Here is a 275,482-nt window from a genome sequence, read left to right as displayed (position 1 = left end):
GGGGCTGGCTGGGCTGCAGGGCCAGGGGCGTGAGGGTGGGCTCCCAGCCGGCCGCCTGCCCAGGCCCCTCCTGTGCACTCTGGGCAGCAGCCCCCTGATGGGCAGGTGGGGAGGCAGGTCTTGCCCCAGGTTGTGGAGGACCCGAGTGACCGTGCGCGTGGTCAGTGAGCTGGCTGGAAGGGCTGGCCCCGAAGGGAGCTGTCAATCCTTCCCACCTCGGAGCTCCCCCGAGGGCCAGTCCCTGGCGGTGAGGTCGCCATGGACACAAGGGCCCTGCTGACTCGGCCGGCCCAGCCTCGGTCCCCACCGGCATGAGCACAGCCGATCCTCACACCAGCTCCGCATTCTGCAGAGGAAGAAACCGAGGCTCAGAGTGGCACCCCACCTGGCCTCAGGGGCGGAGCTCTCCTCCCCTCAAAGCCGGCTCTTCCTCTGTCCAGCCCACGTCTCCACCGCAGTCCCCCCGTGGGGCCCTTCCCACCCAGGGCTGCTCTGCAGGCCGGCAGGCCAGGTGGGGGTGTGCGGTCAGGGGCCGTCAAGGTGGCAGCTGGGGGTCACTGGCCGCGGCACTCACTCCCAGAGCAGGACTGTGGCTGCCACGACCCTGTGGCTCACACCAGCGGGGGCCCTCCCGGCGTTTCCAGAACTTCTTGGGGTCCTGCGCCCAGCCTGCTGCTGTCCCCGGCCGGCGGAGCTACAAGCAGGCAGCTTCGCCTCCGTGCCTGAGCTGCCCAAGGAGGCCGGCCCGGCTTGGGGCTGACGCTGGACGGCGGGTGGACGGTGGTCGGTAGAGGAGGAAGGACGAGGGAGAATTGCGTGGAGTCTCCTGACGGCGTGGACGACCCCAGGGCAGACACGTCTGAAGGGCTGGGCCCCTGGGACTCCCAGGCCACGTGAGCCACGAGACTCTGCCCTCGTCCCCAGCCCCTCGCCCAGAGCCTGCAGGAGGACCTGGCCCGCCTCTCCTGGCCTGGCGTCCCCACGCTCCCGGGCTGTGTGGCCAGTACTTTAGAGCAGTCACTGGGCTGCCTCGGTGGACCCCACGGGAGCCCCGGGGACAGGCGTGGGCAGAGGCCGAGCTGACCCTGGACAGCCAGGCTCCGTGGCAGGCACCTGCCAGCTCCTTCCTCCCCAGAAGCCCCGTCCCCCTGGGTGTGGACATCGCAGGTGCAGGGTGGCGCTGGTGGCCGTGGCGTCCCAGCTGCTGCAGGCTGCAGGAGACAGGGCCAGCTCCGGGCTGAACCCTCGTGTCCTGGAGCGCTGCGGAGGCAGGGTGGCCCTCCACGGCGGTGCTGGCCTCCGACCCCTGGGAGGCGGGAGGGCTCGAGACTGGCAGGGTCACACCGCCTGCTCTGCACAGCTGGAGGGCCTTGTCACAGGGCAGCCTGGTCCCCTGGGGAGGGTCCTGCTGTGCCGTCCAGGGCTGGGACTCAGGGGCCCATGACAGCTCAGCTTTGTGCTTCACCAGGCACCGGGGACAGCGGGGAGGGGGCCTGACCTTGCCCAGCACTGCCCCTTTCCTGGCCACCCTGGGGCCACTCCACGTCCAGTCACATTTACTGACAGCTCTGGTGCCCTCCCCCAGCCACTTCTGGTGACATGGCACAGGGTGACGATGGCATTCACAGTTGGGTGCCACAGTCCGGGCATTAAGCACGGTGACAGTGTCATGCCACCAGCCCCACGGCCCCTCCACAGCTGCTCATCTCTCCAGAAAACCATCCCCCTGGACCCTGTTGGCCGCCCTGGCCCGGCTCCCAGCGCTCTCCGCCCCACAGCAGGCCCCCGAGGACGGGGACGAGGACGAGGCCACTCTGCTCACAAGGGTCTCGAGGTTCCTCCCCGTGGCTGGAGGCAGAGTCCCTCCTTCCTGGGGTGGACACGTGCCTTCGGGCTCCTGTGACCGACACTGTCACCTGCGGGTGCCCCTTTGGCTCCTGCTTTCAGTCCTTTTGGGGACTGCCTGGCGCAGGGACTGTGGGCCCCACGGTGATGGCATTTGGCCTTCGCAGGAACCGCTGCTGTCCCCCACGGTGGCCCTGCCGTGGCACACCCTGCTCCTGACAGATTCTCCACCCAAAGTCCCCGAGACCCCCCTGGCCGGTCCCCCAGCTTCTCCCCCCTTCCTCCCCTTCTCTCCTGGCTGGGCGAATGCGAGAGGCCACCTGGGGCCTCGGGTCACCCCCACCAGCTCAGAGGGCTCCTCCCACGGAGGGCAGTGCCCAGCCCGCAGCCCCCCTCCCAGCCGGGCAGTGGCTGGCTTCCCGCCCCCCCCAGCCCTCTCCCTTGGCGAGGGTCCAACCCCTGGGGCCTTGGGCAGGTGATGAGCAGAGGCCTCGGCCCTCGCCCACGGTGGCCCCGGAGGCCGGCACCGCCCGGCTGTCTCCTGTGAGTCAGGCGCCCCACATCCACCCTCGGAGGGACCGGCTGTTGACATACAGCGTGGACAGTGGAGGTGTCCGGGACACAGCTGCACCCGTGCGCGTGCCAAGCCTCTGGGTCCTCACCTGCGAATGGGCAGTAACCGTGACACGTGCCCGTCTCTGGATGAACACGGCCACGGGCCGCCTCTGCTCGACCCTTGACTGCACGTCCCCCGTCGGGGACGGCACTGGGGACCTCAGCGTGCACCCTCAGCAGGTAGCGCCCGAGGCAGCTCTTCCCGACCCGCAGGCCCTGTGCTGCCCACTGGGGTGCGGAGCCTCCTTGGCCCCCCAGAGAGTGGCCCGTCGGGCTGACCTGGGCTCTGTGGCCCTGGCTGGGCGGGGGAACCAAGAGCACCGTCCTCTGGGGGTGCAGGTGCCAGGAGAGGTGACGCAGCCCGGGCCTCTGGCCGTCCCCTGGGCGGCCCTGCGAGCCACCCATCAGCACTGCTGGGGGCAGGCGTTGGGGCCATGACGGAGCCCAGCAGGGGCTCCTCACAGCAAGTCACGGTGCCCCTCTGAGAGTCACTGTCACGCAAGACGGTGGCCGGGTGGGGGTGGCAGCGGCAGGTTTCAAGGACAAAGAAGGACAGAGTCCCTGCCTGAGGGGACACACAGCTTCCAGTGGGAGGGGCCTCGTGGGATTCGAGAACAAAGTGAGTTCCTTTCCTCCTCCATCCCCCCCCCCACACACACACACGCACACACACACACTCTGTCCTGCCTCTCCGCCATACAGACACAGACACATGCACCATACACATACAGACGCGCACACAGGACACACGCAGACACAGACACACGGACACGCGCACACACATGCACACAGGACCCCACCCACACACACACAGACACATGCACACGCAGCCTCCAGGGACGCACAGAGCCCGAGTGACGTGCGCGGCACGAGAGCCCCGAGCTCCAGCGTGGACGGCACAGGCCTCCTCTCCGCCCACACACAGCTCAGCCCGCTGCTCGGAACACAGTGTGACATCTCGCGTCACTGCTGACACGGACTGGACGGGCGGGGGGGGGGGGCGCATGTGCCCAGAAAGGCCGCGAGGTCTCCCCCCGCAGGACGTCGGGCAAGTGACAGCAGAATAAAATACTTTAATGTTTGCTCTGGGGACCCTGCGCCATCCACCCTGGTGGCACTGGGCTGTCCTCGGTCCCTTCAGCGGCCCCTGGACACCGTCACTGCAAGTGTCTTAGAGCAGCCCCCTGTAGCCGTGCAGGCCCCGGGCTCTCTGGCCTTGTCCAAGATCACAGGGAGGTTGGGGACGTGTCCCCAGCCCCCACCTGGCAGGCGAGGCTGGTGGACACTCAGCTCGGAGCCCAGATGTGCGAGGGCTCGGCTCCCCCGCGGCCTCCCGGGCTCTTCTGCCGCCGTCGCCGGGGCTGGCCGCCCTTGCTCAGGGGCCTGGAGTGGCCGCTCTGCAGCCGCCGCACCATCTCGTGGTCCTTGGGGTCCAGCACGCGGGGCAGGAACAGGGAGGACTTCTGCGTGCGGCGGGTCTTGAAGCCCCGGCGGGGCCGGCCCTTGCCGTTCACGGACACGTACCACAGTCTCTCGGCACTGGGCGGCCGCCGTGTCCCCGGGCCCCCGGGCACCGAGCGGTACAGCCGGGAGGAGTAGGTGCTGTAGCCCAGCTCCTGGATCCGCTCCACGAACTCGCACTCCGCGCTGTAATGCTCCTGCGGCGGGCGAGAGGCCACGTCAGGGCCACGGGAGGCCACGGAGGCAGGCTGCGGCTGGGGCTCCAAGCCTCTTTCTCCACAAGGTCTTCTGAGCACCTCTGGGGGCTTGGACGCCCCGCCTCTCCTCTCTGGGCCCTCCAGCCGCCACGCCCCACTGACGCACCAACTGTGGGGTGTCCCAGCTTAGGGACAGTCTGCGGGGCAGAGATGGGACCTTCCCACCCAGGGGCCCTTGGCGGCCTTGAGGTCAGCAGGGACTGGACAGCTGGACAAAGAAGAGGGGGCACCCAGAGCTCTTTTGAAGAAATAGCATAAAAGAACAAGAAGAGCTGGAGTGGCAGCAGGCCCTGTGGTGTCACCACTGGGGGTGACGGGGGACCTGGCTCCACAACAAAACAGAGAACCCAACACGGGGGTGTGGCTGGTTTTCAGGAGCCTGGGTCTCCACTAGGGGCGGGTTTGTCCCCCGGCCCTGGCCCTCTGAGAGGCACAGTCTTGGGCATGGGGTGCCCGCCCCACGGGTGCAATCCGCCTGGAGCCTGGTCAGAGGGGCGTGCTCGGTAAGAACCTGGACGCTGCTGGTCCAGGGAGGAGCACAGGGGCCCGGGACTCCGGCGCCAGCAGGCAGAGAGGAAGACACTGTCCTCAGAAGCCCCTGGGACCTGTGCCAGGCCCGAGAGGGACTGAGTCCCTGCCTCCACAGCACAGTGAGCCCTGCTGAAGGAGGTGTCACCAGGGTCGCGTGCCCTTCAGCAGCACCGCGCTGCCCAAGGGCACAGAGGCCTGGCCACCGTCCCCAGCCTGCAAAGCCAAAAGGCACTTGAAGCGATGTCACCAGGGCTCCCGAGGCCCAGCCACAGGGACTGCTGCTTGTGGGGCCTCCCTCTGTGGGGTGGACGCCGCGGGGGGCGGGCAGGCCTCAGGAGACCCACTGAGGCTTCAGGCTCAACCATGGGGGACAAGGAGCACCTGCCTGGGGACCACCACGCTGGGGACAGGGCAGGGCAGGCTGCAGGACCTCCTTCTCCTAGGGAATGGCCAGAGAGCAGGGACAGGGCCCCAGTGGCCATCTCCCTCTGGGGTGTGGTGACCCCACACGAGTGGGAGGGGGCAGCTCTGGAGAGAAGGAGACCCAGAGGACCCTGAGCCTGTTTTCAGGGTCACAGGCTGTCGGGCCCAGGTCCAGGAGTGGGTAGCATCTGACCTGGCAGTGACCGGGGCCAGAGATGTCAGGATCGAGGGTCAGGGGAACCAGGCAGGGGCCACCACTCCCCATCACCCAAACCCTCCCTGCCCTCCTGCCCCCTAGAGATGTCCAGGACTTCCCACGTCACCTCGTGGAGTGCCCTGCCCAGGGCCACCCCCCCCCCATTTGTAGTGAGGAAGCCAGGGTGGCATCCGGCCCCAGGGGGATATGGCATCGTCTGGCCTCTGCCCGACCCTGCACAGGTGCTCTCTGGGGACCCAGGGACTGGGGTCAGGGCAGTCCTGTCCCCCCATGCTGTGCCAGCACCTGGTTCCCACACAGAGACCTGTGGGCCTCAGGGCCAGAGGCGCAGGCCCTCCCACGCACAGAGCACTGCTGGCACCTGTGGACACTGGGTAGCCAAAATGACCAGGGGCACCAGAGCCACAGACTTCAGACAGCCCAGCTCGGACTCGCTGGCAGCAGTGGCCAGGCCTGCTCTGGCCGCTGTCCCACCCAGGCCCTTCCCCAGAGCCACTTGCACACACGAAGTGGACTCCGAGACACCTGGCGGACAAGGCGTGGCTTGGAAGTGCCCGGAGGGAGGCGGGGTGTTCGAGGAGGGCGTGTGGGCAGGGTCAGCATGGGCAGGGGCACAGCCCGTGTGGAGAGCTGAGCCGGGAGCGGGAGCTGTAGGCCAGGGAGGGAGAGAAGGCACGGCACCGCCCCTCCCACTGCCCCGGGCTGATCTGTGGGTGATGTGGGTCCTGGAAGGCAGGACATGCTTCTTAGGGTGGTCCCTCAGCATGCACCTAGCAGAGCATGTCACCCGGTGAGTGTCAAGGACACTGATGAACGGTGCTGGATGGGGGAGGGAGGGTGAATGGAGGGAGAGAGAGGGTGGGTGGATATAGGCATGTGGGTATGGATGGATGGGTGGGTGGCCGACTGGGTGACTGCGTGGGTGGCTAGAGGGGAGAGCAGTGGATGGATGGCGGGTGGACATGTTCGTGGCGGAGTAGGCAGAGGGTGGATATGTATGCCCGACAGGGTGGATGGGTGGGCAGGTGCACGCATGCAGGTATGGGTGGATGGACAGGTGAGTAGATGGATGGGTGGATGACAGCTGGGGGGACAGACGGGTGAGTGGCTGGCTGGGCTGTAGGACAGGCAGGCTACAGGCCAGACACCTGGTCCCACGGCTGCTGCCGCAGCCCAGGTAGGAAGGAACAGGCCGGTGCGCAGACGCTGTCCTCTGGGAGGAGCTAGAGGGAGGTGGGCGTATGCACTGGGGCTGAGGGGGGTCTTCCCAGCTGACTCCAGGCTGGATGAGTGGCTATGGGGCCAGGGTTGAGGTCGGGGTCAGGGGCCTGCTGAGCTCCAGGGGGCTGTGCTGCCCTCTGCCTGGGGTCTCTGAGCTGCTCGGGTATCCCAAGGAGGGTGGCGATCTCTAACTCAGAAGCTGGGTCAGGCACTGGGGTTGTCAGGGTGCAATCCAATGGTCACCTGCCCACGAAGTGGACGAGGTGGCCGGTGGAGGGGAGAAGGAAGGCCAGCAAATCCAGGGCACCCAGGCAGCAAGGGGCAGGGGTGGGGGTGGAGTCTGCAGGAGGAAGGGAGGACAGGCTGGCCCCCAGCTGCCTCCCCTCTGCAGGGCCGTGAGACCATTTCTGCCGGGTGCTCTGGAAAGTTCCGCACCATCCAGCTGGATTGCCAAGCCATCCCTGGCCTCGTGGTCCCCAGTGGGACTGGACCTCAACCCCTCCTCTCCCAAGACCAGGGCTGTGAGCTCTGGGGACAGAAGACACAGGTGGCCTCTCACCCATGGGATCACCGGATCCGATCGGGTCCCTCACTGGAGGAGAGTGCTTTGTCCTCCTCGGTCAGGGGGCCTCCTTTGTGGCCAGGAAGTGCCACTAATAAAGGCCACCAGACCTCCTCCATGGGGTGTCCTTCACTCTGAGAGGGAGGAGCAACCATGAATGGTTGATTTCAAGGATCAAAGTGAAGTTCCTCTCTCTGGAGCCAGGGGCTTGGAGTTCCAGAGAGCCCCAGTCCTGCTCGCTCAAGGGACAGCTCAGCCAGGCCCGACCCCCGCAGAGGACCCTGCAGAGGGCACCTTCTCATCACTGAGCAGGGAGCGGGTCGAGAGCTTCTGCTTCCAGACGCAGTTTCTGGCCAGGGGCCCTGGGCCGGAGAAGGCAGGCACGGGCACCCAGGTTTGCTCCTCCTTTAGCAAAACAACTGACCACCCACAACGGGAGCAGCCTACAAGGGATCACCAGGCTCAGAGCAGGGGAGCGGTGGGGTGCTTCCGCACAGGCAGAGTGGGTCAGAGGGAGGTGCCTACCTGTGGGGAGTGCTGCTGTGACCTCTGGCCTGTGTGAGGTCTTAGTGCTCAAGGACAACCGGCCGTGGCACTCGGTCATTAGCTGAAGGGGCAAACTTCCTGGCATTTCACACCAGGTGTTCCCTGGACGCTGCCCACAGAACCAGGGGATGCGGTAGGTAGAGGGGATTGTGCATCTGTGCTGGGGCGTGGCCTGGGACAGGGCTCCCTCCTGCTGTCCTCTCATTTCCCTCCTAAGCACCGACAGCCCTCGCTTTCCCACTCCCTGCCCCTTGGCTGGCTGAGCCTGCCCTGCTCCTCCCCGGAGAGCTCTGTCCTGCCCAACAGAAGAGCTTTCCACGGGGACCCCCTGCGTATGCTTGCAAGTTTGCTTGGGTCCATTAATTTCAGTGGAAATTCGGGGTCCACCCCTCCTCTGCTCTCAGCTACCTTCAGAGAAGGTCGTAACAATTGACAACAAGGTGCGAATATTTCCCACCCGCAGAACCACAGAATCCCAGCAGGACCCTCCCTGCAGGCCCATCGGCTGGGGCTGCCTCCCCAAGAGAGTTCTGGGTCCTGCACATCCCTGAGCACAGCTTTCTAACACCCCCGTCCCCTCTGTCCCCTGAAGTGGCATTCCAGCCAGACGGTGACGCTATCAGTGCCCACCCATGCAAGAGATTGGACTCACCGAAGCATAGAGCCGTCCCCTCTTGTTCATGGCCAGGTACCGCCCAGAGAAAAGCCCTTTGATGGCCACGACGCCCACCTCCACCGCGGTAATCTCCAGGATGCCTGGGAAAGTTGGGAAGGCCCATCATGGCTCCGCCTCCACCGAACCAGAGGAAGCTCTGTGCACCGCCAGCTCAGGACGGTGAGGTCACCCCACACCCCACAGGGGGTGGGGGCTGGAGGTCCAGGAGGGGAGAGTGCTGCACTGGAGAGGAGAGTGTCAGCCTCCCAGAAGGGTAATTCAAACCCTGGAGTGGGACAGGAAGGTTCGCACGGGTGGATACTGTAACCCCACCGCGGGGCCACCCAAGCTGAGTTGGCAGTGGACCTGGGTGGGAGATGTCCCAGGCAGAGGGTCCTTGGATACAGGAAGTGAGGGGGAGAGCCAAATCTGGAGCTCACAGAGGGACGCTGGCCAGGGTTCACCCACCAGCCACTGCATGTCAGAAGTCAAGTCACCTTGGTGCCTGTCTCTCCAGACACTAAGAGAGCTTCCTGGGGTTAGGGTTGCAACAATAGTTCCCAAGTGGGGCCATGTCCCCAGCAGAGTTCCAGGGTGGCTGGGGCTACCTTCCACACCCTTTCCAGGGGCACCTCTCCAGGGCTAGTGCCTGCTGTCTGCGTGGCCAGGACATCCCCAAAGCAGGACTAAGTTGAGGGTTTGCTCCCGGCACGTGTCACTGCAGGTCTCTCAAGTGTGCGGCACACTCATCAGGCTCCCCAGCGCCAGCCCAGGGACCAGCAAAGCTCAGTCTGGATGCCCGGGGAGACTGCTGTGAACGGGTACCCTCCTCTCCCTGTGGGCGCCCGCTGGATTCACCAGGAAGACTGGATGCTCTAAGATGTTGACTTAGACTGGATTTGGAGGGAACCTGCGCGGGGGTGTCTCTGCAAGAAGAGTCCTGCGCAGAGACCCCTGGCCACTGCGGTCCTCACTGTGCGCTCAGATGGCGTCCTCCACAGACGCCCTCGCAGGGCTGCGGCTTTCCCCGGAGGAAGCTGCGGTTTTCCGCTACCACCTTGAACCGCGGCGCGGCTTCCTGCGCCCGGGGCAGAAGTGGAGCGCCCCGCGCCTAAACTGAGGATCTCAGCGGTCCTGGCACCCTCCCACGCTCCCCGCTGCGGTCCTTCCGGTCCGAGCTCTGCTCGCGCGCTCCCCTCCCAGCAGGCTGCTTAGTCTCCCAGCTTTTGCTCTGCGCAAGAGGGCTCGGCACCGGCCGCAGGTCCGGGGGCTAGAGGAGCCAAGCCACGGAGCTTGGGGGACCCCGCAGTGCGTGCAGTCCGACTTCTGGTCCTGGGTTCGGGGAGGGTGTATTTGTATCTCTACTTCCCCAGACCCTGGAGGACGCCCCCTGGCCCTCGGGGCCTGCACCCTCCGCTCCCACCCCAAAGAGGGGACACCCACACTTCCTGCCATCCCGGGAGCAAGGGCTGAGGCTGAGGGGTGCAGATCCGAGCCCAGGGAAGACTGACGCAGCGGCCCAGGGACCTAGCTCTGCCGGGCTCCTGCTCGGAAGCAGCGACTGGACGCAGCCACCTGGGAGGCCGAGAGCCTGGAGGGCAGAGGGGAACTCGTGTGCCCTGGGGTCGACAGGAGGTGGAGAAGTCGTCAAAATAATAAAGAGAATGATAAATGCCTTGTCCGGCTCCTTTTCTCCGCCAATTCAAAGGGCTTAAACTTGTCAGAATTGCCAAACGCACAGAGCGCAGAGCCCGAGCGGTCAACCACGTGCCCCCGCTGAGGCGGGGGCCAGGCGGGGGCAGAGGCTGCCAGCTCCCCGCATCGCTGGCTCTTCGCCCCCACCCCCAGCTCTACCCGGATCTCAGAGCGCGCTTCTTTCCCCGGACGTGGCGGCGGATGTCCCGCGGCCGCTCTCTGGCAGGGGGCAGCGGGCACCGTCGGCGCGCCGTCCCTTCTCCCGGGGTGCAGCTCCCCCCCCCCCGGACCCCGCCGCGCCGGGCACTCACTGTAGGCGCTGTTCTCCAGGCTGCCGTTGACGCGGCCGCTCGGGTGCAGCTGAAGGTGGTACTTGGTGGCGCAGTAGAGTTTGCGGCGCCGGGGCGCCCCGCCGAGGTGCTCGTAGACTCCGCCGCGGCCGCCCGCATCGCGCCGCAGCCGCGCCCCGGGGCCCGCCGCGGGCCAGCCGGGCTCCAGCAGGCTGAGCAGCAGGAGCCAGATCAAGCCCATCGCGGCATCGCGCCCGCCCGGCGGCGGCTGCAGGCCAGCGCGGTGCCCATGGAAGGCGCGGCAGCCCGGCCGCAGCGAGGCGCTAGGAGACGGCTCCCGCGCCTGGCGGTGCCGACTCCGGCTCCGCGGGAAAGAGGGGTGGGGAGAGCGAAAGCGAGGGGGGTGATGGAGAGGGAGAGGGAGAGGGAGGAGGGAGAACCTTTAATTTTCACCCAGGAGCGGGGAAATTTCCGTTGCTGCGCAAAGCTCTGGAAGAAAAGACGGTTCCGCAACAAAAGGCCGACGTGGTCCCCAGGCGGAGACGCGGGAGGGGCGGGAGCCCGGCGGGTGGGGAGCCCTGCGGGGCGCGGGGCTCGGCCCGGGGGCCGCCTGCGCACACTCGCCCCGCGCGCCGTCGAGCCGCGGCTCCGCTCGGCCTCGCGCCCCGCGCCGCTCACGCCCTCCCGGCGCTGCAGGTCCCTTGCCGCCCCTCCCCCGCCCCCGCCCCCAGACCAATTATGCCTCGGAAAATTATAGACCCAGGCCTTGAGGCGGCCGCCCCAGGCCCTGTCACCCCCTCCCGCCCCCCATCAATCCCCCTGCACAATGGCACCGTGGCGATGACTGATGTCCGTGAAAACGACTTGCGGGGAAGTCGCTCTGGCAAACGCCCATTAAAGACGGCGCATAATGACGGGGCCTGCGAGGGCGAGGGCGGCGGAGGGAAGGTCTGCGCGTGGGGGACCAGGGGTTGGGTCTGCGTCCCCCGCTTCCTGCAGGAGCAGCAGCGCTGTCCTCAGCCGCCAGAGGCCAGTTCCAGGACCCTACCCCCCCCCCCAAGGTGGCTGATCGTGTAGCTCCCCAACTCGGCAGACCTCCGGGCACAGAGGAGGTTTGGGCACTCTGGCAGGCCGTCGCTGGGAGGGTCCAGAGAGGGGGCTGGGAGGGACAGAGAGCCAGAGAAGGGGACACAGAGACAGAGCCCTAGAGAGTCAGGTGGAGACAGGATCAAGAGGTGGCGATCCTGAGAGCCGGCGCAGGGCACCCCAGGGAGAGCCTGGAGAAACTGGGCTGGCCCATGAGGGGGTGAGAGGAGAGGTGGCCCAGGGCCAGGCAGCATCCCCACCCTGCCCAGAGCAGCAGTGCCAACACCAGAGCATGGCACTCCAGACCCTAGAGGGGTCAGCCTGCATCTCAGCTTGCTGCTAGAGGGATCCCAGAAAGAGGGGCTTCCGGTAATGCCTGGAAAGCCACATCTCCACGCCCTTATCTTGCTTCCCTGGTCTCTGTCCCCAGCGTCCCCAGCCACTGTGATACAGGCAAGCAAGCTCAAATGGGAGATTGGGGTGGGGTGCCCTCTGGGGTCCAGTGGTCAATCTAGGCCACAGCCTTGGCTCCAGGTTGACCAGGGCTTAGGTGAGCGAGGTGGTCTTATCCCTTCTGTTTGGGTCAGGATTGGGGTCCTGACCCCAGGACACTCCCACAAGCTACACACACCCACTGGCCCATTGGCAACCACCGTGACCCAACAGGCAGAGCAGTGTGTGCTCCAGGGGCCCACTCCAGCCTGCTGAGTGCCTGAGTGCCCAGGGGAGAGCACCCCAGGCTGTCCCTCATACCTCAGTCCTGTCCGGGGCCTGTGCAGCTCACCCAGGGCTGGCTCCAGAGCCCTTGGCCAGTCCAAAGACCCTGCCATAGTTGCTGGAGCTTCAGCTCTTAGTGATAGAAATGGCTTTACAGTGGGCAGGACAGCCCTGGGGACTGGCCAAAAGGAGGGCTTGCCCGGTGGGTTCCCCTGTGCTGACCTGCACTGGCACTCTGGTCACTTGAACTTCCTGAGGGAGCCCAGGAGGTTTACATCAGTCTGCTCTGGAGTCAGTCGCTCCCTCTGCATGGCGGGCGGGGGGCAGGGGGCATGGGTTCAGGAGAGGGCAGTGGAGGAAGGAAGGGAGACTGAGTCAAGTTCAAAGAGGAAGTGAGAGAGACCATGGGGGCCGCCGGCTTCGGGGGGAACGGGGCTTCCCATACAGCCCCGGTTTCCCCCTTTGTGGGTGCTCCTGGAAGACTGGAAAGGCCCAGAGAACCCGGGCCGAGGCAGCCTAGCCTCTGTCCTGCTCCACACCTGGGTCCCCACAGTTCCCAGGGAGGCCCTGGTACTGGTCTCCAGCCCTGCCCACTGCTAGGGGTGGGCAGAGGTCACTGCCCCGGAGCGGGGCCCAGGGTGGCTCCCCCAGGAGGTGTGCTCTGCTCCTCAGTGAGGCCTCGCCTGCTGGGCAGCCTGGAGCTCCCAGGACGGACCACGATGAGGGTGAGAGGGTGGCCTTGGCCAGGCAGCACTGCCCGTCTGAGATTCTCGGGCACGTGATGTTCCAGATTCAGAACCAAACCCTCAGTCGACAGGCCCCTGCCGAGTTTCCCTGCCACGGGATCAGCGTCGGCTCAGGGCGGCCCTAAGGTGAGGACCACGCCTTGTCCCTGGGTCCCTGGAGGGGAGACGGCTCAGAGAGGCCCCGACAGCAGGTGCTGGCCCCCGGAGTCTCCCGTGACCCCGGCTTTCCGCGCGGTCCTCTCCCCAGTGACCTGAGCAGCAGAGACCCTGGGCCAAGTCCTGCTTTCTCATGGCCACACATCTGGCCCGTCCGTGCACCCTCCGCACCTGAAGTTAGGAGTGGCGGAAAACCCGGGCTCCTTAGGCCCTGTCCCAGGCCTGCGGTGGCCCACCCTCGAAGAGCGTCCCCTCGCCTGCACCCGGCCCACTTCTCCCAGAGCCCACGGGCCCTCGACACCCAGTGAGGCCTTCTTTCTCTCAATTGCCCAACTTCCCAGGCCGAAGGAGCCCCCCGAATCCCCCCTTCGGGCCTGGGTTGGCCGCGAGCATCACTGGGCTGCCAGGCCCTGGTGCGGGCCCTGGCCGAGGAGTCCCTGGCCGCCTCCACAGCTTCCTGCAGGGCAGGGGTCTCTTGGGCAAGTCTCGCTGGCCTGGGCCAGGCTGGGCCGAGACACCCACGCAGCCACCTCTGCCCACCCCTTCCGCGTGGAACCAGGTGGGGGGCACATTAATAGTGACCCTGTTAATTGCTTCCAAATGGTCAACTGTAGCCATTTGACTAATTGGTCTCTTCCAGACCCTGACCTGGCCAGCCCCAGGCCTGGCCCACGCCCTCTTACCACCAGTCCAGGGCCTCTGCTCTGGGTCTGCCCCCAGACCCTCTCAGCCCTCTCTGGTACCTGAGCCCAGGCCACCCACTTCCAGCCCCTTCCCCTGGACAGAGATGAAGGAGGAGAGAGCACAGGGGACAGTGTCCTGTGATGTGGTCCCAGCCACCAGGGACTGTCAGATGTGGTACTGGCCCTAGGCCCCAAACTTGTTCTAATTACGCCCCCGAAGAGGAGTAGAAGAGAGAGCCAGTCCTCTACGTGCTGGCTGGGGCCAGTGAGTCTCCTGAACCCTTGGAGCTGGCCTGCTCAGCCCTGCCTTACAGATGAGAAATGGAGGTCAGAGAGGTGAATTGACTAACCCAAGGTCACACAGGCAGAGAGGAGGCCAGCTGACTGGAATTCCCACGCTCCTCCCTCAGCTTAGGGCCCCTGGCTTCCCTCTTCCAGCAGGCTGTGGGGCCCAGGGCCTAAGCATCATGTCGCCTCAGTACCCACCTTGGCTTCTGGCAAGGGGACAAGCCGCAGCAGGACAGGGGTGGTGCCCAGAGGCCAAATCTCCATGCTCATGGGGCTAGTCCCTGCCCAGTTGATCCAGCAGAGGCCACGGAGGGGTCCTGCCCGGGCCACACAGTCAGGGCACAGAGGGCCTTCTCACCAGCCTGGACGGGACAGCCCACTCTCCCGTCCCCTGTGAGCAGGCCCACGGGCCGAGGAGGCTCTCCCACTCTGTGGAGAGTAGACACAGGCCCCGGGCAGCGCCAGGCCACTCCGCTCCTAAGAGGCAGAGCCGGGCCCAGGGCCTGCAGAGCCCAGCCGCTGGGGTGGGAGGGGCTCCCTGCTGAGAGCCCTGGGCCAGCACCTGCTGGGGGGGGACACCAAATGTCCCTGAACCCTGGACCTGTCTGTGCCCAAGGACGGGGAGGGCTGCGGGGCAGAGAGGAGGGCCCTGCCGGGCTGCGGTCCCCGGAGCTGCACTCAGGTCCAGATCAGCAGCCGGGCCAGGGGACCTGGAGTGCGGTGGCGGCCCCAGGACCGGCCAGCAAAGGAGGCACCCAGGGAGAGCCCTGACTCGCCTGGGGATGGCCAGCAGGCGGGCTGTGTCTCTTGGCATGTTCACTGTCTAGTACTGATCCACTTTTTAAACCGTACGTCTCAAATTTTTACTATGCAGCCACCTCTGGGATCTTCCAGCCGCCCCCCCCCCCTGCCTTCAGCCATCTCAAGACAGCTGGAGACACCCAGAACCCCCACACAACGCCCCTCACACTCTGTTCTCCTTTTCCTCTTGTTTTTGTTTTTTTTTTTCCTGCTGAGGATGGAACCCAGAGCCTCCGCGTGCCAGGCAGATGCTCACCACCGAGCCCGGCCCCAGCCCTGCAAACGCTGTGTAGACCCTTGTCATACTGTGTCGTTTAGGGGCTAATGACCAGAAAGAGTCCGTATGTGTTCAATGCAGACACAATTTTTTCCACTAAGATTTTTTTTGTGGGGGGTGGGTACCGGGGATTGAGCCCAGGGTGCTTAACACTGAGCCACGTCTCCGGCCCCTTTTATGTTTTATGCTGAGACAGGGTCTCGCTAGGTTGCTTAGAGCCTTGCTCAGCTGCTGAGGCTGGCCTTGAACTTGCCATCCTCCTGCCCCAGCCCCCGTGGCTGGGATCACAGGTGGGCCGTCCTGACAACTCCCCTGATGTTTTCAGTCTGCGGTTGTTTGAATCCTCAGGTGAGGAGCCCGTGAACGTGGAGGCAGAAGGTACTCAGCGTCACTGTCGCCCAACCCATTCAGGAGCCTCTGGTCACCCCACAGAGAAAGCCCGTCTGCTGGGCGTGGTGTCCTCCCAGAGATCCTGGAGGCCGAGGCAGGAAGAGAGCAAGTTCAAGGCCAGCTGGGCGACCTAGAGAGCAAGTTCAAGGCCAGCTGGGCGGCGACCTGATTCAAATAAAAAAAAGAGCTGGGGATGTAGTTTGGTGGCAGAGCACCCCTGGTTCAATCCTGGTGCCACAAAACAAAGAAGCCCCACCTGCACTGTCATCTGTCCCTCCTCCTTCACCTCCACCTGCTCCAACTCCGGCAGCGCTAGGCGCGCTGTCTGGGCAGCTTCCTATCCTGCCATTCCGTGTAAACGGAACCTCACGGGGTTCCGGGGTCAGGGCAGAGTGGGGGTGGACGCCAGCCCGTGATCCCGTCCCCGTCTCCTCCTGTGCGGGCAGCTCCCCGGGTCCTGCCACCTTGTCATCCGGAAGCTCCTGCCCCCCTGCAGGACCCGGCATGCAGTGGGAGGAAGCCCCCTTCCCTAGGCCAGCAAGTGGCCCCTCTGGCTCCCCCTGCATGCTGTCCTCACCTGGAGACCCTCTCCTGTCACTCTGGAGGGCAGGCAGGCCATGTCCACCCCTATCCCGCACTATCCTGCATGGGCTGCGGCTAGGACATTTGAGATGGTGGACAGGAAGCAGGATGGAGACTCCGAGGGACTCTGAAGTCCAGCTCCTGGGGCTGGCCGTGAAGAGCTGCTGCGTGTCTCCCGTGCAAAGGGGCCAAGTGCTGGCCTGGCTCTGCCAGGCTTGTGGGCCTGACCTTCTGTGGTCACCTAGGCCACAGGACCCAGCCCCTCTCAGCGTCTCTCGAGGAGGCTGAGAAGGACCCCCAGACCCGTCCAGATGCTCTGGGGGAGGCTCGGGTTTCTGTCGCCCAGACACCAGGCAGTTTTGGCAGATCAGGCCTCGTGCCCTTCCTGGCCACCCTCACCACGTCGGTCAGGTCCCTCAGATGTGGTCACCCTGTGCCTCCTGATGGCTCGACCACAGGGAAGCTCTGCAGCCCCCAGGGCCTGCAGGACCCAAGTGCAGCCCTCTCCAGCCAGAGCGAGGGGGGTCAGGAGGGAGCGGGTCGGGAGTGGACACACCTCGGTTACTTTGAAGTGTCCTCCTGTCCCTGCTTCAGGAGAGGCTGAGAGAGACTCTTCCCACTGGGGCAAGACCCACGGGCACCCACCTGACGGGCTGCCTGGGCAGCAGCTGGGGACAGGCTCCGGCACCGTGGACCTGTGTGGGTCAGCCCCTGGCCCCGGGCAGCACCCCTTGACTTCGGGGTAAGTCCACGCCTCCTGATTGACTTGGGCCGTGAGCTCCGAAGGAGGCCAGGACCGGCCTCCCTTCCTGGCTTCTCTGCCCTCTGGAGAGGTGGACGAGTGAGCAAACGTGGACGCATCAAAGAAATTGCCAGCGTCCCACGACTCCATCAGGTCGGCCATTGGAGGGAAAATGGAGGGAGAGGTCTCGTGTGGATCCCGTCCAGGCTGGCGGTGGGGGAGGGGCCGAGAGTGTCGCCTGTCCCTTCCCAGGCCCTGGCACAGCAGGCCACCCACCTGGGGACCTTCCAGAGGACGGAGGAAGGTTTCTGGAACCTTTGACTAGAGGATGGCGCCATGAGAACTGGACGGCCCCAGGGTGACTGAGGGAGGAGAAACCCTGAGCGCGTCCCTGCGGGGACCCTGCCCCATCGCGGGAACCTCAGGCAGCATCCGTGACAGGGCCCACTGCGGGCCGTCTTGCTCCAGGGACTCTGTGCCTGGTGCCCGACACACAGGTCCGCAGAGTCTCGCGCCCGGGGCTGGACGTGCTCAGTGGCAGAGCACGGGCGAGCACGGGGTCAGCACCACATACAGATGGACGAAGTAAAGGTCCCCCAGCAACTAAAACACATATTAAAACAAAGACACGTGCCCCAGGAAGTCCTCGCAGCCCCACACCAGAGACCGGTGGCCACCGGTGGGGCAGCCCCGGGGACCGCGAAGAGCTGAGGGGCCTGTGGAAGACACACGCAGCCGTGCGGAGAGCAGGGTGCAAGCCCGTGTGACCTGCGGGTTCCGATCCCCCTCTGCCACCTACGGCCCGTGTGGAGGGGGCACGTCAACCCTCCTGGCCTTGCTCCTCTGTCAAACAGGGACAGGCCGAGGTGTCACCCTGAGGTGGAAATGGGTTAGCCCCAGGAAAGTGCTGGGACAGTGTCCAGAGAGCAGGGCCACCGTGGTGGTCGTTCCTGCCCAGGGTGATGCACGGAGGATCTGGAGGCAGAGACCAGGAGGTGGGAGCTCTGCGGGCGAGCACGTGAGCAGGGCAGAGAACGTCTCACCTCTACCCTTGGGTGCTCCTCTCACTGCCAGCTCGGCGCACCCTGCGTGTGGGCGTCACGTGGAGGATGGAGGAGGGCCAGGGCAAGGCGTTAAGGAGAGCGCCAGGCCGGGGCAGAGGTGCCCACAGGGCACCAGGACTGGGCTCCGTGGAGCCGGGAAGGAGCAGAACAGCCAGGGGCAGGAGCTCTGCCGGGCTCTGTGTGTGCCCTCTCTGGCGCCAGCTCTACCTGGGGCCCGGCGTGTTGAGTCCAGGGGGAGCCCAGTGGGGCACGTGGGGCGTGGACTGTGGAACTGCTTCAGTCGGGAGGCCCGGGCTCCTCCAGAACACAGACCTGCAGCAGAAGGCCCCGAGTGACCACGAGATCATAGTGGCCTGGCGTCTGAGGACACGTGAGAGCCGCCCCCCACTGAGCCTTGTGAGTGACAAGCTGGGGCCTGGGCCGGAGAGGGCTCCTGAGACCCCACCTCCAGTCCCCTCTCCTGCAGCATGACAAAACAGGCCCTGGAAGGTCAGTTTGGATCCACGGGGGACGAGGATGGGCTTAGGCAAAGCCCCACTTGACCTCATGAGGGAGCGTCCAGTGGCGCGGCTACCTGTTGTCCCAGGCCAGCCCAGTGCAGCTAATTGGCCCGACATTGTTCCCTCGAGAATGTTTAATCCTTTCAGCCACAGATCCCTGACAATGGGCTGATTCACGGGCAGTCCTTAGGCTGTGGCCGCCCTGGGCCAGGCTCAGCCTCCGCCGTTGGCAGTTCTGTGTGTCTCCTGACGTGCACCCAGATGTGAAGGCTGTCCCTGAGCCTCGGCGACGTTTTCATTGCGGCCAGCCCTTCCGACAGCTCACAAAGGAGAGCCTCCCTCCAACCCCCTGCACACCATCCGGAAGGTTCTCATCCTGCTCTTTGGCTTTCTTGCTCCAGCTGAAAAGCCGACACCATGATCCAAATCAAACACCGACCTCTGACCCCCACGCGTACTTCTTTACGGGGGTTCCCTTGGGGTGCAGGTCTGAAGCTCACGGGGCCGTAGGCTCTCCCGGGGCACCTGCCAATCTGCCTCCCTTTGATCTCGCCTGGGAGGGAAGGAGCTGCCCCATCCTGCTGTCTGCAAATTGGCAGCCCTTAACCCTTTCCCTGCCTGGCCTGCAGGGCCACACCAAGGCCCGTCCAGGACGGGGGCTGCAGGCCGTCGGCCCAGAGGGACCTGGCCTAGGAGAGAGCTCTGCCCAGAGCCCGGGGCCTTCCCACCTGTCCCCCTGTGCCTGAGGGCTCACGGAGGGTCTGGGAAGCAGGCGGCCCATGGACAGAGCGCCCAGTAACAGGGGAGAGATGCCCCCGGCCAGCTGGGCCTGGACCCAGCCCCATTGCCTGGTGGCTTCTGTGTTCCTCTGCCACCGAGGGGCCTCCTTTACCCAATAGCGAGGCTCTCGCCGTTGGCTGCAGTCTGTTTGGTGGACTCTCAGTGGGTCTTCCTCTCCCTAGACAAGGCCAAACCTGGAAGCTGGCTCCACAGCAGACACCCGGGTCCCGCTGCTCCATGACGTGCCCTGTCTGGCGCCTGAGGTCGAAGGCCTGGCCGAGCTGCCCACTGGACACTGCCCTCCTGTCCCTGGGCTGCACAACCTGTTTGGCTTTGTGGCAGCTTTGTTGAGACACGACCACCCGCCCCGAGTCCCCCGCTAAGCTCTCCACCTCAGCAGGGATTGGAGAGTCGTGACTGCGTGGCCCTCGCCACCGTCCACTTCAGGACTTTTTAATCACCCCCAAGCACCCCTAAATCCCTCAGCAGTCTCCCCTTCTCTCCCCGATCTTCCCAGCTACTTGAATCCACCTGTCGTCGCCTTTCTGCCCGTGTGGACTGACTTCTGGACGTTTAACCCAGTGGACGTCTGGCGGGCTTTTGAGGTCTTCTGTGGCTGGCCCCTCTTTTTGAATCAGAGAGAGGGCATCCCCCAGCCCCGACCTTAGCACCCCATCACCCCCACACACTGCAGACTGCACGGTGGCCGTGACTGGTGTGGTGACAACAGGTGTTGTGGCCGCTGCTGTAGAGCTGGGCTCTGGAGACCAGTCAGGGGCCCGTAGGGAGGCTCTTTCTCCTAGCCTTTGGCTACCTGGGGTCCAGAGTGAGGCTGGTGAGCCCGGCTGGAGCCCCTGCCTGCGTGCAGGGTCGGGCTGGTCTCTGGTCTCAGCAGAGCTCAGCGGCTTCAGCCCCCAGGCCCTGCTGGGGCCCGGCAGGGCCGAGTCTTGTCCCAGTCTGTCTTCTGGGGAGAGCCGGGCTCTGTGCCCCCCACTCGGGACCTGGGGGCTTCCCCAGGGGGAGGGCAGCCCTTCCTCTGTGGCCCCAGATGTGGGGGCAGCAGGGACGCACCTTTGCCCGTTTCCCAGCTGGAACAAGGACACAGTAGTTCCCTGAGAGACTCACGGTGGGTGCCGCACTCTGAGGCGGAGAGGCCAGCGCTCGCCCCCTCCCCCGCCCCTGCTCCCCTCCCTCCCACTGTGGCCTCCTGGGAGGCTCCTGGCCCTGGGGACTCCCGAGGCTCAAGCCCCTGCCCAGCTGTGGGCGCGCTCTCTCAGCACGGCCCTGGCAGGTGCTCTCAGGCGTGGGGAGTGGGGACCAGGGGACAGCAAGGGAGAGCAAGTCCATTCAGGCCCCCCAGGGGCAGGCGGGCAGATGTCCTCACCTGGCAGGCTGCATGCAGGGTCCCCACCCGACCAGCAGGGTGGTCCCTCACTGGACACCACACACACCATGGGCTGCTTCCTCTCCACACCCTCCCACCTTCACGTCAGGTCCATTGTCCTGCTCCCCCTGAGCTCCTGCAGCCGTGGGCAGGGCCTGGGCATGGCCGTGGGCAGGGCCGTGGGCAGACTCTGCCTCCATCCACGGCTGGGCCCCCAGGGCTCGGGGAGTCTGCAGGCTGCTGAGAGCACACAGCGGGCCAGGGGAGAGCCAGGCTTGGCATCCAGGGCCCCCGCCCAGGGCTGTCCCCTCTCAGTGACTACCAAGGGGAGAGCCAGTGTGGCTGGGCCATGCGCTCCACCAACCACAGGAGCCCAAAGTTTGACAAAAGGTGGAAATCTGTTTGCACTGACGTGAGCGCCTGCTACGCGAGTCATGCTCTTGGAGTTTTATAAATATCGACTCATCTAATCCTCACGACAACCCCAGCAGTTAAGGACGCTTCTAGCCCATTTCAGGGGTGAGAAGACAGAAGCACAGAGAGGCCTCGCCACCTGCCTGCAGCCGCTCAGCACGGAGGGCGGAGCTAGGACCCACAGGAGGGGACATGCGTCTGGTTTGGTGCTTGAACACCAGGCCCCACGGCCCCCCGGGTCAACTTGTTATACAGCGTCAGGAAATTCTGAAGACGATCCGACTCCTGGCGACCTCGTAAAACACGGAGTGAGGAACGGCGGGGTTCAGCTCTGTGTGTATTTCATCACAAACAGGAGGCAAGACGTAGGCCTATTTCCTGTGGAAACACGATGCCGTGGACTACCTGTGGCCAGGGCAGGCGCACACCAGGACCCAAGAGTGATTGGCAGGGGTCGCGGGGTGGGGGGCGACCTTCCCCTCTGTTTCCTCTCATGTCCACTGCCCATTGTCTTTACAACAAAAATAACTCATTTCCCCATGAGTGGGTTCCTTTAAAGTGTCACTTCAGAATTCCTTCTGGATTCTCCAGGCTCAGTCAGGTGCCTGCAGGAGAGTGAGAAGGCCCATTATCCCGGACAGAGGACAGGAGCCCTGTGTGCGGGGCTTTGATGCTCTGCACGCATCACCTGAGAGAAAAATGGCGTTTCTTGGGGCAAGCCGGAACGTCCGGTGGGTAACCCGACCCTGTGCAAAGAAACCCGTGACCCCCGAGACGGGGGAGGCAGCCGCTCAGGGCCCTGCGCTCGCCGTGGGCCTGGGTCATTCTATACGGGCACTTCCCAGGCCTCGGGGGAGCGCGGGGCACCCAGCTCCCGGTGGGGGGCAGCTGGCCTCCGCCAAGAGGGCCCCCCAAGCCCCCAGGACGGTGCGCCTCGGGCGGGAGAAATGTTCCCTGGGCACAGCTTAGTCCGGAGCAGATTTGGGGGACAAAGGATGTGAGGAGCACAGGCCCCACAGAGGGACACCATGCTGATGTCCCACCGTCCACTCTGCCGGTGCTGCTGTGCCAACGTGATGGCCTTGGGGGCCCTTTGGTCATGGCTGCAGGTGCAGGGTAAGGGACGGCATGGGAGGGCCACCTCGCTCCTGGGACTGAGGGCCGCGTGGCCCTCCATGTGATCAGCACAGGTCGGCCCCGCCCACTCCTCTGGCCTGCTCTGGGCCTCGGCTTCCTCAGCTGTTAAGTTGAGAAGTTGCTTATGGGCTTTGGTGACGAGAAACCCTGAGGATGACCTTGGCACGGATCAGGGGTGGAAAGGAAGTGGTGGCAGAACCCCAGGTCCCCGTCAGACAAACCTCCCGTTTGCCTGCTTTTGGAAGGATCCTGTGGTCTTTAAGAATCAGTCCTCTTCCGCCCTCCTGTGCCCCACCCTCCAGGAAGGGCCCAGGGGGAGAGAAACAGGAACCAGGTCTGGTGGTGGCAGCTCCGTGTCTGCTGGGTCCTCATCAAGCCACACTGTCCCCACCCAGCAGAGTGGCCTCCACTGCACCTCGCTTCTGGGGACACGGTAGGTCCTCTCCACAGAGCCTACAACGACCTCACCTGACCAATTAAAAAAAAATCTGGAAAAATGAATGGATGCATTGTTTTTATTATTATTATTATTATTATTATTATTATTATTATTATCATTATTATTATTTACTTAAAAGGAAACTCTAAACACTTATCAGGAGTAGAACTCAACATCACCTGCCCTAAATCAAATGTAACCATAACTGTGAGTTCCAAGGCCAGGCACGGTGGCGCACACCTGTAATCCCAGCAGCTCGGGAGGCTGAGACAGGAGGATGGCAAGTTCAAGGCCAGCCTCAGCAATGACCAGGTGCTAAGCAACTCAGTGAGACCCTGTCTCTAAGAAAATCCAAAATAGGGCTGGGATGTGGCTCAGTGGCCAAGTGCCCCTGAGTTCAGTCCCCGCTACCACACACACAAAAAAGTGAGTTCCAGGTGTGGGTGCTGCTCAGTGGTTAGCGCTTGCCCAGCGTGTGTGAGGCCCCGGTCCGTCCCCAGCACACCCAGAAGAAGAACCAGGGGTGCGACCTAATGTGTTATTAAATGCTGGCGGAAGGCCAGGTTCCACGTGGTGGCTGCTCTCGTTTGTATGAGCAGGAGCATGGGGTCTGGACAAGAAAACTTGAAAGAGATGTCACAGGGGACCCCCACGCTACAAGATTCCACACGGTGGGCTGGGCTCTCCCGACGACCCTGGCTGTGAAACAATCACCTCGATGTCCAGGTCCACGGGTGGAGGCGGGTCGGGAGGGTGCAGCCACCTGGGCCAGGAAGCAGGGTTTGAACCCAGGCCACTCCCAGCTCCTGACCTCCCCAGGCCTCCCCCAGGCCCCAGCCTCTTCGGGCTTCCTGTGCCAGCAGTCACCCTGCCCCCCGCCTGCTGTGCCCAACAGGGGTGTGGGTGCCGGAGCACTCCCCCCAGGAGGGTGTTCTGCTTCCGACCTTCCTCACCCCCCGTTTGCCTGCTTTTGGAAGGATCCTGTGGTCTTTAAGAATCAGTCCTCTTCAAAGCTGGGCAGGAGAGAAGGCTCCAGAGGGGCTGGTGTGTGCACTGCGAGGGGCTGGAGAGCGTCACTTAAGTGCCTAAACGAGGACTAACTGGGACCCAGCGGCTGTGTCGTGAGCCTGCTCTGGAGGAGACGGCAGGGAGCAGTGGCCAGAACCGGGTCCCCTCCCCTGGCCAGGGCAGGCAGCTCATGGCCAAGAGCCTCGGGCCGCGTCGGGCTTTCCTGCTTTGGCTGGAGAAACCGCCAGGCCCCCAGCGCCAGGGCTCGGCGTGGGGTGCAGCCTGCTGCAGTGGGGGGTGCGGGAGGCCAATGCTGTGTCCGAGCTTCCTGGGGCCGTGACAGCAAAGCACATCACCTGGGTGGCTTTGGACAGCCGACATCAGCCTCACAGCTCTGGGTGCAGAGGCTGCAGACCCGCTGTGGACGGGCCAGCTCCTCTTCCAAGGCGGTGCCAGCTCCTAACCGAATCCCTCCAAGCTCTGCCTCCATCTCGCCTGGCCTCCTGCCCCGTGCGCCCAGGGCTCTGTGTTCTCTTCTCATCAGGACACCTGTCCCTCAGCTGGGGCCTCTACTCCAGGCTGACCTCACTTATTGGTCACCTTGGCGAAGGCTGACCCTGACCCTGTCCCTGTGAGGGTCAGCCCGCATGCTCTCCTGTGGAGCCCTCGGCCACCCCCTACGTGAGCACCCCAGCTGTGAGTCCTGCCCACACAACAGTCCCAGCATCCTGTCCCATTGCACAGTGAAGAGACCGAGGCTCTGTCTCTGGCCTGGGCCCCTTGGCTGTGTGAGGGGCTGAGATTCCCCTTCCCCACGTGGGACAACGAGGCCTTCAGTGAGCCGCCCTCTCGATGTCTGTCACTGCGGGGAGCCACACCCTGGGCGCTGCCCACAAGGCCGCATGGCCTCCCCACCTGGGAGAGCCCTCCAGGTGGTCGGATGCTGGTGCTGGGCACTGAGCGGGCTCCGTGGTGAGCTCATGAAGGTGAGGGTCCCGTTTCCCGTGGCTGCAGAGGGGCGCTCTCACCTCGGGGCTTCCTGAGCTCACGGCGGAGGCCAGGGCCAGCGGCCGGCGTCTGCTCTGCATCCTGAGGTGCGGGGCGTCCCCTGCCTGGCAGGACCGAGCAGGGGCCTGCTGTGATGGCAAGCTGCTCCAGGGTCACCCATCAGTCATTAACCCAGCCACCTCCCAGGGGTCCTGCCCGTCAAACGTCATAGACTTTGGGGTTAGGTTTCCAACCCAGAAAATGTGGGGGAACTTCCACTGAGCAGCCTGGGCTGAGCCAAGAGGCCCGTCTGGTCCCCGCACAGACAGAGCCTGTCACACACCCTCGGGCACCTGCTTCCCTCCAGGCCTCAGTTTACCCGACTGGGTGAGCAGGAGGCATCTAGGTTCTTACGGTCCCTTACGGTCCCTTATGGTCCTGAGAGGTTCCACCACCCAGGGTTTGGCTGGTTCGACGGAGGAGTTGGATCTCCCAGTTTGCTTCACATTTAGGTTTAAAACGGAGCTGGATTTGGTCGTGAACTCTTACTTTTTGTTTGGAACAACTTGGGCATGTGGCTGTATTTTTTGAGGGTATATTTTATGAACTCTAAAGACAGAGTAGGGACATCTGAAGACTGAGCTTCCAGATTGGGACGTGTGTCGGTGTGGAACGCACACAGGGTCCTGAAGAAAGAACAACAGTGACGTCAAAGAGCTTCTGACGTGACTGCTGCGTTGCTAAGGGCTTGAAGCCGTCGTGTTTGGGATGCACAGAGTCACGTCACACATATCATCAAGCTGCCCTTGTCTGTCCGTACCTGCGTTCGGCTGCTGGAGACAGGGAGCCTGGAATGGTCCTCGGTGGCTCACATCCCAGGCGTGGCGGAGCTGGTGACCTTCACATCTCCCAAGGTTGCTGCAGCCTGGTGCCCACAGAGGCATTAGGCTGCCCTCCGTGAGGCCAGCCATCGGTAAGGCCACTGGGGCAGGGGCTTGGTGGCTCTGAGCACTGGCTAGGGATCGGGACGCATCTCTGTGGGATTCTGGAGGTGGCTGGTGTGGCCAGGGGGGAGCACTGCTGTCCCCGTGCTACCAGCTTCCACGTGATCAGTGAGGTGCGGATGGCTTAGCACCCAAGCCTGGGCGGTGGAAGTGGGCATTGGGACCCTACATGGACCGAGGCCGTCCTGGGCAGGGCAGGACCCAGGGACCCCTGCAACTCAGCCATCTCACCCTGCAGAACAGCACTGAACCCCTGTCCCCCACAGAGCCTCCCAAAGGGAGGAGTGTCCCCTGCACCTGGCACTGGGGATTGAGCCACGGAGCTCTGCCACTGAGCGACTTCCCGGGGCTTTTCATATACACATATGGACACACGTCATGTGTGTCAGCTGTCAGTGGACCTTCGTTTTACTTATTGTGCACAGTGCTGAGGGCCGAACCCAGGGCCTGGACACATGCTAGGCCAGCGCCTACCGCCGCGCCCAGCCCAGGCCCCCTCCCCTTTTTATGTCTGGTTTGTAACAGGGTCTCTCAGCTGCCCCAGCTGGCTCTAAACCTGGAATCCCCCTGCCTCAGCCTCCTGCGTCGATGGGATTACAGGCGTATTCAGCTTTGGGGCCACTTCTAAAAGCCCTCACCAAGACCGCCATCCGGGGAACAGTGCAGGGAGCCCCAGGACCCACACCTCCTCACAAGTGCCATGTGGCTGCTGGAGAGCCCCGACGTCCACGGTGTTGGGCAGTGTCCGTGCCCTCTGGCTTGGCCTCCAGGACGTCCTGAGGAGCCCCACCCTGCCTTCCATGGGGGGGTCTCAGTGTCCAAGTCCTGGGGCTCCTCCCTCAGCCTGGCGGTGGGGCATCTTGGTCCCTGGAACGGCTGCCCAGGCTTGGTATCCCTTGTCCGGTGCAGGCGCAGGTTTGAGCCCTGGCTCTTGTGGTTCAGGAAGACGTGAAGACGGCCGAGCCTCAGGGGTCTCGCTGGTAAGGGAGCCTGGGCAGTTCTCCTCCCAGGGACGTGGTGAAGGACGGACGGTGAGCGGCTCAGCGCGCTGCCAAGGCAGCAGGTGGGCTGGGGTGGGGCTCCGTGAGCGAGCCCTTGCCCAGCATGCTGGGACCCGGGTCTGTCCCCTGCACTGTGTGTGCATGCACACACACACACACACACACACACGCACACAGAGCAGGCTGTGCATGGCTGAGCGTGTCGGCTGAGGGCCCAGAGCCCGAGGTCTCCCTGCTCTCTTCCCGTGACCCGCTGCCTGCCCTAAACCACGACCGTCCGTAGAACATGGTGTCCGTGCAGAGAGGGTGTGAGCCTGGGGAAGGGGCCTTTGGCCTTGGAGGCAGTTCTCCCAGGATTCCTTGGAACCCAGGTCCCTACCCCCCCCCCCCAAAGTGGCCTGGTGCTGAGACCCCCAAGTGATGGCATCCTGTGCTGGTGGCCCTCAGGGTGATGCACAGGGGCCAGGCGCCAGCTCTCCCTTCACAGAGAAGGAGACCGAGAGATGCGAGGTGACTCGCCCAAGGCCACTGGGACACCTAGAAAGGGAGCCCGGGTCTGACACCAGCCGTGACTCCCAGGAGCCTCAGGCACACTGAGACTCCTGCCTGCCAAGCCCCTGGGCACACACTAGGTCACTGTCATGGAAAGCGCGTGTGGCTGGAGACAGCCCGTGGGCCCCGTCGGCACCAGCCCTCTCCCGGGTTCTCACCCTAATGTCACCTCGCCCACTCAGCAGAGGAGGCATCGAGGCCGAGCAGGGCCCCGTGCTCCTGGTCAGGGCCCACGTCTCCCTGCCCCATGGCCAGCCCCGCGCAGCCGCAGACGGGGAGGCCCCAGTGCCGGGCAGCTGGCATGAGAGAGTCCGCCTGCAGGGGGCGGTGCCTTTCTGATCACTGCGTGGCCTCCGTGGCTCGTCCCCACTGCTCCGCTCCACCCCGAGGAAACCAGCAGAGCCCCTCGTGTCGGTGGAGGCCCCACGGCCACGGGTGTCCACCCGCACAGTGGGCCCTGCACACCGCGGCAGGTGTGATGGTGAAGGGGACAGGTGGCCTTCTGTGGCCTCCCTTGGATGTGACATTTTGAGGCCCAGGCTGGCCCCACTCCAGGCTCTCGTCCCCAGCCGGGCCCCAAAAAAGCTGGGGTCTCGCTAGCTGGCGGCCCGCCAGGCGGCTGAGCCTGGAGACTGTGGCCAGAGCGGCCCTGGCGCGTCCCATCCCGCGGGGCGCCGGGAACTGAGGCAGGCGGGAGGCGGCCCTCACCTAGACGGGGAGGCGGCAGCCCCGCACAATGTCGTCCTCAGAGTCGGGGTCAGAGGCCAGTTCTCCTGCCGAAACGGAATAGCCCTCTGGGAGCAGGCTGCTCTCGGCGCGAGCGAGGAGGCCGCGGCCATCAGGAGGCCCATTACCTGGCCCTGCCCAGCCGCCCCTTTGTTGCGACTCCCACTTAAAAATATCAAAGCCGCGGGGCCACAATGCCCCTCTGAAAGCTGAGTCACCAGGTTCTGTGACACCACCAAATGCCCCTGCAGTCGCGCTCAGAGCCAGGGCCCGGGAGCCAGATGAAAAGGAAATCCCCGGCCTCGGCGGGAAGGGAGGCCGCCAGGCGGGCCACATAAAGGGGCCTTGTTCCCAAATCAAAAGGCTGAACAAAAGCAGGGGAAGAGAGGGCTGGGCGGGGGCAGCGGCAGCTGGCGCACCTTGAGCGGCACCCTGTGCCAGGCTGCCAGGGCCGCCCCACCCACCCGCCTCCTCAGCCCTGGGCTGCCCGAGCCCCTGCACTGGAGGAGGGGCTGGCCGTCCAGGGCTGGCACGGGGGTGGCCACGCCACAGACCTTCGCTGGTGCCCGGTGAATGGGGTGCCCATGGCCGCCGGCCGCCAGACGCAGCAGCCGCAGCACAACCCCCACCTCAGGGTTCTCCAGCCGCAGAGCGGGATGGCCATGGCCTGGGCCCGCCCGCGGCCGTCCAGGTAAGTGGCTGGGCCGCGTGACGTTAGCTGGTGCAGGACGAGGGAGGAGAGCAGCCTCCAGGCACCTCCCACCAGCAGTCAGACCGCTCCAGTCCTGCCTCCCGTCCCTGCCAGGTCCCCACAAGGACGCTGCAGAGGTCAGCGGGGAGCCAGGCTCCCGGCATCTGGGCCACAGGCTGCCTGACCCCGGCACTTGTGCTGGGAGCAGGAAGTTGGCAGGTGAAGGAGCCGGGCCCCCAGGAAATCCTCCAGTGACCTCCTGTGGTCACCCTCAGGGCCTCCCATGGCCAGGGCAGTGCCTGTCCAGGGATGGACTCCTGACCAGGGGCTTCAACTTGGCCCCACAGAAAGACTCCCAGGGAAAGGTGCCCGTCAGCACCGTCCAGTGGTGGCTCATTTAATAGCCCTGAAGAGCCAAGGCAGGCCAATAAAGCTGGCCTGGGGACGCTGGCCTGAGACTCCCAGGGACAGGGACAGGCCCCACCTGGCTTCAGACCACAGCTCCGCAGGAGCCACCTGAGGGCATGGGGGCAGGAACCAAGGCTCCAGGCCCCTGCTCCCAGATCCACAGAAGGGGACAGTGTGAGGCCTAGGAGGGCAGGTGGCAGCTACAGAGAGCCTCTGGGCCTTCGTCCTAGGACCCGGGCCCCCATCCCCGAGGGCCCTGGCAGCTGGGCCATGACCACGGGTCTCCGTTCCTGAGCTCCTGGAGGCACAGCTGGGCTGGAGCCCCATCCACCTGCTCCTGCCAGGACGGCACGGCCTGCCCCTCCAGATGGCCGCAGGCAGGGGCAGCCTGGAGCCCAGTGCCGTCTGAACTGCTGACTGCGCAGGGTGTGGGGCTCGGGCCTCCCTCCAGCCCCACCCTGGAGCCAGGCCCCGCCCGCCCTCCCGCAGGTCTGTTTTGTTCTGTGCACGGCCTTTTGAAGGCCACCCTGGCCGACTTTGATGCAGCCCTGTGATAATTCCCTCATCAATAGGCAGGCCCTGCCCGGGAGGCCTTTGAAGAGGCAGGAAAAGCCGGGGCTCCAGGCCCAAGCTGGGGGACAAAGGAGGGGCAGGGCAGGGGCAGTCTCCTGGGAAGCACGCGGTCAGCCAGCTGTGGTCAGCACTCGGGGGAGCGGGGCTCTGCTGGAGAGGCGCTGAGGTGGACCCTCCCAGGGTCTGGGGCTTCCCAGCATGCACCGCACGGGCACTTACATGAGGTCACTGACCCTCGAGAACCCCAGTTTCCTTGCCTGAGAGACGGCGTGGTGCTGGAAAGTGACATGGTGTCAGTGAGGACCAGAGGGTCCGTGGGGGGGACAGGTCAGCACCGGGCCTGGTCTGTGGGAGGCCGGGGTAAGCTGGGTGATGGCGAGGGTGGTGGTGGCCACAGGGACATGGTGTACGCCCCTGAGTCAGTGAAGAGAGTGAAGAAGGCTGGCGGCGGTGGTGACAGATGACCACGAAGGTGACATCAATGCTGATGGCTCCGTGGGGGTGGCGGTGGAGATGGGGGTGGCATGGGGTGGCCGGGGAGGAGGGCGCTGCTGTGGACCTCCCCAGCTCCCCCTCGATGGGCGTCCACAGCCAGGAAGCACCGGAGGCCAGCGGCCCTGCCCTGGCCCTGCCTCCCTTCCCAGTGCCCCCGCCCTGCGTCTCCTGACCCCACCGCCATGGGGAGCACCTGTTCTGACCCTCAGGTGGCTCCGGGGTTCAGGGACACCCACACTAGGTGGCCTGGGCTTAGGTCTGCCACCGGCCTCTGCTGTGCCCCCTCAGGGCCCTTCTAGTCTGTGGTCCTCGTCTAGGCCGGGGGGCAAGGCCTGGCCAGTGAGAGGCGAGCAGACGTTGCTGAACGAGGTGTTTTAAGGACACTTTGTTAAAACTCATTTATGTGTTCTGCTCAGTTTACACGACAGCAGAGAGCTCTTCGATTCATTGTACACAGATGGAGCACAATTTTTGCCTTCTCTGACTGTGCCCAAAGTAGGGTCACACCATCACCATCATACCCAGGGTAATGATGTCCATCTTGTTCCACCGTCTTTCCTGCCCACATGCCCCTCCCCTCAAGAACAATGCATGGCAGGGGCAGAGGACTTGCCCAGCTCTCGTGAGGCCTAGGTTCCAGCTTTAAAAAATATATACAATAGTTCTCCACCTCCCCCCCGCTGCCCGAGATGCCTGCAGGATGGCCGGGGCTGGGGCAGCCTTCTTGGTTCCTGCAGCCACAGGCTGGGGTGCAGTGGACGGAGAGAGACGGCCTGGAGATGGCAGACCATCATGCCTGCGCTGGCCTGCCCCCTGTAGCAGCAGGACCCTCCCTTGTGGAGCACTTGTGCTGGCCCAGGAGGACGGCAAGTGGACCACAGAGCAGCTTAGTACCATCAGGTGGTGACAAAGCCAGGTGAAGCCACCGAGGCTGGTCAGCTGGGGCCCCTGGAGAGGAGTCACAGGCCTTGGACAGGCGCTGTGTGCTTGAGGGGCGGCCAAGGCTTGGGGAGCTGGGCTTCTGTGAGCACTAGGGTCTGCGGTGGCCCAGACGGTGGCTCTCAGGATGCAAGTGCAGGCCGCGGTCCTGGAACCTGTGAGGAGGTCAGGACCTGGGTCCCCTGGGTGCCCTGAGTGCCATCTCAAGTCTCCTCACGAGAGAGAGGCCATGTGAAGACAGGCAGAGAAGGCAGTACTGCGGCCAGAAGGGACGAGCAGAGCCCTCCTGGAGCCACCCTGCTGGCCCTTGACCTTGGACGGATGCTCCAGACCACCCAGGTCGGGGTCATCTGGTTCAGCTGCCCGAGGAAGCCAACCCGGGACAAGTGGTGGGCGATGAGGTCAGAGTCGAGGGTGGGCCCCATCCCTCGGGGCCTCACCAGGCCCTAGGACTCTGGACCTCAGGCTGGGCATGGGAGAAGCCACTGGAGGACGGAGGGCAGCGGTGGCTTTGACAGTGTTTTAAAGGATGGGCTGCTGCCGTGTCTGGAAGGCGGTGGGAACCGGGGAGGAGAGGCCTGCGCCCCCAGGTCTCAAGGAGCCCGTCCAGGCCCCACACCACACCGGGCAGCTTCAGTGGGGCCAGGGGCCTGGGAAGACAGAAGGGTGTGACCATGTCCCTCTGATCAGACAAAAGGACAGCTGTGGGCTTAGTGGGAAGCAAGACCCTGCGGCCCCGGGCGGAGACGGAGCTGTGTGTAAATATTTAGAAACTGGGTGGGAGGTGTTCCTACCGAGAGTCTTTGAAGGACCAAGTGGAACCGCCCAGGTGTTAGGAGCTCCAGTGAGGGAGGCCGTGGGAGGGAGGCCGGGAGTGGCTGCCGCGGCCCCCTTCAGGTGCCCAGAGAGTCTGGCCTCAGCCGATCCTGAGCTTCAGTCCTGGGAAAGCAACCGAGTGCCGTCGCCCTGGGAGCCCCACAGGGACCAAGGCCAGAGGTTAAGATGCAGAGCCACAGGGGAGGTGCCCCTCCAGCAGTTGGTGTCCAGGGCCTCTTCAGCCTGGTGAGGAGGCAAACCTCCCACATCTACAGCTGGTTTGGAGAAGAGCGTTTTTCTGAAGACCCTGCTGGCTTCTCTCCCTGCACACACACACACCACAGACTGTTCTTTACCCATCAATTCCTGACCCAGGTGAACGGACGCCCAAGGTGGGTGCAGTGCCCAGGGGACCTTGGCCACCCAAGAGGAGGTGTGCAATCAAAACCATCGAGGCAGGGAAAGCAGCGAAGGCACGCATCTGGGCAGAGCAGGGGGCTCAGGAAAGAGCGGCAAAGGAGGAACCTGGAATCTAGTTCACACAGCTTGGGGGACTGTCTCCTGAACTCCGGAGCCTGCTGCTGCTGCACTCTCTACTGCTGGGGAGCTTTTAAGGGCACCAAGGGGTCCCGGCATCATGCAGCTGCTCTCCACAGTGCCCCGCGTCTTGCACTTCCAAGGCTTGGCTAGCCTCCCCTGTGCCCCTCGGCTCTCAGAGGCAGGAGAGCCACCACATGCCGAGCACCTACCATGCCAGCCTCTGGGCCGGGGCTTTGCATGTTTATGTGGCTTAATTCTTGCCACATCTCTGTGGGATCTTCCACCTGCAGGTGAGGAAGCTGAGGCTCAGAGAAATGAGAATCTGTGCTGAACCCCATATTTCCTTTGGCCACATTGCCTCTCCCGATATTGGAATTCGCCCCCTCATTCTCCAGGTGGCTGTAGACTGCTGCTCGGTATGTGGTCCTGTTCCCAGCACGAGGGTCATCGTCATGAACAGACAGACACCAGCCCCTGCCTCCGAGGGAGACCTCCGGGTGCCAGAAACATCCTGATTAACAAATGCAAGCATGTTCACTCTGGAAGTCGTCAAACTTCATAAAGAAAACAAAAGCACAGACAACGTGGTGGCAGGGAGTGTGGCAAGCCGTGTCATGGTCCCCAGCGACAGCCAGGTATGAACGTGACCTTATATGGTAAAGGGGAGATTAACTGGGATTATTCAGCTGCCCCTAAATATGACCTTATATGCTGAGATGGGGAGATTAACTGGGATTATTCAGCTGCCCCTAAACATAGCCACAAGTGTCCTCGTTAGAGAGCGGCAGGGACCAGGGGCAGGGGACTTGGGAGGATGGGCGTGGAGGAAGGTGAGGCCTCCGGAAACTGGAAGAGTAGGGAAGGAGACTGTCCCCGGAGCCTGCGGAAGGACCAGCCCTGCCCAGGCCTCGGCTCCTGTCCCGTGGGATTTGGACTCTTGGGTCCAGAACAGGAGGACAGTAGATGGCGTGGTCTTGAGTCTTCAGGTTTGTAGTAAACTTGTTACAACAGCAACAAGAAACTGATAGACCAGACACTTCTGTGCCCACAGCACGGAATGTCCTCTTCGTCAGCTTGAGCCCCCAGAACAGAACACGACAGGCCTCTGCCACCAGGGAGAGGCCACCTGAGCACCCAGCAGACACCAGGCCTGCTGTGTCCGTACGAGAGGAGGTGCGGAGCTGGCACCCTGGTGTGCGGAAGCCACTACAGAAGACACTTGCCGGTCCCTGGAAAAGCTGACCATAGGCTGAACATGTGGTCCAGCCCTTCCACCCAGGTGTACACCCCACGGGACGAAGCTGGGGCTTAAGCCGATGTTTGTGCGTCTGTTTCCATGGCAGCGATAGTGGCCACAGCGGCTGGGCGAAGAGGGCGGCAACAGGCCCGTCAGCAGGTGGACGGATAAGCAAGATGCACACTCAACGGGACAGGGTCAGTCTTAGTGAGGACTGAGACTCGGATACGGACCCCGAAGATGTCACGTCCAGCAAGGTTCCCGGGCAGGGCTGAGGGGAGGGGGACGTGGAGCTACCCTGTCGCATTTGGGAGGGTGGTGAGGTTCTGGACGCGGGTGGCTGGGGTGTCGGGCCACAGTGAGAATGCGGCTCCCGCCACTGAGCTGCCCCCTCGGAGCTGACGGGGCTGTGGCCGTGTGTGAATGTGTGTGTCCACCATGTTGAAGCGTTTCTTCATTTCCGAACAGTTGGCAAATTTCTGCATAGATTTTTATCATTATTTTAAATTGAATCCATCATGATGAGAGAACAAACTCTATGACACTGAGAATCACGACCCAGAGCGAGTTCTGAGCTGTCCTAGCGGGTGTCCGATGTGTCCCCGGACACTGACTCTTCTGCTCTTTTTGGACGGTGTGTCCAGGTGGGTCAGTAGCATCTCCTAAACCTTCCGGCTCACTGAGATTCGCCTACTGTTGGAAAATAATCTGGTGGACCTTCAACTTCTGACTGGGTCTGTGCGTCCTCCCTGGGCCTCCTCGGTCTGGCTGTGTGGGTTTTGAAGCTCGTTGTGAGGCGGACACCAATTGAGGGTCTTCCCAGCTCCCTGCTGGGCTCGTCTCTTTGTCTTTAAGAAATGCCCCGTATCTCCGCTACTGTCCCTCGTGCTGAGACCCAGCCGTCTGACAGGGCCTGGTCTCTCCCTCCCGCCCACCTGTGTCCCCTCTCTGTTTCACGTCTTACCTGCCTCCTAGTTAAAGGGCATCTTTCATAAAGAGCACAGGATTGAGCCTCGCCCTGGTCCGGCGACCCTCTCCTTAACTGCAGGACTTAGATTGGGCTCGGCATCCTCAGTGGCTGAGCCCGGGCTGCCGTCTGGCTAGATGCCTCCATTTATCACCTGTTCCTTGACCCTTCCCCCTTTCCTCTCCTTTGCAGCGACTGATTGCCACTTGTTTGTTTACGTTGGTATCCGTCTGATTTCTGTGCTCATTTGCCCTAGCCGCTGCAGTGGGCACCCTTGGCCCTCACCATGCACCTCGGATTAACCTGGTGCCACTTGATGCACCTCGAGGGTGTCTTGCACCTTGTGCCCCCACCGACCCCTCACTTTGTCCTCGGTGCCATTGTTATTTTTTTTTCGTATGAGATCAACCCTGTAGCAACTGTTATCATCTTTACTTAATTGCTGTATCATCTCTGGATTTTTAAAATTTTTGTGTTTTTTGGCATTGGGGATTGAACCCAGGGATGCTGAACCACAGAGCCACACCCCAGCCCTTTTTATTTTTCATTTTGAGAAAGGGCCTTGCTAAGTTACTGCGGTTGGCCTCCAACTTGTGAGTCTCCTGCCTCAGCCTCCAGAGCTGCTGGGCCGACAGGCGTGCACCACTGCACCCGGCTCTCTCTGTTGCTGTTTGGATAATTTCTACCGAGCTGACTTCACGTTCATGATCTTCTCTTTTGCGGTGTCAAATCTGGGTGAACGTCCAGTGCGTTTTTCATTTTGGATATTGTGTAGTTCAGATCTAGAATTTCCATTTACTTATTTTTTAGTCTTTATTTATCTGCCACAATTCCTTACCTCCGCACTCATTGTGTTCATTTTTTCTTTCAAATCTTTAAGCAGATTTCTAACAGCTGCTTATCTGTCTGCTGATGTCATCGTGGGTCTGTCTCTATTCATCGTGTTTTCTCTCTGATTGTGGGTCCCGTTCCCTGCCCCTCTGCACGTCAGGTGATCCTCCTGGTACGTTCCCAACATGGTCAACTCTGTGCTGTTTTAGTGTGCACTTCATTGCGTCCCACCTACAGGCCGGCAGTTCCTTGCTGTCCAGCTCCTGCCACACCCCTCTGCTGCTCTGGGAATGTGCTCTAGGCAGCCGTTTCCCCAGGGCCGGGGTGAGCACCAGGCTGTTGCTTTACATTCAAGGAAAACAGCTCTGCACTTTCTGTTTCCAACTCCTTAAAAGACAGTTTGAAGATTTGGTGACGCTCCCTAGTTGTTGACAGCAGAAAGGTCATTTTCACGCTCATCAGCATGACACAGTTAAACCCGAATTCCTCATCGGAGCACAACTAAGAAATTAGGACCCGTGCGGCCCTCTTCATCGAAACGCAGGCATTACTAGGATTTCGAGTGTCATCGCTGATGTCTTTTTATCTTTTTGTTCCCCGGGACTGATCCCAGGGATGCACTACCACCGAGGCACACCCCAGCCCTTTTTATTTTTACTGTGACACAGAGTCTCACTAAGTTGCTGAGGCTGGCCTCGAACCTGCAGTCCTCCTGCCTCGGCCTCCAAGTCCCTGGGATGACAGGCGTGTGTCACTGTGTTCGGCCCTTGAAGGATGTGTGTTGGGTTCATTTGCCGCGCGTCCTCAGCCTCTCCTTGCTGTATGTGTTTTGAAGAGCGCGGCTCGGCGCCCCGCGGACTGCCCCTCAGCTGGGCTTTACCTGGGGCTTTCTCAGCTACGGTTGAGGCCATGCACCTTGCAAGAAGGCCCTGGGGTCCCCGTCCCCTCCTGGGTCTCACGTCAGGTGCCTGTGGAGCTACACTGTGGTGTTGACTTGGTGACATCACCCTACATTTGCTGAAGTGCTATTTGATGGGGGTTTTGCTACAAAGTTACTATTTTTAACAATTCAATGATGATTAATTAATAATCAATGATCTAATAACTGGCTCCGGCCCAGACCCTGCCTCTCCTTGGGCTGCAGCCATTCATTTCCGCCTCCATCAGAGGATCTTTGCCCAACTGCTCATTTCCTCTCTTCCTGGTTCTTCACCTGGTGACTGGACTTCTTCCTGGGGAACCGCGGTCCCCTCCATTTGGTCACTCACCCACTCAGTTTTGACGTATCGGATGCATTTCTGCCCTAGTGGACAGGGTCACTCGCTATGTGGTGACCACGCGGCAGGTACTGGGTGCTGGGGAACCTGCTGCTGGCCAAGAGGGCGCCGAGACAGAGGACCCCTTCCCCCTGTGGAACTGAGTGCCGCCACGAGGGTGGCTCCGGGTTGGGTTGGCCCCCGGGTCCAGGTGGCTCTCCGTCCTGGCCCAGATGCAGGACCCAGGCCTGACAGTGGCCCTGGCTGGACCCGGGGCTTCTTGAAATCTTGCCAGGATGAAGAGTGACCTGTGTGTGCTGGCCGGGTGGCTGGTGGCCCTGGGGACAACGTTCCCAGAGACAGCAGGAGCCGGGCCCTTTCTTCAGTGCCAACAAAGCCGGGCGTGGGTCACTTCTGCAGCGACGGCACTTTCTTTGAGGGGCTGTCAGGGCACTGGGTGGCACGCTGTCACACACTCAGCCTTTCTTGGGTCGCGATGGCCCAGGCCTCTCCTCCCCCGAGCTGTCTCCCGGCCCATCCATCAAACTCATGAGAGGTGGCCAGTGGCCGTCCTGCAGCGGTTCTCAAAGGCCAGGGCTTCAGCCCGTGTCCATGACGGCATCAAAGCCCGTCCCAGGGGCCTTCTGCTGGGCGGAGCGCAGAGGGCTTTGCTGAGCCCTGAAGGGGCCGCGGGACCATCGGGCTCCCTGGGGCTCCCGCTGCCCGGGCCTGGTGCTCCCTGCACCATATTCTGGCAACTTCAGAAGTGGCCTTCAGACGTCCCCAGACTGGGCTGCGCCTGTGGGCACCACCTGGATCAGCACCCGAGAAGGCCCCTCCCTCCCTCGGCTCCCGCACCTCAGGGAGAGCCGCGGGCAGCAGCAGCCCCCTTGGCCAGCGCTGGGGCGGGTGTGGCGGCCAGGGCAGGGGGGGTCCACTCACCCAGCAGCTACCCTCTGCTCTCGTGGTCCTGGAGACCACCCACGGGGCCAGCAGGGCTGTCCTTTCCTTTCTTATGGACACACACTAACTGCACGTATTAAGGAGGTGCCTTCTGGTATTTCCCACTCCCCGCTCACCTGCCCAGTCCTGGTAACGCTGTTCTGCACACAGGTTGCCGTTTCAGCTTCTGCCTCTGAGAGCCCTCACGGTGCTTGTCCCCCTGAACCTGCGTCTTCCACTCAGCATAACGCCCTCCATCTCCACCCACTTTGCTGCAAATGGCAGGATTTCTTCCTTCTTCAGAGCTGACTAATACTCCAGTGTGGAGAGACTCCACAGGTCCTTTGTCCCGTCCTCTGTGGACGGCCCTAGGGCCACCCCACCTCCTAGCGGTTGTGAATAGAGCCGCAGTGATCTGGGCGCATGGGTGTCTCTCGGGAACACAGACTTCATTTTCTTTGGATGGAGGCCCAGGAGTGGGATAGCAGGATCCTAAGGGAGTGCCACACACTGTTGCCCACACCGGCTGGACCGTTGCATCCCCCCCAGCGCGGGTGGCCCCTGTCCTCCTCACCCCACCATCATGGGTCATTTGTGTTAATAGCCATCAGCGTGGTTGTGGCCTGAGTTCCGTCTCCCCCTTCACAGGTTGGGGAGCTGGGAGCGCGCTGCCCTGTGAGTGGGCGGGAAGCTGGGCCTGCGCCCAGCCATGGGCCCCTCCCAAAGTGCCCAGTGAGCCCTCATGAGATGGCGCCCCGTCTCCACACACAGGCAGGTCCAGGAGACCAGTGTCCAGCCCTGCACCCCTGAAGGTGCCCAGCCCCGACGGTGGGCACTCACCTCCCTGTTCTTCGTACGGCTTGACCCCGTGTGTGACCCGACAGGCCACGGGGGCTCTTCCCACCCGCTGCACGGGAAGCCCGCTGGGGGGCCCGTGGCTTGTCCCATCCACAGGAGAAGTGGGCTCCCTGCCCCAGCCCCTCGGCCTTTTCCCTTCAGTCAGAATGTGGCTCCTGTGTTCAAGGGTGAGCCGTGGCTCGACCCCAGCTCTTTCCTCCCACCGTGCGGTACTCTTGGGGACGCCTCGGTCCTGTGAGCTATGCAAGAGCAACCCCCTCCGTTTGCAGCAGGGCTCTGACCTCAGCGTAAGGCTGCGCGGTCTCCACCACAAAGGGTGCTGGGCCCGTGTTGTGCAGGGCCTTGACGGTCAGTGCAAGTCTCCCGGGAAGCCCTAGGGAGCCACCGAGGGCTCTGGAGGGGTGCCTGGCAGGACTGGAGCAGTGTCTTAGCCCCTGTGCCTTCGGGCTGAGGGCAGGCTTCCCTGCGTGCCTGCTGGTGCCAGCACCATGTCCAACCACACGGGCACTCTCCCTATCCCTGAGCCGAGGGCATACCTCCTGCAGGTCACCTGGCCCCTGCACAGCCTGCCGCCCGGGGAGCTCCCTCACCACCCCCCCACTCAGCCTCACTGTCTTTGGAGCGCTGGCCCCAGCCTGGACCACCTGTCCTCTGTGTCCTTTCCCTCCCGCCAGGCCTGGGCTCCACCTGGCAGGGCCTCTCCATCCTTCCCACAAGCAGGGCCACAGCACGGGGCGCACGGGGGTTCAGTGAGTGTCAGGCAGAGCACTCCCCAAGGAGGACGGGCCTATCTGGGCAGCGCCCGCCTGGGGCTGGGGCCGGGGCAGCCTGGACCCCACAGCCCCTTCCTTCCACCTGTTCTGCTGCCCCTGGGCGAGCCTGGGGCTTCGGGAGTCCGGGGACAGGGCTTGTGTGCAGCCGCCCAGGTGGAGGCAGGTGCCACGCCCAGGCCGGGAGCCAGGCAGGGCGTTTCCTGGGAGCTACGAGGCGCCAGGCATGGAGAGGAGCGGGGCCGCCCGCCCCGGTGCCCAGCCACAGGAGCCATTTCACAAAGGACGGGGCTCTGCGAGGTCCCCAGCCACCGAGCCCGCGAGGCAGAGAGGGTGCCCGAGACCTGCTCCTGGCCTGCCCAGGCTCCCTGGGGGACAAGGGCTGTGATGTGCCCTGTCCTCAAACAGATGCAGCGAGGTCATCGTCCCCTCCACCAGGGAGCTCGGTGTGCATCAGAGCAGGGCAGAGCCTGGGTCCCGAGTCCCCAACCTCCAGAGCCAGGTACCCACACAGGAAGGACTTGGGGAGGCACCGCCTCCTTTGTCACCGACACCATGAGCTGGAATTTCTCCAGGGGAGAGTCACATCTTGGCTGTGAGAGGGCAGGGCAGGGACACGTGGCCAGCGGCTCCGGGCCACCAGCCTCTGCCGTTGAAGTCACCGTTACCTGCCGCGGGGGCTGTTTGGTTTCTGTGGGGCATAACAGGGTGGTTGAGGGGGTGATTGTGTCTTTCCAGAGGACAAAAGTCCCCTCGCTAGTTGCCACATCAAATGATGGGGAACCCCACTGAGCCCCGGAACCCTGTGCACACAGCAGCCTGCAGGCGCGGGCGCCCCGCTGCCTCGCTGCCAGCGACTGTGCCAGCCCCCGCCACACGCCCCATCGTCCCACCACACAAAGTCCTTGGCCACGCGGGGACGTCCTCTTCAGGGCACTGACCTCGGCTGAGCCCATCCTCCCGTGGGGACGCAGGACCACCCTGGTCTCAGCCCGGGATCAAGCGCTTCTCCCCGTGCGTTTCGCACTGTGCTCGCAGGCCGGGGACAGAGCCCTGGGGGCCTTGAGGACATGGAGCCCGAGTCAGCACCACCTGCGTGATCGGGGGGAGCGGCTGCTGCTCGTGAAGGGCACACGGCTCCGAGGGGCCCAGCTGCTGGGAGACCCCCGAGCCCCCATTTGGGCAACCCTGAGCTGAGTGGCCCCCTCCCGGGGACCCAGGAGGGACCATGCCTGCCCCGGTCCTCACTCGCCACTGAGCTGATGGGGGAGAAGACGGAGCAACAGAAATGGGCCAGACGTGGGCCATCAGGGGACCGGCCAGGAAGCCAAGCTGCCCAGCCTCAGTGAGAGGGACGGGCGGTGGCCGGCCAAGGGGCGAGGTGGACCAGGTGCCAGGGAGCGGGTCTTGAGTGACGGGCGCTCCCCACGGGGCCAGGGTCGTCCAGTAGGACCCGCTCCTGCCCCCCAGCCAGACTTCCCAGGGGTGGGGGCCTTGTCGTACCTGAGGGGGGGCGCCTGCAGGCCTGAGGGAGGAGGAGCGCCAGCAGAAAGGTCCCCGAGCCCAGGGACCTGGCATGGTCGAGGGCCACAAAGACAGCCCTTGGCAGGGACAGGCTCCCGCCCCTGCAGCATGCTGAGTGCCCAGGCCAGGCCTCCTGTGCGGGAGGTCCGATGCCGTGGGGTCCGTCCATCCTGTACTGGCTACCCTGGCCCGGGGGACTGGGCACCAGGGCTCCTGGGCGAGACGGAATGTCACCTGAGAGGGTCAGCAGGTCAGCCAGCTGAGGAGGGGGCTGCAGGGGCCCTTTCAAAACATTATGAGGCCTCTGTCCCCAGCTGGAGGACCCAGAGGACCACAGTGGGAAGTGCTTGAGGACCCATGGGAAGCAGGTCAGCTGGTGGGGCCCTGCTGGGCACCGCCCCCCACTCTCAGCTGCTCTGAACACCGGGGACGGCTCCCGCGCTGACCACTGCCCCGCCCTGCAGTTTCTCCAGCTGAACCAGGAGAAGCCAACAGCAGCCCCTCCAAGGGGACCTGCCCAATTTGTCCCCTTGTGTTTGTAGAGGGTCGAGATGGGCCCCAGCGCCTCCCGGCTGACACAGCAACCCTCCCACTGAGCCGGGTAGCTGAGGCTGACGAGAGGGAGGGTCGGGCCAGGCCCAGCAGGACGACCCCTTTCTGCCATGGGGTGGCGCAGCCCCAGCCCCAAGCACAGCCCGGCCTCCGTCGCCTGCTCTGGGCCTCGAGCTCAGCCACCTGCGTGGGGGCTCCTCATGGGGCAGGACGGACACGGGGCCTCCTGCCTCGGCCTCCTCTCTGCAGCGAAAGGTCGTGGGTGGTCCAGTCGCAGCTCGCGGGGGCCTGGTGCCTCCTGGGCTGGAGCAGGGGGCCGTGAGCGGCCCAGGACGTCCTCAGGTGTTCGCCTGAGGGCACCTGGGCGTTTCCAGCTGCTGGCTGTGGTCCTCCCCTCGACACCCCTAGGAGGCAGAACCAGCAGCTCATTCTTCTCTCTGTCTCTTTGTAGGCTGGAGGTGACATCCGCGCTGCCAGGCAGGGACTCTGCCACCGAGACCCACCCTGGTCTTCTGTTTTAAAAAATCTCCTTAAAATATAGCGAGTGTTGGAGCCAGGGCAGGACAGGGTGCAGGAGGTCCACGGAGCAGGAAGCAGGGAACACATGGTGCCCACAGCTCGGGAGACGGGAGACGCGTGTCCGACCTCGCTGCGGCAGCCACAGCCACGATGGGGAAGACGGGGAGCCTCAGAGGCCAAGCTCCACAGAGAGCAGCGAGCAAAGAGGCGATCTGCCCAAAAGAACCCAGGCAAGACGGCATCGATGCGCCTGTGATCCCGGCCACTCGGGAGGCTGAGGCAGGAGGATCGCAAGTTGAGGCCAGCCTCGGCAACATAGCCAGGGCCTGTCTCGAAATGAAAAACAAAGGGGGCTGGGGGGGGTAGCTCAGTGGTAGAGCCCCTGGTTCAGTCCCACAAGGAAGAGGAAGAGGAAGAGGAAGGAAGGAGAGAAGGGGCTAAACACAGTGGTGTGTTGCCCTCAGCCCAGGCAGATCCGAGTCCACCCTGCGTGGGAACCGCCTTGGCCACTCCCGGTAAAAGGCAGAACTGACCAGGCAGAGCTACCCCAGGAGGTCCCAGGGAAGCCCCTCACCGCGCAGGGCCTGGCTTCTCACAGCTGCGCTCCAGCTGGCCGGAGGCCCGTTTTCTGATTCTGAGCCAAGCTCACCTGCAGCTGCCCACCTGCTCAGCAGTGGTGTTGATTATCAAGCTCGGGCACCTGGTGTGCTGTTCCGGATGGACAGAGCTTCTAGAACCTTCCAGACCCAGTTTAGCCTCAGGTCAGATGTACCTGAAGGCATCGAGGTGCACAGAAGCCAGAACAGATGAACTCTCCGTGCAGTTCCAGAAGGGCAGCCCGGGGACGCAGGCCCCTCTCGGGGCCCATCTCACCTGCCCTGCTCCTGGCCACTGTGGGATTGGAAGGCAGAGGTTGGAAGCAGGGCTCTGGGGCTGTGTGAGGCTGGGGACAATTACTCAGCCTCTCTGTGCTGATTTTGAGAAGCAGCCCCCAGATTGCAGGGATAAGGAGAGAGTGTGGTGGGCACACCCTGAGAACTTAAGGGTGGGGGTCCTTTTCCTTGACAGCCCGTGTCCCCGGGCTGGGGGGGTGAGCAGGGCGGGAAGAATCTGAGAGATCAAGAGGAGAGCCCGTGTGTCCCGGTGTCGGCTGGGGCTGCCTAGGGAAGCCCACAGGGTGCGGGGCACCTAGGCAACAGCCGGTCGTCACCGCCCTGGAGGCTGCAGGGGTCCAGGTGCCGGGGCTGGCTCTTCCGGGGCTGGCCTTGGCATCTCCCTGTGCCTCAGTTGTCCCCCAAGGGCCAGACTCACCTGGCCAGAGGCAGCCAAGGGCTCCGTCCTCGGGAGGGATCAGGGTGCTTCTCAGGGTCCACCCTGGACACGCCCAGCTGCGTGTGGCCTGGGCTTTCTGTCCCCATCCCTAGGCCGGGCCGACACTCGCCTGGTCTCACTGGGTTTGTGAGAGACCAGGAACGTCACCGGGGGAGGTCCTCATGTCAGTTGGCACCCGAGGAACGCAGGGAAGCCGAGTCTCATCCCAGGCCTCCCTCCCATCGCCACTGCCCAGAGCTGGCCGGCTGTGGGTGTCCCCCGCCACGCCTGCCTGGCCCCTGCGCACTGGCCTTGAGGTTGAACCTCCCGGGGCCTCAGCCAGAGGCAGCCAGGCAGGGCGGGGTCCTCCCGGGGCACCCACCCTGCACCGCTGCCCGTGGACCTGGCCTGGGAGAGGCCCCTGGCGGCGTGGGACAGGTCCTCCTGCTCCCCGGGGACACACAGGACGGGGGATGCAGGTGTCTTCGCAGTGCCAGGGAGAGGGGGTCCCAGCTCCCGTGTGGGTTTGGCTGTGTTTGCTGTTAGGACCTTCCCCTCCACCGCGGGCGTCCCTCACCAGGAGGGCCTGGCCACGGAGCGGCCTGGCCACAGGGGCCCTGGCCTGCAGCGGGCCGCGGCTGCCCTCCACCAGGCAGTGGAAAAACTCTTATTTTAGGAGGGAAGCCGCCCGCCACTTAGCGAGGAATCCGGCTAATTGCGAGGCCCCTCGTTTCTTTATTTAGCTGATTTATTAAACTGGCTCAAGCTGGAATTAATGGCCGGTGGCCTCGCGGCTCCACGGGCCTTATTCTGGGGGCAGCGGCAGCAATTTGGGCTGATTAAAGGCCCCCGCGGCCCCTCCCGACACACAGGAATGTGCAGCCGCAGCTGCAGGCCCGGCCGCGTGGCGGGGCCACTGTCGCCTCAGAACCCACAGCCGGGGCCCACCCACGTCACGGAGGTCCCGCGCCTGGGGCAGCGGCCTTGGCCCACAGTGCCCAGCACAGTGCCCGCAAGGGCCCGCCCCGTGCCCTCCTGACACACCCGCAGGTGGCGGGAGGCCCGGCCTGCGGTTTGGATGACCTGCTGTGTCCACCTGCCTGTGCCCCCACTGGAGGGAACCGGCAGCCGAGGCCCTGGCCAGCTGTTCACCCCGAGTCTCCAGGTTCCAGAACGTAGCTGGACGTGCCCAGGTGCCCAGTGACGGGCCAGCCCGGGGACAGCCACCTGGTGGTCAGAGGCACTGCCTCCCCCCTGCTGGCCCCAGACCCAGCCTGGAGGCTGCAGCGGGCACCACGTTCCACCCAAACCACAAAACAAGGTGGGGAGAGCGTGGGGCAGCCCTCTGCTCCCAGGTGTCCCCAGCAGAGAGCTGCCACCTGTCCTCACAGCTTTGTCCCAAGAGCTGGGCTCCACCAGAGGCCACGTGTGAACAGTGGTGTCCCCGCAGAGCAGAGTGTGGCGTGGCAAGAGCTGGCCGCCTGTGACCTTCCGCAGAGCAGGGCTGACCCTGCAGGTGCTGGGGCTTGAACGCAGGCTCTGGGTCTCCATGATGCCCCCATCGGGAGGGACTGAGAGGCCGTCGGAGGCCCAGGTTGTGGTCAGCGTGGGGGAGGGTTCGCTGGTCACCTCTGTGCCTGGGTCTCTAAGACCTGCACCGTGGTGATCTCAGATGACCCGGGGCCTCAGTGTGGTCACAGGGTCCTCATGAGGTGGACAGCGGGGATCAGGGTCAGCGGGAAGCTGAGGTGAGAGCCGTGTGGGCACAGGAGTCCTGAGGGACCAGCCTCCGCCGGGCACACCTGGGCACACCTGGGCACCGGCACCGTGGGGCCATTTCAAGTTTCCAGTCTCCACTTTTGTGTAGGGTTAGGCCAGCGAATCTGTGGCCATCTGTCACAGCAGCCACGAGCCCTGACCACCCGGAGCTGTGGCCTCACAGGCCCCTCTCTGAGCTCGGGTCCCCTTGCGGTGGCCCACTGAGATGCTGCAGGGACCAAAGCCCCTTCTGGAGGAGGTGCCCGGCCTGGAGGCCCAGAGCTCTGCCCAGGAAGGGCCACCGTGGTCCATAGACAGTGGAGGTCACTCACCAGGGCATCGGCTACATGGCCCCAGGCACATCCTGCCCACAGGGGAGCCAACATGGGTCCTCCAGGGACACGTCCCCATCGGGAGCCCAGCGCCTCGGGGCCTCGCTGGGCACAGCAGGCCATGGCAGCCCCACGGTGGTTGACCGGGACAGCATGGTCACCCTGCAGGCCCTGGCTCTGCCCGGCCTGTGCCTGGGGTGAGGGACACAAAGCTGGCACATATCCAGCAGGTGTCCTCCACGGAGCCGGGCTGCAGCTGGGAAGGCAGAGGTCCACCCGGTCAGGACATGGGGCACCTGGGTCAGAGCAGGGCACCTGGGGACTGGGGAAACAGTGGCCAGGAAGGCCGGGCGTCCTGGGTGGCGGGGGATCACAGGCGGGGGTCCAGGAGGGACATCTGCTGAGCCAGAGTGGCCGTGGGACCGGGGCAGAGGACGAGGCCCCACACAGGCAGCCGGGGCTCCCAGCCCGAGAAGGCCAGCGGCCGGGGCCCAGGGCCTGGGGTCTCCTCTGCTCTTGGGAGGACATTCTGGCTGCCCGTTGAGGCCAGCTGGGCTGGGGGCAGAGGGGCCACTGGTACCCAGGAGGGCGCGGGGCCAGGTGTCCCACCTAGCAGCTGTTTCCCGGGCCTGCCTTCTGGGAGCTGGCTCTGGGGGCCTCCAGCCCGCTGGCCGGTGGGGCTGCCAGGGAGGGGCCTGCAGAGGGCGGGGTCCAACAAGGGCTCCAAAAGGTGCCAAATCCCCGGCTCCGGCTCCCCAGGGCCGCCCACCCTGCCCCCACCATAAACCCACGTCACCTCCTCCGCCTGCTCCTGGCCGGCAACCGGGTGTGAATTGGGCCCAGCCAGGGACAAAATGGCTTTGATGGGCCAAATGGCAGGGTTTGGGGTGGGGGAGGGACACTGGAATCCCCTGTCCCCATCACCCAGGCCTGGCGTCCTGTGGAGACCCAGGCCCAAGAAAGGGCGGGAAGCTTTCTGTCACAGTGTCCCCCTCCCCAGGCCTGTGTGCTGAGCCCCTGTCCGCACTGCCACCACCACGGACGACAGGCCTCTCCCCAGGACAAGGAGGTTGCCGGGTGACCCCTCCTGGGCACTGATTAGGGCCTGCGGCCCTGGAGGCCCTTGAGCAAGAAGAGACAGAGGCTCTCCAAGGACCTGAAATGCTCTTTAAAACCCACCCACGCTGCGTCTCGGGCTTCGTGGGCCTCCCTGGGGGCCACCCTGCTGGGCCTGGCCGGGCCGCGTCTGCTCTCCGTGGCTCAGGCCCTGGGCAGATGCCACTCCTGCTCACGTCCCAGAGTTGAGGGGTCTTGAAAGTGTCAGACACTCCTGAGGCTGTGGGGCCTGGGCAGGGGGTGTCCAGGGTAGTGGGAGAGGGCTGGGTCTACTGTTTGGGGGACGGCTACCCTGGTGCCCCAATGTGGCCTCTGGGTGCCCCAGCTGGGTGAGGGGCATGCAGGTGCCACTGAAGGGCCCCACAGCCTATCCACACCACCGCGCTGCCGAGGGGATGAGAACTCAGGCAGCTCTGCCTCCGGGTGGCGCTGGCTCCTGGGCCATGCGGGTAGGTGGGGAAGGCCACTGGCCGTCTGTCCATCAGCCCGCTTCCCAGATCCAGGTCAGAGTCCCAGGTTCGCCAGGGAGAAGAGTTCAGGGGTCACTCCCCACACAGAGACCAGAGCTGCCCTGGACAGGTTGATGGCCTGGGCACCTAGAAAGGGTCTGGCTTGTGCTGCCTGGGCCCAGGCAGTGTGACCAGGACAAGCCCACCCACTGCTCAGCCTCCAAGCCCTCAAGCCTTTCTGAGGCTTTTCCTTGAGCTCGGCCCTGCTCACCGGCACTCACCCCTCAGCCAGAAGTTCCTCATAGGGTGCCCTGGTGGTCAGCACTGGCCTGTGCTGCTGCCCACCCCCTCTCAGGGGGCTCTGGGGCCCAGCAACCCCCTGCTTCTGGGGATAGGAGAGGGAGAGGAGGGCCACAGGAGCCCCTGATCGGGAACCCTGCTGTCCTGTTCTGACCCTGACCCTGGCACTGGCTCTCGCCCATCCTCAGCCTGCTTTGCCGGGGGTTGACCGCAGGCCTCGTGGGGTGCCGTGGGCTCACTGCCCTGCCCGGCTTGCAGGTTCGTCCTGAGGGAGAGCGTGGGCCCCTGACCGCTCTGTGCCTCTGCCCGCTGCGCTGGGCCCGGGCTGCAGACCCTCCCCGTCTGCTCCTGGTTCGGGCCGCATCACTCCCACCTCCACAAGCCCCGCCCTGTCGCCCACCGGGTCTCCGAGAGGACACCTGTCACGGACTTGGGCCCAGAGGGTCACCCAGGGCAACCTCCTCTGGAGATCCCTGCCCTCACTGCCCGCACCTCCTCGGGGCAGCCCAGGCCGCCTCTGAGGCACCTGCACCAGGGCCGGGCTCAGAGCTGACCACACAGCGGGGGACGCAGGGTGGCGGCTTCCTGAGGGCATCAGGAGCCCATCAGAGGACACAGGGGAGGTGACCAGGGTCAGTGTGGCCACGGCCGCTGGAGCGGGAGGCAGAGAGGGGCATCGTCTGTGCCCCTGCCAGATGCAGAGACCAAGGGGCGGAACAGGACCTGCTCTGTCCTCTAGGGCAGCCAAAGAGCCTGGGCAGGGGCTGACCGAGCAGCCCTTGAAGGTCACCTGTGCTGGTGACACCCTCCCCGTGGCCCCTCTTCATGGTGAGCTCAGTGCCGTCTGATCTGGAGCCGCCTCAGGGGACGGCCACTGCACCCTGCGCTCTGCAGCCGCCAGGACTGACCGGGCCGCGCAGGCAGCGAGAGGACTGCGCTCAGCACCCCTAGCACGCACTCGCTCCTGTCCTCCGCGGCTGTCCCTGGGAAGCGGGGGACAGATCTGGGCCCCAGGAAGGAGGAAGTGGCTGGATCTGGGGGAAGAGTGACCGCCCAGGACCATGCCGGGCAGTGGGGGAGTGCGGCGAGCAGAGGCCGGGCTGCGGGGGCCTCGGGGGACCACCGGGCCTGGGGGCTCCTCTGGGGCTTTGTCACAGAGGAGCTTGCGCCTCTGGGCTGGGAAGCAAGACCCGTGTGGGTCGTGGAAATCTGGGAGAGGAATTTGGGCAGAGAATGGGTGTGGTTAAGACGTGAGGGGAGAACTGGGAGGACCCCTAACTTCTGGGTGTGAGTCACGAAAGATCACCAGAGAGCCCCCCGCACCTCCCCGGAGGCTCCAGCGCAGGCGGACTGGCCGGGAGGGGTCTCTGGCCTTCTCTGCCTGGACCAGCCTTCTGGGCTCCACCCCGATCCTCCTGCCCAGGAACCCGTCGGGGCTGCCCCTGAGCGCCCACCTCTGCTGCCTGGCGGGGTGGATGCAGGAGCCCGGAGCGGAGGCCAGCCTGGCCTTCCCAGCAGCCCCCTGCGGAGGCCCACGGCCCTGCAGAATCCAGGGCCTCCCTCCCCGGCACCCCTCCAGTGTCCATTCTTCCACCAAATGGTTTTGATTTTACAGGAAGCCAAGCAAGGGGCTCATCTGAGTTTAATTTCTGAAGCCAGGCCTTTGATGTAATACTTATTCATCTAAGTAATTAATGCCTCTGAGCCCCGAGTCGGAGCACTCCTCGGCGTAGCTGGTCTCCTTCCTTACACCGAGGGCAGACCTCACAGCGCTCCGCGTTTCCAAACCGCTCATTTGTACCAACTGGGACATTCCGAGGGCTGCGAGCACTTGGCGAGGGCGACTTCGGGGAGTCCTCCTCCTCTGCCATGGAAACCCCGGGGCCACGCACTCCCTTCCCCGGGCCCGGAACACCAGCTCGAGCCCTGCCCTCTGAGCCGTCGGACAGCCTGGGTTCCCAGACACTCGCTTTAAGCCCAGACTTCACTTATTCGACCAACAAACATTCGTTCAGCTCTGTCCGCCAAGTGCCAGGCGGATCCCGGTGGTGACTCTCCGCAGAGAGAGAACAGGTGTGAAGCCTTAGGCCTGAGCAGCATCTGAGCTCAGGGACATTGGGGGACCCTGGGGGTGGCGAGGGGCTGGAAGGAGGAGGCCCCCAGCACAGGGTGCATCGGCCCCGGGCATGGCCCTGAGCTGGTGCCGCCTGCCTGCGCTCTCAGCCTCGTGTGCACACCGCCGCCACCTGGCACCAGAGCCGCTGCCGAGGGCCGGCCGTCAGCTCTTATTTCTAAATGGAGAAGCTGGACTGGAGTCAGGGCCATCCCTGGCAGGGGGGCCCCGGGGTGGCTCTTGGCTGGCCCCTGGCTGGGAGGCTCCACGGATGGCATCTGGCCTCGGGATTTCAACTAGAGGCTGATGTTCAGAAAAGAGGGGCGAGGGGGCAGAGCCCAGGATGGCCACCCACGGCCGCGGAAGGAGGCGCTGCCGGGGTCACTTCAGGAAGGAAGCCTGTCCCAGTGAGAGTTCCCAGGCCTGTGCAGACAGCGAGCCCACCAGGCACCCTGACCGGCCAGTGGGCAGAGCAGCAGCAGGACCGGCACCCAGCAAGCCAGGGCACTATAGCCCTCTCTGGTCCTTCTGGATGCTGGACAGAGCTGTCACTGGTCAGGCTGGTGGGCACCACTGCCCAGGAGGTGCATGGCCCCCCAGTGGCCCACAGGTGGGGGCTCCTGGGCCCCTGGGGGGACAGCAAGCCCCTCCCTGGTCGGCTCACTCCTGCAGGAGTCCTGGCCTGCGACGGGCACACAGAAGTCAACGCCTCCCGGAGCTGTCCTCGCCTGGAAATGGGACAGTCCCCACCACCGCCGCTGGTTGCTCTTGGACAGCGTCCCTTTCGTCTCAGGACAGTAGCCTGAGCCACCACACTGGGTTTCGGAGTCCAAGAAGATCCTGCCAGGGCCGTTTCGTGTCTGCCCTGGACACCGCATCCAGGGCTCCCAGCAGCCCCCTCGGCCCTCCAGGGGCCGGCGGCCTCCAGCTCTGGGCGTAGAGGCTGGTGCCCTGCAGCGCTGCAGGCAGATGAAGCACCTCCTGCCTAGACCCACCCCAGGGGCGGGGTCATTTACTGGCCTCAACCTTAAACTCAAAACAGAAGGGGGGGCGGATGCTGGCTCTGCCCCTTCTTGGCTGGTGGTGTGGGGTGAGTGACTTAACCTCTCTGTGCCCTAGTTTCTTCATTATAAGATAGTTAATGATAGAGCTCGATTCTCAGAGACTGCTTAGAGCCAGGCTGGCTGAGCCCGTGCACCTGGTCAGTCCCAGCACAGACTGGTCACCAGGTGGCTTTGCCCTGCAGGCCAGGTCCTGGGGCCAAGTCTGGCTAGCCCGAGGCAAACAACACCCAGACCTTCCCTTATAGGGCTCACAGCGGAGCGGGAAGGACAGGCTAAGAGACGACACCGTGCAGCCAGGTGAGGGCAGCCGCGGGCACACAGGCTCTGGGGCCTCAGGAGGCCACGGCAGCCTGGTGCCCAGAGGTGCCCGGCCTCTGAGCAGGGCCCTAAGGACGAGGGGCGTTGGCTGGAGAAAGTGGGAACTAAGCCGGAGCCATGGCTCCTCGCTCTCAAGCCCCACAGCAGACCCCGACACGTGTGCCCTCGCACGCACACACCACACGCACATGCACACACACGCACATCACATACACACACATCACACACATGCACACACATGCGCATGCACACACACATACACCACACGCACACACACACACCACACACACCACACACACACACAGACACCCACACGCACATGCACACACACACCACACACACCACATGCACAGACACCCACACACCACACGCACATGCACACACACCACACACACCACATGCACACACACGCACATCACATACACACACCACATGCACACACACACACACATGCACACACATACGCACACACACATGCACACACCCCCCCACGGGTTGGCCTGGCGCACACAGGCAGACACACCCTGGGCCCTGGGGCTGCAGAGCAGCGCCACCTGGTGGGGCCATGGCGGGGCTGCAGGGAGCCGCTCTCCTGGAGGCTCCTGAGAGGCCCCCGGGGTTTGGTGTCACGTGGCCTGGCCACAGCGCAGCGGGGCAACGGGAAGCCCGGGACAGGCGCTGGGGCACCCTTTACTGGGAGAGCCGGGGTGCTATGGGCCAGTCCCAGCCAGCGCCCTGCTGGCTGCCGGCTGGCCTGGGGTCACTGGGCAGAAACGGGGCCACTCTGTGATGCCCGCCACGCCCAGGCCCACCGGGGCCTAGAGCCGCCCTCTGCAGCCCTGGGGGGGTGCCCCCTCCTGCATCAGGCCTGAAGCCAGGGCCCCTGGGGGTCTCCACCTGGCCAGGCTACAGAGCAGCTGGGGTGGGACCCAGGCAGCTCCCTGAGGCCACACAGGCCCCTGCCCTTGTCACCGCCAGAGTGGAAGGCAGCCCCCAGGCCCAGACCTGCTCCCTAACAAGACCGCAGGGGTCTGGGCGGCCCCCGGGTCCCCACAGCATCCCTCCCCTGCCCTGGCTACCCTGTCCCCACAAGACCCCCAGCTCTAAGGCAGGGACTGTCCCCAGCCTGTGGCCAGCCAGGGGCGTCCAGGAAGCTTGGTGCTCTTCTGCCTGCCGTCTGCACTCGGGCCTGGTACGGAGAGGCCAGGGGCCTGGGCCGAATCCTGGCTGGGCAGCCTGCAGAGGTCCCCACACCCTCTCTGTGCGTCATCTGTCAGGTGGAAGCGATGAACTTGCTTCCCGGGGGGATTTGGGTGGAAAGGAGCAGAACTCGGGTGCCATGTGCGCTAGGCCGACGTGGAGACTGGGCTCTACCCCATCCTAACCACGCTGGACTTTGGGCTTCATCTCCAAGAACAGAGGAGAGGGCATTTCAGAGAGGGCAAAGGGAGGAGGCTGGAGCTTCTGCAGCCTCTCTGGGCACCTGGGGTGTGAGGGCGCCGTGACCAGGGACCCCGGTTTCACAGATGCAGGCGGTAGGCACGACTCCTCGCATTTCCATAATTTACTCTACACCAATTAACGTCGGTGGTGATGGGAGCGCATCTGAATTCCCTCCCTGGGAGCCAGCGCGCTCTGGAGCTCCGAGGGTCTTCTCCTGGGCTGGCACGATGTTGATTTCCCCCGAGTCCCCTGGAAAGACGTTGTGGAGAGACGTGAGCTCGGCAGCCACCCGACATCTCGTGCAGGGGGAGCAGGGGGGTCGGGACGGTGCTAATTGCCAATTGAGCTCTAACGGGAGCTTGTGGGACAGTGGCCCCACGAGGCCAGACGGAGGGACGGAGCCCGCCTCGGGCTGAGGCGCACCTGCGGGGCCACCACGGAACGTCCTTCCTGGACCTCAGAAGGGAACCCAGAGAGCGCTGGCCGGGCCGGGCGGGTCTGGGCAGCTCTGCTGCGATGGGGCTTGACGGGGCCGAGCCCCCTGCAGGCCGGGCAGCTGCTGGACGACGCTCCACGTGTTCACGGTGGCCTTTGTGGCTCTCGGCTGGAGGAGCCCCCGTCTGGGGACGTGTGGGAGATCTGGGGGCTCAGAGCCCACCTACAAGCCCAAACGAGGGCCTGGGGCCTGCCAAGGGCTCCTGCCAGCCCCCCCCCCGCCCTCCAGCAGCAGGCCCTGGCCGTGCCCAGCTTCAGATGCCCACGTCCTGCTTCTAGGGAGTCTCCGGCCTGTCCTGAGGGTGCCGGCTCCTTCAGGGCCTGGGCTGCTCCCAGCAGGAACTTGCCTGTGGCCCCCCGGGGGGCAGGCCAGCTGCTCGGGCAGCCCCGAGGGACGGCTTCAGAACCGCAGGGCGCCCTGAGGTCCTGGGACGCGGCAGGTACCTTGTGTTCTGTCCTGTGGCCACACTGATGACCGACACAGTGACCGTTGGCACCCACTGCACCAGCCTTGTAAGCACCGTCCAGAGGATCCTCTGGGATCCTCTGGGGTCGTCTGGGGTCGTCTGGGATCCTCTGGGATCGCCTGGGGTCATCTGGGATCTTGCCACAGTGCAGCACCAGGCGGCCCGCGATGGCCCCTGTTCCCAGACAAACCAAGGTGGGAGGGCCAGCGTTCCTCCTGAGGCCACCGGGGCCACCCACTGGGCGAGAACTGAGGTGTCTACTTTGGGTCCAAGTCCTGATATCAGGGACCCCCACAGTGGCCCGTCTCTTCTCCTGGTCCTGCATCGAGGCCTGGGTCTCAGGGGGGCAGGGGTCTCTGGGGGAGGGGCAGAGCGCCCCCTGCCAAGCAGCCCCGGCCCCAGCCAGAGAGGACAGGGCTCTGGCCCAGGGTCAGCTGATGTACTAACGGCTGGGAGGCCGTCCGGTCTGAGCCATAAACCACCCACGGGGACGCACGCACTTCTCCTGGCGCCAATGGCTCCGGCGGTGCCACCTTGACCGTGGGACCAACCCGGCTGCTCTGGCGGCCTGGTCACAGGCCTTTCCAGGAAGCCAGAGGAGGGTCAGTGACTGAAGCCGTCCTTCCTCCTGGCCCGCCCCGCCTCACTGCCCTTGTTTACCTTGGGCACGGTGTTCTCGGGCCGTGACAGCCGCGGCCATAAACGGTGGCCTTTGTGCGCCGAGCGGCTGCCTCCTGGGGTCAGGTGGCTGACTGGTCGGTGGTGAGGAGACTATTTTTAGCCTGTCCCCGTGACGCTGGCTCGCGGCCCTCCTGCTTGACCTTCCGTCTGAACCGAGAGGAAACAGAGTCGCGTGTCATGAAACCCGGGGTAACTCTGGGGCAGCACGTGGGCCACCGAGGTCAAGCGGCCACCAGGAAACCTGCCACGGCCAGCGAGTCTCCCTGACCGCGGGGACACGCGTGGCGTTGACTGACAGGGCCTGGACGGAGGCCAGGGTCAAGAGGTCTAGGCAGCTGCTCACCAGACCCCACCTCACGGGGCAAGTGGCCAGCCCCGTTGACCCCCAGGTGTGGACCCCACCAGGACCCCCGGTGAGTCCAGGGGCAACTGTGCTCCAGAGGAGTCCCCCCTTGGACTTGGGGCTGTGGACCGACTGTCCCCGCCGTCCCTGCTCAGGGTCCTCACTGTGGGAAGCACCTATTCACAGGCTGCTTAGAGGAGCACCAGAGCAGGCCCCGCCCTGCCCTGCCCTGCCCTGCCGGGCTAGTGACCACCTGCCGGGGCTAGTGACCACCTGCCGGGCTAGTGACCACCCTGGCTACTGACCACCCTGCTGGGGCTAGTGACCACCTGCCGGGCTAGTGACCACCTGCCGGGCTAGTGACCACACTGCCAGGGCTAGTGACCACACTGCCGGGGCTAGTGACCACCTGCCGGGCTAGTGACCACACTGCCAGGGCTAGTGACCACACTGCCGGGGCTAGTGACCACCCTGCCAGGGCTAGTGACCCCCGGCGTTGCTGGTGGCATTAGTTCCTGTCACCATGTGCCTGTTGGGGTCCAGCCCACGCAGTTGACCAACCCGAGCTGTGGGTGGGTAGGAATCCTGTCATGGTGGTCATTGTCATGGTGGTCATCACCTGGGGACAGGAGGAGGCAGCTATGGAGCCCAGCAAGAGAGGCCCTGGGGCTGGGCAGGGCTGGGCAGGGCACCCCACCCCAGGGGCAGCAGGGGCCAGCCCCTCTTCCCTCCCCAGCTCCGGCTCCCTGCTGGTTCCCCCTGGGGTCGCCTCAGCTGGACCCAAAGCTGGGAAGCAGGGCCACCTGCCAGTCTCAGGGAGGGGCCCGGCTGGCTGGCCTGGGGGCAGGCAGGGAGCCGCCCACACAGTGAGCCTGCAGACCCTCCGGCCAGGGGCTGCCCACCTGGGCCCCCCACCAGCCAGGCCCCAGCTCCACAGCCAAGAAGGGCCACGTGGGCCTTGGAGCCCAGACCGGCGGTGGGAACAGCTCCTGCGTCCAGCCCTTGCCTTGGTCAGGCGCGTGCCTGCTGGGTCACTGACCCTGGGGGAAGCCAGGTGGCAGCGGAGGGGACAAGCCTCCTGGGCCTTCCTGAGCAGGCCGGGCACCTCAGGTCAGTAACTCCAGGAGCAGGGGCAGGTCGCGGCAGCACGGGGACGGCTAGGATGGCCAGCAGGACGGGCAGCCTTGGGGACAGTCTCAGGAAGGACTGCCTGGGTCACACGGCTCCACCGTCTCCGGGGACCCGACCTCTCAGGAGCCACGAGCACCAGCCACCTCTCAGGCAGAAGGCCCTCCTGGAGGCCGGACAGCAGCCAGGGTCCGCTCGCCCCGCAGGCCCGGGGTCCTCGGTCTTCATACCGGCAGCAGAGGGTGCTTCAGGCCACCAAAGCTGGGCACATCCCCTGAGGTGCCCATGCCACATTCAGAGCTGCCCAGGTCAGTCCCACGCACACCTGGCTCAGGGCTCCCCGGGGGCTGCGGTCCTTACCCTCTTCCATCCTGGGTCCCTTGACACAAACCTCTACTCCAAACAGGAAAGTGGCTTGTGCCAGGCCCCGAGCTTGGCTTCGACTCAGGGTGGCAGGCCCAGCCAGGCTGCGTCCAGGTGGTGGGCGCCTGCCCTCCTGTCCCCACCCCCACGGCCACTTCCCCTCTCAGCCCTGACTCGCCCCGTCACCGCCTCCTGACACCACCCCTGTGCCCTATGGCAGCCAGAGGGGCCCTGCAGACACAGACACTGTCCCTGCTGCCAACCCTGCAGGGGCCCTTCCCAGGAGGGGCTCGTCCACTGCTCTGCCCACCAGGCCTGGCCTGCAGGTGCTTTCCAGCCTCCACCTTAGGCCTCCCCACACCCTGCCTCCGGGGCCCAGGTACGTGCTGTGACCTCCCCTGGCCCTGGCTCCAGATCCTCGCCTGGCCAGGCCACCCAAGACTCAGCTGTGCTGAGCGGGGCGACCGGGGGCGGGAGTGGCCTCTGCCCAGGCCGTGCCCTCTGCCTCTGCGTGGCCCCCTCTTGTTTGCCTGGTTGATTTCATCCCTCTGCTGCTGCCCGGCCCCTCTCCCCACTGAGAGCCCTGCTGCTGTGTGCATCTTCCGACGGCCGGGCGGGCCTTCCCGCTGCCCAGGGCCCGTTTTGTCTGCGTGGGCAGTCTCCGGACAGCTTCATCGTGGCTGGCCGACGGCAACTCCGCACACACGGTGTCAGAGTGCCCAGTCTGATCAGTTTGCGCTGACCACGTCCATGAGCCAGCACCTCGCTCAAGACCAGAGACGTCCATCGCCACAGGAAGTCTCCCGTCCCCGTCCCTGTCCTTCCCTCCGTCCCCCCAGGCATCTGGTCTCCAAGGCTACAGACGAGGCCTCGAGGGAACCTCCCCAGGGCTCCTCTGTTGGACACTTTCTCCAGCAAGGTGACCTAGGGACATGGGGTGCAGTCCAGAGGGAAGTGGTACGTCACTGGTGTGACTTGGGAAGGGATGGGGTGGTTCTCACCAAACGGTCCACCCTCACACAGCTGGGGCCCCCAGATGCCACCCGCCCTGAGACTAAGCCAGAGGACCCGCAGAGCCCAGCCTGCACCAGCCTTTGGAAACCCAGACCCTGTGCAAACAAGCCCCTTTTCTGAATAAAGCCCCCAACCTCCAGTGTTTTGTTACAGCCATGGGAGATGAGCTCATGCGTGCGACCAGTGTTCCAGACCTTTCTGAGTGGACTCGGGCGGCACGTGCTTTTCGCCTGGGCCCCTGCGTCCGCTCAGCACTGTGACTCATCTGTGCTGTTGCTGGTGTCCGGATTGCCCTGGTCAGAGATTCCGTGTGGGCGCACACAGCCCTCTATCCTCCCAAATGGCCCTGCGGTTGCTCCTGGGTCCTAGCTGTCACAGCAATGCTGTGGCCGACAGTGTCTCTGACGCTGGCCTCAGCGCTCTGGGGCAAAGACCAGGAGCAGGTGGCTGCTTAACTTCCCGAGAGACCTCGCTGGCCGTCCAAGTAGCCCTCCCGTTCACACCAGTGCGCAGGTGCCCACCCCACCTGCGGTGGCAGGTTCCCGGGCCCAGTCTGCGGCCTGGTGTGAGCGCCTTTCCCCCGCCCGCCGGGCACCTCTGGGCTCATTGCCATCTTCGGGTCTTTGTTGAAGTCTCTTCCAAAATCCTGGGCCTGCTGTTCAAATTGCGCTGTTCTCCTGTTCTGAGAATTCGGGGTTCTTTCTGGATTCTGGGCACAGCCCTTCGTGTGGCACGGGACTGGCACATATTTCCCCAGCCTGAGGTGTCCCCCGTGAGCCCACAGCACAAAGGCCCTCGGGGGGCAGGTGTGCCAGGGAGACCGCAGGCTCCCATTCACTCACAGCTCACCGCCTCCTAGATGCTGACCTGGCGCGAGGCGGGCCTGCCCCTTTCCCACAGCCGTCACTTGTGGGGCTTGTCACCCCCGCCCAGGGCTGGCGCGTCCACCCGGCCTCCTTGCCCCTGGAGGACTCCTTTGTCCCTGAGGCCGGGGGTCCTGGCGTGGGGGCTTTCAGCTTCTGTGAACATCTTCAAGTGTCTCTCTCCTCCGCCTCCTTCCTCACTCGGGGACCAGCTGCGCCTGTCACTGTGGACGGGGTGCAGTGCTCGGGGGTGACCCTGACGCCTGGGCGTGCCGCCTGCCGCAGCCCCTGCAGCTGGCCCCTCCGCCCACTCCTCCTCTCTTCTGCCAAGTCTGATCTGCCGAGGCCCCGAGGGTGGCACCCATCACGGACACCACGGTCCTCGTCTCTAGGAGCTGACGTGGCCCTTGTGGGCCGGGGCCTCTGCCATGGCCACCTGTGGTCTGGCCCCTGGAGCGAGGCCCCTCCCTGGAGGACTGACTTGCTTCTGTGGATAAGAGAAGGCGAAATCGATGGCCGCGGGACAGAACGATGTGGCTCTGTCTTGCCATCCCCTCCCAGGGCTGGTCAATGAGCTGAGCCAGTGCAACACGCACGCGGGGCCTTAAGTGTAAAAGCGAGAGTAGGAGCGCCTCACGGGGACTTTTCCATGTGGCTAAATAAAGACACGTCACTCTCAAGGTCGACTCCGCCTGGTCCCTTCATTCATCTTTACCCTGTGGGCAGTGGGACTTCTACAGGGCTCACACGACCGGCCAGGAGAGAGAGGGCTCGCAATGCCCCTCACCCCGCCTGCCCACCTGCCCGCCTGTGCCTGGGTCCCCCCCACACCCGCCACCCCTCGGCCTAGTGGCAGTGACCACAACGATGCTGGAGTGACCGCCAAGGCTCCCAGGAGCCTGTGGAGGATGCACTCCGGGAGCCAGCCAGCCAGGGTCATTGCCCACAGGTGCAGGTCCCCGTCACTCCAGGTGCCCGGTAGCTGCTGCTGAGTCACAGGAGCAAACTGCAAGGCCATTCACCAGGAAGCCACGGCCTGGGCTGGCCTCCCCGTTCCAACAGTCTGGCTCCCGGGTCACCTGCCGGTCACAGCCCCAGGTGACCCAGACTCAGGGGCCGCCACAAGTGACCAGGTTACCTCCGGTGCCAGAAAACAGGCCTGGGGTGGCAGATGGGACACTTTTACAATATTCTTTAAATATAGCTGCAGAGAAGAGCCCAGTCAAAAGTAGGGGTCACCACCCTCTCCACGGAGCACCGGCCACTCGAGCTCTGGGCTTATTTACTTCTAGTCTTTTAAAACTGTATTTACTTTCCAGTCAGGGGAGGTGGCACACGCCTGCCACCCCAGAGACTCAGGAGGCTGAGGCGGGAGGACACAAGTTCGAGGTCAGCCTCAGCAACTTAGTGAGGCCCTGTCTCTAAATAAAACATGAGAAGGGCTGGGGACGTGGCTTGGTGGTTAAGCTGGGTCAATCCCTGGTATAAAAAAAAAAAAAAAAAGGATTTGCTTCCCTAGAATCATGGAATGCATATAGACATATAGGAATCTGTCCATGAAGAGCGGCACCGCTTCACAGAGTCAGGCTCCCAGCGCCCCCCTGAGCCCCGACTCTAGTTCAGCCGAGCTTGGGGCCACCTCTTGTGCAGTTTAGTTTTTTTCTTTTTTTCCAAGCAGCAGGACGTCCCCTGCCGCCCTGGGACTTGCTCTCTCGGGAGCCACAGGCCCTGTGTGCCCCAGGCCCCTGGAGGGCAGCGGGCTGTGCCACCAACCCCTGAGGAGTCGGCCTTTGCCTGAGGTCCTGGAGTCTGGGAGCCTGTCCTGCAGGCACCGTCCCCAAGGGCACAAAGCAGAGTGTGCGCTGTCGCGGGCGACTTTGGGGTGAATGGACAAGTCATGGGAGTGCGCAGGGCAGCTTCCCAGGAGGGCGGGAATGACCCAGCCAAGGCGGCCGGCGTGGACACAGCCTCCCCAGCTGGACGGGGCCCTGGGACAGCAGGCCCCAGCCGTGCCCCCAGGACACCTGGTGCTGGGGGTGAGGTCCAGGGCCACTCAGAGGCGCATCGAGCTCATCTTAGGTAAGAAGCAGTGGACGCCCCTTCCCTAGGAGGTGCCATTGCAGCCACAGGGTCCGGCGGGGGGAGGGGTGTTTGGCTTTCGGCTTCCTGGAACACAGGATTGTTATCTGCGGCCACCCAGGATGGGCGACTGGCCCACGGCCACCAAGACACCTCTCAGGGCTGCTCCGGGCCTCGGGCTGGACACGGCCACTAAGACCTCCGTCTCCTCCAAGCAAACAGGCCTGGGGTCCAGCGCCCCCACGAGGCCCACACTTCCCTGGGTGTGGAGGTGTGTGGTCAGCGGCTCTGGCCAGCTCAGCTGGACACCTCCAGGGCTACCACACCCTGGCACCTCTTGGGGGTGCGCAGAGCCCGGCCCAGGTGACCCCACTGGCACCAGGTGAGAGGCCAGCAGAGACAGGATGAGCAAGGGTCAACGTCCAGCAGACCCCCAGGTTGGAGGGAGCTTGGGAACAGGCCGGCTCCACCCCAGTCCTGAGGGGCCACGCAGCCTCTGGCCTCGACGCCCTCTCTGTCAGATGGGGAGGGGGACTCCACTTCACCAGAGCAGGAAGAAGGCGGGGCCAGCCGAGGGTCACTGCTCCCCTCCTCTCAGGCCGTGGCATGGCGGCCACCCCTGGGTCACGCTGGTGTCTCGCTGTGCTCACCTCTGGGTCACCTCGCTCTTATCTCCTCACCTTGAAGAAAGAGAGAAGAACCGCCCAGCAGAGGTGTCGGTGGGGCCTCCTGCAGGGTGGCTGGGAGGTGTCTGCCCAGAGGGAGGCCAGCACAGCCAGACGGGGAGGACAGGAGGACAGAAACCAGTCACCGCTGAGCTGCAGGCCGGGGGCTGTCTTTCCTGCAACCAAGAAAACACAAACAAGTAACAAAGCCCACTGCCCCCAAGCCCAGGGACAGCGGCCAGCCCCACAGCCCGGCCCTTCTGGGCCCTTCCACGTGGGCCCCACTGCCTCGTGCCCGGAGCAGGCCGGCCAGGAAGGCCGGGTCTCCCCCTTATCTCCCTCAGCAAGCCCTCTGCCCCGGGCCTGTGCTGGACCACATGTAGGGCCCAGATGCCACCGTCAGCTTATCTGGCCGCCAAGGGTGGCCTTATCTCCAGCAGCTTCAGGGCAGCCTCTGGTTTATGCTTTTATGAGGTCAGTCACTTCCCCTGGGGAAGGCCGGGCCATCTCCACGGTGCCTGGTGGGGGCAGTGGATTCCTCCTTCCAAAGCCCTGGCCCCATGCCAGTCCTGGCGCAGCAGCCGTGGGCCGGGGACCCTGCGTGGGTGGGCGCAGGAGTGGAGGTCACTGGGGGCAGCAGCGAGCCAGGGCCCTGGTGCTTTTGCAGGGGAGGTCACAAAAGAGGTCTTCTGGAGAGGGGTCCCCAGAAGCCCAGTCGTTCCCACGCCTTGTCTTGCTGCCCACGGGGTCTCCTGTCCCATGCCGGGGCACCTGACCCACTGGCCTGGGCCCAGGGCTCTCTGACGGACAGCAGGAGGCGGGGGTGGCTGCACTTCAGGCCTCGACTGGCCTCAGCCTCGGTTTTCTTCCCTGTGACGTGAGCACAAGGCGCTGGATGGCCCCGCCGTGCCGGACAGCCGGGGACCACAGGAAGTGCCTCCGCCAGGGCCCTGTAGCTGGCCGCTGTGGTCTGAGGGCTCTGGAGCCTGACCCTGACCCTCCCCAGGTGTTCTCACGAGGCAGTGGGCCGGGTCCAGGGACAGGTGTCCTCACCTCGCCGTCCAACGCCAGGGCCGTGCCTGCTCCTCAGGCCCTGGGCGCTCTGTGTCCTTGCCTCACGCGCCCTGAGAAAGGCTGCGGGGGGGCGGGAACCTGGACGGCCTGGACCTGCCTCCTCCCTCGCAACCCCCAGAGCGCTGTGCGGCCACAGCCAAGTCAACTCCCCTCTCTGAGCCGCAGTTCTCTCCTCAGCGGCGGGAGAGGCCAGGGAACGCCTGCGGCTAACAATCCAGTCCGTCCACTCAACGAGCTGCTGAGCGTCTCTGTGCCAGGCCAGGCGCGAGGGCCGGGCTCTCCGCAAGACCCAGCCTGGCAGGAAGAGCAGGGAGGTGTGCGGAGGGGGGCAGGAAGAGGGCTTCCGCGGGGAGCGGAGGGCCAGTCTGGGGTCGAGGGCCCAGGAGAGGTCTCCCCAGGCAGGTGACGTCCGAGCAAGACGAGGAGATGTGGAGTGAGACGGAGCGCCTGGCCCAGCACGGGCAGAGGGGCTGCCTGCCACGTCCGGACCCCGGGGCAGCTCCGAGGGAGGGGTCTGAATGGCCGTGAATCGCGGGTCAGGTCCGCGAGCTCATCCCATCAAGGGCCAGAGAGTGAGCTTGTCCAGCTGTGCTGGCCACATGCATGTGCCCAGCTCAGCTGTGGCACGGGGGCAGCCATGGGCAAGGGTGGGTGGAGTGTGCCCCTGTGTTGGCACGTTGGGTGATCAAGGCCTGGCCTTCAGCCTGGACATTGTGGCACACAGAAGGACCTAGAGGTCCAGCCAGTGTCCTGGTCCCTTGATGACCCCATACCTGCCCCGCAGGGGGCTGGCAGGGCTACCCTGTGCGGGGCATCTTAGGGCGCACAGGGCAGGTGTGCCCACCCCAGTCCTGTGCCCACCCAGTTTGACAAGGAAGAGCCGCCAAGGCCCGAGGAAAGGGACGTTGAGAAGGTGTTTTAAGGGACAATGTAGAAGGACCAGAGCCGCCGCCCTGCAGCCACCGTCTGCAGAATTATTTTCACGCTGTGCTGCGTGTGGCCCTTGTGGGGGCTGCACAGTGTCCCCCAGGAGACATGCCCACGTTTCACCAGCACCCACAGAACATGACCCGATCTGGAGTAAGGACCTTCCACATGGGAGCAGGGCAAGAGTCCCCACGGAGGGCTCTGGGCCAGCCTGGGCCGGAAGCCACTGACCGGTCCTCACGGGGAACACCACCAGGGAGCCGTCCTCAGGGGGAGCACCACCCGGGAGTGGGGAGCCAGGGGAACATCACCAGGGAGTGGGGAGCCAGGCCCGAGAGGCGGGCGGAGGCCTGGAGCCCCGGCAGCTGCGCAGCCTCCCCAGGCCTCCGGGAGGTGCGAGGCCTGCTGCAGCCTGGCTTGGGACTGTGGCTCCAAAGAATGGACGTCTGTCTGAGCCACAAGTGCACGGTCCTGGGCAGGGCAGCCCGGACACCACAGGGCTCTGGGGCTTCACACTCTGCACCCGGCTCCCGGAGGCGGGAGGGGAGCTGCGGCCTGCAGAGAGCCAGCAGTGCCAGGGCTCCAGACGGCCAGTGCTGCCCCTCCCTGGACTGGACGGGCTCTGAGTGCCTGGTGCAGGGTGAGGCAGAAACCACCTGGACTTTGGAATCCCGCAGCCCTGGGCCGGCCCTGGGTGACTTGGGCAGGTCCCGGTGCAGCCACCCCCTTGTCCAGAGGCGGGGCAGCCCGAGGAAGCCCTCCCTGTCTGCCCCAGGACACGGGGGTCAGCAGGTCCTCTCCTGCGCACAGGGCCCAATCCTTGACCTTCAGTGACTCAATTATTGTCACAAAACCCCCATGAGGGAGTCACTCCTCCTACTTAAACTGAGGCATGGGGTGAAGACGTCACCTCGGTCACACTCTCCTAGGCCAGTGGCAGAGCCCAATGCAGTGCCCCTGTCCAGCAGAAATTTGGGCCGGGTGGGTCCTCCGTGGTCATGAAGGGGGTATGGTCTGGGAGCAGGGGCAGGCTGCAGAGAGACCCAGAGCCTCCTCAGAGCGTCCCCGAAGGCAGGCTCTGGAGTGGCTGGGTGGCCCCTTGACGCGGGCTCAGAGGCAGCAGGCGCCCACCACCAGGCCCCCGTCAGAGCGGCTGGTCAGGTTCCCGGTCCCCCTGTGGCTCACAGACGTGCACGTCGAAGGGCCCTGTGCTCTCCTCAGCAAGCACGGCTGGGCACCCCAGCTGACCTCAGTGCTGGCCACAGTGAATGCTGGGCCCCCACTGGTCTCCCCCTGTCCCCGACCAGGGCCACGCCCAAGCCTGGGACTGGACGAGGTGTCCTGTGAGGTTTGGGGAGAGTGAGGACCCACCCAGATGCCCCAGCCCCAGGTGAGGCTGCAGCCACCCACTGTCCCCGCTGTGGAGCTGTCTGGCCGCCCTCCGCGAGGCGTGGCCGGGCGCAGCAGCCGAGCCCATCCAAGGAAGGGCTCTCCTAGGCTTGGGGTCCACAGAGGCTTGGCCTGACCTCGTCCCCTGCTGCTCCCCACCACACAGGTCCCGGCCGCCCCTCCCTGGCTGGGGCCTCCTCTTCAGAGCCAAGTACCCGGCGGCAGGGACCCTCCCTCCTGGCTTTACCGCCTGGCCACTGCCACCGACTCAGCGGGCTCGCGGCTGGAGACTCGGCCTCCCCTCTAGGGTGCGGGGTAAGAATGGCACCTGCCCTCAGGAGAAGGCCACTGCCAAGCCGCGTGCACGGGGGCCCGGCCCTGGACACGCAGCATGGGGCCACCAGCAGGGCCCCACCTCAAAGGGCTGTGTCCCAAAGTGCTGTGACGGTGACACAGATGCACGTCCCCCTACAGCCCCCGTCCCATCAGGGAGAGTCCTCTCCCCACCTAGATCTCTACCCTGCCTGGGCTGTGAGCAGGCCCCAGTGGTGGGGAGGACACCCCGCCGTGCCCAGCCGAGCCCTGGGCTCTGAGGGTCTTCTGGGCAGGCCTCTCCTGGACGCTCCGGGGTGGGCACCACCCTGGCCATCACACAGGCCGCCTCAGCCCCTCCTGCTCTGCAGGGGGCAGTGGGCCCGGCGGGGGGGGAGGGCGTCTGCAGGCCTGTGTCTTCTGGGCATCTGCGGTGGGCACGGGGTCCCTGAGAAGGCCAGGCTGGTGCTCGGAGCCACGTGCCTGGGTGGAGCTGATGGAGGCAGATGGCCAGCGTCTGACGGCCGGTCGGCTCGGCTCCGGCAGGAATCAGGCAAAGATGCGCACCCTCCATGGGCTGTCCCCCACCCCAGAGCCCTGGCAGTCCCCGGAGGGGGCCTAGTCCCCACAGCAGCCTCCCTGACCTCTCACTATGGCAAGGGCAGCAGAGTCAGTGCCCCTGATGGACGGGGAAGCAGCCCCAGAGTGACCCCCCCCTCTGCACCCCCACCGCCTGGGCCGGCTTCCCCCTCCCACCTCCAGCTGTAGGTGTCCTCCAGTGACCAGCGCAGCCCTCCCCAGGGACAGTCAGGCTGCAGAGCCCCTGTCCAGTCAGGGGGTGCCTGCCCAGCCAGGGGGTGCCCGCCCGGCCAGCAGGAGCCAGCGCCGCTCCACGCCGGGGCTGGAGGAGCAGAAGCAGTCCCCGTGGGTGCCTGAGGCGGGGGGTGGCCGGGGGGTGGCCGCAGAGCCCTGGGCTTGAGCCCGGGCAGGGAGAGTGGCCGAGCCCCGCTTCCTCTCAGAAGTCACTTGAGGGGCACGTTGGTGTGTGGGTCCAGGGGAAAGGCCACTGGGACAACCAGGGGGCGCCGGGCCAGGGAGGGCCTCGGAGGCGTGACCTTTAGATTTAGGAGATCGAGTGAGGGCGGGGGCGGGGGTTGGGACTCAGGGGAGGGGACGTCTGGGGGAGGCCCCTCTCTCCTGCTCCAGCAAAGGACCGGCTGACGGGCTCTTCATCTGGGTGGACCCCGAGGGGAGCCAGCTGTCACAGGACACTGGCTCCACGTTGGCCATGCCCAGTTGAGTTCAGAGAGATGCCCAGTGGGACTGGCCAGGGGGTAGTGAGACGGCCGAGCTGGGGAAGCAGCCTTGGCCTCTGTCCTCTGTTGGTCCCCTACTCTGACCTTCCCCTGCCACTCTGGGTCACATGCCTCCCTGGGAGGTGGAAGAGTGGCCCCCGTCCCCACCCCAGGGGCTAGCTGGCCTGGCTGTGACCCAAATGGACAGTGGCTACCTCCTGGTCACCACCAGGGCCGCTGACACACAGCTGGTGCACCATAAATGCCTCCTGAAGGAGGGCCTCTCATGGAGGCCCGTGGAGGCAGCACACGTCCAAGCAGTCCTCCGCCAGCCCCCCTGGGCCAGGCAGGTTATGCGGCCTCGTCAGCCCAGTGTCCACCCCCTCGGCCCCTGGCCTGGCCCAGAGTCAAACACAGTTGGCTTTCTAGGTCACCACCCCAGGACCCCAAAGTCCAACCTGGCTGCTGTCCCCAAACGCCTCCTGTGTGTCTTGGCTGTTCGGCAGGGGAAGAGGTGTCAGGAGCTCCCCTGAGCCTAGGCCACCGGGGACGAGGAGGACCGGTTACAGGGACTGAGGGAGCCACGTGCCGGGGGACTTGAGGGCACCACGGTCTCAGCTGGGCCCGGGCAGACTCCAGGCAGGCCAGTGCCGGGCTGGGGAGGCAGCCGGGCTGGGGAGGCAGCCTCGCTGAAGGCCATCGGGGCCTCCCGGAGGGGACATGGAGGCCGGAGGAAACCCAGGGGAGACGGCTAGGGCTCCCGCTGCCCCCGCGACCCGGGAAGGAGCGAGAGACGGGCTCCAGCTGACGCCTGCTGCCCCCTTGGGCGGGGAACTCGCCAGCCACAGGAGGCCGGCGCCCTCTGGCTTCTGGGTTCAGGAATTTTGAACAAGGGCTCAGGGGGGAGGTGGCTGCCACCTCCCGGCAGCGATGACAACCCAAGGATCTGCCGGTGGCCCTCTTCCTGGGGGGCTCGAGGAGCTGTAGGAAGTGGGCGGCCACCAAGCATCTGTCTGCCAGCTGGGCCCCCTGCCACGTGGGGCCCCACGTCACACCTCTCCCAGTTCCAGGGCCACCAGGCCACCAAGGGACCCTCTTGGGGACTCTGGGTGCCCCAGGGTCTCTGGGACCCGCCCCACCCTCTTGCTTCCTGCCAGGAGGTGACAGTCCAAGCACCTGTCCCTGCTACACAGTGTGGAGACCCAGGGCCGTCAGCTTTGCCCCGGTGGGACCTGCCGAGGCCGAGCACAAACCCCACCTCTGGGCCCCTCTTGGGGACCTCCTGCCTGAGCCCCTGCCAGGCCTCCTGCCCCGCATCCCCAGGCCCACCTGCTGCCCAGCCTGGTCCCCCACCAGCCTCAAGGCAAGGCTCCCAGCCTGAGGCCCAGCCGGGGACACTCCTCGCTGCAGAGCCACCCCCAGGTCAGGAGTGGGGAGGGGACCACCGCCCTCCCAGCCCCAAGCCCAGCTTGCCCCTGGGGGTCAGCCCTGCTCTGGGCTCTGAGGGGCAGGAGAGGCCCGAGGACCTCCAGGCCCAGACGTGCTCTGAGTGTGTGGAGGAGGAGGGAGCCCGTCCCTGGGCAGGCACTGCCCCCTGGAGGTCAGCCCAGGAACCGCGGTGTGATCACAGACCCCGTAGCTGTGTCCAGGCAGGGACAGACCAGAGCCCAGGCCCAGGTCCACACAGGGGCCCCGCTGGAAGCTATTTCCTGGGGCGAGAGTGCTGCCCCAGGGGACTGTGGGTCATCTGCTGCCCAAGTGCCCCCAGACCCGCAGACTGCCAGGGCTGCACGGCCCCACAGTCGTCCGGGGAGACCCTCTCCCCAGGGCAGCGTGACCCCTCCTCAGGGCAGAGTGCTCACTCGCTGGCCCTGTGTGGCCAGGACTGGGCCCAGCTTAGGGGCAGGGGTCCCCGCACCCCACCTCCCGCAGCCCTGCCCCCCGCCCCAGGGAAACAGGAACCTCAGGGCTGTTCCCGGGACCACGTTGGTGCCGTCTCCCGGTGAGGGGAGCCACGGGCTGGCACGGGGACAGGAGGCGAGGGCTGGGGACACGTTTGGGGGTGTCCCCTGCCAGGCCCCCTCAGAACTGGGCCCTGGAGCCAGGAAGAGCAAGCTGGCAGGAAAGGAGCCTTTGGCACGGCCCGGCCAGGTGGGCACAGGAGGGTGACGAGACCCTCGCCCCCAAGAGAGTGGCCACCCTACGGCGCCCTCGGTGCCACCACAGCCCGGCCTGGCCCAGCTGGCTCCACGAAGCGGGAGTTCAGCGTCCAGCCCCAGCCCGCTGGGCTGCAGGCCTGAGAGGTCCTCACAGGAGCAAGCCGTCCACACCCCTGTGGCCGCAGCTCAGGACTCCCTGCAGGCCCAGGGGTCCACCCAGCAGGTCATCTCCCTACGACCCGTCCAGGCCCCAGCACCAGTGGCTGTGAGGGGCCTGGGCAGCACAGGGCGGGCAGGCCCAGGCCCAGCGGAGCCCTCTGAGGGGCTGTGGGTCCAGGGAGGCCCCCTTCACAGATGACGACACCGAGGCCCAGGGAGGCCCCCTTCACAGATGACGACACGGCCGAGGGAGGCCAGCGGCTGGTGAAGGGGGGACTGAGGGCCAAGCCAGCCCCGGAGGCCGGCCTTCTCGCTGGGTGGGGTGGTTTGGAATTTCCTTGGAGGCGTCCCTGCCAGGCGGTGCCAGGCTGGGAAGTCTCTCCGGAGCTCCACCCGCCCACACCTGGTACTTTCATTCCACCGGAGGCTGATGCCAGGAGATGAGGGTCAGGCCCGGGGCCTCTTCCTCATGGGCCGGGTCAATGGATCCCTTATCTGGTGACACCTTATCGCACGTCCTTGGCTGGTTCAGGAGCTGGCTCCCCGAGGTACCGGGAGGCCCAGTGGGCAATCAAGGTGCCAAGCGCAGACCACGGGAGGGGCGGCCTCGGCCTCCAGACCCCGCCTGGGCCCGCCCAGCCTGCTTCCCAGGAGCCTCTCAGGCCCAGCGCTGGCCAGCGGGCCATGGCAGCACAGTAGGAGGCGAGAGGCAAGAGCAGAATGGGAGGGTGGGGCGTCCCCCAGGCCCAGGAGAGACGGTCAGCCCTGGGTCATGGAGACTGGTGGGAGCTTCCTGGTAGCCAAGGCAAAGGGGAAAGAAGTTGGAGGAAGGTGGGGTGAGGGGCAGCTGGTCCTGAGAGAGCCCAGGACACAACCCCAAAGAGGCTTTGGCCACCCCCCTGCTGTCCCCACTCTTCCTCCTCAGGAAAAGTGAGACTGAGCAGACACCCTGTACCCTGGGGCACACACTGAGCACTGTGTGCCGGCCATGCTGGGAGCTGGGGAGGCGGTCGTGAGGAAGGCCTGGTTCCACCGCGGAGGCCGTGTCCAGAGAGCTCCATGCCAGGCCAGCCAAAGCCAAAGCCAATCAGCCATTGGTGCGGCTGCTCCTGGAGCCTGGGCCTGGGGGCCGCACAGCCTGAACGGGGGCCACCAGAGCAGGACGGCCACCAGGCCCTCAGCAGAGGGGGGCAGCCGGCCTGAGACCAGGGCTGGAGGCCCAGACCCAGAGGAGAGGCCCGGGCGGGGGATGGGGCTTCCCACCCAGGACGCTGCCTAGGGCCTGGCCGCGGGCTGCAGGCCCCAGCCCCTCTGCCTCAGCGCGTCATCTGTTAGAAGCCCACTCACCCGGGGCTGCGCTAAGGACTCCAAGGTCATCCCAGGCACACGGCCAGCGCCAGCCGAGGCGCCTTCCAGGCACAGCAGTGCCCAGCCTCCGCTCTCCTTCCCTCTGGCCTCTCTGGGCCCGGCCCACCCATGCATCCTCAGCCCTCCTCCATCTCCCCACACAGATGTCCCTGACGCTCCTCGGGCACACACTCTGTCCTGCCTCAGGACCTTTGCGCACGCTGCTCCTTCTGCCTGGGAGGCTGTTCCTGCCTGCTCACACCGTCCTCTGCTGTCCTCCCGCCTGGCTCCACCACCCCCTCTCCCCAGCTGTCTTGGCTCTTGGGAAGGGTCTGGTCACGTGGGCCTCCTCTCCTCGGCCTGGCTTCTCTCCAGATTGACCCCTCCACTGTGAGAGGTCACTCTGTACCTCGCGCCTAGTAGGACTCAAGACACTCCCGAGGACCGAGGAACGAAGCTCTCGTTCTGTTTCCTCATTGGGTCAAATTGGCACCCGCCTGGGAGGTCCTGCTCCCGGTCACCCCACGTGGCCACCAACTGGGCGATGCCCAGCACAAGCCCTGTCCCCTGATTCCCAGTCAGCTCGGTGCTCTCTGGGAAGCCGACCGGCCTCTGGGGGGCAGCATGGTGTCACGGGAGGAGGCCGGCTGTGGCCTCCAGTGGCCTCAGGCTTGACTCTGCGCCGCTGCTTCTCCAGCCAAGTGACACGGGTGGCCAGGCCCCTCAACCTGCCCCAGAAGGTCAGGCCGCGAAGGGTCTTGCTGGCGGGCAGGCTGGCGGGCGAGGGCAGGAACAGGAAGGGCAGGCGCCGTGCTGGCCGCCATCACTTGGGACAGACTGGGGAGGATCCTCGCCCCGGCCTCCCTCCACCTCCGACGCGGCGGCTGAGATCTCGGACGGTGGTGGGCTCCTGCGGGCAGCCCCTGGGCTCTGGGGAGCTCGCCGTGCCCCTCGCGCTCCTGCCTTGGGTCTGGCCGAGCAGGGGGCTGTGGAGACCATCCCCAGGGACCGCCCCCCCGTGGCTCAAGACCACCCCGGAGTGGCCCCAGTGGCTTCCTCCTGCCGCTGGGTGGTTCTGCTGTGGAGCTGCAGGCCGCCCTGGACCGCTCTGAGGCCCCGTGGGGACAGGGTGGTGCTCTGGGGGCCCGGGGAGCATGGTCTCCCCACCCTTCCCAGCGCCTAGAGGCCAGTGGTCTTGGCTCAGGCTGTTCGTCTGGACTCTGCCCCTCTGACCAGGGCCCGGGGAAAGTAGGGCCACTGCGGAGTCCAGCCTCATTCCCACCTCCCGGCCTCCACGCCATCTCATCTACAGGTTCCCTTTGTCCTAGGCCACATGGTCCTGGCCCTGGGCCTTAAGGGGTGGCCACCTCGGGCAGCCATTGTTTGACCACCTCAGGCCGGGACAGGCCCAGCCCCTGGGCCACTTGAGGGTGGCCTGTGCCTTGGTCCCAGGAGAACAGGGGCCCAGAGAGGCCAGGGCACTCGGTCAGAGGAGCCCCGAACCTCCAGGGAGAGCGAGACCCATCCCGGCTCAGGTCCGGGGCTCCAGCCTGGGTGGCCACACCACACCACCCCTCGGGAGGAGGTCCACCAGGCTGCAGCTCCCCCGGCCCTGGACCGCGGGGTGGGAACCGCGTGGACGGGGCACTCGAGGCTGCGGGTTGGATTGGCCACGCCACCCACCCGCCTCGGTCTCTCCCTCCAGGAAAGTGCGAAGCGCTGGGTGGTGGGCTCAGGTGGGGCCGTGAGGATCCAGACCCAGCCACAGGGGACGCGGGTCCTTCCTCTAAACAGGCCGTGGCCCTGCCGGGGAGCCATGGTGACAACGGAGCCAGGGACCCGGCAGGAGCCTCCCTGAGGAGTGCACCTCGGCAGACCCTGGGAAGCCTCGGGTTGTTCACCTTCAAATGTGACCTGAGCATCTGGCTGCAGAGCTGAGCCAAGGGGCTGCAAGCCTGGACAGTCAGCCACTTCAGTGGACAGACACAGGCCCGCGCTCCCTCCAGAGGGGGCAGCTGCCCTGAGCACCAGCTCCCAGGGACCTCCATCCTCCCCGGCTCCCCACTGGGCCTCTGCGTGCCTGAGGCGGGGCAGGGCAGGGCAAAGTCCCGTGTGGACCCTCCCGGAGGCCACCGCCCACTCCTACACCTAAGGAGTGGACGCCAGGGTTAGTTCCAGCCCACGGCATTTGGCCACGGGACTGACCTGCTCACCGTGAGCCTCCCGGCTGTGAAGTCCTGGGCCAGGACCCGCCTCCGTCTTCCCTGACTGCCTGTCCTCCTCCCTAGCCCGCCTCCTGCTGGCCCAGGCCTCGCGGATCCCTCGCCCAGGGAAGGACAAGGGCCACCACTACACCCGTGCCTGCGAGGGTGACCAGACTCCAGGGCCACGCCAGGCCTCCTGCTCCCTCCTGTCACACGAGCACACAGCAACAGACCCGGCCACACCTACACACGTGTGCACAACACAGATGTGCCCGCACACGCTCTGGCCCAGGCACACGGACGTGTGGGAGACACTCCCACTAGTTCCCACGGGTGGATGAGCACGCGCACCCGGGCCCTGGGCAGGCTCCCTGCTATCTCCAAGCTCCCCCCCTGGGTTGCCCCTGCTGGGCGAGTCCTCCCTCCCTCCCTCCTGATCCTCCTTCTGAGGATGAGTCCTCCCTCCTGGGGTGAGTCCTTTCTCCTGGGGCGAATCCTCCTCTGGACGAGTCCTCCCTGAGGCCTGTCTCCTGCCCCCTGCCCTCACGGAGCCCTTCGGTGGCCTGAGCAGCTGCCCATGCCAGGCCCCAGGGGGCAGGTCCTCCCTCCTTTCTCTGCACCCTGCTCCCCGCAGCCTGGCCGCGGGGTGGGGTGCAGGATCTGGGAGGTGGGGCTCCCCCCGCTCCCCAGGAACCGTGCACACAGTCCTGATGCCCCTGCGGCAGGGCCAGCCGGTCCTCAAGAGGCCACAGTTTCCAACTGAGATGCCGAGGAAGTCGCCCTGGGGGCGTTGAAGTCCAGGGTCACCAATAGGGTGTTGGGGACAGGGCTCCCAGGAGGGGTCCCTCACTGCTCCAGGAACGGTGGCCAGCCCAGACGTGTCACCCATAGAGCACAGCCTGGGGCAGGGGGGACAGGGAGAGGACGTGGGCTGGGCCCCGGGGCTTCCTGAAGGTGCCTTTCCCCTGAGGGGCGGCAGGACAGCACCGTCCTGTGACGTGCAGGGCACGGTGGGGACCAGGCCTGGCACAGCCCAGGGAGCCCCTTCCAGGAACCGTGTCCTGGGGTTTCTTCTGGGAATTTGGGCACCAGGAAGGCCCTGGGGACGGAGCTGCTGGGAATGGCCAGGGAGGCCGCGTGAGGAGCCGTGGAGGGTAGAGTTGGTGGCCTGTCCCCCCTTTCCAGGCCACAGTCCAGGGTCGGGGGCCACTGGGAGGGCCGGGAGGACGCCGTGGAGCCCGAGAACAGGCCCCCATGGGCCACGGGTGCAAGGCTGGGGGTGGACGGACGTGAGGCCCCGAGTCGTGCTTCCTGCAGGGAGGGACGCGGCCGGAGCAGGGCCCGGCTGACTCGTGCCTGCGGAGCCCCAACCCAGGACCCCAGAGTGTGGCTTGTTCAGAAGTAGTCACTGCCGGTGGAACTGGCTCAGGTGTGGTCACGGCGGCCGGTGGCCCTGCTCCAGTGTCACCAGTGGCCCTCTGAAAAGGGAACCAGAGACGGCGGGCAGGGAGCAAGCCCTGGAGTGGACGGCCATGAGCCCGGGAACCGCCGAGGGGCAGGGACAGAGCCTCCTCCTGCCTGGGAATCGGGAGGACAGACCCACTGTCGGGGTCTGTGGGGGGCACTTCACCATGACGGTCCCGGAAGACCCATGCAGCCCAGGTGGGGACCCTGTTGACTCTGGGGACCCCGGGCCCGTGAGGGCAGGGAGCAGGGGGGGGCCTGCAGCGGGAGCAGCCTCCTTCCGCCCCGCTGCCCAGTCCTCACTCCCTAGCCAATGGGTCCCGGCCTGCGAGGTGTCCAGCCCGAGGGTCATCAAGGTGACCGTGGTCCCGAGGGTGGTGGGGCTGGGCCCCAGAGTTCCCTGCCCACTAGGGGTGGCCCTGCTGCCGGCTGCTGGCCCCGCCTGCCGTCCCCCCAGGGGGAGGGGGAGCTGGCCGGGCCCCTTTACTCCATGTGCTCGTGTGTTCCATGAAAGTGGCCAATAAAACCCGATTTCCCTTCTGCCCAGGAGCCCCGGCCCAGGTGCCAGCCAGGAGCGCCATCCACACTGTTGGCACAGCAGAGCCGCCCCTGCCCCCGAGGCGGAGCTCGGGCTTCCTGGAGTGTCAGCCAGGATGGGCTGAGGGCGGCCTACTGCCCGGCTGGAGGCCCCTGGAAGCCGCCCCTCAGCCGGGAGCGGGTCCTGCCGTGTCCCCGTCACTGCTTGGGGCCCGGCTTGGTTTTCCCAGAACACAAGGTGGAGGACCCTGGCTCGCCCGGTTTGCAGAGCCGGGATCTGAGGAGCAGCCTGGGGTCACCAGCAGCGTCCAGGTCCACACCCAGACAGAGCCGCTCCAGAGTCCGGGCTCACCCTGCTGTAGGGGACAGAGGGGGCGGCAGGGGGACTCGCCGAGGGAGCCCCTGCTCGGGGAGGCTCAGGGCCTGCCGCCGAGCTCGGCTTGGCCAGCCCCTGGGGGGCTCTGGGAGGACCACGTGTGAGGGCGGGCGGCAGAGGTTTGAGCTGGGGTCAGCCGCAGTCCAGCTGGGGACCCAGATGTCGGGGGGGGGGGTCTGGATTTTCCAGGGACCACAGGCTCTGGCAGAGTGCCACGCCACCCGGTGCACAAGGCAGGGCCGGGGTCCTAGGAGGGGAGGCCTGAGCTCAGAGGACAGGTCTGCAGCGGCTGCCCCCCCCCAGGTGGGAGGAATTCTGGGCCTCCGTTCCCCTGGCCTCCCCTGTCTCCAGCTGGCCCGGCCAGGGCCTCTCAGACAGACCCCTGCTCTGGGCTTGACTGGCCTGTGCATTGCTACCCCGGTGCCGTCTCTGGAGGCCTCCTCCTGCCCTGACCCAGGGCCCCGTGGCCTCTCCACCCCCTCCCTGCCCTGGAGCAGAGCCTGGCCGCCCCCCTGCTGGCTCGGGGACCCGCCTCCAGTGGCCGGACCGAGATCCAGGACTCATCTTCTCCCTTCTCTGTCACCCCATCGTAAAACCCAACGGCTTCTGTCCCCAGGCTGCTGCTGCCCGGGGACCACAGTCCAGTGGGAGGGGGGGTGAAACTGCCCCCGGGCTGCTCTGGGCCCAGCCGCCCCAGGCGCTCCCTAGTCCAGGCCCGGGGATGGGGGGGATGGGTCCTGCAGTGGATGGGGACCTGCTCCTGACCTTGGCCTCCCAGCCTCCGTCATAGCCTGGTGGTCCCCGAGCTCTGCCCTGGCCACCCGGGCCACCCTCCACTCCTCCCACACCCAGACTCAGACCCCATCCCTGGGCCCTGCAGACAGGGCTGCCCCTTTTCTCTTTTTCTGGCCCGGGGTCCCCAGGGGGGCTTAGCCTCGGAGCCCCGCCCAGCCGCCTCCCATGTATTTTGAGACAGGGGCTCCCTGAGTAGCTTAGGCTGGTCTTGAACTTGCGATCCTCCTCCTCAGCCTCCCGCGTTGCTGCGATTACTCCATGTCCCCTCCCATTCTCTATAGGCAGGATCTGTCCCTGTCACCCCTGGGTCCCCAGCACCCTTACAGGGCCTGGCACACATTATCTGGGCAAAGAATCCCTGATGCATGGACCCATGGTTGGACGAGTTGGTGGGTGGGCAGACGGGTGGTAGGTGGGTGGGTGGGTTAATGGACAGATGGATGGCCGAGTGGGTGGATAGATGGACAGATGGGTGGGTGGACAGAGGGATGTGGGGTGGGGATGGTCATTTAGCACATACTCTCATTCCTGGTCACCCCTCGTTGCTGGACTACAGCGCTGTGGCTGTTCCCTCAGGGGCACCCCTAGCTGGGTCACCCAAAGGACCTAGCTGATGCGGGTGGCCAGGGTTGGGTGATGAGGATCCATCAAACATCACGCGGTTTGCACCGTGGGGTTTGTCACTATTTGTTCCCTGACTGAAAGCTTTGAACAGCCACGGAGTCCTTCCCCACCCGCCGCAGGGTGGGGCCCCCCCGGGCTCAGCAGGCGCCCCCCGGCGGCACCCCGTGCCCCGGCACCCTGGGCGCCCACTCTGAGCGTGCGGGTCTGGGAACACGGCCTGGCCTCGCCGGACCCTGTCTCTGGGACAGTTTTCTAAACTCAGCTCTGACAAAAAGTAAATTTATGACAGATTTATCTGGAGGAGGAGGCGGCAGTGGAGGGTGACACACTGCGAGCCATGAGCGGAGAGCCCGAGACACAGAGCAGGTACTGCCAAGAGTGGGACACGTGGTCAGACCCCCGTGACAGATGGGTCGGCAGGGCGGCCGACGCGCCTGGAGGAGATGAAAAGCGTCCATTTCCTTCCTCCAGATAAACACGCCAGCAGCCAGATCCCTCCGGGATGACAAATGGCTTCCTCTCCACGGTGGGGGTGCACCTCGGAGCAGCCGGAGCCCGCACCCGGCAAAGGCCCCACAAGGCCCCGCAGGGAGACGCTGCTGCCGCAGAATCCCACAACCCTGGCCCGTCCCCAGGCACCGGGATGCCGCCCTCTTCATGCCAGCCCCGCACGACAGGGGAATTACAGTGAATTGGGGACCGTGTGGTGACACGCTGCCTGTCCCCGGGAGCGAGCGAAGGACCTCCCGGGACAATCAGATCCCTGGAAGTGGGGGCAGGAGCCGGAGGTGACTCGGTGCTCCCTGGGGACAGGAAGTGTGCTGGCCCCACCTTTAGGAATCGAGGGTCCACCCCTGTCCCTGGGCTTCTTGCTCCCCAGGAATGTGGACGGGCAGTGGCTGAAGTCCAGGTCCCCTGCCTTCAGGAAGGTGGCCACCCCCACGAGACGAGCATGGCAGCTCCGGAAGGACATTGAAGGGCAAGAGGAGCCCAGGGCAGTCCACTGACAGCGCTTTTAAACGAGTCCAGGTGAAGCTATTTATACAGAGTCCAAATCAGGGGCATATGCACGGCCCCCGGGCTCAGGGTGGAGGCGGCAGAGCCCCCCTCGCGGCTCACAGCTCCGTTTGCTCATCTGCCTCGACATCTGAGATGCATTTGTGGGTTCCTGCCCCGGATGCTCACCGGGGTGGGCAGGAGGCAGGAGAGAAGCAGAGTCCCTTCCTGGGGCCAGGTCCTGCCCCGGCTCTGCAGAGAGGAGATGAGGGCTTGTAGGAAGCCAGGGCTGATGGAGGCTGCAGCATGGAGGCCCACAGAGGCTGTAGGGTGGAGGCCCACAGAGGCTGCAGGGTGGAGGCCCACACAGGCTGCAGGGTGGAGGCCATGGCTGCTGAGCCCAGGAGGCAGGCCACACGGGAACAGCAAATGGATTCTAATGACCATCGGTGGTCACCAGAGCTGGGCCCGGGAGGGTCAGGGAGCAGCCACCAGCAGGTAGAGTCTCCTCCTGGTGAAGAAGTGTTTTAGAAGTTGATGGAGGTGGCAGCTACCTGGCGTGAGGGACACCCTGGATAGCTCAAGTCCCAGCCGCCCACCTGCAGCCCCTGGAGAGGGAGGCTCCCGGCCGCCAAGGGCCTGCGTCAGCCCCGCCACCCGAGTCCCAGGGCCACGTCGGACCGAGACGCGGGCCAGCAGGCTCTTCAGACAGACAAGTGGGGGGCCAGGGTGGGTCAGGGCCTTGTGACGCCCTGCGGGAGCCTCAGTCGGCCAGCACAGGGCCGAGCAGCACTGCCCCCGGGGCTGGGGACCCGGGCTGCAGAGCGCTCGACCTCCTAACGCACCAGGGACTTGCCCCTCAGCCCCAGGGAGGACCGGCGGGAAATTCAGGGGTAAAACAGAAAAGGCTCTTTGGAAACCTGTCTGCTTGCTTTCTTTTAATACAGAAAGGATGAAGCAGTGAGATGAAGGGATTTAGGGGGTGGCTGGTGACGGGGACACGGAGAAGACTCAGTCATGAGAGGAGCCGCCTGAGCCAGCCTCTGAGCCAGCCTCTGAGCGGGGGACTGGCCCTGGCCACCTCGTCCGGGGATTTCCGGGTCTGTGTGGGACAACTGTGACCACAACAGGCCGCACCAAGCCCAGGCTCTGGCCCCAGCTGCCCCCAGGACAGAGTGGCCGCGGCTAGCCCGCGCGTCCCCCCTGCCGCAGGCCCTGGCCGCAGCTGGAAATGGGCCAGCTCTGACCCAGGGAGGCCCTGAGTCCCGGGGCCCGACTCTTGTCTCACCAGAGGACTCAGGCCTCGAGAGCCACCAGGAGCCTGGCTGACCTCGAGGAGCAGGGTCCCTCCCGCCACTGCCTGCCTCGGACGCGACGTGAGCAGGAGGTCCTCTCAGGCACTCGGGGGTTACTGACCGCGTGGTCATCTCAGCACTGTGAGCTACTGGTCAGAGCGCAATCGGGGCTCCCACGAGCAGATGTGGGCCTGAGTGGCTTCGGTGTATGGACCATCAAATAATGACAAGAGAAAACGGAGCCCCCCCAGGGCGGGAGCAGGACACGTCACCCCGCCGGGAAGCGGCAGCCCAAAGACAGGACCCAGGTGGGCTTGTCCAGAGCCCTCACCTCTGACCCCAGGGCACCCCCTGTTGTGGAGGAGAGAAGGGATACAGAAAGGACAAGGGGACAGCCCAGGGTGACCCAGGGCTGGGGCTCGTCCACCTGCTGGAGCCCCTGTGACTGTGGGCCAGCCTGGGTCCTCCCTGGGGAGAGGGCGCCCCTGCAGGGCGGTGGCAAGCCCTGGTGGCCTGAGGTTGTCGGAGTGTCCACGTGCTGCTGCCCGACCTCTCAGTGTGGAGGTGGTTGGGTGGCGGAGACGCTGTCTTGTTGACAGGGGCCTCGTCTGACTCTCCCCGGGGTCCTAGCATCCAGCAGGAGGTAGGCTCAGTGGGTCACCGCCTCCAGGGCCCCAAGGGGGTGGCCAGATCATGGCAGCACAGGACGCCACCCCTGGTACCACCCTGCCCCAAGTCCCGGAGACCCTCCGAGCCTCCGAGCCTGCCTCCTCTGCCCTGGACCCCCGACCTGCACAGGGTGGTCTCCTCCTGGTGCCCGTCCCACCTGCCCCCTGCAGAGACACTTGGCCCCGCTGTCCAGGGCTCAGCTCCTCCCTGGGGAAAGGACCCCACCAGGGCTACAACAGCATGAAAAGTGGCCCCAAAGCCGTGTCCCCCCGACCCCCAACCCGCGCATGTGACTTTATCGGCAGGTGTGATGGACTGAAGGGTCTCGCGAGATGGCCCTGACTACCTGGCTGGGGCCACCTCTGTAGACAAGGTCCTCGTCCGGCCTGCGGGGGATCTGAGACACTCCAGAGGGGGCCAGGCAGAGACGGAGGCAGAACCTGGTGACACAACCTCCAGCCATCGTCACCTGGAGCCCGGAGCAGAGAAGCCGAAGGACCCTCCCCAGAGCCCCTGGGAGCCTGGCCCTGCGACAGGAGGGCTCTTAATGACCTCTGGTGTCAGCCCTGTGGCCTTGGAGAGTGAGGGATGGGCGTGGGGTGCTGAGCCGCCCACCGGGTGGGCACGGCCCCTGCAGCTCCAGGCAATGAATCGGGGGCCTTGCGCTCACACTTTGGGTCCCTGCCCCTCCTCCCTGCAGGGGCCAGCAGCTCTGGGCCGTGGTCACGTGGACCCGCCTAGACATGCTGCGCTCCAGAAGCTGCAGGCGGGGGCACGGCCCTTCCGGTGGCCCAGAGCCCCTGATTACCACAGCAGCCGGAACTCAAGGAGGCCGGGGCTCGAGGCCTAAGCAGGGACCAGGAGCTGTCCCCCAGAGAAGAGCCCCCTGTGTGGCTCTCTCCTGCTCTGTGAGGAGCGGCAGTGTCCAAGGACCAGGAGCCCGGGCACCTCTCAGCTGAGTTCTTGCTGGGCCTCATGTGGCCAAGAGCAGTGTTCCTCACGGGAGGGGGGGATCGACTGGGCAGGGCCCAGCCCCCCACCTCATTTGTTTCCCTGCAGCTGGAGAATCCGTGGCAGCTTGATGCGTCAAGCCAGTCGGGGGTCTTTGTAGTGTGGCTTCCCAACTTCAGGGAAGGCCTGGGCCTGGCCCAAGGGTCTCTCCTGATTTGTCCAGGCCCACCATGGGTTTTTCTGATGGTAAGCTGTAAGACAATGGGGGGCTCTTAATGACCTCTGGAAAAGCTGCCTCATCTTTGTCCTCTGGCATAACAAGCCGAACATCATCAGGGGAGTGTCCTCACATCACTTCTATTAGTTACAGTAGGTCACAGGCTCTGCCCATGCCCCAGGGTAGGGAGTCACACAAAGGTGGGACTTACCAGCCGAGGAGGCGAGATCACCCAGGGTGTGTCCGTCACTGGAGACTGCTGGCTTATTTTTGCAAACAACAACAACACATGCCTGTGAACAGGGCTCAGCCCTCCCTGGGCCTCGGAGTCCTAGAGGATCTTGCAAAGCACTTCTGATACAGGGCCAGCAGGGGGCGTCCCTCCAGGCTGGCTGAGGCAGGGTGGGCCGGGCCCCAGGAAAGCCAGTCACCAAATGAGCCTCTCAGGATGGTTCCCCTCCTCCTGGGCCCAGGGTGGCCACCACCCCGATCTGCCACCGTAGATCCTGCCCACAGGAAGCCCGGGTGTGCCTGCGTGCTTGAGTGAGTCATTGTGAGTCCCAGTGTTTGGGGACCACAACACTCTGATTACAGGGTTTCTAGGTGTGGCCGGCCCCTACTGTGACTGCCCCTCACCCAGACGCCCAGGGTGCCCCTGCTGCTCTGCTGGGTGGGCAGGATGCAGGAATAGTGGGATGATGAGTGAGTCACCAGGGCCCCTGAGCCCTGGGTGAGGATCCCCCCCCCCCGCCCTGGGCCCTGGGATGAGGGGGAAGCAGGAGTCCCGGAGGCACTGGGCTTGCCCTCTCTGATGGTCAGTTTAACTGGTGACCTCAGCCCCAGGGACGAGCAGGCGTCTGCTCCTGATGCCCCGTCTGCCTTCGGTGTGACCGTCCCTGAGCTGCGCTCGTCGGCTGGGGGAGGAGCAGAGACAGTCACCTGGTCCCACTCAGCCCTGGACCCTCCGCATCTCCACCTGCCGGGTTCCCTGTTGGCGAGGCGCAGGGGCCTGCGTCCGTGTGGACCCCGCACGGCGGGCGGGATGGGGGGCAGTGGGGGGCAAGCCGAGCGGGGGCTGCCCGGGAGGCGCAGGGGAGAAGGAAGGGCCCCCACTGGACCCTTCTCTGTCCCCCTCTGCCAGGCAGGTTGAGGTCCACATGATTAGGACAAGTTCTGGGGGCTCCCCCGATTCCACGGATTCTATCCCCCCAAAATATAGGCTAGAAATACTATGGGGCGGCTGAAACAGAGCAAAGGCAAAATCTGGGGAGCACGGTTCCCCTCTGAGCCTTCTGGGGCAACAGCCCCCCCAGGTCAGCACCCTGGGTCTGGGCACACGACCAGGTCACCCCAGGGCTGGCCAGACCCTCTGGTGGCTTTCCTGGCAGCTGACCACGGCCCCCGGTCTCTCTGAGCAAGGCCGGTGGAGGGTTCTGGCCGGTCGGGCTGGTCCAGGGACATTTGCTGTCCACCCCGCGGCCCCTCGCTGAGATCTGAGGGGATGTGAGGCAGGGCTGAGAGGCTGAGGGTAGACATCTGAAGCCGGCCTCGATTCTGGGGCTTCGCTGGTCCCTGTGATCCCGGGAAGGAACGTGAGGCAATAAATGGTAGAACGCGGGCCATGCGACTTGACCCCGGAGTCCGGCCAGTCCTACAGGCTCTGGGACCCGCTGTCCCCCTGTGCCCTCCCCCATCCCAGGCCCTGCAGCGCCAGGCAGGGGTCACTCCCCCGGCCCACCCCTCCTGGCCCGTCACCCACCCTGCAGCCGGGAATGTCGGGAGTTTGCTTGGGTCCCTCAAGAGCAAAGAGGGGACCTGACATCAAAGAGGTTTATCCGGGGGCAGCAGGAGGAGGCAGAGGGCCTTCAGTGGGTCAGACGCACATGCAGGGCGGGGGGCCAGGCAGGAGGACTCTCACGTTGCAGCTCAGTCACACCAAAGGATCAGGCAAGCTCACTCTAGAAGAGGAAAATGCAGTTGCATCTCAGTTAGAATAACCAAGGAAAATATGAGGAACCCATCCCTATAATCTGCAGAATGAGAAAACACGGAGAAATAGCAACAGGGAGAAGTGAGAGTATGACGCTCAGCTCCTGGAAAACGAACCTGAAGATTCAGATGAAACCAAGTCTAAGAAAACATGGATCATAAAACTTAACCCCAGAAGAGACAGCAAAGAATCCTACCCAGTCACCTCTTTAAAAATAAAATGACGTTCTGAAGTAGATCCCCCACCCCACACCCAGAGAGCACCGTGTCGGGATTCCACGTGGGGATTCTGTCACAATCTGGGGAGAAAGGAGATCCGATGCCATTTAAGCTGTTTCAGGGCATGGAAAAAGTAGGGGGTCTCCAGAGTCCTTACAGAAAGCTAGTGAGGTACTGAAACAAAATCGATAAAGACAGAAAGCACACACACACACACACACACACACAAGCCCTCCAGGCCCATCTCTTGAGCATGTCAATTCAAAAGTCTAAGGTATGATACAGCTCGACGCACACATTTGAGAAATGCAGAAAAAGCACTGGATCTAATCTAACACGTTTCACAATTAAATAGCCATCAGCAGACCAGGAAGAGAAGACACTGCTTCAGCCTGTGAGAAGCCCTCGGCTCAACGGTGCTGGTGGGGAAAGTCCGAACACCTTCCCCCACTCCAGGGCGCCGCGAGGTGCACCCTCAACATCTGCCTTTTTGACCACTGAAGACAAAATGCAAAGAAGGATCGTCATCCAGAAAGCGGGAACAAACAACCCCCTGGGACAGCAGCCCAAAGAACAGAGTGCTCGGGAATAAGATCGAACAAAAGGCTTCAAGACAATGTCTCTAAACATTGTGCAGGTGGGGGTCCTGCGCTGGGGTGGGCGTCCAGCGGGATGGAGGTGACCTTGGAGCAGCACTCGGAGGACACAGCGAAGACTCTGTGCTCTGGAGTCCTGCGCGCAGGTTTGCAGGGCCAGTCGGGCTGCCCGGGACCCTGTCAGATGCACCCCGGGTCACCTCTGCTCCAGCCCAGCCAGCAGCCAAGCCAGCCCCCGAGCCCCGATATTCCTGTGACCTCGAATCAGGTGACCGGGACATTGTGACCCAGCAGCAAGGTGGCATCACGGTGGCCGTGCACCAAATGGCCTCTGTGTGTCATCGGTTCTCCCGCAGCCTGTCATGGGCCTCGGTCCTGCTGTTAATGATCCTATAAACTCTTCCGGGGGCAGGGATCAGCCATTCGTTCACGGTGCATCGGGTACTTCTCTATTCATCCTAGAGCGGTTTGCAGGAGAAGACAGAATCACGGACGTGGAAACATTCCTCAAGTTGATGGACAGACCTAAAGAATCTTTTTAGAAATACTTTTCTGCTTTTTATTTTCCTCTGATTTTTTTTCTTTTTTCAAAGCGATCTCAAAGCGCCACACGTCAGGCACGAAAGTCCCCTCAACTCGAGCCTGGGCCTGGGCGCAAAGGATGAGACCCTGCAAGTCCTGCTAGAAGGCAGGGTGACGCTCGGGACCTCAGGCCCCAGCTCCAAGTGCAGCAGGGCTGGGTGGGGCTCAGCGGCACAGCGCTCACCTCGCCCGTGAGGCCCTGGTTTCCATCCTCAGGCCCACATAAAAAATAGACAGATAAAAGTAAAGATATTGTGTTCATCTACAACAACAACAAAAAATAGCATTGGTCAGAGGTACCACATGATCCAGCAGTTCCCATGACCCAGAGGAATAAAGACACATATCCACACAAAACTGTGCGCAGGAACGCCCTACCACCCCCAAAGCAGAAGCAACCTAGGTGTCCAGCAAATGCTTAAGTGGAATATTATTCAGCCACGAAAAGGGATGAGCACCAACACCTACTATGACACGCACCATGATGCTGAGTGGAAAAGGCCAGTCTTAACAGATCCCAGGTCACATGATCCCATTTTGTCTGAATAGGCAAAATCCACAGCGCCCGAAGGTAGATTAGTGCTGCCTGTGGCTGGGGTGGGGAAGAGTGGGAAACAGCTGCTAGCGGGGCCTCCATCTCTTTGGGATGAAGAAAATAGTCTGAAACGAAGTTGGGCTGGTTTATCCGACTCTGTATGTGTCCTTCGGATGGTCTGCGGATCATCTCTCCATCAAGCCTCAGAGAGAGAGGGGAGAAGAGCACAGGACTTAAAAGGACAATGGTTCATTTGTCCCTCCGGGGTCCGCGGACACTCTCTGCCACTCTCACTCAGGGACCCTCTGGAACGCTGCCCTCTGCTGGCCGGGCAGAAGACGGCGCTGTGCGCTCTCCAGCTGTCAATCAGGTGCTGGGGGCGTGGTCTTCCCTTCCTGGCGGCTGCTCCTGGCTCAGCCCTGACGGCCCCCTGGCCCACGTTTATCCGAGTCGTTGCTGCGTCAGGAACACACTTCACCCGAGCAGCAGGGCGTCCAGGCCGGGTGGACGGCCGCAGCGTCCCTCCATCCCTCTCCCATTTGGACACCCCAGGATTCTGCTGTCACACACAAGCTACATGAACAGCGGCTCTGTGCACAGGCTGCGGGAGTCAGGGCCCTGGGCCACGCACCTACGATGGCCATGCGACCTGCTCTTGGGAGGACAGGGCCCCTGGACCCCGGCCGGCCTCTCCCCGCGGCTGGCTGGGCCCCCTCCTTCCTGGTCAGTGGCTCTTGCTGTCCTCCCTGGTGCCTGAGCCGAGTGGGCACTGCTGTGGCAGCGTCAAGGAACCCGGGCCTCCCGAGCGGCTGGGGGCGGGGGCCAGGAGTGGCCTTGCTGGAACGAGCCCTGGCCACCATCCCGTCCCTTTTTTTTGACTTTCAAGAGTGGATGTGACTCCCAGTGACTGACGGTTTCACAATTTCCGCTGCTCTGTCCCCTGGCACGGTCCCGTCCCTGGATCTCTTCAAACAGCAACGACAGGGAAGCAGCAGCCGTGCCAGGCCCTGTCACGGCGCCATCATCGCTGACGTCCTGCTCCTCCTCGGGAGCATCGAGCGCCTGCTGTATGCGCGCCCATCTTGAGAGGCTGCTCTAGTCGGGGCGGTTTCCGCCTCTTTCTCTGACCCGAGCCCGGCGGCCCCAGCACACACACTTCCTGTGCGGAGGGTCAGGGGCAGGAGGCCGTGTCCCTGGGTGGGCCCTAGATCAGAGAGCTTCAGATCCCCGGCCCTGGGGCCTCCAGACTCCGGGGTCCACAGACGGTCATCGGGATTCCCAGCAGTCAGTGGTCTGGGCTGCTCCCCGCCCCAGTGGGGACCCAGGAAGTTGGGGACGGGCCAGCATCCCCCCCGGTTCTCCAGGCCACAGGGCTGCACGTGAACCACCCAGCAATAGCTGGGCACCCCCTACCCCGTGGTGGCCAGACCCGACGTCCCCCAGGAGGTCCGCTGCCAAGCCTGGAGCCTGGTGTCCCTGTGGGGAGACACATCTGTGCAGTGCCACCCCTGGGCCCTGCCCAGGGTCTCGGGCCCTTCTGGCCACTCTTGGGGCCAGGCCAGGCCGTGGGGTCCTAGGGGGGACCCCAGCCACCCCCTTGCCTGATCCCCTCCCTGTGGCTGTGAGTGGGCCACGTGGTCCTGGGAGAGACCTCAGGACGGTCAGGCCCCAGCAGACGCCAGGGCTCGTTAGCGGGGCCACCCGGGGGGTTTCCGGCCAAGAGGGGGAGGGGACGTCCCTTTCAAGTCTCTTCTCGGTGTCCCCAGGGCTGTGACCCGGGAGCGGCTGTTTCTGGTGTTTGAAGCTGGTCTGTGGTCAGCAATCCTCCTCAGAGATAGTGAAGTGGAGGGGCCCGAGGGACACGCACCCCGCAGAGCTGTCCCTCTGAGGTGTCTCCGGGCCCTGGGCCCGGGCTGCACCCTTCCGCCTGGATGGCACTCGCGGGTGACCCAGGGGGGCCGCACCCCGGAAGGCGCACCTGTCTCCGTGCCCGGCCGTGCCCGTGGCGGGAGCCCTCCCTGCCATGTCCGCTGCGCTGTCCCTGGTCTTCCCAAAGGGCAGCTCCGTGCCCGCGGCAGACCTTCACTAGAGACCAGGAACGCGGGCGGTGCGCTCTGCCCCAGGAGGTCCGCCGCGAGGCCCGTGTCCAGCAGCCCCGTGGGAGGCCGGCGGGGGCCCTGGCCCAGGCTGCTCTGGGCTGCGGGGGCTGTCCCTGCTTCTCCACGCGAGAGGCCCATCGCCCCCAGGGTGCAGACCAGGGTCCTAGGGGAGATAAGCTGTCCCTGGGGGCCCACAGGGAGGAGGCAGGGACAGGCAGGGCCCACAGTGACCTTGACGTCCAGCTCTGCTTCCCGATGCCCATGGCCAACCCTCACCCGCCCTCCCGCTGGACAAGGGTCAGGACCAGGGGCTCCCCTGGGTCGGGCAGGGTGGGGCGGGGGCCAGGGCTGGACAACAGGAGCCGTCTGTGGGCCACCAGAGGCGTGGGGCGTGCTCTGAGCCCGGAGGACTCTCCCTGTCCAGCAGCTGCCTGAGGGACAGCTGGGTAGCCAGAGGGGCAGCGCCAGGCAAAGCCACTAGCACTCAAGCAGCGCCCCACAGACCGTGGGGAACAGGATGGAGGCTTGACAGCCTCCATGAGGTGCCTTGGGTACGTCCAGCCCCAGGGAGGGACGGCCGAGGCTGGCCCCTGAGGCTCGGTGAGTTCAGTCTCCACCCAGAGCCCGCGGCCTCTGGGAGAGGCTGGTCTTGCAGGAGGGAAGCCACATGCAGGAGGTTCCTGTGGAAGGGACTTTGCATGTGACATCCCCACTGAGCCCGAGGCCCATGCCACCCTGAGCAACAGTGCAGAGCTGGACACGAGGTGGGGGTCACGTCCTGCTGCACGGGGGGGCAGTTCCAAGACAGGTGGCACTCTGCCAGGCCCTGCCACCTCCCTTGGGGATGCGGACCTGCGGCCGCCTGGCCAAGCAGCGTTCCCATGCCCCCCAGCTGCAGGGGACAGGCAGGCCCCGGGGGAGGCTATTAAAGGGGCTGACCCACCAGCCCAGAAGACACTGTGAGAACAGAGGAAGAGCCGCGGGCCGGAGGAGGCCCTGTCCTCGACCCGTCCCGTCCCACCGACCACGGCCCCTGAAGGGCTTGGTCTCGGGACCTGGAGCCTCTGGCCGGCTCTCCACCTCCTGGGTTCTTCCCCACGGAGGGACTCTGAAGGTGGGGCCCTGGTGAGGGGCTTCCAGATTCCTCTGCCCAGGAGGGCAACGGGGGCGTGGAGACGAGGCCCTCCTCGCTCTGCTCGGGGCCCAGGCCGTCACCCTGGCCTGCTGGGATGGAGTCTCACCTGGGCCTGCAAAGCCCACTCCTGGCCATGATCAGGTCCGAGGCTTCAGCCCCGTGTCACCTGGCGTCATCTGGCGTCACCTGTTGAACAGGTGGGTCCTCAGCAGGCCAACCCTGACGATGAAGCCATTGCTCCTCGTGTGGAAGGAGGGTCAGCACTTGGATTCACCCTGGAAAGTGACCACTCCCAGCAGGAGGGTCCCCACACCCCGCCCGGTGCCTGGTGCTTGACATCTGGGGGTGGGAGGGCTGGTGGGCAGGTGGAGACCCCAGACCTCAGGACAGCGGGGCAGGTGGAGGTTGTGTGTGGAGCTCGAGAGAAATGGTAGCAGAAAGCCTGGGGTATGGATGATGTGGGGGGGGGGTGGGCAGATGGGTGGGTGGTGGATAGGTGGATGGATGGGTGGATGGTGGATGGGTGGGTGGTGGGTGGGTGATGGATGGGTGGATAGGTGGGTGGTGGGTGGGTGGATGGGTGGATGGGTGATAGATGGATGGTAGATGGTGATGGGTGGATGGTGGATGGATGGTGGATGGATGGTAGATGGTGATGGGTGGATGGTGGATGGATGGTGGATGGATTGGTGGATGGTGGGTGGATGGTGTGTGGATGGTGGATGATGGTGGATGGATGGTGGATGATGGTGGATGGATTGATGGATGGTGGGTGGATGGTGGATGGATGGTGGATGGATGGTGGTGGATGGATGGATTGATGGATGGTGGATGGATGGTGGATGGATGGTAGTGGATGGATGGATTGATGGATGGTGGATGGATGGTGGATGGATGGTGGTGGATGGTGGGTGGATGGTGGATGGATGATGGGTGGATGGTGTGTGGATGGTGGATGGATGGTGGGTGGATGGTGGATGGATGATGGGTGGATGGTGTGTGGATGGTGGATGGATGGTGGATGGATGGATTGGTGGATGGTGGATGGATGGATTGGTGGATGGTGGGTGGATGGTGTGTGGATGGTGGATGATGGTGGATGGATTGATGGATGGTGGGTGGATGGTGGATGGATGGTGGATGGATTGGTGGATGGTGGATGGATGGATGGATGGATGGTGGATGGTGGTGGATGGGTGGTGGGTAGATGGTGGATGGATGGTGGATGGATGGTGGGTGGATGGTGGGTGGGTGGTGGGTGGGTGATGGATGGGTGGATAGGTGGGTGGTGGGTGGGTGGATGGGTGATAGATGGATTGATGGATGGTGGTTAGATGGTGGATGGATGGTGTGTGGATGGTGGATGGATGGTGGATGGTGATGTGTGGATGGTGGTGGGTGGATGGTGGATGGATGGTGGATGGATGGATTGGTAAATGGATGGTGTGTGGATGGTGGACGATGGTGGATGGATTGGTGGATGGATTGATGGATGGTGGATGGATGGTGGGTGGATGGTGGGTGGATGGTGGATGGAGGTGGATGGTGGATGGATGGATTGATGGATGGTGGATGGATGGTGGGTGGATGGTGGGTGGATGGTGGATAGATGTATTGATGGGTGGTGGATGGTGGTGGATGGGTGGTGGGTAGATGGTGGATGGATGGTGGATGGATGGTGGGTGGATGGTGGGTGGATGGTGGGTGGATGGTGGATAGATGTATTGATGGGTGGTGGATGGTGGATGGTGGTGGATGGGTGGTGGGTAGATGGTGAATGGATGGTGGCAGATGATGGTGGTGGAAAGATGGATTCGTGTGTGGGTACATGGATAAGTGAATGCTGGGTGGGTGGGCGAGGGGTGCTATGGCTCAGGGATGATTTTAGAGGAGAACCCAATAGTATAGAACGACATTTCATGATAATGGTGGACTAATTGCCTCCAGGTAACGAGATTGGTGTTGGTTGTCCCCTTTGTGCTCTTCTGTGAGCGAGGAGGGGAAGCTCTGCTCACCCCTGCGGAGCACTCGGGGAGGAACACTCCACACAGCCGCTGGGCCAGGGGAGGCGAGGGCGTGCGGACATCCCTTTTTGAGGACCGCCTCCCAGTGCAGGCTTTGTCTGTGCCAGGGCTGGAGGACATGGACAAGAGGCCCCTGGGCACGTGAGCAGAGAAGGGGAGACTGACAGCCACGGGGAAGGGGCTGGGCAGAGGGGCATGTGTCTGTGGGGACACTTGTGGCCTTTTGGTAGGGGGAGTGTGGAGCACAGCTGTCCTCTCAGCTCGGGTGGCTGTCATAGATGCCACAGGCTGGTGGCTTAGGCAAGAGACATTTGCTCCTCATGGTTCTGGAGCCTGGGTGTCCAGGACCAAGGCACCAGCAGACCCAGGGTCCTCGAGAGCCCACGCCCTGGAGCCACGGCCACCTCCCACAGCGGGCTTGCCTGGCGCGGGCAGAGGGAGAGGGCCACCTCTCCTTGTCCGTCTGGCAGGGCACCAGTGACCTTGTGGGTGCTCGCTCATGACCTGCCCCTTCCCGACGCGGTCACCCTGGGGTAGGGAGAAGGAGCGCCTGTCCCCCAGCGCGGCTCTCCCGTCCTCTGTGGAGTCGCGTCTACACCCGGGTTCAGCTGGGCTGCTCCTGTGGCGGCCTCTGCCCACTGCTCCAGGGTGCGCCTTCCGCAGCCTGACCGCCCGGCCGCGGGCTCGACCCAGCGCTTCTGTCGGGCAGGCCGGGTGTCCAAGGGAGGAGAGCCTCCATCTGACCTGCACAAAGTGTCTCAGAGCTGGTGGCCCCAAGACGAGCCCAGTGGCCCTGACCAGGGGTCGCCCGGTGCCCGGGTTCTGTCCTCTCCAGATTGTCTAATTCTATAGAAAAGAGATGAGGATCCAAGAAGGCGGGGGTCCCTCCAAACATGTGGAATCTTCTGGAATATCCCAGAAACTCAGTGCTCCAACTTATTGCTCACAGAAACCTGGCTGGGCTGAGCCCTGCTTTGAGGGACGAGGGTCCAGTTTGCCCAGGTGTTCCTTGGCTCTGAGAGGAAGGACCCCCAGCCCCCGGTCCTGCCTGAGCTGTGTGGCTGCCCAGGCCACACACCGGGCCCTCCTCGCACCCGACCCCCTCAGGAGGTCTCCGGGACCCCGTGGGTCTGGTTCTGCTGGCCTGGACAGGGCCCAGGTCTCTCTGCAGCCAGGGGGCTGCAGTCCTGTTGGCTGTGAGTCAGGCTGTGTCCCTCACGATGGCTGTGCCTGGTGACGTCCAGGGATCTGTGCCTCACGGAGGATGGGAAACTTCAAGTTGACAAACAGACACTCAGAAAAAAGACCCACTACCCTCCTGACCATCAGGAAAGTCCCCTGGGACCTGCCCAGAGCAGGTGGAAGGGGCTCCCGGCCCTGGCCTGGGCTCCAGGTCCTTCCCTGGGCTCCCAGTCCTCCACGCTCAGGACTCCACGGGGCACAAGCCCACCTGAGCCTGCGTCCTCGAGGGGACGCTGGTCACCTGGGTGTGTTCAGAGAGCAAGGCGGTCATGAGTGCCTGGCAGGGTGGCCCTGCCGCTCAGGGGGGTTAGGCTGAGGGACAGGCAGGTGACTCAGAGCCAAGGGCTGCTCTGCTCTCGAGTTAAGGGGACGCGTGAGAAGGGACAGCTCTAGACAACCGCAGCAGGACGGGGCTGAGCTCCGTCCTGCGAGTGCTGGGCCACGGCCACCCCGCAGAGGGCCAGGCCTAAGGGAGGGCCACGTTAAAGGTGTGAAGGGGGGTCCAGCAGGAGGAGGGTGCTGTCCGGGGCCCCGGGCTGGCCGTGTGGGTAGCACCACCATCATGGCCTAGACCTGAGGCCAGGAAGGACGGGGCTGGGCTGTAGGAGAGACCACCCAGAGGAGGTGTCCCCTTGGGTAGGAGCAGCCCCCGCAGGGGAGGGGCAGGACGAAGTCCCCACCTCTCCCAGCACCTCCCTCACCTGAGTGGCCACCACAGGCAGGAGGGCTGCCGGGGTCGAGACGCTGAGGGACACGGGGACGAGGAGCACTGCTCCGGTGGCCCGCCAAGTCCGCTGGTGGGAAGTGTCTGGGGTGGCTCGGTCCTGCCTGTGGGGTCCCGGCTGCTGAGGCCCCACAGGTGGGGAGGCACCTGTGGGAGTGGCCATCAGGGCTCACCGGCCCGGCTGGACCCCCTTAGGGACAGTGGCGCCTATGCTAAGGCCCGGCCCCCCACCCTGCAATCCAGGTGACCCCTCGATGACCAGCCTGTTAGAGGGCCTCGCAGGTAGCACGCGGCTTCGGGCTGGGAGCGAGGGCCAGCGTCCTCTGCAGAGGTGACCTTGAGCCGGGGAAAGGGCCACAAGTGGAACTCAGGCGCGGGGCGGGGGTGGCCCTCGCAGAGCCTGGCACACAGTGAAGACGTGGCCCCGCTCAGAAGGCGGGAGGGCACCCTCGGGCGCGAGGCTGGGCTCCTCCTGCCGGCTCTCCCGGGTTGTGCTGCTGTAGGTGCCGTCTGTGGTCGTTGTACGTGGAGAAGCCACGGCGGTGACGGGGCCAGGCAGCCTGGGGTCCTGGGCCCCTCCCCGTCTTGCCAGGTGCTGGTCCGCCGGCCCCGCGGGGGACGTCCCGGTCAGGGATGCAGCGAGTGGCCCCGGCCGCCCGTGTTTGCTGTCTTTCTGGGTCGGAAGCGCGTTCTGGCTCCGGGACTGCCCAGGTGCCTCCTGCTCAGCCGCTGACCACACAGGCTCCCTGCTCGCCCAGCAGGGGACGGCCCCGGGGCTCGGCCCCTGGGCGTGTGCCCCGGGAACAGGCTTCAGATGGACGTCTGGGGGCGCACATGCCGTGGCCCGTGCCCTCTGCAGGTGCGAATGCTGCAGCCCCCTCTTTCACACGCTCGAGGTCAGTGGAGACACAGTCGGCACTTTAAGAGCGTGACCAAGCCGGGGCTGTCCGAGGACAGGGTGCCGCGGGGCCCTGCTGCCCACGCCCGAGCAGCGGCTCCCCTCTGGGGACGCTCACCTGCCCCGGCCAAGCCCGTCGGGGTCACACTCCTCCATCTGATGGGCGGCTCGGCTAAGGAGCCCGGCTACTCCCCCCGGGGTCAAATCAGGGCCAGGTTTGACTTAACACCATCCTTCTCTTCTTAACTTCGAGGCTCTGGGCCTGGTTGGGTCTGTTTTAATTTCAATCAGCTTTTATCCAATCCCCAAGCCCCCAGGAAAGCCCGCCCACCCCAGACTCTGCCCCAGCCAGAGCAGGGTGCCGTCCCAGGCCGCTGTCTGCAGCCCAGGGGTCCAGGGGCAGGGGAGGGGAGGGTCGCGGAAGCCAGGCACAGCAGGCTGGGGTCAGGCCAGGCAAGGCCGGCCCGCTGCCCACCAGGACCGACGAGGAGCCACCGGCCCTCCGCAGGGCCCCTCCCAGCACGTTTTATCAGGGAGAAGTCAAGTCCGTTGGCAGCACCGCGGGCTTGCGCGCCCTGTGTGTGCAGACGCCGGCGTCCCAGGCGGCCAGCCCGAGCGCACTTACAGCATTTATTTATCTTTTTGGCCAAAATGCACGAGGTCCCTGGGAAGAGATTGACAGCAGTGGGCGGTGCATTCCTAGACAACTGCATCAGCCAAGCCCAGGCGAGGGCTGCAGGCACAGCTGGCACCAGGTGACAGACAGGCCTGGTCTGGAGGGGGCAGCTCCAGGCACCTCCACCTCCTGGAGAGCTCTGCGTGGTGCAGAGGGTCCCGGGTGCGAGAGACGCTCTGCGGCCAGCATCAAGGACGGTCTCCCTCGTGTTTGCCACAGCCCCGGACAGAACTGGTACTAGCTGGCAGGGACAGTCATGCCGCTGCCTCCTGGAGCCTCCACGGCCACCACTCCTCTGCACACTCCTTCCCCCAGAGGAGGCAGCCCTGGTGCCCTGCGGCTCACAGGCAGACAGGGTGAAGGACCGGAAGCGGAGACCAGGCTGTGAAGCAGGAGTGGCCACCTCCTGGCATCTCCGGGCCCAGCTTGCAGGCAAGGCCCGGCCCAGGTCCCCAGTGGGGACGAGCCACACCCAGGTCTATGTGGCATCGAAGCCAGAACTGTCCCCCGAAACCACACAGAGGTCACGTGAGGAAGGTGACCAAGCACTCCCCCCCAAAAAAAAGCCGGCTGGCCCCCCGCCCTGCCCCCGCCTCCCGCCTGGGCAGCAGCCCCCGGGCTCCGCCACAGCCCGGGCAGCCGAAGGTCCCGGCCCTCCACGTCCCTCCTGGCTGTGGGCGGCAAAAACCTGCCTGAGACCCAGACAAGGGGACGGCCGGTCTCTTTACTGGGGACGTCCCAGCTCCTCTGACTCAGGCCTGGCTGGAGCCAGGTAGGGATCTTCTTCCACCCAGGCTGGCCCGGTCACCGTCCCCAGGGAGGCAGCTCCAGGTGTCTCTCACCCTGGCCGGTCCCACTGGCCAGCCTGGGCCACAGTGCCTTCAGCCCCTCGGCTGAGGCTCGGGAGCCTGGGACTGGGCCGGGTCACAGCTCTCCCTGCGCCAAGAGAGAAGCCGGCCCACTCGGGCTCCGGGCAGGAGTGGGACCAGGGACAGCAGGTCCAGGGAGCAAAGGTGCCCAGGCCGGGCTCTGCATCACCAGGGCAGCAGACCTGGCCAGGGGTTCGGGGCCACCCCAGGCCGGGCCTCCGCCTGTCCCCACTGGGAGGCGCAGAAGTCGAGGGGCTCCCCGCGGCCAGCAGGCTCCTCGCCAGGAGCGGCCTGGACAGAGAGCGCTCTGCCTCCCCAGAGCCCGCGTGACCTCAAGCCCAGCGCGTCACCCCTCAGAGCAGTGACCCGCTTGCGTCACGGGGTCTGCCAGGAACCTTCTGGGGGAGCCTGCGCAAGGCCAGGGGCGTCGTCACGGCAGACCCCTCCCTACCGAGCCCGACAGGCTCCCGTCCGGGTCCCCGGTCCCCGTCCCACCTCCCCCTCCCCAGGGCCGGGGCCTCGGCTCCAAGATCTGAGAGCGGTTTCGGGGCTGGGGCTGCGGTGGGTGGGAGAGCCCTGGCCTGGCTCCGTCCCGGCATGAAAACCACGTCCGTCTAAGTGACCTCAGAGACCGTGGGCTTCCCAGACAGGGGGTTCGGCATCTCAAGTGCAACCCCCGCGGGACTCAGAGTGGCCGCGAGTCCTGCTCCATCGCCACCAGACACAGAGCCCAGTCCCTCCGCGGGCATGCCCCAGCCCTCCCAGCCCACCCCTGCCTGCCCTCGGCCTCCGTGGGTCTGCCCGTCCCGCAGGATCCATGGGGGGAGGCCTCTGGGGCGGGCTCTGCTGCGGGATGAAGTATGCCCAAGCCCGGCTCCTCTTCATGGCTGAGTAATGCTCCCCTGGGGGTCAGACCATGTCTTGCCTAGTGTCCCTGAGTAGGTGGACGCTGGGTTTTCACAACGTTTGACTGTTGTGAACGAAGCCGAGTGGACCCACACGCTGGCTTTTGTTTGAACGGTTTTCAGCTAGTTTTGGTATAAACCTAGGAGCAGCTCTGCTGAGTCACCTGGTGATACTGCCTCACGTGGAGGCCACCCCATTTTACATTCCCAGGGGGGACGTTTGGGTACTTCTGGCTGGCTTTTCAAATATTGAAAACACTCAATAATGAGTCAGCGTCAGTGGGAACTGCAAGGTGGCAGGCAGGACAAGCCACACAGCTTCCCACTCGGCTCCAGCCCTGGTTCCACGTGGCTGTGTGCTCTCAAGCCGGTTACTAGACCTCTCTGAACCTCACTTTCCTCATCTGCTCAACAGGACTGCCGTGAGCCCTCAGGAAGCAGTTGAGGCCCCTGGATCAGCCTGGGCCCACAGTCGGAGCTCTGTGAGCCTCAATTCACCTTGTTCTCCACCCGCGACTCAGAACCGCAGACCTCCACCACCCACGGCGGAAACCCAGGCTCAGACGTGGCGCTCAGAGCAAGTGTTTAGCGCCCATAAAATCCGAGGAATTCAATAATGCCAAATAAGGCTCCTGTGCGTTTCCCAGGAACCCAGCCCAGAGAGCCGGCCTCGAACGTATCTTAGAAGGAAAAAACCACCAGCCTTCAATTTTCCCCGGGCCTCGGGGCAAGACACCACGATCCTATCTCTGCGCCCAAACAAAAGCGTCTGTCGGGCGACCCGCCAGCCCGGCCGGCCTCCTGGCTGGAGATTCAAAATAAGCTCCAACGGCAGGAAGATGATAAGCAGCCGAGTTCAGAGAGAAAGAAGCCCACGCCGCAGTCAGTGGGAGGGTTTCTGGAAAAGGAACCAACCCTGGATCAGATGTCCGCCCCGGGCGGGGACGCCTCGGGGCTATCGAGTGACTGTGATTTTTAAAACTTTCCAAAGAGATGTTTCTGGGAACCATGTGTCCTGCTCCCCAGAACCAGGCCAGCCCGGCCTCTGCGCCCGGCCTCTGCTCCCGGCCTCTGCTCCCGCCCTGGGTGGAGGCAGGGCTCGCCCCTGGCTCCGAGGCCCCCCCGGGGCCGGGCGCTGAGTCAGGTGAGGCTGGGTCCTGGAGTCCCTTCAGTGGTGGGGACTTGGGCTCCTGTCACTGGACGGGACCAGGCTTGAGCTCCTCTCCAGCCTCGGCAGCCGTCGGGCTTCAGCGGCAGTGGGGTGGTGAGGGGCGCAAGGGCCTGCCGGTGCGGCTGGAGGCCGTCTGCCGTCCCCCCCTCCAGGCCCTGTCCCCATGCAGAGAGGAGGCCGAGCAGGGTGACCGGTGCTCGGGGGAGGTCTCGGCGCTGCCCTACATGGCTGCCCTCCTGGCCTGGTTCTGGGCCTGACCACACGCTCAGACTTCTCCCAGGATCGGGGACCACCCAGTGTCCTGCCTGACCAAGGAGACCAGCACCCAGGGCGGCCAAGGACCTACCCAGGGCCCAGCCAGAGGGTCAGGGCAAGGCAGCTCCCCTCCCCGCCTGACACCCCGGCCAGCCTGGCTCTGTGCACCAGAGCAAGGGCCAGGGCTGGCCTCAGCAGGGCGTAGCTGGCGGCCATGGCCTGGGGGCTCGGGTGGTGCCTCGGCTCCTTCCCCTCCGGGCACCCTGGCTTCCGTCCATCCTTCCTGGGCCAGTCTCCCTCCAGCCCCAGGGCCTTTGCACCTGCCTGGACCCCTCACTTCTTCACCCACGTCAGTCATCTCCGTCCTTGCACAACTGTGTCCCCCAGGTCAGCAGGGCGAACAGAGGCCCCGAGAGCCTGTGGGCGTCCTGACCCGTACCCGCAAACGAGGTCTTGTTAGAGAAAGGGTGTCCGCCAATGAAACTAAGTCACAGGACCACCCTGGACTAGGGCGGAGTGTCCCCAGGGGGACAGGAACCGCAAAGTCACAGCGAATCGCAGGAGCAGACCCAGAGGCAGGCGCCGGGAAACGGAGGACGGCCCAGGGGCGGCCTCTCCTCAGAGGCGGGGGACCCTCCTGCTGCCCCGTGTCCCCACGAGAGCCCAGCCTCCTGGAACGTGTCACGGCAGCCGCGGGCCACGGACGCCCTCCAGGCCAGGGTCCCCGAGGCGCAGGACAGCAGGGCTCGAACCAGGAGCGGCCCCGCACAGTGGCCGCTGGTCCCTGAGCCTGACCAACCAGTCCCTCCGGCCACCAGCGACAGGCTGCTTGACACACCAACGTCACCGCCCGCCTGTTTCATGCCCCAGGGTCCCCGGCCCCCTCAGGGAGACCACCTGGATGAGGGACCCTCTGTCCCCGGCCCACAGCACAGCCGGGGCCACTGAGGCCCGCAAAGAGAAGGACGAGGAGCTGGGCTCCTCGAGGGCAGACCCGAGCCTCGGCCTCCAGGCTCCCGGGAGGAGCCCCCGCCCTGTGCAGCCTGGGGTCTGCCGCTCCTGGGGCGGTGAGCGTCCTCCAGGGCCGAGCCCCTGCTCGGGTCAGACCTGAGAGCAACTAAGGTCCCCTCGGACCCCAGGCTCTAGGAGGCCGTCTGACTGGGCTGGGGGCTTGGGCCTGGGGGAAGGACTAGCAGTGAGACCTGGGCACTCAGAGGAGAGTAAGGACCCAAGGGACTGGCCCAAGGGATTGAGGCAGGCAAGGGGACAAGGCTGGCTGCTGAGGGACAACTGAAGGTGGCCCGTGTCAGAGGTGAAGAGGAGGCAGCAGAGACCCCCGGGCTGTCCTTCGCCTGGACACTGGATTTGAAGGAAGCCAACGGTCCACACAGCACTGTCATGACTGCCGTGAGCAGAGTGGAAGTCAGTCTGTTTTCCAAGTACAAATTCCAGGGCTTCTCAGAGCTGGGCTCCCCATTCCGGAGACCCAGGTTTCTCCCGCTTTGCTCGTGGGTGTGTGAAGACTCCATGCCAGAGCCCAATTCGAGGTCTGAAATGGCTGCTGTTGCTCCGGCCGTCATAGCCAGAAGGGAAAGAATGAGCATGGTCCTCTCTCTGGGACACCTCCTAACAGTCACGTTCTCATAGGCCACCATAAGGAGCTGAAGGTGAAAGAGAATATTCTGGAAATCAAAGGTGACAGTTTCCAGTTTCTCATTCAACTAATTAGTCAATCCCCAGTAACAACTTAGCACCGACCACGTGCAGCACTGGCCCCTCTCTCCTGTCATGTTATGTCTCTCTCACGGCAGCCCCAGGGCAGGTCCTGAGCAAGTTTCACAGATGAGGAGACCGAGGCTTAGCCACAGACATGGCCAGGCTGGGGCCCGGGCCCAGGGCTGGGGGATGTGCCGGCCCCACCCCCACCCACCGTGTCGTGCTCCTGAACTTCCGCCCCGTCTGGGTCGCCCGTGAGTCACGGCCCTTTCCTGTGATTCACAGACTCCGCTGTGGGAGGACTCCCAGGACAGGCTGTGGCAGAGCCCGTCAGCCCGAGGACGGGCCCCGCTGGGAGGAGGGCACCTTAGCGGTCAGCCTGCCTGCCAGGTGACCTCCACAAGGGGCACTTCCACGGGGCCCTCTGGACAGCTTCCAGCTCTGCTCTGGAGTGGGGACAGCTCTCCGCTGACTGTCCCCAGGTCCAGGTTCAAGCCCGGGGCCCAGCACAGCAGTCCCCAGCAGAAGCCCATGGTCCCCTCCCTGACCAGTTGATGGGCCACCTGCCCCAGCGCCCAGCCTGGGCCTGATGGCCACGCCCCTCTGCAGGCTGGGGACACACCAGGGACACCACCTGAGTCCAGGCCCGTCCCAGGCCCTGCTCTGGCCCTCCCCCACTCCTCTGCTTCTGAAGCCTGTGGTCAGAAGCCAGGTGAACGGACACCTAGCCTGGGTCTGCAGAGCCCTCGGGGACCCCAGCGCAGGGACACTGCCTCCCCGACACGGGCAGCACCCAGGAGCAAGAGCCACAGACCCTGGGACCTGCGTATGGCTCCCGGCCAGGGCAGGTCGGCCACCGCAGCGCATCCCCCCCCACCCCCCCCCCGCCTGGAGGGGGAGGACCGGAATTAATTGTTTCTCACAGAGTCAAAGGCAGGCGGCCCCGCGTGATAAGTGGGCTCTGTGACCAAATAAGGCGATATTGCATTGGGCTGTTTATAGCAGCCACGGCGGCCGAGGGCAGCTCGGGGTGTGCGTTCCCAGCACCCAGCGATGTCAAAGCCCCGTCCTCTCCCTGCAGAAACAGCCATCTGTCAGTTTTAACACACACCAACAAACCGTCGGGGTGACCCATGCCGGCCCCCAGTCCCGGGACGCAGAGCCGGCCTGCGGAGTCTCTGCTCACCATCTCAAGGTGGGGGGCCCCGGGCAGTTATTCTGGGGCTTGAGCAAAAGCAGACCCTTCTGCAAAGGCACAGCCTGCAGCTCTGCTGGCAGGGTGCGTCCTCCCCCAAGAACGCGAGGCTGCCGCTGGCCAAGACCCCGCCACCTTCCTGACCGTCGGTACCTATAAAATGCGAGCCGCGGCGGCAGGGCTGGGTGGCTGGGTGCTAGCTGGGTGCTGGCTGGGTGCTGGCTGGGTGCTGTCATCGGCATTCACAATCAGACCAGAGTCAATGTTGAAATGCTAAACAGAACCTCAGCTTCTGGCTGGGCACCCCACGGGGTTCTCCCATCTAAGAAGGTCCCGGCCCCGGGGGACTTGCACTGGCCAGGCCAGGAACGCCCGGGGCCTGCACAGAGCGCGCCAGAGCCGGAGGACGCGGATGAGCCAGGCGGGAAGACAGCCAGCATCAGCCTCGCCCGCCAGGCCAGTCCTTCACCTGTGTCCCCAGGAGCCCCTGCCCTCCAGGCCCTGTGTGACATTACGGGGAGGCCCCTCCTCCCTGGAGGACAGCACTGTACCCCACGGCCAGGCCTGCCGTCCCCAGGTCTGGCCCAGGGTGGCACAATGTCAGTCTGATCCCACATGAGTGAGCTGTCCCCGGGGCAGCGAGTCCCTGGTTGCTGGGCCCACCTGGCCGTGCCTCTGTGGCCCCACGACCTTGGCCAAGTCCCTCGGCGTCATCGCTGACCCCACAAGCGTTGACCCAGTGCCGGCTGCGCACCCTGCACCCAGGACTTTGGTCTTGGGAGCCCAGCCAGGGACATGAAAAGCAGCCGGCCCTGGCCACGCGCTACTGTGTACGGGGACCGGGACACCACGTGTCACCTGTGTTCACTCCCCTGAGGCTCGTGACAGCCCCGCAGGCACTGCCGGCCGCCTCAGCTCCCCACGGGAGGTTGTGAGCAAGCCCGGGCAGTGGGAGTGGGCCTGGCCCAGCCTGGGGTGCAGGCAGGGCCCCGAGGGCAGCGGGTGCCTGGGGCCACTGCGGCCATCCTGAGTGGGCTGTGATCTGGGGCCCCTCTGCTTCAGCCGCCCCGGTTTTCCAACAGAGCCACAGGATGGAGGGGAGAGGGTCCCTGGGTGCCTGACCCAAGGGTCACGGGCTCAGGTCGTCATAGGTCACCTGTGACTACAGGCGAGGCTACGGGTGAGGCTGGGGGTAGCCCAGCCTCAGGGTCTGCTGGGGTCCCCGGGAAGTGTCTACGGGGTAATGATTAACCCACGAGAGCCACGGCCACCTCCGCCACCTCCACCACCTCTCACTTTGCACCCTGTGGCCTCCCGAGAGCCCAGCGCAGGGTGCGATCCCGGCTCCCGACCGGCCAGCAGGGAGCAGGGGCCCCCCAGGCCAGCGGGGACTGAGCTCCATGGAGACGCGGAGTCCAGCGGAGGAGGTGGCCCTGCAGCCCCTGCTGACAAGTAAGGACACCGCGGGAGCAGGGGCCGATGGGGACAGGGAATTCCACCACAGCCAGCCAGCCCAGCCTGGTCTGCCCCTGAGCCCTGCGGCGGGCATAGGGAGGGCGCGAGGGCAGCAGTGCCAGGGGGCCATGTCCACGCAGACAGCTCCCCAATGGCCAAGGGCCTTCCCCAGGACCTGGCACAAACCCGGGGTCCCTCGTCCTCCTCGGCACAGGTGACATTCAGACGCGTGATGCTTCAGGACTTTGGTCTTGGGAGTCCAGATGGGGGAGGGCCACCGAGCAGCGTCAGGGCACTGTGGGCGTCCTGTGTGCAGGAGGACGGTGGCAGTCCTCATGACCCAGTGTCCCCAGGGACACAATCACTCCCCACCTGTGGGGGCTCCACCTGCCGAGTCTCCAGGCTGGGACTGTCTCGCGGGTCCTGTGGGTGGGTCCTGGCACCCAGAGCCCCTGGGCTGGGCCCCGCTGGGCCGCCCTGAGTAGCTGCTGCCCATCTGAGTGCTCGCTGGGGACAAGGCCTCAAGGGGTCCTTTTCAGGGAAGGCAGGGGAGGGACGGTACGCCCAGAGCCCTGCACGGAGGCCGGCTCTCCTGCCAGTGCTGTGACCCCCCTGGGCACAGGAGAAAGCTGAGGCCCTCGACTTCGAGTCCCTGGCCGAGGGGCCCAGCGCTAGCCAGGGTGGGGCCGCGAGGGACCCCAGAGCCCCATATGCGAGGAGACGTTGTCAGGGAGACTGAGAATTCAGAGATGCAGCCCCCTCGGCCCGTCCACCCTCCGAAGCCCGTCCCCTCCCTGGCTCAGATTCTGCGTCCAGCATCCTTCTGGGGGGCTCTGGGGCAGCTGGGACACCCTTCCTCTGGGGGACCAGCTGGAGGGCAGGGGCAGGGCAGGGGGGTCTGAGGACAAGCTCCTCCCCGGTCTGATGGGGAGCTGGGCATGAAGTCCAAGACTGTCCATCTGACTGGCCCGTCCCCTGGCCCTGTGTCTACCGAGTGGACAAACGGTGGACGATGGCAGCTCCGGCCCAGGGAGCCCAGGGAGCCCAGGGAGGAACAAGCCCCGACTCAGAACCGCAGCTGGACGTCCTCTCCTGGAGGACACCTGTGGTCCCCAGGGAGGTCTGTGCCTTGGCCCCAGCTGGACTCCACAGGACGCTCCCTCTGCCTCGGGGCCCCTCGGGGACCTGCAGAGGAGTGGGAAGGGCTCCTCTTTGCCCCTGGTTTGTTCTCAGCGCGTCCGAGTCCAGATGGGGGGCGGGCCACCAAGCAGCGTCAGGGCGCTGTGACCGCAAGGGCACCGAGGACCTTGGGCCCCAGGAGGACGGTGCCTGAGCACCCACAGGCCCCTCGGTGGGGGCCACACAGGGAATGGAAGGTCGCGAGTCACCGGTGTGTGCGACAGTGTCACTGGAGGGAGGGACACTCTCATGCCATTCCCAGGGGACACTGTCATGCAATTCCCAGGGGACACTGTCATGCCTTTGCCAGGGGACACCGCCATGCCATTCCCGGGGGACACCGTCATGCCATTCCCAGGAATATTCTGGAAATCGCCGCATCTTTAGAGCGAGGCCACCTGCCACTCTGTCTGAGGGCGGGGCTGGCCCAGCAGGGGCGGCTGGACGTCCCTCGGAGCCGCTGATTTGAAGGTCTGAGCCCCTCACACCTCGGCCGGCTCAGGGCGGGGCCCAGATGCCCCCATCCACCCAGCGCTCTGGGCAGCGGCCCTCCCGGGACTCCTGTGCCGACCGCGTGCCCACCGATGCCGGCCCTGGCCCTGGGCGCCTGCCCGCCGCTCGGGGCTGTGACCCGAGGTCCCTGCGCACTGGAAGCGGCCCTGTGCGGTGTTCGCTGCTTTGTCACTGAGCCCCGGGTCCTCGGAGCCCTCGACGGCAGCGCGGGCCTCTCCCGGGGGCTGTAGGCCTGTGTCAGTCGCACTCGAGGGAAGCGAGTCGAGTCCTTCTGGGCCACCCGGGGGCTGCTGGCTGGAGGGAAGCGGGCTGTGCCCGGGGGCTGGGCAAGGGACAGCAAGGGCCACAGGCAGGGTCCCCGATGCAGGGCAGGAGCACCCTGCTGCCCAGGTCTGCCGCGCCTTCTCCAGCTGTCGCCAGGGCCCAGGGTGACTTCCCCCGGGGCAGGGGAGGCAGAGCACCTGCTCTGAGACTGGGCGCCACTTGGCGCTGCAGCTGCTGAGCGCTCGGCCTCCTCCTCCAGGGAGCTGGCGAGGCTCTGTTTGGGACAGTCTCCTGTGGCAGCCCGTCCCTGGGGATGGGCTGACGCGGGGCTGGGACAGGGTCTCTCAGTCGACGGCCTTGGCTCCTCCTTGGACGGAGGACCTCAGCGGCCGACTCAGGCAAGGACCAGGAGGACACTTGGTGAAATGTCACCTGGGCTCGCGGGTCGGGGCAAAGAGGCAGCGGGTGGCAGGAGAATCATGTCACTCGGCCTTACAGAGGGTCCCCGAGGTCAGAGGGGCAACAGGCCAGGCGCGGGACACTCGGGTCTCAGAGCCAGGCTCTGCCACAGGCAGAGCAGCGAGATGGGGAGGTGGGCAGCCCCGGGGCCAGGCGGGGCCGAGGCAGCCAACGCCGGGTGTCCTCCCAGGACATCGGGGCCCTGCTGACGCTGCAGGGAGAGAGGGCAGAGGGCCTGGCAGCCGCCAGCAGGGTGACTGAGGCCTTCGAGGTGCCACCAGCCTGTGGGCCAGCCCAGGAGCCAGCGTCCTGCTGGGGAATGGTGGGAGGGGGGGACTGGAGAGCTGGGGGCAGGCGCCCGGGCTTAGCGGTGACTCCACACGGGTCCCGGGGCTGTTTATGTAAGTGCGGCTCCTGAACTCGGGCAGGTCATGCCCCTTCCTGGGGCCATCTGCTGTCCTCTGTCAGGAGGAGGGAGGAGGGCGAAAGTCACCTGGCAGGAGGAGGGCCCTGCAAACTGCCCAGCAGGGCGGGAAATGCCCTCTACAGAAGCCAGTACCAGGCACGGATGGGCACGCCTGTAACCCTGGCGACTCGGGAGGCTGAGGCAGGAGGGTTGCAAGTTTGAGGCCAGCCTCAACAACTTAGCAAGAGCCTTAGCAATTTAACGAGGCTCTGCCTCAAAATGAAACATCGAAAGGGCGGGGCCGTGGCTCACTGGCAGAGGCTCCCTGGGTTCAATCCCCAATTCCAAAAAAAAAAAAAAAAAAAAAAGCCCAGAGGCCAAATGCCACTGCTCCAGGGCTGGTAGGGGCTCCATGAACCCACCAGAGACCCAGGGTCCCATCTCAGCCTGCTCAGCACAGTCATGTCCCTCATGGCCCGGGAGGCTGCCTGAGCTCAAGCCATTAAGTCTGCATTCCAGCCAACAGGAAAGTAAAAGGCAAAGGAGGGCCCTCTTCCTTCCTGGAACCTGCCCTTTGTTTGCAGAGCTGGGGCTGACCCCTTGGCCCGAGCATGCTGGGCGAATGCCCCACCGGGAGCTGCGGCCCTAACCCACCTGCTCTTGTCTCCTGCCACCCGGAGCTCAGTGGCCTGGTCACTCCAGCTGCAAGGGAGACCAGGTCAAGCAGTCCTTGTCCTGGGTATTACCAGGGGGTCTCTCGGTAAGAACAGGGTGAAGAACAAGGATTGGGAGCGTCTGTCCCTGCCACAGGCTCAGGACAGAGCCCTCGCCCTGTGCTGGTGGCTCGGCCCCTCTGCCCTGGGGGCTGCCCGGGGTCTCTGGCCTCTGCAGTGAGACTCCCTGCTGCACGCGGTTCGCCTCAGGGGTCTCCAGGTCTGGCGCTGCACGCAGGAGGGGGTCTTGCGGGCCGTGCTCTGTGGGTCCCGGGTGCCCAGGGTGGAGCTGGCCTGTGGCCGGGTGCTGAGTGGTGGCTGGGTGACACTTGGGGCTTCAGCAGGTGGATTTGTACCAGGGGCCGCCTGCTCTTTTTCCTCTCAGAATAACAAACACCACCACCTTTCCCTTGGCCTCTTCCTCCTGTCCTCCTCCTCCCTCTTCCTCTCCTCCTCCTTCTTCTTCCCAAGCCACCGGCCTCCTCTCTGGCCGCCTCCCCGTCTCGCTTCCTGGGACCTGGCTTTGGGGTGCAGGAGGAGCCCTGGAGCCCGCGCCCCCCCGAGCCTGGGAGGCTGTGGCTGCTGTGCGCGTGGCCTTGATGGCCAGTGGAGGCCGGCCTCCCGTGGCTCCCCCCTCCCGGCTCCTCAGAAGGGACTGCAGCGGGGTCCGGGTGCCGGTGCAGAGAGCGCACACCCGGACGGCGAGTCCCGACGGAGAGGAGGCCGAGGCCAGTCCGGAGACCGAGGGGCTGGAGCTCCTGGTCAGGGTGTGCTTGGACATGCGGGTGACCGCAGCCACCAAGGGCGGTGTGAGCTGGTGTGTCCGGTCTGAAGCTCTCTCTGTGGGTCAGGGCCACCCCTCCCCGCCCTGGCCCGTGTTCGGTCACAAGCGCTGCAGTGGCTGTGGGAGCCGCCGCCTGGCACGGAGCCGCCTCACTCCCGGGTGGGAGCCCAGGCACACACCTACTGTGCGTTCTGTTTCCTCTGGATGCTGTCAGGTGCCCTAAGTCACGTCCTATGTGTGGTCCTGCCCGGCCGCCAAGTCATTCACCATCCACTGGTGCCCTGTTGTGCTTCGTATTTTGATAACACATTTCTGTGAAAACGCCTTGTATCAACGTTCACCCCGGATCCCTGTCCCACAGCACTCCCCCCGAGGGTGAAACCACGTTATCTGTAAGAGCCAGCTGCCCTCAGGGCCTTTGCACGGCTGCTCTGGGATGATCTTCCCAGATACCTGCAGGATTACCCACCCGTTCAGACCTCCACTGGGACTGCCTGTGCCTGGGGACACCCTCCTGACCTGTCCACAGCATGCTACCATTGTCTGTCCTCTGCTTCATTTTACAATTTACAACCAGATGGGGTGGTGCACACCTGGAGTCCTAACCATCAGGAGGCTGAGGCAGGGGGATTGCAGGTTTGAGGCCAGCCTCCGCAACTTAGTGAGAACCTGCCTCAAAATAAGAAACAGAAGAGGCTCGGGAGGCTGAGGCAGGAGGACACCTGGGTTCCGTCGCCCTCGGAGCAGCACACGGACAACGTCCAGAGCAGCAGAGACGTTTAATGAGGACGTATTTGTGGGGCTGGGGATGCAACCCAGGGGGCAAGGGCACCCCAGCCCCCAGCAGGCGCTGTTCCAAGGACACTTCGTCCTCACCTGGGGACTGTGCAGGGTCATCCGAGGGCTCAGCAGGTTTTTATTCCACTTTTCCCAGCGCTGTCCACTGGCCCCCAAAGACGGCTACAGACAAGCTGCCCCGGGTGGCGGGAGGGCGCGTCGGGGCCACCGGCTCACACGCTGCCAGCTCCGTCCTGGTCTGAAGGGTCATAATCCCTTCCTGAGGGGGAGGGACTTTGGCTGCTCCAAGGAAACAGTTTTCTAACATTTACTCCCAGATCGTGGCAGGGGACCAGTTGGCCCCTGGCTTTGGTTTATGAGGTCACGTCCAGCGGGGGACAGGACGCTGACCACACCCTCTGTGCGGAGCCTCCTGGGCGCCCTGCTCGCTCGCTGCACAGACGGGACCATGTCCACATGTCCCTCTACCCTCTGACTGAGGCACGCGTTGGTGTCCCTTCCCCCGGGCCTGGTCTCTACAGCACGCAGACCCTGTCCTGGGCCCGTCCCCTGCACGGCTGATATGCGACTGTGTCACGCTAAGATGAGTCTCTAGGGCGGCCTTGGTCCCTGGGATGGGGCTTTATAAGAAGAGGCCATCGGGACACACACAGGGCCATGTGTGGTCGTGGGGGGGGGGACACAGTCAGAGACCTCGTGAGGAGCCAGCCTGGGGCACCTTGGTCCCCGCTCCCAGCCCCCTGGGAGGTGGGGCACGAGCACTGCAGCGGTGGGCACAGGCCTGCCCTGGGGCCAGCAGACGGACACTCTGGTGGCCGCCCTCTGCTCAGGGCCTTCCAGGCTCTTGTCAGCTAAGAAGGACGGAGCCCGAGGCACCCAAGTCCCTGAGCAGCACCAGGGCCACGTCAGCCAGCCCCAGCCCAGGCCACGGAGACAGAGCCGTGCCACGTGGAGCGGGTGTCCTTGCCACCCACAAAAGTGGCCACCAGTGGACTGGCCCTCCCAGAGCCCTCCCAGGGCCTCCTGTAGGCTGGCCTGAGCACCAGGTGTGCTGTCCACCAAGTAGAGGCCACTGAGCTGCAGGCAGCTGAGCCGAGAGACCCTGGGAGCAGGTGGCAGCCGGGGGCCCTTTCCAGGTGGGACGCGTCACGGCCTACCCTGCTCGGGCTGCTGACAAAGGCCAGACTTGGAGGCCCGGCCAGCGGCCCGAGCAGGTCGTCGTCTGGAGGACTCTCGAGTGTCTGATGGAGACAGCGACTCCAGTCCCTGCCAGGGTGGCCTGGGGACATGGACTAGCCTCTCTGTGTTTCCAGACAGGACGGTCCCCAGGGGTGGCGAGCACCGCAGGTCTGTGCAACAGGAGCTGGCACTGCCCGCCGTGGGCGGGACGAGGCTGGCTCTGGGCCTGCGGTGGCCTCGGGTTTCCCTCTCCTTCTCTGTCCCCCGTGGCCGGGGCGCCGTCTGGCCTAGGGAAGGAGGGCCGCATGAGGGGCTGCTCTCAGAGCCGTCCTTAGCCGCCCACTGACGGGTGAGGGGAGGCGTCCCCAAGGGGCTCTCGATGGGCCGACAGCCCTGCAGGGGAGGCGAGCAGGCGGGGCCAGCGGAGCCTGTGGGTCCCCGAGGGCGGCTTGACCCCTATTTTCTTTCCCTGGGAATCGAGTGGCCCAAACTCACACAGGACGAGGGACAAACTGCTACCTTGGACCAAAGAACCCGAGTGGCTTTGAGTCTGACCCCGTCCTTGGAAGGGTCGGGGCGCAGGCCCCCGGAGGGAATGGAGGCTCTTCTTGGCAAAGCTCCTCGGAAAGGCCCCGGGTCTGAGCAGCAGATGGGGAGGCTGACCGCGGCCCCTTCCTGCCTCTTGGTTTTAAACTGGACTCGATGGGAGGCCATCCGGCCTGGCCAGGCGTCTTCCCGCTGCCTCCTGAGGGGGTGGAGTCTGAGAGCGCTCCTTGACCCTGGGGACACACTGTGGCCACCAGGCGCGGTCCCTAGGGGAGGGGCCTCCGTGGCGCCTCCCGGGCTCCAGCGTCTCATCTCAGAGACCCAGCTAGACCGGTGGGCACCTGTTTGGCTGCCAGCGCCTTGGCGCCCACACTCCTCGTTACCCGAGGAGCACGGCTGTGTTTTCTTTGGTGGCATGTGGACATCGGCAAATATTTGCCCCATTAATTAGAATCCGTTTAACTCCAAGCACTTGGGCAGGACGGGCTGCGTGAAGGGCCCTGGGGCTGCTAGATGGCAGCTGCACCTGGAACGTTCCGGAGGTCACCCCCAGGCCTTTCACCTGCTCGTCCCTGCAAACCAGCCAACCAGCGTTTGAGGAGATGCCCAGGTGCCCAGGGCTCAGGCTGTCGTGTCCCCGCGGCGAGGACTGATACGGTCTCCCCGGTGCTGCCCGAACCTCCTCGCTATTCCTGGTAATGATGCGTCACAACCAGGACGTGGGGTCCACGGGGCTCATTCCAATTCCACAGAGGTCAACGCAAAGTCGTATGGAGCAGCAGAAAGAGTTCTAGAGTTTTCTAGGAAATGGGGGCACCAACTGGGCCTGGGTTGAGCCAGGTTCTGCCACTCAGCAGCCCCGTGGGCTTGGGCAGGCCACCTGCTCCTCGTGGCCCGTTCCCAAGGTGGTAAAGGAAAGTGGCGGTTCTGCGTCCTGCGGTCGAGGTCAGGTAGTTGGAAATCAAAGTGACTGTTGAATTCCGGTGGCCTTGAGGTGCCCGAGGTCTCTGAGGCCCGGGCCATCTCCCGTCTTAAAGGGAATGTGTGGGGGCCACCGTCACAGTGTCCCTCTGAGAAAGAAGCAGGAGAGACGGCTCTTCAAGCTTTGCCCAGCACAGCGCCTTGACAGGGCTGGCCCCCAAAACTCTCTGTGCCAAAGGGACTGAGTTTATGTGACCAGACCTCAGGGCGTCAGGGACAGTCTGCCCTCGCTCCCTGGGGTCTTTGGAGGATGTCAAGGAAGGTCTCAGCTGGTGGCCGGAGGTCCCTCACCCTCTGCCCGGGCCGGCAGGGTCGAGCTCCAGCTCAGGGCCCCCAGGGCACCCAGACAGAGCGGGGCGACCCTGGTCACCTGGTGCCTGTCTGAACTCTCGCCTTCAGCTCTGGCCTGCAATCCCTCCTTTCCCATTTCCACCGATGACAAGGACAGACACCCAGGACACCACTCCCAGGAGGCCTCAGGTCACCAGGCTGCAGACACAGAAAGGAGCCGTGGAGCCGGGGGCTGGGAGGGCTGGGGACTGGTGTCTCAAGGGGACTGAGGCCCGGGGGGGGGGGTGAGGGAGCTCTGAAGGTGGGGTGCACCCCTGCAGGGTGGGCGGGCCTCCTGGGGGCTGTGCACTAAGCATGTTCACAATGGCGACCTCTGTGTCATGTGTCCTTTGCGATTTACAAATGAACCTTGAAACAGTGAGCTGGGTCCAAGAAAACTAGGAAGGAGTCATGGGGGGGTCACAGGTCACACCCATGCCTGGGAAGCGCCCGGTTGCTACCTCCCGGCGTGTGCCAGGGCACCCTGCAGTCCAGGGCTGTCGTTGCCGTCACTTCGGCCACTTCAGGCCAGTGGCTGTACCTCTGTGCGCCTCCGTTTCCTTCTCTGTGAAGTGGGGACAGAAGAGCACAGGCTGTGGGGGGTCCGGGCACAGATACAGTGTGTCGACTCCCACCAGCTGGAGCAGAGCCCAGGAGCCTCGGTGCTCCCCCAAAGGTGTCCAGGACACCCACTTCCCGACCTCCCAGACGCGGGCCTCGCAGGCCCGTGGGCCCCACAGAGGCCCTCAGCACCGGGTGGAGGGCCATGGCTGAGCACGCCCTGGTACCAGCGGTGAGCAGCTGCCAGGAGGCTGGGCGAGGGCATCCCCCAGCCCACTGCCGCCCCAGCCCCCTTCCCCTCGCCTGCCCTACCTGGCCACTGAGCTCTCCGCCCGGCTTCTGCAGGGCCCTCAGACCCTGCGGAGCCCCAGCCCTGCAGGAGCATGGGCAGAACCTCTCTTTTCAAAAGACCCTGGGAAACACTCCAATGTCCACCAAGGAACAAGGCACGTGTTGGAATATTATTTAGTCACAAAAAGAGAGAAGTCCAGCTCTGCATGGACAAACGTCAAAACACTGTGAAAGAAGCCGGACAGGAAAGCCCCGGAAGTAGGCGTCCACTGACACCAAAGGTGCAGAATAGATCAATCCACAGAAATGGAGAGCGGGGCCGGAGGTGGCCAGGGCAGGACAGCGCAGAGTGACGGCTTATTAAGTACAGCGTTTTCTTCCAGGTGACACAAACGTTTTGGAACGAGACGGAGTGGATGGTGGCACATTGCTGGGAAGGTGTGAATGCTGGTGATTTGTACACTCTAAGATGGCAAATTCAATGTTATGTGATTCATATCAATTAAAAATTTTAAATAAAAACCTCAGCCCTGCTCGGTGCCGCCACTCAGCCCTCCTCACCTGCCTGCCGTGCGCTCTGCCTTCAGCTCCCAGGCCCCCCAGCCCACCTCTGCTCTCAGCCTCTGCCTGAGCCCAGCGCTCCCATCCCCCAGGACAGGGGCTGCTGCCAGCTCCAATCTGCTCCCTGTGGAGGGGCTCATTCCCATTCCAGGTCCGACCCAGCCAGGGAGAGGCCAATGGCAGCGCCCTCGAGTCCTCAGGCAGGGCCAGGTTCTGGGCTGAAGTCAGAAGCCTCCAGCTCCACAGACACTGAGGTGTGGGGAAGGGGACTGCCCTTCTCGGTGCATCTGCTGGGCTCTGGGCTCATGTCCTCCAGACCCGGTCAGCTCTGGAAGGCTGGCCCTCCACCCTGCTCACCTCTGCACCCCAGGTCCCCCACAACCTGAGTGAAGAGCCCGACCCCAGCGGGTGCTCGGAGAGCCCAGCAGAACTGAGGAGCGCACGGCCAGCGAGTCCTGCCCGCCCGAGGTCTGCTAAGGCCCCGCTGCCCAGAGCCGAGGCTGTCCGGGCCAGGGCCAGGGCCTCACCCTGCAGTCCTATTTTAACCCTGGACCGAGCCCAGGGATGAGCGCCGGCCCACTAAAAGCCGCCTTCTCTCCTCCCCTTCGCCACCTCACCCAAAGGGAACCATTTTCCATAACCACAAGCACTGAGCAGTGTGATTACTGTCCTCGCAATGACGGCGGAGTTACAATGACAGGCGTCTCACCTCCCACGCCGGCCACTTGCGGCTCTGCTGTTGACATAAATATCTCCCTGGCATGCGCGGGGGCCAGGGGTCTGCAGCACGAGGCTCCTCGATATGCGGTGGGGGCTCCGAGTGTCTCCTCTCAGGCCACTTCCCCTTTGGGCCGCCTGGGCAGCCCGGCCTTCCCCAGCCTGGCATCCTTCCCACGTGACCACATTCACCAAAATGGCAGCCGAGACCCATCTTTTTCGAAGGAGCTGGTTCAGGTACTCACTAAACCGCCATTTCCAACGCTGGGTCTGCCCCTGGCGTTTCTGCATCTGCTGGACACGCTGAAGGGTTTTATCCGAAAGCAACTTCACCGGAGCCAAGAAAATGAAGAGAAGAAAATTAGGCTTCAATCTGAATGAACCAACCTCTATTAATGGCCGTTCAACACTTTCCTGCTCATAATACTGTATTCAGCAATGTGCATCTCCGAGCTGGCCGCCACACCAGAGGCCATCCCTGCCCCAAGAGGTAAACGATGATGTTAAAATAGCCCCCATATGTATTTACATTTTTCCCCTGAGCCTTTTGGTTTATAGTTCATCATTCCAAGGGTAAGAATTCTAAAATTTTCTCTGTGTATTTACACAACTGGGCTATTGCTATGTATCACATTAGCTATCAGACCCTTCCAAGAAAAATGAGTTTTTATCTCGAGTCCCACATGACATGGTCAGATGGAGAAGTTCTCAGAAGTGAAGGCGGCCCCCAGGAGGGACCCCCAGGGCATCTGATCCCGTCCAGCCCCCTTCGCCCCCATGGGCAGATGCCGGTTCCCAGCACGCACCTCGGGCCTCCTGGGCGAGCCCACTGCAGGGGGAAGGACTCCTGTCAGATGTCTCGGCTTCTGATTCTGACTTGCTTCATACCAGATGGACAGCAGGTCACTGTCTTCCTGTCCCTGAACCTCCTCCCCTGGACAGTACTTGGGTGGGGGCAGGAGGAAGAACCGGCAGGGGACCTCATTCAAAGTTCTGCTCAATCCCACCAGGCCTTGTGAGGGCCAAGGGGGGCTCGTCCTTCAGGCGTGTGTCCCCTCCCTTAGGATGTGACCTGTCCCCCAGGGCTGCTGGGTATGCCTCCACCAGGGTCCAGGCAAGCAGCAGCGTGGGGTGTTAACTTGGCTGCTGATCAAGGGTCCTGGCACCGGCTGGTCCTCAGCACCAGCTCAGCTGCCCGTGGGGGTGCAGAAACCATAGGACGATCTTTCAAAACGTCAGGCTGGCTGCCCCCGTCCGCCTGGCCCCTCCTGTGGTCAGGGAGCAGCTTAACGTTTTGTTTAAGGTTGTTCTGCTTCAGAATTTATGGTATTTATTTGGAGATGTCACAAGTGTGAGGTTTGTAGACACACAAGAGCCGGGCCTTTGCTGTGGTTCTGCACACTCCCCGGTGCCCACAGCCCTGTTTCCTGCACCGTGGTCTCCTTGGGTCTCCTTGGCCGCCTGCCCTGAGCCGGGTTGCAGCTGATGTGGCCCAGGGTGGGGACGGGAAGAAGGGCCACAGGCTGAGGGTCAGAAGCCGGGGCAAGCTCTCTGAGTCTCAGTTAACTGGAATCTTCAAATTAACAGACTTTTCTCCTCCCCTTGGGCAATTCTGAGTTATGCAGAGGCTAAGTTCGGTGTGGTCAGTAGGCCAGGCCGGGGAGCATGCGCCAAAGATCCCTGGATTGAAGTTTGGGGACCCCCACCGACCTTTGACCTCCAGCTCTCCCCCCATCTCTAGGCTTCAGCCTCCTCATCTGACACATTGGTGGAGTGGCCATAAGAGTCTGCCGCCTAGGGGCGGGGGCCAGGTACTCTGCTGGTTCGGGATCCGGAGTCGACCCCAGTGCAGCCCCTGCCCCTCCGCCCTGGGCCCTCAGGGAAGCTGGGCTGCCCTGTTAGTACCCCTCCGCTGGGGGCCCTGGCCGGGGGCACGCCCCGCACCAGGGCTAGGGCCCCACTGCCTGCCCGGACTGATAAGAGGTCCAAGCAGCCAGGGGCGACCTGCCCCGCGCAGCGGGAGGCCGGGGGCGGGCGGGACCCGCGGGCTGAGCGCAGCCGCTGCAGTCCCCAGCGTCTGCGCTGCTCGTTTAGGCGACCCGGTGGCCGCCGGGGAGTCGTGCTACGCGCGGGGCGGGGCGAGGGCGGCGCCCGCAGGTAACCCCCTGGGGGCGGGGAGGCCGCACGGGACCCCCGGACCAAAAAGCCGAGGGGGAGGAGCAGTGCGGCTGTGCGCGCGGGCGGCCAAGTTTGGCTCCGGCGCGCGCGGCTTCGCGTCCTGCCTCTGGGGAGGAAAGGGGGACTGTCCCCACCTCGCTGGGCTCGGACCCCGGCCCTCAGAGCCGACGCAGCGTTTCAGGGGTGACTTCGTCGTCCCCTGTCCCGGAGCCCGTGAGTCCGCAGCACACCTGGAGCCCGGCAGCGAGCCGCGCCATGCTGGAGGGTGACATCGGATTAGAGGGGCTGCCCCCCAAGAAAGCCCCTGCAGCAGGTGAGTACCCAGGGGCGGTGGGGGGCAAAGGACCCCAAACGGTTGCAGCGACGTTCGGACGCTCAGGGCCAGCGGCTCTCTTAGGGCTAATGGGCGTAGGAGGGGCAGGACAGAGACCCCCATCTCTCGTGGAAGGGTGTCGTCCCTCCCCCCCCCCCAGGTGCTCCCCAGTGAGGGAGAGAAAGAAGGGGCTTTGTCGGTCACAGGTCACTGGGGCACGGACAAACCGAAGACGGAGTGGCTGGGGGTGGGGGGGCTGGGCTGGGCTGGGGGCGGCGCGGAAGGCCCCCGAGCGCCGGCGGGAGCGGTGCCCTGGGCGGAGGGCTGTTCCGGATCCCGGGGGAGCGTCCCCAGCCAGCCGCGTCCACCGCTGCGGCGGATGCGAGTTTTCGGATGTTTTTACAGGCGCTATTAATACACATAATGTTTCCGTGCTATTCTGGAGATTTATTTGCGATATAAAGTAACTAGTATGACTCCAAGTCATAATGGAAACTGCAGAGGGCCTTGCGGAGCCGCGGAGACGGATGGGGCTCGACGGGAGGCGGGAGGGGGAGTCCCTGACTTCCTCAGCCATTCCCTGCCCATAAATCACGACCCTGGATATTTTTATACCAATAATTTTTAAATAAATGACCCAGGCAATGTTTCCTGGATGATTTCCCCCTCCCAGTCCAGAGGTTATTAAATAAATGGGGAGCATGGGGTGGGGGGTGGGGCTCAGCGCACTCGCTTGCTTTTGTGTAGTTACACCGCGGAGCCTGCCCGAGGGGTCAGGATCCTGTGCCCTGCAATCAGAGGGCCACTGTGACGGAGCTGCTAACTATAGCAATCCTGCCTTGTGCTCCTCTCCCTCCCCCCTTCTTCTCCCTCCCCCGGCGTCTTGGACTTGGTGGAGAAACTTATTCTGACGTGTACTTCTTAAAAAGTCTGATTTGGTTTCTTTGTAGAAGGGACACTGGACATTTATCAAATTAAAGGCTCAGGAGAAAGAGAGATGCCATCAGTCAGAGGGCGGAGACAAGGGCTGGGGCTGCCTGGGGCTGGCTTCTGGTGTCCTGCCCCTCCTGCACCCATTCTCAGGTCCTTACTTCCCGAGCAGCTTTCTTGCGCTCACGAGTAGAACCTTTGGTCCACTCTGTAACAGGCTGGAAACACGGCCCCCAACTCACCACTTAAGAACATCTGGCCAGCAGTGGGCACTGGGTCAAGTGCCGCGTGGTAGGTGCCTAACCTTCCCCAGCTCACAGCCACAGTGACAGCCACATAGTGGACCGGAGCTGGGACCAAGACTGGACCCCAGAAGGCTAGTCTAACTTCCTCGAGGTTCTTGGCTCTCCCCACCCCAGGCAGAAGCCCAGGCAGGCTTCCGAGACGGACGGCTGGGGCGCTTCCCGGGCGCAGGCGTGAGTTGCGGGGCCCACACTCTGGGTTTTGCAGTCTTCAGGTCTGGGCACAGGTGGTGCCTCGGAGTGGGATCCAGAGCGTTCCTCGGTGGAGGGTCTGACGATTCCTCAGATTTGAGCTGTCATCGGGGACAGGTGACCACCACAGCCTCCACTCCTGGGGAGGGCCATCTGGCCCACCCACCTGCATCTTGGCTGTGAGGTGGGCGGGCTCCTGCCCCCCAATATGCTGGGGGTATCACCAGGGTCAGGAGGAAGGTCCTGGGACTGGTGCCCCAGCCTCGGTTTCTGGGCTTGCCACTGGTGCGTCACCACGGAAGCAGGTGCCAAGTGCCAGGGAGCCCAGAGAGACTGCCACCCAGCAGCTGTCACTGGTGTCTGCAGGTGACAGGAAATAGGAAAGCCATAGAATTGTGGGACAGGCAGGCCTGAGAGAGGAGGTGGCAGAAGAAATCCGCCCAGCAGGTCAGTGTGCGGCCCTGGTCCGGCTGCCTTCCTGTGCCTCACTCGCCCGAGAAGTGGGTCGGCTGCCATCCGCTTACGGGAGAGGAGACTGAGGCTCATGGCTCTTACTGAGGGGCACACAGCCGATGAGTGTCCAGGGCAGACGCAAGCCGTTGGCCTCTTCCCTCCTGAGGCACACGCCCCATTCAGCAGTGACCATGCCCAGGCTTCACCTGATTCTGTGTCCTTAGAGCTGGGCACACAGCTAGGGCAAGTCTTGGCACCTCATGAACGCCCAGAGCATGCAGATAGATGACTGTCCAGTGGGTGGGTGGGCTGGCAGCGTGTCCCCTGCCGGGAAAGGAGGGCAGGCAGGGGTGTGGCTTTCTGGGGGGTGACGGAAACGCTCATCACCTGGTGGCTGGGAAGACTCACCTGAGGCGGAGGGGAAGAGCGGTCAGTCAGAGGGAACCAGGACCTAGGGGTGTGGGGAGGGCAGGAGGGCAGGAGGGCAGGAGGCCAGAGTGATGCGGGCTGCAGGCACCTGAGCAGCAGAGGGACCCAGCTGGGTTCAGGGCCTCCTGGCTGCTGGGTGGAGGGCAGCCTTGGCCCCCGTGCTCTTCAGGAGTGACCTGCCGGGGCGAGGGCCATGCACGTCAGGCACAGGGCACTGCTGGGAGTGAAGCCCTTGGGACAGGGCATCTGGGCGAGAGGAGCCGGGGGCTCTGGGATGGGGTGAGCCACTGGAGAGTGAAGGGACTGGGGGGCAGCCTGGAGGTCGGGAGGGGCCGCTGCTGCTGTTATTGTGGTGAAATCTATGACTCAGCATCTTTGTCATTTTAAGTGCAAGTTCTGTGGCATGAATGACACTGACAGCTTGCAGCCACCACCCACGATTTCCAAACCTCTTCATTCATGGCCCCAAATGGGAACCGCTCGCTGTGGGTAACTGTCCATCCCCGTCCTCCTCCCGCCTGCTGAGCCTCGTCCGCCTTCCTTCTCGGTCCCTCCCCAGCCCCAGGTCCCTCGGGGACAGGGGACAGGGGACATGTGCCCTTTTGTGCCTGGAGCACCTCACTTGACAGGTCCCAGGTGCCGTCCCGTCCTCGTGTGAGCCCCTTCATCCATTTGGCGGCTGAGCAACGGTCCAGTGTGTGTAAATGCCACGGTCCTTTAACCGTTTGTCCTTTAATGGACACTTGGGACATTTCTACCTGTGGGCATTTTGAATAGTGCGGCAGTGGAATGTGCACGTAAATGTGGGTTGGGACCCTTTCCAGTTCTTTCAGATGTAAACCTAGAAGTGAAATCTCCATCTCAGTCATTCTAACGCTGACCTTTAGAGGAACCGCCGGCCGTTTCCCACACAGCTGCCCACAGCAAGAGCGCGTGCCGATCTCCCCGCGTTTGCCTGATGACCAATCACGTTGACCATTTTTCCATAGGTTTATTTATGTGTCTTCGTGGGAGAAACATCTCCAAAGAGCTCTCTGGGCGTTGCCCGTGTTTTAACTGAGTGCTTGTCTTTTGGTTACTGAGTCACAGGAATTCTTTAGTAACCTGAATATTGAGGCCTGATCAGTTGTATTATTTGCACATATTTTCTCCCACTGTGCATATTGTCTGCTCACCTTCTTGATAATGTCCCTTGATGCATGTATTTTTAAAAAAGTTTTTGACATCCAATCTACCTACTTTCTCTTTTTTTTTTTTTTCGTGCTTTTGATGTCAACCCTGAGAATCTGTTGCCAAATCCAAGGTCACAAAAGACTTGGCCCTGTTTTTTCCTAGGAGTCTTGTGGGTTTAATTCTTATATTTAGGCCATTGATCTGTTTTGGGTTGGCTTTTATTTGTGGAGTGCAGTGGGGACCCAGCTTTGTCTTTTGCCTCCGAGTATCCAGTTGTCCTGTTGTGCAGTGTGAAAGAGCTGTTCTTCAGGGGTTTGCTCTTGAGCATGTTGATAACAACAACAATCACAAAAGGTGACACTTGGAGCACACCGGAACCCCAGCTGTCACTCAGAGCATGTGGCTGGTTACCCTGGAGTGAGTTTGGGGCACTCTGTGAACATTCTCAGGGAGACAGAGACGCGATGCTAACCCACAGGCCAGAGGCAGGTTCCTCCGATGCAGAGGGGAGAGCCACCTGTCTGGACAGGTGCTGGCCCTCCACCCTCTGCGACTAGATGTGGTGGGTGAGGCATCGTGCTCCAGGCCACCATGTCACCTAAAGCTGTGGGCAAGAGCCCATTGTGGGCAGAGCCTGAATCTCTGGATGTGGCCACCCAGTGAGCTCCTCTGCTGTGTAGGTCATCGGGACTCTGTCCTCTGCCTTTGCAGCTGGATACGTGACTTAATCCAGCAGAGGAGTGTCCCCCCACGTTGGGGTACAGTGTAGCCACCTGCCGGGGCAGGCAGAGTAGCCTCAGTCCTTGACCTCAGGGGGCTCACAGTCCATTTGGGTTTTCATGGTCACTTACGTGGCCACCCCCTCTAATTCTGGGAACTAAGCTGACCCCAGGATGCTGGCCACCCCCTCCTGGCTGCTGTGGGGAGCGGGACCAGCTCTGGCCTCCCAGAGAGCAGCAGCAAGTCGACTCCCGGTTGACGGCCTCTGCCACCTGTGCCTCCCCTGATGCACTTGGCCTGCGCCTGGGGACGGCCATGTCTCACTGGTTTCCTAGCCCACATAGGGCCTGGCCACGCAAGGCCCAGTGAAAGTCAGGTGGGAGGAGTGACCGACGGACAGACGGGGTTGGCCGACCTCTTGCTGAAGGGCTCTGTTCAGGGTGCAGGCGAGGTTCGAGCCCTGCGCTTCTGTCATGTTGCTCAGCACTTGTGAAGTCGGTGATATTGGGCAGACATGGGAGGGAGGCCCAGAGAGGCCGAGGAGTGTGCGGAGCTCACACAGCCCAAGCCTCTGCCGGGGCCCAGGGAAGCCCAGCGCTAGGATCTGAGGCTGGCCCTGGGACTGGAACTGCATTCCCAGCTCCCAGCTCCTGGCCTGGGCCCAGCTCTGCTGTGGCCTCACGGTTCTGGGTGGAGGCCATCCGCTGCCCGCCAGGCCCTGGGGGCGCCCGTGAGGCTCTTGTCTCTCCCTGCACCCGTCTCTGCCTCCGCGTGGCCCCCGGCCTCAGTGCTGGGCTCTCGTGCTGCGTAATGAAGCACTAAAAGCCCTCGCAGCGCCACTGGACGAGGGTCTCGTGGCCATTAGGTGGACGAATTACCAGGCTCATGTACTTGGCGCTTGGAGGGGACCTGCGTGGCGGGGGCTGTCCCCTGGTGATCCCAGCTCCCTTTGTTGCTGCAGCCGCGGTGACACTTGCCCCCTCCGAGCCGTTCATGGGGACTCGCCTGGGCTGGGTTCCCAACCCCACAGCCCACCCCTCACCAGGCCCGCTGAGGGACCCTGCCACGGGGCCTCCCGGAAGCCGCCCCTGTCCAGCGTCCCTTCGTCTTAGGCTGCGGGGGCAGACCCTGCCCTGACGCCCCAGAGTCCATGCCCCTGCCTGACCTGGAAGGTCCTGCCCACCCCGGCCGCCACGACCCTCTGAGGCCCACAGGGCACTGGGCAGAGCCCGAGCTGCACTGGGTGGGGAGGCGGCTGGCGAGGGGGGCCGCCGGTGTGACGGGCACCATTTACCACAGTGGGCTTCCCGCCGTCGGTCGGAGGAGGGGCACCGGGCCGTGGGGGGACGGCGGGGCCTGGGATGCGCTGGACCAGCCACTGCTTTGTCGAGGTCCTTCTGTCCTGACCTTGCCTCTGCCCCCCCCCGATCCCTGCTGCTCCGTCCTCCAGGGAAGCCACACGCGGGGTCTTGTCCCCTGGTGTACGTCCCCACACTTAGCTCAGCGCCCAGCACGCTGGTGACCCCTCCCTGCACTCTGGTCTGCCCACGGCTCCCCAGGGCCCGCCTGCTCCTTTCACCCTGCCCCCGCCCCCCAGTGGGCAGAGGGCCTCCTGGCCAACACAGGGGGGGACTCGGCCCCTGGCCCTGGCTCCTCTGCCCCGGGCTGTGGCTGGCGGGGACCTGCACCTGCCTCCCGGGGTCCCCACTCTCCCTGCCCCTGCCCACTCCTGCCGGCTGTTTGGCCCCCCGACTGGCCTTGTTCAGCCCTGGTCCCCCCTTCCCAGCCCCCAGGTCCCGGACACACAGGCCCTTGGCTGGACTCTGCCCTCTCGGTGGCCCGTCCCCAGCGTGGGCCCACCCTGGGGACCTGGTGTCCTGGCCCCATCTCCCTCCCGGCACGTACTCAGCCGCCCCATGTGTCTTGGTGTGTCTTGGTGCACCCTGGTGGCTGCTCCTCTGCCCGTGTGACAACTCCTCACGGCAGGAGTGCGCTCGGCCTTCCCGCTGGATTCTAAGTCCCAGTTGTCCTCAACTCCTCACAGCCAGGCCTGGGCAGTGCAGGGGCCCTCAGCGTCCCCCACTGGGTCCAGGGAACCCGCCTAGGGCTCTGGGTCTCAGAAGAACCGAGCGGGCCGTTTGGTTCCTTTTTGTGCTGAGAAGGACACGAATTCACAGGGAAGACATTTCATTTTGGGTATTGTTCCATTAGTGAAGGGGGGGGCACGGATGTGTTCATCTCTCCCTGGGAAGGATGGACGAGAGGGTGGACGCAGGGAGAGTGGGTGGACGGATGGGTGGATGAATTCATGCATCTATCAATAGATATAAGGATGGGTGGATGGATGGATGATGGATGGATGGGTCATTGGATGGGTGGATGGACGGATGGATAGATAGGTGGCTAGATGGATGGGTGCATGGACGGGTGGTGGGTGGGTGGAGAGAGATTTTGTGTAGTATGTGGAACCTCTAAACACATTGGTGTGACTTTTCACCATTTAGTCTGGCCCTTCCTCGTTGGTATCAACCAGCCCTTTAGAAGAGAGAAGCGCGATGGGTTCACACAACGAGAAAACTCACCAAGCCTGGTTTGGTTTATAGTGTTGCATCAAAAATACCCCGACTCCTTCCATGGCCTTGTGTGCTGCACTTTAGGACCAGCCGCTGCTCCGTGTCCCACCATGGCCTCTCCCCGGTGCTGACCTGAGTGGTGGGGTCCTCCCGCTTTCCCCGGCTGCCGGAGTCCGGCTGCAGCAGAATAATCAGGGGGGGACGAACAACTTGTGTGCGTTGATACAGCAGGAGTGGGAGCCCTTTATTGCAGGACAGGAGCAGTATTTATACATTCCGCACAGCTTACCTAATTAGCATAAACTAGATACGTCAGTCAACCAATCAGGAATCTCCACACTTCATGGCTCGCTGGTGTTACTTCTCAAACCACTCCGTCTGGCATTTTGCCAGGCACCATCCAGACTTGCTTACGAACTCTAACATTCCCCTGGCAAAGTGCCAGGTGTTATTTTGACTTGTTTACAGACTCTAACACCCGGCCCCTCCCACCAGGAGCGGAGGCAGGAGGAGGAGGCCCGGCCTCCCCGCCCCCACCGCGGCCTCCACTGGGTTGATCATAACCCCCCACGTGGTTTCTGGCCTCTGTCTGGATAGACTTTTCCCGTCACCACAGTTTTAGTGTCAAGATCTTTGCAAAGATGATGCAGGAAGCCCCCACGTGCCCACCCCTGGTCCCCACTGCTTTCACCTGGAGACACACTGGGGCGTAGCCTCATCCCTCTGTGTCCCAGAGTTCCACCCAGAATGCCAGGGTGGGCCGGGCAGTGACCTTCGGCCTGGGGGCCCCTGGCTGTGACGGTTGCCCCACACTGGCCTCTGTTGACCTGGACGGTTTCCAGGAGCACAGGTCAGACGCTGTGTGGACTGCCCCGCGGTCGGGACTCTTCTCATGGTGTGGCTGCTGTGGCCTGAGAGTGGGAGAGGGAGGCGGGGAGGAGCGCCGTGGCCATCAGCGTGGCCTCCGTGTGCGGCCGGCTGGGGACTCCTCGGCTCCGCCCGAGGTCAGCCTGGTGTCCGCTGTACGCGGTGTTTTCAGGGGCCTGTGGCGGATTGTTCACCTGTTCCTCGTGGTGCTGGGTGGAACCCAGGCCTCAGGGCCCCCAGGCAAGCCTCCACCACGGCCGCACCCCACCCGCGGAAGGTTCTAGATCAGCCGCGTCAACTTATGAAACTCAAGCAGACACCTCGAGCTGACGCTGTCACCTGGCTCCTCCCCGGGAGGCGCAGACCTCACGCCATGGGCGGCTCCGTGTGGTTACAGATTACAGCATCTGACTAAGAGGGGACGCCATCTCCAGCCTCCGTGGCTCAGCCCCACAGGGCCAGGGGACGGGGGCAGAGTGTCCAGCTGACAGATAAGCTGAACTCGATGTCCACCTCATCACATGTGCCCAGGGGCTCCCTGGCTTCCGTTTCAAAGCAGTAAATATTTAAATAATTGTCCCATTGATTTCAATAATAATCACGGGAACAGGAACGTTTCTGTCCCTAGAGAAATTAATTGGATGTCCTGGATCCTCTCCAGAGACCCCTGAGTGGGACAGCCTGGTCCTACCTCCTCTGTATTGTAGTAGCAGGAGGCAGCTGGGGGTCAGAGAGGCTGAGTGGAGTTCCTAAGATCGCACAGCAGTTTGGTGGCATGGGTGGCACTCGTGGCCAGGTATGCTGACTCAGTGTCCAGAGTGCGCGTGGGCGTGCGCGCTTTCGCTCTCTGTCTCTCTCCCTCTCCCTCCCCCTGCTGCCAACTAGATTAAAGCGCAAGAGTGGTGATCCTCAAAACCCCTCAGAAAGGCAGCCCGGGAGACGCCTGTATCATGGGAACGTCACCAGAGTGTCCCCACCAGCCCTGTAGCTGGGTGCCAGGGGACAAGCTCAGCCAGGAGACCAGGGCGGGGCAGGCAGGGCTCAGCTTGGGCTGTAGAAGCCAGACTGCTGGTCCCGCAGGCCCAGGGCCAGGAAGTGGAAACCAACCCCTGACTCCAGACAGGCTCCCCAGCCCTCCCCACGCACCCCAGGGCCTCTGCATGTGCACTCTCCTGATAGAACCACGCAGCCCGTGTGGACAGCCACTGTCCTAGAAAGACCCCGGGGCTGCTTCCAGTTTGGAGTCGTCATGAATGAAGCCAAGGAACAGAAAGCTTCTGTGGACGCGTGTTCTGTTCCCATTTCTCTCGCACACACCTGCAGTCAGAAACCGGATCGGGGAGACGTCGCGTGGAACCCTTTAGAAAGTGCCCGTTTGCCCCAGGGCTTGGCTGTCCCACCAGCGGGTCTGAGGCTGGAACTGGTCTCAGTTTATTGGCCTTATCTATGCCGCCTCTCCTCTCCAGCTAGTCTGCACCCCAGGTGGGCAGGGACCCTGGCTGTTGGATCATTGCTGAACCTTCGACACACAGCGCAGGGACAGGTACACAGTAGGTGCTCAGTAAACACTCGCCGAGTGAGTGCCGTGTCTGCTCTGCGGTTTCTTCTCTGCTCCAACCACCTGGGACCCCGTGTGCCTTGCTGGGGAGCGAGCAGCTGGCGTTCCTGGCCACCTCTGACTGTGGAGCGTGAGGGCAGGAGCGGGGGCCACCCCTCGTCCACTCAGGAGGCCCCAGAGTGACCTCTACAGAGGCCACTGGCACCATTTCATTCTGACAAGGTCGCGAGCCAGGTGTGGCCAGGTGCTGGCTTTGGCAGGACAGTCTCAGGAGGGGACTCACCCAGAGCCCCCAGAGGGACTTTCCATGAGAAAATGTTCGTGACGGTGACCAAGCGAGACACGTGCTGCAGGGGGTGAAGAAGAGACGACCCTCCCCGTCACCAACTGGCTGGATGTTTATGGAGGAAGGTGTGGAAGGTGCGCTGCCCCCAGGGACAGGCCGCAGGGGCTGCGGTCAGATGGTTAAAGAGGGACTCGGGAAGGCTGAGGGCGTGTGAGGAGGCCCTGAGCACTGGGCAGTGCGGGCAGCTCCCTCCGAGCTGAGCGGGAGTCCCCCGGCCTGGCCAGACCCCAGAAGGTCCCGAGCGTGGAGCGCGGGGTCACGCAGGGCCCCCACCGGGCTGCTCACTGTCCAGCACAAGCCTGCCAGGCACGCGCCGGGCCACCTGGGTGGGGTCGAGGCAGAGACAGGCCACGCATCCACCCAAAGTGCCCAAGGGCCCCCAGCTACAGCCCTGAGCGTCCCCGGGGGCTGCAAGGTGGACAGGAGGCCCTGAGTCCACTCCATGGAGAGACCCCGTGGACAGGGGAGGCAGGACCCAGAAGGGAGGGTTGCGTGACGCCCCCGCACGGCCTGCGAGGGCAGGAGCCACGCGGGGAGAGAGCCTGCGGTGTGGGTGCTGGGCACCGGTGTGGACAGCAGAACTGGCGGGTGCGCGCACTTTGGCAAATGTGTGCCAGGCTCTGGGGGTGGGGGCTGATAACAGGAAGGACGGGCAGTGCTGGTGCCCAGGACAGCTCTGTCGGGAGGCCCGTCCCTCGGCTCCTCCCGCCTAGACTTGGGTAGCGGCTGCTGTGGGCACCGGCACCTGGCTCCCTGGGTAGCTTGGCTGTGGCCCATCCTGGCCCCTTGGGGACGAATGTAGGGTGCTCCTGGGGGCTGCTCTGGGGGGCCTGGGGAAGAGCAGTGGCCAGAGACCACCTGCCCCTGTGCAGGGAGTGGCCGAGAGCCGCTTCCCTGCGCCCAATGAGTGGACACATTGTTCCGGAGAACGCGCCCCACAACGCGCCCCAGGTGGAGCCGCCGTACCGGGGCGTTTGGGATGAGGAAGCAGCCGGAGCACAGGTCCTGGAGGAGGACCAGGTGGCACTCTCGCCATCCAGAGCCCGTCCCGGGGCCCTTGTTACCTCCTGCTCGGTGACAATGACTTGGGCCTGGTGGTTCAGAACAACCACGTCTTGGTCCTTGTTGGGCTTCTTGCCGTGGGTCAGCGCGCAGTAGGGTGCGGCTGCGTGGTCCTGGCACCTGGCCCAGGGGCGTGGTCGCAGTGCCGGCCAGGGCTGCAGGCTCGCTTGAGGCTTGGCTGCAGCAGGAGGGTCCACTTCCGAGGTGGCACCTCCGGTCTGCGGGCGGGGCCTCGTGCCCCTCTCTGGAGCCTTCCCACAGGGCCACTGTGGGCCAGTCCGCTTGTGACGCTTCATTGGCTTAGAGTTTTGACCAGCTGCTGCGTGGAACCAACTGTCCCCAGACCCCACCCAGCCAGAACGTGGCCGGTGTCTGTGGAACCCTGAGACTCCTGGGTGCCAGCCACCATGTCCTCCCTGGGACATTCCTGTCCCTCTCCTCTGGCCTTTGAAGGCTCCTGAGAAAATCCATCCTCTCCCCAAACTGACAGGTGGCCGGGGGAGCAGCGAGTCATGAGCGAACTTCAAACCTGGTCAGCTCTCGGGCAGCCAGTCCTGACGGCGTCCGGCCAGCCTCACTAGGGCCACCACTCAGCAGCGTGTCGCCCGAGGACACGGCGCACTGTGCGGACGGCAGGGTGGGAGCAGGGTGGCCTTCCGCCCCACACTCCCGAGCTTCCTGACTTGATTCTGAAAGAGACGTCGATGAACTCGGCACCTTTGGTCACTAAAAGCTCTTTAAGGAAACAGGACATCTTTGTAACAGGATTAAAAACACCGACTTCAGACCAAGAGCCTATGGCCCACGGGGGCTGGTGACACACTGAAAGTGGCCTCATGAAATAAGGGATTCGCCAAGGACGCGGGATCGTCCGTCCCGTACTCCTCAAGGTGCAGAATGTTCCGGAACGTGCTACTAAGCAAGAAAAAAGGACTGTGACGAACATGACCATCTCAAAGACAAAACTAAAACGGTCACTAAGACGGTCACCCGCTGAAGGTGTCCAGAAGTCACAGCCAACCAGAGACCCGACTTGGAGGAGCAGAAGGAAGCCTTGGGCTGACCCCGGAATGCAGCGTGGACCAGCGCTCGGTCCACTGAGGGACAAGGACGTGGCTTTTCACACTGGACTGAAGAGCAGGTGGGGAAGCAGCGTTAAGGACACCTCGCGTGAGCCGCATAGCGGGGACCCCCACCCGCAGGAGGGGAAAGCACCCTCCCTGCTGACACCCGCCCCAGACGGGCCTCCAGAAGAAGCCAAGGTTCAAGTTGAAAGTGAAAACCGTGAACACCTAGAAGAAGAGGAGACGGCGTTTATGCCCCTCTGAGGCGCGTCTCCTGAGCCCGGTGCCCACCCCGAGACTCTACAGGGAAAATGGACGTTCGCAGGTTAGAAGGAAAACGCCAAGAGCCGGACGTCAAGACAGAATAACAAGCTGAGGGCAATCATTTGCTGAGTATCCAGAAGGCGTTTATTTCTGTCGCTCTAAAATGGACATGTCACAGATCGATTAAAGCAGCCAGGACCAGAGGACAAGTGGCCAAGATGGAAAGAGGCCACTCGCCCGCGAAGGGCCAAGGTGTGGGAGAGAGAGCTCAACCAGCAGTCGGAGAGACACCTGGGCGGCTTTTCCCTTCTTTTGCCTGCGATTGACAAAGTCTGGCGCCTGGGCTGTGGAAGCAAGCTCCTCGCCACCACACTTGGCTGGCACCCCACCCGCCTCAGGACAGCCTGGCAGTGCGTGGCCCTCAGGTCCCACAGGTCTGTGCGAATCCACCCAAGCAGCAACTCCTGAATGTATCCTACCTCCCAAGTCCTCCCTGCAGGGAATGTCCTCTGTGCAGGGGGCCAGCGCAGTGGACCTTCTCACCCTGTCTCCAAGGCTTACATGGGACTGGGGCTAAATAAAATGTTGGTGGGTGGAGGGAAGAATGGATGACGGATGGGTGGGTGATTGATGGATGGAGGGATGGAGGGATGGATGGTACAGATGATGGGTGGATGGGTGGATGGTGGATGGGTGGGTGGATGGCAGGTGGATGGTGGATGGATGGATGGTGGGTGGTGGGTGGATGGCGGGTGGATGGTGGATGGATGGTGAATGGTGAATGGCGGGTGGATGATGGATTGATGGTGGATGGCAGGTCGGTGGTGGATGGATGTTGAATGATGGATGGATGTTGGATGGCAGGTGGATGATGGATGGATGGATGGTGGATGATGGATGGATGATGGATGGATGTTGGATGGATGGTGGATGGATGGTGGATAGATGATGGCTGGATGGTGGATAGATGATGGATGGATGGTGGATGGTGGATGGATGGTGGATGATGGATGGATGATGGATTTGGATGGTGGATGGTGGGTGGATGGCGGTGGATGCTGGATGGATGATGGATGGCAGGTGGGTGGATGGCGGGTCGGTGGTAGATGGCGGGTGGGCAGGTGGATGGGGGTGGAGTGAACCAACAGATGTTTGGCGCTGGCTACAGTTGCTTCCGCGTCTTAAGAAGTTGAGGGGCAGGTGGGCAAAGCCTGTTCTACATACAACAGTGGGAAGCGGGGACCGCCCAGATCCTCATGGGTGGGGGCTGCGGGATGCTGTGGACACCTGAAGGCGAGGCTGTTGTGTCCCTGCCCTGGGCTCTGCCCGGCCTCCCAGTCCCCACGCTGCGTTCCTGGAAGAAGCCAGCCGCGGAGAGAGCCCCAGCGGCCGCTCTGCCGAGGGACTCCTGCCCTGTGCTGAGCCCTGCCCCTCCCCCTCCCCCCTCGTCACACCTTCCCCTCCTCAGTCCCCGTGGGCCCAGGTCCCCGTGGGTGCTCACTGTGCAGGGGTCCCACCTGGGCTGGCCAGGCGTCTAGGAGCACCTGGCTTCGTAGCCGCGGGGTTCGTGGTGGTGAGTAGCAGATGGGGTTCAGAACATGAGGCGGTCACTCAGGGAGGCACGGCCGCCTGCTGTTCTGCTCACAGTGACCACGCTGCATGGCCGTGGCTCTGCCAGGGCTGATTTTCATGCTTTCCAGGGATCCTCTGGCTGTTTGTCACCAAACCGCAAGGGAGCGGCCACTGCTCCCCGTAGTACAGATGAGGGAGCCTCCAAGGTCGCGTGGCTGGGAGGAGGTGGCCGGATTCATGTGCAGGCTCTGGGGCCCGGCACCCCAGAGCCTACAGGACGCGTCTCCCGGGCCTGTGGCCATCGGCTTCCCATGCTCTGCCCTGAGAAAAGATCACAGAGCAATAGAAATGTCCTTTCCGTGACTGCCCAGGGTCCTCCAGACCAGCAGACGGTCCTTCACGCCACAGAGAGGCCTGACGTGCCGCCCAGGAGGCTGTGAGCAGCCCTGACTTGCAGAACCGGAGTCGATGACTCGAGAATCCTCGTGATGGGGACTTCATGGTTGTCGCTGCTGCTTATTGGACATCTCTCCAGTGTTTAGAGCTCTAATAGGGTTTACTATTCCATCCCCTCCTCACAGCATCCCTGAAAGGTAGATATCACTTCCCACATTCCACAGGGGAAAGAAACTGTGGTTCAGAGAGGTTGAGTAGCTTGGCAGAGGTCACACAGCTTGTACTAACATATGAGAACCCTGGGCTCTTCCTTGCCAGCTTCATAATCAGCGAAGAGGTGACATGTTTCTTAAAATGTCAGTGAAAAAAGTGCCCACTGGCACCCTGTCCTGAATTATCCCAGGGCACCTCTGTGAGAAATTCCTACGCCTTGACATCTCTGTGGAGCCGGCCAAACATGGCCTCATTGTTGATCCTCAGATGCATATTTTCAGTGTGAGGTGGGTCGTGTTTATTTTCTGATGAACAGCAAAATGAGGTTTCTATAAATAGACCAGGCCTCTGCCCTCTCGTTTCACTTCCTGTGCGCGATTCACAAGAGAGCCAGCCAATCGGAGGGTTTGCCAGCCCCGGAGGACTCAAATGGAAAGTTCCCGTGAGTGGCCCAGCGGGGACCGTCCAGGGCACCGTGCTTCTCTGTGGTGGCCACGAAGCAGTGGCTTTAGATGCTCTGTCAGAAGCAAGTGTCCATCCTGTTCTGAGGCGGACTTTGACCTTTTGGGTGGTGACCCTGGGCAGGGGCCACCCACAAAGGACTGTCCCCTTTAACTGAAAGCAACGCTTCGGACCTCAGCCGGTGATACGCCCATCTCCAGGGACAGTCCCAGGACCGCTGGCTCTGTGGTGGGCACGAAGCCCCGGCAACCCAGAGACCTGCCAGCTCTCGGCTGGTGGCACGACGTGTGGGGCACCGATCGCCCTCATCTGCGGGCAGAGAGCCCAGTTGGCACCACCTGCACCGGACACTGCAGCTGCCTCCTACCTGGAGACACCCGGCCCCTGCTCACATCTCGACTGTCCCCTGGGCCATTGGGGAGGCAGATGCCCCACCTGTGCCCAGGAGCAGACAGTGCACCACGGGTCTGGTGCAGAACCAGGGGGTCAGCATTGGACCCACTCTGTGGCCACCTGTGTCCTCCCTCCCACCACCACCTGTACCCTGTGACCTCTTCCCGCCTGCCCACTCCTCCTACCCACCTCCCACCCACCTCCTGCGTGACCTTGAGGTTTACAGAGGTGCTGCCCTTGGGCTTCTGGTGCCCACAGCGGCCACCTCCCTGGCTTGTGCTGACTGCCACACACCAGGCGACAAGAACCAGAGTCTTCCCACACCCCACTCCTGGGCTGCTGAAGGGTCCTTCACCCACTGCCAACAAACTGTCTCCCTCTCAGGTAGCCCAGGCTTGGGAGGGCCGTCCCGGCTGCGCCTTGCCCTTAGGCAAAGTTTCTAGGTGTTTCCAAACCTTAGCACTTTAAAGACATAAATATTTAAAGAAGTCCACCATTTGCCTCATCGATGAAGCCTCAAAAGTGTATTCTTAGATCATTTCCTAAAGTTCAGCAGAGAGCCTGGTGCTGACTCACTCTTGCAGCGACTATGCACCTTAAAAGCCCAAGACCACTGTGACAACACGGTGCTGGTAGAATTGCTACTTGTTGAAGATACGCTCACTCAGTTCATCCATCTCTCTTTCTATACTTATTTTTCTATCCATTCCTCCATCCATTCACATATCCATCCACTCATCCATCCATCCACCCATCCATCCACTCATCCATCCATCCACCCATCCATCCACTCATCCATCCATCCACCCATCCATCCACTCATCCATCCATCCACTCATCCATCCATCCACCCATCCATCCACCCATCCATCCATCCATCCACCCATCCATCCATCCACCCATCCATCCACTCATCCATCCATCCACCCATCCATCCACTCATCCATCCATCCACCCATCCATCCACTCATCCATCCATCCATCCATCCATCCACTCATCCATCCATCCATCCATCCATCCACCCATCCATCCACTCATCCATCCATCCACCCATCCATCCACCCATCCATCCATCCATCCACTAATCCATCCATCCACCCATCCATCCATCCACCCATCCATCCACTCATCCATCCATCCACCCATCCATCCACCCATCCATCCATCCACCCATCCATCCACTCATCCACTCATCCATCCATCCACCCATCCATCCACTCATCCATCCATCCATCCACTCATCCATCCATCCACTCATCCATCCATCCACCCATCCATCCACCCATCCATCCATCCATCCACCCATCCATCCATCCACCCACCCATCCACTCATCCATCCATCCACCCATCCATCCACCCATCCATCCATCCACCCATCCATCCACTCATCCATCCATCCACCCATCCATCCACTCATCCATCCATCCACCCATCCATCCACTCATCCACTCATCCATCCATCCATCCATCCATCCATCCACTCATCCATCCATCCACCCATCCATCCACCCATCCACCCATCCATCCACTAATCCATTCATCCACCCATCCATCCACCCAGCCATCCATCCACTAATCCATCCATCCACCCATCCATCCACTCATCCATCCATCCACCCATCCATCCACTCATCCATCCATCCACCCATCCATCCACTCATCCATCCATCCACCCATCCATCCATCCACCCATCCATCCACCCATCCATCCATCCACCCATCCATCCATCCACCCATCCATCCACTCATCCATCCACCCATCCATCCACTCATCCATCCACCCATCCATCCACTCATCCATCCACCCATCCATCCATCCATCCATCCACTCATCCATCCATCCATCCATCCATCCACTCATCCACCCACCCATCCATCCATCCACCCATCCATCCATCCATCCAGGGTTCACATGGCCCTGCAGAGAGGTTGGGGGCCCCCTCCCAGCCCCCTCTACCCTTTCCCTTTTCAGGGGGTGGCAGGTGGGGTGTGAACTGTCCCCTGAGCCGTCCTCTCTGCAGACCCGAGATTGTAATGGCGTGCCCCATCCCACAGCCCAGCTGCCCTCATTTGGTCCCGGCCACAGGTTCCAGGTGGGGGTGTGGGGACAGAAGTGCCCGTGGACGGCGCAGAGTTGGATGAGGTGGGCCCAGGTGGCTGCTGTCCCGCGGTCTCCCGGGAGCAGGGCCCCTGGCCTGACCCCGGCAGCCCCGTCTGTCTGGCTGCAGGATTTTCCGCCCAGGATGTCAGGCCTGTGGGAGGGTTGAGGGCATCCAGGCCCAGGAGGGGACCCCGGCAGGCGAGGCCACCCTCCGCCTGGCCTCGCTGTACATTGAGGACGAAGGCGAAGGGCCGCTGGGCACTGCCTTGCCTCCCTGCCTGGTGGGCACCACTGCCTTTCCTGCAGGAGACCCTTCTCTGGAGGGCCAGGCGCCGGCGGGGCTCGCGGTGGTCTCCCTGCGCCCTCCCACGTTCCTGCACGTGGGGGGCTCAACGGGTCCTTATGTGATGAGCGGGTGAGCTCCACACGGCCAAGGGGTGCCTCGATCCAGGGCACGCAGAGGGCGGGTGACAGCGCTGCCGCAGCCGGTGCCGGGAAGGCAGGTGCCAGGCAGGCCCGCCAGGGACCTGTCCTCGCCTGGGCTCTGGGAAGGCTTCCTGGAGGAGGTGGCCCGTCCATCCATCCATCCACACACACTGAGGGCTGGGCAGGGCTCTGCGGGAGAGTAGCAGCGGTCTAGGCGGGGTGCCTGTGGTCAGACACCTCAGGGTGCAGAGGACAGGAGACCCACACTCATTCACAGCCCCTACACAGACAGACAGACAGACCACACTCACGCACTCCATCACGCGGTGTGAACTGGGGACAGCGTCCTGAAGGAGACCAAAGCAGGCAGCTGCCACCCTGAGGAAGCAGCAGGGGCCAACCCACTGCCCAGTGCACACCTGCCCTCTGGGTGTGCAGGGGCGGGTTCACACTGGCTCCCACCGGCTCCCTGAGCCCCGCGTGCCTGCTCCCTGACTCTCCTTCGGTGACACCACAGTGCCAGCCTGAAGTGGGCCCCCTGGGAGAAGTCCCAGCGGCCAGTGGCTAGCAGTGTGCTTCCGGCTGCTCTGTGTCTCTGAGAGCCGCCGTCCTCCCTCGTCCCCGCCGGCCAGGCTGTTCCCAGCCGGGGTGACTCCAGGGCAGGCCCCGGGACTTTCTGGTCATCTCATAACAGAAGTTTTCCCAGCCACTGTTAATCGCAAAAACATGGTCTCCTGTGGACGGTCAAACCGCAGGGTCCCCAGGAGAGCGCTCTGCTGCCAGCCGCCCCCCAGCGGCCCCAGCTGCAGGCAGAGCCCTGCCCCTCCCCAGGCGTCCCTGGGCCCTCCAGAGCTGGCCCCTCCAGGCCAGGGGGGCGGGAGGACGGAACAGCCTCCGAGGTGTTTGTGGGGTGGTCAGGCCCGGGGGACCTGCACCCTGGACCCCAAGAACCAGCTGGTAGTGCGACTCCGGGGCTGTCCCTGCCGGCCAGCTCCTCAAGGGGCCGCCTGGTCAGCAGGAAGCCCTCTGGGCCCCTTCCCCCGCTGCTGCCCTTGCTGTGGGGGGAGGGGTTCCACGCCCCTCTGTGCCCAGGATGCTCCGGCCAGCACAGACTGACCCCCAACTCTGGTCCCCGAGCCAAGTCACCCCACCAGGGACCCTGGAGCCTCCCCCAGCCTTGGGTGAGGAAGAGGAGTGGGGGAAGGCAGGCGCCCTCTCTGGACCCCCCTCTGGGAGGTGCCCTCTCCTTCTCGCTCGCAGGGCCCAGACGTGTGGCCCCTGTCCCTGGTGAGTCCTTTGCTGCAGCCTGGGGAGACCTCAGAGGCCACCTCAGAGGCCACCTTGACAGGGTTATCACACAGACCCCTGGGCCACCTTGCTGGGCGTCCCCATTCACTCTTGGGAAGGGTCAGGGCAAGCGCCTTGGACAGAGCCACCTCTGGGCAGAGACCAGTCCATAAACCCACACAGTCGCAGAGCTGGGTCCCCGTCCACAGAATGGGACACACAAGGGGCCGGGCAACGGCTTCTAGCAGAACAGGCCCCTGGGCACCAGCGCAGCCCACCAGGTGCCAGGGTGTGCGCGGCGGGCAGAGGGCCGGGCACCCCTTCACCCGCAGGGCACCACGGGGGCACTGGGGGTCATTCTCCAGAGAAGAAAGACGGCTTCCCACTGTGCCCCCGAGGCTCACTGTCCAGGGACAAAATGCTGACCTGCAGCACGATCAGGAGTAAAGGGACCTCCAACGTGACCGCGCCGTCCTCCCCGGGGGGGGGGGTCCTCACTGCATTGTGACTTTGTCATCAGGACCCCTGACCCGATGCGCACTTGTTAGACCCGTGGTGCCCCTGGAACAGCACGGTCCCGGGGCCATCTTGACCTATATCTGAGCCCCTCCCTCCTCCGTAAGCTATATATAAAATTCAGTTTTTAGAACGAGGAGGGTTATTTTTAGCTCTATCAGAAGAGTCAACAGAGACAGAACGGGAGATAAAGTATATTCTTAACTAAATCAGGGACTTGCTCTGCGCCCTCCCCACAACCGGGTCCCTCTGAAGCAGCCTCATTGTCGTTGACCCCCGATTCCTCCGCCTCCGCTCCCTCGGCCTCCGCTCCCTCGGCCTCCTCTCCCTCGGGTCTTCCCGTGTTCATTGTCTGGGAGATCCAGCAGACATGGGCTGGGGCTGGGGCTGGGGCTCAGCCGTCTGCAGAGCGCTCGCCTGGCACACGTGAGGCCCTGGGTTCGGCCCTCCACATACAAGTAAATAAATAGACCAAAGGAATCGTGAAAACTCTTTAAAAACAGAAAAGGAAAGAAGTCCCCGCAGTGAGACGTGTCAGGCTGCGGCCTGGGCTGGGAGGCCCAGGGGACTCCAGAAATGCAGAGGGAGCCCCCGAGTCCTGGCCCAGCCTCGCGCTCCCCGCTGTGTCCTGGGCCCTGCAGGAGCCCCTGGGGTGCCCACCGCTATCGACACTGACGGTCCAGAGTGTGTGACCAGAACCCAGAAGCCCGCTCGGAGGATTCAAGCCGATCTGCGGTCACAGGAGAGCTGAATGGCACACAAGAGAGGTGACAAGCCACGCCCAGCTCCCGCTGTTTGTCCTGGTCAAGCCCAAGCTGGGAACAGGGAAAGCCAGCCCCTCCCGCCCGCCCTCTGCCCAGAGGACAGGACCACGGAGCTGGGGGCCTGCAGGGTGGCCTCCAGCTCCTCTGCCCCTCAGCCTCTGTCGTCCAGGGGCAGGGACTGGTCTGGCTGCCCTGCTGCCGTCTCCCCTGTGCCCGTCCCAGGCCCAGCACACGAGGCTCCGGACACCTGGATGAGGGGTGTGCCCGCGGAGGCCCGGACGCAGGGCCCTGCGACCCTCGGCTCGGCTGCTCCCCGAGGCCCGCCGTGCTCGCACTCGCCAGGTGTGGCCGTCAGAGCTCGGCCTGGTCCCCGAGCACAAGGAACGCAGTCACCCACTGGGGATGGGAGTCACACGTGGCCTTAGGGCCAGCCGCTGGCCGGGTTGGGAGGTGATCTGTGCTGTGGGGCCCAGGGTCACCAGGGTCCTGGCGGAGGAGGGGGGCAGAGTCAGAGCCGCGGGCGAAGCGGAGGTGGAGGGTGCGCTGGGCTTTGAGGCCCCGGGCCGGTGACAGGGGACCATCAGAAGCCGAGAAGGAAGGGAGGCTGGTGCTCCGTGCAGCCCCGGGAAGCAGCCGGCCCCGCGGCCCCTGGACGTCAGCCAGGGGGTCTCAGACCCGGGACGTCAGACTCAGGGACCCTGCGCAGCCGCAGCCTCTGGCACCTGGTCCCTGTGGGGTGCAGGAAGGGGGCGGGGGCAGGTCCCTCTATGGTGAGCGGGCGGGGGCCACTCTTCAGCGGGACTCCACTCCCCGGAGCAGCCCCTGCCTGCCGAGCCCACCTGCCAGGGAGCCCAGCTGAGCCGCGTCCAGCAGAGCTGTCCACAGAGTGTCCCACCAGAGTCCTCGGGTGCCGTGGACGTGCCAAGTGGACAGGGCGGTGCGGAGGGCAGCCTCCCCAGCAGGCACCTCCGGGGTGGCGTGGACCCAGTCCTGAGCTGGCCCAGAAGCCGCTGGCGGGGGGGGGGCCGGGGAGGTTGGCTTTTGTTCTGGTGGGGGGGCCAGAGCCTCTTCTCAGACCACGGGACTCCCCATCTGGGAAGATCTCCGTTTATTTTAAGAAATGTCAAATATTTAAACCGTCACTGGATGGCTTAAAATAATCTCGGCTCTGATAATGAATTCACGGAGAACTTTTCTTCCCAGAATCTGCTAGGAGCGTGTCTCTGTCCTGTGCCATCAGTGGACTGAGACGCAGGGAAAGATCTAAGGCAGAAAAAAAGCTAAGGCTGCAGAGTGGATGATGGTGGGCGACCCCTGATCGTCAGATCCCTCGATCTGACCTGTAGTCGAGATCTGCGTTTTATAAGTGGGGGAGGGGCTCACCAGACAGAGACTCCCCAAGAGAATGTGGGTGGTTCAGTGCAGCTCCCCTGTGTGTTTAGGAATTCTGGGGTCATGAGGGATAGAAAGCTCCATACCAGCTTCAGGTACAGCTAGATCCAGGAGCTCAATGTCTGTAACACTCCTTTCTCCATTTCTTCTCTAGGCTGTTCTTTGAATTGGGTCTACTCTTAAGAACGGGCAGTGGTTGCCATTTCTGAACCCTTATATTGCTGGCAGAGGCAGGCCTGGGTGGGAGGTGCTGTTGTGGGCCTCGCTGCAGGGAATAGAAGTTCTCAGGGATGCAGACGAAAGGCACAGCCCCCGGCCTCTGCTGCGTGCACTCCCGGTGGACAGAGAGGCCCTAGGCCTCCAGCAGACGAGTCCAGGGTCGACTCTGATTATCTTACTCATCCTACAGCCATCCCTACGGGAGTCACCAAGGTCAGCTATGACGAGCCACTCCTAGACCACAGGGCGGCCAGGGGCAGCAGGGATCCCTCCAGGAACACCAGACACCCACAGTGGCCGTCAGGCAGCTTCTGGGCAGAGGCCCACTGAACCAGCCCCACCCCCAGGACTGGGCCTCCTCAAGGGGCATCTCAGACAGCGACCTAGAGAACCCGGGGAGTCTCGTCCTGATGAGGGCCTGGCGGAACCCCGGGCATCTGCCCTCACCCTGCCACCACCCGCAGGCCAGGGCTCGGGGCCCCTTCCCAGTTTACAGACGAGGAGACTGAGGCTCAGAGCCTCCATCCTTACTGGGGACCCCAAGTTCTAAGCCACCATTGTTCCAGTGTCCCGTCTGGGCTGTGTCTGCCACAGCGGTCACTCCACAGAGAAAGCCCGGCTCAGCTGGCTACCAGGACGGGGGCGGGGGGCGCCTCGCCTGAGCCTCCCTCGAGAGGGGAACCTGGCTCTCGATGGGCACCTCGATTCACACACGATTAGACTGGTCAGCTCCTCCTGCTGACCATGGGCTGGTGAGTGAGGACCCACAGGGCTTGCTCAGGGGGGATGGGGGGAGACAGATGGCGGCAAGGACTTGGTGTGAAACCCCGGGCACCAAGGACCCCTGAGCATCTGAGTTGGAGGGAGCAAGGTGGACAAGTAAAGAGGGGACACTGTGCATGGCCGGCCAGGGGACGATCAGGCCAGGGGGACAGTCAGGCCAGGGGGACAGTCAGGCCAGGGGGACAGTCAGGCCAGGAGACAGTCAGGCCAGGGGGACAGTCAGGCCAGGAGACAGTCAGGCCAGGGGGACAGTCAGGCCAGGGGACGGTCAGGCCAGGGGGACAGTCAGGCCAGGAGACAGTCAGGCCAGGGGGACAGTCAGGCCAGGAGACAGTCAGGCCAGGGGGACAGTCAGGCCAGGGGGACAGTCAGGCCAGGGGGACGGTCAGGCCAGGGGGACGGTCAGGCCAGGGAGACGGTCAGGCCAGGGGGACGGTCAGGCCAGAGGGCATCACAGCCCCACTGGGCCCGGCTCAGCTCCATGCAGGCTCTTGAGCAAGTCCCTTCCCCTCCCTGAGCCTCCGTCCTCTCCTCCACACAAGGCAGGTGACAGAGAGTCAGTCCCTGAGGTGGTTGAGGAATGAACAGCCACACACAAACCCCAGAGCTGTTCCTGGGACCTGGGCTGGCGGGGTCTGCTGCTAGGGTCAGGTGACTGTGGGGGTGAGTGTGGGGGTGGCCATGATGATGGTGGTGGAGATGGTGGAGATGGTGGGGATGGAGGGGATGGAGGAGGTGGTGGAGATGGTGATGATGGTGGAGATGGTGGAGATGGTGGGGATGGAGGAGGTGGTGGGGATGGAGGAGATGAAGGAGATGGTGGAGATGGTGGGGATGGTGGGGATGGAGGAGATGGTGGTGATGGAGGAGATGGTGGTGATGGTGGAGATGGTGGGGATGGAGGGGATGGAGGAGATGGTGGAGATGGTGGAGATGGTGGGGATGGAGGAGGTGGTGGGGATGGAGGAGATGAAGGAGATGGTGGAGATGGTGGGGATGAAGGAGATGGTGGAGATGGTGGGGATGGTGGAGATGGTGGAGATGGTGGGGATGGTGGGGATGGAGGAGATGGTGGTGATGGAGGAGATGGTGGTGATGGTGGAGATGGTGGGGATGGAGGGGATGGAGGAGATGGTGGAGATGGTGGAGATGGTGGGGATGGAGGAGGTGGTGGGGATGGAGGAGATGGAGGAGATGGTGGGGATGGTGGAGATGGTGATGATGGTGATGATGGTGGAGATGGTGGGGATGGAGGGGATGGAGGAGATGGTGGAGATGGTGGACATGGTGGGGATGGAGGAGATGGTGGGGATGGAGGGGATGGAGGGGATGGAGGAGATGGTGGGGATGGAGGAGATGGTGGGGATGGTGGTGATGGAGGAGATGAAGGAGATGGTGGTGATGGTGGATATGGTGGTGATGGAGGAGATGAAGGAGATGGTGGGGATGGTGATGATGGTGGTGATGGTGGAGATGGTGGGGATGGTGGAGATGGTGGAGATGGTGGAGATGGTGGGGATGGTGGAGATGGTGGAGATGGTGATGATGGTGATGATGGTGGAGATGGTGGGGATGGAGGGGATGGAGGAGATGGTGGAGATGGTGGACATGGTGGGGATGGAGGAGATGGTGGGGATGGTGGAGATGGTGGGGATGGAGGAGATGGTGGGGATGGAGGAGATGGAGGAGATGGTGGAGATGGTGGGGATGGAGGAGATGGTGGAGATGGTGGACATGGTGGGGATGGAGGAGATGGTGGGGATGGAGGGGATGGAGGGGATGGAGGAGATGGTGGAGATGGTGGAGATGGTGGAGATGGTGGGGATGGTGGTGACGATAGGGACTAAAGTGATAGCAGTGATGATAAGGACCTGAGGACAGTGATAGCAACCATGATGGTGTGGCAGTGGTGGTGACAATCACTCCTGCTGCTGCCTGGTCACCTTCTCAGATAGCGAAGCATGTTGTGGTCAGAAGATTGAGCTTAGGGGCAGACATGGGTCAGAGTTCTGCTCCTGGTTCATCGAGTCGCTGGTTTTCTGAGCTGCAGACCCTCCTCCTCCCCAGCTCTCAGCCCTCGCCCACAGAGATGGCTTGTGCCCCAGGGTCCTTCCCTCGCACACCCCACCCAGCTGCACTGGCCAGCTCACTGGTCCTCAGGCACTCGGCCTGCTCTGCCTCAGGGCCTTTGCACTTGCCATTCCCTCTGCCTGGAGTACTCTTCCCCACGTAGCCTAGTGGCTCAGTCCCCTACAGGTCACTGCTCAGATATCACCTTGTCAAGGTGTCCCCTGATTCTATGAGGGGGATAGTGGCCCCCAAGTCACACCCCGTCCGAAACGGTGTACTTCTGCTTGGTTTTTCTCCGTGGAACTTGTCACTTGGACAAGTGCTTTGTCACCCATCTCCCTATTAACTGGGTGGGGACTCTGTTTTTCCCGGCACACAGAGGCCCCCAGTCTGGGGCAGAATTGACAGCATTCCATTTCTGAACCCCGAAAAGATGGTGGGGCAGGCCTGAGCAGGAGGTGCAGACAGGGCCCTCGTGGGAGACGGAAGCGGATCCCCGGGTAGAAAGGGCTGGCTCCCACCTCTGAGCCCGTGAGGAGCACCCGTCCGTGTGACGTCAGTGGGCAGCTGTTACTTTGGGTCCTCTGGACCTTGAACCTCTGCGTTTTTCATTTGCATTTACAATGGTTGAGCCGTGTCCCTGCGGGGTCCTGTGACGCTCTTATTAAGGGAGAGGTGGCTTCACGGCAGCTTAAGGTGCCTCCATTTCCCTCAGGAGAAACCCTTGGGCAGTGCCCGGGCACAGGAGGGCGTGACACAGGCAGCTTGAGGACAGGCGGGCGCTGGGACCGGGGCGCCTCCCGGGTGGGCAGGGCCGGGCCTGCTTCCTGGGTGGCCGTGGGTCCGTGTCCCCACACCACCTGCCACCTTTCTCTCCTCTCATTTCCGAGGTGTGAGGCCCAGGCTGGGGCAGGGGCGTGTGCGTGCGACACACTTGCACCCAGGCTCCGGGTCCCCAATGGCCCAGGGCCCTTCCCGTCTTTGCCTTACGTAGGTGGCCGTGAGTCTGCAGTGGGATCTGGACTTAGTCACCTTGCGTGTCCTCACTGTGCACGGTGACAACCGCGATGATGCTGGCTGTGGGAGCTCCATTCTGTGTCCCTGCGTGGGACTCATGACACTGGTCCCCTCCAGGCAGGTGGGGTTGGGGACAGAGCCCCTGAGGAAGCAGGAAACCTGGGTGGGGGTGTGCAGGAAGCCCCAGGGGGACTGCGGACGGCAATAGCAAAAGTCCTCCTTGGTCCTCTCACCTTTAGACTGTCACCTCCACCCAGAGACGAGGAAGCTGGAGCCCAGAGATGCTGAGTGACTTGTCCAAGGTCACACAGCTCCCAGGAAGTGGGTCCAAGTCCCAAGCCCCGGTCTCCAGCCCCCAAGTCCACACTCTGTCTGCCCAGGGACCGTGGACTTCATCCCCGCCCCAGTGCCCAAGTCCTGGCAGGCTGCGCGGGAACTGAAATGCCTCACTGATGGATTGTACTGCGAAGACGTCCCTGACCGCAGCCCCAGAGCCCACCCCAGGCCCCATGGTGCCCACGGTAGAGCTCCCCTCACCGGCCGGGGGGCTCCGTGTCCAGCAGACGCCGGTGCTCAGCTGCCGTGCTGGCCAGTCCCGGCAGGGCTGCCTTCGTGGTCGGGTCTAGCCGGGCGCTGTGTTACCCAAAGGCAGGGCCACGCGGGCATCCCTGCCCCCCCCCCCGGGAGCTGCACCTCGTCCTCGGCACCTGGCTAGGAATGGTGCCTGGTCCCGGGGGTGGTGGGCACGTGGAGCCCCAGGACCGTGCACAGGCCCAGGCAGGCCCAGGCACACGTCCCCTCCTTCTGACCTGGAGGGTCATCCCACCCATGAGGACGGGGGCCAGGCTCTGGCATGGCTGAGCCCCTGCAGCTGCCTGTGCTCGGACCCCAGGGGCCCCGTCGGGGAGGCCGGCCACTCAGCCCTCATCAGTCCCCTGGGCGCCCCGGGGCTGGCGCTCCTGGTGGGGCAGACAGAGCTGCCCCAGGAGACGTTCCCCAGCGGCCTTGGCCTCGCTCCCAGCAAACCTCCTGACCCCAGTAGCCTCCGGTGGCCCTGCCCAACAGAGCCAAAGCCTGAGGTCACAGACTGTGGCCCAGACCTCTGCGGGGGCCCGAGTGCTCCTGCTGGGACCGGGTGTGGCTTTGTGCACCTCCGGAACACGTGTCCACACACTGGTGACTTTTGACCACAGACTCGTGGCCTCTCCAGCCTCTGGCCTGTGGGTGGCCCTGGCCTGTGGCTCCCGGCTGGGCTCCATCTCCTCTGCAGTCAGGTCCCCCGGCCTCCACCTGGCGAGGAGTCCTGTGGTCTACACGGCCAGCCGGGGCCCAGGGTCCCCAACTAGAGATCCTGAACTTCACTGTGTCTGCAATGCCCTTGTCCACCCAGTGTCCCCTGGCTGTGGCTCCCAGGGACTGAGATTCAGGTGTGGACGTCGTGAGGGACCATAATCCAGTCACTTGCAGCCACACCCCAACTAGAAGGACTCGGAGGAAGGAGGCCCGGGGAGGAAGGCCCCTTTGGAGGTGACCATTGAGAGCCAGATGGGGACATTGAGGGTGGTGGATGGAGGCAGTCTGAAGAGAGCCCGAGGGGGAAGAGGGCCCATCAGTGCCTGACCACCATGGCCATCACTGCCATGGTCACTGCAGAGCACCCAAGCCATGGCCTGGCCACCTGTTCCCTGGCACCGCCCTGGGACACTTTGCTCTGGAGATGCCGCTTCTGTAGAGCACGAGGACTCCAGGCCCCGGCTGCTCTCACCCCTGCCGTCCATCTTCATTCATTCCCGGCACTGACCACTGAGCCTGACGGGGCTCTGCCAGGCTGCAGCTGCTCCCAGGACAGAGGTGCCCAGCGCGGGAGGTGACGGGAAGGAGCCCGCAGCCAGAGCACCTTCTGACCCGTCTGTGAAGGACGTAAACGTGGCGGAGACGGAGGGGCAGGGCCAGCCCGAGAGGGACTGCCCCAGAATGGACATTGGTGTGGGGACAGGGGCCAGCCTGGGCAGAGCTGGGGGAGGCGACCGGCCAGGGCAGCAGGCGCAGTTCCAGGGCTGGACAAGTCTGGGGACCAGCCAGGAGGCCCTGTGTGGGGAGAGCAGCATGGGGGCGGCCGCAGGGAGGGGTGGGCGTGGGCCTCCTGCAGAGGCCGGGGCTGCCTCCAGGAGGCCGAGAGCAGCCCTCAGAGCAGCCCAAGGGTGTGGTCTGAGTCTGCGTTGGAAAGTCCTGGGGGCGGCCAGAGGGGACCAGGTTGGGGGGCAAGAGGACAGAGGAACAAGCGGGAGGTCGGGCCGGGAGGCGGGGTGGGGAGAGCCGGTGGGGTGGGGGCTCCTGCGGTGGGCAGTCCGCACAGCCCAAGGCTTCTGTGCGCAGTAGGCGCTGGGTCTCCTCGGTGGGGCCCTTTACAGAGGTGCCCGCCCCACAGCGCCACCCAGTGGGGGGTAGGAGCAGCCGGATCGGCAGGCTGGGCGTGTGGAGGGGTGCCTCCTGGTCCTCGGGGTGGGCAGGTGAAGCAGGCGGGGAGGGGGGAGGGGAGAGGTGGGGGAGGGGAGAGGAGGGGGCAGGAGGGGGAGGGGGGGCAGAGGGGGGGCAGGAAAAGCCGCTCGGATGCTGCAGAGGACCCTTCCAGAGCTCCCTGCCCCTGTGTGGGTAGAAGCCGGTTCCTTCCGTGGCTTCCCCTTGTAGCTCCAACCTCGGGCCCAGTGGCGTCCTCAGGCCCTGCTGAGTGCTGGGCAGGGGACTCAGGTGACCCCTGTCCAGCTGCCAGGCCCTGTGCTTCTCTGGGCTCTTCATGTGGGCCATCGGCTCCTCTTCCCGCCGTCCTTGCCAGGGGCCGCCTCAGATCTCTCCTGGGAAGGAGCCTCGGGACCGACTCAGGGCCCAGAGCCGCGGAGGTGCCCGGCCCTCCCAGAGCAGGAGTCGGCATCAGTGAAACACGCCCGCCTTCGGTCCTCACTCCTGCCCGTGAGGGCCGGGGGGTGTGGACACGGGCCTCCCCGGGCCCCTCGGGACTCCTGCGGGGTGTCCGACACGGTGCACAGCAGGTGCTTACGGTCTCTGAGACCTCCCCGCAGGCAGAGAGCGCCGGCCTTCTCTCTGCAGCCTCAGGGTCAGCCCAGGGCCCAGCACACAGTCGGTGGGCAGCAGCGCTGGGATGAGTGGGTGCGTGGGTGGGCACCCTGCCTTCAGAGGACTCAGGGCTGTGGAGCAGGGCGGGCAGCTCCAGCTCACTGTCTGTCTGATAAATGAAGTGTCACTGCGGGGCAGCCACACGCCCTCGTGTGCGTGGGCCTGGCTGCCCGTGCTGTAGACCTGGGTCCTTGTTTTCGAGACACTACCTGGGCTTGCCTCTGGGGCACGTGCCTTGTACAGTCGCACAGGTCCCACACTGAGATCCCCGCATCACTGTGGTGACCACCTGCTCCCCCCTTGAAGCTCCTGCCAACGCCTTCAGAAGGAGCAGACAAGTCCCCCATAGCTGGGGACCCAGGATTCTTCAGAAATAAGGGGCCAGCGGCAGCCTCAGCACCAGGAGCCTCCAGGTCAGCTAGGACACCACCAGGCCAGCAGGAGGGCCAACTTCTCTTCGGCCCCGATCAATGCAAAGTGTCCAAACCACCATAAATTATTCATCTGGGAAGAGAAGGGAGCGATGGAGCATTGACTTCTGTCCACCCGGCATTCATTTGCCGTTGAGGCTGCAGCTGGGCTGGTGACCGCAGGGTCCAGCTGGCTTCAGGGGCTGCTTCTGCGGACGGATGTGGACAAAGGACCCACATGGAAAGAGAAAACGCTCCTCTTCAGCAGGTGGATAAAACATTCCTCCCAAACCCGACAGAAAGCTCTAGTTGCCCACTGGTGATGTGGGAGATAGCGGGGCTCGTCCCGAATGCGGGGTCAGCCGCAGACCCGGGTTCAGCCGGGGCAGGGGAGCCCGCGCGCTGGGCTCGGCTGTGGCCCGCAGGGACTCTGTCTGCTCAGTAAATATTTGCTGAATTGACAAACACCTTGTTCTTGCCGCAACCTAGACCCGGAGGAGCAGGACAGCAGGATCTGGCGGCCACACCTTCCTCTGTGACCAGCGGCCTGGTGCCAGGGACCGGGGGCCTCGGGGCTGCCACACGCTGCCCTGCTGGGCCCCGAGCAGGCTGGGCGCGCGGAGCGCGGGGAGGCAGAGACGGGAAGGAAGAAGGGGCTGCCTTCCAGCCGCGGGGCTGGACCCTGCCCAGCTGCCTGGCAACTGGATGGACATCGTCTTGGGTTCAGGTCTGCGAGCTGCTCGTGTCACCCATGAAGACACCAGCAGCTCATGGCCAGCCCCGAGCTGGGACCACCCACAGCCAGTGAGGAGGAGAGCCGGGGAGCTCCACTGCAGCCCTGCGCGACTTTCCTGGGGCTCAGGAAACAAGTGGCCACAAACTGGGTGGCTTCAGGGGGCGGACTTGTGTCCCCTCGAGGTGGAGGAGCAGGCCGGTGCAGGGCCACACTGCATCAGAAGCTCCGGGGCTGCGCCCGGCCTCCTCCAGCTTCTGGGGCTCAGAAGTCCGCGGCTTGAGGCCCAGCTCTGCAGCCTCCAATTCCGTCTCCCTCGGCCTTTTCCTCTCCTCGGTGTCTCCTCTGTGCGTCTCGCGAGGACATCTGCCATTTGATCGAGGGCCCCCTTGGGTAACCCAGGCTGGTCTCATGTCAGAATCCTGAATTACAGTCTCCGTGCCCTGATTCCAAATGAGCTCCCAGTCAGGGGTCCAGGTGGCCAGGGCCACCACTCAGCCCTGTGGTAAACAAAGCTGGTCAGTGACACTTGCCCTCAGGGTCATGAAGACACAAAGGCTGGGGACCCTCCTTCTGCTGTACTGGCTCCGACAGTCCCCTGCGCGAGGCTTGTATTCAGTGAACAAATGAATATAGATGACTTGTAGGACCTCCTACCCCTGCCCATGGCCCCTCGGTCCCAGGCGCCTTCCCAAGGAGGCCCCCGGGTTACTGAGATGGAGACGGCGCTCAGAAGTCACCTGCAGAGTTCCAGCTCAGGCACCCGGGTGGCTCCTGCCCACGGCACAGGGGGCAGCCTGAGAGGAGCCCGCGGAGGCTCAGGGGCCGCCCCAGGGAGGGAGCCTGCGGGGACAGAGCTGGGAGCTTGGGGAGAGGAGAGTTTGCGTTTGGGATGACTGAGGCCTGTGCTCCGTGGGGAAGACCCGGGGACCAAGGGAGAGAGCTCACGACCGACCGGGACCCCCACACTCAGCAGGAGGCCAGGAGCAAGAGGGGGCGGCAGAGGGGCAGGTGCAGAGGGGCTCCCAGGTCTGGCTTCTGGAAAAGCTGTGTGAGGACTTGGGGCGACACACCCGGCTGCCGCCGGCTGTTGGGGGGTTTTTAGAAGAGACATTATTTTGTCCTTTTCCCACTGAACAGTAGTATCCTGATTTCACTACCATTCTCTAAAGATATTGACTTATGTACTAATGTATCAAACTTTAATCTGTAAAGAAGGCATCCAAGGCAGGTAGAATGAATTCCAATCACATAAACGATCTAAAAAGAGTGTGAGCTTCTTTTTAAACAGGCGACAACCTTTGCAGACACAGATCCTCAAACCACTCAACGTCGCAGAGAGAGAGATGGGGAGAGAAAGGGCAAAATGTGACTTTTTTCCTTAAATTGTCTTATAGAGTGAACTCTACCATTCGACGTTTAAGAGGATTATGATAAATCAGGAATATTTTTAGTTTGGTCAACTTAATGTTCTTGTTATTAACAAGTAAAACCTAGACGCTGTGCTCTTTCTGAAATGTGCAGTACTCTTCCACAAGAGGGAACATGAAGTCGGCATCTTGTTGTCTAATTTTTTTAAGGAGCTAAAGTGTAACGGGAAGAGACATTTTGAATACTAAGGCAGGGCGGGAGATCACTGGGGGGAGAGCCGCGTAGCATGTTCACAAAACTTGAAGGGGGTCAGAGGAATAAGGTGCGGTCAAGGGGAAGTTTCATGGAAAACCTGAAATTTGAGCTCGTCTCAAACAATGGTCCGGCTTTATTTATGATTTTTGTTTGTTGTTGTGAGACAGACGTGGCCACAGGCTGTACTCTGACAGGACACACGGGGTCGACCCATTACAATTTGATCCCATTCTGTGTTTAACACGAGGTGGACTTGCACCGGCCATGTGTTCACGTATAGCATAGGACAGTTGTGTCCACTCCCCGTACCTCTCAGGACAGCTGTCAGCAAGCATGGAGCCCACGGGCACTTGCCAAGTGTCCAGGAGACACTGGCTCCATGTGGACTGTCCTCACGGGCGCCTGCACCGGTCATCCTGGTGAGTGTGGTTGCTCCCACTTGCAGGTGGGGGACGAGGCAGTTCAGGAAATGGTCACTTGTTCCTTCCATGTCCGTGGAGAGAGCGGGAACTGTCCCTCCTCTGTTCAAGAGGGCACCAGGCAAGGCGGGGAGTGAGGCCTGCCTCTGGGGGCTGGGTTTGGGGTTGGGTCACAGGACATTGACGCGCCTGTTCCAGGAAGCCCGGTCAGTAGAAGAGGCTAGAGCTGCTTGGAAAGGCGGACAAGCGGTCAGCTGCTCCTGTCCCACATGGCCTCAGGAAGCACAGCCTGGGAGCAGCTGGGCTGAGAAGCCCCATAACCCACGGGGCCCCCAGGAGTCCGCCGCATGGATCCAAGGCTCCTCGGGGCTGGGGTGTGACTCCGTGGTCCAGCCCTTGCCTAGGGTGTGTGAGGCCCTGGATCCCATCCCCAGCGCCTCCAAAACAAGCAAGGCTCCTCTAGACCTGTGCAAACCTTGGGAGGATCCGGCCGAGTCCAAGCAGCTCAGCCACACTCCAGCATGGAGGCCGACACCAACTAAGAGCAGCAGCACCAACTACCAGCACCCAACTACCCCCAAACACCAGCATCCAACCCGAAACTGCTGGGCAGGTAGGGAACCCGGAAAACCACGGCCCGTAGGGGGAGCAAAGCCAACCAATAAGAACAGGCCCAGAAATAAGTCAGATGATGGTCCAGAAGAGAGAAGTTGGCAATTACTAAAAGCCTGCTCCCTACCCTCAGGAAGTAGAGGAGGGCTGGGGCTCGGGGCAGAGCGCTCACCTCGCCTGCCTGGGGCACCGGGTTGGATCCCCAGCACCACAAAAAGAAGTAAAATAAAGGTACTGTGTCCTACAACTGAAAAAAATAAAAAATAAGTAGAGGAACTGTGAACAGATAAGAAAAAGAATGAGAGATGTTTAAGAAGATATCCAAATGGAGCTCCCAGGGTGGACAGACGCACAGAATGGGATCAGGGGTAGCTAAGATGCTGCCAAATGAAAGGTCCGTGAAGCTGAAGACTCAGCCACAGAAGCTCTGCGGAAGGAAAAGCAGACAAAGGACACTGGGGAGATACACAGAAGGGCAGTGAGCTGTGGAACAACGTCAAGCGGTGCAGAAGGGTGTTCAGGTAAAGAGGCACCGAGTCAGGAGCGATAAGGGAGCTCTTCAGGACAGAGCGACATGGCAGCAGAGAGATTCGGATCCACACCAAAGGATGGAAAGCACGAGACGCAGGAGGAGGAGAAAAGCAGCAGGGTTAAGGGATGACAGTTAGCACAAGATCACACACAGACGTCCTCGCGTGTCCCATCTCCGTGAAAAAACAACTCAAGCCAGATAGTCGTCATATCTCACAGGGCTTAAAACACACATTGAAATAAAATGCACGGCAACCCAGGATGCGGGAGAAATGGGAGCACGTTGCTGAAAGATTCTCAGACTGCATGTGAAGTGGCAGGATACTGAAGGCAGCCTGGAGGAATCAAAGTGCGTGGTGCCAACACAGGAGCAGCTACAGATAAAAGTAAGACGGAAAGGTAGAGATAACGACCCAGCAGTGAAGATAGAATGAAATAATCAACAATATGCATTTGCTACAAAGAGTATTTTGCTGGGGCGGCTCAGGAGGCTGAGACATGAGGATCGTGTGTTCAAAGCCAGCCTCAGTAAAAGTGAGGCACTAAGCAACTCAGGGAGACCCTGTCTCTAAATAAAATATAAAGTAGGGCTGGGGATGTGGCTCAGTGGCTGAGTGTCCCCGAATTCAATCCCCAGTATCAAAAAAAATTAATATATGTTAGATTTATACTCAGCTTTATTAACAATTACACTAAATGTAAATAATCTACATACTCCAACTAAAAGGCAGAGACTATCCGTTTAAGTCAAATGGCAAGACCCAATAGTTGTATGCTACCTACAAAAGGGACAGAAAAAGTTGTGTTGTCTGGCTACCAGGAGCCAAGTCTAGAATACCTCGAGCACCAAAATACATCATGGCAGTAACAGATTGCAACCTGTTGGGTAAAAGCAGTAACCCATGAACCTACATGGAAATAAATCAACAGGAGTGGAAGCAGCATGTGAGGTCATAACGTTCTTCAACAGGGAAATCCTCCGTGGAGCCTACAGCTAGTCTTGAGAGGGAACGCTCTGGGAGGAACAGAATGCCTACCAGGTCGTAAAGTTCCTCCCATAAACTTCTTGTTAATTACAGAGTTCACAAACAGTGGCTTAAAACCTGTTAGGTCACAAATGAGGGAGAAAGGCTGAAAGTAAGAAGACGTTCACTCCAGTGTGATGTAACGCTCAGCCCTAGATGGAATCCTGGACCCGGAAAGTCCTGCTGCCGAGGACACTATTGAACCATTCATGGGATTTGAATATAGCCTTCGTATAGACCATGATACTACGTTAGTGTGTGTGTGTGTGTGTGTGTGTGTGTGTGTGTGCGGTGCTGGGGATCGAACCCAGGGCCTGTGCGTGCAAGGTGAGCCCTCTACCAACTGAGCCATATCCCCAGCCCCTTACTATATTAATATAAATCTCCTGATTTTGATGATTTTCCTGTGACTAGCTAAGAAGATCATCTCCAAATTCTACTCCTGGTTCAGGAGAAAAGAACATGGAGATGCTTACAGATAGAGAGGTGTGTGAGGAGAGAGAAGATGGACTTTAAAAACGAGCTAGAAAGAAGGCAAGCGGAAGGTTGGGAGGGGGGAGCCAGAGGGAGGGGCATCACCAGCAGGACACCTGCCGGTCAGAGCCCAGGCTTCCCGAGCCCTGCAGGAACCCTTCCCGTACCCTTGAACTCACAGCCCAACAAAAACGACCCCAGACGAGACAGGTGCATTGGGAAGCCCCGTCCTCGAGAAGCTGCCCTTCCAACTCAAACAAGCTACATTCTGGAACTTTCTGGATGTTAGAAAGCTGCTTATGAAGAAAGAGCTCCGGTAGGAAGCCCCTGCACCTTATGAGGCGAGCACCCAGATCTCGGCCTCGGGATCCCACTGTTGGTGGCCCCGAGGAGCACCCACCAAAGAGTGAGGGCGCCTTCCAGGCCACCAGGGCAAACACCCCGCCCATCAGTGGAGCTTCTGGCTGGGCTGGGCGTGAGGCTGGGCGTGACCCAGACCCTGACACCACCTTCCACAGCACCAGGGAAGGGTTCCAAGGGAAGGCCTTTGCTCCCCAGGGCTCTCGCCCCCACGCCGGGGTCACAGGCATCCTGAGATGGACCCCTGCAGAGCCAGAACAGACCTGCGTCCTGGGATACAGAAGGCCCTCAGGACGCACAAGCAGGACAGCGCGACTGTGGGAAGCTGAGACCTCTGTTCACTTGGGGTCTGGCCTTTGGAGAGCAGGGAGTGCACTTCTGCCCAGTCTCCGCTGGCTTGGATCCCTGCGTCAGGCTGACTTGGAGGACTGTGTCCAGAGACCAGGCCGGGGAGAGGGACCGGGAGGGGCATTCTGTCCCTGGATCAGTGGGGCTGCCCACCCTGCTCCTCGGTGGGCGCGGGGCTCGCTGTGGAGCCACGTGGAGCTCTTGTTTGTCTGCTGGGCTGCCGGATCAGCATCCAGGACAAGGATGGACAGACCACCGCTGCCGGTCCTCCACGGGCCCAAGGCTCCGTGTGGAATGGAGGGCGGTATTGAACAGCCACCGCAGCTCCGGGACCTCTGGACTTGTGTAGTGGGCTCAGGCGAGAGCTCCGCACAACTTACTTGGGCAAAAGAACACGGAGAAGACACAAGAATGTCGAAGGGCAGGACAAGAGCTCAGAATCAGGAGATACAACACACCCCGTTGTTGTTCCGAGCTTCTCCTGGATGGTGGCCCTTTAAGGTGGATGAGACCATACAGGACACTTCAAGAAATGGCTGGTGCCAGGTCCCAGGCGAAACCCAAAGGAGCCTGGGTTTCTTGCTGCACCAGGTCCCTCAAGGCTTAGGGGTCAGCTCAGGACGAGATGCCGCCCGAGCGACAAAAGATAGCGATGCCGTGTGGGATCCGGGTGGGGTCCTGGGGCAAAGGGAGGCCATGAGGTCAAAACCAAGACAGTCTGAGTGAGGGGCACAGCTCAGGAAGGAGGCTCAGGCATGGGGACAGGGACATCACAGCAACCCAAGACCCTAGTGATGGGGGCAGGGGCCGGGTGAGAGAAACAGGCCCCCTTTTCTGTGTATCTGAAGCTGATCTAAAAACAAACAAACAAACAAAAAAAGGCTTTTATTATATGCAGAAATAAGAAGAGCGTTTGCAACAGGTTGAAATCCGCTGAGGATGTGAGTCTCTGAAAGGTGAGGACAGGCAGGGGCCGGAGGGTGGGCAGGGACCAGGCCAGGGCTCCTCGGCGGTCGGGGTGAGGAAGACCCGGCTTCCCCACAAGGCAAGTCCGTGCATTTTGGCTCTCACTGGAGACAAAGGGCATGGACTTTCTGTACAGTTGTTTGGATCATGGTGACTTCTGTTTGTCACTTGCCGTTCCATGACATTCTTTGAAATAATTCTGATGAGCATGAACAAAATAATAATAATAATAATCATAAAGGACTGCACAGGAGAGACAGCCCTGCAGCCCTCAGGAGGCCAGGCCGGCCTTTCCCCTGGAGGCCCAAGGGAGACCCGCCTGCTCCGCCCGCCAATGCCATCAGCAGTGCTCCCAGGCAGCTCCTGGCTGGAAGCACGTTTTTGTAACAAAACTGTGTCTTTGTGCAACAAATGTTTTAAATAATAACCAAAGCCGTTTCCAGATGCCACCAGCCCCGAGCTCTGGAACCTCCCTTGCAGAGTTACATTGAGCCTAGGTGTCCAAATTAAAAATAAAATAACTTTCCAAATATTTTGGTGAAAATAGAAACTTTCCGTTTTATGAGATATTATTTTTGTCTTCCTTCTGTGCTCGGAGTAAAACAAAATGTTAAGGCTTAATTCCATTTTATTTCAACTGTTTAACTTTGCCCTGAACTTTCACATAAACACTTACCCAATGGATGACCGGGTGGATTTGAAGTTTTGAAACATAGTAAACATTCTCCTATTTAATAATCTATCCAGTTTCTATAAACTGTATCAATTTATTAGATGTTTTAGCTTCTTTTGAGGTTGAATAAAGTTTAAGGGTCACGCAGAATTTTCTTAAAATCAGTTGCATCTTTTTCTGCCCGATTTTGCTTCAAAGATTGTGACGGAGACATGACCCGTCCCTGTGCTGCGCCGAGTCGAGCTGGTAGTTAGGCAATGGGGGGGGGGGGGCGCGTGGGTTATTGATTAGGCGTTGGATTGAAGGTCAGGAAGCCCAGGCCTGAAGTAAACTTTGCCGAGGTCCCTGCGTCTGTCCCTGTATCTGTCCCTGTGTCTGTCCCTGCCTCTGGAAGAGAGGACCCTCCTCTTCCGAGGGTCCTGGGGAGCGGTTCCCTCTCCCACCACTGGGTGCCGTTTGCCTGCCGGGGACCTCGCCAGCTTGGCGGCTGGTCTCTGCTCATGAGGAAACTGTACCTGGGGGCCTCGCAGACACACAGAAAGTGGACAGACAGGATCCTGGCGCCGTGTTCGCCAGCAGAAACAGGTTATTCTGCCTCCCCGGGCTCCGCCGGGTTCCTCTGGGCTGTGTGCCCTGTGGCCTCTGGGAACCTGCTTCCCGGACAGGCCAGCCCCTGTTTTCTCCCTGAACCACAGCGGTTCCTGCAGCCACGGCCACCCGTGGCGGCCTCTGATTGACTTCTGGTGGCCTGTGTGGGGAGCTGGCGGTGATGCCTGGGAGGCGAGAAGCTGGGGTTCACAGAGTGCCAGAGGCCAGCGCGGCAGGCAGGCCACGGCCAGGCACGGCCGGGACGGACTCAGCCCTGCTGCCAGCTCCTTGTCACTGCTTCCCGTCACCCAGCGGAAGCAGCAGGAGTCCTGGGCTCAAGGCCAAGTGCTCGGCTTTGCCCCTGACAGGCAGAGTTCAAATTCTGGCTCGGAAAAGTGGTTCACCCCTCTGTCCTCGGTTTCTCCATCCGTCAAAAGGGACATGAGGATCCCAGCCTCAGAGGGTCTCCAGGTGGGCCAAGAGACCCAGCATGGCGGGCAGGGCCTGTCACCTAGGGCACGTGGCAGAGGCTTGGTTGGTGATGTGAACTGTGCTCCAGGAGCTGCCGCGGTGATAGGGATGGATCTTAAAATATCGGCCTTGGAGTTGCCTCCCCAGATGCACGCTAAGAAGGGATGGTGGGGCTGTGCCAGGGAAGGAGGAATGAGCCGTGCGCTGGCCGCGTGCCCGCCTCGGCTGCACTGAATCTTCCTGCAGATCTGGCACCGGGCGTTTAGGAAAGACGTCGCCATCCCTGACCTCATCTGCAAAAAGCACGTACATGTGGCTGGTGGTGACTTCTCCAGAGCACCCCTTAGCCTGCAGACCCCCGAGACCCGCCCAGTACCCAGTGAGCGGACTCCATCCCCGTGGTGCGCGGTCTGGCCAGCTGCAGGGTTGCTCCAGCGTCCTCCTCCCTCGACGGGCAGCACCATGGACCACGCCGCCTCAGCACCAAGTGCCGTTGCTCATGGAGCCCTCTCGCTGCGCCCAGCCTCTGTCTCTGATGGCCTCCACCCCACACCCACCTGTGCAAGGGTCCCCTACGCCCTGCCTTGGGCCTGGACCCTCCCCCCAGCCGCCTCAAGGCTCCTCCTCCGTCTTCTGGGACACACAGTAGTGCCCCCTGTAGGCGGTTCACACGCGTTGAGCACTTTAATCTGTACTTGAAGGTCACCATCCATCTCCCCTGAGGGGGTGGGGGGGCAGGGTGGACCCTGAAGTCGGATGGTCCTCTCAGGTGGGAGACCCAGTCTGAATCTTGCCTCTGTTTAGCAGCTGTGTGGCCAGGGCAAGTGCACTCACGTCTCTGACTTTGATTCCTCATCTGTAAAATGGAGAGGTCAGCAGGGCTCTGGGGAGTCTGACGGAGGGCGCGTTGGGCGCTCATGGCCGGAGCCGCACCAGGAGCCACCCGAGAGGCACCATGTGAAAGGCCACTTCCTGCTGCCTCACGGCTGCAGTCCGTCTTTACTGGGGTCGGGCAGACATTCATTAAAGTGCCAGATGGCAGTTCCCACATAGGGATGCATTTTTAACAAAGCAAGTGCCTCTGACAGTGACCACCAGGTCACATGGGGAACGTCATCCCGGCTCCGTCTGTGAGACGTCTGTGAGGTGGCTCTCTTTGTTGAGGTCCTGTCTGCCTTCTTTGTCCTTAGATATTTAGCATGGCGGAGCGTGTGCGGAGCATGTGCTGAGCACGAGGGCCCTGGGTTCCTTCCCTAAGTGTTTAGGGTTCCGTTTGTTCCTGGTCTATAGGACAGTGGTGTTTCGAGTATTCATCTCGCCTTCAGTGACCCTGCCCAGCTGTTGGTGGACTCTGGTTGGTCATCAGAAGTGGAGGCCCGGGTTGTTTCTCTGGGTGGTTTGTGCCTCCCTCCCAATCCAGGGGTCTTCACTCATTTTTCTTGCTTTATTGCGCGGGGCCCCAGCTCAGTGTCCCTGGAGGGTTTCTCATGAGCTCGCCGAGATTGCATCATAAACAGGCGTAAAGTTTTACCAAATACTTTGTGACACCTGTCCAGGGGGTGGCTGGTTCCGTCCTGGGCTGTATTGAAATGTCAGGCCAACCCTGCATTCCTGAGGTCAGCCCATGTGGGGAGGTCGCTGCCCATTGCTGGGGTTGGCTGGCTGAGGTGTGTGCGAGGGTGTGATGTGGGCTGGTGACGTGGGCTGGTGAGGGCTGAGTCTCTCCTTGATGTCCTGCTTGGGTTACGGTGATGGGGACCTGCTCTGTCCTTGTTCCTGGAAAAGTCTAGCAGGTCATTGTTCTTTCTTCCTGGGATGTTTAGAAATCCCCTCAGGGATCCGGGTCCATCTAGTCCAGCTACATCCTAGCAGACCTAGGTGCATATGGGGATCCGACCATCTGACGGGGCATCATGTTTCCATCATGTCCAGTCCAAAATATTGCTGGGATGATTTAGAATAGTATCACTTGGTCTCCGAACAGTTGAGGGTTCTTTATAGTTGGCTTTTTGTTACTGGTTCTATGTTTCCACCTCATCAGAGGACATGATTTCAGACCATGGCAATGTGTTGTGCCGGCCTGCTGACCTGCCGGCCTGCTGTGAGCTGACACAACAAAAGGCCTAGGATTTGAAAAGAGTGCATATTAGGTTGTTTTCATCTATTTTTTTTTTTTTTTGCCATTCTACCATGTGACCCATCATACTGGGGAACGTGTGTCTATGATTTAGAGTTGTTGCATCTTTCTGTTGAATGCTGTGCAATTATAAAAGTCCCTTTTGACCTTTAGTAAAACTTCATATCCTGAAGTCTAATTTACTCGCTCTGAGTGTACCTGAACCAGCTTTATCTGGATCATATTTATTTGCATGTTAAACATCTTTTTCCTCCTTTGACTTTTAATCATTCTGAGTCTTTTTTTTTTTTTTTTTGGTACTGGGGATTGAACCACTGAGCCACATCCCCAGCCCTTTTGTAATTTTCTTATTTTGAGGCAGGGTCTCACTAAATTGGTTAGGACCTCTCTAAGTTGCTGAGGCTGGCTTTGAACCTCCTGCCTCAGCCTGGGATTATAGACGTGCACCACTGTTCCTGGCTTCCTTCTGCATCTTTATCGATGAGTGTAAATAGTGTATGATTGAGTTTTTACAAACCTGGTGTGGTCACTGCCCTTTAATCAGCATATTTAGCCCATTTATATTTATTGTAATCACAGCCCTATGTGGGCTCACATCCACCACATGGCCTCCTCTGTTTCCAGAGCTACAACTTTCCCAAGCCTGGTGCCTCCGGTCTGTTCTGTCTCACCTCTCCTTCCCTCTGGGCTTCCATCTTTGTATTTTCTGCTGGCCTGTCCACTCTGTCTAGCCTGCGGCTGTGCCTATCTTCTGAATGTTCCTTTCTGGCCGTGGAATCCCCTTTGGGTTCTGTGTGGTGCCAGTTCTCTGGTGAAACCCCCCCAGTGGGTGACTGGGTGTGCGAGGACCCTGACAGAACTGGATCTGCTCTTGGCCTCTCCTGTCCTTCTGTTTGTTTTTCTTGATTCTCAATAATCTGACTTTGCTTCCTGTCCTGCGAGGTGACTTTTAATTGGAGCGTGAAACACAGGGAGGCTGTGAATGGTGTCTGCTCCTTCCTGCAGGGCTTTGGAGGTGGGGGATCGGGTGGGCAGAGGGGCAGGGAGGGGCAGGGAGAGTGCCCCGGGACGCCTGGTTCCCAGCCCCACAGACACGATCCTGTCCCAGCAATCCCAGGCCCTGCCGCCCAGTGACAGTGGCCTTGCAGCAAGAGCACATTCCAGCAGAAAGGTGCCACCTCTCTGCAAGATAAGCTGAGTTTGTGCTAATGCAGGTCTTCCCACGGGGTTGTGCCCTTGGCGGGAAGTGGAGCCGGGCCCAGGTGTCGCGTTACTCGTGATAAGGAAAACACCCGTCTCCTGAGAGCCCCTTGTGAGTCTCTGAAGAATGGGCTCTGAGTGCCCCCCTCCTCCTCCTCCGGAACCGTCGTCCTGGAGAAATCCAAGCTGGCGGCGCAGACCCAGCCTTTCTTTCCCCGATGGTTACTTTTGATGAGTCAGGACCAGGTCACAGCCTGCACCAGGGAGAGCCCTGCCGACCGCGGGCGTGTCCAGCCCTCTGTCCCCCGAGCTGGGCCTCCCTGTCTGAACCTCCCTCTCCTGTTTCTCTCAGTTTCTCCTTTTTCTTTCTCCTCCCCCTTTCCTCCCTCGCTCCTTCTCTTGGAGCCCTCCTTCTTCTTTGTCTGGAGGAAGGATCCTCACGCTGTGGGAGCAGCTGCGGGGAGGGCTGCCCCCGCCCCTCTTGCCTCCCCACACCCGAGGTTGTTCCCAGCACAGCCAGAGGGCTCTCCTGCCCAGGGAGGATTTATGGCTCGAGGAGGGAGGAGCTGAGGAAGAGCCCGAGTTCTTCCAGGCTCCCCGTGTCCTGTGGGGCGGGAGCCCCCGCCCTGGGGAAGACGTGTCTGGTGCTGGGGTCCTGCAGCCCGTCCCTGGAGGAGGAGAGCAGCGAGCCCCCCCCCCCCGCCCCACACAGCTCCCTCCAGCTCAGCCGCGTCCTCCCCTGCCCCCGTCCCTGTCCCCCAGGGCCGGTTCTCTGGCCCCAGCACAGATGAGAAGGTGACCGCTCCAGAGGCCAGATGCTTATCTTAGGAGCAGGTTCCCAGTCCCTGGGTGGCCCCGTGGCCCTCGCCCTACCCCCCTTTGTTCTCTGTCCTGGTTGTGCTCTGGAGAGACTTTGGAGGGCTGTCCTGGACCGAGGTGAACTTGAAAACTGCTCCCCTGGTCTGACGGGCACCGGCCCCCACGCGGTTTTGCTGGCCTCTGTGGTTGGGGCAGTGGTCAGAAGGGCAGGGCAGGCCAGGACAGAGCAGCAGGAAATGAAGGTTCTTCATTCCTCTTCCTCTAAACCTCTTCCCTCTGCTGTGGGAAGCTCTGCCTGCCTCCACTTCCCCAGAGGTGCATGGGCCCGAGGCCGTGTACGTGGGTGGGAGCAGGAAGTCGCTCACACTGTCGTGTGAAGAAGACCAATCGCTTGCTTTTCTCAGTGGGGATGAACGTCTTAGAGCTGTTGACTCTCGTGGGCTCTTGAAGAAACGACAGGATGATGGGAAGCAGTTCGCGGGAGGGGGTCTGCAAAGCCCTGGCCGGCTCTGGCCAGTGCAACCTGCTAGCGCCAAGTGCCTCTTGCCCTGCCTGCTGAGCTCCTCCAGCACAAGGAATTTGGCTGAGAGCGGCTTGGGGCTTGGCCGAGGGCAGGGGCGGCAGGGACTGGGCCTGCCTGGCTGGACAAGGAGAAGCTACACGGGGTTTTATGAGACAGTTGGACTAAACCGGTGATTTACCATCTTATTTTACTTATTTTATTGTGAAGGATGATTCTCTGTGGCCTCAGGGCTGGTCTCCCTTGAAACAGGCAGAGCTGCGCCAGGACTAAGTGGCTCCGGGGAGGTCTCCATTGAGGCCACGGGGTCCCCTGGGCTCAGCCATCGGCAGGGCAGCCCTGTGCCTAGCCGGACTGTGGCCGACCAGACGCTCACTCAGGTCCTCGGCTGCATGCAGACCCTGGGCCCTGCCCTGGCCCCCTGCAGGCCAGCTGCCACCAGCTGGTCCTGTCAGGCCAAGGGGACGCCTCGGAGGCCTCCTCCCACCGCAGGAGGCTGTGCCCTGCCTGCCCTCGAGACCCTGCAGGCCTGGTCCCCCTTCCCTAGGGCCCCATCCCCCACGGCCACCACCTGGGCCACTGGCTCCAGCCTCGCCAGCCACCATTGCACACGGCTCAGGCCTCCCCGGCCACGGCCTCCACTGAAGGTGTTCCTCCTGGGGCCGTCCCAGGGCCGCCTCCTTCATCAGCCTCGGGTCCCCCTCTTGCCCTCCCCTGTCGGCCTGCGTCCTGGACTCCCCTGCGCCTGGTCCTCTCCAGCAATGATCCTTATTATGGGCCTGTTTACCTTCGGGTTCTTTTTGGCTGAGTCTCCTCTGGAATGTGGGCCTGACTTCTCTGTGGTCCACTGTGGGGGCCTGGCCCCTGTTCTGGGCCCGGCATGTGCAAGTATTAGGTGGACAAATGGCCATCCATGGTATGAATGAATGAGAGCCTGGGGCCAGCTCTGGGGTCCCTGGCCCGACAGCCAAGTCTCTGATAATCGGCTGCTACAACAAGCAGCCCCCCCTCCCCCCCGCCCAGCGCTGTGCTCACCTGAGCCTGCTGCCGAGCTCACCCTCGTGGCCCTCACCAACACCCTGCAGCCGTCCCCTGCAGGGCTGAGCTGGAATCAGGGGTCCCAGAGCCTCCACACCTCAGCCACAGTGGCCTGGGGCATGTGGGGCTCAGGGAGGAGGCCCGTGCCCGGGACCACACATGGTGTCTTTGGAAAGTTCCAGGCCCACAGAGGGCAACGCTGCCGACCAGGCCTCGGGGCCGACCCCGTTCTCCACAACTGCTGTGCTCAGGGCCAAGTGCACAGGTCCTCTTGCATTTGGTGACCCACGGGGAGGGAGGTGGCAGCCTTGGCTTCGACTGTGACTCCCCTGTCACGGCACAGTGAGGACCTCTCCTGCAGTGGGGTGCACACACATCAGGTCAGAGGTCTGGCCAGGCCCTGCCACTGGGACATGCCACTCCACAGAGAATCAAAAGACCCCAGAGGCCACCAGCAGAGCCCCCTGTGGACAGGAGGGACCAAGTGTCAGAGACGAGCCAGCCCTGGGAGATTCTGTCCAGGCCAGGCCACAGGAGTGGTCAGAGCAGCCAAGGACGCAGTGCGAGGCCCCCACCAAGGAGGACACAGCAGACAGCACCTGACTTCAGGGGTGACGACGGGAGCCGCCCTCCCAGCCCGTCCCCTGCCTGCACGGATGCCATCGCCTCCCAGAGGTGCCCAGCCGTTGGGCAGGGGGTGGAGTGCTTGCCTGGCACGAGTGGGTCGGGTCTAGGCCCAGCGCTCACACGACAGACGGTGCCACCTCCCATCTTAGTGATCCTCAGTCACATAAAAACAGAGTCCTGATGAGAGGCTGTGCATGTCCCCTTGCAGAGAGCCTGCCCTGGTTGGGCCCACATTCTGGGCACTTCTGACCCCACTGCCCTGCTGGGGTCACCTGGTTCGATGCCCACGGTGGTGAGGCCCGCCACTGCCTGTGGACGTCCGTGTGCCCAGCACCGGGTGTCAGCTCTTAGTGTGAGATTTGCCACGGGCCCCGGGTAGAAGACACCCCCCGGCCACCCAGGGATGCAGGTCAGGCCTGGCCTGCCCGTCTGGCGCCGGCCACCTGCCCCACTTGCCTGCTCGGTCCCTCCCTGCTGCAGCCATCAACGCCCTCACCCTGCAGCCCGCTTCCCAGGGACCTGCAGGGCTCGGCCGAGGGGCCACCCCCTGCGTGGGCCTTGCCTCTGAACCTGCCCACTTCTGAGGCCTGCTGGCCGGTCTCCGGCTTCCTGGCGGTCTGTCTTCCCCTGTGTTCATGGTGGCTCACTGCTCAGTGGTGGCACACAGTAGGACCTTAGTAAACATACTGGTGGCCCTGAGAGTGGACAGTCCTACCAGGAAGCCCGGCAGCTCCGCCTGGCAGAAGCCACCAGGCCGGGAAGGCCCCGTCCGCCTGCTGTGAATGGGACTTTTGTGGTGGCTGCCACCAGCGGCCTGCACGGCTTTCCGGGCAGCACCACCAGCTGAAAATGTTAAGACAACAACCCGGTCCTGCCCCTGGGGAGCCCGCTGGGGAGGTAGGAACTGACCTGTGGGGGACGTGCTCGCAGGCCGCAGCTCGGGGCTCGGACCAACACCAGCTCCGTCTGCCCTTCCAACCACCTGCTGCGGCCCAGCCCCACTGGGTCCTGAGAGCACGGCAGGAAAGGACAAGGCGCCCGCTTCCCAGGGAGAGAAGAGGAGCCTCAGGTAACAGAGGAGGGCTGGAGTGGCCAGAGCCCCCGGGTGGCATTGCCAGCTCCCGGGGTTTTATGGACCAGAGGGAGAGGGCACGGTAGGAGGTGGCGGCAGGCTCCTGTCCTCGTACACCCGCCTTGTCTGCCCCAGGGCACTGCTCCCGCAGCCTGAGTGGCAGGTGTCCCAGGGGTGATGTAAGGGAATCAGGGTCCCCATCCCAGGAGGGGCTGGTGGCGGGGGCGCTGCCTTCAGCCCGTGCTCAGCGGGCCCTGCCCAGCGCCAGGTGGGGCTCAGCGCCTCTCAGAAAGACCGTCTGGGGTTTGGCTTCTGGCCCTGGGACCCCTTGGTGGCAGGAAGCCCTTTGCCGAGTGGCACATGGGGCCTGGGCACCCTGGGCTCTCGGGTCCCTCTTCCCCTAGCTTCCTCTTGGGGAAGAAGGGGGCCAGGTCGTCCCTGACCAAGGCGGTGGCTTCCTCTTCTGAATGTGCCTGGGAGAGCCTGCGTGTGTCCGCAGAGGGACAGAGGAGGACACTGTGGCTTGTGAGGGTCAGGGGAGGTTGGGAAGCCGCTGGGTCCCAGGGAAGGAGGCGCCAGCGTAAGTGAACCTCTGGATGCTCTGGCCCAGGGTCCCCCTGGGATGAAACAAGCCAGCTCCCCGAGGGGCTGGGGAGCAGGGGACGTGGGCTTTCCAGAAAGTCTGGCTCCAGACGTCATGGCTCATGTTCAAGAACAGGGAGGCCGAGTCCCCACAGAGCCCTCGGAAGCCACGGGGCGGGGGGCAGAGCCACAGCCTGTGGCCCTCAGTTCCACGTGACTAGGAGTCTCAGAGGTCCAGGCAGTGACCAGGACACTCCAACCCCGGCAGGCAGGAGCCTCGGGGCGGATTTGGGAACCACCGTGAGCAGGGAGGGCACAGGCTTTGGTCCATCCTCAGCGGTTTGGGGATGAGCTGGGTGCATGCAGGCCGCGCGCGCCTTCTCGGGAACTCTGGGGGACTGGGTGAGCAAAGGCACGTGAAGGCAGTGTCAGCTGCCCGTCAGCAGTGCGTCTGCCCACGCTGGCAGCCACCCTGGCCCAGACGCAGTCCTCCACGGCCCCCCTCCTCCAACACTGCCCTCCTGAAGAGCCCTTTGTACGGAGTCCCAGGTTCCGAACACCTGGCTCCGCTCAGAGCACAGACTCTGAGGCTCACTTCTGCCATCTTTTGGAGCATGAAAATCTAGAGCCATAGAGACTCCTAGTCACGTGCTTCACGTGGTGAAGCAGCCAAGGCACCAGCCTGGGAGGGTGAGGCGGGTGGACAGAAGCCCCAGCAACGGAGTGAGTGGCGCAGGGCAGAGGAGGACGGCGTCCATGGAGAAAACCAGTGTTGGGAAGGGGAAGGCCAGGGAGGGCTGAGAGGGTGAGCAAGGAGTGAGTGAGTGGGTGGGTGGGCGGTCAGTGGACGAACAGGTGGACTCTTTTGTGAATGGCAGGTGTTGATGGAGTAGCCCCCGCTACTGGATCGCCCGGGGGATAAGCCTGAGACCCCCCTTCTCCTGGCCCCACCTGGTCCCGACTAGTGCCCAGGACCTCTCGCCTGTCCAGGGATGCGGGCTGCCAGGGGGCCAGGCGTGGAGGTGCCCCCTGCACGGGCCTTGCCTCCTTCCCTGCACATTTCTTCGGCTGCTGGCGTTTTCCTGGCTTCCTGGTTGTCTGTCTTTCCCTCTGTGTCCTGGGTGGCACCTCCACACCGATGGCACTTGACTCTGGTCTTGGTGTCTTTTCGGCGTGGAGAAGGTCAGTGTCCCACGCCGGGCCTGGAGGACGCTCTCTGGCACCCAGGTGTGCCTCCCCAGGTTCTCTCCTTTCGCCATCTGGGCCACCAGCTGTGTCATCGGGCATGTTTTATAATTAATGACGAATCTGTCAAGATATTTTAGGAACATGGCTCCAGTTGGCCTTTAAGTCAGGTGGTTTTCTCTAGATTTGTGCAGCACAAGTAAGATCTGCTAAAGTGGCCACCTTTCCCCCGTGTTGGCTGCAAACCCACAAGTGACACAGTCGGTCAGTGTTCAGCTCCTTGTCACCCTTCCCCTGGTGACCAACCTAAGCCCTAGACATTGCAGAAACCTTAGAAAACTATAAAACAGAAAGAGGAGCCATTCAAAATCATTTTTCTCAAATAGTAGTCCCCAGAGAATGGTGGCCTCTGACCACATGTGGCTCTGAGCCCTGGTGGCCTGAGCCGTGACCTGCAAGGTGAGAGTCAACGCAGGATTCAGAGCCTGGGAGACAAGGAGTGGAGCAGCCTGTCCCCGGCCGTTGCGCAGACAGCGTGGAGTCCCGGCAAACGCTCCTTTCCCGTAACAGGTTGTGTAAGGGCACGATCAGCTTGACCTGTGGTTCTACGCAGAACGACGTGGCCGTGGACTCTGGAAGCTGCCGGGGCTGGCCTTGCTGTTGGCCCAGCTGCTCCGCGGGGCCCACAACTTGCTCCTTAGAGCGCAGGCGTGTGCCAGCAGGAGGGTGAACCTGGGGGCTCTGGTTCTGACCCCGTCTTGGGTCCTGGACATGGTGGGGCAGCTCGGGGCTCATTGTCCTGTTTGCTTCCTCCACACCCAGGGGGCCCACCAACACAGTGCCCCCTGAGAGCAGTCTGGCTGCAGGACAGAGACCCCCAGATCTGGCAGGGCCCCCGAGACCATAGAGGCTCATGGCCAAGCAACAGGGACGTGAATGTGCGTGTGATGGAAAGACCCTGCATGGCCCCGCGGGCACCTGGGGGTCTAGTCTCGCTCCCCAGAGAGTTCCAGGATGCCCCTGGGGTACAAGCCTGCCAGTCCCACCAGGGAGCTGTGCTTCACTTGACCTTTGCAGGGGAGGCTGACGAGGTCACGTGTCTGGGAGATTTCGCTCTGGAGAGAGACTGGCATGGTGGCACCTGTAGTGTTGACCGTGGAGATGGTCTTTAGGGAAGCTGTGGGCTTCCCGGCCACCTGCCCAAGAGGCAGAGCAGGGCAGGGGCACTCAGCCCCTGGAGAGAGCAGGGAGGTGGCGTGGGTGACAGCGGCTCTCACGAGTTCACATGCTCTCAACCGTGCTGAGTCCTGAGCCCTGTCCCAGCTCACGGCCTTGAGCCCGGGGCACCCTCGGCCCCTGGAGGGCCAGGGCCATGCCCTTGCAGTGAGAGGTACTCAGCCAGGGCGGGCAGGCTCAGCAGCAGGTAGGCACCGCCTCCCCAGGGAGGTGTCAACCCAGATGAAGGGGCCCGCGTGTGTGGCGGGAGACCCTGGCCCTCCTGGAGGGAGTGGTGGAGCGGATAGCAGGCGAATGGCAGGCGAGCAGCAGTCGTTGTATTCTCCCAAGTCCTGGGGGACAGTTCCCCGGGGGCCATACGTAGCAAGGCTTTTGGCATGAGAAGGGCGGGTGGTTTCCCCTGCTGCAGGCAGGAGGAGGTGACACTGAGGACGCGCTCTGAACCTCTCCTCGCTCCTCCACAGAAAGGCCCCAGAGGGCCACACGTGTGGGCCCCTGCCCCCCAGGCCGTGCTCACCGCCTCACGACTGTTAGTTAATATTTGCAAAGAGCTTAGCACAGCGCTGGCTTACGATCCTCTCTGTTCAGCTGCTTGTGAAATAAATAAACAAACAGAAAACGTACCCGGGGCCCAGGCTGGGAAGGGGGCTGAGTGCAGAAACGAAGCAGAAAGATGGCCCGGGCAGATGGCACCCAGGTGCCCACTGGAGCCAGGACTGGGGCTGGCAGAGCCGGGGGGCAGTGGGCCTGAGTCCCACCGAGGCTCCCTGAGGAGGAGGGGCCCTGCTGGACTCTCACCTGCCCTGCGCGTGTCCCTAAAGCTCTAGGAACCTCAGGGAGCGGCCTTGGCTTACGGGAGCCCCATGGAGTCTGCGGAGGAAGCAGCCCCCTCCCAGGCAGGCGGGACTGGCGGCTTTGGCTGTGTTCCAGAGCTGGGCTGGGGCGTCCGGGCCCACGGAGCCACCCGTCCAGCTGCAGTTGTGCAGCTCTGCTCTGACTCACACGGGGAAGGAAAGGAGAGTGGCCCAGCGTCCGGCCGCTGTGTCTCAGTGCCGACTCCAGGCTCCCCAGGGACCCTCTCCACCTAGGTCGCGTTCAGCACCTTATGTCATCCACCTGCTTGGCACGGCTCCCTCCTGCATGGGACGCCACCAGCAGGAGGGTGTGGGAGCGGAGCGGAAGGCCGCCGGGCTCCCTCCGGCCCTGAGTCATGGGCAGCTCCCTTCTCCCGAGCTGCGGTCCCAGCCCTCCGGCTGCTGTGAGTCGGCAGCACTTAAGCCCCTCTGAGGACAGGTCTGTGCAGGAGCTGCCCCCTGCAGAGGCGGCAGCCAGGCTCCCCACGTCTGCCCCTGGCCACGCGGGACCAGCCTCCACCGCCCGGGGCAGCCGGTCGGCCTAAGGTCTTGCGAGAGCCCACAGCCAGGAGATCTGTTGGAGCAGCATGCCCCAGCTGGGGCGATGCCGCCCGGGAACATTCGACAATGCCTGGGGTCCTTCCTTGCCCTGGGGCTGGGGGAAGGTCCTACTGGCATCTAGTGTGGGGGTGGTGGCACTGGATGCCCTACACTGCCCACCCCCAGGGTCAGAGCTGCCGAGGCAATAGCACCACAGTAGAAGAGATCGCCACTGGCACTTCCCTGATCTGGGACTCGCCATGGCCAGGGGCCTGACAGGCACCCAGACTTCACATGCCACTGTACCCAAGAAGACACGGCAGCCAGCCGTGGCCTCGTGATGGGGCCCCGGGAGCTGTTCTTGCTGAGGTCCGTGGCCTTCCCCACAGCCCTGCACCCCGTAGACACAGGCTCCTTCCAGCTCGATTTCTCCAACCTCCCAAGTCACTGAGGCCGGGGAGTGCTCAGCTGTGTGCCTCGGCAGGGCACAGGAGGGCGCTCCTTCCTCCAGGTCCCGACCAACAAGGGCTCTCTGGGGCGGCTCCTGCATTCCGTGTCACTTCCCGCCTGCCCCACAAGGGCTATTAAAATGCCAGCAAAGACAGGTGTCATTTGGTGCACGGAACCAAATGCCACCAAAAGACAACATGGCGAAACGGTGGAGTGCGAGAGCCAGACCGTCCCTTAGGTAAACGCGCCGTTGTGACAAATCAGACTGTTGTTTTTTTTTAACTAGTTGGTGAGTGACCAATGAATCCTTGGACAAAATCCGTCCCTTTGGACTTGGGTGGTGGAATACCTGGGTCTGGAAGCAGAGAAGGCAGCAGGCCCACTGCAGGCAGCCAGTGGCCAGAGGAGGGAGAAACCCAGCAAGCTGCAGGCAGCCCCTCCCGAGACCCAGCTCCGAACAGAAGGGGCCCCAGAAACCACACAAGCAGAGGCGCCGGCCATGGAGGGACTCTCCTCTCCCCTCCTGATTTGGGAGCTATTCTTTGACTTTTTATTGGTCCCCAAGAATCCAGACCAGGGTCACAGGTGGCCTGGGGTCAGAACTGGTTCTTTCTGGCCTTGCCAGGCAGAGGCCACCGCATTTCCTCTGCATTTGCTGAAGATCACCACCCTGCCCACCTGGGGGCGAGGAAGTGAGGGCAGGGAGGAGTGGGGAAGGTCAGGGTGGAGGCGGACAGGTGTGGTCCAGCGAGCAGACGTGGGACTGGCTGCTGGGTGGACTGTGGCAACGAGAGGCCACGGCTTCCTGGCCAAGGAGGGGCAGCCGTGCCCAAGGGACTGGCTCCCAGCTGGCAGCCCCCATGAGGGCCACTCCGGCCCCAGAGTCCTCCCGGGGCCAGCAGCCCAGGGTCACTTTCAAAACACTGGGCAACGGATGCAGCCAGGGTTGGCCAGTTGCACACTCACACGGAATAGATATTGCACACTCACACGCACACACTCGTTTGGGTTTGCAGTGTGGGGACAGAACCCAGGCCTCACACACGCTAGACAAGCAATGACCACGGCGTGTCACCCCCAGCTCTGACCAATTGTATTTTTATTCTTTTTTCAAAAATGACTCCTCATAGATTTCTGAGTTTTTTTCACCTGAACATAAGAGAACAACAGTACAGTAGAGTTACACGATATTGGTTGTTCCCCAACCAGGGGAGGAGGACGCAGTTACATAATCCTCTGTGTGTGTGTGTGTGTGTGTGTGAGAGAGAGAGAGAGAGAGAGAGAGAGAGAGAGATTCTCCCTTGCCCTGAAAACTCGAACTGCACAGGCCAGTCTCCCTGGCGTGGCCAGGGCCACAGAGGACTGCTTCCCATAGGATCTGGCCAGCTCGGGGCACTCTCCAAACCTGTTGTCCTGCTGTCCAAGATGCAGACAAAGGGCCCTTCAGGGCCATGCAGCACCTTGGCCTGGCCAGCCTGAGGACCAAGAGGCCTTCTTGCACCTCTCCAAGGGCAAGGAATTCACAAACTGGGCCTGAACCAGAGCCTCAGAGACAGGAGCAGGCAGTTGGTGACGTGGTGACAGCTGTAGCAGCACCCGCCACGGAAAGCAGGCTGCGGGGCTGCAGTTCTACAGCTGGTGCTCATGTCGGGGGAAGGAAGCTCCTGCAAGGCCACGGGGCTGGAAAGTGCCAGAACGGGAGCCAGACCCCACCCATCGCCCACCCCCACCCCATCCACCTAGATTCTACCCTGGGAACCTTGGCCCAAGCACTCAAGGCCTTGAAAGGCAACTTTACAATCACTTCTGTGGGCCACACACATTCCTTTGTGGCCACTCGACAAGCACTTGTTGGCCGTGAGCTGTAGGAGCCTGGGGAGTCCCCATGCAGGGCAAGATGGAGTCAGGAAGTACTGCAGGCCCGGGGCAGGTGGCTTCTCTGGGTAGTGAGACGGTGAGGCCTGACCGCTGTGGGGGGGGACGACAGCCCATGGGAGGCCATATCTGAGCACACCAAGCCAGTGTGGGTCCTGGGCTCCGCTGGAGCCTGGCTGCTGTGGGTGGGTCTGCTCCTCCCTGTGCAGGGAGGGAGGCTGGGACACCTGCAGGGCCTGCTGGGTCCCGGGTGAGAGAGGCCCAAGCCACGGTCTCTTCCTCAGGGAGGCAGTAGAACCCCACGCAAGCAAGAAGCAGCCTGCAGCAGCCCTGGCAGCCCCAGAGGGTCAGGGTCCCCTCCCTGGCCTGCGCCGTCCAAGTCCCCCTCTGCCATGGGGGCGGCACTCTGCCTTAGCAGACTGGGTTTGATGAGAAGGTGACACTTTCAAGCTGTGGAAGGGACTGCATGAGCCTGGTCTCAGAATACTAAGAGCTCTATCAGGGGTCCCAGGTACTGCCGGGGACAGGGGGCAGGGGTCCCAGGTACTGCAGGAGACAGGGGACAGGGGGCAGGGGTCCCAGGTACTGCCGGGGACAGGGGGCAGGGGTACTGCAGGGGACAGGGGTCCCAGGTACTGCAGGGGACAGGGGGCAGGGGTTCTGCAGGGGACAGGGGACAGGGGTCCCAGGTACCACTGGGGCAGAGAGGATGGTGTGTGGGGAGGTGAAAGCCACAGCCGGCAGGCCTTTGCCAGGGGTGGAGAGCAAGGGGCAGGAGGTGTTCCTGGCTTCAGTGTCAGAACTGTCCCCCGGCCCAGCGTTTGCAGCTGGCCCGCGCAGGGACTTGCATTTAAGGTAGGGCTACAGAAGTTTCCCGCTGGTCTGAAAACCCTTTCCACCCTCAAAAAAAGAAAAAAGAAAATCCAAAGGGGCACTTGCCCCGGATAAAAATAAAACTTGGAGGGGCCCGCAGGAATGGAATACCTTCTTCCTGTGTTTAAATTTCTACGGAAAATCTGACCCGCGTGGCCGCCGCCCCTGCCCTGAGCGGGCGGAGTGCGCTTATATCTTTAAGGAAAGGAGTCAGGCGGGCGTCCAAGTTCCCGACCAGGCGCGGGCGGCCTCGGCACCAGCAGCCAGGTGGCGGCGCGGTCGGCCCGGGGGAGGGTCGGGCGCGCCCCGCACGGTGCGCGGCCCGGGCGGGCGGGCGAGGGCGGCGGGCGGAGCGGGAGGCGGCCACGTCCCCTGCGGCCGGAGCGCGGGAAGGCCGGCCCCCTGCGAGCGCCGCGAACGCTGCCGTCTCCGCTTGCAGAGGCCGCCGGGGCCGTGGATGGGGAGGGCGCGCCGCCCGGCGGTCCCAGCGAACAGGCGGCCACGATGAGGGTCAACGAGAAGTACTCGACGCTCCCGGCCGAGGACCGCAGCGTCCACATCATCAACATCTGCGCCATCGAGGACATCGGCTACCTGCCGTCCGAGGGCACGGTGAGTGCGGGCGGCCGCGACCGGGCGGGGCGGGCCGCGCACCTGCGCCGCGCTCCCAGGGCGGCGGCCGGCGGCGGCGGGGCCTTGCGTGGCTCCCGGGCGCCCTCTCGGTGCCGCGCGGGGGGCGCCCACCTGCGCACGTGCGCCGGCCGGAAAGCGCCGCGGCCCGGCCCAGTGCGCCCGTGAGGGGCGCGGCGCCCACCCCCGAAACCCAGCGCCCGGGGGCCGCGTCCCCGCTCCCGGAGCGCATGGCCCTGGGCAGGTGCTGGGACCCTCCCCTCCAGGCCTGGGCCAGGGTGCCGTTGGGGGCAGCGGGGGTGGCGTTAGGGGACAAGGGCGGAGGTCGGGTTGGCAGCCTCCAGGCCCCACCGGCGGCCCCACCTGCCAGGACGCGTCCTGCCCAGGGCGCTGAGCCCCGCACGGGAACTCTCAATGCCCACGGCAGCCGGCGGGCACGAAATTGTTTTCTGTGAGCCGGTCCCAGCGGAGGCAAGAGGCCGGGCGCTGGCGAGAAGCAGGTCACGTGTTTGGGGACCCCTTTGCCTAGCTCCTCTCTAGCCCCATTATACTCCCCAGGGTTGGACCCAGCAGTTCACAGGGATCCCCTGGGGGCAGAATTCGCCCAAAAGGAGTTTGACTTAAAGGACAAAGTTGGCCAGGAGAGGGCTGTGACCGCCGGGGTGGGGGCGGGGGCACTCGCGGCTGCTCGCTGGGACTTAAGAGCAGAATCCCCCTCCCCTCCCACCCTCTGCAGCCCCCTTCAAGGCTCCTCCCAGACTTTGCCCAGGACCTAGCCGCTGCCGGAGATGGGGGTTGTCCTGGCCTGTCCCTCTAGCCCGGGGGCTGGAGAGCTTGGGGAGGGCCCTGTGCGAGGTGCAGGGCGGGGCATGCGCAATGCCAGGAGTCGCAGTCTTCCCTGGAAGGCCACACCTGGGCTTTGGTCAGACCTGGCACTGTGCGAGACCCAACCCTGGGCACCAGGTGAGGGAGGAATGGGGGCTCCTCCTGACCTGGGCTTGCAGACAGCAGCAGGGAGCGCCCAGCCCGGGAGTGCTGGTGGAGAGCTGCTCCCGTGGTCACCAGGCTCGCCTTAGAAGCTGGGGTCAGCCTTTGAACAGAGCTGCGCGGGCTGCACAGGCCCCTGGGCACCACAGAGAGTGAGATGGGGTGGGGGGGTTAGCCCTTCCGGAGCCTGAGGAGTACAGATGGAATGTTACCCATTTCCCAGGACGGTGACAAAGGACAATTCTGTAGTGCTGGGCCAGCGCTGTGTCTTGGCTTGTTTAACTCACAACAAATGTGTGGGGTAGGTGCTGTTACCATACCAGGACACTGAGGTCCAGAGGGGCCGATGACCTACTCACTCACCAGGTGGGCGGGCAGCTAGGGAGGGCCTCAGAGACAGGCAGGTGGCACAGGAGGGCTGGCTGGGCGCGGACATCCTGGTGGGGACTCCAGGCAGCCCGTGCAGGATGATGAACAGACCAAGGTGTTGGGAGTGTGGACCCACACGGCTTGATGGGGACTTGGTGTGGCTGAGAAGTGGAGCCTGGGGGAGTGGCCCCTGGCGCTGGCGGTTCAGCTCAGGGACCTGTTGCTTATCCACACCCAGCCAACATCTGTCTCCTGGACCAGGTGAGGTTCCCCACGTCCATGGAGGGGCCGCTCAGCCCTGTGCTCAGGATTCACAGTCCAGAAACACGAGGGTGGGCTCGGGCCAGGCCAGCGAGCCTTTCTTGCACTTATTGTCTTCACTGGGCTTGGAGGACTGTGGACGGGCAGCAGCTCTGGGGCCAGGGACTTGTTGGTGCAGGGCAGGCGGGATGATAGGAAAAGCCTCCGGGGTGCCCAGCACAGCTCCGTCTAGCCAGTGCCGCTCAGTCGCTACCCAGAGCTGCTCAGCAAAGGGGGCTCTGTACATGCACCCATCAGTGGGCGTGGGCTGCATTCCCACGGTTCCTGTCCTGTCCCCCATGTGCATCCCAAATGTGCCCACGTGGGCCACAGAATAAGTCCCTCCCCTCCAGGCTGAGGTTTCCCAGACACTGTGTCTGCCTTCCTCCCCAAGTTCAAGGGTGGAAAGCCCGCTGTCTACACAGAGGCAGGAGTAAGAAGGAATAGCCCTAAGCCCGAGGCAGGTGGAAGCAGCGATGTCATTAAGTGTGCTTTACATTAATCCTTGAATGTCTTCACCTTCCAACTGATGGCCACCAGCAGCCTGAGATCGTGTGCTCCAGTGAGCCAGACACCCGGAGACACCTGCCTCCCAGGTATCTGCCCACCTGCTGAGATGAGAGCACTTACTGCTTCTCTGCCGCCGGGGGTGGCCTGATACCAAGTGTGCCCAGAGGTGTAAGTCCCTACACAGTGCTGATGACCTCATCTACACAACTTCCTTGAAATCAAAGTGGAGTTGAAATCCACGTTCCACTCCAGGCTGAAATTCCAAGACCCTCAAAACCAAAAGCCCGACTGCGGGTCTCTGGTTTCGTTGCTCTCGTTTTCCAAGACGGAGAACGCAGTGGACTCCCTCAGAATGGCCGTCCTTTCCCAGCTGCGTGAGCTCAGCTCCGGGGCCCCGCGGCAGGGAGAGTTGAACGTGAGGACTCTGCGGGGTCGAGCTGCAGAGCGGGCTCCCTGGTCCCACCGTCTGGGCCGTCTGGGCGTGGCCGGGGTGGGCTAGGTGGGCCAGCCGCGGACCACCCTTTCTGCCTGTTGGTGCTGCCTGGGACAGGGCTGTCAGGATGTGCCTGCTGTGAGGGGACCTTTGTCCTCTGACATTCTCCCCTGGGACCTGGCGGAGCTCTTCTCCTCCTCCGCTGTTTTCCTGTCTTTTCTGGGGAGCTCTGTTCTCAGGAGCACTGCCCGCCCCCAAGTACCCAGCACTGACCTTGGGATGTCCTCAGGCCCCACAAGCCTCCTGGGACCTGGTCAGGAGACGTTTTTAGCCCATCCCGCAGATCAGAACTGAGGCTCCTGGTGGGGGGCGTCCTGTTTAGGCCCCGCCGGCCGGGTGTCAGCGCCGCAGCCTGGCATCCGCTGGCCACAGCCAGTAAACGGGTCCCAGACCCAGCGCCTGCAGTTGGTCAGGCTCCCTGCATCCTGCATTCCACAACCTCGTCTTCAGTCCCAACCGTGAGGAAGTCCCCAAGAGGTGTCCCAAGGGCACCTGCCTGTTCCTAGGGGCAGGGACCAGAGGTTCGGAGCCTCTCCCAAGCTTAGACCCCTGTTCCTCTCACTGCAGTCTATCTCTGCCTCCTTGTCCTGGCCTCCACACGGCGCTGGGCATCTTCCCTGGACCTGCCTGTGCCTGGCTCCCCGGCTCCCCGAGCCAGCCTAGAGTTGCCCCAGGGGCTGTCCACTAACCCTCACTGAAGTAGGCTTTTTCCTGTTTCATAAAACTAAAGACCTAAACAGACAAAGCAACCTACCCAGGACCACATAGCAAATCAAGGACGAGGTCCAGCCCCGGGGTTCCCCAACAGGGCTTACTCACTGCTCCACCTTTCACCTGTGGTCCACTCTGACCATGAGATTATTTTCTCCTGTCCCCCCCTGGTTCGTTATTTGGGCATGTGACTCAGTTCCCAGTGAGACCAAACTTCTGTTGAGGGTTCACTCGCTGCAGGACCTATTGTAAATTCTAAAATGAAAAGTAAGACATGGAATCCTCCCAACACCCCTTGGGGGGGGGGTCCTATCAAATGTGGGAGGTCTTAGGAATGTGGAAGCACAAAGAGGTTGAGCCCCGTGTCTGGGGCAGCACAGCTCGTGACAAAGCTGGTCTTTGAGCACGGGCAGGGTGATGTCATCCTTGGTCAGGCCTCTGGCTCCCTCTCCCTCCCCAGGCTGGGAAGTTCCCCGAGACGGTCAGGCCCCTGCGGTGGGCAGCGTGCTCCTCCCTGAGGCCCCCGTGGACAGGCGGTGTTGTCTATACTGAGCCAGGGGTCCTGGCGGCTCCTGGGACTGTCCCTGCTCTGCCTCGGTGGCTGTCTGCTCTTCCCCCTTTCCCTGAGGGCTGCTTGCTGACTAGTTCAGTGTCCGCCACCACCTCTGCTGACCAGGAGCGTCCCCTGGGCCCCGTAGGCACCGAGCTGATTGGTAGCTGGGTTCTGGGTGCAGGTGTGTCAGGGCAGGCTCAGGGGCCTCTGTGGGTCGAGAACGTGCAGCTGGTGGTTCCGAGGTAGCCCCGGCACAGGAGGCCTGCATTGGTCCTCCCTGGGTCCCGGACACAGGAGGCCCCACAGGGGCCCTAGCTCAGGGCTGAGAGGGAGGGGGCACGAGGCGGGTACACGTGGGGCCAGCACAGGGCCTGGGAAGGGTGGGAAGAAGGAGAGGTGGGCGGGGGGACAGGAAGCGCAGGCCAGACCCCAGCCGAGCCCCGGGGGCCGCAGCGGGTGCCCTCAGCGTCCACACTGCCCTCTTGTCCCGCTGGGTGCGCCCCTTCCCATGCACCGTGCCCACATCTTGCAGGGCCTGGCATCGGGGTGGCCTGGTGCCCACTGCACAGGGAGGAGGGGACAGCGCCTCCCCGGCCGGCTCGGTGACTGTGCCCCGACCTTCATGACATGTTGAGAAGGCGCCTCTGCCCTCGGCCTTGGATGGAGCAGGTGACAGGGATGGCCCCCAGGCACTGTCCCGGCACGTTTTGGACCTGCTCCTGCTGAGCTCGGCAGGGTGGCCAGGCGGTCATCAGCTCAGCTGTCCCTCCTGGCCGGGGAGGCAGCTTGGGCTACCCTCCCCGTCCTGCAGAGCCAGACCTGGGGCTCAGAGGGACCTGGCGCCTCACCCAGGCCTCGGAGCTGGAGAGGAACCAAGTCCAGCCTTGGACTCGGGCTGGGCCTGGGCCTGGGCCTGCCCAGAGGGACCCGCAGCCCAGGGTTGCCTCAGCCTCCCTGGCCTGCACCTGCCTGCTGTGGGTCCTGCGCCCGCTTAGCCACTGGCCTTCTGGCCCCAGAGCAGCAGGGGCCGGAGGTGACCCCTCTCTTACCAGCAGAGCTGGGCACTGGCTGGCCAGTGGGGCTTCAGCACCTGGGGCCACTAGGAGGGCAGCCGGGCTGACTGCATTTCCTGCGTGAGCCTCGGTTCCCTGCCGGTCAGCAGGACCTGATCATGGTGCCCTCCGGGTGGCTTGAGGGGACTGGGTGGGATGGCAGGCCCATGCTGGGCGGTGCCCCCGAAACCTGGTCCATCAAGGGCTGGAATGCCCGGTGGGGACGGTTTTGAGGCTGAGCTCAGTCCTCCCCTGCTCATCCCCTTGGGGCCTCTTCGCCTGCTGGCCTGGGCCTCGGTCCCCAGCATGAACTCCAGTGCCCCTTGCTGGTGGCAGGTGTGAGGCACTGTGGTCTCCCAGGTGCACAGTCCGTCCCTGGGCTGGGGCTGCATCTCCTGTCTTCACCCCCCCAAAGCCACCTGCCCACACAGGTGTGGTCCTGGCCATGAGCACCTGGGAGGGTCCCCCACAGGAGCAGGGTGGAGACCCACTGGGGGCAGCCTGGAGGGGTCCCATGCTGTTGCTGGGTCCTCTGAAGGTGACCGGGGCGGGCTGGACTCAGTTACGTAGCAGACGTGACGGACAGTTCCAGCCTCCTGCTGGCTTCAGTTGCTGGTGAGGCCCGGCCTCCCCTGGAGGCAGCACCTGGACCAGGGAAACTGAGATGCTGGGGGCCCGGGGCCACCTGCCCCAAGGAGGCAGGAGGCACGAGAGCCCTGCCATCAATCCTACCGAAGGCTGGGCAGACCGGGCCTCCGCCTGCCCAAGACCCCTTCTCCGTGCCCTGCAGCCCAGCAGACAAGGTCCTCGGGCCCAGTCTGTCCTCCCTCTCCCTGTTGCCCCACCCGTGCCAGTGTGCCAGGTTCTGGAGACTGTGCGGACCCCTGTGCCCTGGGCCTGCCGCCCTCCGGCTGCAGCCAGGTCCCCCAGCCCTTCACCCGGCCAAGAGCTGTTCAGCGTTGTGCACGGCTGGGAGCCATTCCAGGGTCCAGGGGCCTGTACCTGAGGACTCCCCTTATTCCCAGGGAGGCTTCCTAGGTGCTGTGTGGCCAGTCTCAGGGCCAGGGCCAGGGCCGCCTGCTAGGCCGTGGCAGAGGCTGAGCTCTGTGAGGAGGCAGCGGGGGGCCTTCCCAGCCTCCTGCCTGGAGCAGCGGGGACCTGGGATGGGATGGGGGACACCTCAGGGTGGGACGGGGGGCAGAGGTGGCTGGGGGCTGTGGTGGGGAGCATGGCAGCCTGGAGGGATGGGGTACAGTGGGTCCCAGAGGGGGAAGCAGAGCCTGCAGGCTCACCGTGGACGAGGGTCTGCTCGCTTCTCCAGCTGCTCTGTGCCCTGGGGAAGGGATGGCTGAGTCCCATAATAACTTAGGGGCACTCCAGGGCTCTGGGTCAGGGCAGGCTTCCTGAGGAGGAGTCCAGCTGAGTGGGGGCACGGGCAGCACCCCCTGCTGGCCACTGTGCTGGGAGGCCTGCCTGCAGCCCTGCGTGCCCTCACCCCGTGGTCCTGACAGCCCAGACGGCGCGCAGCTGGCTTGTGCTGGGACAGCCAGCAGAACCCGAGGGGCCCCGGGCGTCACAGTCCTGAGACCGCTGGCTCTCAACCCGCCTGGCGCTTCCTCCTCGCTCTGCCCGACGCCCTCAGGCCTTCAGACCAGGCTCTGCAGCCCTGATGCCCCTTGCTTCTCCCGGGAGGGCAGCCTCTGGGCTGGGCATGGGTGGGGGACTCGACGCCCCAGGAGCAGCAGAGACCCAGCGCCTTCCTCTCCCTCTGGGTGCAGTGCTGAGTGTGCTCCTCGGGGTCCCCTGCGGTGCCCCAGACGAGCCGCTGCCCGCCGCAGGCCTGTCCTCTCGGCCCCTCCTGCCGCCTGCTCTGCCGTCTGTCTGGGGGAAGCCTCCGCGGAGCCGGCCAGCACCTCCCGTTGACGTGACGGCGCGGTGTCGGGGGTCAGAGGCTGAGATGGCGCCTGCAGTTACCTGAGGGCTGCTGCCCTGCCTGACCTCGCTGGCCTGTGCCGGGTCCTTCCTAGAAGGTGGCCCTCTGCAGCTTTTTCCGTCTAGCTGTGGTGTCCCCAGGGACCAGAGGGCAGGGTGTGGCTGGCAGCCAAGGGGCCTTCTAGAATGTCACCCCGCCCCTGTCCTGGTGTGGCAGCCCCAGGACAGAACCTGGCTCTCAGCAGGGGTCTTCTCTGTGTCCAAGGGGGTGGGCCCCGAATCCCTTAGGTCGAGTCACACGGCTGGCAGCGCGGAACGCCCCGTGGGGCTGCTCTGAGCTGTCATTTTGGAAATGACGAGGAGACGCTGTCCGGGTTGGGGACAGACACTGGCCCTTCCTGACCCTTTCCCGCCTGGGGTGGTGGGGGCCGTGTGCGGGTGGCCCCCGAGGGCCCGGCTCGGCCAGCCAGGTGACGGCCGCCTCCTCCCCCCGCAGCTGCTGAACTCGCTGTCCGTGGACCCCGACGCCGGCTGCAGGTTCGGGCAGTACTTCCTGGACGGCCGGCGCAAGGTGGACTACATCCTGGTGTACCACCACAAGAGGCCCGCGGGCGCCAGGGGCCTGGCCCGGAGGGCCCCGGCCAGCGACACGGCGCTGGGCGCTCGCCGCGGGAAGCAGGACCACCCGCTGCCCGGCAAGGGGGCCCCGGTGGACGCGGCGCCCGAGCCCCCCGTGGACTACCAGGAGGACGACAAGCGGTTCCGCAGGGACGAGTACGAGGGCCACCTGCTGGAGGCCGGCCTGGAGCTGGAGCGCGACGAGGACGTAAGGACCCTCCTGGACGGGGCGTGGGCGGGGCTCTCCTGGCCCTGGGCCAGGGCCAGATGACAGTGCCACCGTCGTCCCCCGGGAGGGGAAGGAAGAGTGTCTGTCAGCGCTGGGGAGCCCCGGGCCACCGGCCTCTGCTCTGCGCCTGCGCTGGCCGCACAGCCGGGACCCGCGGGGGCCAACATTTCCTGTGTCCGTCGCTGCCCAGGGAAGGTTGTCCAGTCAGAGGGACAGAGGATGAAGCTGTCCTCGTGGTTATCCTGGGTGACCTTGACCCTTCTCTGGGCCTCGGTTTCTGAGGTTGTCAACTGAGGAGACAGGTCTGGGGCCCTGCTCTGAGATCCATGATCGGGTAACACTGTGCCCTGGATACCCCCCACCCTGGCACAGCCAGGCCTGGCTGCTGTGGCTGCTGCAGATGCAGCCACGTGCAGAGGGTGGCCTGGCAAGTGCTGCCTGCCATGGTGATTACTGTGCGCTCCTCGGCTGATGTCTTAACCTCTCTGTGCCTCCCTGTGTCCGGGTGCCCTTGATGACATGAGCCGGGGAAGGGAAGCCCCTGGCCGGCTGAGCTGTCACCGTGCAGATTAATCAGAAACGAGCAGAAGTCTCAAGCCCAGGCTAAGGGTGGGCGAAGGAGTCCGCAGGCTAACGTGGGGAGCGGCTGAGGCAGCGTGGGTGTTGAAAACAAGGTTGGCTTGGGGTTAAGTGTCCTCAGCAGGAACTGCATGTCCTCGAGTGACTAGTGCTTTTGGTTTGGTGACAGAAAGCCTTCAGAGCATTTCCACCCAGGGCTGTCCACCGGGGACCCCCGTGGTAGGCCAGGGAGCCTGCCGGACACTGGGTCTCGCTGGGTCCGCTCCTCCCCGGGCCCGGCTGCCTGCAGGTGTGTGCGGGGTCCTCTCCAGGAGGCGTCCAGGTGTGTGAGGGCCTTGAGCCGTTTGCCCGGCTCCGGCCGGATGTGAGCTAATGAAATTCAGGGAGTTCCTCCTGATGCCGAGGACTGTGGCCAGCACAGGTGAGCGCTGGTCCCCGGGTCTCTCCTGGAGAAGAGCCTGGGCTCCCCCTGGCCCTCCTCATTGTTCTGCCCGCCGCCCTGCGGCCTTGGGAACAATGCCACCACTATGCAGAGTTTATTTCACATGTCACTTTATAGCAGGAACAAATTAGCTCCCTCTCAGGCAGCGAGGGGGCCCTGGAGGTGGGCCGAGGGGGGAGAGCCGACTCCACACTGTCCTCCCGGGGGCCTTCCTCTCTCTGTCATTCTTCCCTGAGGACAACTTTGCCTCTCCAGCTTGACAGTGGCCTCTGAGGTCTGGTACTGCACACCGACCTGGCAGAGCCCCGACCTCTGCCTGTCCTTGGTGAACTGCAAGGCCTCAGTGTCCACCGCTGTCACCGGAAAGGGCAGTGGCCTTCACAGCGCTGGGTCGCTATGGGTGGCCCTGCAAGGTGCTCAGTGCACAGTTGGCCCCGGGGGTGGGGGGGTGCTGGCCGGGCTGAAAACAGGGTCCTTTCCATGTCCCACTAAAATTCGTGTGAAGATGTCTACTTTTTAGTGTATTTATGTTGTCTCTTCTGCATGTGAAATAAAAAGCAGTCAGAAGGACATTGGTCACTGACACCAACAGAAACTTTAGTCCTGCAGTAAATGACCCTGGAATTTCATGGGTGCTGTGGCCCTGGAGCTGGACAAGGCTTTCCCATCGGCCCCTTAGGAGTGGAATTGGGATTGGGCAGGGGCAAGACCAAGTGTTTGAGGCGGCTGAAGGGAGTTGGTCCCCCCTCCCAGCGGTCATCTGTGCCCTCGAGGGCCGCTGGGACCAGAGCCTCCTGGGAGGTGAGTGGCCCCGAGGCCCGCAGCCTGCTATCCCAGAAGCTGGTCTGTGAGAAGGCCGGGTGGACATGGGCCCTGCCCGCGGCCTGCGGCGTCAGCAGAGAGGGCTAAGGGGGTCCGCTTCCGGGTAGAGTGGCCACCTCTGATGAACCACCCCCGGCTGTGCTCAGAGGACAGGAGCCAGGACTTGGAACTGAGAGTGGCTCCAGGAGAGCCCCGTCTCCCCATCAGGACCCGGGGCCTCTGTGCACTTCCGTAGAGAAACCCACAGGGTGGGCCAGGTTCCCAACCCCCGACGACCCCAGGCTCAGACCCCGGGCTGGAGTCCTCGACCCTAGCTGCTGGCATTCAGCATTTGGCAGCACCCCTGGACTCTGCATGGCCAGCTGACACTCCCAGGCTGGGAGAGCCAAAAGTGTCCCCAGACGTTGCCAAGTGTCCCTGGGGGCCAGAATCCCGCCCCCACCAGTGGAAGGAACCTGGCTTCGAAGGCTGGACCTTCAGGCAAGGAGAAAGAAGACCCAGAGGGGCCAGACGGGTGGCCTGGCTCAGTGGCCTGGGGGAGGGGGTGTCTCCAGGTGCAGGAGCAGCCTGGCCTGGCTCTCTATGGGGTGCCTGTGTGTGACCAGGTGTGGCCCTGGATACAGCGGGCTGAGAGGTCACAGGGACAGGGCTCGCCTTCTCGCTGAGGCTGGCCTGAGGCAGGGGTGTCTTGGGGGCCCCCACGACTCAGCATGTGATTCTTCCAGAAGGTGATCTGGCTGAGGGGACAGTGGGGGTGGCTCTCAGGGACCACATAACAGCTGAGTCGTCTCTTGCGGCGACAGAACAGCGCAGGCCTCCCCCCCAGCTCTGGGGTTCTGTAGTCTAAAGTCCAGGCGTCGGGGACCCCCGGGCTGCAGGGAGCCCTTCCCACCGTGCCAGCTCCTGGTGGCCTCGCAGTCCTCCGCTGGTGGCCCATCTCTCCTGTCCCTGCCTGGTCTTCACAGGGCCTCCCTCGGCTGGCTCTCCTCATTCTCTTCAGGGCCACACTAGTCCAGTGTGACTTTATCTGACCTTGGCCACATCCGCAAAGACCCTGGTTCCAATTAAGGGCACGGTCACAGGTGCCAGGGTCAGGGTATCTATGGGGGGATACCGTGCAACCCCCCACCAGCTGAGCACCGCGCTGGAGTGGCCCTGGGGGGCGTGGCTGGGGTGGCCCAGGCACAGAGGTGGCAGCCAGCCTGGGGGAGGCGTGGCCCCAGCAGGGCAGGGGAGACGGGTGGCCTGGGGCAGCAGGTGGCTTCCCTGCAGGGCCAGAGCATGCACCAGAGGCCCTGGGGCCTGTCCCAGTGCCGGCTCTGACCAGGCCCCCACGTCCTCCAAGGCCCCCGCGCTGTTCAGTTCTCCACGGAGACGCCGCTGCTCCTGTGAGCCAAGAGCCCGCTGAGGGCTGGTGGCGAGTCCCAGACAGAAGTCCCAGATGCCTTGAAGAGGGAGGGGCCTTGGGTGGGCAGGAAAGGGCTGGCCACTCGTACCTGCAGGGTGGCTCTTAAAGGAGAGGTGGGGGACCTCTGGGACAGCGGAGGAAATGGCAGGGGGCCAGGAGGCCCGACTGAGGGGGCCTCCCGCCCCCTCCCCTGCCCTCCCCCACTCTGCCTCCCCTCCCCCTCCCCCAATCCCCTTTCCTCCCCCTCCCCCCTCTGACTCTCCCTCCCCCACCTCCCTGCAGGGTCAGCTTACGGGGTTCCCATTAGAGGACAGCAGGAGTTGGTGGCCACCATGTTCCCTTGCAGTGAAAATCCATTACACTTGTGAAGTCCAGCCTCAAAGCCTTGGACATGAAGAATGTCCAGGGTCATTGCAGAGCAGGCCACTGGCTGAAATCCCAGCAGCGTGGCGGGTGGCCGGGGCCCAACTGCCCTGACGCTGGACTTGACCTGGCTTTGGTGGATTCTGTTGAGGACATGGACCCTCCGAGTCTTTTGCTCTGGGGGCTGTCGGGCCCCTGTGCCCGCTGGCCTGCTGCCATCTCTGGGCCGGCTTCCCTGGGGCTGGTGGGCTAGCCGGCTGTCGGTCACTGGGGGCATCTGCTCCCCATCTTTGAGATGCTGCCCCTGAAAAGCTAGTGGCTGTGGCTCTGTGGGAGGAAGGGGGCGGCTGTCACCCCAAGCTGTGGGACATCACCCCAAGCTGCAGGAGATCACAGCCCCGGGCTGGGGAGGCGGGTTCAGGTCCAAGGCAGCTGCTCCCCGAGTTAAGAGGCACCCTCTCTGGGCCTCAGAATCCCCATTTGTAATGAGGAGCCGAGCGGCAAGTCCCCTGGACTGGAGGCCAGGGTAAGGGGCTGGCGTGGGCCTGGGGCTGGCCGCAGGGCCGTAGCTACCTGCCTGCCTCCCGCAAGGCTAAGGGCCTCTCTTCTCCACTCCCAGGGCGCAGGCAAGAGCAGCAGCCGGGCCCTGCTTCCTACCAGATGGGTCAGACTCAAGCCTGAGGGGGTCCCCCTGCTCAGGGGCTCCCACCCAACCTCCTCCAGGGGACCGGGGAGGACAGAGACAGGATGCCCTGGTCACGGGAAAGGGAGGGGCCCTTGCTACTTACAGCAGGTTTAGAGGCAGGTCTGGGCTCGGTGGGCTGGCCCTGGGGCCGGGTCGCTCCTCACAGCCCTGGACACGGAGGAGGCGGGGCTGGGGTCCTTGACAGCCAGTGGCAGGTCTCTCTGGCTTCTGAGGACAGAGAAAAGGGCTTGGGGGTCTGGAAGCTAGCTGCCCAGGCCCATGGCTGCCCAGCCTGGAGCAAGGGGCCAGGCCAGGATGCCACCTGGACTGGGGTGCGGGGGACAGAGCTCCTGGTCCAGGGCTGGCCCAGAAGGCTGGCTCCTGACCCCTGGCCTCGGCTCCTCAACGGCCCTGCCCAGCCGCCCTGCGCAGCCCCCTGTGGGAAGAGCAGGCGTCTCAGGGCCTCTCCTGGTCCCCGTGGTGTCTCTGCCAACCCCGTCACCGCGGGCTTTGTCTCCCGAGTCTTCTGCTAGGGCCAGAGCTGTGCGTGACGCCCCTGGTGGCTCCTTTGGTGACTTGGTGCCGTGGAAACGTTTCTGTGGCAGCGGATTCTGGACTTTTCTTTTTCAGCTGTATCTTCAAAGTCCCCGGTGGATGGTGTCCGGGGGGCTGCAGTGGTGTTGGGGGACCTTTGCCATCTGGCCGCAGCCCTGAGAGCCTGTGGTGTCCATGCCCCGCGGGAGGCGGCAGCCCTTAGGTCAGGAATTCCGTGGCCGCTGTGCGGGAGGCGAGCTGGCCGGGAGCGCCTGCACCAGGGACGGGGGCGCCTGCAGCCCCAGGAGGCTCCGGTCCTCCTCAGGCTCCCCATTTATGCCTGGGAGTTCAGCTTGGTTCCTCTCCAAGCCGCGCTGTCGTCTGTCACTTCCCGTCCTTCAGCGTCTCTTCTCCTCGAGGTCGGGGGAGCTGACCTGGGGCCTGACTCCCCAGGCACAGGTGCAGTATGGGTGGGGCTCCCGGCCCCGCCCCAGGCTGGGTCCCATGCTCCTCTGCTGCTCACCCACCTGTGGAACCCTGCAGGGCTCCCAGGCCTGGGATGAAGGTGCCCTGCCCAGAGGGTGGCCCCAGGGCTGTGGCTGAAGGCTCGTGCCCTCTCGGTGGCTCTCCCCCTCCCCTTCTGCCCCTGTCTTCTCTCTCTGTTCAGGACAAACGAGAGTGAGGGGCCTGAGTTTGGGAGGGTCAGGCGGATGGTCGCCTTGCCGGTTCCACAGGGTGGACAGACCGCCACTGTCTAGCTCAAGAGCCACACCAGGCCTGCCTCCTGCTCAGCCCCTGGGGTTGCGGGAGGACGCTGTTCCTTTGTGGGGCACCTGACAGTGACCTCCAGGGCCCACCTGTGGGGAGGTCTCCTGACCCCCGCCCCCGTGGTTGGGCTCTGCCCAGGTGACCACGTCAGTAGCTGCCCCAGGAGGACTCGGTGCTGGGTGCTCCTTCACATTGTCACCTGTGAGCCCTGCCATTCTCCTGGTTCTTGGGCACCTTGGAGGCCATGGTACTTGGTTGCTCTTCTCATCTGCACCTTGTCCTGTTCCCCCGGGGGCTGACCCGGCCTCCCCGCCCACAGCGAAGGCCTTTGATTGACAGGTCTGTCTTGCAGCGCCAGCTGTGGTCTGGCGGGCCTGGGCCAGAGCCAGGTCGAGGGCTGAGGATGAAGGTGTCACAGCCTGTCCCTGCGTGGAGACCAGCAACGCACCTGGTCCACCCCTGAGACCACGTCCACTGGTCTCCGCAGCCCTGAGACCTGAGACTGGACACGGGGTCAAAAGGGGTTAGAAGGAGTCCTTCTCCCTGAGGGAAGTGACACAGGACCCGGTGGTTCTGTCCCAAGCCTTGCCAGGTCTCCCTGTGCAGCGTGGACATGGCCAGTCGTGACTGAGACGGGGAATGTCCAGTTAGCGGGGGCTCTGCCTCATGTAGGCCCGAGCCCCGTGTTGAGGGCATCCCTGGCTGTAGGCCGTGCCGTGCCCTCAGGGACCATGAGTGGAGGGCAGGAGGAGCCTAACTGGAGCTCCTGTGTGACACCCCCTGCGGGCCCTCCCAGCCCCTGGACCTCGGTACCAGCGGGGGCTGGGGGAGGGGGAGGGCTGAGAGCCGGGGCGGCCAGCTGGGGCCCAGAGGGCGCTCTGTAAAGTTGGCCCCCTGCCCTCTCCCCTTGCTCAGCAAACACCAGACACCGCCCTCCAGCCCAGGGCACAGCCTGCCCCGGTCACATCTCACCCAAGGCCGGTGCCCGCAGAAGGGCAGGCAGATGCCAGGCCAGCCAGCCGTGGGAGCCCTCCACTGGCCCCCTGATGGACGTGCAGGCCCACAGGCGGCAGGAGGGCTGGGGGAGGGGCGCCTTGGCGTCCCTGGCCACCACAAGTCTCCCACAGGGACCTCTGCGTTTTTGTTTGTGATCTTCTGAGGGAGGGCACTGGGACCCAGACGGCTCTGGGGAGCTCAGAGCTCGTGTGCGTTGGGCTCGGGATGCAAGTGTCCACTCTGCTCTGCTCAGCCTGCCCACGCCTCCCACCTCCTGTGGCTGGGGACTCGGGGGTCCTGGTGCTGTCCCGCACAGAGCCTCTCCCCCGACCCCAGGCCTGACTCTCCGCACTGGTGGATCTGTGGCCTCAAACACTCCCACGCCAGGGCCAAGCCAGACAGAAGCTGCCCCCCTGGGGTCTTGGGCTGGGGATGGAGGGGCCCGGCTGTCCCTGGGTCTTCCTGCCGTGGGGGGCTGTGCCATGCTGGGTACGCGCTTCAAAACGTGTTTTTTCCTGACTCAGTCCCAGGACCCCTCTCCCAAGTCTCACCAGATGTTTCCCTGGAGGGACCCCCCTCAACAGGCAGGGAGCACGCTCTCCTGGGGGGAGGGGTGGCAGCAGACGCTGGCCTGGTCACCTCCACAGACACCTCGGTGGACTCTGAGGGCAGAATTTGGGTCTCCGCCTGCGGTGAGCAGTGCACAGAAATCCATCTGGGTTTGTAACAGAAGACAGACTCTGCCACATGTGGCTGGGGACGGCCCTCTCCCCTGACTCAGGGGTGTCCCATGATGTCAGCCTATGAGTCACCAGTACCGGGAGACCCTTTGTGGCTGGGCTGGGGAAATGCTTTGAACTTCTCAGCAGGGCAGGCGTGGTCTCAGCTGCCTTGTGGTCAGGGAGAGGCTGTCCTGAGCTCAGCCTGCTCCCGCCAGTCAGGCCACTGCGTTGGGACTGCTATGGGCACCAGAGGCCCCTTGCTCTGTCAGTTGGGTTTTTTATTGCTCCGTTTACAGATGAGGAAATGGGCACAGAGAGGTTAAGTCACTTGCCAGAGACCACACAGGGGCAGAGCAGGAATCGAACCAGGGCAGCTGGAGGACTGAGGCCTCTACCCCTGAGGGCCCTGGGAGGCCTCCTCCCAGCCCATGCCAAGAACCACGCATGGTTCCCAGAGGGCGTCCAGGCCCGTGCCTGCTACCTTCCAGCCCTGGGCTCCGGGCTCCCCAGGAGTGCCCCACCCTGCCCACCTCTGAGCCAGGCCATCCGCCCTGCACCTGGAGTGCCCTGGTCCTTCCGTGCCCTTGAAGCAGCTCAGGCCCCGCCCAGGCCTGTGCTTCTGCACACTGGCCCTGACCATTCAGGCAGGCTCCTGCACAAGTCTCCACAGGGCCTGGAGCTGCCAGGCCCCTGGGGGTGGGCGGAGGGGCTCGTACGTCCTCGGGGCGCACGCAGATGTGCCCTCGTTTGGAAGAAAGGTCTTGCAGAGGGAAGTAGAGAGGCGTTTCTGGAAGCCTTAGGCCCACCCCAAGCCCAGTAGGAGAGAGACCCTAAACCCAGTGGAGGGAGGAACACAGGGGGCACAGAGTCACAGAGGGCAGACGGCCAGGAGATGGCAGAGGCCAGGGTTGGAGTGGCATGGTCACTAGCCAGGGAACATCTGGAGGCCCCAAAGCTGGGGAGGCAGGAAGCACGTGCCCCGGAGCCTTGGACAGGGCTTAGCTCTGCACACACCTTAAGTTTGGATTGTGGCCTCGGGACTGGAGTTGTGTCTCTGTTGCTCGGAGCCCCTTGGCTCGGTCACAGCAGTCCCAGGACACTAATGCAACATGCTGGCCTGCTCGTACCTCTGTGCCTCAGTTTCCCTTCTGCACCGTGAGCACAGCCACAGGCCTACCTCACCCGCCATGACGCATGCAAGGCGGGGCTGGCCGCAGGCACCTGGTGGACATCCATGGCCGCTTACTGCCCGTCCTTCTTCTCTTTCATGCACCCCATACATGGGTGGGGTACCTACTGTGGGTGGCCAGCTCCTATGGGCAGAGCAGGCCACGTCCAGGTGCACCAAGGCCTGTGCTGGGGCAGGTGGGGGAGACCACGGGGTGTGACAGTGAGTCTCATCACCAACACTAATGCCTGCTGGTGGGCGGTCAGCAGAAGAAGGACGAGAGAAGCAAAGGAAGGACCTGGTGTCAGGGAGGGGTCCCCTTCCCCAAGCTGGTGCAGGGTCGCCAGGGCAGCATGGCTCCTCAGGACCTCTGCACCAGGCCAGAAGCTGTGAGGCCCCTGGGAACACACCCCTCAGGCTCTGCTCTCCCTGGGGGCGTTAACTCTGCAGCTCCAGATTCCATGCTCTTGGATGTCCCCCACCCGGGCTTTGGCTCCGCTGCTGTGTACCCTGGCTGCAGTGCACCTGTGGCCTGTTCATCACCGTTATTCAGGACCAGGGAGAAGAGACTTGTCCGAGCTTCAGTGGGGGCCGGGACGTGAACCTGGGCCTGCACCCGGTGGCTCGCGGGAGAAAGAGGCCTGAGCAGACAAGGACCCCAGGAGGTGGCTGTGAGCAGGCGGAGGCGGCCCCAGCTGTGGAGGGAAGATGCCCAGAGGATGGGCAGAGACCTAGGGGGCCTGAGTGCCCTGGTCCACGGCCTGGGCTGCTTTGGGAGCCCTCGACTCAGTTTCCCTGAAAACTCCCTTTGGGTTGGAGCCTCTGACCCCAGTGCTCCCCACTAGGCCCTCCTGACTCTTAAACATTCTGCAGTGACCTGGGGGAGTCCCTTTAGCCCCTGTGCTGCCACCATCTGCAGGGAGCCCTCGAGCTGTGTCTGGGTGAAGTGGGTGATGGGCACCGACAGCCCGCGCAGGAGCTGCCCCGTAGTCCCAGGACCCCAGAAGAACACGGGGCTCTCAGCAGGCGCGGCCCACCCTGACCGAGATCCTTCTTCTCTTTCTAGACTAAAATCCACGGGGTTGGCTTCGTCAAAATCCACGCCCCCTGGAGTGTGCTCTGCAGAGAGGCTGAGTTTCTGAAATTGAAGATGCCAACAAAGAAGGTTGGTGGTGACGCTTCTCCTCCAAAATACACCGCGGGTTGAGTGTCACCCAGACGCCTGGCCACAGGGTGTTTCACCACGAGGCTCTGAGTTATTCAGAAAAGCCAGGGTCTCAATTGCCACCCCCGGAAGGGCAGCGAGGCTCAGGGGTGACGGAGCCTCCTGGGTGTCCATGTCCTGATCGTGGAGAAGAACGTGACCCAGCGCTGGGTGGTGTTCAGAGACCCCAGACCACATCCCACCTGAAGGTCGGCGCACAGAAGCCTGCCTCCCGCCGTGGGGATGGGTCACAAGCTCAGACGCAGCAGACTGAGCGGGGTCTTTAATGCCTGGGGGTCTCGGCTGTTTATCAAATCCAGTGTGAGTACATGTCCTGCCCTGACCGGTCCTCTTGGTCTCTGAATACTTGGTGGCTGGAGGGCAGCTGGACAGTGAGGCTGAGCCTGGCGTCACTGGCCGGGGGCTGAAGCGGGGTCAGTGGCGAGTCGGCCCGGCTTCTCTCCACTGAGACCCTCGGATCCCCTCCTTGGAAACAAAAAAACAAGTTTGAGAGGTTTTCTGGAGTGTGGCCCCACTGAGCCCCTGGCCCGATGCTCCTGAAACGTGGAGGGTTGGTTCAGAAAGGGAGCCCAGCCCTGTGCTGTCCCCAGGAGGCACCGCCCCAGCTTGGGGGCGTCCAGGATAGGCCCGAGGTCAGGACTCCGCAGCGTGACGCCTGTCCGCCCTCTGCAGATGTACCACATGAGCGAGACGCGCGGCCTCCTGAAGACCATCAACTCCGTCCTGCAGAAGATCACAGACCCCATCCAGCCCAGGGTGGCCGAACACAGGCCCCAGACCATGAAGAGACTCTCCTACCCCTTCTCCCGGGAGAAGCAGCACCTGTAAGTGGGTCCCTCCCCGCAGGACCCGCTCTTTGACCCCAGCCTCCAGCGTGACTCCTGCAGGTGACGCTGATGCGCCTCTCCCAAGGAAAGGGGGCCTTGGGCCTCGGAGGGCTCGCGTCCTGAGGGGGCTTGGAGTTGCTGAGCCCAGAAGTGGCCGTGGCCGTGGGTTCTGAGCTCACTGAGAAGCTGAGGGAGGGCTCACTGGGGTGTGGCACGAGGAAAATCGCCTGGGCCCTCGCCTGGGCCCCAGAGCAGAGACCCCGGCGTCCTCCTCCTGCCCGGCTCGGGCCCTTGGGGGGCAGGTCAGTGACCACCGTGCTGTGGCCTGGGCAGCCATAAGCCAAGCAGCTCAGGGAGGAAGGGATCAGAAGGCGTCCCCAGTGTCGTCCCACGGCCCTGGGGACCCATAGCCACGCGGTGTTGCCTGGCAGTGCCGCGCCCCTTCTGGAACCTCCTGCCTCCTCTGCTCCCCAGGGCCGTGGGCGTGGCCACCTGGGTCGGCAGTGGCTGCATGGCCTCTGCCCGGCCTGCTGGGTGGCACAGGAGCCGGGGCAGAGGAGGAGCACAACCCCCCGGGCCTGGGGACCCAGGGGCATTTGTAAGGTGCGTCCCAGGGCAGAGGCCACCTCAGGCCTCATGGGTGGACAAAGGGGCAGGGCATGCATGAGCCTCGCCCAGGACTGGGCTGGCTGCCCTGGGACACGTACGTCACTGGGCCACCCTGCCTGGTGGAGGCTGCCCAGAGAGAAGGAAGCCACCCCAGCCCCGCTTCCCCCACCAGCCCAGAGCAGGGCACCAGAGGTGGTGCCCTCTCCCTGCCTGGCCAGGGCTGAGCTCTCCTCAGAGTCCATGGAGAGGGAGGCCCTGTCCCTCCCAGGTCCCCTCTGCTCTCGGGAAGCCTCAGACAGTCTCCGTGCTATCCATGACATTGAGACCCCAACTGCTTGTTTTCGAAACCGGACCTGTCTCACAGTAGGATGATACTGTCCCTGTCCCCCAGTGCTGAAGCAGAGACTTTAAGTGCTACCACCTCAGGATGTCACCTTGGGCGAGCAGCATCTTCAGGGAGGCCTCAGGCCACTCCTGCCCCTGGGCCCACTTCCCATTAGCATGGGTCTCAGAGCCCTGTCCAGGGCAGAGCCTGCCCCTGGTGCCCCAGGTGGACAGACCGTGCCTGGCATGTGACAGTCTCACATCTAACAAGCGGCCCGTCTCCTTCCCTGTCTTTCAACAGATTCGACCTCTCTGATAAGGATTCCTTTTTCGACAGCAAAACCCGGAGCTCCATAGTAAGTAGCACGCCGTGGAATGGCCTCACCAGCAGGGTGGCCCTGGGGACGGCAGAGATAATTTCATTTCAGTGAAACTCCTCTGGGTGGGAGCCGCCTCTAATTGTCTGTGACAGAAATAATTAGGATAATGAACTGGGAGGGCAGCAAGTGACCCAGGGGATGGCCAGCAGGAGGAGGAGCCTGAGACAGGACAGAGCAACAGGAGGGCAGGGAGGGGGACCTGTGCAGTCCCACACCTGGGGGGCCTCTCGGCGGCTCCCGGGTTCCCCAGGCCTAGCTGTGGGTCCCTGGCGCGGCTGTCTGAGCAGGAGGAATGGGCAGTGGGAGCCAAGTTCATGCGTTTGGATATATTTCCAGGCCTTTGCCAGAAAAGCAAACCCAGTTTGAAATCCGAGCAGGCCACCCTGCTCTGCTCAAGGTACAGCCTGCTGTTTATCCATCGGCCGCCAACTGTGCCCCCGCCAAGCTGGGCTGTTCGTGGCTCAGGCCCCAATTTCTATCTAAACAAGAAATTAGCCTCGCCGCCAAATCACGGCCGCTCTCTCCTCCCTGCCCAGACGCCCAGCCTGCTGGCCAGGCAGAGGCCAAGGGCCGAGAGGACACTGCCTGGTTGACCTGGGGCAGATAACCAGCCCTCGCCACTGTCATCCCCAGACTGGCAGGCGGCCAACTGCGGGACTGTGGCACAGGTCACATTGGGGTGGCCCGGGTCCTGTCCACCCTCTTCCCGTCCCCAGCCCTGTGCCCTCGGGCGGGTCCTGGAGCCTACGTCAGTCCAGGTGAGGCTCTCTGCCTGCTCCCTGGTGCGGCCGGCAGGACAGTCACGTGGGCACCGCGCTGGGAACTAAGGCACCGCTGTGGTTGGTATTGCTAATGGAGCTGCTGATGGGTTTTTGCAATTACATCTCGTGATAATAAGCAGCAAGGGGCTGAGGCGAGGGCATCGCCCCCACGGGTTCGGGGCTAGCACGTCCCTCAGATGTCAGCCGCTTGGGAGAACCACCACGCTGCCAACCCCAATAGCGTCGCTTCTCCATCACGGTGACAGGGAAATTGGAACAGCCACCTGGGTGAGCGGAGTCCCAGGTCACGTGTCAGCAGTCTCTGCACCCTGACCTCTGCCATCTCTAGGCGCCTAGCGCTCCCGGGAGCTCAGGGCAGGTGCACATGTGTGGATCCGGCCTTGCTGACAGGGAGGGGCGAAGATCACAGCCCCAAGCCAGCTCCCTGGCACCTGCTGGATCCAGTTCAGGCTGTGGTCCCTGGGTGATGGCTACCGTGAGCACCACGTTGGCCCTGGCTGCATCCACTTCTGGGTGGGCGGAGGGCCACTGTCTGCTGCCTACAGACCCCAGTGTGCTCCAGGGCACCCCTGACAGCCATGGTGTGGAGGTTCACGGCCTGCCCTCCAGCCATTCCGAGCCTGCAGGTAGAAGTCAGAGAGCAGCACCCAATGGGGAGGGGCCCAATGTGCTGGTCCTGGGTCTTACAAAGTCAGCTGGAAGGCACTGGGGAGCCAAAGAGAGTTGCAGAGCAGGGTTTTGGGTGTGGTCAGAACTGTTTAGAGCTTCCAGGGGCTGACTGTGGGGGAGCAGATGAAAGGCTGACATGGGGTCATGGTGACCGCTGTGAATGGGGACCGTGACTGTGTAGAAGGGAGGAGGTGGTCACAAGAGAATGGGGTCAGGGCAAGGCAATCTGCTGTCGACAGGGATGTTAGAAGCATCCAAGCAAAGTGGTTGCTTCATTTGGCAGGTATTTATTGAGCACCTGCTGTGTGCCTGCAGCTGGGTGTTGAGCACATGAGCACGGGGCAGAAGGGGAGGTCCAGGGGGAGGGGACAGTGGGGGAGGGAGCTGCTCCGTGGGCCTGTGTGGGACAGGTGAAGACCCTGGAGGGGCAGTAGAGAGGGCAGAAGGCCGAGCCGCTGCACAGCGGGCGACAGAGACAGGAGACAGGAGCAGGTGGCGGCCGGGCCAGGGGGCGCAGGCTGGTGGCCGCTGGAGGGGCTCTGGCTTGCCTGAGGGAGGGGAGCAGAGGGGCGGGCGCGGAGCCTCAGTACGCTCCAGGTGTGCCCCGCGGGTCCGGCTGCGTCCTTCCCCACTTTGCACATGGGACCCAGGCAGGTGGGAGCCAGCTGCCTGATGTCCCACAGCTCCGAGTGGCAGCGGGCACTCAGATCCGGCAGGCGGACTCCCAGCCGGGCTCTTGAGGCCACTGGTCAGTTGCATTGTCTGGGCATAGAGGGCTCCGCTGGGTGCCTTGGTGCCCGTCAGTGTGACTTGGGATCCCAGGACCTACCTGCCACCCTTGGCCCCTCCCCAGACTTCAGGGACACCTGGGGCTGTGTTCAGGAGGGCACCTGCTCCAGTTCACCTCAGCCAAAAGGGATGGTGACCCTGCCACACAGGGCTCTGGGGCAGCTATGGTGCCAGGAGGGGTCCTGCTGGGCATGGTCAGTGCTGTGCTGTGGCTGGCCAAGGGATGCCATGGATGGGAGTCCTCCAGGGTCACTCACTCGTCCCCAGGAGCCTCAGACCTTTGACCCTGCGGCATCCTGAGCTCGGTGGACGTCCCTTAGCAAGGGCCACCGCCTTCCCTGGGACATGCTCTGTCCCTTGTGACATCTGACTGGTTCCTTCCAGCGAAGCTGGTGCTGCCGGCCAAGGAGCCTACGGTAACTGCCCCTCCCTCCTTGTCCCCGCCACAGGTCTATGAAATTCTGAAGAGGACAACGTGTACCAAGGCCAAGTACAGCATGGGTAGGCGCTCGCTGGGACTCGGGAGGGCGGCCTCCGAGGGGCCAGTCACCCCCAGTCACACAGGGTTTTGATTTACGCCTCTGTGACTGGTAGACGGGCAGGAGGGCTGGGCAGGAGGGCCGGGCAGCTTGGGGGGCAGATTTACAGCCGGCACTTTTAAACAATGAGGGCCCTCCAGTCCACCTGTGCTCGTGAGCCTGTGGTTGAGACCCGCGGGGCGGGCAGGCGGGCGGGGGAGCCGGTGGAGCAGACCAGGTTCCCAGGCCTCCCTGACCCTCGTGGTCCAGCAGGAAGCTGCCAGGGAGACCACGGGGGGCCACGGCCCAAGCAGCTCTTCAGGGCTGTTGGAAGCTGCAGCCTGGCTGGGTGTAGCTGGCCAAGACCCTGGCCTCCAGCCCCAGGGGCTCCGATGCAGCCCACCCCAGGCACGCGAAGCACTGCCCTGGCCAGAGGCCACGTGTGCAGATGCCCCGAGTCCACTGGGCTCCTCAAGGACCTGTTCACAGAACCCCAAAAAGTCCAGCTGAGAAGCCGACCGTGTCCCTGGCCCCCTGCGGGCTCCGTCGCTAATCCAGCACCCCCTGGGCCCCCGGTGCCCCTCCAGCCTCCCTGCAGCCCCGCGTATCCCGAACCTCACCAGCACACAAGACCTCCGCAGGGGCCAGGCACGGGTCACGGGGGACAGAGCGGTCTGGGAAGAGCAGAGTGTCACCAAGGCATCCCAAGAAGGGAGGGGTGCCACAGGAAGTAACAGGGCCAGAAAGGGGGGGGCATGGCTCAGCAGGGGGCTCCTGGGGACAGCAGGGAGACGCCCCTCGGGGCTCAGGCTGGCCGCTGTGTCCTGGCCATCATGGCCAAGGTCACTCACAAAGACAAGCTTCTCGGCCTAAAATCTCAAAGCCGTGTCCTCTCAGTGAGCCCCTGCACAGTCAGGAGGAGCCCGGAAAGCCATGGCCAGGGTCTCCAGAGGGGCAGGTCCTGCTGGGCGGGTGGGAAGCGGGCACCTTGGGAGCTCAGGGCTGCCAGAGCGAAGCTGAGCACAGCACCAGAGGCAGAGGGACGCACGGCTCCAGTCCCGGCTGGGTCTGGGACCTTGTCCCCATGGTGTCCCACAGAAACACATGTGGCTGCTTGAAGGTCTGTAAAGAGCCTGGGTCAGAGCCACTGGGCAGAGCTGGCGTCCAGCTCGGGTTGCCTGGGGTGGAGGGTCTGTGATTCCCGCCAGTCTCCTGGGGGGCTGGTCCCCTGCCCCTGGGAGGGGCAGACAGGTCCGGTGCCTTCTCCACGATCCCGCATCACGTTGAGCTCTGCCCACCTCCAAGCTGGTCCACTCGGCTTTCAAGAGTAGCAGTGGACCCCTGTCCCTGCCGGGCTCTGTCCCCGCCGGGCTCTGTCCCCGGGGCTGCGCTGCCCACCTGGCAGTTTCTATCCCAGGGGAAGCAGGTGAGCAGAGCGTAGTGCTGCAGCAGCGGGGTCAGGGGGCTTCCCAACGACAGGACATCTGAGCAAGGACTTGGGAGAGGAGCGCCCGGGCCGGGCTTTTAGTGGCAGGTGACCTTTTCAATCACATTTGTGGCTCCAGCCATGTGCTCCCTGTCCTCTGGTTTGGTCCCTAAGTGTCCCTCAGGCCCATTAGCCACTCTGGATCATGGATCCAAGGGGACAGTCCATCTCTTAGGGGATTTCAGGAAGTGACTTTCCCACCAGTGTGTCATGGAGTCACAGAGGGTGGCCGCCCAGGCCACCGTGAAAACTCAGACACACATACACCTCGAGAGCCTCTCTGCCAGCCAGGGGTCTCGGGGACAGCCAAGGGTTTCATGGACGCTCCTCAGCAGTGCCAGTCCTTGGTGTCGGAGCGAGATCAGGTCCCCAGGAGCCTCCCCACCGCGGCCCCCTGCAGTCCCCTCTTCCCACGCAGGTGTGGTGTGTTTGCCTTGCGCCTGGCATGGCCCGAGCATTGTCCCTCCCCGGCCCCCAGCCCGGGACCCCCGCAGACCCCTCCCCCAGCACCTCCCCCGTGCAGCTGTGCTCCTCCAGGCCCTTCCGTGTCACTAATAGCCGATGTACAAACAGGGCAAGGGGAGGGAAGAAGGAAGGACTCTGCCCTTCTAAGTAAAAGGCGGAGGTGTGGGGAGTACGGTAAGTGGGGAGCCCTCCGCCTCCAGTCAGCCTCCGCCCGACTCCAAATTGTACGTGTGTTTCCGACACCATCAACTGCTCCACCGTGGCCCGTGATTCAGCTTCTCTAGCCGTCCAGCCACCTTTCCGGTCTGCGGGCTTGCCCTCCATCCGCCGGGGGCGCGGTGAGCGGCAGGTCTGGGGGTGCCTGAGCCGAGTGGGGGGCTGCTGGCGCCTCCTCCTCTGAGACGAGCTTCCTCGTGGGGCTTCCTCTGCCTCCCTGGTCCTGCCAATCGAGCATGTCGTTGCCACCGCCGCGTGGACAGGCAGCCGGCCACCGCGGCCACCTGGGGAAGAGCCCAGGACGCGGCCGGGCTGCGCAGCCGGGTGCATTTGGCTTCGAGAAAGCTCCGCGTGGCCGAGTGGGCCCTGGGACCGCTCTGGCTGCGCAGACGTGGGAGGGGACCTGCCTGACCCGTGACCTCGCTCTGCTCTGTTTTTAAGGCATCACCAGCCTGCTGGCCAACGGCGTGTACTCGGCCGCGTACCCGCTGCACGACGTGAGTAGCCTTGACACGCGGTCGGTCCCTGCGTCATTGGCTCCCCAGTCCCAGAGGGCCGCGCCCCAGGGAGCGCCAATTATCCTGTGGTCACGGCTTCCTGCTTGGCTCCCTCCATAAATGTCAGCTGCACACAGGCCTGCCTTGTTCCCCTTGGGGCCAGCAGTCACACACTGGGCATCTCCTCCGGCAGAACAGTCCCCCTGGAGGGCATCGTGGCCCAGGCTGTGCGGGCTGTACCTGCTCCTCGCAGCCAGTCGGCCCGCAGAACGTCTTCCCTGGCTCCGGCCCCCACCCGCCCCTGCCAGGGCTCCCGCGGTGACCAGAGCTCTGTATCTATTTCTGCAGAGGAGGTGGCCGGCTTCCTGGGCCGAATCTCCAAATCCCACTGGTATCCCCCGATAAATATAGCCCGTGACCGTGGCTTGGGGTGGAGAGAGATGGTCGTCGTCTTGTTGTCTCTATGGAAACGGGGACTGGAGTTCAACAGGGCGCTGGGATCAGGCCGCGAGGCCTGAGCAGTGTGGGAACCCCAGGCAGAGGATCTCTGAACGTTCCCAGGGTGAGGCCCAGAGCCCAGAAGCAGGAGGAAGGAGGATGGGCCTGGGAGTCAGGAGGCCGGATCCCCGTCCTGGCCACTCACTCTCACTGGCCTTGAGTGAGGTCAGCCCCGAGGTGTCCAGGAGCCTTGAGGTCTGGTGGCCAGGGCACAGTGGGCATCAGAACAGAGACAGGTACAAGAGGGCTTTGAGGATGAGACACCGGCTGGGACCCCCACAGGTGCCAGAATAGTGCAGGACAGCATGCCCAGCGGATGGGTCAGGGCAGGGGAGACACTCGGCTGACCTGCTGCCCATGCCCCCCTGCCCCCAGGCCCTGCTCTGCACTGCAGGCCAGGACCTGGGGTCCCTGACCCAGCTCCCCACCTTATGCCCTTGCACATGCTGTTCTACCTACACGCCACGCCACGCCTTTTCCTGCTCCCCTCCACGGCAGACAGAGGGTCCACACCAAGCCTCCCTTTTCTTTTTTCCTGGCACGGCTGATTTCTTCCTCCCCCTGGACTTCTGATGCCCCTTGTCCCACAAAGACACCATTGCCTGGCCACTTTGTTGTGTTCCTGACTCAGGAAGCCTCAGCACACAGCACTTAGTAAGTGCTCAGTAAACGTGGTGTGGCTTTGGATTGGCTGAGTCGGGCTGCCTTGGTGAAGGCCCGGTGCTCTCCAGAGGTTCTGAGGGCAGGGCTCAGACCTCACGGACCTGGGTGAGGTCCTGTTCAGCTGGTCAGCCCCATGCTCTGCAGGGTCCAGCTGGCCCATGGGATGCAGCCCTGCCAGGCCAGCCCCTCGGCCTTTCAGCTGGTCAGCCCTGGCCAGAAGCCGGGACACGGGAGCCGAATGCCCAGGCCTCCTGCCTGCTTTGCATAAACCCCAAGTCTTTAAAAAGGAAAGGGGAGAGATCGACATTTCTGAGAACTACTGTGGGTAGGAGGGACTTTATCTCCTTTAATCTGTTGCGGACAGACTCAGTGAGGTCTAGCAATTTGCTCGAGGCCACACAGCTGCTCTGGGTGACATGGGGACATAAGCCTTTGCTACTGTGTCCCATGGAAGTACCATGCCCTCTTCCTTTGCTGGAGGCTAAGTGGCCCATCTCTCTGGTCTTCAGTCCTGCGTTTGCCCTGGGGACGGATCCCACCTGCAGTCTTCAAGAACTGCACAAGGCTTAGGCCACCAGGCCTATTGACAGATGCCAGCCCTCACAGAGCACCTCCAAGCCCACACGGGGACAAAGAGCCCCTGCTTGCAGTCACTGTCACATCACACCCAGACATAGGGCACCATTGGCGGGGTCTGACCCCACTCTGCAGGCAGGGAAACTGAGGCTTGCCACGCCCAGGAACCTGCCAGGGGCCCACAGCCAGGAAGCTCCCAGTGTCCTTAGGGAATAAGGAACGTTCCCTACGACTGGAGGCACCCACCCGTCAGCTCCAGTGCTGGCCTCCTCTGGGGAGGCCACTCGTCCTGCCCTGAGCCACGTAGACCCCCGCCCTTAGGCAGAGTATGGACGGGGTGCTCAGACTGGCGTCAGGAAGGGAAGCCAGCTCGGGCCTGGCTTGTGGTTTCTAGATCCTTCTGCCTCCCCAGGAAGTTGTCCCACATGGGGGCTGGCTCGCTGCCCCTGGGCCTGCCCACAGTGTCCTCACCCGCTCTGCCGGGCTCCCTGTGTGGGCCCATTCATCCACCCGCTCCGTGGACTCTCCCGCAGGGGCTGGGCTGTTCCCAGGCAGTTCAGCCAGGTGCAGGGCTGGCGTTGAGTGACAGTCACGGGGTCCAGAGACCCTGGGGAAGTCTCCTGCAATCGAGTGTGTCACTGGACCCAGGGACGCTGACATTTACGTTGGCTGCTTGGTGGCTTTGGCTTCCTTCCTGGTTGGCAGCTGCCTGCCTGGAGGTCACAGCCCGGGCCCCTGGTGAACACGAGGCTCTCCTGGAACCCCGTGGCCGGCTCATTCATGGAGAGGAGGCCGGGAAACGCCCAGGGAGGAGTGGCCAGGAGGGGCGGAGTGCGGGGCCAGGGGGCCTGGCGCACCCTCTCTGTTTCACTTAAGGACCCCCGAGCTGGGCTGCTTGCCTGGGCACATGACCTCGTCTTCCCACCTGGCCAGGGGTGGCAGAGGTCGCGACAGTGGCTGGTAAGGGAGGGACAGGAGGCTGGCCGCACCCCCGGCCGCCCAGGGCCTCCCTCTTGCTCCCCTTAGCTACTGTATCAGCCACTGACCTTGGGGCTCAGCCGTTGACCTTGGGGCTCACTCTCGACTTCTAGACCTTCTCTTCCTCGGAATTGGAGGCCTGGATGTGAGTCCCAGGTGACCCCTGATGGCTCTCAGGGACGGCAGGTTACCTCTGGGAGCCTCCGTGTTTCCCTCTGTGAAATGGGTGTGCTGGGCTCCCTGGTCTAAGTGACGGGGCACATGTCACTTGTCCCCCTGGGGTTGCGGGAGAGGAAGGGGGGTCTTCCAGCAGGCAGGACACATTCACCTGTTGATGCCATTCTCTGTCCCCAGAGCCCCTGTTCTCTTGTGCTGCCAGGTCCAAGGCAGGGACATGGGTCTAGTGCTGCCCTCGGGGAGGCTCGCGGGGTCCCGGTGGTGGAGGCTGGCCGGCTGCACTCCTTCCCGCAGAGGGACACTGCCCAGGACGCCCTCGATGGGTGTCAGCGAGGGTCGCAGGAGTTTCTGTTTTGAAATTTGGCAAGTGTGACCTCAGCCTGTGCTGCGTGGTGAGACTCCCTCCTCTCTCTTACAGGGGGACTATGAAGGGGACAATGTCCAGCTGAATGACCGAAAAGTGAGTTGAGGCAGAGCGTGGCGGACAGCGGCTGTCGGGGCCGCGGGCTCTGGCATTGGGCGGGCTGTGTGGGACCAGGGAGGTCGGGGACCACGTGACGCGCAGGGCCTCAGGGGCCCCTCGAGTGTGCCTGGTGAGCCGGCCAGCCTGGCCGCAATGGAAGCTGCGCCTCCCCTCCTCCCCTCCCTCCCCTCCTCCCCTCCTCCCCTCCTCCCCTCCCTCCCCTCCCACTTTCTGGAGAAGTCTTAACCTCCATCCGTGGCAGGTGGCTGAGAGCGTGGGGGAGGAAGGATGTCCTCTGAGTCTGCCCCTGCTGCCGGTCACCACACCTGGCCGGGGTTAAGGCTCAGCCTTGGGGAATTGCCCACTGAGGGATACCATGGCCTGGGCGGGCTGTGGGGGCATTTGGCCTCCTTCCAGCCTCTCCTGGGCCAATAAGTGGGCAGCGGAGTGGCCGGCTGCACAGAGCCAGGCCCCGCAGCATACCGAGAGCCACCGGGCAGCCCTGTGTGTCAGGCTGACCTCCCTGGAGCCCTTCTGAGTGGAGACGGTGCTGAGCCGGTGGTCCATGGAGCACTCTGGGACCACTGAGTGACCCTCTGTTCTGTGGTGGCTGTCCAGGGCCTCCGTCCACTCTCCAGGCCCTCTCTGTGCAGGGGATCTCTGCTCCTTGCCCCAGGCTCCCCAGGAAGCCTTGCCCCCTGCCCCTGTCCACGCTCGGCTGGCACAGCCTCTCACCCTGGCACCCAGCTCAGCCTCTCTCCATCCCCCAAACAACCCTGCTGGCCCCCACCCCACTGCTGATCCTTCTGCAGGTGGTGGGCAGAGAGGCTTCCTGGAGAACCTCACAATGGTGGCATTGTCCCAAACCCCAGGGCCCGGGAACCTCTGTGGACGGAATGTGCCTCCTCTCAGCTCCCCCAGCCCCGTGTGTGTATTAAGGCTTGGGGACTTGAGGCAACTTGCCTGCCGGTGGCTCCAGCTGAAGACGCTATCTGATCTAGCACAAAAATGACATATTTGGTTATTTTTAGTGTAACATCTGGCATTTGTCTGGGACCCTGTGGCTTGTAGAACTCCCCTGTCCAATCCCGTTGGAGAGCGCCATCCCCTCTACCGGCCTGCCCTGACCCACTGGCCTGAGTCCAGCCCCCTCTGTTCCCTCGCACCCCTGCCACATGGCTGAGCCCTTCCTCCATCCAAAAATGCTTCCTCTGTGGACACCTGCCACCCTCTTCTGGCCAAATGCAGTCCTTGGGGCCACAGGTTCCTGCACCCCAACCCCCCAAGCCCCACCACTTTCTCATCTCAAGATGGCATGGCCGATGTCACATCAGTGCCAGGACCAGCTCGTGAGGGCGCTACTCCAGAAACGCTTCTGGGCTCCATCACGCACAGGCCCAGCTGAAATGCTCAGGTTGCCCCCACATACATTTCCTCTTCCTGGAGTGTCCCCTCACCCCAATAATGTTGGGTCCCAGCAAAGAGTGCAAGGCCTGGCCCATGGGGTTATCAGAGTGTGAATGGGTGGATGGATGGAGGGTGGGTGATGGATGGATGGATAGAGGGTGGATGGATAGAGGGAGGATGGATAGAGGGTGGATGGATGGATGGGTGGGTGGATGATGGATGGATGGATGGGTGGATGGATAGATGGCAGATGAATAGAGGGTGGATGGATGGATGGTTGATGGATGAATGAATGGATGGATGAATGGGTGCATAAACAGGTGGATGGATGGATGGATGGATGGATAGAGGGAGGATGGATGGATGATTGGATGGACTGTGGATGGATGGATGGGTGGATAGAGGGTGGATGGATGGATAGAAGGTGGATGGATGGGCGGATGGGTGGGTGGATGGATGGATAGAGGGTGGATGGACTGTGGATGGGTGGATGGATGGGTGGATGGATGGATGGGTGAATGGACTGTGGATGGATGGATGGGTGGATAGAGGGTGGATGGATGGGTGGATGGATGGATAGAAGGTGGATGGATGGGCGGATGGGTGGGTGGATGGATGGATAGAGGGTGGATGGACTGTGGATGGATGGATGGGTGGATGGATGGATAGAGGGTGGATGGATGGATGGGTGGATGGATGGATGGGTGAATGGACTGTGGATGGATGGATGGGTGGATAGAGGGTGGATGGATGGATAGAAGGTGGATGGATGGGCTGATGGGTGGGTGGATGGATGGATAGAGGGTGGATGGACTGTGGATGGATGGATGAGTGGATGGATGGGTGGATGGATGGAGGGAGGGAGGGTGGATGGATAAGTAGATGGGGGTAGATGATGGGTACATGGATGGATGGGTAGGAGGGGGAGGAGGGATGGGTGGGTGAGTGATAGACAGGTGGTGGTGGTGAGAGGGAGGGAAGGAGGGGGCACATATGAGTCCTAGCTCAGAGTCCTGGAGAACTTCTCACGCTCTGTGGTTCCGTTTTAAGTGGCTTGGTTCTGAGTCTTCTGCCTTTTCTCTGAAGACTCTGGAGCTTGTCCACTCACACTGCCCTGTGAGTTGCAGAAGCCCCGGGCCCAGGTATCTTGCAGGACAAAAGGAAAGCTGGGGTGGGGCAGCCATGTTTAAGCAAAGTCCCCCCCGAGGTGGTCAGAGCCTTGGGCCTGGTCCCGGCCGTGGACAGTGGGGCCCACAGGCCGGGCACCTTCCTGCAGGCCTCCGGCAAGTTCCTGTTGTGTGACTAACCTGGATGCACAGGGAACACCCAAGGCTGTGTGTGTATGTGCAGAAGGGTGTCCTCTGGCCAGCACTCGGAAGGCCAGGCCAGCGGGAGCCCCGTGGAGCAGAGGACGGCTGACACCTCTAGGAAGCCCTACTGGGCCCACGGACGAGGTCCGCTCCACCCCGGGCCGGGCTGGCGGCTCGGCCTGTCGTCCCGCCCATCATCAGCTACTCTCTGGGGACCTGCCAGTGGCCCCGGCCCTGTTCCACTGAGGATGAGGAGGATCACTTAAACCTGGTCCCCCTTCGAGGGGACCAGCAAGGGGCATTGACACACAGCAATTCAGGCCTGTGTCAGTGCTGTGCAGGGGCCATCTCTGGACGCAGGAGGGAGGCCCTGGCCAGAGAGATGCCCATGGGTAGAGCCAGGACCCCTTCAGGCCCACAGCTAGAAGGTCCTGGTCACTGGATGGAGGGTGCTCAGCCTGCGTGGCCAGCTTCTCCCCGTGCTGTTGGTGATGACGGCGGAGGCTCCCTGCCCTTTTTCCAGTGGTGACAGGGAGATCCCGTGTGGTTCCTTTGCCGTGACAGTCCAGGGAGATGAGCAGGACTTCTCTTCTTGGCAGGAAGAGAGGCCACGGAGGCTAGTGGCCTCGTGGGAAGCTGGTGGGGGCTCCGTCTGCCATCTGAGCGCGGCGGTGAGCTGCTGTGCGCCGTGCGGGCCCCATGGCCCGCCCTCCCCACCTGTCTCAGGTGCCTCTCTTCCTAGAGCTTGTGCCTGCCCCGGGTCTCTGTGCCCTGTGGCTCTGCCCGACTCTGTGTCTCTCCTTCTCCCTCCCTTTTCCTTCCCACACCCCCATCTCTGTCGGTCCATCTCTCTGGCTCCCTCTCTCTCCTTCCCCCCCTCTGGTGACCTGGCTGCAGGGGACGGTGCTGTAAAGCAGGGCCACTCTCCCTCCCCAGAGGCCCAGCCTGGCTCCAGTGCGGCCTGCTTACGCAGCTTGCACAGGGACGCCCCTTGTCATCTGCACAGCCTGATTCAGGGTGCCTCACAGGGGGCCACTTGTGCACCTCAGGCCTCTGTGCTGAGTCCCTCGGTTCCTGCAGTGACCTGGGACCAGGGACAGCACCCTCATCCTCTGTACAATACAGGGGCCCTCCCGCTGCCCAGGCCTAGTGGAGCTGACACCCCACATCAGAGCAGGCTCCGACTCCCCGCAGACCGCTGGGCAGGGTAGGGACGCCTGCGTGTCCCGATTCTTCCCGATAGCCACAGGGTTCACCCCCAGCCAGCGGCCAGCCTCACTGGTGATCTCTGGGATGTGGAACCTGAGGAAGTGTCCTGTTCATGCCCCTGACAGGACGTGACATCTAGAGAGCCCAGGGGGTGCATGGCAGGGCTCTGTGGAACCGAAGACCACGCTGGCTCTGCGCAGGGCTCCCGTCCCTGCCTCTCAGAGCCTGCGCACTGACTGGACGGAGCCAGCGCCGTGTTCTCCTGGGTGCTTCTCAGCGCTGCAGAGCCCCAGAGGGGAGAAATCCCCGGAGGACAGCTCCCCAGGCCGGACCCCTGACCCGAGGGCCACATTTCATTCTCCAAGACTTGCTTGGAGGAATCTTGGCCATCAGCTCTGGGCCTCTGGGTCAGTGGGCAGGACTTCTCAGCTTGAGATGCCACAGCCACAGCCACCAACTGGTCAGCTGACCAACACTTACTGCCTGAGTTCTGGAGGCCAGAGGTCTAAGGCCAGGGTGCTGCCCCTCGGCTGGCTCCCTGTGGGACTCTCTCTTCCTGGCTGGCAGCCAGCCAGCCCCTCTGGTGGCACCTCCTCCTGGTAGCACAAAGACCTCTGGTGTCGGTCCCTCCTGTGGTAAGGGCACTGGTCCCAGCACCGCACCAGGGCTGCGTCCTCATGACCTCACTTGACCCTGATGGCCTCGGGAGCCTCAGCCTCAAGGACAGTCTCCAGAGGTTCCGCGCCCACATGTGAATTCGAGGCACACATTCGGTCCCGAGCAGAGGGACGGTGGTCTCTCGTCTCCAGGGCAGAATCGGGTAGGACAGCCCCCTCCACTCCAGCTTCTAATTAAATGTCAGGAAGAGGGTGAGAGTCCCCGCTCAGGCCGAGGTGGTCCCAGCCCACGGTGGGAGGCCTCTGAGGGTTCCGGGGACAGTCCCCACACACCTTTCACAGACCTGGATGCCTCTTGCTGCCCGTGGTGGCCCCTGAGACACCTGGACCTCCTTCCCTTCCGGTGGGTCCGATTATTCATTTCTGATGGTGAATCCAGCCCTCACCTACCCCCGTGGCCCTGCTCAAGACGGCTGTGGGGTACAGGGGCCTCACAGCCACCTGACCCCCTCCTGCCAGCTGGGGGACACTGGGCACAGTGCCAGGCCTCTGGCCTCGGGGCCACGGGTGAGGCCCGCGGCTCTGAGCACTGTGTGGCGGCCGGTGGGCCCTTTGTGGGTTACAGAACCTGGCCTTCCTGGGCCGGTCGGGCAGGGGCTGATGGGTGCAGGGCACCGAGGTCTCCTCCTCCCTGATTGTCAGGTGGGCTCTCAGTAGGACATCAGCCCAACAAGGAGCTCGACACACCAGTTACGGACACACCTCACGCCCCCGTCCGTGCCCTCCGGGGACTGTGAGAAGTCACCAAGGCCCAGGGGGTCCCTTGGCCAGCACCAGGACCTGGGACTCTCTGTTTGGGAGGTGGCTTGGCCTAGGGAACAGGCCTGAGCCAGGGGAGAGGCAGCCGCCCTGCTCCCCGCAGCTGGAGGGTGCGGCCTGGCGCGGGCGGGGGTGAAGGTGGGCCGCGGGCTGCCCACACCGTGGGAGTCGGCCTTGGCCAGCCTTCCCAGCGCTCCTCGGGGCCTCCTCCCTGGGCCCGGGAGGCTTCCAATCCACCAGGCTCATTACCGTCCCTGCCTGAGCCTGGGGGAGGCAGGGCGGGCCCGTCTCATCTATTGCACTTCGCTCGGTTAATCGAGGGCCCATCTCCGGAGACAGACCTCGAGCTATTTTTACACCCGTGAGGTTTTTTTTCAATTTGCCATTGATATTTCTCTGCTCGAAACCCTGGCGGGTTTGTGACTTCTATAGAGAAGCTCTGGTGCGCGACGGGTGAGCCCACGCGGAGAGGCCGCGCGGTGCCGGCACTGTGGGTCAGCTCCACGTCAGGTGGCAAGGTGGGGGATGCCAAAGCCTGCCAGGAGCGCCTTCCCCGCCGCCGTCACCCGGGCTCAGCCAGTGCTCAGTGAGTGCTGACGGCGAGGTGATGTGACGGGGGCCGAGGCCAGCAGCTCCGAGCACTCGGTGGGAGGCAGCCTTGGGGTGCCGGCTTCACCTGCCCCCCCCTCTTCCTGCAGCTCCTGTACGAGGAGTGGGCGAGCTATGGGGTCTTCTACAAGTACCAGCCCATCGACCTGGTCAGGTAAGCGGGCTCCGCGGGCCTGGCCCTGGCTGGGGGAAGCGGTGGCTGGCTGGACGTCAGTGGGGGGACGTCCCTGTGGCCTCAGCCGCTCTGAATATTCAGTCGCCTGGGAACCTGTTGGAACTCGAAGCTGCGTGGGAGGCTCTGCGTGTGACCCAGCCAGCGCTGGGGGCAGCGGCTTCTTTACTCACTGGAGGATGGACGTCCTATGTCACGTCCAGTCTCTGCTGCCCCCATGGCCGCGCCTGGCCCTGTCCACGGCTGGGGCTCCCTGCCTCCCTCAACATCTGTCAGAATCTGTGAGAGGCCCAAGGACCTTGGTCCCTGCAAGGGACCGATCAGCTCAGGCAGCGTGTCCTGTTGGGACTGGACAGAGTGTGGCCTGTGGAAACCGACTTAGCCACCAGGAGACCACGGGTGACGGGTGTGGCGGGTCTTCTCCCCTCCAGGCCCACGTCCACTCCAGTGCTCGAGGCTCGGGGAGCACAGTGTGCCCACCAGTGTGGCCTGCACAAGCACAAATGCCCCTTCCCAGGGCCCAAAAGAGAGGCGGGTGACACCCACTGAGAGCAGGGCCCCTGCCCCCACCCGGGGAGGTTTTCCGAGCCCCGTGCTGCCTCTGGGACCAGAAGTGCCCTGCAGAGAGCTTCCCCTCTGGGGAGGGACGCGCATTCTTTCCGGGTGGTGGGCTGAGAAGGAGCCTCTGTCTGCTCTGGGGCAGGAAGTACTTCGGGGAGAAGATCGGCCTGTACTTCGCCTGGCTGGGCGCCTACACCCAGATGCTCATCCCAGCCTCAGTCGTCGGTGTCATCGTGTTCCTCTACGGCTGCGCCACCGTGGACGAGAACATCCCCAGGTAGGCACAGCCCCCAGGGTCACGCCCCCGCCCAGGAGCAGAGTCCAGTGGGAGGCTGGCCTCACAGCCTCCCGCGCTCAGCCCCCGGGACCTCAAGGACACCTGGGCGGCCGCCGTCTAGAAGCTCAGAGCTGCGTCCACGTGTGGGCACCTTCCTGGGCACCCTCACTGACTCGGGGCGCGAGGTCAACGCCAAGCCCGTTCTCATGTTTTGAAGGACTTGTTATGTCATCTGGGGTCATCAAACAGCAAGAAAATCCCCTACCTTGTAGGGTCGGGAAGGGTGCCGCCCGGAGAGCACCTTGACCCCACGGCCGCCTCTGAGTGGCGCCTGCGCTGTCACCCCCAGGGCCCAGCCACAGCCGAGTTCAGCCCACGCAGGTCTCTGTGTGTAGATCCCCTGGGCCTCCCTGGTCTCCGAGCACTGTGCCAGGCCTGGGGGGCTCCGGGAAGGCGGCCAGGACCCCAGAGACACCAGCCTGGCTCGGGGGGCCCTTCTCCCCGGCACCTCCGCCTCCTCTGCGTCACTGGACTAGCTACAGCCACCCCTGCACACGGCAGCGGTGCGCCCAGGCCCCAGCTGTCAGGGCGCCAGGACCTCGGCCCTCTGTTCTCAGGCCCTCCGGGTGCAGCCCTCTGCAGGGACCGAGGTCCTCACGGGGCCTGACTGCCCTGGCCTCGCAGGACCCTGTGTCTCAGCAAGTCCTGATGCCAGCTGGTGGCTTCCTGGTGACTCTGCCAGTTCCTCGGACACAGCCGTGGGCTGGAGAGCCACCCGTAGTTCCGGTCAGTGAAGAGCCACCGAGTCGTCCAGCCCATGAACAGGCTGGCTCTCAGAAGCCCAGAGAGGCCACAGCCGACCGGTTGTGTTTAAGGAGGTTTGGATCCACGAACGACACCTGAAGTATCCCACCCGCCCCGGCAGAGCTCGCGGGGGCTCGGGCCCGGCCCCTCAGTGCTGTCCTGACCCTGGGCAGGGGGCGCTTGTCCTTTCTTTTTGAGGATAGTGTGAGGCCCCTGCACCCGTTTGGCCATGGTGACCATCTCTGAAGCCCAGCCGCGGGGGATGCTGAGGCTGGCCTCGGGCGGCAAGGGCAGGGCAGGGAGGGAGTGTCCCCGGACGCCCTGGAGCAGGCCAGGTGAGTCTCCTTCCTTCCTCGGGCGGAGACTGCCAGCTCGGGCGTGGACTGCCCAGGAAAGGGTCCAAGATCCCCTCGACTGTGCCAGCTCGGCCGCCATCACGTGGTCAGAAACGCAGTGACTCAGGGGGGTTGGCAGGCAGGGCCAGGCGTCCCCACCCAGCCTCACCTGGTGCTGTGCCTGGAAGGGGAGGCGCGTGGGCCCTGCAGGCTCCCCAGGCTGCCTGCAGGGAAGCCCAGCTTCCGGCCTCCCTGGGAACACCTCCACCTCCGACCTCCACCTCCACCTCCGCCTCCAGGCCCTCCAGCCGGGTGGCCACTATGGCCCTGGGTCAGGGAAGCGGTGGGGTGGCCTTCCACCCACCTCCCTGCCGGAGGGGCTCAGGTCAGGCACAGCTGGGCATGTGCTGCCCCCTGCGTCCCCGCTGCCTCCCTGGAGAGGCCCCAGAAGAGGGGAAGCTTAGTAAGGGCTAGAGGTGCCCCCACGAGGCCGTCCCTGGGCTTCTGTCGAGATCTCCCCAGCTCCCAGGGGTGGCCACTCTCGGATGATAGCGGTGACTACAGCGGTCACACGCCAGCCCCGATGCAGAGGTCCGTGCACCTCGGTTGTCTTGTCCCCCCGACAACCCAGTGACACATTATCAGCACCCACGTCACATACGGGTGACCCTGGGACACAGGAGGTAGAGTGACCTGCCCGGGGCCAGGCGGGTCGCAGAGATCCATCCCAGAGTGGCCGGCTCCGGAGCACAGTTCATCCCCCTGCCTGCGAGTCGGCCCCGCGCCCAGCCCCCACGTCCCCGCGCCCAGCCCCCACGGCCCCACGGGCACCCACTCTTCCCCAGATCCCCGGGCAGCTGCCACGCGCCTCTCCCGCCCCTCCCACCTCCTGCCCGATGTCCCCTGACTGGCACGGGAAGGTCCCTGGAGCTGGTGGCTGCGGTGGGCCAGGTGTGCGTCTGTGCCCAGGTTCACTGTCTCCAGGAACCTAGCCAAAAGGGAACAAGCAAAGACCTCAGCTCCGCCCCAGGTTCCGTCCGACCTCTGGGGACGGGGGCTCCAGCCAGGCGTCTGTTCGTAGATGAGGGTCTGGGCCAGGTTCACGGGGAGGCCACAGCCGGAAGGACCTTATTCTGCCCCCTCCTGGTGTTCAGAAAGAAAACCAGATCTGAAGCTAGAGGGCTTGGCTAGGGTCCCAGAATGCAGGACGGGAGAACAAGGACCCAGCCTAGGCACCCCACCTCGGCAGGGAGCCCCACCCCCATGGCCCCGAGAACACTTTGAAGACTCAAAGACCAAGGTCCAAGTCCACTGGGCTGTGTGGCTCTGAGGAACTTATTCCCCTCTCTGGGCTCCTTTCCCATCTGTGAAGGTGGGATTGATTCTGTAATCCCCAGTGCTGATCCCAGCCAGGTGGACACTCCACGCAGGCCGGTGCTGAGGCTCTTGCTACCAGCTGGTGGCCTCTCGAGTCAGTGGAGGGGAGAGCCTGGCTGCTGGCCTCCTCCTCTGCATGTAGCTGCGGGCGCTGCCCCTCAAGCCTGTCTGCACAGCAGATCAGAGGCCTCACCAACCAGGGCCACCATCCCAGGTGGGCCCCCTTGGTACCAGGTAGCTTGGGGACGTGTTCCTGTGACCCAGCCTCCTGGAGAACATTCCAGGGTGCCTCCTCCACCCTCCTTGGTGTCGGGGAGAGGGCCCCACAAGCACTTGGCGGCCTGCTTCCCAGGGACTGAGTGGGGTGCTCCCCCAGCTACTCCCCAGCCCTTTTTGCTTTTGAGACAGGGTCTCGCTAAATTGCCCAGGCTGGCCTCGAACGTGGGATCCTCCAGCCTCAGCCTCCCGAGTGGCTGGAATTCCAGGGGTGGCCACTGTGCCCAGCTACCCTTGTCCTTTCAGTTCTGGGGCCTAGCCTGGGCTCCGTTCCCAACAGACTTGCCCTGGCACTGCCCGGCCACAGGGCAGAGGCTCGCCAAGACTCCAGACTTCTGGGTGGCTGGCGTGCAGGCTGCTGCCTGAGGGTCACCAGAGGGGACCATCCTGCCCCAAGCCACTCTGAGTGGGGCCTCATCAGGGCCAGCTGGAGTGGCAGAACCCCCTGCAAAAGGAAATGTGACACCCTTGTTCAGAATTCCTAGGGATTCTAAGACGGGAATGGCAGGGGCCCTGCTGACTCGGGTTGGGCTGGCGGCGTGGGTCCCACACCTGTGAAGCTGGCCCTGGGTGGCAGGGAGGGACAGGGGCACGGCTGTCACCAGCTGATGCTCTTCACAGTGTCCCCTGTGGTGCAGGAGCAGGGGCTTTGCTACTCTGCCTGGCCCCCAGGAGGTGTCTCATCCAAGTGGCCGGGGGACTTGAAAGCGGCCCCTCTCTTGCAGCATGGAGATGTGTGACCAGAGACACAACATCACCATGTGCCCCCTCTGTGACAAGACCTGCAGCTACTGGAAGATGAGCTCGGCCTGTGCCACGGCCCGCGCCAGCCACCTCTTTGACAACCCGGCCACCGTCTTCTTCTCCGTCTTCATGGCCCTCTGGGGTAAGTGGAGCCTGCAGGGCAGCCACCCACGCCACCCGGGGTTCCGTGCCTCCTGGGTTCTCCGTCTCGGAGCCTCGGCAGGCGGGGTTTGCCAGGAGGGCACCAGGTCGGCGCTGCCGGGGTGCAGAGGGGCGGTTCTGACCCGTTGGGGCCCTGGAAGGCCCAGGAGGGCACCAGGCTGGCCAGGCTGGCAGTGGCCCTGCTGAGGACCACAGCTGCCCCTCGTGGGGGAGGCGGACCTGGGCCAGCCGGGGCGTTGGCTCCCATTGGAGCCTCGTGGCCTCCCAGCAGGTGTCCTGTGCCCATTTTAAGGAAGGGAAGCTGAGGCCCCGAGAGACACTAGGAGGGGCCCCGGGGTCCCCGCTCCCGAGCAGCCGTCCTGCACCTGCGCCCTGCCCACTGGCCTGCACTGCCACCAGAGCCAGGCAGGTTCCTCCTCCAGGAGTCCCGATCCCCGCCCAGCTGCTTCCTGGGCACAGGGGGTTGGCCCTGCCCGTGTCCTTGGTCAGCAGAGGTGCCATCCGTTCCCTTCTCTGCAAACTGGGCTGACCGCGGCCTTGCCAGCTGGGTATCTGGGATGTGTGCAGTGGCAGGCTGTGACCCCCACACTGGACACCAGGGCCCGTCATCTCCAGGGGCTCACGTCTGTAGGAGCTGGGGCCGGGCACAGAGAAGAGGGCAGTGCCCCCCAGGGAGGGGACTCAGGAGAACGTCCCAGGAGAGCTGGAGGCCACGGACCTGAGTTCCGAGGATGTGGCCAGGCAGTGTTTGTGGCAGAGGGGCCACATGGAGGACAGAGGTGTGTTCGCCAGTGACCAAAAGACCAATGAGCCATCAGAGGGGAAGCTAACTGGGCTACGGTGTCAGCGGCTCAGCTGTGCTGGCCCCAGTGCCATCAGTGCCCCCTCCAGCTGGGTCACCAGCCAGCTCTGCTGTCTCTTGGGGCTCCTGAGGCTGTGTGGCTGCTGGGCTAGCACCCTCTAGTGGCACACAGGGTGACCCTCCTGGTGATGGCTACCCAGGCCGCTAGGTCACTCAGGGCCTCCTTTCCTGGCCAGCCAGGTGGCCAGGTGCCCCCCTCAGTCCACCCTCTCTCCCTGGCCCCAGAGGCCCCGACTGTGCCCCACTAGGGCCCTGGAGAAGCCAGACTCTGTGCCCTCCCTGACCCTGCCCTGGGACTGGGGAAGAAGTGGCTGTCGGTGGCCCCTGGTGACGGCCCTGTCCCAGTGAGCCTGCAGACTCGTCCACTTTCACGGACTCTACGGTCACTGTCAGGTGGCTGCCAGGCATGTGGGTCTGGGCCTCCCGTGCCTGCAGAGAGCCCCAGGTGCCCGGGTGTTCCTCTCCTTCTCCTGGCCAGCGCTGGCCACCCTGGTGGCCAGGGGAGAAGGGAGCGAGGGTGAAGGAGGAACCTTGGGCTCTGACTGTGTTCCCAGCTCCTTGTGCCTGAAGAGGGACTGTGACAGCCTGGGGGCGGGGTGGGCTCCAGGGGCCCAGAGCACTGGTGCTTCCTGGTCACTGAGAGGTCACCTCTTTTAAGTCCTAGCATGTCACCGCTGTACCTTCCCCGCCACCCGCAGGAAGAACTGCAGGCCGCACGGGGGCTGCCACACCTCTGTGTGTGCGCTGACCACGGCCTTCTCCTCAGGGTCCCTTCCTGCCTGGTGACAGAGGACCAGGAGCAGAGAGTCTGGCCTAAATGTCTAAAAACCAGTCGTCACCCCTTGGTTCTCAAACTGGGTCCTACAGGCCTCTGCTGGGTCCCCAACTAGACAAGAGCCTCAGGCCAGAAGAGGTCAGGGGCAAGGGCCCGGGCACAGCCCTGAATCAGGGCCACCTGCAGGGGTCTTCTCCCACCTGCCGACCCTGGGGACCAGGGTCATGACTCTCCAAGTGTGGGCCCTCGACTCCCCTGTCCAGCCCTGACCTAGACTGACACCAGTCCCTTGATCCCCTTGACTTTCTGTTTGGGGACGATGGGGACCCTCCTCTGAGTTTGAAACTTCAGCTGCAGCTGGCAGCCCTCTTGGTGGGCAAGGCCCCCGGGGACGAGAGGAGGTTCCAGTGGGCCTCACGGGTCCTGTGGCCTTCAGACCAGGCGACGTCAGCCCTGGGCTGCGGCCCGCCACACGGGGTCCCGGGTTACAAGCAGGAGACAGACGGGGGCAGAGGTGAGCCCAGCCTTGGGGTCAGCTGTCATCCCCCTCAGTGGGCAAAAAAGGACTCGGAGTAAGCTCAGCCTGAGAGGCCACCTCACGGGCCTTGTGCGGGGGACCCGGCGGGCTGGCCCGGGTGCTGAGCTGCCCGTGCTGGGAAGCGTTCCAGCCAAGGTGGGCATCTCGGGTGGCCCTCGGCACCCCATCCTCCGCATCCCCCAGGTGACACCTCACCTCTTCTCACAAATGAGGACAGTGAGGCTGCAGGCAGGGACAGGAGCCCACCCCTGCCCCCCTTCCTGCCTCCTGGGCCCTGGGGAATCATCTCTGACGTCCCCTCACCCGCTGCCCCTCACCGCAGACCCCTGCCCCTCCTGGGGACCTCAGCAGTGGTCAGCCCTGCCTTTCCTCCCTCCTCCAGGCCCCACCCAGGCCAGGACACCTCCTGGCTGGACACCAGCTTCCCGATTCCCCTGCCCAAGCTGGAAGTTGGCCACGGTGGGCCCGGCCTGTGTGGCCACCGCCCAGTGCTTTGGGCAGCCTCGAGCTCTGACTCACCCGCATGACTGGAGCGTGGCTGGTAGGGTCAGGCAGGCACGGGGCCCGAGACTGGCTCTGTCCCCTGCCAGCCTTGTGGCAGTGGGAACAGACTCCCCGATGTGCTGTGTCCGCCTGCTGCATCTTGGAGGCCCCAGAGAAGCCGGCCAGCAGGGGCTGGGGTGGGGCTCAGGCAGAGCATTCCTGAGGCCCGGAGTTCAACCCGACAACAGGATGCAGATCCCAGGCACCGTCCTGCTCTGCCCAGTCTGCACCGGGGGGCCCCGGGACCTGCCTGCTGAGCAGCCCTGTAGGGTGCCCGCTGTTACCGAGAAGATCGGGCTTTGAGAACCTGGCCATTGCCCTGTCCCCCGAGACTACGCTCCGCTCTCCCCTCTCCCTTGTCTTCATCTCCTCAGAGAAGGGCTCTGGGGGGGGGGGCGAGCCCTCCCAGTGGCAGGTGCCCACCGAGCCTGTGGTGTGCGGAGACCCCTCCCCGGTGACCGGCAAGGCAGGTGCCTCCGTGGCCCCTCTTAGCCCATGAGCCTTCGGAGCCTACACCAGCCCGAGCAGCAGAGGAAGACCCGAACCCCAGCCTCCCGGCTCCTGAGCCCCGGGGCCTGACCGCTAGCCCTTGCCCCTCCCACGTCACCAGCCAACTTGGCCAACAGGGTGTGTCACACGACTCTCCCTTTCTCCTGACCGACCTCAGAGTTTTGTCTGAAATAGCTTCTCGTCCATCTCCCCAAACTGCCGCTTCTTCCCGGCCACACCAGGTCCTGTCTGTGCTCTCTGCACGGGCTGTCTCTGGGACCCTGCAGCAGCCGTAGGGAGGTCTGTTATCTCTGATGAGGATGCTGAGGCACAGAAAGGTCAAGTGACTTGCCCAAGGTCACACAGCTAACTGATTAATCACAGATCCACAGCTTGGCCCATTAATATCCAAGGTCCAAGTGAGTGCCCTGGTCACACCTCTCCATCCAGATGTTCTCCAAGCCCCCATTAGGTGTCCTCTTGGGGGAGCAGATGTCGGATCTTGGCCTAGGTGGTCCAGGCAGTAAGGCTGTCTGGTCAGCCGGGACCCACAGGGATGAGATGGCGTTCATTAAACCCGCAGCGCCATGGACAGGGCTGCCCTGTCCACCCAGCTGCTCTGCGCTGGGGACCTACTACTTTTCTCCCTCAAAGAAAATGGCCATCCCTGCTCCAGGGAGGAACGTGGTCAGGGGGCCTGTCCTCCGGAGCCTGGCCTACCCTGGCCTCCCCAGCTGCACCCCCAAGGCAGGGAGACCAGGTGAGCCCGTCTGGAGTGGGGCATCCAGTGCGAGTTCAGGCCACCAGCGCTCTGGGGTGGGGAGCTCACTCCTTCCGGACCCAAGCCGCAGGGCAGAGCAGAGCTTGGTGAGCCTGGGAGATGGGGAGCTGCGCCCTGCCCACTCACCCGCCCGCAGGTGAGAAGACAGAGCTGGCCCTGGCCCGCTGCCCGGCTGCCAAGTGCGATTAGCAGGGCACGGGGGCGTTGATCCTCATTCAACCACCCACTCCTGGCCTCGGCGGATCGGTTTTCCTCTCCTGGCTCGGTGCCCTCCTCGTGCCCTCCGGCTGGCCTCACGACTGCCCGCCCAGACGGGGAGAGCCCCAGACCTGTCCTGCCTGGACGCGGGGGCCCTGGCCGTGGCCGCGATGGGGAGTGGGCTCCCTGTGCAGCAGCCCCCCCAGAACAGCCCTGTGCTCCTGGGGAGCTGGGCTTTGCCAGCCGCCCGCTGGTCCTGGAGGCTCCGTGGTGGCTCCTGCTGGTGCGGGTGACATTTCAGAGCCTCAGATGGATCGTCACGTTAAGCAGCTCCTAGCCCCATTTAGCTCTCTGCTGGGATCAATTTTCTGAAATTATAGCGTAATGGTGGGTTTCAGCCGCGTGTCCACTTCGTGCAGAACAAAGGGGGTGATTTGCTCCCAGCCCAGCTGCTGGGACCGAGCTCGATGCTCAGTGTGACAGTGTGAGCGAGGTGACAGAGGGGCCGGAGCCTCCGGGTGCGCCTGAGGTCCTGGTGGCTTTGACAGTTGGGGGAGGGGGCTGTTCCCTGGAGCTGGGGGGGGGGTCATCTGCTGGGATTAAAAGGCCAGCAGATGGGGCTCTGGGGATGAAGAGGTGGGTGCAGGGGCCCCGTGCAAAGCCAAGGCCAGAGGCCGCACCCGCGTCCACGGCTGGTGCCGGACGAGGGCTCTGCCCTGCCGTTCCTGAAGGCGGAGTCTGCGCTGAGCACAGGTCCCTGGCTGGGACACAGATGCACAGGCGCCACCTCGGCCCTGCAGCCTGAGCCCGGAAGTCCGAGATCACGCAGGGCCCAGCGGTGCTGGTGAGGCCCGTCTCCTGGTGCAGAGATGTCCTCACGGGGCGAGGGGACAGGCGGCTCTCTGTCAGGGTGCTCACCAGAGCATGAGGGCCACCCTCGGGACCCCACCCTCCCAGAGCCCTGCCTCCCGGCAGCACCACAGGGGGCCGAGGACCTCGAGGTGGGGACTCAGGGGACACAGTGTGGGGAGAGTGGCTGCAGTGCCCAGCGTCCGGGCGGCCAGCTCAGCCGCTGCTTTAAAACAGAGCTGGCGGCTTCCACGGCAGACGTTGGTGGCTCACGGGCCTGGGGGCGAGGACGCAGGAGCGAGGTGCGGGGGTCTGGCTCTGGTCATGTCCTGGCTTTCCAACTGCCGCCCGCCCTCGGGGCCCTCACGGGGCGGCTGGACAGAGACAGCGCCCGCTCCCTGGTGTCTCTTCTTGTCCAGCCCCCACCCTGCCTTGAGGACCGCCGTGGAGCCTCACGTAACCATGCGGACACCGCAGCCTTGCTCCCGAGCAGCCTCCTGGCGGACACGGTGGGGTCCCTGCCAGGGGGCCGGGTCGTGAGAGCCGTCGGGGTGACTCGGAGGCCCACCCTAGGGACTGCTGGGACCAGCTCAGGGACGCTCCTGCAGAGACAAGGCAGCAGTCAAGTCCTGCCCCCACGCCCCGCTCGGGTCCAGTGCCGACCCAGGGCCGGCCCACCTGCTGCCCGCGGCCCCTGAGTGCTGCTGGCGTCGTGTCGTTCAGACAAACGTTGAAGGAAAGAGGGACGTGGCCCCTGCCCAGCGGCTCCTGCCCTGGCCTGGATTCCCTCTTGCCACCTCTTCCACACCGTGCTGGCCTCCGGGCCCAGGTTTCAGGGGGAGCCTGGTCTCTGGTCACCTTGCAGCGTGGCCCAGGCTGGTCTTGACATTCAAAGTCGGGGACCAGGTGTCCCCCCTTTGGGAACAGGCCCCCCGCCCCGGGCGGGACCTCAGTGTGTGGGTCTCTGAAACGGAGCACGTTATCCGGGCTTGAGGGGCCGCAGTGGGGGACCGGGTGGGAGGGCACCACACCCATTGCTGCTGCCAGGCGGGTGCTGTGTCCCACGTGGTATAACTGGCACCCCCAGGACCCATGGACCCACTGTTGCCCATGCTTGGTGCCAGGAGGGCCGGTGGCAGGAGTGTCCCTGTCAGGCATACCCATAATAATTGGACTTACAATTGGGCTTGTGGTCACTACTCCCTGCCCATCCAGCACGGTGCTCACGGGCTGACCCTGGAGTGTCACAGAATGAGGTTCAGATCCCACTCTGCCTGGCCTTGGGCGTAGCGTGTGCACTCTGCACTCAGCGCTGATTTGCCCAGGAGTGGGGCCTGCACCCAGAGCCTGGGCGTGAGGGTAGCCAGTGTCCTCCACGTGCTGGCCTGAAGCCTGACACGTGACCAGGCCACATCAGACACCAGTGCTGAGGCCACAGGCGGGCACGGAAACGCGGAGGCTGCACCCAGGAGGAGACGGGGACAGCCAGCTCCCCGCATCAGCCCTCCTGGGCCAGCTCAGTCCAACAGTCGTCTCTGTCCTGAGACGGCCGAGGCCTGGCCGGGCACGTGGCCAGAGGGGGGCATAGGAGCAGGGCCTCTGGGTGCGGGGCAGACGGAGGCCGGCCCCACCTTGGTCCCCACACCAGAGGGCGTGGTGACAGACACAGCTGGGTCTCCTTCCTGGGCACGCGTGGCCCTGGGGCTGGCAGGTCTTGCCCTGCGTCTTCCCAGCGCAGGGCTCTGGGCGCTCTGCCGTCCTGGTCCCGGGCATGGAGGTGGCTGTCACCCAGCGGGATCACCTCCCGCGGGGAGAACCGAGAGCCCCTCTCCAGCTCTTGGACTGACACCCAGGGTGCCACTGCCGTCACCAGCTGGCACGGGACCCAGAGCTCGCTCCTCCCGGGCCCTCTGCCCCGTGGCCGGCTGCCTCCCCCGAGCTCCGCCCCTCTAGCTCCCGCGGAGAGACCGTGAGAGACCTGGCGCTTCGGTGCCCGGCCGCCCCCCCTACGTCCCTCTCCAGCCCGACCCTGTTGCTGGAGACCACAGGATCGATTCCCCCGCGGCTGAAGAATGTGTGTGCGCCACGTCGTCATCACCCACTGAAGGTCCACGGACCCCGTGCTGCGTGGACGGTGCTCGGCTGCAGGGCCAGCAGGAGCCACCGTCCCCAGCTTCTGTTCCCTCACTGTGTGTGTGTGTGGGGGGGCGGCTGCAGCACCAGGTCGGCCAGCTTTGGCCTGGGGACCTCGGTGCCGTCCTGCGTGGGGGCCGTCCCACTCAGGTTCCCACCTGTTCCCCACATTCTCCCTTTGGGGCATCGTCCCTTTTGGGGCCGGTGGTGTGTCCCCGTGGTGTGGTCCCACTTCCCACGTTAGTGGCGCCGAGTGTTTTCTTCATCCTCCTCTTGACCTGCTCACGTCCCTGGAAACGGCCTCGGGTCACTTGCTCGTGCTCCGCCTCGTCTCGGTGCGTCACTTGCCGCCCTGGACGGTGCTGCTCAGGCAGGCGCTGGTCCCCTGCCTCTTGTCCCTCCCCTGGGTTGGCTCCCCCCTGCGCTGTGCAGAAGCTTGTACTTGGATGAGGTCCCACTTGTCCGTTTCTCTTGTCACCTGTGCCTTTAGGTTCTTGTCCAAAGCCCCTCCCCACACCGGCCGTCCCCCCCGCCCTGCTCTGCACCTGCGCGTTCCCCGCGCTCCCTGACCTCCACTTCCTGGAGGCTTTGCCCCGGGGACCCCGCTGGGGACCAGAGCAGGCGGGCCAGGTGCCCCTCCCTCCGCTCTGCTTCCTGGGGCATCCTGGGGTGGCCGTGTCCTCCTGGCTCCAAACCCCCGGGAACCCGCCCGCCATCATCCTAGGTTCTTGTGGGCAGCCTGTTTCTGGCTCCAACAATGCTGTTGGTTGGCACTGCAAGCTGGCACCCCTATGCTGGCACCCCCCGTGGCCTCGCCATATCCAGCTTGGCTTCTCGTCCCTGTGTCCAGCTCGCGGGATGAAGTCCTGCCCATTTGCAAGGCCTGGAAAGTTCCCTGGCTGCTGGCTGGGCCTGGCTGAGGAGCCACTGACCCTTGGGGACGAACACGTTTAAACCCCAGGATGCGTTCTCATCCCTGGAAGAGGGACGGCTCCCTGCAGACTGACCTCTCCACCCCACGCCATCTCCAGAGCACGTGGCCTCCTGCTGGGAGCCTGTGAATTCACACTGGAGACTCAGGGTCCCACGTGTCATGTTAGCTCTGTCCTGGTCCCGCCACTTCTCAAGATGAGCCGTCCGACCCCTCTGAGCCTCCTTCAAATGGGGAAGTAGTGCCCACTAGCTGTGATGGCGAGGCACTGGGGGGGAGCCGTGCCTGGCTCGCAGCGGCAAGAGGATCCTGAGCACTACTCTGTGTCCAGCCCTGTGCTCGCTTGTCCCTGGGCCTCTGCTGGTCTTCCTTGTGGGGAGCACTTCCTTTGTGGGGAGCACTCTTGCCAAATGATTCAGGCTCTTGTGTCTCCATTTGCAAGCTGTGTGCTCATGAAAGTCACCCATTCATCAGTGAGCTCTGCTGACCGTCCGTGTGTGCCAGGCCCGGATAGGTGCTCAGGACACACATGCCGGAAGCTCCACAGAACGTGAGACAGGGATAGGAACAGAAGGTGGCAACACAGGAGCAGGACAGGTGCAGTGTGGGGAGGGCTCCATATTAGTCTGTTTTCCATACTACAGTGAAATGCTTGAGGCTGGTGACTTTAGAAAGCAAAGAGGTTTGTTCTGGCTGAGATTCTGGAGGCCCGAGGTCAAGGGCTGTGCCTGGTAATGTCCTGTTGCTGGCAGCCCCAAGGTGATGCTCGGCCTCCTGTGAGAGGCAGGGGGCATGCTGCGTCTGTCTGGCCCCTCCCTCTCAGAGAGCTCTCACGGGGCTCCAAGATGACCTGTCTGACCCTGACCACCTCCCAGAGGCCTCACCTCCAGACGCCTGTGGATTAAGCTCCTGCCCTCTTGATACTTCACGGTGGGGATGGAGTTCAACCAGTGAAGCCCAGGGACACGCAGCCATGTCCCAACCTAGCAGGTCTCGGGAGGAGCGGTTGACCCCAAGGCGGGTTTTTGGTGACTCCCTGGAGGTGGTGGCATTGGAACTGTGTGGCCTATTAGGAGTGCGCAGCAGGGCGTGGTGACCACGGACTCCCTGCCCTGGCCCAACCCCCAGCCGGAGGCCCCACTGTGAGCGGGGTCCTGGGGAGCAGGGGAGCAGGAGGTGAGGGCAGGGCTCTGGGGCCAGCCGCAGCCTTGACTGGGTGGCGGGGCTTGACTGCGCCGCCGTGTCCTCGTCAGTGGGGGTGACTAGTGACTTGATGCACAGGGTCGGAGCAGGCTGATGTGCGTGACGTTGGCCTGACACTCCCAGGGCTGCTGAAGACTAGGACGCGGCCCGTCACGGGGACGAGTGGCCCTGACTCCACTTCCCTCCCTCCACAGCCGCCACCTTCATGGAGCACTGGAAGCGGAAGCAGATGCGGCTCAATTACCGCTGGGACCTCACGGGCTTCGAGGAGGAGGAGGTCAGTGGCTGGGCGCTGTGCAGCCCCTGCCCCCAGGTGCCCCGGCCACGGCAAGGCTACTCCCCGATCCCTGCGCCGCCACGGGGCTCCAGACACCCTCAGTGCCCGGGTAACCGTTTTGCGTGTGCCAAGATGTCTGACCACGCGGACGCACCACCCACCAGCGGTCTAGGGCGCACACCCAGGCTCGCCCCGCTGACCTCTTCCCATCTGGGGGCTGCAGGGTGTGGGGAGGGCACACCTCGCCCGTGGTCCCCAGAGGCCCCTAGGCCCTCGGAGCCAGCTCCCTGCCCACAGCCAGGCGCAGCTGAGCAACGGGTCCCGTCCTGAGACCGCAGAGGGGAGGCAGGGCCGAGCTTCGTCCTGCTCCGAAGGGCGGACGTACAGGGGCCAGCGGCCATGGCGTGCCCAGCAAGCCCCAACCAGGATGCCCGAGTGCCCTGCCAGGGGCATTCCTGCAGCTGGCACAGAACAGGCGACCCCTGCAGGTGGAGGGTGGGGCTGTCTTATAGAGCCTGCCCAGTGCTCCCCCGGCCTCCGCACACCAGCTGGCCTCTCCTCACATGGCCGTCCCTCATAGGCTGACCTTTTTAGGGAAGCCAGCACCAGGCTCCACTGGCCGTTGGTAACAGACCAGGTGTGTGGGCTGGCCACAGATGGACCCTGGGTCAGGGCTGCTCGACTTCCATCCCGATTTGACGCACACCCCGCTGTGTGGCCTGGGGACATTGCTTTATATCTCTGTGCCCCAGTGTCCTTGCCTAACAGGCATGAGGAGTGGCCCTCGCCTGATAGGGCGTGGGAGGGCTCAGAGGGTCCATAGACCGGCCTGCTCAGAGCAGGCCCAGCACACAGCAGGAGCCTCATAAGTGCTCACCCAGCTGCCTGGCCGGCAGCAAGTGGCTGTCCAGGCCGAGCCAGGTCAGAACCTGAGCCTGTCCTCGGGGCAGTCCTTGAGGTCTACCTAGTGTAGACCTGGGTCAGCAGACACGGCGTGCCCACCTAGGGGCGCCTAAAGGGCTCCCTGAAGTGAGCGACCCCGTGTCACAGCTGCCCTGGGCCTCGGGGGAGGCAGCAGCCTCAGGCGGAGGGCCTCCCGAAGTCCAAAGCCCAGTGTCGGCACACCAAGCAGCAGGCTCTGTCCAGCGAATGGCCTCTGTGCCTCCCAGCTGTCGAAGGACTGAGTCTGGCACTAACTTGGGAATCTGCAAAAACTTAGAGCTACAAAGTGAACAGCACACAAGGTCATCCTGAACTCACAAGGACTTTAACAGATCCCAGGTCCCTGTCAACCCCCTGTCCCCAACACTCTCTGTCCAGTGTGTCCGTTCACCTTCACGGTGATTCTTCAGAGAATTGTCTCCAGCTGGGCAAGGTGGCGCACACCTGTGACCCCAGTGCTCGGGAGGCTGGGGCAGGAGGATCGTGAGTTCAAGGCCAGCCTCAGCAACTCAGTGAGGTCCTGAGCAACTCAGTGAGACCCTGTCTCCAAATAAAATGTAAAAAAGGGCTGGGGTGTGGCTCGGTGGTCAAGTGTCCACGGTTCGATCCCTGGCGCCCCTGTGTGTATATAGCATCGTCTCTAGAGGACGCGTCCCGTTCTGGAAACAGCCCGAGTAATGAATCTTTCTTCTTTTGTCTCCACTTTCTGGTTCCCTGAAGGAGGCCGTCAAGGTTTGGAATTTCTTGTCATCCTCTGTCCCCCTCTAGCCTGTCTCCCGGGAGAGGGACCTTCCGGCACGCCTGCCCGCCTGTCTGCCGTGCGGCTCTCACTCTTGCACCTGGGCCGGGCTCTCTGCTTCCCCCTCGCCTCACCTGTTCTCCATTCCAGTGCCTCGCTGACCTGCCTGGGCCCCCGGGCCCGCCTGCTGCCCGCGCTTGCTGGTACTTACTGGTCTCTTCTGCCCCGCAGCTGCTCCGCACAGGGTCCTGGGGCCAGTTCATGGCTGGGTGCTCACTGCAGCCTGCCCACAGCCCACCACCCTCCAGGTCGAGTGGCCTCCCCGCAGGACGGGGGAGCCGCCTGGGCCTGCACCCAGGCCCAGACACGGGGGCTTCTAAATCGGACATGTTGCCAGCAGCCCACCGTGAACTGGCCCCAGGGCGCCGGAGCGCACTGCCCACAGCCGCCCCGGTCACCAAATTGGGCCTGCGTGGACTGCAGCTCCAGCCGTTCCCTCCACAGGACCATCCCAGAGCCGAGTACGAGGCCAGGGTCCTGGAGAAGTCGCTGAGGAAAGAGTCCAAGAACAAGGAGGTACGTCACGCGCCACCTAGGAGACCGGGGCCAGCAGACACCGCGCGCCACCTAGTGTAGACCTGGGCCTGCAGACACCGCGCGCCACCTAGTGTAGACCTGGGCCAGCAGACACCGCGCGCCACCTAGTGTAGACCTGGGCCAGCAGACACCGCGCGTCACCTAGTGTAGACCTGGGCCAGCAGACACCGCATGCCCACCTAGTGTAGACCTGGGCCAGCAGACACCGCATGCCCACCTAGTGTAGACCTGGGCCAGCAGACACCGCGAGCCACCTAGTGTAGACCTGGGTCAGCAGACACCGCATGCCCACCTAGTGTAGACCTGGGCCAGCAGACACCGCGAGTCACCTAGTGTAGACCTGGGACAGCAGACACCGCATGCCCACCTAGTGCAGACCTGGGCCAGCACACACCGCGTGTCACCTAGTGTAGACCTGGGCCAGCAGACACCGCGTGTCACCTAGTGTAGACCTGGGCCAGCACACACCGCGTGTCACCTAGTGTAGACCTGGGTCAGCAGACGCCACGCGTCACCTAATGTAGACCTGGGTCAGCAGACGCCACGTGTCACCTAGTGTAGACCTGGGTCAGCAGACGCCAGTGTCACTTAATGTAGACCTGGGCAGTAGACATGGCATGCCCATCTAGTGTAGACCTGGTTCAGCAGACACCACGCATCACCTAGCGGAGACCTAGGCCAGCAGACACTGCATGCCCACCTAGTGTAGACCTGGGTCAGCAGACACTGCAAATCACCTAGTGTAGACCTGGGTCAGCAGACACCGCATGCCCACCTAGTGTAGACCTAGTTCAGCAGACACTGCAAATCACCTAGTATAGACCTGGGTCAGCAGACACTGCAAATTACCTAGTGTAGACCTGGGTCAGCAGACGCCACATGTCACCTATTGTAGACCTGGGCCTGCAGACACCACATGCCCACCTAGTGTAGACCTGGGCCTGCAGACACCGCATGCCCACCTAGTGTAGACCTGGGCCTGCAGACACCGCATGCCCACCTAGTGTAGACCTGGGCCTGCAGACACCGCATGCCCACCTAGTGTAGACCTGGGCCAGCAGACACCGCATGCCCACCTAGTGTAGACCTGGGTCAGCAGACACCTCATGCCCACCTAGTGTAGACCTGTTTCAGCAGACGCCACACGTCACCTAGTGTAGACCTAGGCCAGCAGACACCGCATGCCCACCTAGTGTAGACCTGTTTCAGCAGACGCCACACATCACCTAATGTAGACCTGGGTCAGCAGACACCTCATGCCCACCTGGTGTAGACCTGGGTCAGCAGACGCTGCGCGTCACCTAGTAGAGACCTGGGGTCAGCAAATGCCATGTGTCCATCTAGTATAGACCTGGGTCAGCAGGTGCCCAGTGACATCAGCAGTAGACCAGGGTCGGCCCAGGGGGTGAACGTTTCAGGCTCTGAGCCTGTGTGGTGCTCCTGAGCTGTGTGCACCCGGGTGGCAGCAGCCACTGATGAGGTGACACCCAGGCTGGCCGTGCTCCAGTAAAACGTTACTCAGAACAGTCGGGGCCAGGCGTGGCGCGGGCTGGAGTCTGTCCTACCCTGCTGTGGGCCTGACCTCCTGATGTGTCCTGAGGGTCACCTCGATGTCAGCAGAAGCTCCGGAGGAGGTGCAGGTGGCTGTGAGGCTACCACCCTGAGTCAGCGCCGCCAACCTGCCGCTCCGTGCCGTGTGGCCAGGGAGGAGGCAGCACTTCAGCCCGGGCTCCACGCATGTGGCGGTCTCCGTTCCCACAGGCCGTGGGCATGCGTGGGTCTGCGTGTGCTGAGGCCACTGTCTTTTTAAGTGCCTTTCTTGGTCCCTGCACCTCGTCTCATTGGCCACCCCGAGGGGCAGCCCAGGGCCCACCAGCATCCAGCGGCTCAGCTGAGTCGATGACGGGTTTGCCCAGGGCCAGGGCACCAGGAGCCCCGCCTCGCCCGCCTGTCGCGGGTGGAGAGGTCCACGTTGGCTGTGAAGGGCCAGAGGCAGGCGGTGGTCTCCGAGCTCCAGAGATTCCTGTCACACGGCGTTTTCTGCCTCTGGGTCCCCTCAGGACAAATAGCTGTGTTTCCCTGTTCTTGTCACTTCATGGGCACAGAATTTGCTGGCACAGAGTGGCTGGGCTCACTGTCGCCGGCACCCCTGGGCACTGAAGTGGGTACTCCAGGGGCCACTCAGTGCAGCGCACGGGGGTGCAGACAGGAAGGAGCCAGGCCCCGAGCAGCCCTGGGGCCTGGGCAGGGCTCGAGGGCACAGATGAGCACACGGCAAGAGCGTCCCCTGAAGTGAGGGTCTGTCCCCAGGTGGGCCAGTCGGGCTGCGTGTTCCTGTGTGCGCAGCGCAGGCGCCGGGGTCTCAGGCCCCGCAAGCCTCCGTGGGGCCTTCAGGGGGACCCTGGCCGCAAGCCTGGTCAAGGAGTCGGCACAGAGCCTGGGCACCGCCCGCGGCTGTCTGGTGGCGCCCTGTAGAGGGAGCGCAGATGGGTACTTGGTTCCCTCCTAAGGGAAGAGGCAGTGGCCCTGCCCGCTGGGGTCCAGGGCTCCAGCCAGCCTCAGCCATGGCACCTCGTGGCCCAGGCAAGGTTCTGGCCCAGGCTCTAGATCTCGGGGCGCCACAGAGGTGAGGGCTCACCCTCCAGGCTCTGAGGCCCCCAGACCTGTCCACGGAGTCCCCTCACTCCCCCTGCTCCGTGGCTCCCCACACCGCCCTGTGGTGCTGGCTCCCCCCCGTGATCTGATTGGGGAACATCGATCGCCCACGTCATTGGCACGTCGCCCTGGGCTTCCGGGCGTGGCCTCCTTCACGGCCCCACAGGATCGCTGGGCACCACCCGGCCGCACACTGGGGTCCGGGGGATGGCAGCGCCTGGGCCCTGAGGACTGCCGGGTCCCCGCGAGGCCTTGGCTCCGCCCTGACCTCCTGGCGGCCTTGCCCCTGAGCAGCCTGTGCCATCTGTCCTTGCTTGAAACTCCCAGAGCCCACTGGCCTCTAGGAGGGCCAGCTGCTGCCCGGGGCCTTGGGTCCCCGCCCGGCCGGGGCCCCACATCCTGCCCTGCGGCACAGCCTCTCTTTTCCCCACCCACCCTCAGAAGCGCCGGCATGTTCCGGAGGAATCCACAAACAAATGGAAGCGGAGGGTCAGGACGGCCCTGGCCGGGGTGAAACTGGTACCTTCCTGTTGGGGCCACCCGAGTCTTGATGTCTGCCGGGCAACCCTCCGTGTCTCTGTCCCCTGCCACGGCTGTGTCCACGTCTGCTGCCTCCCCCTCTCCCCACTGCGTCACTGCATGGCTGTGGGGGTCTCCGTGTGCGGTCACTCGGGTGTGCACTGGCCAGAGCTGCCGAGTGCCCCGGATCCTCTCCCTCACTCGCATGTGGCCGCTCCTGAAAGGAGTGGCCCTGCCGCTGTGTCCATGCCAGTGTCCAGTGGCCTGTGTGTCTTCCTGTTCAAAACCCCCCTCTGACACAGCCTGTGCCAGTGACCGGCTCCTCCCTGGGGTCCGTCCAGCCCATGCTGACCTGGCCCTGTGGCCTCTCGGGCTCTGCTGCTGGGCATTGCCACCAGGGCTGCCAGCAGCCTGCCTTGACTAGCTGCCCAGGGGACAGTTGACCATTGTGACCCAGAGCTCCTCAGATCCTGTAGCCCTTGAGGGGAGCCTCGCTGGGAAGGAGGGTCCCCAAGTGCGGCTGTCCCCAGGGTCTTTTGGGAGCGTTTGGAAGCCGAGGGTGGACGTGCACAGCTTCGTGGGCACAGGCCCCACGGCGTCCTGGCACCCTGGACCAGCACTCGCTGGCCACCTCTACTGAGGTTCTGCTGAGTGTCCCTTTCATCCAGTCGTCCACGTGCACATGTCTGTCCAGCTCGGTGGTCCCCAGCGGATGACCAGGTCATTTCCTGTTGCAGACAGACAAGGTGAAGCTCACCTGGAGAGACCGGTTCCCGGCCTACTTCACCAACCTGGTCTCCATCGTCTTCATGGTAAGTTCCGCAAGGCCAGGGTGGGTGAGCGTCATCTAGGACAAAGTGGCCTGTCCGTGGGGGCAGCAGGCGAGTGGGCAGCCCACCATCACCAAGACGGAAAGGCGCCAGGGCCAGAGGCCAGGGGCTCCCATGACCGGGAGGTGCATGAGCCGTCTCAGGTGGTGATGCTCAGCTCTCACGTGAGGGTGCCCCTTATTCAAGGCCCACTGTGCAGACCTGGCCTTCACAGCTGTCCTGCGGGACAGAACGAGGGGTCTTCAGGAAAACCACCAAAGAAGCCGCTAGACAAAGCCGCAGGACACTGCTCAGGGGCCTCCAGCTGGCCTTGGGGAGCCCAGTCCGAGTTGGTGCCTGGCTGCACGTGGCCTGTGGTGGATGTCCCCTGTGGCTCTGTCCTGTCCAGCCTGGGAGCTCCAGCCATAGCCTGGTACAGCCGCCTGCCCCGAGGCCTGGACCAGGACCCCTGGCCTCCACGCCAGGGCCTCGGGGGAGTGTCTCCCGGCTCGTCCCCCGGCTCATCCCCCGGCTTATCCCCAGCCCACACGACCCTTCTGCTGAGGACGTGGAGGCCAGAGGTGGGGCCTCTGCCCTGAGGACGGCCAGCACTGGGAGCCAGTGGGCAGCCTGCCTGGGGCCCTGTGAGGTTCAGAGTAGAAAAGACAGGCAGGGGGCTTCTAGACTGAGGGAGGAGCCGCCCGCCAAGCAACAGAAGGCATCCGGGCCTCGGTTTCCCCTGAGGCTCCCACTCGAGGCTGACCCTGGAGAGATCCAGACCCCGGCCCCAGCATGGGCCACCCACTCTGTCCTGAAGGAGGGAGCCACTCAGCAGGACGGCTGTGGTGTCCCAGGAGGTTCGGGTGGAGGGGCTCAGCCTGGCCTCGAGGGTGACTGCTGGAACTGGGGTCAGCAGAGAATGACGTGGCCCCTGACTTGGAGCATGGCCAGCCGTCACCCCAGGGGGGCCAGGGCTCTGGAAAGAGGAGGCTCAGCTGCTCCTGGTGGAGGAGGAGCATGGTTAGCAGAGGGCCAAAGGAGACCCTGGGCTTTGCCATGGTTCCTCGGGGCCAGCAGGGTGCTGACGTCTCCCACTGCTCACCTGTCCTGCACCTGTTCCCTTTTGCTGACAACATGGCTGCTCCTCCTCCAGCATCACCACCACTCTCCTGGCAGGAAGCAAGGGGAGGGCTGGGGGCAGGACAGAAGGTGGCAGCAGAGACTGTCCCTCTTTAAAAGGCTTCCCCAGAGGACCCACCGTGATCTCTGCCTGTCCTCTCAGTCAGAACCCTTTCTTGTGGCCAGTCTGCAGAGAGACTGAGCAAGGAGCACATGGCGGTCTCAGGAAGGGCGGGAAGCCGGAGCCAGGGCTGAGGAATGTGGGGCAGGGAACTAGCCAGCTCCCCCGCCCGGCCCCCAGCATCCTGGCTAGCCCTGCCACGAGTGAGTCACCCTCCGGCATCTTGGAGGACACAGCTTTGTCCCTGGCTCTGTCCATTTGGGGACCAATGTGGGTCCTGAAGATGGTGGCGAGGACCCTGAATCCTAGAGGCGTGGCCATCCTGGGGCTCCCTGCTGAGTCGTGCAGGCCCACGGGCACCAGGCTGTCGGCCAGGCCAAGGAGGGCCCCTGAGGGGTTCTCCAGGGGAGATTGGTTCCTGATGCCCGGGATCGGAACCCAGGCTCCCGGCAGGGCTGTCCCCTGTCGGCACAGGCTGCGGGGCGGGTGTGGCCACCATTTAGTCACCAGCAGACGTCTGCAGAAGCAAGTCAAGGCCAAAAGTTTAAAATGAGAGCTTCCCTAGAAACTTCCGGAAGCCACAGCCTCCCCCATGAGCAGGTGTCCCCGACCCTGAGCGTCCCTGGGAAACTGGCCAGTCGGGCCTCCCCAGCGCATCCTGGGAGCCACGCGTGACCACACTGGCACAGGGTCTTCCGCATCCGGGACGTGGTGCAGGGGCCTCATCCGGCAGCTGGACCACACGTGGCCAGCAGGCCTGGCCCTGTGGTGCAGTCCTGGGGCTCTCAGTGTGGGGCATCCACAGCGCCACGCGGGGCGGGGCCAGCGTGGGCCCCAGGGGAGTGGGGCCTGAAGAAAAGGAACCCAGACAGCCGGAGGTGGGTGGGACAGACGGCCAGGGCAGCCGCTCCGCCCGTCTCCCAGCAGCCTGCAGCCTGCATCTTCTGGAATGTTCTGGCCACAGTCAGCTCACTCCCACGGAGGACCCAGAGGTGGTCATGGCTGCTGGGAAGGTTGGGGGTCCAGCCATGCCCACCACCGCCTCCTGGGTGCAGTGGCCCCGTGGTGGCACCCTGGCCCCGCACGTCAGGACCGTCAGTGGCCAGGTCCCAGGGAGAAGCCCCCAGCAGGGAGCCCACCAGATAGCCACTGGGCTGTGGCCACCCAGCACTGGGCTGCACTGGGGACAGTGGGGAGACGAAGGCACCGTGCTGGACTCTCGGGTTGTGGCAGAGTAGCCGGTGGTCAGGGCCACGGGAGCCCCCATGGCCCCAGCCCAGTGCATCCCCGTCCCCTCTGCAGATCGCGGTGACGTTCGCCATCGTCCTGGGCGTCATCATCTACAGAATCTCCACAGCCGCGGCCCTGGCCATGAACTCCTCCCCCTCCGTGCGCTCCAACATCCGGGTCACCGTCACGGCCACTGCGGTCATCATCAACCTGGTGGTCATCATCCTTCTGGATGAGGTCTATGGCTGCATAGCCAGGTGGCTGACCACCATCGGTGAGGCCCACACCCGGGTTGTGCCTGCAGCGTGACCAGGGCTAACCCCTGGGCCCCTCCTCAGGCCCTTGCCCGGCCACCGGTCTGGAGCAGGGCTGAGCACTGGCCCGGTGGTGCCTGCGGCCAGGTCAGCGCGGCACTGTCCGTCTCTCCCAGAGGTCCCCAAGACGGAGAAGAGCTTCGAGGAGAGGCTGACCTTCAAGGCTTTCCTGCTCAAGTTCGTCAACTCCTACACGCCCATCTTCTACGTGGCCTTCTTCAAGGGCCGGTAGGGACTTCCGCCTGCGGGTGGGAGGCCACTGGGGCCAGCACAGCGGGCAGTGTGGCCCCCATGGCCACACATTTAGGAAAGGGCCACCTCTAGCTGGGCAGCAGAGCAGCAGGGACCCAGGCAGTGAGGTCCTCCAGCAGTGGGGACCCAGGCAGCGGGGACCCAGGCAGTGAGGACCCCAGGCAGTGGGGACCCAGGCAGTGAGGTCATCCAGCAGTGGGGACCCAGGCAGCGGGGACCCAGGCAGTGAGGACCCCAGGCAGTGGGGACCCAGGCAGTGAGGTCCTCCAGCAGTGGGGACCCAGGCAGCGGGGACCCAGGCAGTGAGGACCCCAGGCAGCGGGGACCCAGGCAGCGGGGACCCCAGGCAGCGGGGACCCAGGCAGCGGGGACCCCAGGCAGAGGGGACCCAGGCAGAGGGGACCCAGGCAGCGGGGACCCAGGCAGTGAGGTCATGCAGCAGTGGGGACCCAGGCAGCGGGGACCCAGGCAGTGAGGACCCCAGGCAGCGGGGACCCAGGCAGAGGGGACCCAGGCAGTGAGGTCCTCCAGCAGTGGGGACCCAGGCAGAGGGGACCCAGGCAGCGGGGACCCAGGCAGTGAGGTCCTCCAGCAGTGGGGACCCAGGCAGAGGGGACCCAGGCAGCGGGGACCCAGGCAGTGAGGTCCTCCAGCAGTGGGGACCCAGGCAGTGGGGACCCAGGCAGCGGGGACCCAGGCAGTGAGGTCATCCAGCAGCAGGGACCCAGGCAGCGGGGACCCCGGAGCAGGCTCTGGCCTGGCTGGGAGCGCAGCGCAGCGCGGTCACCCCTGGGGCCCTCCCCAGCAGGAGGCCCCGCCCTCTGAGAGCTCCCTGATGTCCCAGGTTCGTGGGACGCCCGGGCGACTACGTGTACATCTTCCGCTCCTTCCGAATGGAAGAGGTGAGTGGGACTGTCCCAGCGCCCTCGTGGTGCCACCTCTGTGTGGGCTGGGGGACCAGGTGACACGGGTCTGTCCAGCGGTGGGGACAGTCCCTTTCCACCTGGCTGGTGGCTTTGCTCTTGGGTAGCGTGTCGGCACCGAGTGACCCTAAAAGGAGAAACTCAGCGCTAGAGAGCGCGAACCCCGTCGGGGTGCCCGTTGGCCGTCTGCTCTTTGGCTCTTTGGTGAAGCTCTGGACATTTCTGTCTCCGGCTAAAAAGAGGAGAAACAGGCCTTGGCTTGTGTTCCCACCTCTCTACCCCAGACGCGGTGCCGGCCACCGGCTCTGGCGCCAGCCACCGCTGAGTCATGGCCTATGGACCTGCTCCACTGTGTCCCCAGCCAGCGGCTCTGTCGGGCCAAGCCGGGCTGTCAGGGGTCAGGTCTCGGGGAACTGGCCCACGTTCCCAGCTACAGAAGAAGGCAGCTCGGCGAGAAAACAAGGGAGCGGGGCTTCCCGATAGAGACGCTGGGAAGCAGGGTGTGAGTGGGTGGACATCAGGTGCAGGCTGATCTGGCTGGGTGCAGCCTGGAGGTCCTGCGGCCCAGGTGCAGGCCTGGGCACCCGGGGGCGGCCTAGCAGTCATGGGGATTTGTAAACAGTCTGTACGAGCCGTGCACCTTGGGCAAGGCATTTTCTCTGTGTCCGTGGTACTTTATCAACGGCCACGTGAGAGAAGTAGGGAGACGTGTTCCTACAGGAGAATCAAGTACAGGATGTGCTTCACAGAATTCATGGTCATCCAGGACACGTTTTTTGCTAATCAGATAAAAAGTTTTACCCGTGGAGCCTGCAGAGGCATGGCCACTGAGGGGAGTGGCACTGGGCCTCAGCAGGTGACTGGCCGCCTTACCGGGTGGCTTTCCAGCCACGCGGGCCCAGCCTGTACTGCTGCGTGGCCTGTGGGTGGAGAGCTGGTGTTGGGGACTGGGCACAGGCCCTGGGAGACGGAGGACCCTGGGTCCCAGCCCCCCAGGCCTTGGCAACGTGAGCCCCGGTCCCAGCCTTCTCCCAGCCCCATGGCCTGCCTAGAGGGCAGGCCCAGCAGAGTGCCCCAGACGGGGCGGCCTGAGACATGGAACTGTGCTGCCCGCTGTTCTGGAGGCTGAAGTCCCTGAGCAAGGCATGGGCAGGCCGCGCTCCCTCTGAAGCGCGGGGAGGACCTGCCGGGCTCCCTCCAGCGTCTGGGCTGCAGGAAGCCTGGGTGGTCTCTACGCACGGCCCCAGGGTGCACCTCCCTCCCCTGGTTCTCCTGGGGACACCGATCGCGGGATCGGGCCCAGCCTGCTCCAGGACAGCCTTGTCTTCCTCTGATCCTTTTCCACTGGGGGACCTGCTCAGTCTCGCGGCACCGGCAGGCGCACGTGCCCCTGTGGAGGGCTCGGGTCCACCATGGCGCGGAGCGCCTCCCTCCCCGCGGGGCGGCCTGCTGCGTCAGGGCTGACCTGGCCTGTCCTGCAGTGTGCCCCCGGAGGCTGCCTCATGGAACTGTGTATCCAGCTCAGCATCATCATGCTGGGGAAGCAGCTCATCCAGAACAACCTCTTCGAGATCGGCATCCCGTGAGTCCCCGGGGGCAGGGCGGCCGCGGGCTCTCGTGGTGCCTAGATGACAGCACTGGGGCCGGGATGGGGGCACCAGAGCAGGGAGGTGGCCAGGGCAGGCAGAAGATGGGGCACAAGTCACTCCCTAGTGGCCAAGGAGAGGGAGGAGAACAGGTGACCCTGCAGACTGTCCCCGGAGGCAGCCAGATCTCTGGAGTGGGGACCTTGGACTTCTCTCCCCCGCCAGTGTCCACATGGGCACCGCCAAACTCTGCCATGCTCATGTCCCTGCCACCTGCTGGGCCCTCCCCTGGCCTTCGGTGGCCCTTGGCTCTCCTGCCCCTCAGCTCCTCATGAGGCCACCAAGCCGTGTGCCCCAGGGGTGGGTGCAGAGCAGCGGCCGGCAGTGCCACCACCACCATCTCCCATAAGTGAGGTCCAGGCTTAGAGCAGAGAGCTAGCCAGAGCCCAGGGGCCAGAGCCCGCCGCCGCCACCCGCCGCCCACCGGCCCCGTCTCCCCAGGAAGATGAAGAAGTTCATCCGCTACCTGAAGCTGAGGCGGCAGAGCACGGCGGCCCCCGAGGAGCTCGTGAAGAGGCGGCAGCGCTACGAGGTGGACTACAACCTGGAGCCCTTCGCGGGCCTCACCCCTGAGTACATGGAGATGAGTGAGTGGGGGCTGGGGGTGTGGCCCCACTGTCCCCTCCCCTGCACCTAGTCCTCTGGAAGGGGCCCTGCCTTCTGAAGGCCCGGGCCAGGCGGCTGCAGTGCCCAGGCGAGGTCCCGTGGGCACAGCCTCACGCAGAGGCCGGGCGGCTCTTCCTTCTCCCCGCCATGCAGACACCCAGGCTGAGCCCAGTCAGCCCCAGTCATGTCCCTGGCAGAATGAGAGAAGTGGCAATTCACTCTCTGGGGGCTCAAAGGAGAGATGGGAAGAGGCCAGATGTGGCCTGCGTGGCCCCTGGAGCCTCCTGGTCCCACTTCCTCCCTCTCCCTCTGCCTCCCTTCACTCTGGCCACACTGGCCTCCTTGTTCCCCAAACACCTAGTCTAAGCCTGCCACCGGGCCTTTGCACCAGCTGTACCCTGGCTGGAGTACCTCAGCCTGATGTCCTGGCCCTTCCTCGGGGACTGTGCCCAGAATGTCCTCCAAAGGGATCTTCCCTGACCATGGTTAAAGGGGGCAGCACCCACCCACCAGCACAGGCAGGCCCTCCCCCCCGCTGTTGCAGATCCCCAGCAGATGACTGAATCCCTCCTCCCTCCTGCTCTGTCTGTCTCCCGTGGGATGAAAGCCCCCTGAGGGCAGGACCTTCTCTTTACTGCTCATCACTCCTAGCCCGGCCCTGGAACAGGCTCCAGTATACAGCAGGGGCTCAATGTATGGTTTCTGAATGAACCGATGAGTACAGGCAGTCAGGAAGACTCACATAGGGAGTCCCGGAGGGCAGTGTCTGAGGCCGTAGGTGGCCGGTTCCCAGGCTGTGGGTGCAGGCCGTGGGGCTGCCCGGGACCCCGCCATGTGCACAGTGCCCAGGGAGCGTGGCAGGGTGGGGGCGAGCCCCGGGTGCACGGGGACTGTCCCACGGCCTCAGCTGGGAGGCTGTAGGGAACCTGGCCTGTTCCTCCACCCAAGTGCTTCCTCCGTGCTCCTCTTGCTGGCCACGAGGCCCCCGAGGCCGCCAGCTGCCCCGCGGCCGCACAGAAGGCGCCTTGCCCCGACTCCGGAGGTGGGTCTGGGGGCTGCTGCGAGGCCCTCTCCCTTCTGCTGGAGGGAGATAAGCCGCCGGGCTGCTCCTTCCCCAGTGGCTGGGCCCGCGTGGGCCTCTGTGGGCCTTGGCCAGCAGGTCTGGGTGCAAGGCCACCCTGCCTGCAGGGTCACACCAGAGGACGAGAAGCGCAGCCTGGGACAGGCCGAGATCCGGGGGCCCGTTGCCTGGGTTGCCTTTCCCTGGCAGCTGGGGGCCTGGGCACCAGGGTGGCCGCCCACACCCAACCAGACCACCTTAGGCCACTGCTGTGCCCCTTCCTTCTCCACATCCCATCAGCCACCACCGGTCCTCGAGGGGAGACTAGGCTGGGCCCCGGGCAGGAAGAGGCCTCACCGCCCCTTCACCCTTCCTCTTCCCTTTAACGCCGAGGAGGCTGTGTTGTCAGGAGTGACCACAGCCCCCGGCCCACGTGCAAGGCCCACGTGCAAGGCCCAGGTTTCGCAGCTTATCTGGTGCCCATCACCTCCTGGGCAGGGCGTCCCACACAGCCCACCCCTCAGTGTGAGCCGAGGTCACCAGGACTGCCCAGGCACCGGGGCTCCCAGGTATCCCCTGCCCGGCCCACCCAGTGCTAACAGTGCCCGCACTCGGCTGGCCGGGCACACGGTGACACCTGCGCGCTTCCTTGTTTACCGCCTGGCACAGAGAGCCTTAGGCCAGGTCCTGCCGGGCAGTGCCTGATCCTCTCCCTACTGGGTCCCCTGCAGCAGCCCTCCCCGGCCTTCCCCGGGAGCTCAGCCCCGTCGGCTCCTATCCAAGGCCACGGGAGCCCCAGAGCCAGTGCCCATCCGGGGAGACCAGCACCGAGGCCGGGAGGCGGAGGCGGAGGCGGAGGCTGGCAGGGAGAAGGGGGCCGCCCTGTGCCTGAGGCCCGGGGAGGGGTCACTTGGGCTCTGAGGACAGCAGTGGGGGCAGCCTCCCGACGCAGGGAGCCTCTGCTGGCATCCTCCCCAGCTCGGGCACAGCGAGTGCAGGCTGGACCTGCGGGGCTTTGTCCCATGAGTGACCAGTGCCCACCTCCTGAGCTAGCCCTGGGCCGCACTGCCATCATCCAGTGTCCAGCATGGAGGTCAGAGCAGCACATGGACCTCAGTCCCCTCTGGTCTGGAGGTCCCTGGGGTCATGTGGTTCTGTCACAAGACCTCGTCCAGGCAGCTGCAGTGGCCGGGGCAGGAGGTTCCTGGGAGTAATGGACTGGCACAGTGGGTCCGGCCACCCCCACTCCACGAGCTGATGGCCCTGGCCCTCTCCCAGTCATCCAGTTCGGCTTTGTCACCCTGTTTGTGGCATCCTTCCCGCTGGCCCCGCTGTTTGCCCTGCTGAACAACATCATTGAGATCCGGCTGGACGCCAAGAAGTTCGTCACCGAGCTCCGGAGACCAGTGGCCGTCAGAGCCAAGGACATAGGTGAGCGGCTGCGGGACAGGTGGGGGTCCTGGGGAGGGCGGTGGCCCGGGAGCTGGAGGCTCCTCACGGCTCCATCCTCCACCCTCACCTAAGATGCTTGGCCTCCGGGGCACTGGGGAAGCGTGGGCGTGTCCAACCTACTGTCACCCACCCAGGAACCATGCTGTCCCTGCGTGACCCTCCACGCAGGTCAAGGTCAAGGTCGAGGCTGGGGAGGCACGTGTAAGGTCCCCACAAAGAATGGCCGTGGGGGCCAGGTCCTGGGTGGTGAGGGCCTGTCCCCAGAGCACTTGAGGAGAAACGGGATGTCAGAGGAGGCAGGGACGGGCCAGGGGAGCCAGTCCGCGGGCTGCAGACCTCGGGCCCCAGCCGCACCGCCACTCACCAGCACCGCCACTCACCAGCACCTGACCCTACAGTGAGACGGATCCTCCCCTGAGCACACAGGTGCCCAAATCGTCTCACCTTTGACAAACTCACGGAGAAGAGCGTCGCTAAGTCTTGAGACAAGCAGGATTGAGTTCCTCGGGGGATGTTATTTCTAATGTTGCCAAAATAAAGTCGCACAGCGGTGACAGCCTGTGGGTGGGCGCTTGTCGCCCAACACACCCTTGCAGAACCGCGGAGGGGCCCCTCCAGCCCTGGACGTCAGGCTCGTTCTCCGAGGAGGACCCTCAGGTCGCGCTCTGCTCGGGGTTCTGTCCTGCAGTGGGTGGACAGCCCCTTGGTCCACACTTTGGCCTCTGGTGACGTGGCCACCCCCTGGCGTGGCCAACCCCCACCAGTGGTGACCTGATCTGTGGGTCCCCCGCCTCCCGACTCCAGAATAATGTGGTCACTGCATCTCAGAAGGAACCGGCAACATGTTCAGTTCCAACACCATCAGCTCGGCCATTGCTCCCGGGTCACCTGCAGCCCCCGTTAGTGCTGTGGGGTCTGTGCTGAGACTTGGGCCCGTGTGGGGCGGGAGATCAGCCAGGGGCGCCCCACGGAGCCCGGACACTGCGGCTTCCTCGTGCCACCTCGTCAGGACTGCAGGGACTCGGCAGACAGCCCCTCCTGCTGACCGCCGAGACTGTGTCTACCTCCAGCCCCAGCGCCCCTGATTCTGTTCCCCATCAAAGGCCAGAAAGCGAACGTCCTAAACTTTGGTCCAAAAAGGTGATGGACGCCTCAAGTCTTGGAGCAACTGTTCTTCACGACGTCCCTTCCCGGGGCCCATGGGAAAGAGGCTGGACTTGGCCACAGGTGGCGTCCATCAGGAGCGCAGTAGGCTTGTCCCCGGGGCTCCTCAGCACCCCACCCTGAAGACCAAGAGCACTGTGACCAAGGTGAACCATGGGGTCCTCCCAGGAACCTCGGGAGGAAGCCTGAGCAAATCCTGCCTGTCCCCACCTGGGGACACGAGACCCATGGGATGTCAGAGCTTCGCCAGAGAACTGGAGCCACAGCCGGCCTTGTGACCGACCGTCACACCAGAGGCCCAGAGAGGAGCAGTGGGTGCATCCTGGCCGTCCCGGGGACTCTGCAGCTCTGTCCCCAGCGAGGAACACCCTTCTCGGCCACACTCCTCCCAGTGGCCCCCTCCCGCTGCCCGGGGCCCCGGCTGACCCTCCGTGGGCGTATTTGCTTTGGCATCCCTGGCTTCCAGAGGCTCAGGCTGTCCCCAGACGGTGGCACTTGAACACGTGGAAACCCAGAAGGGTGAAAGAGCACATGGAGACGCGGGCTGCCTGCAGCCCCCGGGGTGGGGACATTGGCGCCCCAGGGCAGTCGGCTCCTGGTCCCCCAGCTCTCACGGTCCCGGGGCTCAGAGGTGTGCTCTGGCCCTTCATGGCTCCTCTGGGCTCCGTCGCTGCCACCTGCTGCTAAACAGGCTTTTGTTTTCCTCCTGTGATCCATGCAGGGCCAGCATCCCTGGGGACAGAGGGCCCAGTGGCCCCTGTGACCTGTCCCCCATGCGCCCTGGCTGCCTGGGGGATGCTGTGTCCCAGAGTGGCTTCGCCACCGGCCTCTGCCGTGGCGAGGGCGCAGTGGGTCCTGCAGGGAGCCCACCTGCGTGGGAACTGGCCGCAGCTCGGCGCTGAGCTCTGGCTCCCCGCGTCCTCAGGGCCGCTGGTGAGAACCCGCTGGCCTTCAGCGCCTGGCACGGGGACAGGGCAGATGCGGTTCCCAGACACTTCCGTGTCAGGTTCTTGGAAGTGGGGCCTAGAGTCCCCTGGGATAGTTAAAAAAAAGTCCTTGAAACAGGGGTAAACACGAGGCAGTTCCCCTCGAGGGTCTCCATGAAAGGAGCCCAAGAGGTCTCCAAAAGAAGGCCCCCTTCACGGGGACCTCCGAGTCAGGAGTCACCTGCAGCCAGTGTCAGAATAACAGGGGGTCAAAGTGCAGCTCCTCCCCCAGGAGAGGCTGGGGCGGGGTCCTGCTTTTCTTTCTCCCAGGGCTCCGCAGCCCGCGGTGTGGGGTCCACACAGGGCAACCCCTGGCCAGGGCTGCGGACCTGCAGGGCCTGCCTGTCCCACCCCGGCCCTCCTGCCCACTGTTTCCTGTTGTCATCTATCTGGGCCTGTTGGGTGATCACCTGGGATGACCCTCACTTGCCCAAGGACACCCTGAGCTCAGGTGCCACCTCCCGGGGAGCCAAGCCCAGGGGTATCACCCCAGCACCCACCTGAGGTCTCAACATGGCCCCCGACTCAGATCCCAGAGGCCCGTGTTCTTCCTGGACCCAGAGCTACAGGCCCATTTATGAGTCTCTTGAAACTTGGGAGCCCTGAGTGTTTTGTCCCCAGCCTGAGGGGATCTGGTTTGGAGTGAATGCTGTGCTCTTAAAGGGCTGAAGGGATGCGGGGGGTTCCCCAGGTGCAGAGAACATCCTGGCCTGCAGGGGGCGCCACCCTGGGCCACGCGCTGTTGTCACGGAGACAGCTGTCATGGAGACCTGTGGTCATGGGCACCGGGACCAGGGCTGAGGATCTTTCAGAAGCAGCAAGTCTGTATCTTTAAGTCATGGGCGAGGCTAACGGAGTGGGCATGCAGCTGGACGGTCCCACCAGCCCCTGCTTGGTGGCCCGCTCTGCGCTCTCTTGTTGGAAAGGGCTCTCTACGCTCAGGCCATTCAGCAAACGCCGACCTGATGGCGCCGACCTGTGGACTGGACGCGGGGTGAAGTCCAGGAGGCACAGGATGCACTGTCCACAGCCTACCTGGGCCCCTTAGCGGGCGGGTGCTGCTGTGTTCCCGCCCGTGACCAAGCGTGGCGACATCACGAGGAAGGCCCAGCCCCCCGTGCCGTCCGGCTCACTCCTCCGTGGCCTCCTGCAGGGTGGGTAGCCTAGTGCCACCCCACAGGGCCCATGGCTGCCCCACCTGTGCCATCAGGAAGCTAAACCGAGGGCCGCCCGCCGTGGGAAGCAGACGGAGCCTTGGCAGGCGTCGCGTCTCCAGTGGGCTGTGGCCCGGCCTGAGGACTGGAGGTGGCGGCAGGGAGTGGGACACTCTGCCCAGATTGCTGGCCACATGTGGGCCTGGAGCGCCCCTGCCCATCACAGAGAGGACCGGGATCGCCCAGCCACTGGCCAGGCTGGGAGGGAGCCATCTCGGCCCCTCACACAGTGACCTGAGCCCGTGGGACACTGAGAACCGTGGCACTGAGCTGTCTCTGCAGACCGCCAGGGTGCACCCCAAAAACAGGAGCTGGGGCTGCCGGCTGCACGCAGCCCCCTGCAGCCTATGCCTGTCAAAGCTGCCTGCCACGTTCTTGTCACTGGACAGTAACAGCCAGCATGGCCCGCCCAGCCTGTCCGAGAAGGGCTGCTCAGGGGTGTCCAGCGCTGACCCGGGACGCGGATCTGGACTGCTGGGGTAGAGTCGGCAGGGCACCCTCCTCCATGGGAGGCAGAGAGCAGGGTGTCCCCCGCCGTGTTCTGTGGTCCTTTTGTCCATCTGTGACTTGGGGTGACAGAAGCAAGATGGCGTCCAGACAGGGACAGCTCATGCTGCAGTGCTGCAGGGTCATTGGCTATGATCCTCACCCCAAAGCCACCTCCGGCCTGTCCCTGACACCTGCACTGCCCGCGAGCCACAGATCCCGGCCCTGTGGGGTCCTTGCCTCGGGGTTGGCTGGGTGTGGCCAGAGCCCCGAGGGGCCCTGTGACAAGCACGTCTCTCAGAGGCCTCAGTTGCTCAGGGACAGTGGACGGCACAGGCACAGCGTGGCCAGGCCTTCACTGGGCTCCCCGGCCTCCCAGACAGTGCCCGTTGCCACACTCATCCCTCTGGGTGCCTTGGGGAGCCGGCGCCTGCGGGGCCGCTGGGGCGCTGCCTGCGGGGAGGGGTCTTGAGAGCTGGTTCCTCTTCCCCAGGCATCTGGTACAACATCCTCAGAGGCGTTGGGAAGCTGGCCGTCATCATTAACGTAAGTGACGCTGGGGACCTTGCAAACCCAAGTCCTGCCCAGCCGCGGCAGGCAGTGCCCCCAGAGGCAGAGCTGGGCCCCCACCTCCGGCTGCAGCCCTCGGCTCCTGGGACAGGGTAGCCTCTCTGGAGATGTCCCTTGATCTGGGGCTGGGGACTCTGGGGAGGAATGGCCGTCCCCTGCCTTTACTGCAGACTTGCAGGGAGGTTCCCGCCCCCCGCCCACCCTGTGTCCTGCACACGCGCCCCCCAGGGTCCTGAGAACAAAGGAACAAGAGGCAGCAGGGAGGGTCAGTGACAGAGGGACAGTGACAGAGACCCAGGATGGAGAGCCAGCAACCTCGCTGCTGCTTTGGGGGGCTGATTACACACACACACACACACACACTCACACACACACACATACACACGCACACACACGCACGCACACAGTCATACACACGCACACACGCGCACACGCACAGTCATGCACACGCACACACATATGCATGCACACACACTCACACACGTGCAGTCACATAGACACGCACACACACACACGCACACAGTCATACACATGCACACATGCGTACACGCACAGTCATGCACACTCACACACATATGCATGCACACACACTCACACACATGTGCAGTCACATAGACACGCGCACACACACACGCTCACGCCTGCTCCTTAAAGAGGCTGGGGCGGCTGAGACTGGTGAGGAGAGAAGCCCCTCAGCGCCTCCCCAGCTGTGGACGATGGTGGACGCTCCCTTCCCAGCGCACAGTGTGCCCTCCTGGCTTCTCCCGCAGAGCCGGCCTGTGGGTTCTGAGTGGCACCACCTGGGTCCCCGCGGTCCTCCCCTTGGCCTCCTGTGGAGGTCGGCCGGACCCCGCCTGCGGATTCCCCTGCCCCAGGTCTAGCTCTGTCCCGCTGGCCAGCACCTGTCTCAAAACCCGAGACTGAATCCCGGGCACATAACCCAGGCAGCCACTGAGTGTCCACAGCAGAGGAGCCCAGGGCCCTCGTCCTGCACCCTGCAGCCAGTCTGCCCAGCAGCTGACACCTTGTGGGGGCAGGGGGCTCCAGGAGCCGGGCCTAGGCCTCCATCCCCACTGGGCGGAGGCGCTCTAGCCTCAGAGCCCGGCCTCCCTCCTGCCAGCCAGCTGCTCCCCAGATGGTGGCTTTGAAGCCTTTGTCGAGGGGAGGTGAGCACAGGGCACACCTGTGGCTGTCTGTCCCACCTTGGTGAGTGAGCGCAGGGCCCGAGCTTAGGGCTCACCTTGATGGGGCTGGGACCCTGAGGTGCAGCCTGTGTGCTGGAGGGGGTGCTGTGAGCAGGTGAGGACACTGGACAAGTGTTAGCGTTTACCACTCAGTGGGCTACTAGAACTTTCCAGATCTCTGTTCTCTTTCCCATGCCAACCCACCAGTGCCCACACAGCCCCTGGAGGTGGGGACTGTTAGGGCCCATCTTCTAGGAAATACAGCCAGGGCACAGAGAGGGCAAGAGACTTCCCCAGAACTACACAGCCTGTTTCAGAGGCTGCTGGGCTTCGGGTCCTGCTCTTGGATTACCACGAGAGCAGGCCGTGATGGACTGAGCTGGGCAGAGTGGCACCCAGGAGGCGGGGGGCTGTGCTCAGGGGGTGTCCTGTTTAATAAGAACACAAAAGAGGCACAGAGAGGTTGGGGGGTTTGCCACACAGTGGAAGGCAGGCAGCGCGCCCTTCCCTGTGCCCTCCTGCTGCGCCCAGGAGGCTGGTAGGGAGCCGACAGGGCACGCCGACCCTCCTGGGGTCATGCTCACCCGCTGTTCCCGGGCAGGCCTTCGTGATCTCCTTCACGTCCGACTTCATCCCGCGCCTGGTGTACCTCTACATGTACAGCCAGAACGGGACCATGCACGGCTTCGTCAACCACACGCTCTCCTTCTTCAATGTCAGCGACTTCCAGAACGGCACAGCCCCCAACGACCCCCTGGACCTGGGCTACGAGGTGCAAATATGCAGGTACCACTCCCAGCGGCTCTCTTTGAAGGGCCAGTTCAGTGGGTTTCTGGGAAACCTAGGTTTGAGCCAGGATTCTTTCAGAAGCAAGTCACAGAACCACTCAAACTTGTTTAAAAAAACATTCCGGGGGGGACGTTGGAAAGGGGCAATACACTAGTTAGCTATAATTAAGAGGTCCGTGATAGCTTCAGGTGTGGCTGGATCCAGGAGCTCCAGTCGTTAGGCCCCACACTGACACAGCCTCCTTAATGTGCTTCCTCTGTGTCAGTATCAGTTTCTGGCAGGCAGACACCATCCACCAGCAGCTTCTGCCTTACATCTGTCTGCCCGCAGTCCCCACGGGGAGACCTTCTCTGTTCCAATAGCGAAAGCCCTGATGTGAGTCTTGTAGCCTGTCTTGGGCCACATGCCTATCCTTGCCACGGCCAGGGCTCCAGGACTCCTGCTGGCCAGGCCTGGGGAGGGGTCGCAGTCAGGAAATGGGGATCTTAAGGAAACTTGGGGCGTTGTGGCTTGAACAAGGCCCCTGAGGAGGAGCAGGGCAAAGAAGGGGCGTCTGGACACCAGGTTGCCACTCTTGGCCTCCAGGTGCTCAGGGCTCGCAGGGAGCAGCTCACGGATGACTGAGGCAGAGCCCAGGGTGCCCTGCACCAGTGCTGGGGACCTCAGTGCCCAGGGGGGAGGCAGGGCGGGCAGAGGAGGGCCCGCCTGGGGGAGGGACAGAGGGTCCCAGGGGTAGCTTGGCCCCTCTCCTGCACCTCCTCTGGGGCCTCCACCTCCGCCTCCACCCCACGCCCCGGAGCTGGCTCTCCTGCCTCCAGCCGTTGAGCACATGGAAGGGGCTGGGAAGGACTGCTGGGGCCCGTGGTGCTGACAGTCACAGAAGCAGCTTGGCGCATCAGCAGTAAAATGGACATGCTTATCCCACGTGCCCCTGTCCAGGCAGGGCCCGCGCACTCGGGACCCCGCCAGCCGGGTCTGCCAACCAGGGGACCATTTCCAGTTTCAAACACCTGCCCACGCAGCTGCTTCTGGTGCACAGGGGCGGGTAATGCCCCACCGGCCCTTCAGCCACGCGGTGCCTGTGGACAGTCTTTCCCCAGGATCCTGGGCGGGCTGGGAGCAGGTGCCCAGCATCACGAGGGTCAGAGCCCATGCCGCTGGGCAGGGGAAAGATCAGATCCGGGGCTCAGCTTCCACAAAATGTCACGCCATCAGATAGCTGAGAAATCTCAAGGGGAGCCGTCTTTAGGCAGGCCTGTCTGTAGGCGTCCATGGGACCTTAGTCACAAGAAAGTCCCAGGGTGACTGGCGCCAGTTCGCCACCTGCTGGCCTCCTCCGGAACTGCACCGGGGAGCTGGCAGCCAAGGAGGGCTCTGGGGACCCCGGCACCTGTGTGCAGGAGCTGACTGCAAAGGCTGGCCTCCTGGAGACTTCCAGGGCCACCCTGTCACACGGCACAGCACCTCTTGTGTCCCCGTTGAGATCCTGTGCAAGCCGACGCTCAACTCAAGTAGAATGGAGGATAACGGCGAAGAAGCAAGATGCTCAGAGACACGGTCTCTTTGTCATCGCTGAGGACTTATGTGGACATTGTTGGGCGAGAGGAGAAACTCAGTGCGCTGGAAAGGCCTGGGTGGCCGGGTCCCAGGCCGTGGACAGGGGAGCCGCTCCCTGTGCCCTCACATGAGGGTGCCCAACCACGCGGGGAGCAGGCAGGGCCTGGCTGTTAGGACCCACTGAAACAGACCGTGGGCGCGGCTGCCCCTCTGCCTCTGCCCGGCGCAGTCTTGTGCCGTGGTACTGAGGGCTCCCCACCATCACAGCCACGTCCAGCTCCTCCCTGAGGGAGCCACTGGCCAGAGGGACAGCAGAGTCTGGTCAGGGAGTGGCAGAGGTGACGTGGTGGTGTGGAGAGCCATGTGCCCCAGAGAGGATGGCCCGTCTCCCTAGGGGGGCCCAGGTGGTTGTGAGCTGGCGGGGGCATCCTGTCGACAGAGGTCAGCACAGGGGCAGGAGGTGTCCAGACACAGCTGCAGGTAGGTTTTGAGGGGAGCGGCTGAGAAGGGGAGAGCTTCTTCTCCCCTTTCTTCCTCCCCGTGCCAGCGGTTCCATGGAGCCCAGTGGGTAACTTCTCTTGGAAATGCAGACATGTCCGTGAAGCCCAGCTCAAGGCCAGAGGCCTGGTTCACCCATTTCCGTAAGATCAGGCAAGGCCGGCAGCGAGCAAAGGAGGCCGATTTAAAAGGCCGCTGAGCGAGGCTTTTTTAGACTCACTCGATCAGACCACAGAGTGGACAGGAGAGGGTCTGAGAAACTGCGCGGGAGCTCGACTGGAAAGGGATTTTATGGGGCTCACGGCCGGAAGGGGGTGGGGCTTGGGACAGGAAAGAGGATTTTTAGGGTCCCTTGTCCGGCTGGAGTTGGTCAGGGAGCTGGCTGAACTCCAGGATTGGCCGGGGGTCCTGCTGATTGACAGGCGCTAGTCAGGAGATCTCGCTGATTGACAGGCGTTTCTGTGGGCTCCTGACTGATGTTTCTTTCCCTCGCGGGCTGCTTTGTTCTAAGTCACCGCCACCCACCTGACAACTTCTACAAACTGCTACATGGATAAATGTTTGTGAGAAACTAGTAAGGGGGTGTCCAGCACCTGGAGAGCCGATTTCTTCCCGGCCAGTGGCCACGTAAGATAGGGCAACATGAAAATAGGGAGTTTATCTACGTGGACTCTTTTGCTGACAGTCCTAAAATCGGCCGTGGTGAGGATTTCTGCAGAAGCTTAGCTAAGGTGTTTTTTGGGGGGGCCCTACAGACACAGGTCCCCACAGGCTCGGGGCATCTCCCGGTCTCTGTAGAAGAGTTGGGACAATGGTAAGGCCTCGGGGGACCTGTGTGGGGGCCTGCTCTCCCTGTGGGACACCCAGGGGCACTGTCTAAACCCGACCAGTGGAGGGGGACACCTGTGACTCAGAGCTGCAGAGGAATGACCTGGGGCAGCAGAGGGTTGTGTCCCCTGTTGGGGTGCTGGAACGAACCCTCACTCCCTTGGCCTCAGAGGAGAAGTGGTTTCCAAACCGTGTTCCGTGGACACCTCCTGGAGTTTGGTGGAGGCCAAGGGTGGACTTGAGGGAAGGCCACCCCATTCCCGCGTGGGGCCCTAAGGTTTCAGGAGAGATCACTTTTTTAAAAAAGGCTCTACTGTTCCCAAGTCTGGAAACTTCTGAACCAGAGGGACACGGAGCTCGCCTCTGGAGGCCACAGCTGGGCCCTCAGGGCCACATCCTCCAGCAGGCACAGACGCCCCAGGCCGTGGGCAAGGCCCCCCACCTTCCCTCCCGAGCTGCTCAGCGCCACCAGAGCCCGCGCCGCGCCTAAGGCCTGCCTCCCCCGACAGGTACAAGGACTACCGTGAGCCCCCCTGGTCGGAACACAAGTACGACGTCTCCAAGGACTTCTGGGCCGTCCTGGCGGCCCGGCTGGCCTTCGTCATCGTCTTCCAGGTGCGTGGCCCTGTCCCCTGGAGGTTTGAGGAGGAGGCACTTGGAGAGTGCCCGGTGCCCACGGTCAGTGCCGGGCTCTGGAGACCCCTCCAGGCACGTGGAGATGCTGCTCTGGGATGCCCGAGAGGGGCGCCCGGCCAACCTGGGCACTCGCAGCCCCCCTGAGGGGACCAGGAGGGACGTGCACCTGCAGGGCTCTGGGCCCATCTGGGAGGGTGGGTGGTCCTGAGAGCCTGCAGGAAGGGGAGGCCGCACCCCGTCCCGCCTTGGTCTTCACATTTCAGCCTAGTGGCCAGGAGACCAAGGGCTCTCATGACCCTACCCCCCGCCAGCAGTAAAGGGACCTGGCCCTTCCAGCCCGTCTCTGGGGAGGGGGACAGCACGTGTGCCCTGGGACACGTGGGCACCGCCGAGACTCTAGCCACCTGCGTCCTGGCCAGGAAGGTGGTGGCCCAGAGCCCAGAATCAGGAAGCTCCAGACCTGGGTTCTGCCAGCTCTGCCCTCCACACGCCCCAGGGTGGGCAGTCCCTGCACTCCGAGCTCAGAGCCTGTCCCGCCAGAGCCCGGGGCCAGGGTTCCTGGCTGTGCGAGGCCCCTCAGGGAAGGGGCTGAGCAGGAGGCATTCTAGCCACAGTGGGGGCTGCCGCAGCCAGAAGAGGGGCAGCTGGGGGCCACCGGCCTTGTCCCAACAGGGGCCACTTCCTCAGCTAGAGGGACATTCACCCAACAACAGGGTTTCTGGTTTTTCGCAAAAACCAACTTAACCCGCATCCTAGCCTCCAAAACGTCCCATCTGAGGCAGCCAATGTCAGCCATGGTGACAGTGCAGGGCCGGGGTGCAGCAGACCGGCTGGTGCTCCGGAGCCCCTTCCCTAAGGCCCCAACACTCACGGTTACATTTGGTGGCCCGTGAGCCATTGCTTCACTTGGGAAGCCTTCCAGCCGAGGCACCAGAGTTGTTCAGGGAAGTTTTCAATCCATATTCACTCAAGAAAGTCCACCCAAGTGGGGCACAGTGGAGCGCCGAGGCGCACGCCTGCAATCCCAGCAACTCAGGAGGCCGAGGCAGGAGGATCACAGGTTGGAGGCTAGCTTCAGCAATTTAGTGAGGCCCTGTCTCAAAAAGAATAGATGGGGATGTGGCTCAGTGGTCGAGCACCCCTGGATCCAATTCCCAGTAACACTGCCCCCCAAGAAAAAAAGTTCCACAGGAATTCCTGGAGGGCCTGCTGGTAATTATTACCTCACTTAGACCTTCTGGGAAACTGACACCCAGAGCAACCAAGGGCTGTGCCCAGGCCAGGAGCAACAGGGTGAGGCTCTGCCAGGTGGGAGCAGGGAGAGGGGTGGGGCAGGTGACAGGTAGGAGCAGGTAGAGGGGTGGGGCAGGTGACAGGTGGGAGCGGGGAGAGGGGTGGGGCAGGTGGCAGGTGGGAGCAGGTAGAGGGGTGGGGCAGGTGCACAGGAAGAGCAGAGAGCGGTCAGGCACACGGGCGGGTGGGGCAGCGGACGGGTGGGACGCCCTTCCCAGTGGCATCCTTCCTGCCCTGTGGGTGATGGTCCCCCTTGCAGAACCTGGTCATGTTCATGAGTGACTTTGTGGACTGGGTGATCCCGGACATCCCCAAGGACATCAGCCAGCAGATCCACAAGGAGAAGGTGCTCATGGTGGAGCTGTTCATGAGGGAGGAGCAGGGCAAGCAGCAGCTTCTGGACACGTGGATGGAGAAGGACCGCGACAGCGAGGAGCCCTGCAACCACCACAGCGCCCCGCCCCGCCCCGACGTCGGCGCGCTCCGCGGGGGCATGCTGTAGCCACGGCACTGCGGGCGGCGGCTTCCCGACGGGGGCGCCCTGGGGTGAGCGCACTTTGCCCCTCCAGGGTCCTGTGGCCCCGGAAACGTGGAGGGCCACTTTCCGATGGGACATTTTTCTCTCTTCTTTCTGTTTTTCTCCTGTTTTTGCACAAAACCATTATGCAGGGATTTTTTTATCGTTCGTATTCACGGTGAACCAACGTGATGGCTGGTGGTGGTGGGCAACAGCGGGCCAGGGCCGGCGCTTCGCAGTGGGGAGAGAGCAGAGGCCCTAGAAATCATCTGTTCCTCTGACAGATGCCTGGAGACAGATGAAAGATGGTCTCCACTGCCTCCGGCCAGAGCTGGAGCCAGGTTTGGGGAAGAACGGAGAGGCTGAGAGGGACTGTGGGGATGCAGCTCCCAAACGTGTCACCTGGCTGGCCGCAGGTCAGAGAAGCCCAGGACTGATCCTGACTCCTTCGGTGAACTCGGAAGCTGAGGCACTCTGCTCAGAGAGGTGCATGGCCCTGGCCACACAGGGGCACGGGGGCTCCCGTCCATCCTTGGAGCCCAGGGGTCCAGGTGTCCTGACTAAGCCACAGCTGACCAGCACCCCTGCGCCAGCCTCACACCCTGGGGTGCTGGGCTGACATCAGTCGATGCCCTTTTGTGAGATGAGACCAGGGTGACAGGGAGGTGGGCAGGGGAGATCACCTCCAAGGTGACCTGAAGGAGGTTCAAGGGCATCACCAAGTCCTAAGGCTTCTGAGCGTCATTCAAAGCTTTAGAATACTTCTTGGTTTTGTTTAGTTGTTTAAAACTAAACTGCGGGATGTGGAGGATTTTTTTTTTCTGTAGCTCAAGGTGGAAGTTTATTAGTTAACCAAGTATCATTGAGAGGAATTTCAAATACTGTTACTACCAAAGATTTTTATTAATAAAGGCTTCTATTTTGGTAACACTTCTCTATATTTACTCACAGGAATGTCTCTTGGACAATTATCATTTTAAAAGCTTGTAGATAAAAAAAAAGTTCTCATAAATGATATGAGTGATCTAAATTTGCACTGGTTATACTAACCAATTATCTGAAATTTCTCAAGCACCAAGGAAACAAAATGTTTCATCAAGGCGAAGGAGAAAATCTCCATGGTGTGTTTGAGTGTTTCCTGGTGGTGAAATTGACATTCCTGCAGTTGACTGGCGGTGGTCGGAGCCCCTCGAGGGGGCAGGTCTTCCTTATTTGCTAAAATCAAACTGATGCTTCTATTTTCTCTTGTACAGTAAGAGTTTCAAATGGAGTTTTTGTATATAAATATTGTGTTAAGAATTAGGTGACTACCAAAATTCCTTTTATGGAATCCATTTTTTAAAAAACTGAATGTACACAAATCCACAGAGGACTGTGGCTGAATATTCATTTAAATAAATTTGAAAACACAATGCTCTCCTTACTTGAGTGCTGCCTTCATGACCTGTGCCCTAGGACACTCCAGAGGCTCCCCAGAGTCCGCCACATGTCCTCGCTTGAGGCTGCACGTTTGGGTGTGACTGACCAGGAAGGTGTGTTTCCTGTGCAAGTTGTCCTAGGTGTTCCTGGGACTTCAGCTCCTGCGTATGTGTCAGTGTGCGAGTGTGGGGCTGCGCGGGCTCATGTGCGCGCCCAGGCCTGTCTGTGCACATGTGTGCGAGTGCGCACCCGCTGGCGTGTTTGTGCGCCTTGCCTCTGCTTGTCCCGGGCGTGCGCACGCGTGCTCGCCCGCACTCTGGGCCTGCGTGCAGCGGCGCGCGTTTGCTTTCGTGGTCTCGGGCTTCGCATCGTGGAACCCACGCACCTGCCAGCGCTGAGTGCGCACGCGCGTCCTGGTGTCCGCTCGCGGGAGGTGTCCCACCAGCTCACCAGGCTCTTGCGGGCTCCTGAATCCACAACCCAACACGTTGGTACTTAACTCAGTTAAATTTCCCAAACCTTTTGGGGAGCCCCCTTGGATTGCCAGGGTACTCACGTGGGCAAGCGAGGACACTTTAAGCGCCACCCGTGGTCACCATCATGCCAGTGAAGCCTGGCGACGTTCACCCCCAGGACCCGGGAGCCCCGGCCCCGCCGTGGCCTCGTGCGCCCCCTAGTGCCGGCGCGGAGCTCACGTCCAGCGCGCCGGGGGGAGGACGCGCCGGGTTGGCACTTGCCAGGTGAGGCCGGGACGCAGCGCTCGGGGGCACGGCAGAGCGCGGGGAGGGGAGCTGCCAACAGGCGCGCCCCTTCCCTCTGGGATGACCCTGCAGAGGGAGTCGGGTGCTGGACCAGAAAACTAACCCTGGAACCGGAAGATTGGAGAGCCAGGAAGGGATGCTCAGGACAAGTGGCAAGGGCTCTGAGTGTCAAGAGAGTGGCCTAGTTGGTCAGCGAAGCCCTCGCGACGTGAGCAAAGAGGAACCAGAAACAAAGCCCTCAGGTCTGACCTCCTCGGCTCCCCCAAAGATCCGGGTCAGGCAGAGGAACTGTCGTGCAGAGGTCCCGAGGCAGAGAGTAGGTTTCAGGAGTGGGGGGTGCAGGTGGCGGTGGCCAGAGCCAACTCGGGAAGGACAGGGCGTGCTGATCCACATGGCAGCGGGTGGAATAGGAACCGTGGGCCTGGCCGAGCGTTGGCTGCCTTGGCAGCTGTAAGGTGGCCCTTCAGCGGGAGGCGACGGGAGAAAGGGGCAGAGAAATACAGGCACTCGATGCTGGGGATTGCGGGAAGGCCAGTGCAGAGAGACCTGTGGACCTGGGACCTGGCCATGAAAAAGCCTCGGCCAGCCAGTGCCATCATTTTAGATGGGAACAGAGATGGCCAGGGCTCTGCTGCCCACATGGCTACATGACCTTCCTTGGGTCCAGACCCGGGCACCAAGGACCACTGGAGTCTCTACGGGGGTCCTGGGGCCTCGAGGGTGGGAGGCAGGTCCCAAGGCCTGGACTGGCCCAGCTGCACACAGCCCTGGAAGAGGGATTGAGCCCCAAGGGTGGAGGCTGCTGTGGGAGGCCACCTCCCACCGTGGGCTCAGCACTTGTTAGTTTTTTTAGTTGATTTCCCACGTGTTTTTTAAAATCCAGGGAAATATACATCCAAAATCCAGATTCGCATGTTCTACTGAAAAGCCACTCACCTGATTCTGCCCCCCTGCCATGGTGTCACTCTGGTATCTGACAACTGTCCTCCAGCTGCCCCACCACCCCCCGCCAGGCATGCCTGTCCACAGGCTGGGGGACAGCTGGGGCTGGGCCTCCTGGAGTCACTGGCCTTGCTACATAAGCCTTGGGCCAAGGTCCCTGTCCTTGGTTCAGGACCAGCTGTGGGAATCCCTGGAACACCTTAGCCAAGGTCTGTGCCTGGGACAGGGCAGTCCCCACCTAAGACTGAGATCAGAGCCTGCCCCACGCACCCCAACTCCCACATACACTCAACCACAGGTCTCCAGGAACCACTCATGAGTCCCTAAAATTACCCCACCACAGGGGGTCGGTCACCATGCATCAGACAGTACTCGTGTACTTGTCCACGTTGTGTGGACACCACAGGAAAAAAGGAGAGTGAACACTTGACAGGCCAGGAAGGGGCACCTGGTACAGCACCAGGCACAGGCAGGGCCAGGAAGTGCTGGGTGAATAGGGAGGGAGCAGGTGATGGGTGAATGGGTGGGTGGGCGGATGGATGGGCAGACCAGCAGTGGGTGGGGGTGGAGGGATGACAGATGGATGGGGGATAGCTGGAGGGCAGGTGGGTGGGTGGACAGATTGGTGGATGGATGGGTTACAGATGGATGGACGGATGGCTGGATGGATGGAAGGATGGGTGGGTGGATGGGTGGATGGGTGGATGGATGGATGGATGGGTGGGTGGGTGGATGGATGGGTGGATGGGTAGATGGATGGATGGATGGACAGGTGGATGGATGGATGGGTGGATGGATGGATGGGTGGATGGACAGGTGGATGGATGGATGGGTGGATGGACAGGTGGATGGGTAGATGGGTGGATGGGTAGATGGATGGGTGGATGGATGGATGGGTGGATGGACAGGTGGATGGATGGATGGGTGGATGGACAGGTGGATGGGTAGATGGGTGGATGGATAGATGGATGGGGATGCATAGATGGATGGGTGGATGGTTGGATGGATAGATGGATGGGTGGATGGGTAGATGGGTGGATTGATAGATGGATGAGTAGATGGATAGGTGGATGGACAGGTGGATGGATGGGTGGGTGGATGGGTGGATGGATGGGTGGATGGGTGGATGGATGGGTGGATGGACAGGTGGATGGGTAGATGGGTGGATGGATAGATGGATGGGGATGCATAGATGGATGGGTGGATGGATGGATGGATAGATGGATAGTTGGATGGGTGGATGGACGGGTGGATGGATGGATGGGTGGATGGGTGGATGGTTGGATGGATAGATGGATGGGTGGATGGGTAGATGGGTGGATTGATAGATGGATGAGTAGATGGATAGATGGGTAGGTGGATGGATGGATGGATGGATAGATGGATGGGTGGATAGTTGGGTGGATGGGTGGATGGGTGGATGGGTGGGTAAATGGGTGGGGAGCTGGAGGATGGGTGGATGGACGGGTGGATGAGTGGATGGATGGGTGGAAGGCAGACAGACTGGCAACTTGGCCTTCCACCCTTCAGCTGAGTGGACCTCAGGCTCAAGCTAGCCCATGAGCCAATGGAAGGAGCACGGGGGCACGTGGAGGGCTAGCTCCATGCTCACACAGCCCTGCTCGTCACAGCCTGTGGAGAAGGGGGTGTCTGGAAGCCCTGGAAGCCCTGCCTGGGCCAGTACAGGCTCCTTCGGGTTCTCCCCAGGTGGGACGGTGCGTGCTGCCCCTGCCAGGAGCCTGCCGGGAAGGCGGCCACAGGGAAAGGCTGTGTCCAGCAGGCGCTCAGGTCTGACCCCCTCGGTCCCACCAAGGAACTGACTCTCTGTTGTTTGTTCCCTGCTTTCCTCCCCCTCCCCTCTATCTCCCCCTCACACTTTATTGGTGAGTACAGCAGTCACCAGAGTGTGGCAATTAACTTCATACAACGCAGCGTCTGTAGCCGGGACTGAAGCAGACCGCCGGGGCTCCAGAGGTGTCTGCCCTCCCTATCCCTCCCAGTCACCCCCATGCTGATGTCCAGGGAAGAAATGACCTTGCCTGCTTCTTCCTGCTGGTGGCTGCTGCCCTCTGCTGGCAACCTCGGGAGCTGCTCTTGGGGAGGGACAAGGAGTCAGCAAAGGACCACAAACCCCACAGCTTAAGACAACCCAAAAGCATTACCCTGAGGTTCCGTGGGTGGGATGTCCCGCGTGGGCCTCGCTGGGCTAAAGTCAAGATGTCTGCAGGGCTGGAGGTCCAGGGTGCAGCCTGCGCCTAACCTTGCCCAGCTGTGGGGAGGCCCCTCCAGTCGGCAGTGACAGGTGAGCCCTTCTCCAGATGCCATCTCCCTGTCTCTCTACTTATGAAGACTTGGGATCCATGAGACCCACTGCAAAAGGACAAGACAACTCCTGTCCCAAAGCCCTCAAGTCCCCAAGTCCCTTATGTGGTCAAACTAGCGTCCCCGCAGGTCTTAGGTGAGGATGAGGCTGGGGCTCTTCTGTCCACACACACCCCTGCCCCTCCAGGGGGACGCTCCTTTAAAAAAACAAAAACCGGAATACTTTTGAAGGAAGCCGAGGATTGAGGATCCGCAGATTCTGGAGGCAGTCCCTCTGCAGGAAGCAGAGAGACCAAAGCAAACAGAGAAAGAGGGGGGAAAGTCACCCTGGGAGGGGCTGAGGCGGGACGGGGGAACCCCGAAAGGGAGACGCCCACAAGGTGCTCGCTCTCCTGTCTGCCTTTCTTGGAAAGGCACTAAGTGAGAGAAAAATACACAAACACAACCCGTCAAAATCGTTATGTGCAGGCCGCGGCGGAGACCTCTGTGGGGCAGATTGTCAGTGGCCTTATAAAAGTCTCCCCTGCAGGGGGTCAACACACTGGAACCACCAGTCCCCCCAGGCTAGAAAGAACCTCACCTCAACCTGCACCTTACCTTAAAGATCAACGTAAAGGGGGTCATGGATTTATGCAATTATAGAAGAAAATAGAAAAAAATGTGGGGGTCTAAGGTTAGACAAAGAGATCTGAAACTTGCTACCACAATCCATAATGGGAAAAAAACAATCAGCCAGACCTTATCAAAATAGGGAACTTGCACTGTGGAAAGCCACAGGGAAGACAGAGCCGAGCCACAGAGACGGAGGCCGTGGGGCCCACCGAGGAAGGACTGTGCCAACAGAGGCCCGTCACAACCCCGGCCTGCAGTTTGTTTGAAAATGTCTTTGAGCGCTGCTTAAAGGGCAGCTGGGTTCTTGGAGCCTCTCCCTTCACAAGAGGCTCCTTGTTCACCTGCTGCCTCCCGAGGCTCGCTCTCAGCCTCCTTCCCCAACTCTTCCACGTCTCACTGCCCCTTAATGGTGGACACCCTGGACTGAGCCACAGGCCAGTTTCTCTGCCTCTCTCATGGATGACCTGATTCTGTAGGTGCTTAAAATACCATTTATCTGCAGAGGACTCCCAGAATTAAATCTCTGGCCCAGATCTCCGTCCTCACCCTTGTCCTGGGCAGCCCCTGCCCAACATCTCTACCGAAAGGTCTAATAGGCACCTTGTGCCCCAAACCAGCCCTGGCTCTTCCTCCCAAGCCTGCCCCACCCCACCCCTTCCCTGCTTCAGTCCAGGAAGGCACCAGCCTTCAAACCCAGCAAAGCCTCCTACTTCCTCTTGGTTACACCCCTGCCCCAAGTCAGAAGACTGGCTGCTGCATTCTCAAGCTCCTGCTGTGCCTGCACCCCCTGGTCCGGGCACCCCCATCTTTGGTGGGGGTGATTGCAGTGTCTTGACTTCTACTGGCTGATCAGAGGCACTCTGTAAAGATGTAATTCACACCTGCGGCTCAGGAGGCTGAGGCAGGAGGATCGCGAGTTCAAAGCCAGCCTCAGCAACTTAGTGAGGCGCTAAGCAACTCAGTGAGACCCTGTCTCTAAATAAAATACAAAATAGGGCTGGGGATGTGGCTCAGTGGTCAGGGCCCCTGAGTTCAATCCCCAGTACCCCCTTCAAAAAAAAAAAAAAAAAAGCCAAAAAGTAGAAACAAATTAAATCTTCCCCTGAGAGAAATTGTGACTGAGCACGAGTTCAGCCTGTAGAAGGAGTTTCCAAGGTGAACCCGGAAACAGCCCGTCCTCTGCCACCAGCAGGCAAATCCACAGACAGAAAGGTCAGCGGTGCTGGGCTGGAGCGGGGAGGGCCCCTGACAGAAAGTGCCAGAGGGGTTCCTGCTGATGATGGAAATGCTCCAGGATTAGACCACAAGGAACACCTTGAGCCGGACCCTCCCAAGGGGTGAACTCTATGACCTGGATTTTAACCCCACTAAAAAAACGTCAGGGTAACTCAGTTGGCCTCACCCCTCTGTCCACACTCTGCAGGGAAACTGAGTCCTGGGCCAAGGCCCCTCCTCACTGGCACCCTCCTGGCGCGCACCACCCCTCCCCACAAGGCCTGCCTTTTGCTGCTCCTGGGACCTCAGCCCTGTCCCCCTTGGCCCGCGTGCCACAGGGAGACCCCCTCTGCCCGCTGGCCACCGGCCCCGGTGGCCTCAGCCGTTCTCTCCTGTTATATTGGGAATGGACACCTAGTATGGGCATGTTTCCGGGGTCCGCTGCGCACGCTGGCACCTGGAATGGGTGCTCAGAGCAGGGCGAGGAGTGTCCCCACCACCGACGACACCTGTGGTTGGCTTGTCGCTGGGATGAGGACACTGTACCTCCTCTCTTGTCATTTCTAACCACAGCCACCCCATGTGCAAACACCGCCCGATGGCCTCCCTGGTCCTCAGCTGACCTGGTGATTGGACAAACCTTCCCCCAACCCGACAGAAGGCCTCAAGGGATGATCTCGTGAGTAGCCCTAACTTTAAAAATCAGATATTCACACCTTCAAACCAAAGAAACCTCTCCTAGTGTTCTTTGGGTTTTTTCCTCCCCCACACAGAAGATGTCCCCCGGATCCCTACAGAACGCACTTCAATGCTTGGTGAATGTTGGTGTAGAATGGTAACGTGACTGACGTGACGTGGCCTAGCAACCGTACACCCTGGGGCTCGCGGTTGCCGTCCCAGCACACGGCAGGGCTGCGCCGCGCTTTGCAAATCCACCAACTCCCAGACTTGCCCGCGCAGGCTCTCAGGGACCCACAGCGACCCGCAAGGCGCAGGCGCAGAGGCCGCCGCCAGCCCCGGTGGAAACGGCTTCGGCGCGCGCCACACGCATGCGCAAAGCCTAGAGCTCTCGCGAGAAGTTGAGCCGGAAGACTACGGTGACTTCCGGGTTCGGATCGGAAACCAGAGTGCCGGCGGCTTGGTGGGCGCGGGGAGTGCAGGCTGCTCGCCGGCGCCGCCATGGACCCCTTCCGGGTGCTGCTGCACTCGGTGTCGGCCGACCTGTCCAGCGGCGAGCTGACCGAGCTCAAGTTCCTGTGCCAGGGGCTAGTGGGCAAGAGGAAGCTGGAGCGCGTGCAGCGCGGCCACGAGCTCTTCGAGGTGCTGCTGGAGCAGAAGGACCTGGAGGCCGAGCACACCGGGCTGCTGCGCGACCTGCTGGCCTCGCTGCGGCGCCACGACCTGCTGCAGCGCCTGGACGACTTCGAGGCGGGGGCGGCGGCGGGGGCCGCGCAGGAGGAGGCAGGTGAGCGCGGGGGTCCCGCCGCGGGCGCAGGGCCGGTTCGCCCCTGAGAGGACTCCAAGTCTCTTGGCTCCTGCTCTTTGCCAGGTGTTCTGGGAACCACTCTGGGGCACGGGTGGCAGATGGGCAAACCCAAACCCAGAGAAGTCAGCCCACCCGAGGTTGCAGGGCCTAGATGCCCACCCCTGGCCTGCAGTGTTTTCCCCACCCCACTTTTTCCAGGTGAATTAGAAAACTCACTGAAGAAAAAGGACCGTGAGTGACCGGGTGGGGTAGAGTGGAGAAAAGGGCAGAGATCAGATAGCCTGCTGCATCCGGTCGTCCGCCTCCGGGACCGTGCCCTACTGACCCCCTTCCTGGCCATCAGAGACCAACACCACCCCTTGGTAGCTCTGGCCCAGTGTTCCCACGTGCCACCGACGGCACACTTGACTTGTTCGTTTGTGAGTTAGATACTCTTATTTCCTATCTTTCTTGCCGTCTTTCAGAGGAGAGGACAGTGGCTCACAAGTGTAAGTTCTTGCCCAAATGCACAGCTGACAGCAGACCTGGGATCCACCTAAGGCCATCTGGCCTGGGGTGGGAGGTGCAGGCTGAGCACCCTCATCGGAAGTCTGAAACTGGAAGTGCTGTGAGATCCAAAATGTTTTGAGAAGCCACAAATGGAAATTTTCATGCACAAAATTATTTACAATGTTGTATAGAGTTACCTTCAGGTTTACGTACGAAGCATAGATATGAAAATAAGAATTTCATGTGTGTACTTGGGTCTTCCCCAAGATACCTCATGACACTTATGCAGGTACTCAGAAATCAGATAAGGTTTTTGCCCTTCACTGCCTTTTCGAAGGAGTCCACTCTGAGCAGCCCCTCTCCATTCTCCCCTTTGGCTTGCTGGGGTGCCAGGAGTAAGAGACCAGTGTATACCTAGGGTCCCTCAGCCCCTGGGCCTGGGAGTTTAGTGCTTCAGGGACACCCTGCAGACTACAGGCTGTGGCCTGGAATCAACGGATCAGTCACTCTGCCGGACAGTGCGTAAACAGGTGACACGGTGGATGCGCTGCGCTGTCGAGGGCTGTTGGTTAGAATTTCATACACACACAGTGTTGGACAAACAGAAATGATCAGAAAGATGATGTTTTCAAGGATATTTAGCAATCAGTGAGGAAAGTGTTGATAAAGGACAGCCTCAAAAATAGACTCAGTACCTTTTTAGATGACACGTGTATGTCTGTGTTTGATATTAACTGTAGTCTTGTAAATACTGTGTTGGAGGTTCAGGGTGGGTTGATGCTGTGTGTGGTGCCACTTTTTCCTACAAAAGGCAGTTTAACATCATGGTCTCTGGCACAGGGTGACAGGGTTTTGAACCGCAGCTCAGTCAGTTTCTAGCTGTGTGACATCAAGATATTCACTTAACGTCCCTGTGCCTTAGTTCCTCGTCTTTTCAAATGATCACAGCAACAAGTGCTTTCAGGGGGCTGGAGGAGTGGGCTCACCTGCTGACAGCGAGAGCAGCTGTCTGGTACCCTCCCACACTGCCTTGTCCTGCCTGCTCCCCTACCCACACACTCCTAAAGCTGCTTATTGGGCTCATAGCGCTCTGCTTCCTGATCTCAGTAGTGGCTTTGCAGCAGGGAGTGGAGTAGCCAGGGACCAAAGTCTAGTGGTCAGTTGGTACAGCTTCCAAAATAAGAACTAGGGTGTGCACTGTTGTCCCGGGACTGCCATGACAAATTTCACAAACTTGGAGGGTTAAACCGTAGGAATCTATTATCATTTAATCTGGAGGCCAGAAATCTGCAAAGGTCAGGTGTCGGCAGGGGTCACGTCCCTCTGTGGCTCTACGGACCAGTCCCTCCTTGCCTCTTCCAGCTTTGGGTGACTCCCAGCATCTTTGATCTGTGGCTGGGTCCCTCCAGCTCTGCCTGCATGGTCACTGGATGTAGGGCCCACCCAGATAATCCAGGTGAACTCCTCTCAAGATGTTCCCCTACATCTGCAAGGATCTTTTTTCCAGATAACATCTTCAGTTCCGGGGACTTGAGTAGACATAGCTTCAGGAGATTGCCCTTCGACTCGCTGCAGGTCAGGACTGGGAACAGCCCCACTCTCTTCTCAGTTCCCCACGCCTCTCAGTTCCCCTGTCCTGAGCAGCAGCTCACGGAGTCTCACGGAGTCCCACGGGGGCTACCTGGGGAATTGAGGTTAATCTCAGGCTCTCTGTGACAGTCCCTGAGCTTCTCGGTGGCTTTCACAACTCCGTGCAGGTCTTGCGTGTAGGTGATCTGCATGGTCAGCACTCGGGTCAGCCCGGAGAATCCTGTGGGGGTCAGGGGTGCTCCCCAAACCTCCAGTAAGTCTTGTTCTTTCCTCCCAGATCTGCACGCAGCCTTCGGCATCATATGTGATAATGTGGGGAAAGACTGGAGGAGACTGGCTCGTCACCTTGGAGTTTCTGACGCCAAGATCGATGGAATTGAGGAGCGATACCCCCGCAACCTGGCAGAGCGGGTGCGGGAGTCGCTGAGAGTGTGGAAGAGCAGCGAGCGGGAGAAGGCCACAGTGGCCGGCTTGGTCGAGGCGCTCAGGGCCTGTCGGATGAACCTGGTGGCCGACCTCGTGGAGGAGGAGCAGCTGGCCCAGCGGCTCCAAAACGGGAGTGACGCTGTGTCCCCAATGCAGTGGGACTCAGACGCACACACCTCAGAAGCTCCTTGATGGGGCTGCCGTTCTCCTTGGGGACCATGGGACTTGATTCTCTGGGCAGTCCCGTGAGGAGCCAGGCAGAGGGCCCCCCCTCAGAGCCATGCTCCAGCTTCACAGTTAAAGCTGCGTTTCCGAGCCCTTCCTCTGCCAGGCGGGGCCTGGAATGCGGGTGAGGGAGGGGGCTTCTGTCATCTTCACTCAGTGAATGCCAACCAGAGACTCGCAGCTTTGGGCACCAAGGCACTCGTTCAGATTGCAGTCCTACCTGTTATTCTTCAGGTGAGGAAAGGGGCTGGAGGGAGGTCAGAAGCGGGACAGCGCATCCGGTTCCGCAGAACGGCCTTCTAACCGGCGTGTCCCACTGTGACTCCACCGTGGCACATTTTGTCCCATTCTTTGAGGCGACAGGGTAGACCTGGACACCAGCACGAGGTGCTGTCCTGGTCCAGGAGTTAGGACACCTGGCTGACTCACAGAGCGGCGGGCGACAGCAGGGCTGTGAGGGTGACCGCAGTGACGCCTGTGGAGTGCTCCCAGGAACTGGTGCACAGCCGAGCTCCGCAAGGGTCAGCTCTCGTGAGGAGCCGGTTCCCGGGTCGCAGGTGGCTGTTCTGTGTCAGAATTACCATCCAGGCGGTCATTGCCCTAGCAAGGGGCAAGACCCTGGACTTCCAAAGCCCTCCACTGAAGCCAGTGCCTTTACCTGGAGCCCTCCAGGCGCCTCTGGAAACCAGTTGAGTCCAGAGCCTTTTTCCTGAAGAGGTCACGTCACAGAGCATCCCCACTCCTGCCGATGACTTTCTCACGTCACGTATTCTGAGGGGTTCGGTCCAGCGCGTGTCAGCAGCTCGTCCTGCGCTCTCCCTGTGGAAATGGCGGCAGGGTTATCTAATAGCTCGCTCACCACTAGCCGGAGTATTGATCTAAGCAAAAGGTGATCTGCAGAAGGCAGGTCTGCCACCTGTGGGACCTGCCTGCGCCTGCCAGGCACTGTTATGGTTCTGGAACGTTCCCCAGGAGCTCACGCGTTGAAGACTGTGTGCGGTGTCCAGGAGTGGTGCTTTTACCAGGAATGGGTCGGCCAGGCGTGTGGCGCAGGCCTGTCATCCCAGGGACTTGGGCGGCGGAGGCAGGGTTGGAAGCTTGAGACCAGCCTCAGCAACTGAGCAAGGCTCGAAGCAACCTAGGAAGACCCTGTCCTGAACTAAAAGGGTAGGGATGCCGCTTGGTGGTTAAGAACCCCGAGTTTGAGACCCAGTACCAAAAAAGAAAAGTGGTATGGATCATGTGGCTTTAACCTCATCAGTGGATTCATCCGTTTAGCGTGTCTAATGGTTTAGGTGTGAAGTGTGCCCCCCAAGCTCCTGCGTGAGACAATGCAAGGAGGTGAAATAGCTGGGTTAAGTGAGTTTTAACCTAATCAGTGTGTTGATCCCCCAACCTAATCAGTGTGTTGATCCCCCGATAGGGGTTGACTGAGTGGTGACTGTGAGCAGGTCGGGTGTGACAGGACAGGTGGGTCCCCCAAGGTGGGCTTCTGTTTGGTCCTTGGTGAGAGAAGTTTGTCTCTGCTTCCTGACTGTCCTCTCCTGGGCTGCCTTCCTCCACCACACCCTTCCACCATGATGTCCTGCCTCACCTTCGCCCAAAGCAGTGGAGTCCGCTGTCTATGGACTGAGACCTCCTAACCGTGAGTGCCAAATAAACTTTTCTTCCTCTAAAATCGTTCTCGTCAGGTCTTTTGGTCGCAGGGCAAAAAAGCTTGACTGAAACACGTTGGTACCAAGAAATGGGTTGTTGCTGTGATTAATTGACCATGTGGTTCAGAAGCTTTGGAGCTTTTTGGAATTTGTGGGAGCAATTTGAAAAGTTTAGAGATGCAAGCTAGAAAAGTTTTAGATTGTTGTAAGCCAGGCTCAGTATGTGATTCTGGTGGGAGCTCAGAAAACCAGATGCCAAGAGGCTGCAGACAGTGAGCCTGCTCAGGAGGCCTCAGAGCAGGAGGAGGACTCTGGGAAATGGGTCTAGAGACCGTTCATAGGACGCCCTGGCTAAGAAAACATCAGCATGTGTTCCATGTCCTGAGACTTGGTGAGGTTGAATTCAATCTGGCAGAAGGAATCTCTAGGCAGCATAGCTTTCGTGTAGAGGCGTGGGTATTGCTGGCAGCTTCTAGCCAAGTTTATTGTGAGAATCGGGAACCGAAAGCAAAAAGATTTTAAAAACTTGCAGTTTGGCCAGAAAACTGACTAAAACCAAGGTCAAGGAAGGTGTGGTTGTTGAACACAATACAGCCGCTAAACACTAAATATTTTACCTAGAAATACTAGGAAAGATGGTTCGAGGGTATCTTAGGAACTGGCAAGATATCACCCATCTGAGGCTCAAGGGTGTAAAAATAAAAATTCCTTTGTTTTGAGACCAATGGGACACCCTGCTTGTACAGGGGCCCTGGGAAGTTTTTCAGCATGCTCAGCCACCCAGCACTCAGGCTGCTGCAGCCAGGATCCCTGGAGGCTCGGCTGCTGCTCGAGGTGGTGGCAGACCTTGGTGTCAGCACTTGGTGCTGGTTCTGCAGGAGTGCAGGATGCTGGCGTTGGGGGTCCTGCAGGCTTCTGCTGAGCTTGCACGTGGGAGGCCAGGCAAGGTGCTGCAGGTCAGAGCCCTGTCACTGCGCAGAGGACAAGAGGGAGGCTGTGGAAGTGAAGCCAGTGCTGCAGTGAGGACCCCAAGGTAGGCCAGGAGTGGGGACTGTCTGCTGAGAAAAGCCGCAGGCAGTGGGTAGAGGCAGCCCAGCAGAGTCCCCACAGGCTGTGCCTGGTAAGGCTAGGAGCAGTGCCGCACCAGCCCTGGGGAGCCCACATCCTGCCGCCACATGCCTGGGTGCCAGGCGTGGACTCCAGGGTTCCGTCTTGGCACAGCTGGGCTTCAGGCTCGCTTGGTCCCGATCTCTCTGCATCCTCTCTTTTCTTTGGACTGGCCTGTCGGCTCTGTGCCGTTGTGTATTGGGAGCATTTCACGTTCTTTGATTTTTTTTACAGGCTCACAGCCAAAAGTCTGCCTTGAATCTCAGAGATGACCTGGACTCTTCAGCAATGCTGAAACTATTAGGAGTGGGGATTCACCAGGTGTCGGGGTGCACACCTACAATCCCAGCAGCTTGGGAGGCTGAGGCAGGAGGAGCACAAGTTCGAGGCCAACCTCAGCAATTTAGGGAGGCCTTAAGCAGTTTAATGAGACCCTGTCTTACAAAAATTAAAAATAAAAAAGGGCTGGGGATGTGGCCTAGTGCTGAAGTGCCCTGGATTAATCCCTGGTCCTAAAAAGGAAAAATAAAGCAAAAAGACCTAGGATTCATGGGAGTAGACTGATATTGCATTGTGAGGTGAGCATGCCCTGTTTTTTCAGGGCAGGGAGAGTGTTACAGTCTGAACCTGGGCTGTTCCCAGATGCTTAGGTGTTGAGAGCTTGGTCCCGGGGCAGCAGTGTTCAGAGGTAGGCTCTTGGGAAGTGACTGGATCCGCGGGCTCTGACCCCATGGGTGGAATACTCTGTGTGATAGATTACGGGGAGGAATGGAAACTGTAGGTGGGTGGAAGAAGTAGGTCCCTGGAGGGTGTACTGAGGACTGAGTTTTTTGGTATTTTCTTTTATTTCTTTATTGCACTAGGAATTGGACCGGGGGCACTCTACCACTGAGCTACATCCCAGACCTTTTTATTTTTTGAGACAGGGTCTCACTAAGTTGCTTAGGGCCTCACTGGGTTGCTAAGGCTGACCTCAAACTTGGAATCCTCCTGCCTCAGCTCCCAAGTCACCAGTACGACGGGCATGCGCCCTGTGCCTGGCCTCGGAGACGGTGTCCGTCCCTGGCCCCTTGCTCCCTCCTGCCTCCCTCCCGCCTCCCTCCCTTCCTCTCCTCCCAGCTGCCCGGAGCTGAGCAGCTGTCCCCCACTGTGCCCTCTCGCCATGGTGTTCCCGCAAGTGGCAGGTGTTTGGGTCATCATGGTAAAAAGCTGACAGACACAGGTGGTGCACCCTGCGGTCCAGCAGTCAGTGAGACCCTGTCTCCGGACTGAAAGGTGGGAGCATCCTGGGCACAGTGCAAAAAATTTTAAAAAGCTGAGTGGCCATTCTTTGTCCCAGTTGTCCATGTATGACCTTGGGGAAGCCACGTGTGCCATGCTGTGCCACCTTGACTTTGGAGGGCTGAGATCTCGGCCAAGGTCCTGCCCCACTAAGCTCTGGGCTCCTGCCCTTGCCCTCCGGGCCTCCCAGGATACAGTTAGCCTACGGGAGGAGCAGGACTTTGGAGCAGATCCGGGCTCCCTCCTGGCCTTTGGTGACCGGTCTGGTGACTTGACTCCACCCAGGATGAGGCGTAAGGTGAGTCCCCACACTCAAGTCCTCTGCTGGGCCACGCTGCTGTCCACACTCCCAGGACGGGGAGGAGATGAGCCAGCTCCTGGCAGCAGAGCAGGGAGCTTGGTGACGTGGGGCGGGCTTGCAGAAGACACTGCCCAGAAGGTGGGACTTGGAGCCAGATGGGAGCTTCCCCTCGTGCAGCCACCACCATTGGGTGCTGCAGACACAAGGCTGCACTGAAGGTAGCCCGGGCACAAGTTCCGGGGAGGGCGAGTGTTAGGCCCATGTGGCTCAGTGGCAGAGGCTGGCCTGCCTGCCAGAGGCCAATTTCTGGGTTCCTCTCCAGAACGGCCAGGGAAGCCTGGGAGAGTGTTGACGGCGGTGATGCTGTCTGCTGTGTTTTCATTCTCTAGAAACTGCTCCACAGGTGGAGAAATTGGTGACACCTGGCCGGTGTGGGACGGGAGCCATGGATCGCATGGCCTGTGGTCTGGCCTGGTTCAGGTCCAGGCTCTGCCCTCGGGGGTCCTAAAGGGCCGGCACTAAATAGCAGTTGCTTCCCACAATCTGTACGCATGCTCATTTCTCAGACACCTTGAAAATGAGGGGTTGGGGGGGCTGGGTTGTGGCTCAGCGGTGGCACTTGTCTTGCTCGTATGAGGCGCTGGGTTCCATCCTCAGTGCCACATAAAGATAATAAAATAAAGGTACTGTGTCCATCTACAACTAAAAATTAAAAAAAAAAATGAGCAGCGGGGCCTCCCCTGACCCCCGCGGTCAGCCTGGGCAGCTCTGCCTGGTTCTTCAGCCCGCGTCCCCCTCCGTCTGCACCAGCCTCTGACCCACCTGCCACCGTGGCTCTTGTGATTACTTTGAGTATCTGAGTGGCCCGGGATCCTCCCCCCATTTCCACATCCACGACTTCACCCTGCCCCGTCAGCGCCATGCTCACAGGTCCTGGGGACTGGAGCCTGGGCATCGCTGGGGGCCACCAGGCCTCCAACTCTGCCCCTCCCCCCCAGTGCCCAGCCTGTCCCTGACCTCACCTGCTGCCACACAGGCCTTCCTCTCCTTGGGCTCACTCGCTTCCCCCTTGGCAGCAGGGACCCTGGACCTGTCCTCATGGTGGCCTTCCCACCTCTCCTGTCCCCACCACCACCCTGTTCCCAGCAGGGCCTCACCCCTACTCCACCGTCTTGGGGAGGGGCCTCCTAACCCTTCTCCAGTCTCTGCTGCCCTCCTCGATTCCCGCTCGTCCCCTCTGGTGGCCAGGCCGCAGACCCCTGCCTCGTTCCTGGAAGCTTCCAGAAGCCCCCGGCTTCCCGTGCACATTCTAGCTTCATGTTCCTCTTTCCACGGTCACTGCCGAGCCATCCGGCTGGCCACTTTCTGACCACATAGTCCCTCTGTGGACCGAGTTTGGAACCAGATGGTAACCGTGACTAGGGTGGCATGTGCATGTGCCACATGGCCAGCCACCCTGCAGCTGCTGACGCGGAGCAGGGCCCGTCCACCGGAGCCTGCGGTGAAGAGCCATTTCACCTGGGAAGCCTTCCTTCTGGAGTCGCGCACTCCGTGGAGACCCTGTGAGGGGTCGCAGGTGCCCACCAGAGGAATCACCACCAGCAACAAGGCCAGGCCAGGGAGGAGTGGAGCCCTCACCAAGCAGAAAGCCAAGTGACAGGGTAGCAGTGTGTGTGTGTGGCCGCGTGAGCCCCCTGGACTCCAGGCCTGCCGGTGGCACACAGTGGGTACGAGGCTTCGATTCTGTCTCACCAAAATCAGGTCGTGAGCTGGCACAGGGGCACGCTCCCGTGACCCCAGCACCTCAGGAGGCTGAGCAGCAGGTGGAGCGCTTGAGGCCAGCCGGGCAGCTGAGGGAGACCCCAGTCAGTTAAAATAAAAAGGCACACGGTTAGCAGGCCCGAGGCCCTGGTGCCACCCTCTGCACCACAGAGAAGAAGTGCAGCACTAGTGGGGATAGCCGCGTGGTGACTCGAGTGTGCAGAGCTGGGGGCCCATGCGGAGAGCAGGAGGGTGCAGCACCCTGTGCTCAGTCGTGTCAGCTGACACCTTCCACAGGCTCCCTCTGCTGCTGGGTGGCCTTGTTGGTGACCGATGGTTGGCGAGGGCTGGAAGCCTACACCTCCTGGTCTGTCTGCGGTAGTGAGGTGTCATCATTAACAAGCACCTGGTCGTCACCGGAAGCTGGGACCCTGCTGCTCCTTCCAAAGGGCTTCCGGCTGGAGGAGCCGGGCCACCCGGCCCCCTGTGCTCATCCCTGCAGCAGGCTCCTTGCCCCTGCTGCTCCCTGTCCCAAGATGCCGCTGTGGCGCCAGCCTTGCCTGCCCTGCCCAGCTTGAGGCCCTGGGGCTGTGCCCAGCGCTGCAGCAGCCCAGGGAAGGCGCTCTGAGTGAGTGAGGTTCGGCTGGCCCTAAAAAGGTCCTCGGGCGCCGGGGCTGAGCTCCCTTCAGGCAGGAAGAGCCAACAGTGCCCAGCTTTCACTCCTGGCCAGGAGGGCCGGCCCCAGCACATCCCACAGTGTCTTGGTCCCCAGGGACCACAGTGGCCCAGGCCCAGGATTTGCCCTCCACGCTGCCCAGCCCCCGTGAGGCACAGCCAGACAACCCCAGGATCCCACCTTCTAGGTGGCCGTAGCCCCTGGGAGCCACACCCAGGCAGGGGTGCTGCTGCGTGCCCCGCCTCTCATTCATTCCATAGGTGAACTCTTGGCAGAGGGCGCGTGGCCACCTGGCACTGCACCCCTGCCCTCTGGCCGGCCCCACGCTGGGCCCCTGCTCCAGCGCCACATTTCCTCGCCTCTCAGCCTCCTCCTCCTCCGGGGTTGCTGTGGAGAGGCCCGGGGTGACCAGCCATGGTGCAGGCCACACATGTCGTCTGAGGGCTGCAGGTTTAAAACAACCAACCTTCCGCCAGCCGGGTGTGACGTTCTAGGGGCCCAGCTTAACCCCCGGGTCTTGGGAGGCGTCCGATGACTGGGAACCCACTGCCCTCCCTGAGGAGCCGTGACCAGCTGGCCATGAGTCTGGGGCTTCATAGGGCAGTGGACAGGCCCCCCCCCGTCACCTGGCCCCAGCAATATCCGCAGTTCGGACCACACACCGCAGGCTGTGGCAACGCAGACCACGGTAGACTCACCTCCGCACAGATCGGAATTTGTGTAGCCAAAAACCTAGATGGCGGCAGGGGAGCCCGGGGAGCGGGAAGGGTCTCACGGAAGGTGAGCTGGGCTCCCGAGCCTACTGCATGGGCGGGTCCAGCTCAGCCATGCACCTGGGACAGGTGAACTCCAGGACTCACCTGGGGAGGGGCCAGAGAGGACAAGAGAACCTGGGGCCCTTTAGCCCAATGACACGGGGGCAGGGGAGGGACACGGGGCTTTGGGCCAGGAGGCGGCTCTGGTGGGCACAGTGCTCGGCCACAGGTGCTTTGCCCTTTGTCCCTGCAGGCCCCGTGGGGGTGAGCGGGCGCTGGGCCGCCCATGTGTTCCTACCGTGTCAGCAGTGGGGCTCGACTGGTAAGGTGTGTTTCCATTAGGTCAGTCCCCATGTGGGGAAAGAGCCTCCTCACCTCCCTGCCGCCAGAGTAGGCTCCAGACGTGCGCCAGGTACCATGGGAAAAGGAGAAGGCCAGGACCCGGGAGGAGGAGGCCATGAAGAACCTGCTAAGGTTGAGAGGCGGCTGCAGCGGAGCCCTTGCTCTGCACAGCCGAGGCCCTGGGTTCCAGCCCCGGTGCCAAAACCAGAAAGTCACTTGTCAAAATTCCTAAGATTAAATTTAAAAGGAAGACGGCCACCCGTGGAAGGCTTGTTTTTGACCACAGACTTTTCGTTGACAGATGGGGGCAGGAGATCTCAACAAGTGCTCACTGAGCACCTACTAAGTGCCAGGGCTGGAGGTCCTCCAGGGCCACAGGACCTTGTCCCCGTCTCCATGCTGTCTCTGTCCCCAGGAGAGAGAGACATCATTCTATCCACACAGGCAGATGTGCGGGCAGCCGTGGAGGGAAGGTGCCCAGGGCTATGGGGAGACCTGGCCAAGGCTGGGCAGTCTGGGGAGGGGCAGGGTGGCGCTGGCGCAGCAGGCAGAGGCTGGAGGGCCCCTCCACCGGCTTCGGGAGCCCTCCTCCAGGGCTGAGGCGGGGCGGATGCGCCACCCTGCTTGTGGCGTCTTGTAGCTGGAGTGGCCCAGCCAGAGCCCCAGGCAGGGCTTGAAGTCGTGGTCAGACAAGCTCTTGTCACAGGCTGGCAGCAGAGATGCCCCCTGCCCAGGGCAGCACAGCAGAGGTCTCGAGGTGGCATTTGGTGGCCAGCCTCTGGGGCCAGCCTCAGTGCTTGTCCTGAGAGCCGCTGGAACCAGGGCAGGCCTCCTGCCTCCTTCCCCAGGGGGCAGCTGCCGGGCACGGAGTCAGGTGGGGCTGCGGAGGCCGCGGTGGGCGTGCGAGTCGAGGTTCCTGTGCTGCCGGCTGGGCTGAGGAGCGGGGGGCCTGGGGCCTGGGGGAGGCGAGGAGTGGCCGGGTGTGATGGTGGGGAGGCTTGGAGTGGGGCCTCATGGCGGAAGGTGGCAGGACCCAGCCCCCTCCCCGGCCTGCAAATGACCCAGGGGACTGCAGCCTGGGCGTCTCGGCCTTCTTTGCTCTTCCTTTCCTCCAGGTCGCCTGTTCTGATCCGATCTGGCCCACGCCCTCTAGAGAGGGCGCTCCCCACCCGGGGCAGTGGCAGCCTTCCTGTGGGGACAGGCCCCGGCCCATCCCTCCTGCGGAGCCACCTGCACTGGCCGCTGCGCAGACCCCGGCCTTGCCCCATGCCCTCTAGAAATCCTCCAAGTCACTGCGGCCTCTGTGCCAGGGCTGAGGACAGGTGCCCAGGTTCTGGGTGTGCTGCCCTGGTTAAAGCTCCTCTCGTGCTTCCCACGGTGACCGTTCTGCTCGGCTTTGGGAGCAGTGGCCAGACCTGATTTGTCGTGACAGAGGCAGGTGAGGACAGAGCCTGGGGCTGCGGCCGGTTCCTGACACCCCACGTGTGCAAAGGCTCTGGCTCCTGTGGGAGGTGCTTGGTGGGTGAGGAGGTGCAGGTAGGGTGCGGAGGGTTTCCCCAGTGCGGGCAGGACTGGAAGAGGCCAGCGGGCAGGGGCCAGGCCTGTGAGGACATGAGGGCCAGGGCCCAAGGCAACGAGTGGGGCAGTGATGACTGGTCCTGCCTGCGCCCTCCCCGCCCCACAGCACACGCACCCGGGTTGCCAACGTGGAAAGCCTTCTGGAAATATGCTCAGAGATACCCAGTCCCTCCTCCAGAGTGATTCACTCCTAGGTGGCGCCAGGACCAGTCACCCACCACCCTGGGCAGAGGGCCATTTCCACGCCTCTGCTGAGCATGAGAACTAATTGTCCTGTGTGGCCTCCCACCACCTGCTCAGGCCAGGCCCGCCTTTCCCTCTTCCTCCTTCTCAGGTGAGGAGAGGTGCCCATCACGCCTAGGCCACAGGGTGGTCTCCTCCTCAGCAGGGCACGGGTGTGGCTCCAGCAGCCACTCCAGGAAGTGCTGAGTGTCCGAGTGAGCCCTGGGCTTCAGCCTGCCTCCTGCAGGGGCCCTGGCATGGGCAGTAGAGCCGTGGGAGCCGCGGGTTGGAGCCCATCTGTCTCCTCAGTCTGCTGGGCGCTGCCCTCGACTTGTGAATCCGCATGATTCCCAGTCCCCACGCGGTCTCACACACAGCCCGCAGCTCCTTGGGGGGCGTGTGCCCCTCTGTGTTCCTGGCAGGCCTGCGGCCTTCACCGGGCTTCCCTGCCCACCAGAGGGGTGGCACTCTGCTGGCCGTGCTGGTCCCGCCCCCATTTCCTAGGGTGAGGCAGGGGTGCGCCTGCCCCTGCGTCCTGCTGCCTGGGCACGGAGCGAGGGCGGAGCCGGGCAGAGAGAGGAGCCGGGTGGCGGCTGGAGGTCCTGGTCTGTGCGTGGTCATGGAGGGTGGCGGGCTAGGGGCGGGGGCGGGGGGTAAACAAAACTTGGCTCCCAGGCCTGAAGTCCAGGTCTGGAGGGAGAGACCAGGAAAATCATCACCAGCCACAGGACAGTCCCGAGAGCTGCAGGGGTCTGTCCAGTCTCAGGTGGGGCCCTGACCCCGGGGCCCATTCCATCTCCAGGACACCAAACTGCCTTTCAGTAGAGGACCACTGAGTGGGGTTTCACGGTGGGAGCAGGAGTTCTCCAGCTGGAGGCCGGGGCGGCCAGCGGGCCAGTGGGAAGGGCTCCAGGCAGGTCCAGGAGAAGGTTTGGAGCTGGAGGTGGGAGGGGTCTGGATCCCATCTTTTAGACAAAGAGGAGCCATAAAGACATTTTAAGCGGCCAAGGACGGTCGGGTGTGCCCATGCTGAGGGTCCAGTGCGTGTGTTCCTTCTCCAGAAAACGAGCCACCAAGCAGCAGCTTCCCGGGGCTGCACTCCCCTCCCGCCCAGCCTGGACTCTGGTGTCCTGGGAGCCCGTCCCCCTGGTGGTGTTGGTCCCCAGAGTTCTTGGGCTCGCCCCTGGCTACAGCGGCAGGACCTGGCCCGGTCCTTCAGGAGGCTGTTGCCCCGCCCGATGGACACAGCAGTGGAGGCCTGCGGGGGTCGGCGGTGGGCACGGAGCCACTGTGGGTCACTGCACCCTCAGCCAGGCCCCTGGCCTTGGGTTCCCAGACAGGCCCAGAGGGGGTGCAGCCGGGGAGGGTCACGGTCCACCCAGGCCATGGTCCTGGCAGCTGCCGTCCCCTCCTGAGGGCCACCCTGGCGCCCACAGCGGGGAGCAGCCTGAAAGCTGGCCGCCGTGACCGTGTCCAAGGGCATCAGCTCCGGGCGCCAGAGGTCAGCCTGCCTGCGGCCCCGCGGCAGCCCAGGCCGTCAGGGCGCGGCCGGGACACCACACTGGTGCCCGCACCCGTCCACCTGGGGAGACCTCCCCCTGCACCGTGGCCGGCCTCACTCCTTCCCCCAGCGAGTGCCGGGCACCGTCCGCACCCACACGGAGCAGGGAGCGGCGTCCCCTCCAAGAGGGAAGAGCGTGCGGCTTTGTGAGCAGTGGGGACGAAGGACGCCTGCAGGTGTCACCGACGTGGGGACCCTGGCGCGCCCCAGCTGAGCACCGGCTGTGCACAGACTCATCCAGGCCAGGGGGCTGGGCCGCAGACGCCTGGATCCCGTCACCACCACCCCCGGCCTTCAGCCCCTCACAGGCCTGCGCCCCACCGTCCTGTAGGCAGGGCCCTGCCCCGCCCTCCGGCCCCCTGAGCTTTCCTGGTGGCCTGGCCCTGAGTCTTTCCCAAGGCCACGGGCCCAGCCTTCTGGCCTCCCAGGGCCTGCCTGGCTCGGGCCGTCCCAGTCTGTCTCTGGACCACCTTGCTTCCTCCTGGGCTCCTGCTGGGGCTCTCCCTCCCAGACCCCCGCCTTCCAGGGACCAGAGAGCTCCTACCAGTGACCCCTGAGCTGGCCCCAACCCGGGCAAGCTGCCCCTGTGCTTCCCAAACCCTGTGAGTGGACAGTCAAGGGGCCACTTTGGCCTGGACCAGGCCCCGCCCAGGCCTTCACTCACGTACTCTCTTACTTAATCTTATTAATTTAACTCAGGTTTCGTGGGGCAAGGACCAGTGCCGTAGCACTGAGCTCCACCCCGGCCCCAAGTTAAGTTAGAAAAGTAACTAAGTGCTCCATCCCACAGGGAAGGTGGTCTGGGGCAGAGACACCGGCGTCCTGTCCCTGTCCAAGGCTTCCTGCTCCACGCCAGGTCCCCAGGGCTAAGTGGAGCAGACGGCCCCCCAGATTCAAGGGGTGTTCCCAACTTCCCTTCGCAGTGTGGTGTGGCCATTTGACCGAGTTCTAAGTGAGCTGAACTGGTGGTGTGTGGAGCTTCCCAGAAGTGCCCTTAAAGAGAGGGGGTATGGCCTTCCAAATCCCCTTCTTCCCTTCTACTGGAATGCAAGCATGAGAGCTGGAGCACAGGCAGCACTGTTGGATAAGGAGGAGGTAAACCAACTAGAAGGAGCCTGGCTCCCTAAGGACCACAGAGCCGCCCTCGAAGGCCACAGCAGGACTGAGCTGTGCAGGAGAAGTGCAGTTCTTTTATTGAAGACACTGCCTCTTGCAGATTTCAGACGCTTGCCACAAAGTCTCCCCTGCAGTGAATGTAAAAATAACGATGGCTGTCATGAAAAAGTGGCGTTCTGGAGCCCTCAGGGGCAGCTTCCTCGTCAGAGGACAGAGCAGGTCATCCACCCAGGTGGATTTCCTCAGTTTGTTCTGAGGGACCAGCGGGGAACGGAAAGCAAAGATGTCCTCACCGTGTGGCTCAAGGTGACAGCGCCAAGCTGCTCACCGCACTGCGGCACTGCGCCTGGCGTCCCCGCACCCAGGCCCTGCTGCCCGCCTCTACCTCCGGCCCCAGCCACCAGTCTCCCTGGGGCAGTCACCAGCATCCAGCGTCCACCAGCAGATGGTGTTTGTCACCGCGCTCAGCCTCTGGGACTCCGTGACCGGCTTCTCTCTCTGCTCCTCAGCATCACGCAGCCTCCCTATGGGCCCTCGCCCTGGCCGAGCGCCACGGTCAGCTGGCCGGGGGACCGGGCGTGTGAGCGCCTCAGCTGCCCGCCGTCCTCCTCCCTGTGAAGTGGGCGCCTTCCTCCAGGGAGTCCACGTGCGTCCTGAGCTTCACAGCCACCAAGCCCCTGGGACACCTGAGGGCAGGGCCAGGAGCTGGCCGCCTGCGACTACTGCCTCAGCCTCGTCCCCTTCACCCAGCAGGTCCCTCCCGGGTCACGGCCTGACTTCCTTGTGGACTGGCCACCCGGGGATTCACCTTCTGTTTCCACACCCCAGCAGGGAGCTGGGCTCAGCTGGGCTCAGGAAACCGACCGCGGGAGGTGACGGGGTGACAGCGAGACAAATGACGGGCACCCCCTGCGCCCCGAGCCACACCGTGTTCTCGGCGTGTGCAGGCTCAGGGTGGGGGACCTGGGACCAGGCTCCTGCGGCCCTGCAGCTGCCCAGCTGCTTCCTGATGCTGGCGTCCTGGGGACGGGCCACACGAGGCTCCGAGCCCCGACCGGGAACCAGGCCTCCTGATTCTGAGCCAGAGGGGCCCCGTGAGAGTCAGTCCCAGCCTGGGCGCCCGCGTGTGTGTGGGCAGGACGGCGTGTTCCTTCCTGGAGCCAGGGAGTGACTAACGCGCTGCAGGAGGACCAGCAGGTACAGCAGGCCTCGCTGCCCTGCCCTGCGGCCTGGCGGTGCCGCCCCGTCCCAGCACCCAGGGCCTCTCAGCGCCTCCCTCGCCGGGCTCCTCCCTGGCCCCACACACACACACACACACACACACACACACACACACACACACGCTGTGACTGGCTGCCTTCCCGCCTGCGACCCTCCCGCGGGCTGCCCTGCTCACCCCTCCTCCTGGGCCGGGCGCAGGCTGTGAGGCCCTGGGCGACTTCCCGAGCCTCTCTGGGCTTCATGTAAGATGCCCCTCAGTCCAGCCCCCTTCAGTGAGCTCCTACCAAGTCTGCGGCGTCTCGGGAGGAGCAGTGGGGACGCTTACTTGTCCCTGTCTGTTCTCTTGTACCTTGAAGTGTCCCGCCATGTGTGAGGGGGACATTCAGATTTTATTAGGATAATAATGACCAATGAAATGAGACTTCGGAATGGGGAAACCTGTCACCCCAAGCCGTGAGGACGAAGGGTCAGGTCCGGTGCCCAGAAAAAAGGAAGTGCTCACTTAACTCCACCACCTGGGCCGCTGTCCCCCGCCCCTCGCTCCTCCCGTGGCCTCCCCCGCCCAGCCTGGCCTCCTGGAGGGCCGAGGCGACCCGCTGCCCTCCCCTCCGCGCTCTCGCCCACCCCTCCTCCCACCGTCATCCGCCATCCTCCTCCCCCTGCCACCCGTCCGTCCTCCCCGTCCATCACCCACACCTTCATCTGCCCCGTCACTGCCCGTTGTGCACCTGCTGTGTGCCGGGGGAGGGGGAGACAGACGTCCCGACCTCCGCCTCATGGAGACCACTTTCAGGTGATGTTCGGGTTCAGATGTGAGTGTCCCCAGAAGCTCCTGTGTGAGAGGGTGCAAGGAGGTTCCGGGAGCCTCAGCCTGCTCAGTGCGTTGGTTGCTGTCAGGGACTGCCGGCCACTGTGGGCAGGTGGGGTGTGGCTGGAGGAGGCGGGTCACTGGGGACCTGCCTTGGGGTTTCTGTTTTGTCCCTGGTGAGCGGAGCACTCTCTGCGTCCTGGTGGCCGTGGCCTGGGCTGCTTCCCTCCGACACTGTCCACCACGGCGTTCTGCCCCGCCTTGGGCCCAGAGCACTGGTCGGCCTCTGTGGCCTGAGACCTGACCCCAGAGACCCCGTGAGCCTTTCCTCCTCCGCACTCGTTCCGTCAGGTCTTTGGGTCCCAGTGCTGAGCCCCGACGTGGCCGGGGAGGCCATCAGAGGGCCTCTACTCCGCAGTGTGCGGCTGTTGCTGGGCTGGACGCCCGTGTCGAGGCCCAGGCTGGAGGAGGGCAGCGACGTGGGGCATGCTCCCCGTGGGCAGGAGGCAGGGTGGCAGGCCAGCCTGGAGCCGGGAGCTGAGCAGGGGGAGCTGGGAGGACCTCAAGGTCCCGGAGGGAATCTGAACTGGGTCCTAAGCGCAGGCGTTGGGGCCTGGCACATTCAGGTGTGGAGGGACTGGGGGGACGTGTCCTGTGTGTAAGGCAAGAGGTCCTGTGTGTAAGGTTCTGCAAGAGCCCAGTGGGAGGCAGGGTCTGGCAGGCGGGAGGGGCTGCAGGCGGGAAGCTCAGGAGACTGTGGCAGAGGGGACAGAGTGGGGGTCCTGCTGGCTTTCCACCCCGCCGAAACAGCGCCCCCAAACCAGGAGGCTTGCAGCAGGGATCTGCTCTTTCAGATCCTGGAGGCTGGTCCCAAATTGTGGAGGGGCAGGCTCCTAGCTCCCTGCAGAGGCTCGGGGTCCAGCTGCCTCGTCCACTACTGGCAGCTCTCAGCAGCTCTTGGCAGGCCACTACAACCCCTGTCCCTGTCACGGTGGCCATGGCCTGGTCCCTGTGTGTTTACCTGATCCTCTTACAAGGCCACCAGTCACCGAGTTAGAACCCACCCCTGTGCAGCATGGCCTCAGCCAAAGCTCTCTCCGCAGACCAGCTCAAGTTTGATGCTCCAGGTGGACGTCACGTTTGGGGGACACACTCTTCACCCCAGCACAGGGGCCAGCAGCATCTAAATGGTCATGGTCATCGGAGAGAGCAGATGGCGGGGAGAGGGCTGGTGGCAGCCCTCAGCAATGTGTAAGGGGTCGCCAGAGGATTAGGCGCCCCACAGGTCCAGCTGTGGATGCCGAGTAACAGAATCGCGGACCTGGACTCCTGGACCCCAGGCCTCCTGGGGCACCTGCGCCCAGCCTGGCAGCCTCCCCGCCTCCCCTGGCCCGGCCTCCACTGTGCCAGCAGAGCCCCTCACTGCACGTGACGAGCGGAGCTCAGCTGGCGGCCTCTGCCCCTTCAGGTGTGCCAGGCCTTCCCCAGCCAGGCCCAGGTGCCCGCAGGTCCAGCCCCACAGCACCCTGCTGGCACTGAGGCCTGTGGTCACTCCTACATCACAGAAGAGAAAACCTGAGGCCCAGGAAGTGGGGGTCCAGGGTCAGATCTGGAGGGCTGGCCCCTGGCTTGTCACTGGATGGCTCCAGCACCACCAGAGGACGTTCAGGCCAGGCCTGGGCTCTGCTCCCGGGCTCCCTGAAGCTGCCCAGTCCGGCCCTGCCTGGGGCCGCTGCCTGCGCTGCCCTCTGCCTCCTAGGACAGAGCAGGTGTGGGCCTGAGCCTTGGGCCGGGGGCAGGAGGTTCCCGCTGGGATGGCCGCCGCTGTCTCCGGCCTGGAGCTCTGCCCCAGCGAGGCCCCCAGGCCCAGGAGGTGAGCTGCAGGCCTGCCCGGATGCCCGCCTGCCCGGATGCCCTGCCCTCCCGGCCCGGGGGCCACGCCCGTCCCGCCCACCACTTGGAGGTGTGCTGCGTTTGGTCTTAGTTTTCCTTAGCGGTCTTCACCGTCCTTCCCAGGAGAGCCTGGAGCCCCTTCTTCTTGGGCAAGTCCCTGCGAGGCCAGCGAGGGGCCCTGCCAGCTCCGCTCCCACACAGCCCTCCTGAGCTGACGCCACGGGGCGGAGACGCCTACAGGTCAGGCAGTGGGAAAGGGGCAGGAGGGCCCCACCATCCGTGACCTCGCAAGGGAGAGGCCTCAGGCTGCCCCTCAGGAGAAGGGTGGGAGGGACGGGCTCCCTTCTTGGTTCTTCGGGGCTTTTTGTCTCTGGCTGTGTGAGTCCTGCCCCCAGGTCCTGGGGCCCAGGGACGGGGCCTGGCAGCCTCTGCACTGGCTCGTCCTAATCCCTCCTCACTGTCTCCCCTTCCAGGAAGACCACCCGCCTCCCCGCCACGAGGGCGCCTCCCACCCCGTGCTTCCAGGACCCTACCTCCAGCGCGTCTTCCGCGAGGGCCACCTGTGTGCTCGGCCCCTGGCCTCACAGACCGTCCCATGTAGTGGGACGGGAGAGAACCTGGTCATCTGGCTCCGGGCCCTCCAGATCTAAGCTCACTGCCCAGGGCCCTGCTTCTCCCTGCCCCACCTGCCCCTGGGCAGGAACACCAGGGAGGGAGGGGGAGGAGCTAGGCGGGGGCTCCTGCAGGGTGGCTCCCGGAGGAGGCCTGGGGACCCAGAGGCCGGGAGCCATCAGCTTCACGAAGGCCCGGGCAGGGTGCTCTGGGCAGGTAGAGTACAGAGGCCCTGGGCAGGAACAGTGTGGCAAGTTGGAGGGCCACACGGGAGGCCCACGCACGGAGCTGTGAGCTGCAGATGCCCTCTGCGTGCTCTGGAAGCCGGTGGGGGGGGGACCCCATTGGGCCAGCGGCGCAGGGAGGTTTCCTTGATGCAGGCCACCTGATGAGCTGGGCTGAGGGGCAGGGCTCTGGAGACCAGGACCCCCCGGCGCCGCCCAGCCGCCTTCCCGCCTCGCGGACGCTGCCAGGACTGGGAAGCTCTTCTGGAACGCAGAGCAAGGGACGCAGCCTGTGACCAGGCCGCAGGAGCCTGCCCCCGGCCAGTTCCCGTTGGGCGTAAGTGGTGAGAAACGGGCTGGAGGCCGGGAGAACCTGTTTTTCAGCCACCAGGGACGCGGCAGGGCACCCTGAGCTCTGGCCTTTAAGCAAAAGCCACATCACCCCCCGGGGTCCAGGTCACCCACACAGAGGTTCAGGGTGTGTGCAAAATGGTGTCCGGTGCATGACAGGAAGGTCACTTGTTTTCTCTCTGGAAAGGACTCGTCCCCACTAGGACCAGCCAGCTGCACATCCAGACAGTGTGTGCCTTGGCAGGGACACCGAGGCTCCAGAGGCCTTGGGGAGCTCCCTGGGTCCCAGGATGGCACATGCACAGCTGACGGGGACTTCTGGGACAGCAGTTGCCCCCTCGATAATGCCTGGGCACCTGCTTCATGCCCAGGACCCACACGGATGGACACGCAGACGGACAGACTATGCCCTGGTGCAGCTCATGGGAGAGGAGGGGGGTCCTGCTTCCAATCCAGGCAGCCCCTGCTGGGCCCCTCTTCTGGGCCGCTGGGTCCCCCTGCTGGCTAAGTCCTCTCGTGTGCAGTCCTGAGGAAGGCCACCTTTCATCAGAGGTTAAAGGGTCCCCTCCTGTTCCGGGAGCCCCAGCTCCCGGTGCCGTGACTCCACGGGACAGGCCCTCTGTCGAGTGGCAGCACTGGGTTACCACAGCGTTTCCCAGCTGTCCCTTGGGCCCTGCAGGAGGGACTGTGGCTTGACCCCGTGCGGCCCGCACTGCCTCTCCAGCCGGGGACCCGCTTCTGGCCTCTGCCTCTGGTGGCCGCGCCCACCCCTGCTTCTTCCAGGCCTGTTCAGACCCACCCAAGTACAAAGAGGGGCCGTGGGCAGCCTGGAGCGTGGACACCTGAAAGTGTGGGAAAGTCTCGGGCCCCAGCAGGCCCCATGTGAGCGCCCAGGTGAGGAAGCCGCACAGGCCCACGAGGGCCCAGGCCCAGGCCCAGGCTCAGGCTCTGTTGGTGCAGAACATCTCTCACCGGGTCTCACCAGGGTCTCGCCCTGTGGTGCTGGCTGACGCTGGTCTGCTGTCACACCTTGGGAACAGAGATGTCGTAGGCAGGCGGTGCTGAGGGCGGGCAGACAGATGACCACTGTGTCCGTGTCAGAGGCGGCACGTCCTGGGCTGCCCTCTGTCCCCGATCCTCCCACCCCAGCCTCCCAGTCCTTGGGATCACAGGTGTGTGCCCTGTGCCGGCTGGAAACAGGGTCTTCAAAGAGGTGACTAAGATAAAGTGAGGTCACTAGGGCAGCCCTCCTCCAGTAGGACTGGGGTCCGTGGAGGAAGAGGCAACCAGGACACAGATACACGGGGGACACCATGCGAGGACACAGGGAGACACAGGCCCGTCTCGGAGTGAAGCTCTCCTCAACGGCCGGTTCTCACAGGGAACCCTCAGCCTGGGACTCCAGACCAGCACACGGGTGGCAGAGAGGACCGACGCACAGGCCCAGGCCCAGCACCAGGGCCCGGCTGGGCATCGGTCCATCCAGCCCAGCTGGTCTGTCGCCCCCTCTGGTTCCCCTGGGGGACGCTCATTTCCTCCCCTGTGGAACCAGAGGCCATCCTCCTAGGACGCCTCTGGGCCTCAACGGGCTCCCGCCCAGGGCACCTCGCTGGGCGCAGCCCGGCTCTTTTCAACCAGATGTCGATTCCTTGTCCACTGCTCGGCTCTTCCACCTGGACCATGCATTCTGGCGCCTGGACTTATTGATGTATTTCCAGCGTCTGGCCTGGTGCCCGGCACACGGCGGCAAGTGAATGAAATGTGAAAAAATCACACTCTGTCGGAGCTGCGGCAGAGCATCCCAGGGCCTTTCTGCTGCCCTGCGCAGTCCTGGAAGCCCCCGGAGGTGCTCAGAGCACATGCCCGGTGTCCGTCCCTGAGGTGTCCTCCAGGTGGCTCAGGAGGCACAGGCTCCCCGTGCTCTGCCTTCAGGGTGGCAGTAAGCACGGCTTCCCAAGAGCCAGTAGAGGACTGGGTGTGGCTCAGTGACCAGTGCTTACCTAGCAGGTGAGAGGCCCGGCGTTCTGTCCCCAGCACCGAAAAAATGACACAGTCGCCAAATTCCCAGCTGATGTCAGCCTCCCAGCCGGGGAATAACAACCGGGTTCTCTATAAATATCTAATGTTTAAAAGATTAGTTGTCCAATATGATAATAGTTTTTTTTTCTTTTTTTTTGTTATGTTTTGGGTACTGGGAAATGAACTCAGAGGCATTTTGCCACTGAATTACATCCTCAGCCCTTTAAATTTTTTTTTTAAAGAGAGAATATGAATCTTTTTTGTTGATGGACACAACACAATGCCTTTATTTATTTTTTTATATGTTGCTGAGAATCGAACCCGGGTCCCGCCCATGCTAGGGGAGTGCTCTACCGCTGAGCCACAAACTCAGCCCCCCTCAGCTTTTTAAAATTTTTGTTGTTAGACAGGGTCTCGCTAAGTTGTGGAGGCTGGCCTCAAACCCACAATCCTCCTGCCTCAGCCTCAGTCTGTGGGGTCACAAGCGTGCACCACCATGCCCGTCCCAATCTGATAATCTTGATTTTTGTTTCATGACAAATATTTCAGCTGCAGAAAAATTCCTTAGGAGCGTCCACAGGCATGTTTAAGTTGGGCAATAGGGAGGTCTAGGTACCCGTTTTAATCGTGGTGAAATCTACACAACTCGCAGTCTCCCACCACAAGCATGTTCAGGCTCACAGCTGGTGGCGCTTAGAGCATCCCTGGCCTTGCGTAACTCACCCCAGAACTCTCTTGCAGCCAGCTGGAGGCTCGGTGCGGTGAACACTGTCTCCCCCGCCCCCAGCAAGGACCCCCACCACCCTCCTTCAGAGTCAGGACTCTCTCCACAGGAGACCACTAGGTCTGTCCCCTGCTTTGGCTGGTGGGGCTGGAGGTCTTGCAGGGCCACCTGGGGTTCCTTTTGTAATGCTGAAAGGATTTCACCTGCATGAGGGGGGTGGGGGAAGCCCCAGGCCCAGAGTGGAGGCCGGGGCTGGTGGTGCCTGCCACTCAGGGTGGGCGAGGGAGGAGGCCGGCCTTTCCAGGACCCCCCCCCATTCCTCTCCCTGGTGATGCACACACACAGGGGTGTGTTTGCTTTTCAAGAAGGGCTCTGAGGCCAGGCCAGACTGTCACCTGCCACAGGGCACGCCTAGGAGCCAGGCTGGAGGCTGGCCGTTGCTCTCCAGGGGCTCTTTCCAGAGTCCTCAGCCTTGACCTTGAATGCTGGTGACAGCATCGCCCTTGTATTTGACTTGACGTCAGTGGATTCCTTTGAACCAGTGACCTCTCCATGTCCATTGTTAAGTTTAGGTCTCCAAGGAGAGTGATAATACCTCTCCCTCCCTCCCTCCCTCCCTCCTTTTATGGTACTGGGGAATCAACCCAGGGGTGCTCTATCACTGAGCTGTACCCCAGCCCCCTTTTCTCTCTCTCTCTCTTTTTTTTTATTCGTTGTTCAAAACATTACAAAGCTCTTGACATATCATATTTCATACATTTGATTCAAGTGCAGCCCCCCTTTCTCAATCTCTTGCCTTATTTTCATTGCGATTGGGGTTGGGAAGAACGTAAATGTCCTGAGAAACAGTAGGAAGGAGTTTTATGGGAAGATAAGGAGCAAAGTCGTCCCTCATGAACTCAAGATGGCTGCCACAGTCCCAGTCCTCAAGGGCAGAGTTCCAAAGAGTGAGACTTTCTTCTGCTCTCTCTTTTATCAGAGATTAAGATCCCACAACACCTGTACATTTTCCCTCACGAGAACAGGGTCTCAGCTCCTAGCCTACCAAGGGCAAAGGGAACAAGATGCTGGTGGAGTGGGACCAACACTGGTTCCTTTTGGGGCGGGTGGGATGAGCATGAACCCGATAAACAGGGCTTTCTCTAGCGGTAAGTGTCCCCACGGAGCTTCCCCCCCCACCCCACCCCATAGCAATCAGAGATGGGCTGCCATCCCTGCTTCACAGCCGGGGAGACTGCGGCCACTTGCCTGAGAGGACACAGCCAGCGACGGAGAAAGATGCAGAGGCAAAAGTCCAGTCAGGCAGCTGCCCTCCAGAGAGGTCACTACTGAGTGGACAGCCCCTCCAGAGAGGGCGAGGTGGCCAGAGGGAGCCAGCGGGAGTGCCTCGGGGAGCCCACAGTGAGCGCTCCAGTGGGGGTGTCTGTCGGAGTCCCCTCTTTGACAGGGAGGAGGTTGGGGCCCAGGTAGAGGTGAAGGGACACCAGCTCCGCCTGCCTTCCCTGCGGAGGCTCCTTTGTGAACCCAGGGAAGCTGCCCAGAGCAGCAGGCGGCAAAATGTTTGGGACTCGGCTTCAAAGCATGGTTACAGGTGGAGTGAGGCCAGGGCAGCGCCCCCCACTGGGGGCTCTGAGGGCACCTGGCGAGGCACCTGGGTGGGTGACAGATCAGATCAGGTGGCGGGAGCCAGATCCCGCTCCCCACGGTGGGCACTGGGTTCGGTGCTTTGCAGCTTTGAGGGCCTGGAGACCCTGATGGCTGGAGCCCCTCCCTGCTCCCACAGCCGTGAGCTTGGGGTGCAGGACGCTTGGCCCCGTCCAGGCTCCGTGGTCTCCCTCGCGAGAGAAGGCAGCTGCGCTGGCGAGGACGTTGAAGCGCTGCAGATGTGGTCCTCCACCCCGCCCAGGGGTGCCCACGTCCTGGAGCTGACCCCAACAGAGCCAGGCCCTGACAGATGCCCATGACCCCTGTTCCCACTGTTTGACTTACCATGACAACAGAACAGCCACAGAGACAAGGACACTCGGGCCCACGAGCTCCCGGCCCAGCAGCCACCAGGCCCTCTGATCCAGCACTGCCACGTGGAAGAGTCGAGGACAGCTCAGTGGAGACTTGTGCCAGGGACGAAGCGGGGTGAGACCACTCCCTGGTCGCTACAGAGGGATAGCCCGGCAGTGAGGGACCCCAGGTTCAGTCAGAGCCCCAGTCCCAGCTCTGCCACACGGCAGCTGAGCCATCTGTTCCCTGAGAAATCCTGTTTGCATCCCTGGGCTTTGGGCTCCTCCTCTTAGGGGGCCACATTGTCCAGTGCCCACCCCACTGGGCTTTCCCAGTTCAGAGCAGTGTCACTACAGACCTCCTGTTAGGGAGCTTCTCGTTCTGGATGGTCAGGGCCCCTCCCCAACCTCAGCAGGGTCCTCCTTCTTGGGCTGCTTATGTCTCAAGAAGGGAGGAGCCTCCTGTGTCCTGCAATGCTCCTGGTTGATAACTGCATTCAACCCTTTTCTGTTGCTATAACAACATGCCTGAGGGTGGGTATTTTGTAAAGAAGAGAGGTTGATTTAGCTCACAGTTTCTGAGTAAAGATCTGTAAAGATTTCATAGTGGGTGGCATTATAGTGATGGGAATGTGTGAAGACACCTCCCGCCAGCCTGGAAGCCAGAGAGTGGGGAAGGGCTTACTCTTATCTTCCCCCTGGTACTGGGGGTCAAACCCAGGGCCTCAGGCATGTTAGGCTACGGAGCTCCATCCCCAACCCTTTCTAAAATTGTTTTGTGAGACAGGGTCTTGCTAAGTTGCCCAGACTGCCCTCCCACTTGCCATCCTCCTGTTTTGGCCTCTAGAGTAGCGGGGATTGCAGGTGTGTGCCCCAGGGATTGCAGGTGTGTGCCACAGTGCCTGGCTGCTCTTGCTCTTTTTTGTAACAACTCACTGTCTTGGGAACCAACCAGCATCTCAAGAGAATGATGTCACCCCTCCAGCCCCCTCCCCACCTCATCTCCTCCCATGAGCCCCTTTGAAAGATTCTACCATCTCTG

At 63.1% G+C, this 275,482-nt stretch overlaps 3 protein-coding genes and 4 long non-coding RNA genes across 12 annotated transcripts in view; 4 read left to right on the top strand and 3 right to left on the bottom strand.

The window, feature by feature from the left end:
* Window positions 1-3,593: 3,593 nt before the first annotated feature.
* On the bottom strand, window positions 3,594-10,559 carry Fgf3 (fibroblast growth factor 3). Its single transcript, XM_046445013.1, has 3 exons — window positions 10,340-10,559; window positions 8,331-8,434; window positions 3,594-4,118 (listed from the first exon to the last, which is right to left on the bottom strand). The coding sequence occupies exons 1-3, from the start codon at window positions 10,557-10,559 to the stop codon at window positions 3,747-3,749; spliced, it is 696 nt and encodes a 231-aa protein (XP_046300969.1). The 3' UTR covers window positions 3,594-3,746.
* A 41,074-nt stretch (window positions 10,560-51,633) lies between these two features.
* Window positions 51,634-60,623, bottom strand: LOC124092974 (uncharacterized). The gene is made up of 4 exons (XR_006851793.2): window positions 60,018-60,623; window positions 53,527-53,694; window positions 52,328-53,040; window positions 51,634-52,153 (listed from the first exon to the last, which is right to left on the bottom strand). It is a non-coding gene; the product is annotated as an uncharacterized LOC124092974 (long non-coding RNA).
* A 13,927-nt stretch (window positions 60,624-74,550) lies between these two features.
* LOC124092976 (uncharacterized) lies at window positions 74,551-78,070 on the top strand. The gene is made up of 5 exons (XR_006851799.2): window positions 74,551-75,030; window positions 75,136-75,452; window positions 75,545-75,693; window positions 76,608-77,263; window positions 77,930-78,070. It is a non-coding gene; the product is annotated as an uncharacterized LOC124092976 (long non-coding RNA).
* On the bottom strand, window positions 76,584-79,445 carry LOC124092982 (uncharacterized). The gene is made up of 2 exons (XR_006851809.2): window positions 79,004-79,445; window positions 76,584-78,826 (listed from the first exon to the last, which is right to left on the bottom strand). It is a non-coding gene; the product is annotated as an uncharacterized LOC124092982 (long non-coding RNA).
* Window positions 79,446-98,591: 19,146 nt separating this feature from the next.
* Ano1 (anoctamin 1) lies at window positions 98,592-242,161 on the top strand. Of its 5 annotated transcripts, none has more exons than XM_046444943.2 (27): window positions 98,592-99,074; window positions 165,212-165,384; window positions 172,806-173,135; window positions 182,710-182,808; window positions 183,541-183,692; window positions 184,930-184,984; window positions 187,698-187,749; window positions 190,375-190,430; window positions 193,741-193,782; window positions 199,846-199,910; window positions 200,632-200,766; window positions 204,284-204,444; window positions 213,961-214,043; window positions 215,706-215,717; window positions 216,229-216,300; window positions 219,418-219,495; window positions 220,233-220,307; window positions 222,847-223,048; window positions 223,205-223,316; window positions 224,185-224,242; window positions 225,745-225,845; window positions 226,351-226,496; window positions 228,854-229,006; window positions 233,371-233,423; window positions 235,233-235,417; window positions 238,813-238,918; window positions 240,492-242,161. In XM_046444943.2, exons 1-27 carry the CDS (start codon window positions 99,023-99,025, stop codon window positions 240,732-240,734), a joined length of 3,051 nt encoding a protein of 1,016 aa, XP_046300899.1. In that variant the 5' UTR covers window positions 98,592-99,022; the 3' UTR covers window positions 240,735-242,161. The 5 variants fall into 5 exon arrangements, with proteins under 5 accessions (XP_046300899.1, XP_046300898.1, XP_046300897.1 ...); XM_046444942.2 differs by lacking the exon at window positions 98,592-99,074 and adding an exon at window positions 111,640-111,850; XM_046444941.2 differs by lacking the exon at window positions 98,592-99,074 and adding an exon at window positions 149,070-149,290.
* A 6,943-nt stretch (window positions 242,162-249,104) lies between these two features.
* Fadd (Fas associated via death domain) lies at window positions 249,105-253,914 on the top strand. The gene is made up of 2 exons (XM_046444938.2): window positions 249,105-249,485; window positions 251,863-253,914. Exons 1-2 carry the CDS (start codon window positions 249,200-249,202, stop codon window positions 252,201-252,203), a joined length of 627 nt encoding a protein of 208 aa, XP_046300894.1. The 5' UTR covers window positions 249,105-249,199; the 3' UTR covers window positions 252,204-253,914.
* Window positions 253,915-262,583: 8,669 nt separating this feature from the next.
* Window positions 262,584-275,482, top strand: part of LOC124092644 (uncharacterized) — a 13,342-nt gene continuing 443 nt past the window's right edge. Inside the window, exons 1-3 of one of the 2 annotated variants that reach the window (XR_006851681.2) lie at window positions 262,584-268,493; window positions 268,637-268,753; window positions 268,987-275,482. The exon at window positions 268,987-275,482 is cut by the window's right edge and continues 443 nt beyond it. This is a non-coding gene — a long non-coding RNA (uncharacterized LOC124092644). Of the gene's footprint in view, window positions 268,494-268,517; window positions 268,754-268,986 lie in introns of those variants that run through there. The other variant, XR_009226849.1, reaches the window with a different exon arrangement.

Source organism: Marmota monax, unplaced genomic scaffold (assembly GCF_021218885.2).
Source record: "Marmota monax isolate L192 unplaced genomic scaffold, Marmota_monax_Labrador192_F-V1.1 WCK01_AAM20220418_F8-fsc00038, whole genome shotgun sequence".
In the NCBI taxonomy this organism is placed as follows: Eukaryota; Metazoa; Chordata; class Mammalia; order Rodentia; family Sciuridae; genus Marmota; species Marmota monax.
The sequence above is the reverse complement of the archived record's forward strand: the minus strand, read 5'-3'. Positions and strand labels throughout refer to the sequence as shown.

Bases quoted from the DNA above. Each gene is read 5' to 3' on its own strand.
- Fgf3 (XM_046445013.1), bottom strand. From the start codon at position 10,559: ATGGGCTTGATCTGGCTCCTGCTGCTCAGCCTGCTGGAGCCCGGCTGG. The intron at 8,435-10,339 runs GTGAGTGCCCGG...CAACTTTCCCAG, and splicing joins CCTGGAGAACAGCGCCTACA to GCATCCTGGAGATTACCGCG. The intron at 4,119-8,330 runs GTGAGTCCAATC...CGCCCGCCGCAG, and splicing joins GGGGACGGCTCTATGCTTCG to GAGCATTACAGCGCGGAGTG.
- Ano1 (XM_046444941.2), top strand. From the start codon at position 149,206: ATGAGGAAACTGTACCTGGGGGCCTCGCAGACACACAGAAAGTGGACA. The intron at 173,136-182,709 runs GTAAGGACCCTC...TTCTCTTTCTAG, and splicing joins AGCTGGAGCGCGACGAGGAC to ACTAAAATCCACGGGGTTGG. The intron at 182,809-183,540 runs GTTGGTGGTGAC...CGCCCTCTGCAG, and splicing joins TGAAGATGCCAACAAAGAAG to ATGTACCACATGAGCGAGAC.
- Fadd (XM_046444938.2), top strand. From the start codon at position 249,200: ATGGACCCCTTCCGGGTGCTGCTGCACTCGGTGTCGGCCGACCTGTCC. The intron at 249,486-251,862 runs GTGAGCGCGGGG...CTTTCCTCCCAG, and splicing joins GGCCGCGCAGGAGGAGGCAG to ATCTGCACGCAGCCTTCGGC.